Below are 263,032 nucleotides of genomic sequence, written 5' to 3' on the forward strand. Positions count from 1 at the left end.
CGATTTTTCCAACACTAGCTCTAGCAAGAGCAGTGCTTCCCAGAATCTACCACCACATCAGAACTGCGACCCACTAAAAAGATTATACTACCTGGGCTTAGTCTGTGGATTTATCCAGACGCTGCTTATGGAATCCCGAGCGGGATCGTCTACTTTTCTTTCGCACTCTTTAACCCAAGCCGGTTGGAGCATGATAAAACCATTAAGCTTCCGGCAGTTCTCAACATATTTTAATCCAAGCCGGTTGGAGCATGATAAAACCATTAAGCTTCCGGCAGTTCTCAACATACATTACAATTTTAAAACACGGATCACAAAGTGCTTTGCTTTAAGTATTTTTTTTTGCACATAGCTACTGTAATTCTAGGGTATTATCTGTAAAGTGATTCAGCAAGTCTCGGATTTGACCTAAAGGTTGTTAATACCAGGTCATAAAATCCTAAAAAAAGAAGCAAGTCTCCGAAATTTTGTCGGAGCGGCACAGATTATATCAGGGGGGTGCAACTCCCATACAAAGGAAAAGAACATTCAACTAGCGCCATCTTTAGGAACCGGCGAGGTCATTTTTGAAACGTTTTGGCCTTAATGAACTAATAAACTCACTAGATGGCAGATACGAGTTCTGACTCAATAAAAAATGTAGCGTACTTTGAAGCAGTGCTTCCACTTTTAGGGGATTCTCCCTTTTTTAGGGAAAAATAGCTGATATTTTGGATGATAAAGACAATTTAAAAAATACCAGGATTTAGGATATTTCGGGGTAAAAAGCAAAGCCTATACTAGTAACTGTTGTGAATTTTAAAATAAACGATAATTAAAGTAAAACAATGAACATTTTATTTTATGGAGAGAGAATGACATTAAGTCGAGTTGACAAGTAAAAGAATAAAACAGAGTTGGGTATAAAAACTATAAAGGTTTGATTCAACAGTAACCCTCTAGTAAAGTAAATCATAGATTAAGCCACTGCTTTTTCTTAGGGATTCCCCAGAATCCCAATAAGTATAATCCGCCAAATTTTTATTTACCTATTTTCGTTGATGTCACCAGAACTTACTTGTATTGTAATATACAGGTACTTCATGTACCATGAAAGATTATCATGGTAATTTCATTTACGAAAACCTTGTAATTGTCATTTCACTTTTGCTAGCAGTTCCTTCTTCAAAGACTGAGGTGGAAAGATTATTCAGTGTTCTCAAATTTAAAAACTGACAAAAGAAACAGGCTTTCTAATGAAACCCTGAACGGCTTGCCTTATAGAAAGTTCCCAACTTTGCCAGCAAACAATTGCTCAATTTTAGAACCGAACAGTGTTAGGTTGTGCAGCAAAAGAATATAAAAGCAATGCGTCGACTTCCTTGAAAATTCTAATCCTATAGATCTATGATCTTCTGGGGCCGTTTATATTATATATACCTACATTAAATAATATGCTGTGGTTTATTTTCTGTATTTTATTTACGCTTTCTATATAAAGGATTTATGAAAGTTGTCTAGGAAATTTTAGGGTAAATTCAAAAGAAACTAGGGTAAAATGTGTTAAAAAAAACGTAAGTGGAAACACTGCTTTGAAGTTTTCAAAATTCCAGGGCCGTAAAACAATCTCAAAAAAAAAAAAGTTTTCAAAATGTCGTAACGATTAAATTTTTTAAATCGTTTTTTTTTTGGTCTTGATGTGAGTTATTTTACGTTGTAGTATTAATTTAGAGCAACTTTTAGCTTTATGAGAATATTAGACGATTAGACATTGAGAAACTCTGTTTTGAATTCTCTTTAGACATAACTTTGCTCCAATACTTTTTTCTTCGTTAGCGTTTCGTAAGCCTGTGTAACTATTTTCATTTCTTACAGAATGTTTATTATTAAAAATCAGCATGCCTCGAAGATCGAAAATGAAATGCTATTTCGGATGCCTTGATAACGGTGAGTTTACACTATTTTCCCGGTATATTATTTGCTAACAGAATTATTATTCATAATATAATTAAATGAATTAGCACCAACTAATGGTCCTTCCTATTTCTGCTGCCTAGCTATCATATATGTTAAGTTTTGATCAAAACAGTCGGTATTAAGTCTCGTACTATCACACACACACCTCAGATAATAAAATTGTCTCGAGTGGGTGGAAGTATTTATGTTTTGCAACTCAGCGTATTATATGCTTATTGTCAAGTGGGCCCGAACTAGTTTTTTGGAATGATCAATCAGTCATGCTTTCCTGTTTAAATAAAATACAGCACAATTGATCTCACATCCAAAGTTAGATGATGGCATTCACGTTTTGTTTCCTGGTGTTTGATAACTAAGTTACACCAAGTGGCCTGTGACCACGTTCATCCTTCTACCCAATATAAAATAATGTTTTTATTTTTGTAGACAAAGGTTTGATAATGACAAAATTTTATGGAAAAATTATAAGGAGCACTAAAATGTCTGAAACATGAAAAGATTGATGCACTATATTTGAACCAGAACGTGTTATGTAATATATTAATTTGTAAGTAAGATTACATTAACACTAAATTTTTCATGGTCGTATTTTTTCAATATTTGTTACATACTTAAGATACTTTGCTTCTCCGTTTCAGATGAGAAACTGATTCAGCAAGGAACGTGAACTCTCAAGGGATCTTAATTTTTTTTAAATATGTTTATAATTGATAAATTAATAATTGAAATAGTTCATAAGAACTAAATTGATGCCAATTTTGTTTTAAAATAGGTTGTTTAGTTCTTATAGTTATAGTATTACGTTTGAATAGTTGTAATTAGTAAGTTAGTAATATATGAAAATACTGATATAAATTTTTGTAAATAACCTTTTGTAAATTCTACGAGAAGATGATTTTAATTAATGATCAAAAGTCAACGGTCTTTAAAAGCATTATTTGCAATTATTTAGATTAACTGTGGAATATATTTGCTAAGTTGTGTTTTCTGTATGAGCAGATATAAATGAAAATGCCCAAACATGATTATGTTTCTTACATTTTCATTATGTGAAATCAATATGCTTGTGACTGAGTATATTAATAATTTATTAAAACTTAAGTGATAGACAGCAACCCCTATGGCACTGCTGAAGTTTATAAGCACTGGTGACCACTTATCATGGGCCGGGTTTCGTGCTCGTCTGCTGTTGAGTGCAATAAAAATTTTCGAAACCCTTTCTATTATTTAGATGTGATTAGTGTACATTTAATTTGGATTAAAAGATAAATTTACATTTTATGTTTGCATGTGTATGTTTATAATTCATTTGCATGTAACGAACACCAGTTTCTTTTGTAACAAAATGTAAACTAATGGTTTGTAATGAATGTAATTAACTTTAAGATGATTTTCTTTCAATCTGCTGTTTGTTTCATCTAGTATTACCAAAGCTAAAGCATCAGAAACGTCAGAATAGAAATAATTTAGATAGGGAATAAAAGTATAACTAATGTAATCATGTCTAAGATTACTATAAGCGTCATTAAGTACAAACTATCAATATTTAAGAGTACTTTAAATCATCATTACATTTTTTAAACATTTTTTGTTTTTTTTTGTTTTTCAAATCATGCAATAAAACGTTTGTGCAGAACAAAATGTCACATGTTATGAACATGATTGTGGGTTAATCGTTTCTTAAATTTCTAAATGTTTATAAGAATGCTAAGAATAATTTAGTATTCACTTTAGTGTGTGTATTATCTCCACAATGCTAGTATAAATGACAATTATTGTATGACGAAGCATAGGTAGTGTTTATAGATGTAATATTTTCATACAAGGTCATGATCTGTCACGATCAACTTTAAGCAAGAACTGCTATAGTTAAGAAACAAATTTATTAAATTTAATTCAAATTGTCTACTATGTTTGTAATGGAAAGCTGACATGTTTATATTTCGCACAAATGACTTAGTGACATTGAATGATTTGATTATCTAGACTTAATTAACTTTTAGATAACTTTCGATTTAATGTGTACGCTAGTAGGATTATTCTAGAGGAGTTATTGTTATTCGAAATTTTATACAATTGTACGTTCATACAATCTTTTAACAGAAAATTGTTTGTAATATAGGGAAATTAAATAGCTTACAGAGAATTACAGCTTTTTATTTTAAAAAACTGTTTTCTCTCTGTATGAAAAGATCTTATCGATTAGAATGCTGAACACAATCAAACATTCCTTAATATCTCATAAGTACTACCGGGAATTTCAGCGATTCTAAACGATAAGATTTTTTCATAAAGAGAGTTATTAAAAATATTAAAATTACTAAAAAAGCCACCTGGTGGGGGGTAGGGAGACTAATAATCGACCGTAGCGACGCCTGCTGGACCGGGCTTTAACTAAAGCAAAAATAAAAATGAGAGTTGCGCATCTATCTCGAATATATGAAGTGTATAATCTATGGATTATATGTACAGCTTTAGTGTCACAAAAATTATACCTATGTTATAAAAGATTACAAATAAACTTCGATGATAAAATGTTCTCAATGTTGTTGTAAATATAATACATTGTGAGAAATAAAAGAAAATAGTACATACCTATTACTTACTTACCGTCACCATTGAAACAAATTATCATGTACGCTATGTTACGAAAACGATAATGTAAATCTGACATGTTAGTTAAAATTTAGCGTTATTATAGAAAAACAAAATATAGACCTGTTTTAAAAATAACTCTAATTATCCTAGAGTCCCAATAGTGAAATATCGTTTGATAATACGGAAAAGAAACTTGTATGTGGAGACTTGTGCTGGTTCATGTGTTCTCAAACCTTGGTAAGTTTATTATTTGTTATTCACCGCTAGACAAGTTAATTGATCAAACGGGGTCATTGATCGCACTATCAGCCTCATTACAAAACATCTTAAATCACTTTAATGTTTATATCAAGATCGGAGAATCCTAATTAATGTTTAATTGATAAAGGCACTGCAATGCACACTCATCCACTGAGTTTTTTTTTTTCACATGTAGAATGTAGATTGTGGAACAGTGCCAAGTCGGTCAGCGCACGGCTCGTACGTCTGTATTGTCATCTGGGACTTGGAAATACCCAAGTTTATTATTAATACAACCAATTCACAAGGAAAGTTAGCTATAGTGTAGATTCATTGTGTGAGTGAACATCTGATTGAAATCGTATTCTATTGTGTGTTCTTGTAATTGAAATTCTGTGAGGATACAAGTTTGTGTTTTGTTTCATATGAAGTGTTAGATATTAATAACTACTATCTTTATGTAAGTATTGGTGGAGCTAATCATTAAGATATGATTTATACCTAGGTAAATTTATTTTATTGTGTTTTCTTGTAATTGAAATTCTGTGAGGATACAAATTTGTGTTTTGTTTCATCTGAAGTGTTAGAGATATTAATAACTACTATCTTTATGTAAGTATTGGTGGAGCTAATCATTAAGATATGATTTATATTACCTAGGTAAATTTATTTTAATAAAATCTGATAAAGTTACATAGTGTTTTTGATCATGGCTGGTCTTATGAATGAACCACTGGCAGTTTATTTATATTTCATTCACTGTTTATAGGGCCAATACTTAGTATGCCTTGGATTTATTAAAATGTGCTAGTTGCAATGTTAGAAATTGACATTGGACATACAATTTAAATTGAATGTTAATGTAAATTTTATTGAATATGTGACTCGTTCATTGTGTTAATGATAACCTTGATCATACTAAAAGAATAAATAGAATTCCAAAACATTACTGAAGAATACTAATTATCATTAAATAAATAAATAAACATTAGTCAATATTCTTATTTTTAGGTAATCTCCACATAAATTGGTGAAGCTTATCACTAAAGTTTGTTATCAAATGTGCTTTAACCAATAAAATATCTAATATAGATAAAGGCAAAAACAGAAAAAATAATTTATCATGAAAGCTGAGTTACTCATCAATTAACTTGGAGCTAAGAACACAGTAACAAGTTAGTGACTCATTGTTTGTCAAATCTATGTATTGTTAAATTTAAATAAAAAATCTTATATTGATTCACAGAATACATTAAAGCTTAAATGTATTTTCTTTTGCTGATTAGAAAAATATGCCTGAAGATGCCTATTGTTCCACATTTGAAAAATCAGAATATCTTTATTTCTGTAAAAAAATGCAGAAAATTTGTTACGAAACTCATGCAAAAGCCAAAAATTTTAAGCTATAATATTACTTTACGTTCTGTATTTTAGTAGCAGTCATTGTGACATCAAAACCATTGTCCAAAGGCTTGAGAGATAACAATTGAAATATTCAGAATAATTTGAATTTTTTTAATCATTACTTACTCCCGTCCAAAAAATCTCATTGCCATTGTCAGAAATAGCTATCTTAAAACTTAATGAAATTACAATTTACTTTATTTTGGTTATAAAAATATTCAAGAAGTGGCTAAATATAGGAGCTTATGGAGAAGATCTTTGCCCTTAGACTCACACATATTAAAACTTTAACTGCAAGTGTCTACAATAGTAGTAGCTGCTGTTTTAAATTACAATAAATACAAACTAATTAATCAGTATAAAAATCTATATTATTCTCACACATAATTTGTCAAAACATCACAATTCATTTCTGCACTGAATATTGTTTTACTTTCAAATTTCACACAAAAAAACACAATTCAGAGCACATAAATTAGGAATTAGGAATAAAACAGATAATGTTGACCAGATATAAATTTTATTGATTTAATAAAAATACACTGGTTCTACATAATATGTAATATACATATCCTAAAACATACATCCTAGTCTTTTGATGTTAACAAATGTGTATAAGATTTCTCTTACAACAAAGACTGTTTTAATATAATTATTTAAGTAACCTTCACTTTGAAATTATTGAAATAAACAATGTAAAAGTAATATGGGAAACAGAAACTTGATTGAATGAAAATTGAATAATGGTAATTAAGGCTGGTTATCTATTGTCTTTTTTAAGTCCAGGGTTTGTTTTTTCATATATGCTTTTGATATTTGCTAAATTCATATTCTATTGTATAATTAGAAGAGAATACTACTATTTCTTCTTTATTTTCAATTATATTTTCTTTGGTTTTTACTAGTCTTAAAATTAAAATTACTTTTACTGTGTAATCTTGTATTTTTTATTGTCATTATATTGGACATTTCTAATACTTTGCAGTTGTCGTAGATACAGATGACTGATATAGTCAGTAAAAAGTAAACTATTTCAACCATAAAAAATATAATGACAAAAAATGTGAGATCAAACCGTTAAATTAGTGAATCTTTCAATGAATTTGTATTCATGTTTCGTTACCACTATACTTATGTAGTAGATCTATTGGATGTTAACTGCTAGGGATTTTTAGTGGACTGATATTACAGCTCAATTGGTTGTGTTTGGTGACCATAGTTCATAAACATCGACAATTAGGAGCGCTAACAAGTCGCTTCTTGTGTGACTTCTATGACTATCTAACACATTTATAAGAATGTGTCAAGTACAAAGCTTTTTTTTTAATAGTTTTTACAAGGTTTACAATGTACTGTAGGATAATCTAGGATAAGATAGGAATGTACAATGTAGGACTGTACATACAATCGTATGTTGTGTGTGTATGACTACATTAGAATGTTCATTTCTGACCCTTGCCTTTGAGAAACTTTGGGAATTGACTCTTTACAATTGTAAATTATGCACTGATCCATCAGCACTTGAGAAATCTTTTAAGTTATTCTTGGAAAAGTCACAAAAGGTAATGGTGGTGGTGGGCTTTAATGATGGTGGGGCGTCATTTGAATGGTAGGAGAATAGGTACCACTAACTTGTATATGTTTATCGCGAAATCTTGCAGTTTGAAGGCTGTTCCAATATTATACAACCCAATTTCGACCTCATGTCTCAGGGTGGGGGCCTCATTAACTTTGTGATATCTTGTGTGATGAGCTCGCTCACTCATCTAATGTCATAACAATAATAAAAGTTCGTTATCTTAATTTTCCTATTTGGTATTATTGACGTACTACCGTATATAATGTTACGTTCAATGAATACTGTTGAGAGTTCATTGACGTCCAAATCCTTGATAACTGACGTGTGGCCACATTTTTGTTATTCCCTAGCCTCGTTCCACACAATGTTTTCATAAACAATACGCAGCTGTGCCCCCGTGTTTACAAACTATCAGTATGCATTTAAGCACATCGAATAGGACATTATTGGAATTTCTGAAAGATGTAACACGTATCGTGCTGTGTCGTCTGTGCGTCCCGTGGAGCAGTTCGTATGTTTGGGGCCGAGTTTTTGAAGTGAAACTTCTTTAGGCGCGTTGAGAGTAAAATTTAACTCGCGACAGATTCGTTACGACGTGAGAGAAAAGATACAATTTATGAGGAGCGAGAGTGAGAAAATACACAGCGCGTTACGCAAACCACTCGACCGTGTAGAGAGGGAAAGAACAAAGCGAGCTAGGTCGTTTCTCTTATACACAGCATTCCCAAGCACAAGAGAAATTTGATTTAAGGATTAGAAATGAAGAAGAAAACCACAATACTACATACCGCAAAAGAAGTTTAACTTCTTTCACGTTCATCAAGTTGCACACGCACCATTTATTTTAATGCATTACATTGGCACGCGAGCTCATGGGTCAACTGGTATTGAATAGTTACCGCAGACCTGGTATTTTCGGGATTAAAACATAAATTTAGTCGCATCAATATTATATTACACAATAGTATCTTAGCCTTGAGGCGGTTTGAAGGTCAGCGTCTGACAAAAGCAATTTACTTAAATCTTGTTATAAAATAGTTTAAACAAAAGTTCCTTTGTATAACAACTACACTTTTTTTCTTTTTCTTTTAAAGCTTTTGAAGGTACGACTCGTTTAATCCCAATCGTTCTCGTTGGAAATCTATAGTCTATCGGCTAGACATTCTATTGCATTCGAGAAAAACCGTGAGAGTTAATTGATTCTATCAAACGACTCGTGCCAAAAACGATATCCCTGAAGCCGAACGCCATTATTGAAGACACGCACCATTATTGGTCACGGATCAACACCGCCGACATAGTACAAAAAATACATGTTAAAATATAGTAATGCACCTATATAAATATATTATAACAGGAAACATTGTTCAAATTTGATATATAAAATGGCGCGGCGCATTCTGTATCAGTGGTATTTATAAATTGTAACATTCGATTTGAGATCAGACGGGCATTCCGTACCAGTGGTATCTATAAGTTTTAACATCAGATAATATATATTTTTAGGTGCTGACAAAGACTGAATTAGTTTTAGAAGAGTGCGAGAAATCAAGACTGACAGATATGATGATGACATAATGTCTAAAGTACTGAGCGCCCTCGGTGGCGCTTTACCCGACGAGAGGCCGGTTCTATCTCTTCAGATCGTGGAGACAGTTGCCAAGTGCCCCGCCGGGTACTGGCCGGTCAGTCGGACTTACGACGAAGACTCCGACGCTGGACTACAGAGACAGAATGGACTGTTCGGGAAAAAGTCGAGTCACTACATCTGCCTCTCCAAGTCTGAGGGTGAGTAAACTAAAAATTAGAGATATGCCATTCGTCTTTTTTTTTTTATTGTATCATACGACGATGAACGGACGACCTCACAGCCCACCTGGTGTTAAGTAGTTCTTGGAGCTCATAGACATCTACAACGTAAATGGGCGTATAGTTACAACGGCTGCCCCACCCTTCAGACTGAAACGCATTACTGCTTCACGGCAGAAATAGGTAGGGTGGTGGTACCTACCCGTGCGGACGCACAAGAGATCTTACCACCAGTAAAATCGTCATCAAAACGAGAAATACAATTTTCCAAAAATAGGTAGTATTCAGGGGTAAAGCTTTAGACATTTCTCCTTGTTCATCACTTTGGTCACATTACACGTGATGTTAACAAACGTGCACATTTTTTTGTTGTGTTTTTCTCACTGTAGTTGGAATGAAAACTTTTGTCACATCAACGGTTCACACGACGTGATTCTTAAAATTTAATGTTATCTGATTTTAATTCATAAATATAATACATGACAAAACAATAGAATTCGCTGTGTCTGTAAATTGAAGAAAAATAATAAGAAAGTGGATAACTAAGGAGGGCGTAATAGAACATAAATTAAGTTGTTTTTTAATTATTCATTTTTTTAATACGTCTCCGGAACGTCTCGTGTAGTTATCACAGGTGAACAGAATTTAATTTGGAGCATAAAATTTCATACTAATCGGATGTTGAAATAAAATCATCTACAAGAATTTTAGAACTAGTCTTTATACTGTTAGATTTTAAATAGTAAACAATATTATTAATAAGAAAGTAATTATGTCTATTTGTTTCGTTTCCGCGCTTAAATCATTAAACCGATTTCAAAAAAATTCGATATAGAAATAGTTTGAACCACGGGAAGAATATAAGCTGCCTTTGATAGCACTGCTAAGCATGGGATTAAGCACGTAATGCAGTGTGTAGCCACGCGGGCCAAGCAGCGGGATGAAAGTCAGTACATATAGTGAATAATATCGTACATAATATTAAATCGCGCTCAACGAAACTCCGTTTTAAATTAAATTTCTAATTAATATTATTCAAGACTAGCTGACCCGGCAGACTTCATAGTGCCTCATTCGATAAATAAAAGACCTAATCTTTTGTTAAAAATAAACTTAAAACAAACGAAAGGAATCCGTCCGACGGTGGACACATCAAAGGAAAAACAAAATTGTTATATTTATTTAATTCGAAGCATTTTCATATTTATCTAACTTTGAAACCTTCTCTGGACTTCCACAAATAATTCAAGACCAAAATTAGCCAAATCGGTCCAGCCGTTATCAAGTTTTAGCGAGACTAACGAACAGCAAATGATTTTTATATATACAGATAGATTAATTAGCTTAGCGCGCCCAAATTCATAAAGGGGATTGCCCACTCTCCATAGTGTGCTAGGCCCAAGATGGACATCAAATATTACTATAAAAATGTACTGATTCAAATTCTTAAATGTATTGGATATCTAAAAAATATATTGAAATTGACGCCACTATTATAAAAAATATAATAAAAATAAAAACTCGTTTTGAGGTTAATTTTCTATATAAATAAGTGTCGGATTGTGAGATACTTCAAGAACTTTTCTTTTCTTAATGTTTAAGATGTTCCTAATGTATTTTTATCCAATAGGGTATAAAAACACACTTAATTCTTTAAATATCTATATTTTCTTCATCTTCATACACAATTAGTATCATCTAAAAATAGCAAAGGAGAGCATATACACGGTTTTAAATCTCGGTCAGGGTAAAACCACAATTCACACAATGTTTTTTAGTCGTAGTATGAAACGTTATTGATAAAAGTAAAATAAATCGAAGAAAAATCAAAACACATCCATTTTGTACGCAAGCACAACACCACAAGCAGCAAGCGAAGTATCAGTCAGTCAGATTAAATTCAGTGTTGTCAGTATAAAGAAAAATAATTACATGAAATTCATATATCGATTATTTTTTTAAATAACCGATAATTGATTTATATCTTAATCTTTTTTTTACGAGTACACATTATTTTTTATGTTTTTGTTTTAGGTGTACATATTTAAATAAAAATACTAGTAAAGTTTTTTTTATTGCTTAGATGGGTGGGCGAGCTTACAGCCACCCTGGTGTTGCTAAGTGGTTACTCGAGCCCACATACATCTACAACGTAAATGCGCCACCCACCTTGAGATATAAGTTCTAAGGTCTCAAGTATAGTTACAAGTTAAAGTCCAATGGGTATGTCTTCGATGTTATTTTATGTGCATAAAATCCATTAAAATCGTTTGATTAATGATAATACTTAAAATGATTTATTTATATGTTTTATTTATATACTCAAAATATTTACTTCATACGTAAAAGGATTTGAAGCTGGCAATATTTTTCCCGCAAAAATAAAAATCCTTGTTTTATCAATAGAGTTACTTTTTTTAAACTACTTATTGTAAACTATAGTGGCGCTTATTTGCAAGAAAGTAAATGCATATTTATTTATGACAAAATTAATGCACTAAGTATTTTTTCTATAATCTATTGTCCGCTTTGGGCCTAAAATGGGCCATCCCCTTTTAGCTCGGAATATGATCACAATGCGTGCGACTCGGTCAGTCATCATAAACACTTTGGCCACTCAAAATTTATATGTTTTCTATCGCTCTCGTGACTCAGCTATGCCTTACTTAATTGGGTCGGTCAAATACAAGACTAAAAACCGCAGAGGAAATAATGATATACATTGCTTATTTGTTTGGGAACCAAACAATACAATATATCCATTTAATATGTTAACCTCTTGAGCGCGATCCGTCGATAGATCGACTCTTTATTTATGCGTTTATAGTGCGGAGCGTCGGAATACCGACCATTGCACAGTTTGATTATAGATTATTAGGTATCGACCTGTACATGAACGTGTCTTAGCGCGCGCATGTTTAATCTTTTTATTAAGTTAATAATATTTATAAAAAACCGTAGACAGCGGCTTGGCTCTGCTCCTGGCATTGCTGACGTCCATGAGTGACGGTAACCACTCACCATCAGGTGGGCTGTGTGCTCGCTCGTCTGCCTACACTGGCAATTAAAAAAAACCATTATTATTATTTTGCTACGTGCAGTTTTTTTTTTTTTTTTTATAAGGTACTTTTTTCGTCAGTCCTTTAGCAATTTCTGTAAAATATGTGAAAATAAGCACTTATAGGGTTAAATGTAGGTACTGCAAAAAGTAAATAACTTTTCAGTTCAGTATTAACAAATGAGTGGACAGAAAATGTCCACTTCGATAAAGCGGCACGACACGAGAACCCTCTCATCGTGGCCGCCGGTAACTACATTCCCGATCCTGCGGAGAGAATGGAAAGCAATCGATGTCGCCCAAATACGTCATCTCGGATCCTCTCGATCCACTAACGGTGCTTCTAGGTTCTTCAAGCACCGGTCACCGTTCTAGTCGAACCCGTCGCTTGCAACGAAGGGCTCGACGTCAGGTTTGAGCCCCGTGAGCTCACCTATTACTTAAGGTTACGCTGGAATAGCCTCTCAAGGCTACCAGCTTAGGTAGGAATAAAAAAAAAATGTTAATAAAAAAAAAAACTAACAAATCATGCCTATAAATGATGTTAAAGTATTCCAAAACTTATATTTTGGTGTCCGGGGAGTCGATGCATGTTTTCTTATGATTATCTTATGTTTTTTTAACATTATAGAGGAAAAGTGCTAACATGAGGAAAGTTTAATATCGAAAGATTAAAAAAAAACAAGTTCTGATTGAAAAAAAAAGACACATCATCCACGTGTTTTCGCGTCTAAATTAAACATTTCGTCATTGAAGTCTTAGAGGATGACGATCGGCAAATAGAGTCAGCGCGATAATAAAGTGCTAATGAATAATGTGAAACTACATGTATGTACGTGTACCCACTGTGTATTATTATTCAGCGAATTTATTTTGTGTGTAGAAAGCTTATTGCAATCTTCACGAATCGACCCTCAGATTCGATATTATCAATTGACTTGAACCGAAGTTTCTCTGAATCTCTCTGCCATCAAGCAAGACGACTCGAAAATTTATTAATCTTATTAGCGTTTTATGTACATTCGTAAAGAATTTGGAAAAAACAATCAAAGGTTCATCGCAGTAATTTCCTGTAAATCTTGTATTAATCGGTATATCGTAATAGCTTATTTAAGTGCCGGTAGATCGTAACTTGAGATCCTGTTTCTTATTACACATTACCCTGATTATATCTGTAGCGAAGCAGTAATACGTTCAGATTTCATAATTGACTTAGACCCCATGTCTGGGCTGGATGGGTGGCGTTAACGTTGTTATTTTCAACAAGAGGCATTGTGGCTTAATTGGTCCACAATAAAGAAATTTAAAATCGAGCCTCAAGAGGTTCTCAAACGAGAAAATCCTTGCGCACCAATCAGAGTCATTAACCATCAAACCAATAAAACGATTCGTTAGATCTTTAGTTTCTCCCTAAAACAATTACTAATCATTTTTCCAAATCTGGACGCCGCCAACGCTAACTCATGCTTGATCGAAAGTAATACAGTTCAAAACGTTTATTTTTATTTCATAGTTGTGTGGACCTGGTGTTAAGTGGTTACCGGAGTCCATAGACATCTTCAACGAAAATGCCGCCACCCACCTTGAGATATGAGTTCTAAAGTCTCAGTATAGTTACAACGGCTGCCCCACCCTTCAAACCTAAATGCATTACTGCATCACGGCAGAAATAGGCAGGGTGGTGGTACCTACCCGCGCGGACTCACAAGAGATCGTACCACCAGTTTTAAAGTTACGAAATAAAATTTGTTTTCCACTTTTGTTCACTGCCCTTGCATTGGTTACAATATCAAAGTCGTATCTAGACGTTTACGAACGATTATATAAATGCTCTGTGATGTGGAACGGTTTGAATTAGTGAGTGACTGCACAGTACGCCTACACTTGAACACAGTACAATACCCGCTGCTAGCTAATATAAGGTGTGACAGTATAACATCGGGGATCGGTAATAATTAAGGTCAAATACATTTTAGTCAACCAATATTTTAGTATTTTATTCGGTTTTAGCGTGGCATAGTTTAGTCACGCATCTTTTTTAGTTAATATTTTGTTATTTCTTACGTTTTACGCGATTTTCGAAGATTATGCATATGCATTGCGTGCGATTGGTAATGCGTAAAAGTAATGCTGACTATATACATAGGAACTATGTCAATCGAATTCTGCTCTTTTATTTTCGTACCTATTGTACTGACCTCATAGGGGACTAGCTTCACCGAACAAGTATGTTAGCTCATGGGGCTCTAATCTGTTGCTAACACTAGCCCTAGCAAGAGCAGGGCTTCGCAGAATCTACCACCGGATCGGAAACGCGATCCACTGAGAAGATCCGGCGAGAAACTCAGTGGGCAGTGTTTATGGGTTAGTTTACTCGCCGAACCCTTCGGTGACCAATATTTGAGGTACCTAAAAACACCGTTACTGGATTAGGGGGATCCGAAATGTGAATTCTGCTCAAGTTCTATATAAATTACAGACCTAATATAACGTAATACTTATAAAAAAGTATATTCTAAGTCTTATAGAAAAAAATAACTTACTTTGTGTTTTGTATCAAATGTGTATCATTACATTTGTGATTTTATTGTTGGTTAATTGATAGATACCCAATTGTCTAATAAATACGCGACGTACTCATAAACAATAAACACACATGCACGCGCGCACACACACATGGACACACGCGTGCACGCCACTTCTGCGTACGAATCTATATATTAATACGTGAAGCAAAAACTTTGTATCCATTTTTACGAAAATTGCGCGGACGGAGGAGTATGAAATTTTCCACACTTATAGAGAATATGAAGAAGAAGTGCACAATGTTAATTTTTTTTTTAAATAATGCATAAAAGATACATTTAATCAATAAAGAAAACATTACACACACTACATACCATGTATTTGACGCACACACGCATGCATACTATTTATTGTCAAACTTTTGTTCTTGACGTCTGTTGTCAAATTGAGAATAGATTAAATATTGTTTGTCTTTGTTAATATTTTTTATAGTGTAGTCTTGGCGAAATTTGTGATTATAGAAGTATAAAATACAATCATAATAGTGTACAAACTTACAATTCCAATTAATTATAGTCGAATTTCGACTACTGCGGGACCTCTAGTATATATAACAATGTGTCTGAATGTCAGTAAAGAACACCAAATAGCCTTTCACCCCTCGATAGTTATTATTAAAAGTATCTCTTCTACGAATATATTCCCGTTCTCTTAATTGTTAAGCTATGTTTTGACGGGGCAGCCGTTGTAATTATACTGAGACCTTAGAACTTATATCTCAAGGTGGGTAGCGCATTTACGTTGTAGATGTCTATGGGCTCTAGTAACCATTTAATACCAGGTGGGCTGTGAGCTCGTCCACCCATCTAAGCAATAAAAAATAAAAATAAAAATGATAATCATTTCATTTTATAGATGATGTTGTAAGTTGGTCATCAGTCCTCCCGCTACCGTCAGTGACGCACTCCCATTTCCTTTACGAAGTGGCTCATCTTTTAATTAACGGAGGCAGTGACCCGGGCTCCGTCTAACAGAATGCATTCCTTAATAATGAAACAGTTGGGCATTGTGTGTTCTGATAATGTGTCGGTGCACCGATCTATGTAACAACATATAAGTGGGTTCAAACGCTGATGATTACGATAAATGAAAGAAGTTTGAAGTCGTCCGTGCCTAGCTGCCTTGAGACGCGTGATGCGACTGCCAAGATTCTAATTTAAGTGGCTTTTATCAATTTTTCTAAATAAATATTTACTTAAGGTCTGTTTGCAAATGACTAAACCAATGGAGGAATAAGATTTTTTGCTATTTATGAACGGAATGAGTCACGACCTACTTAATATTGGGTGGTTAGCATAGTTCCAGACAATAATGTCATCGTTGTCACAGCTCACTGTGAGTTTCTCGTCGGATCTTCTCAGTGGGTACCAACTCCGATCCGATGGTAGATTGTGCGAAGCACTGTACCTTACTAGGGCTCGTGTCAGAAAATTCTCTCAGGTTGGAGCTGTGAGCTCACCTATCCGTCTGCGTGAAGCTGGAATAGTCCTTTAGGCTACTAGCGAATAGGTAGAGGGAAAAAGTCACCGTTGGTTTTCGATTACAAGGTCCCGATCTCGGTATTGCATTACGGTTCCCATTCAAACCAGCAGCATAATTGGTTGAACGTAGAAATAGACAGAACAGTAGCGCCCACTCGTGCGGGCTCTTTAAATATCCTGCCACCAGTAAATGCCGCTCGGTTATCGCAATATGCGGGAATAATACTGTGATAACTCCCGCTACCCAACATACCGATCAATCTTTTTTTTTTTGCTTTGCTGAGTGGACGAGCTCACGGCCCACCTGGTGTTAAGTGGTTACCGGAGCCCATAGATATCTACAACGTAATTGCCGCCACCCACCTTGAGACATGAATTGTAAAGTCTCACTTTTAACAGTGCGGCTGCCCCGCCCTTCAAACTGAAACGCATTACTGCTTCACGGCAGAAATAGGCAGGATGATGGTACCTATCTGTGCGGACTCACAAGATGTCCTACCACCTGTAAAATCTCATCAAAACCTTTCACGGTACTCACAATAAGACATAGCGTCGCCATTCTAGACAGACGTAGAAGACGGACGTTAGTAATGATCGCGTGTTAAATTTTGGGTCACATTCATGCAAATTTTGATTTGCGTGTTATTAAACACGAAATGGCCGACACTAAAAATACGGCTAGTCTTGCAAGCTGTTATTATATCTGTAGTGAAGGTCATATTCTCGTTGTAACTCGAATGATCGTAACGGGGTCACGTTCCACATCAAATCACCGCTTCTGTTTGCTCAAAGATAAGCACTGATACAAGTGGATTTACGACGTGTCCCTCAAGCGAGATCGTACCCCAGTCGCTTGTTAGTAAATACAATTTTCTAAGGCATCATGTACGAACATGATGCCTACATAAATATGTAGAATAGGGATTGCAGCGCATAAAATAAAACTTCCACTGTTCCAAAATCTTCTGTTATTCTAATAAAAAAATGTCTAACACCTGTTTTACGCCAAAACCGTCTTCGCCATCTTTCTATTCTCTGTCATTCTCTTTTCCCTTTCTTTCCGTTTTCTCTCACTCAAATCTTAACGCTCCTTTCCACATTCTTTTTTCATACGTTCCATTCTTACCAACCTTACAAATATATGGATACTTTTTACTGATCATCGTGACCTAAAGGATAAGATATCGTCATTGTCTCGAAAGGGGGTGGTGGCATTTACGTTGTTGGTGTCTATGGGCTCCGTTGACCACTTTACACCGAGTGGGCCGGGCGAACGTCCACCGATTATAACAATAAAAAAAATCTAGAGTGAAGGAGTAAAACCTAAATTTGAGACAGTTAAATATGGTATTTTTGTTTAACCTAAACAAATAAACGCGATAGTACGATATATCTACCCGTTTTATTAAATGTTGTGATATACCTATTTGTTTCTCTCTGTACACATCATCACACTGTCGTACAAAAATTCCGAAAATCATCTACAACTGAGTCCAATTGATATTAACCTCTTAGACCAGACTTCTAACATCACCAGTATTTCTAGACACTTCAACAACGCTATTCTTCTATAGGCGAATTGATATTAACCTATAGACCAGACTTCTAGCATCACCAGTATTTCTAGACACTTCGACAACGCTATTCTTCTATAGGCGAATTGATATTAACCTCTTAGACCAGACTTCTAGCATCGCCAGTATTTCTAAACACTTCAACAACGTTATTATCCTGTAGGCGAATTGATATTAACCTCTAGATCAGACTTCTAGGATCACCAGTATTTCTAGACACTCCAACAATGGTATGTCCCATAGGCGTACCGGGGTACGTGATGGACGGGATGGCCGTGATCGGCGACGGAGAGCTGATCCCGGCCGGGTACAGCGTGGCGGGTCGAGCCGGGAAGCGCCGTCTGTGCACGCGCGTGTCGCGTCACACCGCCTCCGCCACCTCACTCGTCACTGACGTCATCGTCTGCTCGAAGATGAGGACCGCACCGCAGGGCTTCATTCTGGCCGGGTCAGTACTTCCAGTGATTCCATTACTCAGACTGGACTAGAAAAATTCCTAGATACAAATCTCCAGTTCTCTGTCTCTATACGGCATCCGTGGAGTCCGACTGTCCACAGAGTTTCTCGCCGATCTGCGTTTCCGATCCGGTGGTAAATTCTGCGAAGCATTGCTCTTGCTGGGGCAGTGTTAGCAACTTCGCCAGGTTTGAGCCCCGTGAGCTCACCTACTCGTTCGGTAAAGCTGATATAAATAGCCTCTCAAGGCTATCGGCATAGATAGAAAAAAAGAACAGAAGAAAAAAAAGCGAAGTCCGATAGTGATAACGAGGGGTGAAAGGTTTTGACGAAAGGAAAGGTCCAACTGTGGATGTTAATAGCAAAATTAGCAAATAAAACGGAACTTTAATTACAAAGATAAATGTCACGTAACAAGCGAAAAGTCGCTTAAACCAGATATCCTTTGACCCCTCGATAAGATCCTCAAAGCTTGAACAATCAAAAAAGTTGATAACATTCTTTCGCAGTGCGATAAGCGGTAAAATGGTGTGTTACAAAGTGAGCGGGGGCAGCGCGGACACGTCGCCGACGCATGCGCACAACGAGTACGAGAACGTCGTCACCAACCTCACGCCCGAAGCCAACAGGAGGTGAGCACGGACGTGTTGCGGTGACCAACTGCTTTAGCAGCGCTGGTTGCCTTAAACACGACATTACGGATCATCTCGATCCATTAACAGTGGTTTTAGGTACCACAAGCACCGGTCACCGTCCTCGTCGAACCCGTTGCTTGAGACGGAGGGCTCGACGAGTAAATTAACCCACAGACACAGCCCACTGAGTTTCTCGCCGGATCTTCTCAGTGGGCCGCGTTTCCGATCCGGTGGTAGATTCTGCGAAGCACTGTTCTTGCTAGGGCCAGTGTTTGCAACACTCCCGGTTTGAGCCCCATGAGCTCACCTACTCGTCAAGCAGAAACTGAAATAGTCTCTCAAGGCTATCAGCATAGGTAGGAAAAAAAAGCGCTGCGATTTCAAACTCGATGAAACGATAAAGCGACACTAAAAAGAGACATACATACATCTACAGGATTTAGCCTGTGAGGAAATTTGATGGAATACTTCTGAACCTTTAATTTTTATCGCTTGTGATCTGCACACGTACACTGGTGGTCGTATAATTAGGAACACTACCAACGGTCCTTGACATTTTGTTATGATACTTCACCGCAATCGTTTTTATTTAGAAATTAAACAATAAATAGGACAAGAATATGTTCAACGATTTATCATTTATTAGAAAAACAATATAAAGTACACAAGTGCAGTTTCAATATTACATTATGGAAAAACATTTAAATCAGTTTTAAGGTATGAACAATTTAACGGTAGGCAGCGGCTTAGCTCTGCCCCTGGCATTGCTGAAGTCCATGGGCGACGGTAACCACTCAGCATCAGGTCGGCCGTATGGTCGTCTGCCCACAAGGGCAAATATATATATATATATATATACATTTTGAAAATTTTGTACAAAATAAAATTCAGATTAAATTTTAAATTGCTGCCTAAATAATAGAAAAAGCCAAAAAAGAAACGTTACCTATTCTCCAATTTCAAAAGAAGAACGAGCTGTGGATGCTTTTTTTTAAATATTTCTAATTAAGCGTCCAAGCGGCCAGTAACAGAAAATAAACTCCCACACGTTTAAGATTTATTTTGTAATTAAAAGCAAGATAATATGTTTAATATTGTATTCATATAATGAGTTTTTATTTGAGTGCCTATATTATTGCATGATTATTAATTATCTAATGTGTATATTTTTTACGAACATTTGTATGTTGAAGTTATAATTTTTTAATTCTTATGAAGTGTTTCTACTTATATCACCACCAGTGTATTAATTACGAGGATGTTATGCGTATAAATAACTCTATTATAATCTATAAGGAAAACTGAATCCAACAGTTTTTGAATTAACGTTACTTACTAAAAACCTCGGTTTATTATACAGGGTGTCCCAAAAAGAATTGATAATCCTGAAACACCTCATAATAGGGCTAGCTATTGGGGACACAAAATAAAAAATAAGATTTCTCACGTAGTACCTAAATTACGTATTTAAAAAAAAGTTGATATTTTCCATACTGCTGTGCGTTTCTGGAATATACAACAGCTACAAATAAATGAAATCCATAGGCTTTTTGGTATTATAATATTCTACATGGACTATACTAAGGAATATGCAGGAAATCGTATGAGTAGCTAGTGTATTTTTTTATAAAAGTTAATCTGAACTTAAATTTTAATCACGAAATTTTGTATTTTTTCTTTATTTTTAATTTGGGAACTAGGTACCTAAGAAAAAAAATTATATTTTGCGTCTCCAATAGCTTTACTATGAGGTGTTTCAAGATTATCCATTCTTTCTGGGACACCCTGTATAAGCCCTTTCAACACGGAACGCATGAGATAGGCAGGATTCTGGTACAGGGTGCTGTTTTACCGGTTTGCTTCATCGGTCTGCAGTAGTAGCCTTTTCAAAGTATACCAAACCTATCTTCCAGATTGCGAGCAGTACCCGAACGACCTCCTAAGCTTCCCACTCTCATCACGGATCTGAACAACTTGAACATAACCCAGTCGCCCGCTTCGTATCCCAAAATCAACGGTCTCGTGACGGACCACGACTACGAGGCCTTGAATCCTTCGTATAATATCAAGCCGAGTAGGCCCGCGCCCCGGCCTCCGTCCTCGAAGTCCCCGGTACCCGAAGCGAAGTCCCCTCAGCCGGTCGCGAGGAAGAAAGGCCCCGCCCCCCTACCCGGGCCGAGGAACACGATATACCAGACCCTGGGAGGATATAACGGCATGGAAGGAGTGCCGTTTGTGTTGAACTCCAAGCTGCGAGGGCTGCCTAGTGATTCGCTGGTAAGAAACGAAAGGAAAATGTTTCTAAATGTCGGTAAAGAACACTAAATAGCCTTTCACACCTCGATATATACATACTACATTTAATGGTGGTAGGACCTTTTGAGTCCGCACGGGTAGGTACCACCACCCTGCCTATTTCTGCCGTGAAGCAGTAATGCGTTACGGTTTGAAGGGTGGAGCAGCCGTTGTAACTATACTGAGACCTTAGAACTTATATCTCAAGGTCGGTGGCGCATTTACATTGTAGATGTCTATGAGCTCCAGTAACCACTTAACATCAGGTGTGCTGTGAGCTCGTCCACCAATCTAAGAAAAAAAAATCATGTTTATAATAACATAATGATAATAAAATAATAACATAAACATATATTACATTATTACATTTATAATAAAATAAACATACATACATATTTATAATAATATATATAACAATGTGTCTAAATGTCGTTAAAGAACACTAAATAGCCCCTAAATTCACCCCTCGATACATACATATAATATCTATATATATAATATTTTTTTAAGGGATTTTATGACCTAGTAACTAAGACCTTTAGGTCAATTCTGATTTTCATTTTAATGAAAAAAAAATTATATGAAAAAAAGTGATGGGACTTAACGCTAGTTGATCATGTCAGTAAGCCGCAATTCTCTTCTCTTAACGCAAATCGCTTGATCTTTGCTGGTTTGCGCACCGGTTGCTCTTCAATGAAATGAAATTGATATGAAACATGACATGAAATGAAATGAAAACGAAATGAAATGGAATGAGATGAGGTGATATGGGATGAAATATAATCTCAGTAAAATGGCGGTCATTTATTGAGACTTATACATATATACATACATATTTCGTTACAGACTCAATTCCCGGTAATAAAGAAACGAACGCGCTTCGAGCTCGACCGTGACTATTCGTACAACTTCGCAATCGAACGACAGACGTGAGACGAAACCGTCTCGACTCTATCTACGTAGACGTAAGGTGTGTATTTGAATGTACCAATATTGATACTGTTACTTTTTAGCATTAAACCGAAGTGAAGTTTTGTAATAACATTTATTTTTCATTTGTTATTTATAGGACGCTTCAAATTCAAGTGAGAAAAATATTGTGCCATCTGCGAGTTCTAAGGACGTCAGTTTCACATAATAATAATAATATGAAATAATTATATACTCCACGGGCCCGCGGCCACATACAACTTTTCGCTTGAAACTTTATCCAGGAAAATTAAAAATTTTCACTATCACACAAACAGTAAGAAATTCAAATCGATGTACATATTAACAAAAAAGTAATATTTTCTTCGGCTTTTACTAGTCGAAAAAATTATTATAAACAAACATAATTAAAAACGTACAATATATTTTTTAAATATTCGTAAGGAGGTAAGGAGCACCATCTTTACGGGACTAGTTGAAAAAGTTGGACACTTTAGCAAGTTATTGTTGGAAGAGTCACCGAAATAGCGCTGGTGTAGGAAGTGGAAGTGATATGAATATAGCAGTTTTAAACAGAGCCAAGTGTGGTATGTAGTTTATGGCGTTGTTTTTAAAATCTTTTCGCTTGCTACTGTGGCGCCACCTTAATTGGCCCACTTTCAGCGGACACTTTTTAATGCACTGAGCTGGTGCTTACCTCTACCCTCCATACAAGAAACAAAACGGAAGACGCCCACGTAAAAGTAATTCGAACATACACCCTAGAGTTTGTCTTTGATCTAAGTAGCAGAAAAAAAAAACTCCTGAATGTATTTATACTATTTTTGAATTCATAATAATATCAAAGTGTCACATTATACCGATAAACACTAATTTTACTGTAAAATTTATAATTTAAAAACTGAGACTTGAACTCATGTCTTGAATGTAGGCGGTGGCATTCACGTTTTTGATGTCTACGGGCTCCGGTGACCACTTAACAGCAGAGGGACCGCGAGTTCGTCTATCAATCTGTAGAACATTCAGTTACCACCAGGATATGTTTTAGAGTAGACGTATCAGGACTCGATGGCTGAAACTACGAAACAACTAGATAGAGAACACTGTCGAAGTTTAGAGCGTAGCAGATAAATAAAAATAATGAATTGTCTAGGTGATTAAGAAAGACTGTTTGGAAACGACAATTGTGTGATCAATGTGTAATATCATTAATATAAAAATAATTGACATGGCAAAATGAATTAAATTATTCTTTAGTGTTGCCAGAAAAAAACAATTTTTTTTTTCTAGTAAGAATATAACAAAAATTTTAAATTTATTTATCAATAAATTCATATTTCTTGTATCGATTCTACGGTTCTCAATACGAAATATTTATTGTATGATCATAGATAATTTTGAATAAAAACCCTTTGCCTTGGCCGTTTCGATCAGTACTCGTTACATTACTTTGTAACAATAATAAAAAAAAACTATTTATCGTAATGTCGTAATATGTTAAATTATTTTTCTTTACAAACAGTAATTAATTCTCCTAATGTCAAACAACACAAGAATTATGAGGTTAATTAGACAAAAATATGTTTTGAATTAGAGAGCACGTTTTTACTGTATTTATGTATGTACCGATACAAAATAGAAACGAAAAGAAATCGATATAAAATACAAACATATCTCTTTGTATTATATACGAAAGTTTCAAACGCTTTACCATGGCTGTTCTTGAAGAATTACTAAACGCTGTTAATTATTATAATCAAAATAGGACAGCTCGGGGATATCCACAATTCAAACATTACAACGCATTTTCCTCAGAAATAAAAAACCAACGCATCAATAATTGTTTTAAAAATATCTCTGTCCTTCTGATTTTAACCGACATAATTAATTAATTAATATTTTTTTGATTATTGTGATTTTTTTTAACTGTTTCTATTTAGATTAAATTTTCAATTATAGATATATTATTACGTAAAAAAAGCGATCAATAAATAATTCTTATTGTATGTCAAATTCGTGCAATATAAGAAGACCTCAATGCTGTATTGGTATTTGAGTCCTATAACGTTTCATTTAGATTTCATTTTCGAAATTTATCTAATATATTACATTTTAAAATTGTAACTAGACTTCTTAAAAGTTCAATTTATGTAGTTTAATTTATGAAAATAATTTTTAGTTTTCGCTGTGACACGTTTACATTTATTTTGTACAAAAATATATTTAGTGGAGTCATTTTTTTTGTGGGAGATGATGTGCCCTGTACGCCATGCAAGATATCCCAGTTAATAAAGGAGTCTTGGGTCGTCCTGGCTAGAAGATATTTAATTGGATTTACGAGAATACAGAATTTTCACAAAACAAAACCGCACCTAATTAGATAATTTATATTTGAATAGTGATTTTTAGTGTTTCATGTACTGTAAAAGCTCCTTAATCGCGGGGTGTATGTTCCGAATATAGAAATCGTGAATATGTTATGATTATTTACATAGTATATGTGATTATAAGGGATAGCTGACAAAATAAAAACATACTTTAGATCTAGTTGTAATAAGGTCTATTTTACTTTTTTATTAGTTCATTTGACGATGCGTTTACGAAGATTCTTCGGTTGAATACGTACATATTGGTATCCTTTTTATCAATGTGTATGTATCGATTCGATCTGCGAATAGAGAAATCTCTAGCCGCGAATATAGGTCTAAATTTTTTTGAATCCGTATTTTAAAAACGCGAATAAAGGAAGTGCGAATATGGAGTTTTTACTGTATTAAAAACATTTTGTGCCAATTACATTCGAAGCTGTAACGTTATAGTCGATTAGTGAACTTTTTCCTAGTCAAAATAAAACTCTAGTGTATTAGTGAAACTTGAAACATTGTTCCCTAAATAAAAATAACTAGGCCCAGTAATCCTTAACATGTAATAGCAATTACATTTAATGAGAACGGAATTAATTTAATCTCGTTTCTAAAATTTAGTAATAGTTTACAGTGAAAAATAGATTTTGCTCAAAATTTGGTCACGATTTTTTTATATTCAACATTGACTTCTTCTGAACGTCTCTGCGTTGTGTGTAGGCCCGCAGCGAAGGAACTAAAATATTGTAATAAAATATTAGATTTTAATAGAAATTCAATGTATTCGTATACTTAATAGATAGATTTTTATAAAAATCATAAATTATGAGTGTAACATTTCTGTTTTTACTTTATTAAGTGACATTTATACACGTATGATGGCTATTAAATATAGAAATGCTATTTAAAAATTATATTTTAAAGAATACATGTCATCATGTCCCAATTAATTTCGGTTCCTCTATAAATGAGATGTGCGTCACACGTTCAGTCAGACGCTTGTTAGCACTTTATTTTAATCGGGAACGTCTTGGCCGGTTTTTGGAGACTTTATAACGATAATGTGCATGTGTAATTTAGTGAAAAAAAAAACATATTTTGTTGCGACATTTTAAATTAAAACAGCATAGTTATAAATAAGAAATGTTCAAAGTATCCTACTCCGTAATGCCAAGGAACACTCATGTACACTAATATCCAATAGATAGCGAAATGAAATTATATGCCTCAAGTTTAAATAACAGTATGCAATTAATGAAATTCATGTGTTAATTTCAGGGTCTGTAGACCATTCATATTCTTAATCTTCAATATCACTTTTTTTTTAATAACTTAAAGTTGACATTTGAAAATTTATTCCTCATGAAATTATTTTACAAAAAAAAACGTTTATTTAAATTACTTTTTATTAAATTGTTGCTATTCGTGTGATGTATGTAATATGTAATTTAACGGGTTGACCAATTAGAGTAGCATAACCTGGCTGATTTAATTAACTTGTTTCATAGCACACCTGGTCGCATGTCATTCGTCCCAACTATGTGGTTTGAATTGTAGGAAATTATATTATTTATTGCGTTAGTTTTTTTTTTTTCGTCAATAATTTCAACAAAACGAACAAAAGGTCACAATAGACTAAGTTTGATTATTCTACTATATAAACAACGTTATGTGCCTCAATTTATCTGAGAAGCGATAGTCCGGTGAATCTTGATGTTTCTGAGATGTAGTTTTAGCATTCTTTTATAGATTATTCATAGTTATTTAATTGTATTTTTATAGTATATTATGCATGCCGCCCATAAATGTTCGTTGCACTATCGTCAATTTTTGTACATATCTTGTTTCTTTAGATTTTATATAGCGATTCCATACGAATAAAACTACAGTAAAACTAAAATATCGCATTATCATAGGTTGGCTTAAAAAATAGAATACCTTTCATCGGTTTTGTGAGGAAGCATGTTTTCCTAATTCCTTTAGCGTATTTACCAAAATAAAATTTATTACAAATGAGATTATGCAAGTATTATTATGACTGAAGTTTTATTAATTTATTTCTAAATCCATCTTTATAAAATTTGTTCAAAGACATCTTTTAATTTACTATGTAATGTTCAAATTAATGAAAGAGTAATATTTTATTTTAATTAATTTCCTTTTTTAAGTATTATTCGCGATCTTCTTTTTATTTATGTATAAGGGAGTTCACCTTACTAAGAAACGAAATACAAAATTGTATTGTGATTTTGTAAAGCTCCTATGATGTACATAGTGGTATCCAAATTCGATTAGAATTTTAGTAAGCTTTTTACACCAAACTATAATTGTTTCAAATTCTAATTGAGAATAAAATAAATTATTGACTGATTAAATTTTCCAGAGTTTCATTTCAATATGTTTGTTTTAAGAATGGTATAAGTAATATATACTTTAAGATCTGGTTAACTTTGTTAATTTCTTTAATCATGATCAAATTTTTTAGGTTAAAGAAGTTCATTGTTGTTTTCTGTACTCACATAATTAAAAATATTAGAACCTGTATTTTTGTTATTAAAATGTTTTGGACAATTCAAGATTACATTGGACACAAACGAGTAACGTTTTGAAACATTATTTTATCAGAGTATAGAATTGACTTTGTGATGTGTACAGGCCCATATTAGTTGTGAACCCTCAGGTTCTCGCTGGATCTTCTCAGTGGTAGATTCAGCTAAACACTGCTCTTGCTAGAACTAATGTTAGCAAATCTCTCAGGTTGTGCCCATCATATACCAGTCCGCGTGTAGTCGAAGTAACCTCTTAAGCTATCAACGAATAAAGAAGGAAAATAAATAAAAATAAATATTTGTAAAAGGGTTATAATTAAAATAAATGAATACAAAATTTATTAACAAAATAAATTTATTTATAAAAATCTTTACAAACATTACATATAGAAATTCAATTGTTTCGCTTATACCGACACGACAAAAGAGTCGTGTAGCGCAGATTAAAATCAATTTAAAATGAATACGATATTTTGTACTTCAGATTTTATATCAATTCAAGTGGGAGATGTACTACAAAGTCTAATTTATTTATCATGCAGAGAAGTCTAACACAAACATGTGAGATTACATTAGATCATTTCAAGGCCTACTAGATAAACACAATTTATGAAAGAGAACTTCAAATTCATCAAACTGATCTTAATCAATAATATCAACACAAAGACTTCACATGAAAACACAAAGTAATTTTTTTTATGTTCTAACATTTTTAGGCAAATAATTTGGAGAGTTTATCATTTATTTGATTAACAGTTCCTAAAGGGTGAAAAACACAATGTATTACTTTTATAACAATACATAAAATAGAAAAATCAAGTACTGTTGTCACACGAGGAAATTTTAATCTTACTGTACTGAGGTAGCTAGACGCGCTATGATGCAGATCAGGGTGCTTAGTGCGAGTTTTTTAACTTTCTCGATAGCGTAAAAGTTAGCTCATATTTATATGGAATGCGATCGTTTGCCTACGTTTGCCGCTAGAGGCGCTGTTCCAACTGCATACCAAATAGGGTTAACTTTTACGTTATCGAGAACGTTAAGAAACTCTCACTAAGCATACTGAACTAGTTTCCATATTACGTATAAAATCCCACTCGCTGCGATGGCGTACGTGACCCCGTGTGAATAGCTCTGCCTTTTATATGTGTCGCCTATTATCAAAGCCGGCAATGTGACTTTTGGACAATTATTGGTAAACCAGAAAAACGAATTATTGACTTTGTATTCCATTGGCAGTCACAAAACTCTTCTGAACGACATCTTAGATAAATAACAGGTTAAGTATTAACCTTTATTTAATGCAGGTTTTGAACCGTATTTTTTGAAGGAGACGATTATATTCAAATCAATCTGTATTGACATATCAATAATTTTTTTTTATCCAAATGCACAGATTGCCACCTTTGATAATAGACGACTCATATATCAACGTAGTTACACAACATATGAACGAATAAAAGTTGATAAAGCGAAGTGAGCGTGTTGAAAGGCATGTAGGTATTATGTACTTGATTTCAGTACGGGATGGCAAATGATGTATAAAAATCTCTTATTTTTTTTAATATCAACGAATTTATTAGTAAAATTACGTAGAAATTAATCTTTTAAAAATATAAGGGTGTAAGGGGCAGTGAATGTGCAGTTAGGTCATCTCAGTATCTCGCACACAACGAAACTGTAATATCGGTCGTGTTATGGACCATTCTGTAGGCAATGTCATAGGCAAAAAAAAATTAGATTACAAAAAATGTCTATGAAAAAATGCCATTTGCTCATTGATGATACGAGATACAGGCGTGATCGGCGAGACGGTTTAAAAGAGTCGAACTGAATGTAATGAAAGTGGTTCCAAGTATTACGATATTATTTAAACATCCTGTCAAAAGGATTACATATTTTACATTAAAATTTACACAAATAACATTACATGAAATCATTATATACACGACTTAAGGTACAAATAAATTTATCTTTATCTTATCGATGTTAAATAAATAAAGTTCTATTATGCTGTAGTAAGTAATAGACTCATTTTAAAAATTAATTGTAAAAACATATTTGTTGTCTTTACAGGAAAAGGCAGATTTGAAATTGAATACACAAGGATTTTTTTAATGTATGAATGTAGTGACCACCCTTTGCTGGTCATCAAATTTAATAATTTTTTTATTGCGTTAACTTGTAAACTGATATTAAATAGCGCGTAGTCCAGTGAAAATGGCACAAAAACTGTTGTTCCGGAGATTGGTAACATTGGAACAATTTCTTCATAATTTATGTAGAGATGAAAATTCATTTTAATCACAAATCTGTTAGGGAAGTCCATTGATCAGAAGCCACCTGGTCTAGGTTGACCGTTTTAAAAAACTTTGTAGAGACCATAGATACTTCACCACAGCAGATGAAATATGATTTTGCAACAATCGCACGAGGGCAGGGTATATATAGGCTGTATAAAATTGGTTACCAGTGCCTTAGTTAGTAACTGGCAATAAGACCATGTGCCAGGGGGACATTAAAATATTAACTATCATACAAGGAAATTTTAGGCACTAAGTCCGGAATTCGTTATCAGCTGCATTTTGTGATTACAGCGCGTCCGTTTTTTTAGTTATCTATATTTACACGGCTAGTTCCATTTACACGCTACGATTTATCGGTTATGTAAAATATCACATCACTTACAAGCCACGCACAGTGTACGCTTGTAATTAGTAAGGCCTGCGTCACTGAGTCGTCGGTGGCTTCATCTGCTTCTGCTGTTCGAGCAGTCGCTCCAGCGGTGACGAGATGGGCCCCGTCCATAGTGACTGCGAGTTGAAAAACACAATCTTATTATTTAAAGTTTTAAAACATAATGATTATTAATATTTTGTACGAAGACAAAAATTGTCTTATTTATAATCGTTTTAATGCGCTTTTATTAGCTTCAAACGTATCTGCCCTGGTGGCTAACGGATTTTGACCCCCTTCAAAACGTCGGATTAAATAGGCATACTTATTTAGGACCGATGACAATTCAATATTAAAAAAGAATTGAAATAATAAACAAATTGGTAATTCAACTAAAAGATGAAAAATAAATAATAGTTTAAAAAAACTAACAAAATACGCTTTTATAGAAAATACAACAAAAAAATAAAAAAGAAATTTTTACTAAAAAAGCGTGGGGTGCATGGTATCAGTGGCTATAAATATTTTATGAACAGGTATAAGTAGAAGGGTTATTTTGATAATAGCCTGAAAAGTACCCTACGCTTTTTTTTTTACACTATTTTTAATTAAAATTTATTTTCTATATTTTAGTTGGATTTTCTATAAAAGCGTATTTTGTTATTTTTTTTAAACTATTATTTATTCGAACAATAATGATGACATCTTTGGGTTCATCATGTTAAGTATATTAATTTTAATATAATAATTATGTACTTCTGTTGTTGATCATGTGTTTAATCTGAGACAACAGCTCTGAACATAGTTTATTTTTGATAGAAGTATGTAATGGCGGCGAGCACATATTTGTGTTTGTTAGTAAAATTAATAAAAACAACACCAAGCTTTTTACTAAGTTTGCACACATCGTTGACGGATCGTTTAGATGCCCACGTATGACGTCACAGATTACGTTACCGCCGTGTGGGCATTCAAAAACAAACGATACGAAATTAAAAATAAAAATTCATTGATGCATTGTCTATCGGTCAAATCACAACAATTATTTTTAATGTGAAGACCCACCTGTTGTGGCTGGCGACTCTGTCCCCAGCTGAGAGCGTCCGGCGCCCCGCTGAACAGCGAGTAAGTATTTCCTGACGCAGCACCGACCATCGACTCGTTAACCTAAACAAATAAAAAAAAATATTGCACTCGCGAAGATTCATTGGAATCTGTCATAGATACACTTCGGGATGTGTCATAAGCCGATTTCTATCCAGATATGGAAAGTAGAGGTAAGGAGAACCGTCTCATATGGGAGAAACTTGAAAAAGTGTCCCACTTTCAGCACTAAATAACAGTTAAAAAATCCTCCATGGAATCCTCCATGAATGGCGCTAGCATAGGCACAGGGTATGATATGAGTTGAGCAGTTGCTAACTGATTGAAGTATGTCGAGTTAGAAAATTTAATATATTTAATGACTAGAGTAGTTAGTGACAGTGTATTATACAAGACCTCACATGTTTATGTAGTCCAAACTAATTTCGTCAATATAATCTAAAATTATTGCTGTGGTAAAACGTGGGGACATCGATTGCATTTTCTTATCAGCTTTAAATAATGTACTTTTTGTGATTATATAGTGCTTACAGTTCTTTCGTCCTTTTTTATTTCTCTATCTTATTCTGTAATAGCTTTCAGCGCCTTTTTTAAAATATACCCGGTTGCTACTGTAGCGCCACCCTTAGCAGATTTTAACGGACACTTTTTCACAACAGAGACGGTTCTCCTTACCTCTACCCTCTACCCTCCATATATCCAGATGCATTCCATTAACGACAAGAGAGACGTTTAAAATAAATAAACATTTTAAATCATTATTATCACAACTAAAAAAATAAAATATACCTTTTCAACATTCTGCGTCGGTCCCATCACGCCGAGAGGTTCCTTGTAGTTCATGCTTAAGTTCCTCTGCGACATGTCCGGGACACCGGGGCCGAACCCAAGTCCCATATCCGCAGACTCCTTCCCTGGGTAGCCGGGCTGCTTGTCCATCATCTTCATGTGAAGCGGCTGGTAGCCCAGCTTGCTTGTGAACTGCGGGTACATGGTCGAGTCGTAGCTCGGATTGGGCACATACGCTCCAAAGTTATTGATCTGAGCGCTAAAGTTCGGTGACGTCACTATATTCTGCAATGTCTGTAGCTGAGGTTGGCCGATGGCTGACTGCAGGTAGCTCGTTGGGTTCATCATGTTCTCTTGCTTTTGTTGGCCCATGTTGTTGGGCATTTGGTTGTAGGTTGGGATGTTGGTGTACGACGGAATGTTAGGGTTGACCGGTGCATAGTAATGCGCCTGCATGTTTGGCTGCATCGAGTACGTAGAGTTGTAACCTGTTTGGTTCTCTGGCTTCCACCCGGACATGACCTGCTGGTAATTTTCCGGGAGCCAATTGTTCCGCTGCTGATTGAACGGCTGTAGGGCTGCGTTGCTGGGCGTGAAGTTGTCATCCCTGAATTTGTTTTCGTTGAATTGATTTTCCTGAGCGGCCTGCCAGTACCGGTACTGGTTCGCGAAGCGCGGCGGCAAGTCGTTCAGGAAGTTCTTCTTATCGCCCGACACTTGGTAGTTGTGCCCGAATTTGTGCGTGTCTTGGAAGAGGTCTTGCCGGGAGCTCTGCTTCTGTATGGCGGCCGTCGTCACGTCGATCTCCCTGGGGTTCACGACGGGCAGCCGTATGCCCTGGTTGCTTTGGTGGCCGGTGCTGTAGCTGATGCCGGTTTTTGGTATGCCGTAGTTCTTTTGGAAGGCCGCCCGGGGCGCGTCGTAGCCCTGCTGCCCGGCTCCGCCCCAGTTGGGCGACGAGGGGGTTTCCTGTCGCGCGGTGTAGTTCTGCGAGCTCTGGTTGGTATTTTGACTGAACTTCACGTCTTTCTTCTCGTCGCTTTCGGGTTTCTTGACTATTTCCGGTTCCACATTAACAAGGTGAGGATAGCCGGCGGACTTGTCCTTGAGTGACAGGATTCCTCCCGTTTTCCTGCCTATGGGGAGGTTGGCGAGAGATTTCATAACTTTCGGTTGTATTATTTTCGGTTTGTCCTGTTCTTTGGAGTCTGTGCTGTCTGCTGTCGAATCTGGCGTCGGCGGCGGCGTCACGAACTTAACCTTCGAACAGCATCACGGGCGTGGTTAGCAAAATAACAATTACTGTACTTGTAATGTTTATTAAAATGAAAATGCTTAAGTATGGACTAATTAAAGGACATGGGCCATTTTCGGCCCAGCTACTGGTGCTCTCAAGGAAATTAATGAAATATCTATAGAAAAAAATATTTCATTTTTACATATTATAAAATTTAACAGTATTTTAATGGTGGTATAATTAAAATCATAAATAAAAAGAAATTAGCAGGACTAAGCTACATTGATAATATTGAAGGTGTTGCCATAGGTAAAATATATTTATATTTTAAGCAATTACATTAAATCTTCTTAAAAAACATTATATTGCAAAAAACTAGCAAAATATATTAACATATTTAATTAATGGCATTTAAAATTAATATAAAATATTATTGGTGCATTGTGGATATTATTATGTGTTTCATTGCGATATACCTGCTTATTATATTTTGTTGTATTAAAAAGTATAGTAATATAAATTATATTTAAGCTGATGATGATGTTAAAGTGTCAGTGTATTGACAGCAAAATCATATGATATAGGTAACCTAAAATTCTTATCTTATTTTTTAAATATCTCTGTATCCCCATGAGCAATATTGATTTTAATTTGTTTATAACAAAGGGATATATAGTCTGTTATTTAAACTTAATTTCATTACTGTCCTTGAACTTCGTTTAGTGGGCCGTGCAATGTATGTAGAGTGGCCCATGTCCTTTAATATGAGATATAATCTGATGAGATTTGAGTAGTATTTCACCTGTTTGTTAGTCTCCTCCTGTTTCCGCATGATGGCCGCCATGGCGATGTTGACGCGCGGCTTGCGGCCCTCCCGCCGGTCCTCGCTCTTGCTCTCTTCTACCTCAATTTCAGGCTGTGTACAGATGACATAATAAACAGTTTGTTTTTTCAAAGATACCACAGGCTCCTAAAACATTAATCCTAAAATTCTAATATAAACGAGATCGAATAAGATTGAATTTTGATGTAAATTAAAAAAATATGTGAATTTTAAGTTTATGAGAAAATCTAGCATAGTGTTAGTTTGCTTGGCTATTGATCAGAAGATACTGGGCTGCAAACTGAGCTAATTCTAATTACTATTATTATTCTGTAACACGCTTCTTTCTATTGGCATCAGGTAATATTACAGTATAGCTTTACTACTTGCCTATTAGTCAAGTTTGTACTACTACATTTCAACACTAATATGCAAACTAATATACAACTAATATACAAAATTGCTTCGTGTCGCGCGTTCACCCAGTAAGCCAGCCAGTAAGACAGCTCACGACACGTGAACATGGATGCAGTTAGAGCATGGAGTTGTATGAGCGACTTCACATATGGTATTCAATATACAGTAAATAAAAACGATCCGGTAAAATATTCAGTTTTGTCATGGAACACTGGATGAACGGAACTGCCGGACCGGATGGGGCCGGCGGGGGTGAGGGAGGGGTGCAGCTAGACAACCAAGTTTCATCCTGGTAGAACAGCGGCGGTATACTACGAATTTGCTTGTGAACATCGTATCCAGTAATGACGGATACGTTGAACGTTATACGGAGACTATGTGTTTACAAAGCATAATTTTTTTTGTCGTATCCGTTGAAACGGGCACTGTATACACGGAGACCATGTGTGAACGGGCTCTTAGGCCATCATCGGAGCACTAGGTGCAGGCGGCAGACGGTACCTGGTCCTCCTGGGTGCAGGCCAGCGCGCGCTCCTCGCGGGCCCGCTCCAGCGACCCCTGCGGCTTCAGGATGCCGACGCGCTTCTCCCGAACTGTTCCCAAGTGACAAAGAGTTTTAACTGACAACCGACACGTCAGAACCCGTCTTCTGTCTGCGACTTCATTTAGCAAAGGTCATTTGAAAGTTAAAAAGGACAGTCTCTTCTGGCAGATAGTGATGAAGAAGGAGTTAAAACGGCCTAATATGAGGTAGTACTTTTTCCCCTCTGAAAGAAGTACTTTTCCTCCTCTAGTCATTAGATTTTAGGGTGCAAAAGCGGCAGCGGGACCGTCAATTATGTATTTAACAATCCACACACGTGCGTTGATGATCCGCCGCGTCAAGTTCCACCACAGGACCCAGATGAGATAATACCAATCTTCATTCCTTGACGAGCATACCTTTCTCCCGGAAGTCTGCCTCGGAGATGATGACGGGCGGCGGCGGGGGGGTGGGCTCGTCCTCGCTGTCGTCCTCGTGCGGGTCGGCCCCCCCGCCCCCCTCGCCCCCCAGCACCTCGTCCCCTTGCACCAGAGACAGCTCGGCGAGGGCGCGGGACAGCTGCTCCCCTCCCGCGTTTGCCCCCGTGAAAGTTACTTTACCATCTTCTTCACTGTGATAATAAGATTATATAAATTTTGCGAACGATGCTACTAAAGAAAATGTTAACTATGAATGTGGAAGGATATAGAGGAAGAGGTAGACCTAAAAAGAAATGGATGGATTGCGTGAAAGACGATATGGGTAAGAGGGGAATGAGCGAAGAAATGGTATATGATAGAAGAGGATGGAAGGAGAAAACATGTTGTGCCGACCCCAGGTAACTGGGAGAAGGGCAGAGTAATGATGATGCGCCGGTGTTCGGATCCCATAAGCGGGAATCCCATACGTACTTTACAAATGTTCACGAAAAAATATTACGAGTATCTAAAATAATACCGGAAAAATACTTGCCATTTTTCCCGTGAAGCAGTAATGCGTTTCAGTTCGAACGGTGGGGTAGCCGTTGTTACTCTACAACTAAAATTCAGAACTCATGACTCGACAGAGGGGAGGTAGCGGCATTTACGTTGTCTATGGGCTCCAGTAACCACTTAACACAAAAGGACCGTGACCCGTCTAAGAAATAAAAAGGCGTCGCTACGTACGTGTAGGAGAAGTGCTGCGGACATTTCTCCGCCAGTCTCTTCCCGAGCTCGATGAGTCTGTGGGCGCGTATCTTCCGCTCCAGCTCGGAGTCTCCGCTGAGCGTGACGGCCGCGTCCGCCGGCGACCTGCGACAAGGCGACCACGGCTCGTTGGAAGCGAGACCAGACGCGTGGCTCGGTCCACGCACAATCCAACGACGTACTTTTTTACTGGTGGTAGGACCTCTTGTGAGTCCTCGCGGGTGGATACCACCACCCTGCTTATTTCTGCCGTGAAGCAGTAATGCGTTTCGGTTTGAAGGTTTGGGGCAGCCGATGTAACTATACTTGAGACCTTAGAACTTATATCTCAAGGTGGGTGGTGCATTTACGTTGTGGATGTCTATTGGCTCCAGTAACCACTTAACACCAGGTGGGCTGTGAGCTCGTCCACCCATCTAAGCAATAAAAGAAAATGCGTGGCTACATACTGCATGTCGTCGTCCCCGAGCAGGTCGGGCAGGCGGCCGCCGTAAGTGTCCCAGGAGGCGTGGCTGTTGAACCGCAGCTTGTCGAAGGCGCCCTCCAGCGGCACGAACCCGTACAGCTCTTCGTCTTCCGGCAGGGGGACCCTTAGATCTGATGAAACGTTTGCAACCGGCTAAGTCAAGCTGCAAGTCGTCGTGACCTAACGGATAAGACGTCCGGTGCATTCGTGTTGAAGCGATGCACCGGTGTTCGAATCCCGCAGGCGGGTACTAATTTTTCTAATGAAATACGTACTCAACAAATGTTCACGATTGACTTCCACGGTGAAGGAATAACAGCGTGTAATAAAAATCAAACCCGCAAAATTATAATTTGCGTAATTACTGGTGGTAGGACCTCTTGTGAGTCCGCACGGGTAGGTACCACCACCCCGCCTGTTTCAGTCGTGAAGCAGTAATGCGTTTCGGTTTGAAGGGTGGGGTATCTCGTTGTAACTATACGCGCATTTACGTGATGGGGCGTATTGTCCAGCAACTACTTTACGTCAGATGGGTCGTGGATCATTCTTTTTTTTTTCAACCCACAAACGTCCACTGCTGGACGTAGGCTACCCTCAAAGTTCACTACAGTAACAAAGCCTGAGTCTAGTGGTTTCCGCGACCTTAAGAAGGTCGTCGGTCCTCCTCGATTTCGTTCAGGAAGCACTAAAAATATATTATTTATATTGTATGTTGTACTAAAATAAATGTTTACCGCACGCAATGTAACGCTATTAAAAGTCAAGTGTTATGCCGGGGTCAGAGTTCCTACGTGTCGTGGAGAATCTTTCCACGCTTGCCCACGCGATATACTGATTCCTTCCTTATTTTAGACCAACTACTGGTGCTTAGTTACCTTAACCTCTGTATCGATGTCTGTGTTAATTGTGTTCGATTCCCGGTCGAAATCAGTATATTTTCTGGAGATGTTTGGTATTGTTATGTTGGTAAGATTAACGCCATCTGTCATCAAATACCAGAAACGAACAGCAAAACAACTAGCACTATCGGAGACGTTCGAGTAGTGTGTTTTCATCTACTGTCAAATAGTGATAATATCGGATAATATCGAAACGACTAGTACTATCGGAATAAGTTCTCGATAATTGTAGACAAAGACTGACTATAAAAGTGTTGCAGAGATGACATGAAGGCAGTTAGTAATCGGTTCTACTCGAAGCGAAACAGCCAACGGATCACCTAAAGCGAAGCGGGAGAAAAGAATTGCGATCTGTGAAGTGTACCTTATGTGTTGTTAAATAGAGTTTTAATTTATGATTCGGTGAAAGTTTTGTTTGTCCCGGAGCCCTAGCGCGTTACAGTTTGGAGTACCGTATCGGCTCGGCTCCGATACTCACACGCATCGCTGTGCTGGTGTGCGTGCTGCGGCAGCGCGTTGAGCGTGTGTGCGAGCGCCGGCCACAGCGCCGCCCGCGCGCCCCACCCCGCACCCCGCCCCGCGCCCCGCCCCACCGCCCACTGCACCCACACACGCACTGCAACAAGCGCCGGACTCTAATGGTACTCTAGATCAGTGTGCTTAGTGCGAGTTTATTTAAGGTTCTCGATAGCGTACGAGTTAATTCAAATTTGGAACATTCATACGTAATTCAAAGTTGAAACGTTTGCCGCTAGGGGCGCTGTTCCAACTTCATACGAATTTGAGTTAACGAGAACGTTAAAAAACTCGCACTAAGCAAACAGACCACCACCTCACTGTTGACACTATATCTTTGAACTGATCGACAGTAGTAGAATCTTTTCCTGAATTACCTTCTTCTCATTTCTCCTCAATTTTTACTGATGCTGCGAGATCACCTTTCAACCGTAAGTAGGGAACGACAGCAGTATCCTAAGCCAATATACTACCTTTTTTTTCCTACCTAAGCTAAGAGCCTGGAGAGGCTATTTCAGCATAACCTTAACTAGTAGGTGAGCTCACGGGGCTCAAACCTGACGACGTTGCTAACACGAACCCTAGCAGGGGCCGTGCTTCGCAGAATCTACCACCGGATCGGAAACGCGACCCACAGAATGTCCGGCGAGAAACTCAGTGAGCTGTGTCTGAGGGTTAATTTACTCGTCGAGCCCTTCGTCGCAAGCGACGGGTTCGACGAGAACGGTGACGGGTGCTTGCGGTACCTAAAAGCACCGTTAGTGGATCGGGGGGATCTGAAATGACGTGTTTGGGGCGACGTCGACTGCTTTCCATTCTGTCCGCAGGATCGGGAATGGATATATTTCCACTTATCGGTGGCGGCATGCACTTTGTGATGTCTATGAGCCCTGGTACTCAAGGTCACATCGAGCTCGTCTGCAAATATACAGTAAGAAAATAAACGGTGACCTCTTCGGCTCTAGTTCTCGCTTAAGGTTAACCATGAAATCCTTTGCTCATACTTGGCAGTAGATACTCACGTGCCGGTAACGCCTTCTCCGGCGGCCGGTCCGAAGTGTAGGCCGGGAGGAGCAGGGCCAGCACCGCGCCGGCCGCCAGGGACCTGCTGAGCTCCGCCGCTAGAGCCTCGTCGTCGGTCAGCGTGCTGCTGTCCAGGGTCAAGTCCTCGGTAGACGAGTGTACTAACCATATTAAAACGCAGGTCATCTATAGGAATTTCAGAATAAATCATTTTGTATTAATATATATTTTCAACATTGAGATACTTGCTGGGGGTTTTACTGGTAGGACCTCTTGTGAAACCGCACGGGTAGGTACCACCACCCCGCCTATTTCTACCGTGAAGCAGTAATGCGTTTCGGTTTGAAGGGTGGGGTAGCCGTTGTAACTATACGCCCATTTACGTTGTAAATGTCTATGAGCTCCAGGAACCACCTAACACCAGGTGGGCTGTGAGTTCATCCACCGATCTAAACAATAAAAAAAATTGCATTTTTTTACTATGCGCCTATACTGCAGAGAATATCATCTGGTGACCGTTTAAACCTGGGGTTCCCAAACTTATTTTGTCTACTGCCCACTTTGAGAGTAAATTATTTTTTAACGCCCCCATTTTTACACCTACTTAAAAACCACTATAGCGTGAGCTCAGTCAGTGTGTAAGTTCTCCTAGATGAAATTACAAATCGCTTCCCAAACCTCTACACAACGCCCTCATTTTTTTACTGGGTCTCTTACCCTTTAGGCCTGGAGCGCCCACAAAGGGGCGTCATCAACCACTTTGGGAAAGGCTGGTTTAAGGCATAACTGTAATGAGTTAATTATTCCTCCACGTTAATAATAGGTTAAGTAGTGTAATTGTTTAATTGCATATTGTGAATAAAATTATTTCCTTACATTATAAGTTAGATTAGTTTTCGTTATCGTGTTGTTTTGTCGTATATTTGTAAGGAATATTGTATACAAATTCAGCAATTTGTCTTGTTTAGATATGGCTTATGTTGCAAGCCAGATTTTGTTTCTTTTTACTTGTGTTTTTATGTATCTTTTTAGCTTGTGATGTGCATTGTGCCTAATAAATAAATAAATATAATTTCGGGCTAACTTCATGACTCTAATTATATTAGATTATAAAATATATTAAAATCGTGTAATTAATAAGCCGTAAAAGCAGTTTAAATCGTATAGTATGTTTATAAGAGTTGTATGAATATTTCGTTACCTTGACTAGTGTCATGGACTCGAAGCTGTCGGTAGCCACCAGGGCAGTCAGCGACGAGTTCAGGTTGCTCACCATACTCGACGCCGTCTTCAGACTGAAACAAATTCAAATTCAAAATCATTTATTTCAACTTAGATGTCAGTATAACACACTTGTTGAATGTCAAAATATAAATAACAATGTTAACTCTACCACCGGTTCCAAAAAAAGCCACAGTCCTGAGAAGAACCGGCGAAACAAACTCAGGCGGTTTTTTTTTTCTACTATAGGGTAAACGATAGGGTTTTTTAATATACCCTCGGTAGTCGAAATTCGACTATAACTAATTGAAATTATAAATTTGAACATTATTATGATGTTATTGGCAAAGACAAAGAATTTTACTTCGTTGAATCAAAGTTTTTTTTCTTTTTTTACTGATTTTATGACCTGACAACTAAAACTTTTAAGTCAAGTATTATTTTAATTTATATTCTTATTTTTATGAAATATGATAATTTAAAGTGAAATGAAATGAAATGAAATGAGATGATATGGTTTGAAAATATAATCTCAGTAAAATGGTGGTCTAAGACTTTTTCAGTTGACTTTTTGGAGGATCCCGAGAAGTTACGTTCAGCGGCTTTTATTTCATTTTCCCACATTTGTGCACTTTCACAGATACTGAACAGTTAATAAACCACCGTTATTACACATTTAAACCTCAAGAAGCATTAAATAGACAAAATAAAACAAATCACAAAACTTCACTCCTCGCGTTCTCGTCAAAAAGTCAATCACAGATTTCGCCAAGACTACCTTATAGACAAATAATATTAATCTAATCTCAATTTGACCATAGACTCTGAGCAATAACAAAAGTTTGACAATAAACGAAGTGCATTTAAGCGTGTGTGTGTCAAATACATGGTAGTGTGTGTCATGTTATGTTTATTGATTTAGTGTATTTTTCAGGCGTAATTAAAAAAAATTTGCATTCTGCACTCCCTCTCTATATTCTCTATAAGTGTGGAAAATTTCATACTCCTCCGTCCGCGCAATCTTCGTAAAAAGGATTACAAAGTTTTGGCTTCGGCTTCACATATTAATATATAGATTATAATTTGAATGGCTTTAATAAAGATTACGTTAGATGAGTCCGAACAGGGCTGTGACGCTATGCGGATTATTTTGTGACGAAGCCGTCATTCGATCTTATGTGGAGAGTGAGACGGTCGTAATGTGATGTATTGGAACTGGGCATAACTAGCGGTGGGAGCTGTGGCCACCTTATCATGACAATGTATTCCCGATATTCAATACAAAGTGGGGCCACGACTTCGGCTCACAATTTATGTTAAAAAAAGTTTACGGTGCAATTTTATTTTGAAATTCCGTTATAGTCGTCAGTGAACACTTGTTCAGAAGTATTGATACAAGTTCATCTTCTCTATGTCTACTCATCTTACACTTGTATGTTTATGTAGATAACCGACTTCGAAAAAAGGGAGGAGGTTCACAGTTCGTCCTTGTGGTACCCATGCCGTCCCATTTATATTTTATCAAGATCTGACCTGTAGCTTATATCCACAATAATGCATATTTACTTGACTTCGACTATATTAATGAAACTCTCATTTCATTCGCTTGAATTTTTCGATTTTATTTTTTGTGATAAATTAAAAGTATTTAGTATCAAAATCACTCACTCTTCAACTGAATGTATGAGATGTAATGCCTTCATGAGTTCAGTGATGTACGAGTGCGAATCCAATCGCTTCGTGGTTGGCGTCACTGTCGACTCTGTCGTCTGCGTCACACCTGGCAACACTGGCACTTCAGTGTTGCAAGCACTGTTGATCGCAAATAAAAATAATTAATAATTCCGAATTGGTTTTGTAAAAGTGGTTTATGATTCTTGCCTCCTGTTTGTTTTTCAAATTGACATTTTTTATTTATTGAAATCGGTCTAAAATTAAATCTAATACAAATAAAACTAAAATTAAATACCAATAAAGTAGGGAATTTGATTATGATCAAAATAAATAACATTTTTGAGTATATACCTGGCAGCCGCTCGTAAGGTCCTGGCGAGGTTGGCCGGCGCGGGCGGGAAGGGGGCACGCACGAGCAGCGCCCGCACCTGCCAGTACAGCGCCGCCAGCCGCCGCCCCCCGCGGCTCGCCACCAGCGCCAGCTGGTTGTACGGCTGACCGGAGTGCGCCCACACGCACACCGCCTGTCTGACCCGCACATACAACATACTTGGGTATACAGGGCCCGGTGCGTGAATATCCTCAAATTTTAATTGTCAAGAGAGTTGGAAGTCATCTCTAGTGAAACTAGCAATATGTAGGGACACAGTTTGAATAGCGCATGCGGTTGTACATCGATTGTTAAAGTCAATCGTCCATAGCCTGCCCGACACGGCAGACACTTGATAATATACGGAGTAAAATCGAAACCGGCTTGTTTTATTTATGAAGAACAGTAACACCTTTACACGCCTTATAAACCGTACAGTGAGGACCACGAAGTGATAAAAAAAGGGGGACTTATGTAGGGACACAGTTTGAGTAGCGCATGCGGTTGTACATCGCTTGATAAAGTCAGTCGTACATAGCCCGCCCGACACGGCAGACACTTGACAATATACGGAGTAAAATCGGAATTGACTTGTTTTATCTATAAAGGACAATTAACGGGTTAACCTTTACACGCCTTATAAACCGTACACAGTAGATGCATAATATATAGAACAGGTGTTTTTTCCCAAGATTATGGGATAATGAAATGGGAAATAATTTCCGGATAACAAAATCATAGTATTGAATTTTTATATTGTTATAATTTTATTTATGACTAGCTGTACCCGTCCGCTTCGCTGGGCATTTAAAATTAACATTATTATTTCTCACCCCCACAAAGATTCTCATCATTACCGCCCCCGCAACTGGTGAAGGGAGTCCAACACTCATATAAATCCATGAAGTACATGTATTTTCTACATGGATACCAAGTTTTAAGTCAATCGGATGCATTCAGTAATTATAACGGAACATCCGTAAAAACCATTGTAGATTTATATATTAGTATACAAGTATAGATAATAATTTTACCTGTAGAAGGTATGCGCGACTCTAAGCTGTTGTCTGTACCGCGCCAAGTCTCCTAGATGCACGAGGCAGTGCTGACAGATGTACCGCGCGGCGGGGGCGGCGGGGAGCCGGCCGCCCGCCGTCAGCTCGCCCGCCCCCGCGCCCGCACCCCACCCCTCCACCCAGCCCACCAGGGATGTGCGACGTCTATTACAATAAACATTTCTATGCAATTATCAACACAACTATAACACTATAGCTATAAATTTCTAGCTTATTAAAATATGTAGCAATACGTCAGGTACGTAACAGGTGAAAGTGTAGTAGTATTTTAACATTGACATATGATTTAAAAAAAAGTTATTATCATATGTTTCATATATCGTAATTAAAAAGACAAAGTAATATATTAATAAATGTCTCACCTGAACGGTAAATCTAATTTAAATGTTGTGCATATCTGGTGCAGCAAACATAGATAGAAGCCGGCGGCGGCTTGCAGCACCAGTGAAAGCATCGCTTGACCCTCACTGCGTTGTGGATTCTAGAAGTAAATAATGAACAGAATATGTCGTTAATGGTCTTTTTGCTCTATGGCTTGATTTCCTAATAAATTTAGGAATGTCATTCGTGTAGATTATTAGCTTCTTTTTTTACTGCCTATGTGGAGAGAAAAGCATAACAGATGGTTAGTGGCGGCCAACACTCATGGATAACAGCAATGCCAGAAGGACAGACAGAGGGAAGTTCATTCCAGAGCCTGGTGGCATATGGTAAAAATTAACTGGTAATGCACTTTAGATGAACGCCATAGTTTCAAATAGTATGATTGAACCCTACTCTGGTTGTGAGAATAAGATCATCTCAAACAATTACTCCTAACATTTGTTCCAGCCCCATCCATAAATTATTGCTGCCATAAGTACTGTATTATATTCTAGTCTACATTCTAGTTACATAGCATTTCCATTTGCTATTTGTCTGTGGGAATTTAAATTATATAAAATTATAAAGGAGAATTCAATTTACCTTTCTATCCTTGGATATGGCTTGCAGGGCTTCAATTTGTTGTTTGAAACCAACATTCCACAAATCTTGTTCAACTTTCTTCTCCAATGCATAATCCAGGTCTAAAACTAACACTTTTTGGTATATCTGTAATGTTAACGGACTATGTTACTGTATGTTTTTAAGCAATTTAAGCAAATGTAAGAACTGGCAGATCCAATTGGAGCCATCGTCAAATGTAATTCACATATAACGTAAAAAATTAGCAGATAACTATTATGTTAAGTAATATTCAAGTAAATTGAATAGTATTAAGTACAATTATTTTTCACCTATAAAGTGCTCACAATAATAATTTCATTTTGATATTGAATGTTAAGAAATTTTCACAGAAACAACTAAAACCCTTATTAAAATAAGTTAAAACAGTACATATTTGTTTAAAAGTTACCTTGAAATGTGCTTAAATAAATGTTGATGCTAAGTAGTTGTGTAGTGATGGTTTAGAAGGACAACTTCTTAAAGTTTTTACTGGTGGTAGGACCTCTTGTGAGTCCGCATGGGTAGGTACCACCACCCTGCCTATTTCTGCCATGAAGCAGTAATGCATTTCGGTTTGAAGGATGGGGTAGCCGTTGTAGCTATACTGAGATCTTAGAACTTATATCTCAAGGTGGGTGGCGCATTTACGTCGTAAATGTCTATGGGCTCCAGTAACCAATTAACACCAGGTAGGCTGTGAGCTCGTCCACTCATCTAAGCAATAAAAAAAAAATGTTTTATAAGTGCAGCTCAATGTCCTTCAGCTAAGATTCAAATAAACACTCACACAGCATGTGTTATAAATTTTTCTTAGCTGTCAAGTTATATATGGAATTAAAAACCTTTTGTAACTGTTGTTGTGTTGTCCATATATTTTGATCTTGAAGCATTGATGTTCCACTCTTAAAATTTAATATATTTTGTTTCAGCTCATCAGCTTCCCTGCACAAACAATTTACACACTCAGCAACATTCATAGAACCACAACTCTATATTTACAGTCTATCTAACCTAAGAAACATCTTTCACAAGCATTGAAAAAGTATAACACTTTTATTATTTATTGTGCAACTTACATTTGATGCAAGCAACTTCTTAGTAACATAACCTTTGTTATAGTTATATATGTGTGTATATATATAGTAGTTATATTTTTGTATATTTATGTTAAGTGACACTGATGGATTTGATATCTGGGGCCTTGAGTAGGAAATAATTAAGGATACTCATTCAGCAGAGAATCATTCATTTATCAAAGCGATGTCTGTAAAGATCCTTTGACTTGGGTCTAGAATATCATCAAGTACTAATTAGCTAGTAAGTTAGTACTTAGATAATACTACTTAAGTAGTGCTTGATGATCCTCTATACAACTACAACAATGCAATTTTTTGAAATCATTTTTAATTTCAAAATCAAGACACTTCTATAAGCTCAAGCTCTTTACTAATGCACTTGACTAAAGGCAGTTTTTAATTTTATTTATTGGGTACCAACATGTTATATATATACACAAACCATTACAATTAGGTAGCACATATTAATTTCAGACTAAATGCTAGCACACTGACAACTAACACTGCTTGAGAACCTCAGAATGAATCTTGAAATTGTTGACCTGTTTGTTTATGAGTATCTTTTTTTTTCATCACAATTATTCCTGGTTTCGACGGGTGACACCATCGGCAACAATAATTAGAACTGTCAATTTTAAGCGTTTTATCCCCAAAGTAATAATCTTTTATTTTCGGTTCTCTTGCTGATTTTTTTATGATACTTGTGGTATTTGAAAATGGGGAAAAACTAAAATCCAAATGGTTAACTCCAAAAAAAAAAAACTTTCACTACCTATTCAGTAAAACAGACAAACATACAAAAACAAACAGAAAGATGTGAATTTTTAAAACTTTTATAAAATTATATTTTTTTAAGATACATAATACTGAATAATTACTTAATTTTACATCTGAATTGGAATGTCACTCCTTTGATTAGTGAAACAAGGTTACACACTTTAGACTTATTAAATTTTTGTACCTCAACATCTGCACGGCTGCGTTTAGTACCATCCTGACGGAAGCCCAAGGCCTCTGCAACTGTCACAGCATTAGGAAATTATTTTAAAAGAAAAACTAGATTAAGAGAGGCAAGAATAATCTTAAAAAACACTAGAAACAATCCATGTCCATTTGAAAATTCACATTTGATTTTTTTTAAGGGATTTTATGACCTGGTAACTAAGACCTTTAAGTCATGTCTTATTTTAATTTATATTGTTTTTGTTATGAAAAATAATAATATTATTTAAGTGAACTGAAGTGAAATGATGTGAAACGAAGTAAAGTGAAGAGAAGAAAATATAAAAAAATATAATCATACCAAAAATAATGAATAATGTGTTTTACGCATCCAATCTCGATAAATATAAGAAACACAAGTATGATTAGAAGCTTGAGTATCGGGATAAAATAATAGATTTTAACCAAAGATAAATTTATTGGCAATTCTTGGACAATCAACTTACAAAGTGATCATAGAAATTCATTCCTAACTTACTAGTCTCTGAATCACACTAGTATTTACATTCTTATCGCTATAATAACGAAGGTTGCAATTTAATCTGCGATCCAAGATCGCCGGTCACTTTGAATCATATTATTTTTCTCGCTTGGTTCACTTCTGTTCAAGTTCCACGCTGACGAACACTTTTTTTATATTATTTTCCCTACCTATTCGCTGCTAGCCTAAAAATCTACTTAAGCTACGCCCGGCCCGGACGGGTAGGCGAGCTCACGGGCTCAACCGTTTGCTAATACTAGCCCTAGCAAGAGCAGTGCTTCGCAGAATCTTCACAAGATCTGAATCGCGACCCACTGAGGAGATCCGGCGAGAAACTCAGAGGGCTATATCGACGAAGTGCTTATATGTCTCAGCCCCTGGAACTCAGCGAATCTCCCCAAAGTTCTGATAATACGTACTGTAAGGTCTTAAGAATCATTTTATGAATAGAATATGTTCATATAATCATGCTATGAACGTTCGTCTGATCCATACTAGATAGTATTAGTTGTTGTGTTGTTTGTGTTCACTATTCCTACTCGATCAAGCGGCGGTCCGCTCGCTTCCCCGCTCACCTTCCCGCGATCGCCCTGTAGCGTGAGTACGGTTAGCATCTTTGTCATACGAGTTTTCGTATCCTTAAACGTTGAATTTTAATTTTTTTAACTGTTCTTGTTAGGTTTTTTGTTGAAGTTTAGTTATATTATTGGACTATTTTTGTTAAGTTTTTGTTGAACTGTTATTAAGTTACTGAACGCTTAACGTTCATTTTTTTTTTACTTGGAGAGGCTTGTTGTGGACAACAAATTGAAAGGAAAGGTGATATACAGTGAAGGGAGAAACATAATCCTGAAAAGAAACATAAAGGAAAATTATTACTGAGCAATTGGGATACATATTTAAAAAGTGCAAGAACACCCGGGTGGTCTTAATACAAAAACCCGATATCGCTATATTTTAATGTACCTAGATATAATATATTGTTAAAAACAATAAATGCAAAGTAAAATCTAACAAACATTTGTTTACATTTTAAAGTCATAGCGAATCCTTTTTTAAGACCGTACTTGCGGCAGTGTGACGTATTCGATGCGAGGTGCAAACTTAGCTTGGTCGAGCTGTACTAACTTATTGTAGATTACCTACTGTCATTAGACTCATTAAGTAACTCATGCACATGGAGTTAATAAGTACCTACCATAGATAGGTTTCGGGTGAATGAAGTTAGCCCCTCAAAAAAATTTTTTTTTCCTGTTTTCTACTTATTTTCTATTAATTCGTTTGTTCATCATTTGTTCTTGATTGTTCACTGTTAATAATTGTTTGTTCCCCATTTATTTATTTTAAAAAAAATATTAAAAATATATCTAAAAGTTAGCCCCTCGATTGCAATTTTTAATATTTTTTCGTCCTTAATTCCTCGTAAATATTCATTTTCGATTGTTCTTATATAAAATACGTTTGTTCTCTTTCAAAATTACTCATTTTTTGTTTAATTAATTGTATTAGTTGAATAAATGTATACAAAATATGTGTACTGCGCATGCCATAAGTGTATAATCTATGGCGCATGCGTCAACTATAATGCCTAAACTTTCTACGCGGTTTTAATCGTGAAAAAAAAACAATTATAAATCCTGAAGGATCAATTAATTGGTATACAGTTTAATTAAAAAAATTAAAAACAAAATAAATAAAATAATGTGCATTCGCGTAAAGTTAGACCAAATACATTTTTTCCATCCTCCTATATACCTATCGCTATGAAGGTATAAAAAAGATAGGTTAAGACTTCGTTCACATAGGTAATATAAACAAATAAGTAAATATGTTCATTATTTATCTTAAGAGATAATGTAGGTATACATTATAATAACATTTTGACACAGTCGAAATTATATTCCTAACATTAGTAAAATAACATTTTAATATTTTTTTTATAGGTTATGTATTGAAATTGTTGGAAAATTATTTCATGTTTTAGCTGGAAAACTACATGGCGAATTATATGCAATACAAGATAATGAGCTCCATTAAATGAATTCGAATGAAACCAAACTGTTTACCATCCAAATTCGATTGTCGGGCAGATAGAAAACGAAAATTCACTCATAGTGAACCTCGGCCTGCATTTGTGAAACGGCAAAGACTCACTATTATCAAGGAAATTGAAGAGACAACTAAAAATGAGATGTGTCGTATTATTATACCTTTGCCATCTTGTAGTCAAGGTAGGTGTAACTGTCAATAATTAGTTACACTCACAGATCTCCTAATCAAATAACAATATCAGAAAAAATGAGAATAGTTAGTTAGTTAGTGAAAGTAGCCAAAATGGGCAAGTGGATCTCAGTTCCTATTACATAAGGTACTAGGAAGTTTGTGAAAATGAAAATTTATCACAGTGTAATATCACTTACTTACTTTAACAGTGAAGGAAAACATTGTGATGAAACCTGCACACCTAAATGTTCTTAGGATTTTCTTAGGTGTGTAATCCACCAACCAGCACTAGGCCAGCGTGGTGGACTAAGGCCTAAAAACCCTCTCAATGGTAGTGAAGGCCAGTGTCCAGCAAGGGGATATATTATATGGGCTGATGATGATGACTAGGAAGTTAAATACTACTACTACTACGACAGTACACATATAATCCTATATATTTACAAACTATACGTTTGTTGGAAATTGCTAACATTATTTCATATTTCCAGATGTCCAGCCACTTGAAAATAGGTGTAGTAATGACAAAGCTATCCAAGTAGCTCCAGCACAGGAACACAAAGGCAAGGCAAGTGTGTATTGCCACATCACCCCTTAATATATCTGAAGCAAGTATAAGTAAACAATCAGAACCAGCAAAAAAAAAACTGTTGTTCCTGAGGACAAATTTGACAGTGATGAGTCAAATGCACCAGCAACAGAAGGATCAACTGTTGACTATGGGTTATAGAAGAAGAAGATTAATTCATATTTATTTAAATTAATATTAATGAATATTAATTTAAATTATCGTGCAAAATTCGTGGTGAAAACATGTGTATTTTATAAATAAATATTCATTCTCAGTATTAATGTTGTTTTAATCATCGATTGAAAAATTGGTTCTTAATGAATTTAGTTGGAGCTAAATGCTGCTTGGAGCTTAATACTTTCGAATAACATAAACACGTGACTTTAAGCATAAACATATTTTTTAGGTAAATACTTTATTTAGCTTTGCTGGATTTATCCAAGATTTCGACATACCAAAATTTCATACAGGAACGACAGATAGATAGCTATCTGATTGAATACCCTTGTAGAATTGAGCTTCGAAGAAAAGTTTATTCTTATTCTTTATTAGACTTTATTCTAGTTGCAGTGTCGGTTAGAGAAGCTGTGCAAGCTTCTCTAACCGATACTGCATGGAATAAATAGTCATTATAATTATAAAATATATTTCTGTTTACATACCATACAATTTTCATAGTTCAAATATGAATTTGGATTGATATGAATTTATTTCGATTATCAAAATAATTTGTATTAAACATTTATATTTCCTCAAAATTTCTATTTTTATAATAATGACTGTGACCACCCCATAAATCACAAAATTAAAAATATTAAAGATAACTTATTTTTAAATCATATATTAAAAATTATAAACAGATCGCGAATTAAAATATTATATTATGCCTATCATTCTTAAATAATTCAGTAATGAATTTTCGCATCGCCGCGCCGTATATAATTAATATGAATAATAGGGTATTGCCCACTGTGCTAAAAAAAACATAAATTATGTTTTTTTGATAGATCTACAAACAAGCAAGTGAGTAATGCTATGTTTCCATAAATAAAAAGGCAAAAAAAAATTAAAGAAAGATATTATGCACAAGTTCAAATGCATATGTATTGTGCTAAAAGTAAAACTTGCTACTTTTGTGTAGCATCCAGCAACTTTGAAAAAACTAATCAGGTCACTATAATTAGTAGGTATTGATTTTGATTCCGAGTAAGTTGCACAGTTGTTAGATAATGTAGTTCTTGGAAGTTCTTTTTGGAAGAATAACAATTTTCTAATCTTACACAAAAATGTAATGTTAAATATTTAAAAAAAACTTCATACCTATTTTCCTTTTAGGGAGTACAAAATATTGATGTGTACAAAGTGAATGTGATTTAATAAAAATAATATTTCAATTTAAATTATGTTTTATTAAAAATTATTCTTAACATACAGGTACAAAGGTTACATAACATTAATATTTATTCCTTTTCATATATATAAGCCCATATTTAGCACATTTGTGGAAAACAGAATCAAAATAATAATGAGTTGCTAGCCATAGAAGACCAGCATAAAAGTCTTATTAAAATCTGTTCAGTAGTTTTTGAATGAAGAGTGAAAATACTTACAAAACTTCCTATTTATAAGTAAGGATTACTTATTTAATTAAAGAGTTTTGTAGGTGGCAACCTATCTAAAAACTTTCTATTTTCCACCAAGTTGACATCAATTATCCTTCCTGCATATATATTTATTGTATTGTTTTTTTAATAGTCTAACAAGGGGTGATATTACATTTGCAATTTCTGGGAGTTTGTTGAAAAATATATTGCTTGCTTGACTTACAGATAAATCGAAATCATCAGCCAAATGAGAGAATGTTCTATTTAATGTTATTCTCATCAGACATAATACAATATTTTGTTCAGAAACATTTGTATGTTTCTCAATCAAGCCTATTATGAAACATAATTCTTGTGGAAGACCAATATATAAACGTTGTTTATTTTTCACTTTAGATAAAGTTGTTAACACATTCATTTTTTCAACTTTTTAGTCTTCTTGAGAGCTATAGTCTGAAGTGCACAAGTCTTTGATGGAGTGGAGATATAGAGAGATAACTCATAGTCAACAGTTGATCCTTCTGTTGCTGGTGCATTTGACTCATCACTGTCAAATTTGTCCTCAGGAACAACATTTTTTTTTTGCTGGTTCTGATTATTTACTTATACTTGCTTCAGATATATTAAGGGGTGATGTGGCAATACACACTTGCCTTGCCTTTGTGTTCCTGTGCTGGAGCTACTTGGATAGCTTTGTCATTACTACACCTATTTTCAAGTGGCTGGACATCTGGAAATATGAAATAATGTTAGCAATTTCCAACAAACATATAGTTTGTAAATATATAGGATTATATGTGTACTGTCGTAGTAGTAGTAGTAGTATTTAACTTCCTAGTCATCATCATCAGCCCATATAATATATCCCCTTGCTGGACACTGGCCTTCACTACCATTGAGAGGGTTTTTAGGCCTTAGTCCACCACGCTGGCCTAGTGCTGGTTGGTGGATTACACACCTAAGAAAATCCTAAGAACATTTAGGTGTGCAGGTTTCATCACAATGTTTTCCTTCACTGTTAAAGTAAGTAAGTGATATTACACTGTGATAAATTTTCATTTTCACAAACTTCCTAGTACCTTATGTAATAGGAACTGAGATCCACTTGCCCATTTTGGCTACTTCCACTAACTAACTAACTATTCTCATTTTTTCTGATATTGTTATTTGATTAGGAGATCTGTGAGTGTAACTAATTATTGACAGTTACACCTACCTTGACTACAAGATGGCAAAGGTATAATAATACGACACATCTCATTTTTAGTTGTCTCTTCAATTTCCTTGATAATAGTGAGTCTTTGCCGTTTCACAAATGCAGGCCGAGGTTCACTATGAGTGAATTTTCGTTTTCTATCTGCCCGACAATCGAATTTGGATGGTAAACAGTTTGGTTTCATTCGAATTCATTTAATGGAGCTCATTATCTTGTATTGCATATAATTCGCCATGTAGTTTTCCAGCTAAAACATGAAATAATTTTCCAACAATTTCAATACATAACCTATAAAAAAAATATTAAAATGTTATTTTACTAATGTTAGGAATATAATTTCGACTGTGTCAAAATGTTATTATAATGTATACCTACATTATCTCTTGAAAGATAAATAATGAACATATTTACTTATTTGTTTATATTACCTATGTGAACGAAGTCTTAACCTATCTTTTTTATACCTTCATAGCGATAGGTATATAGGAGGATGGAAAAAATGTATTTGGTCTAACTTTACGCGAATGCACATTATTTTATTTATTTTGTTTTTAATTTTTTTAATTAAACTGTATACCAATTAATTGATCCTTCAGGATTTATAATTGTTTTTTTTTCACGATTAAAACCGCGTAGAAAGTTTAGGCATTATAGTTGACGCATGCGCCATAGATTATACACTTATGGCATGCGCAGTACACATATTTTGTATACATTTATTCAACTAATACAATTAATTAAACAAAAAATGAGTAATTTCGAAAGAGAACAAACGTATTTTATATAAGAACAATCGAAAATGAATATTTACGAGTAATTAAGGACGAAAAAATATTAAAAATTGCAATCGAGGGGCTAACTTTTAGATATATTTTTAATATTTTTTTAAAAATAAATAAATGGGAAACAAACAATTATTAACAATGAACAATCAAGAACAAATGATGAACAAACGAATTAATAGAAAATAAGTAGAAAACAGGAAAAAAAAATTTTTTTGAGGGGCTAACTTCATTCACCTATAGGTTTCCTACTTCAGTGGTACCTACCTACCTCTATGCTCATGCATTAGTCATAGATAATAAGACTAGGACTTCAGCATGGATTGGTTAATACATAAGTACCTATTAAGTCACTAGGTCTGGTTTTAATATATAACTAATATAAAAATTATGTACTAATATAATCTAATATGAATCTTCTATGATAAGCCTGTGACATGATTGTAGCTGTTTACATTCCCGATCCTGCGGACAGAATGGAAAGCAGTCGACGTCGCCGTGTCGCTCCAAACACGTCATATCAGATCCTCCCGGTCCACTAACGGTGCTTCTAGGTACCTCAAGCACCGGTCATCGTTCTCGTCGAACCCGTCGCTTGCGACGAAGGGTTCGACGAGTAAACTAACCGTCAGACACAGCCCACTGAGTTTCTCGCCGGATCTTCTCAGTGGGTCGCGTTTCCGATCCGGTGGTAGATTCTGCGAAGCACGGCTCTTGCTAAGGTTCGTATCAGCAACGTCGTCAGGTTTGAGCCCCGTGAGCTCACCTACTAGTTAAGGTTGAGCCATTAATAAAATATCTGATGACAGGCAGTACTTTTGAGAGTGCTCGATTGTGCGAAGCATTGCTGTAGCTGGAACATTCAACGTTGAGCATGATGCCGCATAATGCGCTCTAGTGCTGTAATTGGAATACCACTTTTACCTTTATTCTTGTATGTGGCTAATGCACAAACCGTGCACATTATAAAAAAAAGCATTTCACTTCACAAACACAAACCCGACTTTTTGGCGGGAACGCGAGAAGTAAAGTTGTGTGATTTGTTTTATTTTGCCTATTTCGTGTTTCTTCAGGTTTAAATGTACAACACCGGTGGTTTATTAACTATTTAATATCTCTGAAAGTGCACAAATGTGGGAAAATGAAACAAAGCCGTTGGACGTAACTTCTCGGGATCTTCCAAAAAGTCCACTGAGAAATCTCAGTAAACGACCATCATTTTACTGAGATTATATTTCATCCCCTATCATTTCATCTCATCTCATTTCATGCAATGCCATGTTTCATATTAAATTAATCAGCTTCATTTCATTTCATAATATAATATTTCATAAAAAAAAAAATATACCGTCTTGCCATAAATACTGAGACAAAGGGAAAAATATATTTTCTATTGCAAGTAGCATTTATTACTTTTACAGTATGTTAGTTTATTACATAAATATAAAGCAATTTAAAGTATAAAAAGCTTATTCTAAGTGGTCTCCGTTGGCTGCAATACAGTCCTTTAAACGTTGAGGCCAGTTATCAATAGAAGCACGCACTCTTTCCATGGGAAAAAATTTCACTGCCAATCGTACGGATTGGTTTAGGGACTCCAAATTATCATGGCGTTTAGAGCAAGCCGTAATTTCTAAAACTGACCATAAATCATAATCCAGCGGATTAAGATCGGGACTAGACGACGGCCAGTCTTCAGCTCTGATGAAGTCCGAAACGTTCGTTTCCAACCAAGACTGCGTAGACCGAGCTTTATGACCTGGCGCCGAGTCTTGCTGGAAGGACCATTTTTGATTATTGAACATGGTGTTGTTAAGGGGCTTCACTACCTTCTCAAGAATGGTACTGTTGATGGTAATCTTGATACACTTGTGCCGATGTTTTGATACCTTTTTCACAAAAGTATGGCCCAGTCACTGCTTCATAGTGAATAGCCCACCAAACCGTCACTGAACTCGGATAGTGCCCACGTTGCACTCTGTCGACTAATTGGGAAGCTTCCTTAGAGCTTTGAGCATAAATACGGTCATTTTGTTTGTTTAAATGTTGCTTAATTGTAAAAACATTCTCATTCGTAAACAAATTTTTTCCCTGACCTCCCTTTGCGTACCGCTTCAGTAGTTGTTTCGATTTTACCACCCTATTCTCTTTTAAATTATCAGTTAAGAAATGACCAGTACGTCTCTTATAGGCTGCAAGTCCAAAGTCATCTTTTAAAATACGCGACATGGTCCTAGGTGCTATCTTCATCTCCCAAGATAAAATCTTTTGTTTTCGGACAGGATTTCTTCGAATTATTTCCCTTACTGCTTTGACCACCTTTTTCGTACGAACACTACGTAGACTGCCAGATATTTTTCTGTCACAAACAGAGGAGGTCTCATTGCACCTATTAATAGCCCGGTACACAAACATTTTACTAATACCAAGCGTATGGAGAGTTTTAAAAATTGCATTTGGCTCCATACCTACTTTGTTTTTTTTTTATCCTACCTAAGCTGGTAGCCTTGAGAGGCTATTCCAGCGTAACCTTAACTAGTAGGTGAGCTCACGGGGCTCAAACCTTACAACGTTGCTAACACGAACCCTAGCAAGAGCCGTGCTTCGCAGAATCTACCACCGGATCAGAAACGCGACCCACTGAGAAGATCCGGCAAGAAACTCAGTGGGCTGTGTCTGAGGGTTAATTTGCTCGTCGAGCCCTTCGTCGCAAGCGACGGGTTCGTCGTGTTTTGGGCGACGTCGACTGCTTTCCATTCTTTCCGCAGGATCGGGAATGCCTACTTTGTGTAATGCGATCACAGCGATTCGGTTCTCTTTATCACCCCACTCCATTTTAATATCGCAAAATATTGTGCAATGTATTGGCGCCAAAATGAGAAAACATAATGAGCAATCATATTATTATAAAAATGACAAATTCCAAATTCAAATGCAATATTTTGTTTATTTAAATTGTAATAGTATTTATGGCCAGACTAAGTATATAAAAAAATAGGTTGTATGCTGTGATACCTTTGCCTTTCCAGTTGAAAAAATAGAACTACTACTACTACAAACCCAATTTTTAGTGAGTAAACGAGAAAATGGAGCAATTAAATAACGAAGCCCAAACGTCGTCTTCTGGTATTCCTAAAGAAGTAAGTTGTGTGTGTCATTGTAACAAAAACAATAATTTGTTTTTATAAAATGAAATGTGCGAGCTAGTTTTACGTGCAATGATTGCATGATTCAACGAAATTTTTACCGACTAAAAAAACGAGGTTCTCAATTCGTCTATTTTTTATGTGCTACCTCAGAACTATTTTCCGAGTAAACATTTTATATGATTCTTTCTTATCTGACAACTAGTGTTTCTCATGTGATTTCCATTTCAAGTTTATGAATTTCTGAGCAGTCATTATTAAGTTTTCTTTCGTAATGCATATTGCATGCGTTGATTTCAATTTATGCTACTCAGCCTTTTTTGTTTAATTTTCTTTTTTGTTAAAATTTTGTCTTAAATTTCACAGGAAAATAGAGATATAGTTTTGGGCCATCGTTCTTGTAAAACATGCGATGCAAAATGGCTCTGTATTGAAAATGTTTATCAGAAATTCCACAGGCCTAATTATTATGACATTGGAGGTACATATTATTTAGAGGATTTACCAGATTTTTGGTTCACAAGTAAAACAGAACAAGTAGGCGATATATTCCTGCTGCATATATTCATCCAAAGATATTGTGAAGGATCATTCTCTATAAGTATTAGTCATGGCAGTGAAATGGAAATTGACAAAAAACAAAAAATAGTCCGGTTAACAAAGTCACTAAAGGAATATAAATTTGAAAACACCAGAGAAAACAGTCATTCCACACAAATTGAAGGTGAACCAGAGCTAGGTTGCTTAGAATATGTAAGCACATACAATTTCTCTAATCTTGATGTTGGATTCATGAAAAATAAATCCCTGTACATAGCCATTGCATTTCCCAGTCCGAAAATACTGAATCTGAATGTTTTTGATAAATTGTTAACAGTTCATACTTTTGAAGGATTACTCAAAAATTTGGAGGATGCAGATTTTACTTTAGTGTCTGAAGATGGAGAAAAATTCAGAGTGCATAAAGCCATTCTGGCTGCACATAGTGATGTATTCAAAGCGATGTTCAGGGAAGAGACAATTGAGAGTCAGAAGCAGTTGGTAAAACTTGTAGACGTGACTGCAGAAGATTTGAAATACTTGATAGAATATCTATATACTGGTTACCTAAAAAATATAGAAAATGCCGACTTTGTCAACCTGCTAATGATAGCTGACAGATACAATCTAAAAGGCTTAAGACATCTTTCTCAGTGTGCACTTGCTGAACAGCTGACAATAGAAAATGCATTCTATATATTAGCAATGGCAGATATGTATGATTCTAATTATTTGAAGGCAGAGTCGCTAAAGTTCATTAAAAAGAACAAAGACACTTTAAAAGTAAACACCTTCAAAGACATCACTAATGCAGAATTAGTAAGAGAACTTTTCACTTACCTTGTTGATGAAGACTAGGCCTAAATTTTTACCCTATTTTGTTAGAAAGTGTCCACTTTCTGTTTATTTACTGGTCTTCTAATAAAATTAATTTAAAGTATGTGTATGTGGCAGTGTCAATATATTTTATTGTCTAAGACAAGTTTGTGGTATAACCATTTAATGTAATAAAGGACAATATTATTGTCAAAAGTTATTTCATTATTAATAACCTATTTACACAAATAGAAAGAACATTAACAAAAATATTAATTACAGAAACGTAAAATAAACTTTAGCTTGAAATATGTTTAACATTATAAAATGTAAATAAAGATAATAATACAATTATTTTAAGAATACAGCTGTCAGCATATTGTATGTCAGTGGCTGCCGGCGTCACTGGCCGTCTGCTGAGCTCACGTCGTTTATTAAATCATTTTGGAATGTTACTTGATGTCTTCGTTTCTGCAGCAAACAAACATTTTCTTATTAAAATGTTAGTTCGGCATATTTCGTATTGTTAATTAGTTTATTGCTAGTTTCATTTATTTAAAACATCAATGTAAATATGTTTTGCTCAATTTCGAATTTGGAACCTTTTAAAAAAAATCAGCACATTTAAACATATAGCTTTATTTTGTTTAATCTATACAAGTTACCAAGGTAAGTGCTTTTATCTATGAATAGCAGAAGGATGGTTGACATGCAAGGGGAAGCAAGAAAAATGCCAATAATAATCTTAATATTTATTGATAATTGGAACCAATACAAGGGCAAAATAATGCATAAAACCCCCCCGTGGATAATATGGACTGCTCCAATATGTACCTACTTACCTACTTTATTCATCCTACTAATCCTGTTATAAAAAATAAAACTAAAAATTATAAAATTTACCCAAAAGTATAAAAAAAGATGAGACAGTGTGCAATGAGTCAAAATATATTCTACATGTTGAGTACAAAAGGCTACTTGAATTATACCAAATCTAGGCTCATATTTTTACACAATGAACTATCCTGTAATGATTTGAGATACAAGATTATTTGAAAATATAACACATCAAGCGTTTACTATCAGGACAATTTGTGTTTAAAACAAATGGTTTTAAACAAACTACTACTAAGCAATAAGAACTGATTTATATATAATTAGTGAATACAGAAACAGCCTGTGCCACTCTTGTTATTGACGTTGTTATAGAGTGGAATAACAACTCTCCAATAATTACTTGCCATGTGGAATAAATAAAAAAAAATATGTTTTAATGTATTAACTAATAATGCAATAACATTTGTTTTGTAGGAGCAATATCTAAGTTTGTGAAGTTAAAAAAACTTGTTTTTGTTTTTAAAGAATATTATTATTTTAAATCAGCCGTGTTGGCTTGACATTTTTTGATTTTTATTCAAGGAAGCTACCCTCCTAAATTAACTTTGTAGGTAAAGATTTATTCTTAATTTAACATTTTATTCTAGTGTCTAGATCCCCGTTCACGCATAGCTGGAATAGCCCTTTTGGCTACCACCAGCGTACATGTACGAAAAACATGTCTAGATCTAGTCTAAAATCCTAGTGTCTGACGTAAATGAACGGTCTGTGAGGTTTGCGGCAGATTGCGGATTCTAGTACAAAACTAAAAAGCCATATGTGGTGGCTATCGGTGTGCAGAAACGTGCCGCCTAGTATCAATTTGTCGTCAGAACTAAAATATAGTTTGGGCGCGGTGAATTCGGTTTAAAAGTTCATGAATTATGGTTATGCGTTAAATCAAAATAGCTTTTAGTTATTATGTTATGATTCTCCAACTAGGCTGCAAACGTTCTTTTTTATTCGAAGACTAATGTAATCCTTTGATTATGCAGGCTTTCGGGTTATTATTCATATTGGCGTTTATCGTAATATATCGTAGGCGGAACATTTTGGACCGAAATAAAGATTCGAATTATTGGCCAAACTGAAATTAACAAAGCCTTATTTATAAAAGGTAAGATAGATATATATTTTTATTGTGCAGTAATATTTGTTTCTATTGTTTCTTTAGTTATAGCAACGTGTCTAATCACATAATCTCGAATATGATTGAAACTAACACAAATTACTAGAAACATCTCTATTCAACTTCATGTTATTAATACATATTTATGAAGTAAAGTTAAATAACAATAAATTTTATTGAAAAAATTAATCCCATTTTATATAACGTTGCGTTACCCATGCTCGTATATTTTTAGAAATTCTTATCAATATCTTAACATTATAGTTCCTATTCCTAAGGACAATTAAATGTACGTGATTCCGACTGCAACATTTACGATCGGATCCAAAATGTTCCGCGATGTGTGTTGAGTCGGCGCGGCTGAGGCCTAACGTTTACCGTTGTTGTACGACAGGCTGCGCTGCGGCGGCTTGGAGTTCGCAGCCGCCTGCTGGATTTGGTAGGCGAGCGGGTGAATCTTGAACCCGTATAGTCTGAAACAAAACAAAGCTACAAACAACACGAAATTATTTTAAGAAAAACTACTCCATATAAATGAAATCTATTAATAGGTATAAATTATTGATGTTTTACACATTTATCATGTTCTCATGGTAGATTCTGCCTTCAGTGGTAGTGGTATTGTGTAAATTGAGAAAAGATGGGTGGGTATCTTCATTTTTAATATAATACAACAATGTGAGTAATAATTTGCATAGTAGATAGGACGACTGTTATGACAAACAATTGTTATGAATTTTAGTTGTATTAATGAAAAGAATTCGCCTACCTTGGTACGAATTGAGAGGCAGGTCGTTTTGGTCGTTTATCGGGGTGCACCATGAACACCATGTGCGGGAAGCCGGTGCCGAAGTAAGCGCCGTCGGTGTGGTGGTGGCGCGAGGATTTGGGCGTGTACACGTCCATGCAGCGCGGGCAGTACAGCTTCACCATCGCTTCGGCGGGGACGTCCGACAAACCTAAATCAGGGTAATGAAGAGATTCAGAAACTTCTAAAAAGTTAGTCCCGCTCAGTAGTGGGTCAACAGTCGTGGGTTTGATTCCCACTTCGGGCATAATATTCAACTGACAAACAGGTTTATTTACTGTGTCTGAGGTGATATATAGTGATTATTTAAAACATGCCACATATTGGCTGGCTTGGCTGTATGGTACCAACATGGGAAAGCAATACCTTTTCTAGGGTGTTGTATAAGGCATCTAGGGGACTCATTGAAGAACGAGCAAGCCCCACATTCTCAGTGTTATACTAGAGATCACCAACTAACACTTGTTGTTGGGAGGGTGTACTGAGGAAGACCTTTGTCAAGTAGTGGATGATTGTCAGCTGATAGGTAGATAGGGTAGAGCGTGCTAAAGAGTCGATGATATATAGATAATCTGTAAAAAAATATTACCCTCCTTTTGCAGTCATGTAAATATAAAATTCTAACACTTACCAATTGGCAGCATAGGTTGGCATTCACAGTATACACGTGGGCAATATCCAAAATCCCCAGACTGGAACTTATCCAACATTTGACTAATGCCCCTACAAACAAATACACACATATAAGATGTTATGGTTGGTTTGACCTGAAACCTGATGTACTTGTATTGAGCTATGTGATTATGTTGGTCCTGATACGCCACAAGAAAGTACCAATTGTTTTTTAAAATAAATTACGTATCTAAACTATTACTACCACCACCCTGAAGGAATAACAGTGCCAGTGCATCTTGTGAGTTCACACAGGTACCACCAACTCTCCCCATTTATGCTGCAGAGCAGTAATGTGTTCCAGTTTGGTAAGTGGGACCGTCCTATATACTATGCAATTTAAACTGACTTCTCATCTTTAAGGGATAAGTAGCATTCAAATTTTGATATCTAAGCACTCTGGTAACTATTTAAGCCAGTTTTTAAATTCCATTTTCTAAACAAAAAAAGATAGGAACCATTTTTTTCCAGTAGTACCTGTAGACTTGTACTGTTATAGTTTTGTTGTACCAGAAATTTGTGAAATTTTATTACAACAATAACCCTTTTTTTTTTTTTTTTTTTTGGTCAGGAGGAAATCGCCGGACTTCCGCCCTCCCCTGGGGATGAAGGGCGGGGCATGTCGGAGTCGAACTGACTAAAACCTCCTGTCGCTCAACAACCCGCGTCCGAACCTCGCATGAGACAGAACCCATGAAAAGGCAAAGGGGGGAAAGTGAAGCGTTTAGTGCGGAGCACATCTCTCCCATCACCCTCCCCCTCGGGACGCCGGACCGGTGGTCGTCGGCGCCACGACCACCAGCCCTCTCGGTCGGCAGGCTATCCGGAGCCCGCCTAGATGGCGCCGGTTAGAATGGGTTATCCTACGGAATACCCCGCTGGATCAAAACCAGCGTGGGTCGAGGATAGCCGGCCTTCCATCACCCGGATGCTCTTGCGTAAAACGCGTGCAGAGCAGCTTGCACGTCGTCTTCTTAGGCCCCCTTTGCCGGTCCCCAGACCGACGTGTAAAGGGGACCCGAAACACTTAGAGGGCCAGGGCTTGGGCGATATCCGCCTCCCTGGCCCCCGCTCGACGGCGGCGGGCTTGCGCGTCTCTCACGCGCCCCGCCGCCTCCTTCTGCGAGATGGTGCACTCGCAGAAGTCGAGCATCGCCTTCCACGACTCGTCGTCGCCGAGCATCGATGCCACAACACTCGGCAACGACAAGTCGTTTCCTATTTTTGCGACGAGGACACGGCGCCACCCCTCCCATGCGGGGCAGGCAACGAGCGTGTGCTCTGCCGTGTCCAAGTCGCAACCACAATGGTGGCACTCTGCCGTCGGCTCGGCTCTGATCCGGTGCAGGAACTCACCGAAGCAACCATGCCCAGTGAGCACCTGCGTGAGCCGGAAAGTGAGGCGTCCTCTGTCACGATTCGCCCAGTCCACAAGGACTGGGCGAATCGCCTCGACGGTCCTACGACCAGCCGAAGGATCGGCCAGCCGCCTGGACCATGATTCCAGCACGGACCGCCGAGATTGGGCCCTCCGCGCTCTGACCACACTGGGGCTGGGGCGCGCCACGCCCCGGGCACGAAAGTCAGCCCGCCACTGATAGTCAGCGGCGAGCGCCTCCGCTTCCAGAACCCAAGGCGGCGTCCCAGCCAGTACACACGCCGCCTCGAAGGAGATGGTGCGATAGCCGCGGATGACCCTGACCGCGATGGTGCGTTGCGGCCGTTGCAGCAACTTTGCTACCCCCACGGCCAGGGACTGGCCCCACACGGGCGCCCCGTATAGGGCCATTGACCGCACCACCCCTGTATAGAGACGGCGCGTCACCTGGTCAGGCCCCCCGACGTTGGGCAGAAGCCGGCTTAACGCGCCGGCCACCCCCAACAAACGAGGGACCAGATTCTGAAAGTGAGCACGGAAGGTCCAACGACTGTCTAGAATGAGGCCGAGGTACTTCAACTGCACCCCGACCCCAATACGGACGCCTCCAACCACGATTTGAGCATCGATAGGTGGCACTCTCCGGGGCCTGTGGAACCACATGGCCTCGGATTTACTGAGTGCCACGTCGAGGCCCAATCTCCTGATTTTGCCGACGACATGCGCCACCCCAACGGTAGCAAGACGGGCAGACTCAGCAAAACTCCCCCCCCGGGCCACGACCAACGTGTCGTCTGCGTAGCAGATTACACTCAGGCCCGGGAGGAGGGCACCTCTTAGCACCCAGTCATACCCGATATTCCACAGAAGAGGGCCGAGCACCGACCCCTGTGGAACACCGCGCACGACCGGGAATCGGTGCACGATCCCATCATGTCCAGTACACGTGACCGATCTGTCCTCTAAGTAGGAACCCACCAGCCGGCGAAGGTAGGGGGGCACTCCGTGTCTTTCCAGCGCCCCCCCTATCACGGACCAGGGCAGGGTGTTGAACGCATTGGCGATATCGAGTGATACCGCCAGGGCCACCCCGCCCCTGGAGACGGCCTCCTCCGAGAGGGCCCGCACGCGAAGGATCGCGTCTACGGTTGAGCGGCCCTCTCGGAAGCCATACTGTTCCGCCGACAGATCGGGTCCCACCCCGGCCAGATGCTGGATGATGCGGGCTGCCAGAATACGTTCCAGCAGCTTGCCCACCTCATCCAGCAACACGATGGGACGGTACCCGGCGGCGGTATCCGCCGGGCGCCCCTCCTTTCTCAACAGCACGAGTCTGCCCGTCCTCCACGATGAAGGAAACCGTCCCGACTCGAGGCAGGAGTTGTAAAGCCTCAAGAGTCGGTCCCCCAGGGCACCAAGAGCCAAGCCCCAAACCCGACCATGGACGCCGTCCGGGCCGGGTGCAGTGTCCTTCGCGCACATTTTGCGTACGGCCACACGGAGCTCCGCCCCCGTTATATGGGGCACCTCAGCAGGGACTTCACCGTCGTATTCCGGCGGCGTGTCCATAGCGGGAGCGATAAATCCATCCCGCTCCTGCGGGAACAGCGCCGAGACGATGTCCCGCAGCTGCTGAGGCTGGAGACGCTCCGTGATCGGGGGGGCCCATGGGCGCATTTTATTGCGCACCATATGATAGGGCCGCCCCCACGGATCCTCATCCAGCGTCTCCAAGAGACCCTCCATGTGTTGGTTCTTGGCTCTTCTGATGGCCAGCTGCAATGCCCTCTGCGCGACGCGAAATGCGCCGTGCAGCCGGACCTCTTCCGCCGCGAATGCAACCGGATCATTGCGTCGCGGCAGGCGGCGGCGGCGATGCCTGGCGCACTCGCGCCTCGCCCGAACGCACTCCACGCGGAGTTGCGCAATTTCGGGCGACCACCAGTACGCTTGGCGATTAGGAAGTCGAGGGCCAATCCGGGGCATCGACGCATCACAAATGCGACACATCGTGTCCCGGAACCACCCTGCCTCGCCCTCGACCTCGACCGGGTGTGGACGCATGGGCGCCCACGCCGCCACCATAGAGGCTTCCATCAGGAGCTCCTTATTCAGGCGCTTCAGTGCCCACTTGGGGAATGACCGGGACGCACCATGGGGGTGGTCCCTGTGGACGTCCGCGACTGCGGAGCGGGCGGAGAGATCAAACCGAATATATCGGTGATCTGACAGTGTCTCCGCCCCCTCCAAGACCCTCCAGTCGCGGATACGGCGCGCGATGGCCGGGCTTGCGAACGTAACGTCCACAATAGACTCGCCCTGCCACCGCACGCACGTCGCAACCGAACCTCTATTCAACAAACAGAGGCCGGCCACGTTCGCCCACCTCTCCAGCAGCCTACCACGAGCGTCCGAGCGGGGGGAACCCCATGCGACAGACTTCGCATTGAGGTCCCCCGCGAGAATCACTGGACGGGGAGCGAGGCGGCGAGCAATCGCCCCGATCCCGCCCAGGAAATGCCCGAACTCGACAGTAGGCCTGTTTGGAGAGAAGTACGCCCCGATCACGACGGTCCCTTCCAACTGCACCGCGACGAAACCTTGGCCCCTGGTCACCATCGCCAGGGGGGGGATCGCCGCGTCTCTTCTTATGACTATGGCCGCCAGGCCGCCATCGTCCCCAAACCAGCAATCATTTGCCGGGGGAACGAAGTACGGCTCGGCGACCACAGCCACATCTATGGACCACTCCGCCATGCTCTGAGACAGCATGTCCTGAGCTCTGGCGGAGTGATTCAGATTTCCTTGGAGGAAGCGATAGGTGCGGTCCATTACTGTTGGACTACATCCATCGCCCCCTCCCCTTCACCACTGCCCCCGCCCTCCGGCACCGGCACCGCAGCGGGGATTACAGCGTTGGCCAGTGCTCCTCTGGCCAACCTTCTGTTTTGCCGACGCTTTGACTTGCGGCGCCGGTTGCGTTCGGTATTATTACCGGACGAAAAGCACGCCTTGCCTCCCGTTCGGTGGCTTGCCCTGCGCCCGGCCGCAGCACACAGAGCGCAATGCGGGGCAGCCGTGCAGGACGCCGCTTTATGTCCCGGCTGGCCGCAGCGGAAACACAGACCACTGCGGTCAACCGAGCTGGTGCACCTGGCGAGGCCGTGTCCGGTGCTAAAGCACCGGAGGCATCGCCAGGCGCGTGGTTCAAGCAAGTGCACGTGGGCCGCTATCCAGCCCACGCGCAGCATGCCCGGATTTCCCGAAGGTCTCCCGGGAGGAGGAGCAGCCAGGGAGGCGGCCGCTTCCACCGGGCAACGCACCCATACCGAGCTGGCCCCGGTATAACCGCGGCGCGGCTCGCCTACTGTAACATTTTCCAGTGCGCATTTGCCCTGGGCAGCGACGGCCGCCGTCACCTCATCCCTGGTGGTGCAGTCGTCCAGGCCGGTTACTCTTAATTCGGCCATTTTTACCGGCCTGTGCACCCGTACCTCCTCCTCAGGCAGGACCTTACGGAGCTTCGCCGCCAGACGCTCCGCGATGCCGGAACTATCGGCACCGGGACATTCTAGCAGCTTGGCCCCGTTGGCCGTCTGCCTGCAGCGGAGGCCCTCCTCCTCCGCCCCGATCTCGCCCAGGTCAACTGCCGCACGCGCCCGGGCAATGACATCTCTGTATGTCATGCCCTTGGCTTCAGCGGCTGGCAGTAGGGTAAGAACCACTGCCGCCGACCGAGGCGCGCGCGGCAACTTCTTTTTCTTCTTGTTTTTCTTGGCGGCTACAGGCGCTCGACCCTGTTGGGGTGCACCCTGAGCCACCATGGCCACCGGCGCTCTACTCGTTTGAGGAGCTGCCGGTGGGGCCTTTTTGGTACCCCGCCGGGCCACCACGTTCCACCCCTCATCCATATCTGACGGGGGCGGAGGCAGCGGGCGGGACTGGGGTGCTTGTAGTGAGGGCTTCGCGTTAGCGCGACCCCCTCGCTTGGTTCTATCCCGTCCCGGGCCCGACCTGGTGACTGGAGCCCGTACGGGAGCAGGACGAGCGGCCAAAGCACCCGACACCGCCGGCCGCCTAGCGTCAGCCGAGGTAGGGACTTTCGCCTCGAGAGCCGCCAACCTGCCGCCCAGCCTTTCTATTACAGCCTGGATGGTGCGGCTGATGACCTCTTCCAGGCTGAAGTTTGTTGGTTGTAGCGGAGCCAACATCCGTGGCCCCGCGAGTGCTTGCTGTCGCTCGGCAGCGGTCGTCTCCCTAGAGCGCGGCGACGGGAGACGCGGCCTCTGCTGTGCCACACGCGGTGGCGGCAGCACAGGCCATCGGTCGCCAGTCAGCGCCGGGGGACGGGGACCTCGAGGGGCTCCAGCGACCCAAGGCGTCGCTGCGCCATCATTGGGCTGCTGCTGTGCTTGAAGCTGTGCTCGAAGCCTCGAATTCTCCGCCCTCAGCTGCACTACCTGGTCATTGGCAGAAGCAACCGAAGGCAGAACCTTCGAGACTTGCGAGACCACTTCTCGCAGTTTACGGCCAGCGGCTTTGGTCTTGGTGCCGTTGGCCGCATAGGTTTTGATGGTCTTCATGGCCCTGTCTATGACCAAGGCAGGGTCCTGAAGGCCACCCTCTTCCTCCTCCGTCGTCTGCCCGTCCAGTGAGGCGACAGACATCGACACTGATGATGGCGCCGGTGACGGCGCGCCCCTTCTACGGGCGGGTCTTCCTTTAGGGGGCGGCATCTCCTCTGCAGCAGATGCCGCATCGGAGACTACCAGCACTTTCTCCGGCGGGGCATCCGCACCAGAGGACGATGCTGGCTCCCCTACCCCCTCACGAGAGGAAACTCGCCAGGATTTCCTCTTCCGCCTGATCTTCTTGGCGGCTGTCCCTTTCGGATCAACTGTTTCGCCGTCGCTGACGAGCGCAGAACGCGTCGAGCCAGCGCTGGCACACCTCGGTTCGACGGGTTTTCCGCTGCCCGTCGCACAGCCCCCTTCATCATGGCATTCTTTGCCCCCCCCAGAATACGCGGGGCAGCGTGCTCCCACCGAGGTGAAAGCACGGAGGGATTCTCCACCTAAGGTGGTACCCTCCTGGGGTAATTTTTGTTTTAAGTTTGCCATCATTATATTTGTTCCTTTTTATTTAACCAGGGGTCGGTCCCCTGGGACGGTCCTCACGACTGGACTCCCTCCAGCCACTCATCTCATCACCGGACACGTCACAAGCTTAAGATTAGGGCATTTTTTATAGAGGTTCGCATCCTCGCGGCCCCTGCTAGGCAGCGGCCCCCGCCTCCTACTCGGTAGGGATTACGGTATGCTTCTACGAAGCCACGCCGGTAAACCGGTACCCCCCTCTGGAGGGCCTTCCCCTGTAGCCACCAAGAGGCAGCCGGGGACATGACGACCAGCGACCGGAAGGGAGTGCCCTCCGGTTCACTTCTCATCCACGTGGGTCTACCATTACTGACAGACCCACACGTCTGACCACGTTGTGGCCACGCCGGCGTACCGGTACCCCCCTCTGGAGGGCCTTCCCCTTTAACAGCCAGAGAACCGCCGGGGACATGGCCTAGCATACAAGAGGCTCCAGAAGGGAGCCCTCTTCGCTCTTCACGCACCCTTTGCTTAGCAAAGGTGGGAAAAGGGAACACGGTGTGCAGTCTTCTTAGTTCACGCCACCCCTGTGCAGACAACGCTGCTCCACGGTATCGGGGTGCACGCTTAAGCCCCACCGCCACGACAAGGCGAGACCACGTTGTGTGGGGACAACAATAACCCTAGTCGGTTATATGACTGTGGCATTGGAAATGTAGTGTAGCTTAAGTTAAGTTATTATCTTGGGATATAAAAAAAAATATTTAAATATTTAGTAAAGACCCCTTTTGAGTACTCATTACTATTATTTATCATTGATGCACTTAATTTTTTTTATAATTTGTTTTATCATACTACATTAAAAGTATTAAAGACAATAATTAACATACAATGTAATGCAACTCACCTATTGGTCAATATGTACCGGGCATGTATCAATCCATATAGTATCTCCGATGCTTGTTCCACCAGATCAGATTCATTTGGATTGTCTTCAATGTCATCATCTGAAACATTTAGATTTAATGAACATTTACAATACAACATTCTCATTTATGATGATTCTGATGAATGCAGAATTTCATAAATGAGAATCATGTAGAAACATACAGTTCTTTGTTTTAGAGAAATCTATTTAAATAATGGCATGCAACAAAATGTCTGCAACTTTCATTTTATATTTGATTTTCAATAGTACTTTACAATTAAGTTGAGAAGGAAAATTATTGTTAACTGATCACCTGGCTCCAGATCCAGAATCATGTCCAGCGCCTCTCTATAATGTGGAACTTGCTCATTTAAGCCGGTTAGATTAAATTTATCATTTATGTAGTCTTCGTCAACCTGCACAAGATATAATATTATGACGATCAATAAGGTAACATTTTATTACAGCGATCGAATAGTCGAGACTCACCTCACAGAAAAACTCATTGCCTCGAAGCGTGCAAAACCAAGCGATCCAGGATACCTCCTCGGAGCTGCTCATTTTTCTAATAAAACAATCATATTAAATTAGGTATGTGGGACGAAAGAATCACATAAATACAATCAAAACTTCAGACCCGCCACACGTTGCTGTTACAACAAATTTTATGCATTCCTATGTTATCACCTGTTATTTTATGTCTTCAAAGCTGTTTTTCACAATTTCACAGTAAATTAACGAATTTGGCAAAGATTTAATGTGTTTTTTTTCGCAGTAATCATGGAATATTGAGATAAAATGACGACAAACCTCACCTTTTCGTGCCTTGATTAGCCACGCTTGACGGGAGGATACACCTCTTGGAAAGAGGGAGAGAGAAATTGCAAATTTCAGTGTGTGCGTACGGAATATGAATAGAATGATTTTGTCGATGCTCTAGTCTATGATCTGAGAAAAATATTAATCTCTATATTTTCATGTCCACAGTCAAATTTTTTCCTCGAATGGTCGGTGTTTCACATCTATATACTATATAGTAAGTAAAAGCTGCTATATGATTAAGTAATATGAAAATTTCGTGGTGTATGACCTTTTTTCATAGAAGTGTAAAAGGACCGAATCCCGTGAACTGCAATATTTTATTTATTGATGTTTGATATTAATGGAGGTATGTAACAGTTTAATATTTGTGACAGTTTAAAACTAACTTGTAGACGTTGCAGAAATGGCACAAAAGAGCTGCACTTAAGTAATCACTGAGGTTCTAGTAAAAATTCCAGTAATGTGTTACTGTTAAACTCCTATGTTAAATATTAATATTGTAATAAATTTTAATGAAGAATAAAACTTTCCTAGCGTTTTGTTTCGTCGTAGGCTACCATTTAATAGTGACGTCTGTGTAGGAAAGAATCCGTTTCCACCGTGCGACTATTTATTTTCGGTACATGATTATTCCAAAAGTTCAAATTCGGGGATAACAATTCTATAGCAGTGCTACAATAATAAAAAAATGGAACATACTTAATTAAATGCGCTCCGCTGGAATGGTCAACTGGGTAATAGTATTGTTATCAACCTCGACATAGCTGTGCAGGTGCTGCTTGAGGTCTTAAATTAGTATATTATCTATGCTTGTATCGTCCACCTGCAGAGAACGAGCTGTACCGTGTTTATTCTGCCGTGAATGTCATGCATTTCACCGGTCATCGTTCTCGTCGAACCCGTCACTTGCGACGAAGGGCTCGAGTAAGTTAACCCACAGACACAGCCTACTGAGTTTCTCGCCGGATCTTCTCAGTGGGTCGCGTTTCCGATCCGGTGGTAGATTTTGCGAAGCACGGCTCTTGCTAGGGTTCGTGTTAGCAACGTCGTCAGGTTTGATCCCCATGAGCTCACCTACTAATTATAGTTACGCTGAAATAGCCTATCAAGGCTATCCGCTTAGGTAGGAAAAAAAAATGCGTTTCAATATGAGGAAAACGCCAGCTGTACACGGTCGTCGAAACACCACGAGACAGGTCGAGGACGAGTGTGTAGAGTAAGATCCTAGGGCCAGCAGACGTCACGTATTTTCTGACGAACGAAATGTGGCCGATCGCGTAGTGTTAGTTTTTTTTTTTTAGATGGGTGGACGTGCTTACAGCCCACCTGGTGTTAAGTGGTTACTGGAGCCCATAGACATCGACAACGTAAATGCGCCACCCACCTTAAGATATAAGTTCTAAGGTCTCAGTATAGTGACAACGGCTGCCCCACCCTTCAAGCCGAAACGCATTACTGCTTCACGGCAGAAATAGGCGGGGTGGTGGTACCTACCCGTGCGGACTCCCAAGAGGTCCGACCGCCAGTGATTACGCAAATTATAATTTTGCGGGTTTGATTTTTATTACACGATGTTATTCCTTCACCGTGGAAGTCAATCGTGAACATTTGTTGAGTACGTATTTCATTAGAAAAATTGGTACCCGCCTGCGGGATTTCAACACCGGTGCATCGCTACACACGAATGCACCGGACGTCTTATCCTTTAGGTCACGACGACTTCAACTAAGTCGTCGTAGTATGTACTAAGAACGCATGCCTACCCGCTAGCTTGCTTAGACGGCCAATTTTCAGGTATCAGGTAATCAAGGTACATAAAAACATTACGTACCTCACGTAAATTCTCAAAGCTGATTTTTACGTATAATTTAGACAATATCCTTAAAAATAAGTCGCTAATACTCCCAGACACTTTCCGTCGGCCGAATTGCTTTGCAGACGCTTTAAAGCTTTCAAAAGAATTAGGTACGTAACGTCACTTAAATTCTGATGCTCCATTTTTATTTATGTCCACCAGACAACTATTTTAAAACCTCTTACAAAAAGACAGACCGATCCAAAGGGCCAACCATCCCCTAAATTCAATTTTAATACCTACCTCTGCGGGTAAGAGCTCGAGGGAATTATCCACGGAATAGATAAATAATTTATTTATTCCGTGGCATTATCCACGCGCATGAGACTGAGTGAGACAGGTATTATGATTTATTGACTTCTCTGTCTTTCTATCTCTCTCTCTTACAGTTGTCTCGTATCAAATAATTATTCAATTAAAAGAAAGTCAGTTAAAATTTATATATCATTATGTATAATTAACGAAATCGAAAAAAATCGTTACATATAATTAAAGTTATACTTCTTTAGGCGCTTTATGAAAAATTGATGAGAGTGAAATTTTACGAAGCGCGCGCACCGTGACACAAAATTAACAGAATGAAGTTGCCCCCTAAATCGCTCATTACAATACGACCGACGTAACTTGGCGAGTCTGAATATAGCCGCAGGTGAACTTTCCGAACTTTTTTTTTTCCTACCTAAGGTGATGATAGCCTTGAGAGGCTATATCAGCGGAACCTTAACTAGTAGGTGAGCTCACGGGGCTCAAACCTGACGACGTTGCTAACACGAACCCTAGCAAGAGCCGTGCTTCGCAGAATCTACCACCGGATCGGAAACGCGACCCACTGAGAAGATCCAGCGAGAAACTCAGTGGGCTGTGTCTGAGGGTTAATTTGCTCGTCGAGCCCTTCGTCGCAAGCGACGGGTTCGACGAGAACGGTGACCGGTGCTTGAGGTACCTAAAAGCACCGTTAGTGGATCGGGAGGATCCGAAATGACTTGTTGGGGGCGACGTCGACTGCTTTCCATTCTTTCCGCAGGATCGGGAATGTAGTTACCGGCGCGGCGCGGCAGCCACGATGAGAGGGTTCTCGTGTCGTGCCGCTTTATCGAAGTGGTCCGAACCGTACCGAGAATTACCGAATTTATACTATGTCAAGAAAAGGGATGTCCAACATGCGTGTTTGAGGATGTTGTTGAATCGTTTTTTGTTCAAATTGATTAAAATTTAAAATAAAAAAAAAGAAAAGAATTAAATTTAATAAAAATAAAGTATAACTTCTTACACGAGTACATAAGTACAGGCACCCTTTTATATAGGACCAATTTCCATATATAATTACATATATATAATTTTTTTACCCGGGAGGATAAAATTGAAGAATTATGGTAGTCAACTGAGAATTTTTTTCAAGTTAATTTTCAATTATTTACCTAATTATTTAAATTTTAACTGATTTTCTTTTAATATTAATAATTAATTAATATGAATTGAATTGAAGTCGTTATGGCCTAAAGGTTAAGACGTCCGGTGCATTCGTATGTAGCGATGCACCGGTGTTCGAATACCGCAGGCGGGTACCAATTTTTCTAATGAAATACGTACTTAACAAATGTTCACGATCGACTTCCACGGTGAAGGAGTAACATCCTGTAATAAAAATCAAACCCGCAAAATTATAATTTACGTAATTACTGGTGGTAGGACCTCATGTGAGTCCGCACGGGTAGGTACCACCACCCCGCCTATTTCTGCCGTGAAGCAGTAATGCGTTTCGGCTTGAAGGGTGGGGCAGCCGTTATCACTATACTGAGACCTTAGAATTTAAATCTCAAGGTGGGTGGTGCATTTACGTTGTAAATGTCTATGGGCTCCAGTAACATGTAACCTGAGTAAACTTAACACCAGGTGGGCTGTGAGCTCGTCCACCCATATAAGCAATAAAAAAAAAAATTATGAGTCAACTGTAAGAGAGAGAGAGAGAGAGAGAGAGAGAGAGAGAGAGAGAGAGAGAGAGAGAGAGAGAGAGACAGAGAAGTCAATATATCCTAATACACGTCTCACTCAGTCTCATGCGCGTGGATAATGCCCTCGCGCTCTTACCCACAGAGGTGCTAAAATTGAATTTAGAGGATGATTGGCCCCTTGGATCGGGCTGTTTTTTTTGTAAGAGTTTTTATGATAGTTGTCTGGTGGACATATATAAAAATGGAGCATCAGAATTTACGTGAAGTTACGTAATTATTTTGAAGCTTTAAAGCGTCTGCAAAGCAATTCGGCCGACGGAAAGTGTCTGGGAGTATTGGCAACTTATTTTTAAGAATATTGTCGAAAATATACGTAAAAATCAGCTTTGAGAATTTACGTGAAGTACGTAATGTTTTTATGTACCTTGAGTACCAGATACCTGAAAATTGGACGTCTACGCAAGCTAGCAGGTAAGCGTGCGCTCTTAGTACATACTAAAACTATGCAATCGGCCACATTTCGTTCGTCAGAAAATACGTGACGTCTGGTGGCCTGGCCCTGGGATCTTAGACTAACATGGGACCCTCGTCACGTCTTGTGGCTCCTCGTTCGCTCTAGAAAGAGTGTCGATTTTTGCGCTCGAGTTAAAGGGCAGTCTCGCGGTGAAAACGAGAGTGCGCCTGTACACAATCGTTCGCTCAATGGTCCGCCAACTGCGTCAGGTTCTTCTAGGTCCATCGCAACAGGCATCCGAAGTTCAATTGATACGAGTATGTACATGGTGTGGTCTCGTGTCGAGCTTCTACGCGACGAGAGGCACACGAGACAACGAGACGAGAGGCACACGAGACAACGAGACGAGAGGCACACGAGACAACGAGACGAGAGGCACACGAGACAACGAGACGAGAGGCACACGAGACAACGAGACGAGAGGCACAAGAGACAACGAGACGAGAGGCACACGAGACAACGAGACGAGAGGCACACGAGACAACGAGATGAGAGGCAAACGAGACGAGTGTATAGCCGGTATTAGCAGCAGTTAAATTAAGCAATTAGGACATAGACCTCATGTCTCGAAGTGATTGTCTGCATTCGCAATGTTAGTGGTTCTAGTAACTAATTTACACTATAATGGGAGTGAGCTCGTTCACCAGTCTATGATAAAAAAGTTTATTTCCTTTTGTTTATAATTTATAAAACTTATGAAAATATTGGGCTCTCTCACATGTACAGTGTTGATTCATCAATGATGTAGGTACTCAGCTGTTTACATAATAATATTATTATACTCTATGAAGTTTGTACCTATTTTCTTTTTTTTTCTTAATCACTAAACCAAAACAAAGGACTGTTATAGTTATGTATAATTTATTTATGTATTAACAATTATATAAAATATTAAATTAAAGTATGTTAGAAAAACAATAGAATGAGTTGCCAATACTGGCTCAATAGTACTTTTCGTCACTTTATAATCTCCCTAGCATGTACAATACAAAAATAATAATTAGCTTGTTCAATGTAATAATTTAATACAGAATTTTTGTGTACCCTGATACACCGCATATGGCTCAGGAATGAATTATTATTTTCCAAATATCTGATTCATAAAACATATGCTTCAATGGATAGGAACTGAGATTGAATTTAGGGGTTTCAATCCTAATTCCTAATGCTAAATTTAGTATTTATAATACATATTATTATTATATTAACTTAGTTCTTTGTACTATAAGCTTGGCATTTTCTTTAGTATTCATGATTCAAGTTTCAAATACAGTTATTATAGACATGAATGTCTATGTTTTGATTTCACTGTACTATTTTATCTAAAAATATTTACACACACGTAAAAAAATAGCAATATCTTGAGGTATGGCAGTTTGTATAACTTGGGTGTTCATATTCACAAATAAAGTGATTCCACCACAGACTGAAACACATTTTAGTTCAAGAAGCATGGATTATAGTATAAAAATAGTTGAAATTTTCAATAATCTGTAGAATTTGACTTGTTTGCAATCTAATATTTATGAAGTAATTTTATCCTATTCTTTAATAGTGTTGGTACTATGTGTTGGAAAATTGATAGAGAGCTTTAACCACTTCTGCATTGTTTAATTCTTTCCAGCTTTTAGTCTTCAATACTTGTGGATTATTCTTAATAAATTTGAAAACAGTTTGCTTCAGGTCCATCAAATTGTGATTCATGGCTATCTTGACCATATCCACTGCATTGTTTACATCTATAACTCTTACTAGAAGTAATTGAATCAGTGTGTCCAGAGACTTTATTTGATATTTATCATATATTTCCAGTAATTTCTGACCTAATTCTGCCATTGAAAAGCCTTTTAGCTCTTTAAGGGTTCCAGTGTATATAAATTCAAGTAAAATTTCAATTTCCTCATTGTCAGTATCCAAATTGATACAATTTGATTTAGAATCTCGTGCTTTTGCTCTGAGTACTGGGCTCTGGGCAGCTAATATTAATTTGTGAACTGGATATTCCTTACCACTTTTAGATATTAGAACATAATCAGGTTTTTCTTGCTTTGAAATTGAAGTTACTATATCAAAGTCAAATCTGATTGATCTCTCAATTTGCTCATTTAGTGCTATGCTTTGATCAATCTTGATACACAAAGGAATGAGCAATGTACTATTTCTTAAGTTTTTTAAGTCTTGGAGAGTAAAAGCATAAGTTTTGATGTAATATTTTTCATCTTTCAATGTACTCTTGTAATAATACCAGGACAAATTATTTTGAAGAGTTGTCTCTTTGTATTGGCTTTGTTTATTGTGCGACATTTCACTCGAGTTTGGTACTCCGAGGGCAAAAGTCCCGCTTTGTCTATGACACACAAACAAATTCAACAAGTAAACATGTTTAGGACACATAGTTGTGGTGTAGTAAAACCAAAATTCTGGCTTATCTTTTCTGTATGCACCCCCTATGTCATAGTTATTTTCATTGTTAAGTTTAAGGTCCGCATCCATAATGCAAAGGTGTGTGGCTTCCGTAGATTGACATCTGAACATAGTAGATATGTAAGCATTCTCTGGCTGGAAAAATAGGCTAATTTAATACTACAATAGTTTGTGTTAGATTAGTTTGTTATTGATGGTATGTGAAATTTTTAAATTACTTTTTTTTCAAAAGTATTAGATAGTTGTTTACCTTATTTTCGGCTTCGAAGTCTTCTTCGATACTTTCCTCTATATCGTCCAACATATGAGACGCATCTATATCGTCAAACAGCAAAGCCATCGCTTGTTATTTACTTTTTATTGATTCTGTGCATCAAAATTATTAATGAAATACTTATACAGTATAATTTAAACTTAAAGATATATAATGGCGCGTGTAGTATGTGTAAATTTTAACTATTTGACGGCCCTTTTTCTATAAACGACCAAAACGTCATTTTATGAATCATGTTGACTAACCTTAATAATCTTTAAAAATTCTGTAGTCAAAAATAAAATAAAACAAAACAATTTTTTTACTTCAAATTAATCAAACACAAAACTCTCTTAAAATAATAACAAATGTTTTAGACATATTGTAATGGGAATAAATTATGTACATACTTATGTACCTACCCAAATAATCAGAAATTAACGAATAACTATGTATCACAGACTATATAAAGGTATGAATCAGCCGATTCAGCCGAAACTTACGATTAAGGCTAAGTTCATATGACAGCGTCGTACCGCGCGTCACCGCGCGGTCGAAGCGTTCACATGTCAGAATATGTACGCGCGACAGTCTGACATCGACATTGGAAAATAGAACTTGGAAGAGGCAATGTGATTATGGATTTTATACCGAAAACTGAGACGTCGGAGAAGCGAACAAAGACGATACTGGGTGCATCTATTTTAAGTGAGATTTTCATTTTTTGTAACTTTATATCCCAACCTGAGACAACACGAAGAATTTTTTGTTAACTACTTTAGGATGCCAGTTGCATCTTTTGATATTCTAAATGCTTGCGTTGCAAACTGAACAGGTCAAAACAGTTATGTAGGACTAGTACCGTGCGTGGTACAAGAACTGGCGCGCGGGTCGTAGCGCACCGCGCGTTATCGCGCGTTTATATGAACTTAGCCTAAAAAAGAGCTAATAGGTTACGTGACTTATCTACATAAACATAGTATCTATATTAATATGTGGTCTGTGAAAAAAAATCCATTGATGTTGTTTGTTTTGTATAATTTGGCAAATTGGGTAGGTAAATAAAACCAAGCAGCCAATCCTTTTAATTTAAGTGTATAATCTATGAATACAACTGTAGCTTATAATTTAATTGAAACTCGTAAAGGCTTCGCCTGAGAAACTAATTTTTTACATAAAGTATTGAATTTTCTAATATTTATTATAGTATTATAGTTAGCAAATTCCGTAAGTACTTAATCTCAATCTTTAATATATCATCGCAGCAAAAACATGATCTTTTATTTAATTCTAGCTGACCTGGCAGATTTCTTGTGCCTCAATCGATAAATAAAAGACCTAAATTTTTGTATAAAATAAATTTAAATCAAACTAAAGGAATCCGTCCGACGGGGGACACATCAAAGAAAAAACAAAATTGTTATTTTTATTCAATTCCGAGAATTTTCATATTTATCTACCTTTTAAATCTTTTCTGGATTTCCACAAATTATTCAAGACCAAAATTAGCCAAACGGTCTAGCCGTTCTCGAGTTTTAGTGAGACTAACAAACAGCAATTAATTTTTATATATATAGATTACTGTAACGAAGCTAAAATGTTTTTGACGACATTTTTGTTTATTAAAAAAAAATCCCCAAGTTAAGAGCTTATTTTCAGAGATAAAAAATGTTTGTATCGATGGATACGATTCGGTGTAGCAATGTAGCGACGCTGCCAGCTTTTCCTTCTTCTCCTTCTACTCCTTTGAAGTCTTACTGCCACGCTATCAATTTTTCTTTTTGGTACCTAATAGTACCTAATAATAATCACTGCTACACACTAGTATACTGGATGGCGGTTCTTTCTGAAAAAATCGATTTTTAAATCGATTAGAATCGTAACCTAATGAAGCGATTCACAAAAAAGATTGATTTCTACACATCATTATTTTTTCAAGTTTGCATTTACAAATTATATATAAATCGGTTTTATTAAAAACAAGAAAGATTTCATTATAAACGATCTTTTGTCAGTAAAATCAGGTAATTCGATAATAATAAGTGTTTTTAGTGCTATCTCAGGTATAAAAGAAAACATTTACTTTCTAAAACATTAAAAAGTTAAGAAAATAGATGATGTTGCTTATAGTTCTAAATATTTAATATCTAAGCTTTTTAAAAACGACAGCCTATCAAGTCTACCAGGATCCAGGCGGTTCCGCTCATTACTTGTTATGTTGCCGACAATTGAAAAAAGGCGCTCAAAAAGAACAGATGCTTTCGTGATAATCTCATACTACATCATGTCTATTGAGTGAACGTGGTGATAATTACAGTTTTTTTGCTAGTAAAGCTTAGCATCATACTTCAGGTGCACAACTGCCTGTTATAAACAGTGTTAAATTTCTTAGTTTAAGCCTTGACTTTCTAGAACAAGTGTATTAGTTGTAAAGAGTTGCATTTTCACTAGTAACTAAATAAAATCACGGGTTACTATTATTTTGTGAAAACTGTGATTTAATGTCTAAAATTAAAAGTATTTGTTTCATTTATTGCTCCATAACAGAGTAATTATAAATAATTGAACGGTTTATACTAAAAGAGATTTTTTTTTTCGTACCTAAGCTGAGAGCCTTGAGATGCTATATCAGCGTAGCCTTAACTAGTAGGTGAGCTCACGGGGCTCAAACCTGATGACGTTGCTAACACGAACCCGTTTTGTTTTTTCGGGCCGGGGGCCGAACCTCCTACGATGTCCCCGCGCCTAGGGGGCGCGTGGGGTATGTGGGACTTAACAATCTGCAAGGTGTTGTGAGCAGAACACGGGCCCAAGGAATTTTAGGGCCCACCCACTAAACGACTCCCCTGCACTCTTCGCCCAAGCGTCCGATCCCCTCCGAGGTCAGAACCCGGATGAGGTAGGGGGGTTACCGCGGTCAACACTACAACCAGACAGCGCGGCTCACCCCAAGGACGCCCAGCGGTCGGAGCCTTCGAGACGAAACGAAGGCTCGAATTCAAGGGTAAAATATCGATTAAGTAGTAAAAATCGTTTTAAAAATCAAGCTTTTTGGACCGAAAAATCGGTTCTTCAATTAATCGATCTTAGATCGCCATCCCTATCTAGTACACTGTAGTCGGCTAATATCTCCACTTGGTGGTGAGAACTGAGCTTATATAATAACTAAACCTAATACGTAGTAACTAATTTATTAATCTGTGATCTAAGTGCAGATTTCCGGTCTTGTTTCTTTACTTCTTCAGTAATTAATAAAAACTTCTACATTAGTAATGTTACTAAATAACGGTACCCGTGACCATATTATTTTGTTAAAACAATGTGATTATTAGTTGCTCTCCCCCCTCCCCCCTTTCTATCTCCCCCCTCTGCCCCCTCTCTCAAATTTTTTTTATTTTTTATTGCTTACATGGATGGATGAGCTCACAGCCCACCTGGTGTTAAGTGGTTACTGGAGCCCATAGAAATCTACAACGTAAATGCACCACCCACCTTGAGATATTATAAGCTCTAAGGTCTCAAGTATAGTTACAACGGCTGCCCTACCCTTCAAACCGAAACGCATAGTGCTTCACGGCAGAAATAGCCAGGGTGGTGGAATCTACCCGTGCGGACTCACAAGAGGTCCTACCACCAGTAGAAAATTATTATTATAATAAAAAAATAAAAAATTATTAAAAATATATAAAAATACTACTATATAAAATTATTACTATAGTAAATAAAAATTTATATACAAAAGTACTAGAGTGGAGACCTCGTACCGGACGTCGTAATGTGGGCAGACTACCAATGAGTCGGACCGACGACCTGGTCAAAATAGCTGGTAGGGCCTGAATGCGAAAGGTAAGAGACCGAAAGAAATGGGTGCACATGAAGAGATCTACGCTCAGCATTGGGTGGACACGGGTTGAAGAAGTGATAGCTTGTTTAATTATTTTAAGTAATATGATTTCTGGAGAATTGACATTTTTTTTGTTTATCCCTTAAATCTTAATTCGTGTTCTTCATCGTTCCCTCACTGCTGAGGATCGCGACCAGATGTGACATTCCTACATAGTGTTCGGTCATGGGTGGCATGGACCGCATGATTTAAACTACTATCAGCCGCTTTCTTAACCAGATCCGACCATCTGGATGGTGTTTCTGAATCTTAATACATAATCTTTATTGTAGTTCACATTAACGATCGTTACGTTATTATTATTATTATTATTTTATAAAGAAATAGCTCCAACGTCTTAGGCATTGACAGTTTATACAAAAATGATAGGTGGTTAGAAAAAAAATTAATCTAAATACATAAATAAATTTGATCAGTTTTTCCATACGCGAATTTGTGGTTTTAAGAAACACACACACACACTACTGACTACTTTAAGTGGAGCACTAAACCTTGAGCTTGTTGACAACTTTATTTACCTAGGCTTCAACATTAACAATACCGGATCCAGCGAACGAACAGCGAACCCACTTGAGGGACATTGCAAGAAGTAGATTCCTGTCAAAACATGATGGTCACGACCCTCAGCAGTGAGGAAACGACGCGAGGAGGAACTACTTTAAAGATAAATATAATTATTAGATAAAAATTTACATAAAATATTTACATGTTTAGACTAATATGCTAAAGTTAATAGAACATTAATATTAATAGGATGGGGGATGTCTTTTGAAAGGATATTATAAAGAGGGGACACGGTATTGGGGCAGTCGAAGAAAATGTACTGCAGGGTACCCTCATCTAATTCCCACTCACAAAGAGAATGGTCTCGGACTGTAATTTAGGCAAGAAAAACTGGGGAGCGATCATGGCCAAGTTTTATACGGATAATAGTGTAGACAATTTTTTTAGGGAGATGGCAGTGCGAGGAAAACCAGCGTTTATAGAGAAGGATCGGTTGCAAGTTACCATAATGCTTACCCACTGACTGACGACAAAATCTGCTAGTTTTCATTCCAAGATCGAAGCCTATCAGGTTTTGCGAAGGAATGTAAATCTCGAGGAAAAAAATTATTATACTTGTTACAGCCCATGACAACAGCCTCCTTGGCACAGGAGTCAGCAAACTCATTTCCACTAATTCCGCCATGACTCGGGATTCAGATGAGATCATCACGTTTTTGCTTTGAGATAGAAGGAGAAACCAACATACATACTTCGCACTTGTAATACTGCGTTATAATTATAATTACGCCATCAGTTACATACTATTGATTTCGCTTGCATTTATTAAATTATGACAAAATGCAAGACTTAAGAAGGTTTTTATTTTTTGTCGCCTACACCTGAAAACGGTCATAAACAGTTATCACCATCGGCGTTCAAATACTTTGCTACTAGGGGCCAGTTGTGGCAACTAGTGACGACTTCGCTACGGGTTCACAAATTCAGAAATCGAGATATATATCTGTCAGTAATCAGTGAAAGAGAGATTATGCACGGCGCATGCGCCACCCGGGATCTGCTCCGGAACTGCCTGGTACCACCCCCTTGATAATAGTGTCGGAGCACAGTCGATACTCGTGTTAAAAATACGCGACATCTAGAATACCAATTGCAGATTTAGTTGTTTAAATGATTTCATTTAATAATGTAAAAGTCCCGGAATCGGTTTGAAATTCTTGTAAATGTTAGGTATATCATTTAACTCAATGTTTTGTTTGAATATAGTTGGGTTTCACATTCAATGAATAAACTTATTTTCGCTAGAGCTAGAATAATCAATACGGGGATCATAAATGTGAATATGAAAGTATGGACCTTCTGATCTTCTTTGGATGAGGTTTAAAAGGATACGGTAGATAATTACTTGGCTGTGAGACTCTGGTATGAGTAATACGTTTGTCTGCGCAGGAGGTCAATAAAGAAACCAAGCGACCACATGAACTCACAACGAACTCTCAACGAACATAACTCGTATAGAGTGATGCGACGACATATTCGTGTTCAAATTTTCATTATTAATTTAGTTATAAAGTAAAGTAAAAGTAACATTATGTAATAAAACGGTCTTATTTTGCCCCAAGCCAGCATCTTTCATGACTTCGGTTTTGACGGACGAAAGTGAAGCAATGTTAATGGGATTACGATCTCTTACCTCAAGGTGGGTGGCGGCATTCTATGGCCACTTGTAGTTACTGAGCTGAAGGCTTACATTCACTCCTGTCCATACAGATAAATGATCAAAACTGAAATTGTTCACCGTTTTTTAGGGTAAATCAGGAAGAAAATAGGGTCGAATATAATTTGGAAATCCAGAAAATTTTTTGAACTTCTTAATTGTCGCATAAAATCTCTTTATCGATATCGACTAACAAAGTTAAACAATGAGATCTCCTTACTCCATTGCAGCCTTTTCAAGGTCGCATCTCAGTCGGCTGCAAGCAGCCCCCGCAGTCGCACGATGCGACACGTACAATGACGACACGCGGCCGGGACGACACTGTCGAGTTGTTGCCGCTCAAATCCGCTCTGGTCAACAACAATTACAAGGAAGATGATGTATACTACGCTCCCAATCAGGCCGTAGTTGACAATCCATCGAGCGGCAGCTCCTACGAGTACACGTTCCTGTCAAAACGAACGCCTGCTTCTAAACGGTATGTTCTTTTCTTTTGTTTTTGTTTTAAAGACCATGCAGAAGAAAGACCCGAAGATATTACGGGAAGTTGCTATCATTTAATTCTAGACTGATACTGATTGACACTAATATAAATTTTAGAGATAGTTTATCAACTTTTTTAGTCATGAAGATGGGCAGGTGGTCATGTAGAAACCAATACTCGAATGACACACAATCACACCAACTTATCAAACTGAGATCGTGGTCTCCTTTGCATTGGATAACAGTTATCATACGACGTTCAACGGAATTTTGAATACACTGCAGTATGATCTCGAACAATGCTAAAGACGTTTAAGCCTCATTTTAAAAATATAATGTTAGCTCAACGTGTAGGCTGTTTAATTATAAATTACGCTTGTTTAAACTTTATGTTTTATACAAATAAGCACATTTTTATTTTTGTTGCATAAAATGAAACGGTTAGCGTGGTATGGACATGTAATGCGTAGACAGGAGTTGCATGTGACTAGGAGATGTATGGGAATGGTAGTGCAAGGTAGATGGGGAAGAAGTCGACCAAAGAAGACGTGAATGTGTGAATGATGATATGAGAGAGGAGTGGGTGTGAAGATGACGGCTGATCGAAGAGAAGGGAATAGAAAAATTCGCTGTGCCGACTCCACCTATGGGGTAAGCTGGAGACAAAGAAGAGAAGAGAATAAAACCAATAGCATCATCTGAGATAAGACTTGAAAAGTACCTACTGACTTTGAAATAAGAGCCAAAACCTATATAAGGAACGTGGAATTGAATCGTGGCTATGTGCAGATTATTGTCGTCCCGAAGCACGCAGCCGTCGCCGAGCCCACTGGTGACGCTGTGCGGGGCGCCGCCCCCGTCCAGGAAGCGAGAGGAGCTGGCTGCTCTTGCTAACCTGAGAAAGAAAGTAGCGCCAGCATTGCTCAAGTCCGACAGGTATTATAATGTGGTGCTAACAACGATACAAACATAGGCATTTCGAAACCTTGGTATTATAGATTCTTTGATAGAGCGATCTTCAAAAATTTTCGTGAATAATCGCTTCTGTTATGATTTATTTAGAAATTCCGAAAAATACCGTACAATAATTAATGTCGAGCATAACTGATGATGGCTAGGTGGTACGATGACCTCCGAACGGTGGCCGGCAAGAAGTGGATTAGGAGAGCCGTAAACCGGGCTCAGTGGTGTGGATTGGGAGAGGCCTATGTCCAGCAGTAGACGACTGTGGGCTGTTGATGATGATGATGATGACTGATAAAAAGGCAGTAAATAGCTTATGATATATATTTATTTATATAAGGTCTAGTATATTATTTGTATTAACAATCCTCGGTATTCGTCGTTGATGACAACGAATCCACATGTCCTGGTGAAACTGGAAAGGCCTCCGGGCCACCAGTAAACCTTTAATCATAAAAAAACCACAATGAATTCTCTGTCAGCAAGAATGTTTCACCGAACCGTCAAAGTGTAGCCGTGATGTAGCTCGCATACCAGTTGCATCTTAAAAAATATAATTTACCTTTGCACCAAATATTTAAACCAGAATAAAAAAGGAAGTGTAGGAATACATTATTTTGCCCTCATGTTTCAAGATCGATTTTGGAATTAACGATGTGATTGATGCTTATGCCATTTTGACCCATATATTACAATCATCACATCACAACTCGCGTTGAGCAATTACTTAACTATAGTTACCAATTTGTAGTTCCGAAATGGCCCCGGAAATAAAGAAAAGCTCGGCTGTATGTAGTAAATTCCTGCAATTGAATAAGAATGGAGCCCTTGTTTCGATTTCGGGCCTTGAACCTAGATTGAAATGTTGCGGCATTGTATCTAAAAGGTCGCGGCACGCGCGCCGTTTTGCGAAAGGGTGAAATTCGCATTTTTAACACGCCTCCTGTAGACCTTTTTGTGATTACGTAATAGCAGAACTTAGGCAAATTAATTTCAGCCACATAAATTTGTTGTCATCATAAAAAAGGCTTAATGCATTAATCTAAGACATTAATTATTTGTTGTCAGTGACAGAAGCAAAGGCAAGAGACTAAACTGATTCTGATAGGTCTCTTGTCCTAGTCCTGGTAAAGTTCTAGTTAGATTTTTTGTATAACCGTATCAGGAAACATTGCATGCCTTCCACGAAATATCCTCGTTTTTATTCCATAATCTGGATACGTTCAGGATGAAGGATATTATGAATAAAGGAATTGCGCTATGACATGTCCTTCTTCAAACGAGGCTTGTGGAGAGTATTAAGCGGTAGGCAGCGGCTTGGCTCTGCCCTTGGCATTGCTGAAGTCCATGGGCGACGGTAACCACTCACCATCAGGTGGGCCGTATGCTCGGCTGCCTACAAGGGCAATAAAAAAAAAAAATTTTTTTTATGAATTATTGCCTATTCGCTTCCTGTATTGAAGCATTCAGTAAATTGTTGTTTTTTTTTTTAATGACTATGTAATTTCCAGAAACTGCAAGAACAACAATAACAATCAGAAAGCAGAGGCGACAGTAGTGCAACTCGACAACAGACCTAAATTACTGCAAAGGGTAAGTGAAAGTAGCAGCCTTTTTTTATACCTGAACTGAGGGCCTTGAGAGGCTTTTTCAGCGCGTAACCTTAACTAGTTGGTGAGCTCACGGGGCTCAAACCGGAGTGATGCTAACACTGGCCCTAGCAAGAGCATTGTTTCGCAGAATCTACCACTGGATCGGAAACGCGACCCACTGAGAAGATCCGGCGAAAAACTCAGTGGGCTAGCTGCCTAGTATCTCTTTTGTGGCCCTTACTATTTTCGAATCCGCAATTGGTATGAAGGTATATCGTATAGGTATAAAGCTATTCCACCCTTTAAATTTTACCATAAGTCTCGCTACAGAAACAGACATGATGATGGTACTCACTCAAGCAAGCTCACCATACGCACTTCCATCAAAGGTAATGTTTGAAAATTAATTATTGCTTAGGAGCGTGAACGATTTCACAGCCCACCTGGTGTTAAGTGGTTACTGGAGCCCATGGACATCTACAACGTTAGTGCGCCACCCACCTGAGATATAAGTTCTATTAGGATCTCAGTATAGTTACAACGGCTGCTCCACCCTTTAAACCGAAATGCATTACTGCTTCACGGCAGAAATAGGCAGGGCGGTGGTACGTATCCGTGCGAACTCACAAGACGTCCTACCACCAGTAAAACCACCAGTTTTTGTTGTCCCTTTGGATTTTTTCGGAGTGGAAGTCGTTCGTTCTCCCGTTTTAAATACACTAAGCTTTCCTGCGCCGTGCTCGAGTCGTGGTCGAGGCGATTGGCCAACCCCACGTGGGGGCTACGGACCGTCGAGGCGGTTTACCCGGTCTTTGATGACTGGGTGAATCGTGGCGAGGGACGTCTCACCTTTCGTCTGGTGCAGGTGCTGACCGGGCACGGATGCTTCGGGAAGTACCTGCGCCGGATAGGGGCTGAGCCGACGACGAGGTGTCACCATTGTGGACACGACCTGGACACGGCGGAGCATACGCTCGCTGTCTGCCCCGCTTGGGAGGTGCAGCGCCGTGTCCTGGTCGCAAAGATAGGACCTGACTTGTCGCTGCCTGGCGTCGTGGCGTCGATGCTTGGCAGCGATGAGTCATGGAAGGCTATGCTCGACTTCTGCGAGTGCACCATCTCGCAGAAGGAGGCGGCGGGGCGAGTGAGGGAAAGCTCTCCTCACTACGCAGAAACCCGCCGCCGCCGAGCAGGGGGTCGGGACCGGGGTCGTATCCGTGACCTGGCCCCCTAAGAGCTAGGGGTCCCACCCGTTTTGTGCGGGGAGGGACCCAGACGAGGGGTGGCGTGCTCTGCACGCTCACCCGCAATAGGAAGCCGGGTGATGGTAGACCGCGTTCCCCCGACCGCTCTGGGGGAAGGTGTAACGCGGCGCCATCAAAGCGGGCTCTCGGCCCGCTGAACGAGGGAACCGGTGGTCGTTTCGCTGGCGGCCACCGGTCCGGCGTCCGTGGGACGGTGGGATGGATGTAATGTGCTCTGCGTCAACCCTGTCCCGCCGTTTCAATAGCCCCGACTGGGCTCCGGCCCGGTCCGAGGTAGGGCGCCGGTTGTGAGCGGCAGGAGTTTTTAGTGAGGTTCAACTCCCACATACCCCACCTGCCGCGCGGGTGGGGATCCGGCGATTTTCTCCTGTGGAAAAAAAAAAAAAAAAAAGCTTTCCTGCGGGACTAAAGCTCCGGTACAGTCGCATCACTCGATCCCTCTTGCATTTGACCCATTAGGTAAAGCTGTTTCGATCATCCATGACGGTATTTTAAGACGAGAACTTGTGATTGGTCAGTGGTGAATAAAAAAAAACCTTTTTTTTTTTAATTTATGCTTTATTTCGATTAGCTTGTTGCAATACATTTATTTATCTTCTTCATGAAATTACGTAATCTGTCAATCGAAAACAAAATAGATTTCTTTACGAAAGTCGTAGAATTCGTTCGTAAAAACATGTAATTAATTTATTTATTAAACGGGATTGCCTACTTTACCTAAGATTGACTTGTGTAAGTAGCTTCAAATTTTCAAGACTTACCTATGTAATAGATCAATGAAATTCAGCACAATATTTATAAACATTAGGTACTAATGAAGAAAAATCTATAGAATGAATATATTTACTCCTTTTGAGGTATTTTTGTTCCAAATACATTAAGGCTCCGTTTTTCCTTACAAGAAGTCTCAAAGTTGTAACAAAAGGTTCAAAAACTCGTACTGATAGATAAGAAAAGCTCAATACTCTCCCTTAAATCCATATTCGTTGTTCGTACAAACGAAGCAGAAATGATTAGGGCAAAATGTGACGCCAAAGTACAAAGTGGGCAGAGACGGCCTGACAAAGGTCGCAGGAGGAAATAGTGTCGGACCCATCCGAATCGGTAGCTTTGGAAATGTTCGGCGGTCCACGTCAAAGGGTGAATGAAATACGAGTATGAATCTAATGATGTGTCACGGCCCATTCTATTTTTTGTTACGTGTAAAGTACTTAGGTATTATTTATATTCAATTCAAAAAATATTACTTTGTATATTTTGGTTAATTCTAATATTTGTGATTTTTTAAATTATGAAATGGTCTCCATGATAACTTGAAATTCGATCGCGATTCTGTGTTATTTTTAGATTCACGTAGCAGCGTCTACAGCAACTATAATAATTGTATCTTCAATTAGGTATTATACACACTTCAAAAGAATTCATGAATGAAATGGATATATACTAAAAATAATCTATACTAATCTGGCTGGTACTTTGCACAGAGAGTGAGTCTGGCTGTCCAACGAGGCAACGTAGCCAGTATCTTGGGGACTGTGCCTCCTTCAAGCGCGTTGGAAGATCTGTTCTACTGTGTGGGTTGAGTTATGTTAAATTATTTCGATGTGACTTTTTGTTAATAAAAAATAAATACGTAAAAAAATCTATACTAATATATAAATCTACATTGGTTTTTACGGATATTCCGTTATAACTACTGAACCATGCATCCTATTGACTTGAAACTTAGTATCCATGTAGAAAATACATGTACTTAATGGATAGGCTAGTGTTGGACTCCCTAATAATAATGACAAAAAATAATAAGATTAATTTTAAATGCGTATATACTTATGTAGGGATGTAAGAAGTAGATTCTTTGACGTAATTCAATGTACTACTTAGTTGTAGTAATCTATACTAATATTATAAAGCTGAAGAGTTTGTTTGTGATGGGTAGCTATTATAAAACGCAAGATATTTGACAGATGCCTGAATCTCGCTTACGACATTTTCAAGATAAGCTTGCGTATATACAAGTTCCGAACAAAAACATTCGGACCGTCGGTCTACCGAGCCATATCACCCGCTCGGTGGAAGATCTTCCCTTTGTCGTATATTTACAGTTTGTTTGAACGCGCTAATCTCAGGAACTGCGGTCCGAATTGAAAAATTCTTTCAGTGTTAGATAGCCCATTTATCGAGGAAGGCTATAGGCTATCTATATCATCACGCTAAGACCAATGCAGGAGGAGTACCAATAAAGAATGTTTCAAAATCGGGGTTTTTTTCCCCTTTTGAGAGCTGCGTGCGCTGCGGAAACGGTTAAAGTTTCGCTAAAGTAATGTGTGAGTGAATTGTTCCCCTTTAAAAGATCTTAAAAAAAGTCCGCGACAGCATATTCTATATATTAAGGTTGGCTCACTATAACGTTTTTTATGTTAAACACATTTATTCTAAATTAAAGCATTATTTGTGAACTATTCCACGCGGAGGAAGTCGCGGGCAAAAGCTAGTTAATTAGATTATTTATCGTCTCAACATTCACAAAATTGAATTGTTTGTCATAATTAAATTAACTTTTATTATATTATAATGCTCACTATAAAGAGCTTATTGTACAACGTTTAGAATTATGTGCTACATTGGCGATAATCTGTTTCCCAAACACACCAAAAGAGGTATAACTTAAAAAAGAACGCATTAGTGTTCTGCGCCAGATTAGTGGGGTCCATTATTTTGTACTAATACTACCATGGAAGTACATACTACTATAAAAGGTGCGCTTACAACACTTTTACTGGTGGTAGGACCTCTTATGAGTCCGCACGGGTAGGTACCACTACCCCGCCTATTTCTGCCGTGAAGCAGTAATTCGTTTCGGTTTGAAGGGTGGGGCAGCCGTTGTAACTATACTGAGACCTTAGAACTTATGTCTTATGGTGGGTGGCGCGTTTACATTGTAGATGTCTATGGGCTCCGGTAACCACTTAACATCAGGTGGGCTGTGAGCTCTTCCACCCATCAAAGCAATAAAAAAAAAAACAAAAAAGACTTAGGTACAACACTACATAGGTCTGTTTTGTTGCATTTGGCCCTGTTTATGATTCGTCCTTGGCCCCGTTTCCGCGGAAATGTTATGGTAACCTTCAGGTTTATTTCACCTTTTAGCTCTCATACTACTATAGAGGACACAAAACATTATCTTTAATTCGAATTTGCGAAGAATTAATCTTGAGAATGAGAATGTCATATGACAAAGTTATATGATTAAATAACGTTTGAAACGTATTATAATAGTGTCGACGAATATTAACACTAATCGCTCGTGTAAAATAAGTAACAAATAAAAGGCTCCAAAATAAAATTGTAAAATCAGTTTTATTTATAAATATGTATTGGAAAAATATATTTACATAATACGCGATTTTTCTTCTATATTAATTTGTTTTTTCTTTGCGACATTTTGAATGTTTCACGAATAACTCCACAAAGTTTTGTTGCGTCTTGTGTATAGTTAAGTAACAAACTGACTGAATGATGATGAGATATGAAGAAGGGGGCTTTGACTCTACTGCATGCACGTGTTTTGTTTCTAAGAATTAGAAAATACCCTACACTAAACTAAATCCTATTGTTTTTTTTTTCCTGATTTTAATAGCCATTGAAGACAAATGTGGATACCTATTCAAATTGTTTACAATACAGCTTAGCCGGTCGTTCTAACAGATCTAATTCTCCGAAATATTAGTTAAATGTGGTCGTTTTATGAGGTGTGTCGTTATTAGCAATGTCGTATAGAGCAATGTTTTTAATAAGGCGGTCACAATGTCGTATAAAGCAATGTTTTTAATAAGGCGGTCATATAGCATTCAGCCGGGACCTTTGTTCTAGGTTATTATAACGATGTCACAGTAAACGGTTTTGACTGTAAACAAATTTAAATATTCGGTAGCTGTTTGGTATTTGTTATCAACGATACAATCATTTTACAAGGCAAACTTAATAATAACCAATATGCCTTTTGTTCACACTTTCGAGCGCATATTATTATGTAAGTCCATAGATTGCATAGTACAAAATTCACTGATTCAATTTGCAAAAAAGTGTTGCTTTCCATTAGCACGCGATTCGACCAACCGTAAACTTTAACAGCCTGTACATTAGGAACGTTAAAACCTCAATCTCGTAAAAGAATCGTTAATCGCTTTACGCTTTGCTAAGCTTTGCAGCGTACGTTAATGATTTATTTATTTATTTAACTAGCTGACCCGGCAGACTTCGTAGTGCCTCAATCGATAAATAAAAGACCTAAACTTTTGTATAAAATAAACTTAAAACAAACAAAAGGAATCCATCCGACGGGGGACAAATCAAAGGGAAAACAAAATTGTTATTTTTATTTAATTCCGAGCATTTTCAAATTTATCTACCTTTTAAACCTTCTCTGGACTTCCACAAATAATTCAAGACCAAAATTAGCCAAATCGGTCCAGCCGTTCTCGAGTTTTAGCGAGACTAACGAATAGCAATTCATTTATATATATATATATATAGATAGATTTATTGTAACTACTAATAAAGTGAATGACCTAGAACATCCGCGGAATTACCATAGATAACACAAAACATTTAAGAATTGACAAGAGGCTACAGGATAAGTGTCACTTCAATTACAAACTTACAAACGATAGTTAACGATGTAATTCCTTTAATGTACGTATTTTGTCAGAAAAATTGTCCGACATTACGCCCTACCAACATAGCCGTAAAAATAATGCGGCGATCAATCTCGAGAAGCAAAGTCAAAGATTCAGTTACATTGTAATAACGACTTAAAATCAATGAGAGAGAGAGTAAAAAATCGCTGACTCTCGTCGACAGACCGTGAAGTCTTTATCACAAACGAATGAAAGTACTAAACCACTCTACGTAGTTCTTAAATATATCTTCTTGTTTGACTTTATGTGTGAAGTTTTCCAATTACCGCGCAGCGTAGAATGCGGTGACTTCGAACTTTAACACGTTCCTTGAAATGGTTGAGAGGGTACTGCACTAATTTAAAGTTTAGAAGCACTTCGCCTGTAAAGAGCTTTGCGAAAAAATATAATGGACATAAATTTCGATTGTTACATTTACGTGCGCACTAACGCATACCTAAATTAGGTTTTTTTTTGTCAAAAACGAAATTGTAACGATTGAAACAAAATAAATTAGTCATTTTTAATATTTTCATTTCGTCGGTTTTCGTTAGTCGTCTACTTAAGTGAAACTGACTTGGTGGTGCAGTAGTCAGCAACCCTGATTGCTGGTACAAGGGTCGTGTGTTCGATTCCCACATAGGACGATCACCCGGTCTCCGTCCTCGCCGAACCCGTCGCTTGCGTTGAAGGGCTCGACGAGTAAATTTACCCACAGACACAGCCCGCTGAGTTTCTCGCCGGATCCTCTCAGTGGGTCGCGTTTGCAATCCGGTAGTAGATTCTGCGAAGCACTGCTCTTGCTATAGCCATAGCCTCTCAAGGCTATCAAGATAGGTAGAAAGAAACGGCGAACATTCGTGTGACGAATAGATTTACTTGCAAAGTTCGTGTCCAAGTCGATCTAAAGTAAAATACAACAAATACGTTTGCATTTCTTTTCTACCTTGTCTACGTTGCCTACGAGACTACTGCGAAAGGCTACCTACGAAAACAAATTAGTTGCGGAGGTCAATACGGTTTGATAAATCGTTCATTCCCCTTCAGCAAATCACGGCACTTATCACTTGATCAAATCATAGTGATTAGATAAAGTGCTGTAATATGATTGGTTTATTTACATCGAAATTCGGTTTTTTGTAGTAAACATTGGATACATAAAGATTCGACCACGGTTCAAAAGTGATCATCAAAAATACTCGTCATTCAGAATTAATTTTATATTTTTTATTATATAAACAGAATTTTTATAAACTAATTATATAAACGGTTTATTATATAAATGAATTATATAAACAATTTTAAATTTATTATTTTTCATTGTAGATTCTGTTATTAAAACACAACTTAAATTCGCGTTGATTTTTTCACATGTTCTGACTCTTCAAATAATAATTATCAGTTTTTGTGGTCACGAATCATCTACTGTGAATTAGTGTGAATCGAATTCAACAAATTAAACGGTAAAAGCGTTTTGAAATCTTTAGAAATACTTATATTAAAATATAACTCAATTACGCAAGTTAAAAAAAGCTAAGATAGGTAAATCAAAGATGATTTTTCTTCTAAATTCTCCGAGTTTACGAAACACACCCATCAATACGAATAATGTTGAAAGGTTATCGGGTCATTTATCATTGGAGCTTTGCAATGTTTTGTGGTTTTCATTTCGAATATCTGAATATAGATGGAATTTCAACGGATCGCTTAGTTTGTAATTCAAGAGATCATAACAGAGAGATTGTAGTCAGATATTATTTAAATCTACTGATTTTTTTTGTTTAACGAAGTAAAAGTTGGCAACACTTGAAATTCAATTTGAATTATGAATCAGGCTCGATACCTATCTGTTATTTGGAAGAAAGTAAAATGCGAATTCTAAAAACCGTTTCGAAAATGTATTTTTTTATGAGAATCTATCTGTTTTAATAGATTTCTTTCGTACTGTAAGATTTCAGTAAAACTAAAAATGTTTTGTTTTTCCACCGCTGTCGCTGACGCGGATAAACATATAAAGATACTTAGTGTTTTATTGACCGCTCCGATAAAGATTTCGGAGGACAATACATACCAACCATAAACAGCCTCACCACAGACCTCACACTAACGCGTATCAAAAGAAAGTAAATTGGCAAATATCCACGATAAAAAACATAATTTGTATATTGAATAAGCAAAAAATTTACGAGCCTTTCGGGGTAGACTGCGTCGCTGGAACGGAGCCACGTATCGGTCGTTACATTTCACGTATTACCTAATTCAACCAATACCTGGCGGCGCATTTCGTGAAGGCCCCTTTCATTTTCACATTGAAAAAAAAACTATTTCAATTTTTTTTAATGGCATAAAGTGCCGAACGAATTCACGACAATACTGATGTTATGTTGTTACCAGAACCTGTAGGAATCACAATGTGAGTGCCAGTGAATTTAAGTCCTTAAGACACGCGTCTGCATCGAAATTGTACAGGATACCTAATAAAGGCTATACAAACTCTTCAATCTGATGTGGATTACTGCTTGGAGACTAATACGCCGGTTGTAGTTACAAACAAAAAATTTGCCGTTTTGTTTTTAATACACTATTTTATTACCTTTTTTTTGTTTTATTGCTTAGATAGGTGGACGAGCTCACAGCCCACCTGGTGCTAAGTGGTTACTAGAGCCCATAGACATCTACAACGTAAATGCGCCGCCACCCACCTCGAGATATAAGTTCTAAGATCTCAAATAAAGTTACAACGGCTGCCCCACTCCTCAAACCGAAACGCATCATTGCTTCACGGCAGGAAGGGTGGTGGTAGCTACCCGCGCGGTCCTACTACCTACCTACTAAGGATTAGGGAGTCAGGTAGGCAAAATTGGTACCACCAGAGCGGGCGGTTGATACGAAAGTAGCACTGATAGCTATAGCATCATCTGATCTACAACAATAATTGCTTCTAGGTTCTGCAGAACAGACCGGTGAGTATGGTGGTGCAGTGGAGCGAGGTGCGTACGGCGTGGCAGGACAGCGACTTCATAACCGAGTGCTTGTGTTGGCATAACGTCTACCGACAGAGGCACGGCGCGCCCCAGCTTTATATGGCCCCAGAGGTATGATAATCCAAGTAAAGATCTCCTTTTTTATTGCCCTTGCAGGCAGACGACCATACGCCCCACCTCATGGTGAGTGGTTACGGTCGCCTATGGACTTCAGCAATGCCAGGGGCAGAGCCAAGTCCACGCGGGTAGGCACCACCACCCTACCTATTTCTGCCGTGAAGCGGTAATGCGTTTCGGTTTGAAGGATGGGGCAGCCGTTGTAACTATATTTGAGACCTTAGAATTTATATCTCAAGGTTGGTGGCGCATTTACGTTGTAGATGTCTATGGGCTCCAGTAACCATTTAACACCAGGTGGGCTGTGAGCTCGTCCACACATCTAGGCAATAAAAAAAAAAGTCCTACCACCAGTAATTACGCAAATTATCATTCTGCGGTTTTGATTTTTATTAAACGATGTTATTCCTTCACCGTGGAAGTCAATCGTGAACATTTGTTAAGTACGTATTTTGTTAGAAAAATTGCTACCCCAATAGCGGGATTCGAACACCGGTGCATCGCAAGATACGAATGCACCGAAGGCCTCATCCTTTAGGCCACGACGACTTCAAAATCAGTAGTAAGGTACGAAACGTCACAAGAACCGTGGTAATTTTATTGAAACTTTTCATACATTAAAATGATGCAATATAATAATATAACACGATGATAGGCTTCGGGGTTCAGTCATTTTGAAAGGGACGGGTCACGGAACGTTTTCGACCCCGCCAATTAATCTTTGAAACGGGTCAGTAATATATTGGATACGGCCGACGTTGAAATCGTGAGCAGAATCAGAAATTAAAAACTTTTGAATCATTTTGTTTTGTGGTACAAATATAGGGGGCTTATTGGTCTAGCTAGGAGATAATGGCCGTTCAACGATCATTACACGCCTTCTGTTATGACGTTATTATCGTAATAATACTGTCATCTTACCTTCTTCGTTCAATTGTTACTTTCTTCTGCGTCAAGTCGAAATACGAGTAGGTTTGTGAGGTTTAAATACATTTAAATACGTGTAATATTTTATCATCGTCGTGATCTAAAGGATAAGACGCCCTATGTACTCATATCAAGTGTCGCGATTATGTCGATTTTTAAGTTCCGTAGTGGGGTAAAATTTTCTATGAAAAAACGCTACTGTAATTTTTTGACGAACGAATGCCAACATGAAGGAATAACGTCTCGAACCCACAAAATTATAAATTTGCGTACATAATTATTTATTTATTGTTATTATTATTTTTTTATCTATGTGAAATGTTATTTTTAATGAATGTAATATGGCTGTAATATCTGAAATCAACTATTTATGCCGCGAAGCAGTTTTACGTTTCGGTTTGACGCTTGAGGCAGTTATAGAATACAATTGAGACTTTGGTACTTGGTACTCACCTCGAGTCATACGGCAGTCATTTTCCGGTAACGCCTTAACACCAAGTGGCCCGCGAGCTCGTATAACAGTCTATGCAGTAAAAATATATTTATAAAACCACACTAAAAATCATGTTGAACGAATGTTTGTCGGGAAGATAAAGCACATCACGGGAAAATAAAGCACATCACTACTAAGCCAAAATATTTTCTGTAGTGTATTAACGACTGGGAGAAGAGAGAAAGTTTAAAATTATAAGTAATACCGCTTTGCTTCGAAAACTGTAACTTATGATTAATCTTATTGAATAGTTTTTTATACAAATGGGGTCTGACAGTAACAAACAGTAAAAAATGCAACGAACAGAAAATCTAATCTTACCTCTTCTTAAATTAATATTTCACTATATTGGCGATAGAGGCTTACAAATACATAAAACATATATGCTGTCACGGGCTTTTTTGTAGAACTATTTGAGATAAACATTTCCATTTTACATTAGGTATATATGTGTAACGGTTCAACGATTTTTGCGGCGCACGCAAAAATAGCTCGCAGATGGCAGATTTTTTTCCTTCTTACTTGACACTTATCGACTATCGTTATATGGTAGTTCACACTATATTTTGTAGATTATAGCCTATGTGTTATTTTGATGTGTAAGCTTAGTGTCATATTTGTTTATACCGAATCCACAGCCTATAAAAAATTACGATACTTCCATATAATTTTGCATTCCCTCTCTCAAACCTTTTTTTCGCATTAAAAAGCCCATTTCCTTGCTCAGGCTTCTAGACTGTGTAACAAATTTCATTTAAATCGGTTCAGTAGTTTCGGCGTAAAAGCCCGACAGACAGACAGATCTACTTTCGCATTCATAAAATCAGTCTGGATTAGAAGAATAATTAAATTATTTTTTTGTTTTCAGCTCTGCGATTACGCTCAAGCGTGGGCCAACCATCTCGCTCACACCAACAAGTTCCACTATAGGAACGACAGAGACGTAGGACAGAATCTATATCAAAGGCCCGTTAGCGCTCTACAACCAGAGATTACGGGTATTTTTTTTTCAATGTCCTACATGACAATCTTAAAGTATAATAATTAGTACAACTTATGTGGGCGTAACTCGAAATAATTAGCGTAATTTATTCGTCACAAGTAAAAGCAAAATCAAAGTATACAATTAAAAAACCGGTCTCGCAAGCCCAAAGCCAACTAAATATCCAGTATAAATAAACAAAAGTGTCCTAATTCTTATTGTAATGTATTTTTAGAAGTTAGTCGTTAGAGAACCAGATAATATTTTGTACAACGCCATGTTTTAAATTTTAGCACTGCAATACACGTAAGGTAAATGCTTTATATTCGTACATTCCTGCCAGTAGCCTCGGAGGATATTCTGGCTTAATTGATAGGCAAGCTGACGGAGCTCAGCCTGAAACATAAAGTTCACTAAGGACCGTTCACGCAAACTCTTGAAAAAACCACCTGTTAGTAATTTTATTGGACAGCTACAGATATATTTATCAAATCTTATTTCTCGTGCCTAGGGCAAGAAGTCTCGTCGTACTGGTACGCGGCAGTTAAGCAATACAATTTCTTTAAGGAATCCGATGTTCTTCATGCAAACGTTAACGCTGGTAAGTATCTACAGCACACCTTTACCTTCCTATTTTTTTTTTAAATTTTATAATAATGGTAGTTTTTACACGTGGAAGATAAGATAACTCGCAGGAATATTTACTACTTCTTACCTATTTTTGCACTCAAGTAATTAGTCCACAATTTGAAGGGTGGTCGGCAGCCATTAATTTGAGACTCGATCCAAAGGTAGTTGACGGTATTCATGTTATGATATCTATGAAAATGAAAGATCCAATGAAAACTAATACATTGTTTTTCAAAGTACCTAGGCTGATCAAAAAACGATTAAGAAATTTCGTCATTGTTTACTATTTTAAACTGACAGATGTCATTTTCAAAGTCCCCATATTGGAGTAATAATATCCGATCAAATAAAAACTGCACCGATGACATTTAACTCGCTTACAGGTCACTTCACACAAATGGTATGGATTTCGACTCGTTATTTCGGCGTGGGTAAGGCCAGATCCCGCGCTGGCAAGGTCATAGTGGTCGCAAACTACTCTCCGCCCGGCAATATATCCGGTCGTTTTGAGACGAACGTCTTACCGCCGTTGCCGGATAGCTTCCCGGATCTGACACCGCTTCCGGAACACTGACGACGATTTTCTATACGTGGTAGGAGATTGAAGATCGACGCCACGTATTTACAGTAAAACTGGAGGCGCATTGCTTGATGCCCAGCTCAGTACAACTAATTGCTTTAATTACAAAAAATGTGCCACGCTACTAATCAAATTTTACATGTCTGTTTTTATTTTTGGACAGCGAATGGATGTGGATTTAGTATGAAGGCCAGAGGACCCCCACGATCTCTTTCTGAACGGTTTTTAATGCGGAAATACTGGTACTGGTGGTTTACTTATACCACTATCCTGTCTATTTCTGCCGTGAAGCAGTAACGCGTTTCGGTTTGAAAGGTGGGGCAGCCGTTGTAACTATACTGAGACCTTAGAACTCATATCTCAATGTAGGTGGTGGCATTTACGTTGTAGATGTCTATGGGCTCCAATAACCGCTTATCACCTGGTGGGATGTGAGCTTGTCCTCCCATCTAAGTAATTAAAAAAATCGACTGGCCTCGTTGTGTTACAATGTATATTTCCCACCATCCGTCCGTAGTACTAGTGTCCTTACGGCCTGGCCACGGGGATCGGCGGTGCGAACAGCGAAGCGGTGGGCGAGGCGACCATTCGCGCAGCACCGTTTGCAGGCCACGGGTACTCACGTTCGCCGCCGCGACTAGTAAGGAAGTCCGACAGCGAAATGTCTATATCGAAATTATCTCGATATTGCTTACAAATTAATAGTTTTTTGGTTCAGGACCTATTATTTGGAAAAGATTGTGAAGTACATGATTTGAATAAGAATCGGAGTATACCTATAGATGGAGAATTCCACAAGAAGTACGAGAAATACTTTGGGTGGCTAGACTTCCAAATAGCTGGTCTAGCTAGTATTTCAGCTATTTTATTTTTTTATTGCTTAGATGGGTGGACGAGCTCACAGCCCACCTTGTGTTAAGTGGTTACTGGAGCCCATAGACATCCACAACGTAAATGCGCCACCCACCTTGAGATATAAGTTCTAAGGTCTCAAGTATAGTTATAATGGCTGCCTCACCCTTCAAACCGAAACGCATTACTACTTCACGGCAGAAATAGGCAGGGTGGTAGTACCCACCCGTGTAGACTCACAAGAGGTCCTACCACCAGTAATTACGCAAATTATTATTTTGAAGATTTCATTTTTATCACACGATGTTATTCCTTCACCGTGGAAATCAATCGTGAACGTTGAGTGTTGTTGAGTACGTATTTCATTACAAAAATTGGTACCCGCCTGATATTCGAACACCGGTGCATCGCTCAACACGATTGCACCGGACGTCCGTTAGGCCACGACGACTTTAAAAATATAAAATAAAAAATAAATAAAAAATATAAAAATTTCGGCGTTAATTTTTCGCGGCGAAAACAACTAAACTCATTTAATCACTGCACTATTCGCCGCGACTACCGCTCGACTCCGTGGCTCGCGCCGTCCGTATTCATGCATTTGTTTTGCTCGCCCGCCGCATCGCGCGATTCGCTCGGTACATTTCGCCGGTCGCTTCGCCGGTCGCCGGTGCGCGTGGCTTGTTAGGTACATTTCTATGCGCTTGTTTTAGTCGCTAGACGCTTCGCCGTTCGCACCGCGCGAATATTCGCATCGGCGAATGTCCCGTGGCCAGGCTGTTACAGAGACAGAGACGACTTTACCGATGTGGCAGGGTGTGGGCGCAAAAGTGTCAGAGGGCGCCGACTTTGACACTTTCAATGAACCTGCTACATTTGTACTTATTCCATTTTGAACGCGAGCTCAACTAGAGGGCGCTAGGGTAATTATTGCACACGCTACGTAGGCTAGAGACGTCTTTGTACAAGTGCATAGCTCCCCTTGATTTCAATGTGTTAGGTACGCTGTGTCCATATTGTGCCTATTTGTTTGCCTGACTCGAAAAATGGCAAAGTAGTACACGCGGCTACGTCATCTTTAATTTCATTGGTACCATTAATATGATTCATACCATTAAGCTGTCGTCCCCATTGCAGATTCCAGTTTTTTTAAAAATAATATTGCCGCATACCTACATATTAAGTTTCGGACACTTCAAAATATATCTTATTTGTATTGAACGCATGTAACGGCTCATATACAAAGATAAAGGGTATAGTGTGAAATCCCATTTTAAAAATTTCGACCAGCTGTTTTTATTACACACTAAAATGAATTAGTATTTTCTTTAGTGTTCACGAGCCATTTTAAAACAGCTTCTGTGGAGGATAGGTCATGACTGTGTTTTTAATGTCATTCATCATTCAGTCGTTCGTTAAGTATATTATCCATGGTTGTTCGTTACCAGTGTTACCACCAAAACTTTAAAGTAATAGAAATGCCTTTTTAACATATACATTAAAATAGAAATACCTACGAAAACAAGAATATTATTATCATTATATTTCAGTAAAGTCATAATTTCGGGAATAGAATATTTATTAATTTAATTTAATTTATTTATATTATTATTATGTATCATCAATTCACTCTTAAGAACAGAAAATCAATATGTTAAAGTCGCGATTAACTAATCTAAGCTGGATATTTTTTGTGTAATTAGTATGAATCAAAACTTAATTGATATAGTACATTAGAGTACGCTCTCTAGCACGCAGCAAAATAATTTAAACTTTTTAAATTTATTTCTTATTGTTCATTAAAAGCAACGAATTAATAGGTGATGTATCGATATCTGTGCATTTCAATAAAAACTTTACGTAATTTTACTGCGTTAAAAAAAAATATTGTATACTATTACTTTAAAATTAGGCTTCGCGTAGTTTTAGGACAAGTAAATAATGGTTGTTTTTGGCAGAGCTTGTAATTTTATATTATATTATAGGTATCGTAAGTTTAATCGAAACAATCGTGTATAATGGAATGTATTAGAAAATAGTTTTAAAAAATGCTGATGGTTCATAGTAACATAATTAGTGCACACTTAGCATGTCTTATTTTAAACTAGCAGTCTATTACAAGAATAATCTTATAGAAAACACAATTTATTTATATGATAAAAATGCAGTAAATTTAAATTACTTACAATTTTCATTCTAATATAATATAATATATAAATTTGTAATAATCCAATAACACGAAAATAATGTTTTAAACTAATACTTTTAACTGGTCTTCCTATGAGGTTGATATTTACAAAATATTGTATATACACTTGTTACCTATACCTGTAATCGATTTAATGTATTTTAATGTAGTGTCTCTTGCAGTAGGTATTTAGATCGCAAATTACTGTTCTTTCAGTACTTTCAGTACTGAATTCTTTGTCAATTAAGTAATGCCAATGCGATATTAATTTACATTGACAAATAAAGGATATTAATTAAAAACAAAATCTAAGTTTAAAGTGTAAGTTAATTGTAAAGGCTTCTCCACATTCCATTGTGAAGCGCGATTTGATTGATAGGACAAATTCTTTCGGTTCCGCTTAAGGTTCACACCAGATTCACATAATAGTTCGCGTGGCTAAAAAATGCATACCGAAGTTGCTATTCTGCGTGTTGGGCTACTTGACAAATTATGTATTAATAAATTTGTCGCGGAACAAATAACCGCAAAAAGTACGTAAAACAGGCCCTACAATAGTTTTTCATGGCCTAGCGTGCGATTCGCGCGGGAATGTGGAACTCACTTTATTTATGATGATAACCGTCAAGAGGATCCGGCCTACTCCTAATTTTTATATTTAAAATTTTACTTCATTTCATATTTCTTTTCGTTAAATAATTACTTTATGTAACATAATATCAAAACAACGAATTTTACTGTTGACCATTGGTCTGGATTACGAGTTTAGTGTTTAGATGCACTCGCTTTTACAGCACTTTTTCTATGTAAGACTTATAAAATTCATTGTATTTACAATACTTTCTTCATTAGTAGTAAGTAGTGGGCTGTACGGAATTACGTATGTACTGTACGGAATTTACTTATGGGAATTTTTAAACATCGAATATCGTTGAGACGAGAATATAAAAAAATATTTATTGCTATAATTTTATCAACAAGCGTAACCTATAATTCGGATATCAGAGTAAAGAACGATATCGAAAAAAAAAATCCTGACAAATGTTTCCTGTCCCGACAAACTTCTCTTGGTTCTCTAAATAAACAATTCCTTTGAAATTCTTAGAGACGATACGTACTGCTTGCAGTAACCATTAAACCAAATTGGCTTTTATAATGCAAAGGAGCCCTCAACAGAAGCACAGTGACTGTGGTGGTGGTGGTTTTTTTTTAATTCCCATTGTAGACAGACGAGTATACGAGCCGTTTCATGATGATGGTCGGGTCACAGATGTCAGCAACCCCACGGGCACAGCCAATCAAAGCCAAGTAAAAAACTACGCTCTACAATATTTTTTAAAGCAGACGTTCCGTTTCACCTTTAGTACCAGTACCTAACTACTCGGCCGACTTTCCAAAGTATCTCCCAAATGGCGAATTTTATATTTATATACTTCATTTAAGGGTCATTCGGACTGTCTATAGTTATAGTCTAATGGAAGAAGCATCTACCAAGTTTCTTCATTCTTTATGTATTCTGTATTTTATAAGGAATTTAAGATACCCTCATCTTTTCTTAAATTATAGCACCTCACGCCACAAGAGACTTTTCATGACTGCGTTTTTAGTGATTGCTTGTGCCTCCATATTTATTCATTCCTATTATTCAGCAGCATAGTAAGAAACGCTTTGCGCTGAGGATTGGTTTGTCGATGACATTGCTGATGTTTATGAGTGGCGGTAACTTTTACTCACTTCCGGTGGGTTGTATATTTTGATGGCCATATATAATTTTGTTGTATTTTTTTTTTTTTACACGCCACGTTATCTGGTCCCGTGCTAAGTTCGTAAATAACTTGTGTTACAGGTACCAGATAAGGGAAATAAATGTAAGATTTTTATTATACACATACATATATTTAATATACATCCATAACCCTGGAAAATACATTTATATTTATCATACATATTAAATATCTTTCCTTGGCGGGATTCGAACCCGCGACCCCCTTGTGTAGTGACCATGTCACTTACCACTACACCAGACGGTAGTTAAATCGTATTAATTTTATAATTCCTGTTTTCCATGTAGGATGAAAATGTTCCCCATGTAAAATGTAATTTATTTTCTTTACGTAAATCAGGCCATATTAGAGAGAGAGAGAGATCTCAAATTAATTTCCGTTTTGTGTTCTAAAAGTTTCCGACCAGAATAGTATTTTTCTCGTAAATTTATCATCACTATGTAAGAAATGTAATACTATTATCTAATATAAAATCCATCATATCATAATAAAAATATCTATATCACATTGTATGTGAAACATGAATGCAATATTTAAAATTATTTAAATACATACCTAGCATTTTTTTTTGAGCGCATGTGTTTATTTATTTATTATTTAGATTTTGAAAATTGCAAATGGCAAGGAAAATAGTAGTGTTTAACCCTTTGTAGAATAATGATATCATTATAAGGCCTCTTCCATAATATTATACCACTTGTTAAGTTTGTTAATTGTAAGCAAGTTGTTATTTGTTGTAATACTGTAGGTATTTTAGTAGATTTAGATGAAAATTAGGTTGTGTACAATGTGACTGTGGTCCTAATTAAAATTCAGGAACCATGTTGAGTAGTTTTACAATTTAATCCAACAACAATGTAGAAACCACCAACATAGCACAGTATGTTAGTGTTCTGCGATTATTAATAAGGATCACAGGAATGTTTGATATTGATATGTTGATGATTGATCAATTGGCTGTGATTTGTTAAACGTTATTTGTTAGACCAGAGAGGCAGCTTGGCAATATTTTTACTAGTTAAATAAACGACATTGAAAATGTAAGCATTCTTTCATTTATTTGGAAACTATTATTTGATCTATAGTAGTTTTCTTTAAATATCTCCCAATTTAGGTGTGACGCATCAAACTTAATTAATAGGTAATTGTTGCTATTTGTAAGAATTCTTGGTTTCATTATATTTATAATATTAAAAATCAAAACATGACCCTATATTGATAATAATCTAATAATCTCTTATCTCTATAATTGGAACAAGGTATTACAAACACTCGAGCTCATTTATGTTGTTGATTATTCTGAAAGCATCCAAATTAAATAACTAAGAACTATAAGACTGATGACTATCATGTTTAGAACTGATCTATTTAAGATGTAATGGAACACTATATTGATTTTTTAACTTGATCTAAAATTATTAACATAACATTAAGTGCTTTGCTTTATATTAATACATTTAAAAAATCAAAGGAAATGTGTAGAAAATAAACTTTATTGGTATCTTTTAAATAAATCTTACAATGCAAAAGAGCTCTATCTACTCTGTCCATCTATGTTTACAACTTGTACACACATAATACAATCTCATTTCTTCTTCGGCGCGTCTCGTCTGGCCTTGAAAGAATACTGCTTCTCTGTGATTACACTTTGGGCACATGTGATCCTTGGTTCTAGGTAAAGTCGGGTCGCTTACTACATCAGGGTTTATATGCGTCAATTCGTCTACCTCGTGCATAATTTTGTTGACGTAAACGCAATTTGAATCCGCAAGTTGTTTATAATCACAATTTCTGCACGCGTACAGCAAAACTTTGTTATTTTTATCTTCGCGCGGGTAAAGCATATTGTTACATTCTTGACAAAATTGTATGCCGACATAACCAGGACCGCCGTCTTTTCTACTTAAGCTTATAGCACTCATTTCCTTACTGTTAATTTTAAAATGTCCTATTCAAAGATAATATAACCACCTCGAATCGTTTTTTAACACTAAACTTGACAATTGACATGAAAGACTACACAGAGGTGTAGTAATTAAATTTTACGTCTATCATTATGTTCACACTGGTGTTTTTGCTTAGTTTAGTAAACAAAAATGGCGGTATCTTTGTTGAACAGTCTGTAGTCTGTGACCCTATGTTTTTTAAAAAGTCTATGGCCCTGTGGTTACTCTACCTTTTGTAGTTATTCAAAGCACAAATGACTTTAATGGTAATCTATTAGATTCCTGAATACTACTAGTTCATGAGATTATTAAAAAAATTAGTTGACCATTCAGAAGTAGATGCTTCCTTTTATATATATTTATTTTTAGTTTGTTAGAGAACTATCATGAAGATACTCTCTTCTATTGATTTATCTATCAATTGACCGCCATTTACTATTAAACATATTTAATAGACTTGACAAAAATCTTTGGAAACGCACAGTAAGTAATAGATTAGACATATTTGCTCCGGTTTCGAGTTATGCGGTGATCGCATAATTAAAATGAAATCCTCAAATATTCGCCTAATTACTATACAATTGAAACACACATCTAGAGTCTCAAGGTTTGTTGTTTATTCACGTAGTGACGTCTATGGGCTCTGGTAACTACTTAAAACCGGGCAGGCCGTGAGATCGTTTAACTGCTTAACAAAATTATAAAATAAATAATCTTCTAAACAATATATAAACAACAAGAACTTTTTATTCTTTCATTTTGCAAATCTGCTGTAGGGCTCACTGAAACGTTACACTGGATGTGTAAAAGCGTTAATAATTTGCATGCCATACAATTATTAACGTTACATATGCCATTCTTTACTTCTCCTGAGTATTAAGTATTAACTATTATGTATTAATAAATATTTTTACTTATTACTACATTGACAATAATGCGTCATGTGTCCAGAGTCAGACTTCATTTAATTATTATGTTACTGTTGGTAGCACTGACCGTTTGATTTGACGCCTTGACGCTAGAGGTTGGCCAATCGCTAGTCCTATTAATTTCTTTTCCCATCCGTAGCCGATTGGTGTCGTGCTATCCAAATGGGTAAGGAGAAGTTTGTGTTTTAAACTGGTGCTTAATTTTTTTATTTTATTTTATTTACGGTGATAAAGAAGTGTGTAGTTTATCCAAAGTGATGAAGTGCTTTAAATGTATTAATTTTATGTAAAAACGCAAATATGTTGTGCACGCATACCAGAGTCAGCCATGGCGTAGACATGATAATCTCGTGGTGTAAAATGAATCTGTTTCCATCTTATTACGGCCGCGTCATATATGAGGTGCACCAGAAGCTTCTCCGTTGTTATGAAGGCTTTAAAACGAAGATAATTTTATTTTGGTGTTTTGTAAACATTAGTGATACTTAACCGGCGACATCGCAATTTCAGGTAAACCCCGAGGAATACGAACGGCGCGTAAGCACGTGAACCACCGTCGTGAACAGCGATGGGCGGACAAAGAATTCAAGAAAGCCCACATGGGTACGAAATGGAAGGCTAACCCTTTCGGTGGTGCATCTCACGCAAAGGGCATCGTCCTCGAGAAAGTGTAAGTGTTACACTGTTTATTTAGTCCACTTTAGTTACAGTTAGTTTCCGCCAAATATCAGCGAGTGCTCGTTCAAGAAGTAACATTACTGACACGAGAAGCTGAAAACTTATGCGTCGTTTCCACGCGTGGTATTATTCTTGTGAATGTGTTTTAGCTACAATCACAGGATAATACTGCGAGTGGCGGTGTCGCGTTACGTCGTTTGAAGTCGTCGAAGCAAGGCGTTATTTCAGAAACTTAAAATATTTAAGCCAAATAAATACCCATTAAGAACACATGGGTCAATGACCGAAAGACAAGTTTTGAAATTTGTTTGCACTCGTGCATACTTATTAATGAAACTTTCGTTCCTAAAATGTAAAATATTGTTCCCTAAACTTGGTTTGAATAAGGGATGAGTGTTTGTCACCATACTTTAATTGGGATTGGTCATGAATAATTTATGTATAATAACTGAGCAGTGGCCAATAACGAAATTGAATTGATGTATTGTCAAATAATTTTATACAAAAGGTCTCTAGTAATTCAAGTATGAAGTTAATTGGAATGGCTGCATAGATAACTGCAATTATTGATTTGGTTATGAATATAGATCACTTGGAATGTCACAGTTAAATACCTATATATTTTATTCTAAAAGTTGCATTTGTAAAAAGACTACATTATCTTAACAAATCGCGATTATGGGATATTTAATGCAAAAACATTTCATACCATATATTTGCTTACTATGTTACACATTCACTGTCCATGTTTTAGTTTACAAAGCTTTAAGAAACATGTAAAATTCTGATTTTCTTTAATGTAATCATTTAGTGATCACAAATGCAGTTACAGAGAGACTAGTAGAACAATCAGTACTGTTTTAGATATAAACAATATGATGAATAATCACTAATTGACTCTATTCCAGCTAAGAATACTTGAAATAACTGGAATATTTGTCTGAATTTTTATTGAAATAGGTACTACATGGTATTTTTGAAAAACAATCTTTACCAATCCTATGTACCTTATAATATTCTTTTGTATGTAACTCATAATCATAAGTGCAGTAAAAGTTACTTCTAACATTGGAGATTGTATATTTTATGTTAGTCTCTTTGCTAACTATTAAATGCCAGGTACATTTTTGACATTGTCAAGTTAAGTATAGATTAAACAAATTACTGAGTTTTTGAAAAAGTGCATATTGGTTTAGTTGTTTGTTAGTTTAGTTATTTTAAAATACATGAAGTTAAATTTTGATTTTAGTTTCTAGTCAATCCATAAAACATAATATGTAGATTTAAATAAACAATTAGATATAATTACTATATTAAAACACAGTATTCAATGTTAGGATGAATATTATTTAGTAATGTTGCAGAGGTTTTATATAACATATTGTGAAGTTTTAAAGAAAGAAATCCACCTTTAATTATTTACAAATGACTTGCTATAAAGATACAACTTGTAATAAAAGTTAAACCTGCAAAAATATTATATAATTTTTGTGATTACTGCCGATAGGAGGGTGTGTATTGTCACTATGTGTATAAGGTTTATCAATTATGGGGAACTTCTGGCCTATATACCAGAAGGTGTCTTTAGGGCTCCTGTTAACTAGGTTATTGAACCTTGAATTACTGAAACTAAACTTGAACTATAATTAAGGAAACAGTATAACTTTTAAATTTTTTTAATTGCCCATCTAACATAACTTTGTCCATTCTACTATGATTAATAATTAATCATCTTAAACTTACAGTGGTGTAGAAGCTAAGCAGCCCAACTCTGCCATCCGCAAATGCGTCCGTGTACAGCTCATTAAGAACGGAAAGAAAGTGACCGCATTCGTCCCCCGTGACGGTTGCCTAAACCACATCGAAGAAAACGACGAAGTACTAGTGGCGGGATTCGGTCGTAAAGGTCACGCCGTCGGTGACATTCCCGGAGTTCGTTTTAAGGTAAAAACTCATAAAAAATTGGAAATTCGTCTTGTTCAAAAAAGTCTTATGAGTCCGCACGGGTACGTACCACCGCCCCGCCTATTTCTGCCGTGAAGCAGTAATGCGGTTTGAAAGGTGGGGCAGCCGTTGTAACTATACTCAGACCTTAGAACTCATATCTCAAGCTGAGTGGCGGCATCTACGTTGTAGATGTCTATAGTCTCCAGTAACCACTTAACACCAGGTAGGCTGTGAGCTCGTCCACCCGCCTAAGTAATAAAAATATATATAAAATAGTGATTTAAAAAGTACATAGATGGTTTCTCTTAGCCGCTTTTCCTGTTTTGTGATGTTGAGTAACAAAGTTTTCCTATTTGACTTTTCCTACAGGTGGTAAAAGTAGCCAACGTGTCTCTCCTCGCTCTCTACAAAGAGAAAAAGGAGCGACCAAGATCATAGGTGTACATTGTGATAAGGTAAATATTGTATTGATTCTGAGATTTTCAACGTTGTTTTTCTTCTATTTTTGTTAAATTTAATTTAAAAGTTTTATCTACTGTGTACTTGTTTCTGCGTTCAACCTTGACTCTATTTGTGCAGTAAATGATGTTATCATTTTGATATTTGCTACTACTGAGTGCCATGACGTCAAAACATTACTGATGCTTTCAAACTACGCTCTTGACTAACATATCAAATAAACTGAATTCAAAAGAGCAAACATTAACAATATTTATTTGTTTCAGTGACCTGCTGTCGGGAAGCGCGTTGTTTATAAGTTCATAAAATGTAAAATCCTAGTACATAATAAATATTGTGTACAGCATTCTTTTTTTTCTAATTGGTTTCCCATCATCGTAATATAAAAATAGAAAATTTGGAAAAAACCTATAGAGAACTACGGATTATATTAAGGGTCCGTTCACACAGACCGGATCGTATTTTTTGGAATTGGCCGGAGTGGAGCCGCCAACTATTTCACATAGACCGGCTGGAAGAGATCTGAAAGCGGATGCGCACGCAATCGGAGCCGATTTCACGCGTAACGCGTTCAAGCATTCTTAATGACAGAAGAAGTGCACATGCAAAAATAGACTTTTACTACAATTATTCAAAACTGTTTCAAACGTGATAAAAATCGGTTCACCTCTGAGCCGGTCTGTGTGATCAGACCCGAATTACCTTAGACCGTCCAACACAATTTGGTCACGTCATCAACAAGCTACTAGCCTCAGCATCGTAGGTGTAGCGCCCCTGACGTCGATGGAGTCTCCAAGGAGTACACTAGTACTAACTAAAGTCTTGGGTTAGGAATAAGTTATAATAGTGGGTCTATCATAGGGAGCGCCAGGGCACTCACCTTTGAAGCTACGACGACCAGGCGGCGTGAGCTCTGTATCATAAAATAATTATGTAGCATACAGAGAGAAACTGGTACCATGACATTCACATTAAAATCCGGCACCTATAGGCATGTAGGCACCAATACATTTTATAGGTAGTCTATCTTATTTATTGCTATTGACATTGAAGACTATTTCTAGATAAAATCCAATATACTCAAACCGGAACGATGTTACCATCTTACGTGATATAAATTAAAATTAACATTTTGAATGTGATTTTAATGTAGAACAATAAGTCTGGAGTGATGAATCCAAATTAGAAATATTTCAAAATCTTAAGCACGCATGCTTCTGAACTGTGAAATGACATGGAACAAGTCTCCCGTCACCGAAGAGAACTAAACTAAAAGGAACAGCAACGGTCCGTCTGTATTTTATTGGTGGTAGGACCACTTGTGAGTCCGCGCGGATAGGTACCACCACCTCGCCTATTTCTGCCGTGAAGCAGTAATGCGTTTCGGTTTGAAGAATGGGGCAGCCGTTGTAACTATACTTGAGATCTTTGAACGTATATCTCAATGTGGATGGCGCATTTACGTTGTAGATGTCTATGGGCTCCAGTAACCACTTAACACCAGGTGGGCTGTGAGCTCGTCCACCCAGCTAAGCAATAAAAAAAAACATTACATCACCGCTTCGCACTTTTTAATTAAATACCATGTTTTCTCCGAAATAAATAAAACTTCGAATTATTATTTCTAAATATAATTTCATTGCTCTTGATTACAACAATACATTCTTATATATTCTACTATATAATTATCGGGAGCCGCTATAAAAGGTTTTTAAATACGTACCTACTATACATATTCTGCCGTCTACAGCCTGGGCAAGATTACATAACAGCTGTATTCGAATGTTATTAAATTATTTTGTCATTACTACCTTTAGTGAGTATCATAACAGAAATATTTGTGCAAGTGGACGTTTTGAAACACTGAATCTATAGTTTCCACCAAACATGCTACCTACCTTTCCCACACTCAAAATAGCAATGACTCTTAATACAGGGTGTAAAAGGATTGTTTCGCGGCAAATACTAGTATTTGTGGTAAGTTAAATACGCAACATGAAAAGAAATACCAGTGCCACAGACAGAGAGGTCGCTGTTTACCCCAAAATTACGATATAGTAATATGAAAAAAACTGAAATGTATTTTATATAAGTTATTACAATTACCACCCGTATTCGTTTTCGAGAACATTCCAAGTACACCCTGTACAGTTTACTACAGAATATTAATTAAAATGAGATTATCTTTGTGTTACAAGCTTACAACTACATAGATTAATAATAAAATTAAAGAATGTCTTTTGTGTGACGCGATTTCAACTGATGCATTAGTACAATAACTTATGAAATATTAATTACATTTTATGAAAACCGACACATTACGGAATACTCGAGATTGATGTACTTAAATATATTAAATTCCAATGGTAAACACAGTAAGACTATATTTTACAGCGCGACTGGAATATTGCATTCACTTAAACGATGACTACGGCTACAGCGGGGTTACGTATTCATAAGTTCATAATTTTGATTGACAGTTTAAAAATTACGTAAAACGTACAATTAGCCGCTTTAACAAAATTGAAACAGCTAAAATTTGTAATTTAGTCGAAAAAATACTATACTAGCAGCTTAAATAATTTTTTATCAAATGAAAATTGTAATTTAGTTTTACAAAAATACTATATTGATAGAATCGATAACGTCGACACCATGTAGAAATTGTTTAGAGATTTTTTTTGATTTACCGCCAAAACCCGTCGACGCATGTTCCACAGTTACATCACATTTATTAAGTTGCTTTCAGACTGCGCGATACTATAGTGCCATATAGCATAACAGCGTATACTTAGCCAATAATACAGTACAGTATAATATTGTACAGTACAGTATAAACGTGTCCATAACAATGTATGGTGCGCAATATTGTTGTGCTATGAGCTATATACTATATCGTCGCTGTCAAACCAAAATCTGCTATGCGCAAAAACTCTATTTTGAATTAACGAGTAAAAACATTTTCGTATAAAATTTTATATGAAGGTGATTTTTTAAAAACTACATCAAATTAAAGCTATTAAAGCTATTATAGACACATATCAGTTTTTTTATACGGTACATAGGGCTGTGAGCTATACGAAAAGGTCAAAAAGTGCAGATAGCAGATTTTGGTTTGACAACGAGGATATGCTTTTTTTTTTTTTTTAATGCCCTTGTAGGCAGACGAGCATACGGCCCACCTGATGGTGCCGTCGCCCATGGCCTTCAGCAATGCCAGGGGCAGAGCCAAGCCGCTGCCTACCGCTTAATACTCTCCACAAGCCTCGTTTGAAGGACATGTCATAGCGCTCGGGAAACACCGTGGAGGGGAGCTCATTCCATAGCCGGATGGTATATATTATTATATTATATTATAGTGTAGTCTGAAAGCAGGTTTAGGCTGCGCGCGGTGTAGACTCGTGACGCGACAGAAGAGTCGCTCAGTGGCATACGAATAACAAAATGTAGTTTTATTCATTTCCAACAATTTTTCAAGTAATCAATTATTTTATTTACATTCCACAAATTACCAAAAACAGTTTCAAAGAGTCGCTTAATAGACCCATTGAAATGAAACATGCAATACCGAGCTAACAAATATAGTCCTGCTATACTCGATTCGTAAATCAATATAAACAATAAACATTTTTACAGTTGAACAAATAGCGGACCGGCCCGAACCATGTAACAAACTTGCAATTCGAATCAATAAAATATAATGTAATTTCATATACATTTTACATTGCAATAAATGAATTATAATTATTATTATAATTATGTGATAGATTTCGAAGGCAGAATGATCAACGACACGATTTGTCGTCCCGACAAAAAAAAACGGCTCGTATAAATTACTAATAGACAAAACTCAAATCTTTTCAAAAAAAATACCGTCTCCTAATATCCGACTTCTACATCACAGACGCCTAACGAACTCTGATCAACTCACGTACGATAAGTCTTTTACCCTAAAAATACCCTTTTTATACAAAGCGAATATACTTTATTTTTATTTTTTTCGAATTTCCCAATACAATCACGAGACAATAAATAATATTAATAATCTGCTAAATTACGTTATGGATTCTAGAGAAAGGCATATTAATGTAAATTACAAAATTTATACAAGCTTTGTCGGCTACCAGGTCGGCATTTGATGCTATCTATTAGTTATTAACTCTACACAACGCCATTGACGTCTCGCTACGGATAATAATGTTAGTTACCTAAATACGCCGTCGCTACAACTCATCAATTCCCGAAAGCGTTCCACATTTATTATCAATAATAGGAATATATTTTTCGCGTTCACTCACGTAAAGGCCAATTAATAGATTAGAGGACGTTTTTATGTTACAGATAATCTTTTCAAATTTTGAATTTAGTTTGAACAAATTCATCTAAATTCTATACAATGACATAGAAGTTGAATTTCGGCAACACTGTCCAAAAGTAAAGCAGTACAGAGTATAGTACATACAGACGGCCAACAGCAGTGTCACTACTATTAAAGACACGAGTGGATGAAGGGCTTAAGTACAATTTTTAAGATTTTTGAGTTTTTACATTAAATGAAGGTGTTATGTAAATAATATACAGACCATATTAGAGATCTTAAAACTTGGGGTTCAAAGGCTATTTTTTAGAAATTGTATATGACTAAGGAGTTGATTACGAAGAAAAAGTACAAGTAACTAAAGTTTGTTGCCAATTTTCTCAAAATTAACAAATTATATCATATTCCCTTCATCCACTCATGTCTTCATATATCGTTAAATATTAAATTCAATATTCACACAGTTCAAGTCGAACCGGTGAAATAATAAATATTATATTTTCATATAAATTCGAATGTAAATAAATGATACTGCGATATTGTACGTGGAGGTTGTGCAAGATCTTGTACCTCGGTTGCCTCTACACTGTGTTGCGTCGAGGACGCAATCTCCACTCGATGGAAATCATTGAATCATTAACACGCGCTGACATCTGGAAAAGGAAGAACTTATTAGTAATAGTAGTTCTATTTTTCCAACTGGAAAGGCAAAGGTATCATACTATACTACTTATTTTCATGAAAAATGATAATATGGAGTGAAATGAAATGAGATGATATGGGATGACATATAATCTCAGTAAAATGGTGGTTATTTACTGAGACTTTTTCATTTGACTTTTTGGAGGATCCCGAGAAGCTACGTCCAGCGACTTTGTTTAATTTTTCCAAAGGGGACGGCCCATTTCAGGCCCAAAGCGGACAATAGATTAGAGAAAAAATACTTAGTGCAATAATTTTGTCATAAATAAATATGCATTTACTTTCTTCCAAATAAGCGCCACTACAGTTTACAATAAGTAGTTTAAAAAAAGTAACTCTATTGAAAAAAACAAGAATTTTATTTTTGCGGGAAAAATATTGCCAGCTTCAAAACCTTTTACGTATTAAGTAAACATTTTAAGTACATATATAAAAAAAACATATAAATAAATCATTTTAAATATTATCATTAATCAATCGATTTTAATCGATTTTAAGCACATAAAATAACATCAAAGACATACCCATTGAACTTTAACTTGTTACTATACTTGAGACCTTAGAACTTATATCTCAAGGTGGGTGGCGCATTTACGTTGTAGATGTTTGTGGGCTCCAGTAACCACTTAACACCAGGGTGGCTGTGAGATCGTCCACCCATCTAAGCAATAAAAAAAACCTTAACTTGTATTGTTATTTAAATATGTACAACTAAAACAAAAACATTAAAAATAAAATATAATGTGTACTCGTAAAAAAAAGATTAAGAAATAAATCCAATATCGGTTATTTAAAAAAATGATCGATATATGAATTTCATGTAATTATTTTTCTTTATACTGACAACACTGATTTTAATCTGACTGACTGAGACTTCGCTTGCTGCTTGTGCTTGCGTTCAAAATGGATGTGTTTTGATTTTTCTTCGATTTATTTTGCTTTTATCAATAACGTTTCATACTACGGCTGAAAACCATTGTGTGAATTGTGGTTTTAACCTGACCGAGATTTAAAACCGTGTATATGCTCTCCTGTGCTATTTTTAGATGATTTACTAATTGTGTATGAAGATGAAGAAAAAATAGAATAATATAGATATTTAAAGAAGTATGTGTGTTTTTTATACCCTAATAACTACAATTGGATAAAAATACATTAGGAACATCTTAAACATCAAAAAAAGAAAAGTTCTTGAGATATTTATATAGAAAATTAACCTCAAAACGAGTTTTTTATTTTTATTATATTTTTTATAATAATGGCGTCAATTTCAATATATTTTTTAGATATCTAATACATTTAAGAACTTGAATCAGTCCATTTTTATAGTAATATTTTATGTCCACCTTGGGCCTAGCACACTATGGAGAGTGGGCATTCCCCTTTGTACACTTTCACAGATATTTAACAGTTATAGAGCAAGAGCCCGCGACAGCCAGACCTTCGTTATTTTATAAAAGCTGAAAGTTTCTCTGTGTATGTCTCCAACACAGGTAAGAACGACCCGCGATTATAGAGTTCCGATTGTGGTTACTTGGGCAGGTAACAGGCAGTAAAGGTATATAAAATAGTACCTTAAATTCGTTAAAGTATAAAGGTTTTTTTTTTAATATTTAGTCCAGAATATCTTTAGAAATCATGATATCCGTTGCCGGACACTTTTTCCAGTTGTTACCCCCTGCCAGACACCCATAAACTTTAATAAATTTTAATTATACTTTCGTTATACTATAAAAGCTAAATTTTATATATGTTACTTAGGGACTTATAAAAATATGTTACCCCAAGAGCCGGACAGTTTTAATGGTTCTTACATCTTGCCAGACACATTGAGAGCCCGCTGTAGGTGCGAGCGCGAGGTAGCAACTGTTCAAGCGGGTGTGAGCGAGATAGAGTGCTTAGTCTATTGTGATCTTTTAAGATATCCAATAAAAATATTATTTTATTACGTTCATAGCAATATTATAGAAAATAAAAAAGGTTATTTTAATATTATAAAGTACAAACAAAATATTACATGTCAAAGAAAAATATTTAATCGTTCTTATAATTTTCCTCATTGTCGTCGATATTGAACTATCGAGTCGGCCTGAGGGGCCTACGAGGGGGGGGCATAGCTACTACCGTATCCGATTTGAGAGTACGAGCTAAGCGGTAGTAAGACCTTTGAGAGGGCGCGAGTCCTTCTAAGAAATCAGACCATCTGGCATCTCGGACTTCGGCGATGCGAGACTTTACGTCGCGTTGTAGGGCACGCATTCGAGTACGATTTTCCACTGTAGGATACCTATCGTAGGCACGGATCGAAGCGTTCTTAGCTCTAAGGAGTTCCCTAATATCGTCGGGCAATTTGAACTAACGCGTCGAGCCGCCTGCCATTAGGGGTTGTGGTGTGTGAGTTCCACCTGATGTGTTTACAATTTAGGTCGCCCGCCAGAATGACAGAGCTTCCCATGCCGAGTAGCGCCTCGATATCACTGCTTAGAACGGATAAATCCTATAAACGACAGCTGATGTGCAGTAAAAGATCACAATAGACTAAGCACTCTATCTCGCTCACACCCGCTTGAACAGTTGCTACCTCGCGCTCGCACCTACAGCGGGCTCTCAATGTGTCTGGCAAGATGTAAGAACCATTAAAACTGTCCGGCTCTTGGGGTAACATATTTTTATAAGTCCCTAAGTAACATATATAAAATTTAGCTTTTATAGTATAACGAAAGTATAATTAAAATTTATTAAAGTTTATGGGTGTCTGGCAGGGGGTAACAACTGGAAAAAGTGTCCGGCAACGGATATCATGATTTCTAAAGATATTCTGGACTAAATATTAAAAAAAAAACCTTTATACTTTAACGAATTTAAGGTACTATTTTATATACCTTTACTGCCTGTTACCTGCCCAAGTAACCACAATCGGAACTCTATAATCGCGGGTCGTTCTTACCTGTGTTGGAGACATACACAGAGAAACTTTCAGCTTTTATAAAATAACGAAGGTCTGGCTGTCGCGGGCTCTTGGGCCATTAATAAACCACCGTTATTGCACATTTAAACCTGAAGAAACACTAAATAGACAAAATAATTCACACAACTTCGCTCTTCGCGTTTCGGCTAAAAAATGCCGAGATTTTTTTTAAAACAGACAATTCTTTAATTCCTGTTAATGCTGGCAACACTATAAAGCAGCAGACGCCACAGACAACATAAACGTACTCCTCTAATAAGTTCTGACTTTTTGGCGGGAACGCGAGGAGCAAAGTTGTGTGAATTATTTTGTCTATTTAGTGTTTCTTCAGGTTTAAATGTGCAATAACGGTGGTTTATTAACTGTTAAATATCTGTGAAAGTGTACAAATTTGGAAAAATTAAACAAAGTCGCTGGACGTAGCTTCTCGTGATCCTCCAAAAAGTCAATTGAAAAGGTTTCAGTAAATTTCAGTAAATAATATTTTACTGAGTTTATATTTCATCCATATCATCTCCTCCTATTTCATTTAATTTCTTCCCAGTTGATCAATTTGGGTTTCCTTCGTTTTATTATTATTCATAAGCTGTAAATAATTAAAATGGCGAATTTTAAAAATGTTATTACTTGACATTGGCTAATGCGAACCGTGCCGGAGCCAAATTATAAAGAAGAAATTTCTCGCTTGTGATGAAGAAACAAGATGAGCTAGCGGACTAGATCGTTGGGGGCGGGGGCTACGCACCGGGCGCGCGGGGCGGCGCTAGATGGGCGGCGGGGTGTAGTCCATGGTCTTGATGTATGCGACGGCCGCGCAGAAGTGCGTCCAGCAGTAGTGCTGCTCGCCGCGCGCGCCGCCGCCCAGCGCGCTCACCAGCTCGATCGTCGACAGCAGCGACGGCGGATTCACCTGCGATCATAATATCCTTCTGATAACTGTTCGAAATACTACTACAAATGAAAACATCATATTCATTACATCTTAAAAATACTATAAATTATTTGAATTGATTTCATAAAAATGAACTATCATTCATAAACAAATTCATAAACAATTTATGTCGTACTGTTACCATTTAAATTTAACCTATTTTTCCGCTGTTTGTAAAATTGCTGTAACATGTCATAGTGTTGTTATAAGAGATTGCTGTACATGCCTGTACCTAACTGGCTTACATACCAGTACTTAATTTTAAACATGTTAATTTTAAGCTTCAATGTTTTGTGTGTATTGCTGTTGGTGTGTCTAAATAAATAAATAAAACAATCTTTAGTTTAATCTTTAGTTAATCATTGTTGTCTGGAATCGTCTTCAAACCGAGTTTATTTTATTTTTTATTTCGAAAACTATAGCATGCGTAAAATAATAAAATTGAATTATATTTTATAATTACTATTTCCTTAGGTTATTAAGAATACATATTACATATAGCTTATTTCTGCCGTGAAGCAGTTCGGTTTGAAGAGTGGGGCAGCCGTTGTAACTATACCGAGACCTTGGAACTCATATCTCAAGGTGGGTGGCGGCATTTACGTTGTACATATCTATGGGCTCCGGTAACCACTTAACACCAGGTGGGCTGTGAGTTCGTCCACCCTTCTATGCAAGAAAAAAAGAATTGAATTATATTTGGATGCTATCATGATATATGACACTAAGCGTGTCCGCCCAGTAGTAACAAATTGTTTAGTAAATAGTCTCGTTAGACAATACGCACCTTTATAATGACATACACGAGGACCGGCGTTAGGTCGTCAGCAGAGGGCGCGGTGCATTCCGTGAGGTTCAGAACCGCCATTATTGACGTCACACATTGGGTGACGCACGCGATCTGAGGAACGAAAATATTTTAATGAGAGACTATGAAACTACATCGAAAGGTGAAAGGTTATTTGGCTTATGCGACATTTTTTCAACTTTACAAGAGAGCCATTCAAGGTTTTAAATTTAGTAATAATAACATGACAAAAAAAAACGGTGCGCGTGCAACTTGGTACACTTGAATGTCTGAATGAAGTGAAACGTCTTTTTCGATGTGCAGTATTGTGGTTTCCTTCGTTTTTCATCTTTAAATCAGATTGCTCTTGTAATAGGGATATAAAATTGCTCTTGCTGTGTATAAAAACCTAAGCTGAGAGCCTTGAGAGGCTATATCAGCGTAACTTTAACTAGTAGGTGAGCTCACGGGGCTCAAACCTGACGACTTGCTAACATGAACCCTAGCAAGAGCCGTACTCGCAGAATCTACCACCGGATCGGAAACGCGACCCACTGAGAAGATCCGGCGAGAAACTCAGTGGGCTGTGTCTGTGGCTTAATTTACTCATCGAGCCCTTCGTCGCAAGCGACGGGTTCAACGAGTACGATGACCGGTTGTGTATAAGAGATGCGACATCTTCAACATTTATATTATACAATACTTTAAATTATATGTAGATAGAAAAATAAATATATATTTTTTTAAATACATCGTTATATATTGGACGCTACTCGTTGCTAACGCTCGCGCTGGCCTGTAACAATTATACTACGCGCATGCGTTCGAGTGCCACACATCTACTGTCACTCTGTTTCTTTCTAGCATTGTAGCGTTAAACGTTTAACGCAACCTCAAAGTCGCATTAGAAGTTTCACTTGAAAAACTTCTTCAACTATTTGAATATGGTAAACATAATTGAAGTTCAATTATGAACATGGAATCGTTGACATATCATACCAAATAAAACGGATCTTTAATTACAAAGATAAAATGTCGCGTATTAACCGAAACGTCGCTTAAACCGACTAGTCTATCAGGCCTTGATATAACTTGTTGCAGTCGGCGTCGGTCACCACATTCCCGATTCTACGGACAGAATGGAAAGCAGTCGACGTCGCCCCAAATACGTCATTCGGATCCTCCCGATCCACTAACGATACTTTTAGGTACCTCAAGCACCGGTCACCGTTCTCGTCTAACCCGTCGCTTGCGACGAAGGGCTCGACGAGTAAATTAACCTTCAGACACAGCCCACTGAGTTTCTCGCCGGATCTTCTCAGTGGGTCGCGTTTCCGATCCGGTGGTAGACTCTGCGAAGCACGGCTGTTGCTAGGGTTTGTGTTAGCAACGTCGTCAGGCTTGAGCTCTGTGAGCTCACCTACTAGTTAAGGTGACGCTGATATAGCTTCTCAAGGCTATCAGCTTAGGTAGGAAAAAAAAAATGTCGGTCACCTTGTCGGCGGGCGCGCGGTATCCGGGCAGCTGCCGCAGCAGGGCCTGCGCGCGCGGGAAGGGCGCGGCCCACAGGTGGCGCGGCGCCACGCCCGCACGCGACGCGCACGTGCACGCCGCCAGCCGCCGGATGTGCTCGCTCAGCACCCTGCCGCACGCAACCACGCATGACACTCACAACAACTATGTACTTAAAGCAATCCATAATTGAACATGCAATTTCGAAAAGGGCACATGTCGCATATTTTGTCAAATACGTTTTTTCATATACATGTAGTTTTGAGGCTTACCTACACCCATTTTATAATAATTCCAGTAATTTTCAATTGCTAATTAACGCCAAAATATATCTCAAAAGTTAATATTTTAAATTTTACACTGCTTTAGAAAATAATCAGTTTTTTTTCATTTCCTGAACATTTTACATTTTCAGAGATGTGCCCTTTTCGAAATCGGATACTCAATTATATTCTATAATTGTAGAGTTAAAAAAAAAACGAAAGAGAACTTTCCTTTCAAACTACAAAGTTTTTCTTTCACTATTACTGTTATACTCGTAGATATACGAACATTACGAACAGAATTATAATAGCAACAAAATGTGTACAACATTTATAAAATCACAATATTCTTCTGACACTATGTTATTTAAAACAAAGTATTAAGTAAAACATTAATTAATTCATTACTTGTTACAAACCGATAATGGGTTATCAATAAATAAACAAATTACACCTAATACACATAGTTTAAATCAATAAATTTAAATTATTTATTGCTATATTACCATTACCATATGTACCAGGTATAGTATTTGAGAGCTTTTCTGAGCTGTCTTACACTACTATGTTTAATGAGGTGGAAAAAATCTTACATAATTTATGGTAACAAAAAAAAACTCGAATTGTAATAGAACAAAGTGGTAACAAGCAGTTTGATTATTATTTTAGAACAATCTTTTTAAACAAACAATATGAAGACAATTTTTAAAACTTAAAAGATCCATTTATGCCAGTCCCAAAACGTAATTCACCGCAGTTCTTCTTAGAACTTTCAGGAAACTAACGAATTAACACGTGCCTCAATTAATATCTGAAAGTCATACAGTTGGATCAAACGTCTCGGATCCTTCGAATGCAGTTTAACAATACAGTATCCTCCAGTCTAGGCAGCGGCTTGGCTCTGCCCCTGGCATTGCTGAAGTCCATGGGCGACGGTAACCACTCACCATCAGGTGGGCCATATGCTCGTCTGCCTACAGGGCAATAAAAAAAAATCCTTACTGGTCACGTGCAATGTCGCCATCTCCGTTGGGGAACAGCACGTGGAGATAGAGCCTCGCGAACGCGGCTCGCTCTACGGTAAGCTCCGCCATTTCTAGAATGTTCTGCGTTGCACCTGCACCAATAAACGTTACATTTAATACCGTTAGGTTAAGTTCATATCGACGCTTGAAAGGCAAACGTGACTAAGCGACAATATCTGCTTTGTACGTAAATGATAGGCAATAACCATATTCAATGCGCAAATAAAATATATTTCTAGGTCTATTAAAATAATTTCAATCCTTTCAACCGAGATTCGTTAAAATAGATTTTTTTTTCAGGTATTTCAACTTTAAATTAGTCTACTGTAAAGTTCACGCATTGTCGCTTAGTTACGTTTGCCTTTCAAGCGTTGATATGATCGCGCGGTGGAAGCGTTCACATGACAGAATATGTACGCGTGAGAGTCTGGAATTTTATAACTATACCTACTTTAGGATGTCAGGTGCATCTTTTGATTTTTTATATGATTGCGTTGAAAACTATTTAAAATCGATAGACGCGATATCGTCTTCACTAGGTACTCATTTTTCTTCGATCTATACGTCTGTCCGGCTCAAACCGCGCAGATCAGCTGAAAAGGTAGATAGTTTTGCAGAATCTGTACCGTAACTGTAAGAAACACTGCTTAGATTGATCTTGTACAGCGCGGTGAGTAGTTCCGCGCGGTTATGAATGAACTTAGCCTTATTCGTTAATCTCGCCGCAGAGCAGAATGACTAAGAGGCCGGAAGTGACGGGGCGGATCTTATGCAAGAGCAGGGACGGGTTAGTACTGAGTAGTCCCTGTAGTAGAATTATTTTGTCCGTGCAGTTTGGGTTATAAAACATAGCCCGGCTAGGGCGGTGAGCATATTGCGCGGGCGCAACGCCATTATCGATAAAAACAAATGGAAGGGTGGTGAGACATTGTTATGTTAAGAGTCATTTGTACTTACCTGCAAATTATAGTACATTATGTCGAAGAGAAATGTATTGTTATGCATTCGTTCTCTGAATTTATTTAGTGACACAATGGCTACTCTTTTGTTTTGTATCAAAACGGCAGAATTTATTCAAAATAATATTGACACACGTCGAAATTTTACACATCAACAATGTGTATTTTTTTTTCACTGAAATAAGAATAGATCCAAAAAAGTTACAAAGTGTTAATTTCTGCCGTTCTCCTAAACTTGCTGCGGCGATGTGGTGTAAGATGTAAGTGTTCGATTAGTGATGTTTTCTTTCATTTTTATCACTAACCCACAAAATGACATAACTAAATACAATAATGCGCATCACTAAATTCACCATGCCTGTCCATATAGTCCATAAGGCTCGTGAGTGGAAGAGAGAGCGAAATACTCGCTTCACCGCTCCGATTTTTTATTACCCAATCTGCACGGACAAAATAATTCTACTAGTCATTTCGTTGATTTGAATAATTAGCGCTATAATTGGCAAGGCTAGTCTAGTACCGCTTATTAAAGTTTATCTTACTTTATATGTAATTGTAATTGTTTTATTACTTAATTAATATCATTGCATAATGAAGGATTCGTACAATTGAACGTACAATTCCTCTACAAAAACAAGCACAGTGTAAACACTGTGCGACTTTTAAACCTTATATCTCAAGGAAGAACTATTGGCATGGAAATTAACTTAAATAAAATTTAACATATCTCTATACCGCGATTTAGTTTCGAAACAGCGACATCTATTGACTACAAAGAAAAGCGTCAAAATATTCAAGCGATTCGAAGCATGGGATGGAAAGTATAGGTACTAGAAATGTGGATTTGTTGTGATGTGGCCACCTCATCCCGCAGATCATGCGGGTGAAGTTACAGGCCCAGCAGAATCTAGCTCTTCGCACGATAGTCGGAGCAGGGCGTTACGTCAGAAATGACGTAATCGCCCGGGATCTAGAGTCTGGAGTCGCTCGAGGAGTTCATCCGGAGGCTAGCTCGTAATATGTACGAGCGGGCTGACGGTGGACCCCACGAGCATCTCCACAATATAGCTCCCTTGCACGCCAGACCACCTGATGGTCAGGCGCTACCAAGGGAGCTACTGGAACCCCCGGCTATGGTAAGATAGTCGGCTTAACCGGAGTGATATGGGAGTGCTCATAATGAGTGCCCCCATGGGACTGAGCTGTCCACACTCTTCATCTCCCCCCACACTGTTGGGGTGCCCCCCTATGGGGACCCATTTCTACCGCCCGTTTGGGTGGACCACTCCCCCTTAAGGGGAGTGATTTACGTCGGTCCCTCCCCGCGACGGTCTTCCCCTTCTGGGGAGCCCTTAGCGGGTGAGCGCCAAACTAGTGCCGCGGCTCCCCCTCTGACTTGTAGAGGTGGGGCCGCGGCATGGGGCCGGTGGCGGGCCCCACGGTGCTGACTGTTGTCCCGCTTTGTATATAATGTAAATAGTTTAGTTAATAGTTAGTATAGTAGTTTAGTTTTAGTTAGTTAGTTAGTTATAAAGGAAAAAAAAAAAAAAAAAAAAAAAAAAAAAAAAAAAAAAAAAAATCAAGCAGAGGACAGCAGCCGGCGCCGGGGTGACTCCTACGCGGGCATCACTCCGCCCAACAGAACCAAGCCCATCGTATTATGTTTATGTATATATTTTTGTCGATGTGGAGTGCGCCGAACGCGCATACGAACAGCCCCCCTAATCCCGTCTTGCAACACTTCACCCCTGCCCTGTGTGGCAGGGAGCTTCGTTCCGGGCAGTGGGGTTTGCCCCGAGGCCCGTTCCGTGCCCCCGAAAGGCGGTACGACGACCCTTCTTCTGTGATGTGGCAGAACTTGTATTAGAAATATATATATACACATACCAATAAAAGGTTGAAATTATTTCACTTCCCAAAAAAACTTGAAGGACAGTATAATTGACCAGATGTACGCTCTTTTGTAGGTATTAAAAAATAAACTGGACTGCTTTCTTCATAATGATGTGGGCACGAGAAGAATGTCAATATCCTCTGCTACCATAGATACAGAATCATAGGATTAGGGTGTGGCAATCTCAGAACGGACGATGACTGTATCTGCATCTAATTCATCCTGGTCGCACTAAAAATCACCTCTGGGCTCTGATGGAGCCGTTTTGTGAACTTTTATTAAGAAAGAGAAACGAGTGAGGGAAGAAACAGCTGAACATTCTATGACAAATAAATATAAAATAAATATAGTAATAACAGTAACAGCAGGCAGATGTCCATTTGGCCCCAAGAGATACATAGGAATTTTCTATCTGCTTAGGATTCTCGTAAATGTACACTCTGTTTAGGAAGTATTATAAAAATTAATTATTTTTATGTTTTATGGTGAGGAAAAGGGTCGATAATCAATGAATAAAAATATAATATATAATACCATGCTGCTAGATAAAAAACACCGTGTTTTTTCAGACTCAAGTTAGTATTAAATCGATAGTATTAAATCAAAAATAAAAGGCTTTTTATTATTGGATAATATGATCAAGCCTATATAAAATTATTGGTTATTAACCTCTCCACAGTGCGGTGCTAACCTGTATGAAGAAAACTCTTCGTTTGTACGAATTTGTTTAATTTAATGATTATTTAGCCTTTATGGAAAAACCTATAAATAAATACCTTAAAAACCGGTTTTTTGAGAAACAAATCGGCAATAAATCGGAGCCAGAAATGATAATCGGTTCACATCGCTACGTTCGCTCCTATAGACTTATTTACTCTTGATAAAAAATCAATTGAATCAGAAGAGAATACATCAAGTCATCCGGATTATAAATGTATTTTTTTGATATGTGTTATATAACCCTGACAAGTCAGGGCATCAAAAATATTATAGACTCATTTGAGTGTTCCCCTCCACGGAAATCTTTAGTAAAAGGCGAAAGATTTATACGTTTTGAAGGGAAACCAGAGATATCGAATTGACAGTCATCTGAACTACTTATATTTTTCGTTGAGACACAGCGATGGCGCGATTCAGAATTAGCTACAAACTGAACAGCGCCATCTATCGATGACGTTGGCAAACTTTTGAATTACAAGTCACTAACATAGCTCTTCAATGCAATTCTGTTATTCAATTCATGTGCCTAGACAATTGACTGCTTTATGAAGTTTGGATAAGTCAAGCTTAAAACTATTGAGCAAAGGGATTAAGTATTAAGCATTTTGAATTGTTTTGAGGTAAAATTCCATCATAAAATCATGGCGTATGGTGAAACGCTGATTATATATAATTATATGGGCCGTATAAATTTAAAATTAGCATGTTATGGTTGTGACTTTAGTATACCAAGTTTTAGGGCCATAAGGAAGGGAACGGAGTTTGCAATAAAATATGTGTTACTTTTTTGTCTTTTCTCTCGTAAGGTACAACAAAACGTAGAAATCTTGCAACCAAGCTGTTTTTCTGATAAACATGTACTCCTCTTTATTGGGCTTAAACAACGATGCTCAAAAAATGATTCATCGTCTTTATATGCAACTCTTTTCTCGAACATTCCTCACACGTGTTCATAAATTGTTGCAATATAAAATCCTCCTTTGAGGTTTGTCGCAGCCGGACAACAGTGACGTACCTTCCCAGGAAGGATCGGCCTTCACCTCAGCGATGATTGCTTTGATACCGGCAGTCAGTCTTGTTGCTTTCTCGTCCATCAGTTCCCCGCCTGGAATACAATAAAACGAATTTAAATTGAAATATCAATCTTAACATTTCGTTATAAATTAGATGGTATAAAATATAAAGACATGATTGATTTTCAAAAGATTTAAAAGCACTTTTAAATCTTTTAATAAATCGACGCGACGAAACGCATTACTGCTTCACGGCAGAAATAGAAAGAATGGTGGTACCTACCCGTGCGGACTCAGAACTGGTCCTATCACCAGTAATTACACAAAAATATAATTTTGCAGATTTGATTTTAATACACGATGTTATTCCTTCACCGTGGAAGTCAATCGTGAACATTTGTTAAGTACGTATTTCATTAGAAAAATTAGTACTTGCCAGCGGGATTCGAGCACCGGTGCATCGCTAGATATAAATGCACCGGATATCTTATCCTTTAGACCACGACGAGTTCGTAATCAGATCAGTATACTCCTTGCAGTTTCGTCGGTTACATGTAGGGCAGGAAGTAGTTACCGCAGGCGAGGGGGGCGGCGCGCAGGTGGTGCGCGGCGAGGCGGCGCAGTGCGTGCCCGCGCTCCAGCTGCTGCAGCACGCGCGCCGCGGCCGCCGCGCGCCCGCACGACGAGCATTCCGATTTCACGAGCTTTATTTGCCTGTCAACGATATTCGTTTTGTATGTACGTCACTTTCCTCGTCAATTACATCTGAGAGATTAATTATAATATTATGAGCTGTTTACAAATATTTTTTTGGATTATATTTTTTTTGGAAAATCAACATTAATGTTTATTAGTGAAAATTATTATCTGAATTATGTTGAATTATGGATGAATGAATGGTAAATTATATAATATTATAATATCTTGCACTGCACTAAAATTCGCATGTCAAATAATGACAAAGCATACACGCTGCTTTTAACTTATGTAATAACTCATTTTCACTATTCTTAGCGAATAAATGATTTCTTCCTTTCTTCTTTCTTTCTTTGTGAGTGCATTGCAAAGTTTTAATAACGTTCAAGTTTTTGTGTTTTTTTAAGGCTACCGGCACAACCAGGTTCATCAAGTTAAATCAGTGGTCGCGGAACTTTTTTAATTATTACCCCAAAATATTTTTGTGTAAGTTGATATTACCCAATGGCGAAGAACAAAAAAAAAACGAAATCGCTTTTTTTAGCATCTTTCATTTGATAATTTTGAAAAGAAAATAATAACAAAAAATTTAATTTAAACACAATTTGTTCAATTTATCAATGTAATTCACAAAAGTTTTATTTTTACCTCCCAAAATTTCATTTTACCCGATTTGGGATAATTAACTTGGGTTCCCCGACCGCTGAGTTAAGTAGTATCGAGTAGACTCACGCCAGCAGGGCCCGCTCGGCGTGCGCGAGTGCGGCGCGGCAGGAGGCGAGGTAGGCGGCGTAGGGGCGGCGCGCGCACAGGTCGGCCCGCAGCGCCGCCGCCAGCCGCCCGTCCAGCGCCGCGTCGCCGCCCAGCGCGCGGCCCAGCGCGTGCGCGTGCGACGCTCCGGACTCGCAGCCGGCGCACGCGGCCGCCGCGCGCATCCACTCCACCAGCGACGAGCTCGTCACGCGCTGCGGGCCCGCACAGTGCCATCATCATCATCATGGTTCCAAGCCGGTTTTTTTTTATTGCTTAGATGGGTGGACGAGGTTACAGTCCACCTGGTGTTAAGTGGAGTCCATAGACATCCACAACGTAAATGCGCCACCCACCTTGAAATATAAGTTCTAAGGTCTCAAGTATAGTTACAACGGTTGCCCCACCCTTCAAACCGAAACGCATTACTACTTCACCGTAGAAATAGGCAGAGTGGTGGTACCCATCCGCACGGACTCACAAGAGGTCCACCAGTAATTACGAAAATTATAATTCGTTTCGGCAACGGCAACTAAAATTTTCTGTTCAATAACTTAAAAGCTAATGTCCGCGCCTCTCATGCGCTCTAATATGGCCATGGTAGCCTATCTTGTTCTTAAACGTGCGCAAACAGAAGCCACACGTAAGATCACCACCCACGAAGTTGTAAAAAATGGTGGACGACGGTCTATTTTTCAGTTTATTATCCGCACACTGTACCGAGGCGACTGCGCACGAGATCTACCTTGCCTCGCGACCTGCTTGCTGTGCCACACTGGTCTCGGGGGCTCATAGAGGTCGCAGCATGGACGCCGCCACCTGCCTTCAGATATAAGGTCGAAGTCTTTTTAATTGCAATCTAACACCAGAGATATTCGACTTCATATACGCTAGTTGATTACGTATTCATTAATTAAAGTGTTATACGAATTTTAACGAAATGAATGCAACGTGCACATTTTTAATTGGCATTTATATAAAGTCTTGTCATTTGTTTACTGGATCTGTGGTAACTGAAGATGGCTATTGTTATTATACTTTAAATAATTTAATCTCAATTAATGGGATCGAGCGATGCGTTACTCACGTTAGGTACATAGTCGACACAGTGCAGATCTGGATTGGACAGTACCATCCGAAGTTTCTGCTTCATACTGTTGAATACCTCTGGATCATTCAGGTTCACGACCCCCTCACACCTGGAAAAATGAATAGTGGATGAGATGCATGTTTCAAATAAAATTTATATTTTTAAGATGTAATCTACAATGAGTGGGAATGGATCATGTAATTTTGATGTTTTTTTTTCCTACCTAAGCTGATAGCCTTGAGAGGCTATATCAGCGTAACCTTAACTAGTAGGTGAGATCACGGGGCTCAAACCTGATGACGTTGCTAACACGAACCCTAGCAAGAGCAGTGGTTCGCAGAATCTACCAACGGATCGGAAACGCGACCCACTGAGAAGATCCGGCGAGAAACTCAGTGGGCTATGTCTGTGGGTAATTCGATGAAAAAAAACACTACACCTATATAATAGTTTCGTTAATATCATGTGGTGTGGACGAACCTCTCTAGGTCGGCGTCCGGTACATCGGCGAGGCGTAGCTGCGGCCGCCTCTTACCGCTGGAGTCGCTGGAGCTCTTCCGGCGGTACTTGGCGAGGATGTCTTCGGAGCTCTCGCCGGGCGCGGCTTCGGGTCGGGCGCCCTCGTCGATGCGACAATCTTCTTCGGGTAGCTTTATGTCTGTTAACAAAATAAAAATTAGTCCTGTAGTGGTAGTAATAGTAGCCGTGTATCATTTTATTGGTGTTGCCTATGTTTCTCTAAGGCTGTTAATTTTTGGTACGAATTGTTTATTGAAAAGTTATCCTAAAATTCGTTTTAAGTTTCTTTTAATGTGCAGATTCTATTGTGTTTTTTGTTTGTGTTCCCCTCACGTAGCAATGGTACTACTACGACTAGTGAGTAAGTCGTTTGGGCCTGTTGAACTTTTTGTAGAAAGTTGACGATTGGTTGGTTTGTCGCAATATAGTCCCTCTTTTGATTCAAACATGCAATAATAGTGACTTATTCACCTTTCAGTATCGATAAACAGCGCACTAATTTGAGAAAATAGCTGGACGCTTTTGAAATAAGTCGATAAAGCTCTTAGTGAATTACCTACTGAGAGTTTATTTCATTTTATACAACTAAAGTACGGGCCATTCAGTGTTATCTCATTTCACCTCATTTAATCCTATTTAATTGTGTTTAGTTACAAAACATTTGGCTGTATGAGCTGGCATGAGAATACAGTATTCTTAGAATTTTCGAAGATTTTTAAAACTGGTATTTTGTTAGTTTTTTAGGGTTTGCTCTGATTCTTTATCGAATATTCAAGGAAATCATAATTATGAAAAATAATCGCACAGATTATACGTTACAAACGAATATAATCTGTAAAGTTGAAATCATACATAACGGACCCCTTGACTCTGATAAGTAAATTTGAAAATTTATCTTTGTTGGTTTAATGAGTTGGAAGTGAAACGAAGCCGGGGTTGGGGTTGTCGTCGAAGTGGAAATGAACTAGAAGCTTTACTACTACCACTTTACTGGTGGTAGGACCTCTAGTGAGTCCGCGCGGGTAGGTACCACCACCCTGCCTATTTCTGCCGTGAAGCTGTAATGCGTTTCGGTTTGAAGGGTTGTGCAGCCGTTGTAAATATACTGGGACCTTAGAACTCATATCTCAATGTGGTGGCATTTACGTTGTAGATGTCTATGGGCTCCAGTAACCACCAGGCTGTGAGCTCGTTCACCCATCTAAGGTATAAAAAAAATAGAAGTATATGGGTGTGCGGGGCTCGCTGACCGTGGTGCTGCTGAGACCGGCCGATGTGCCTGAACATCTTGATCTTGTGCAGGAGGTTGCCGCCGGAGCGCTTCACGTTGTTCTTGAGCTCGTCCAGGTTCCCCGCGAGACCGTCCTCGCCGACTGCGCGCCTTCTGAAACGATAGAGTCGACTTTGAGAACAAAGTCCCTAATTCTAGAGATGAAATCGGAACATTAAATTAATTTCATCTCGATACCCCTCATATTTTTTTTTATAGCTTAGGTGGGCGGACGAGCTCACAGCCCACCTGGTGTTAAGTGGTTACTGGAGCCCATGGACATCTACAACTTAAATGCGCCACCCACCTTGAGATATAAGTTCTAAGATCTCAGTATAGTTACATCTCATACACATTGATTACACCTCATCTGTTTTGTAAAACCATTTAAAAAAGTTATTATTTTTAATATATCTATACTAATACATAGATCTACAGTGGTTTTTACGGATGTTCCGTTATAACTACTAAACCTTGCATCCGATTGACTTGTAACTTGGTATCCATGTAGAAAATACATGTACTTAATGGATAGGCTAATATTTATATGAGTGTTGGACTCCCTACATCAGTTGCGGGTTGTGGGGGTGAGAAATAATAATTTTAAATGCTTAGCGAAGCGGACGGGTACGGCTAGTTGTATTCTAAAAATGTATAGTCTAGGTGATCGAAACTATAAGAAAGTGATAACGAAATACCTCCGATAATGATACTAATTACGTACGTGTATTAAATGATGAATTTTTCAAAATTTAACCCGATATTGTGTTTCCAGATTTGTTAATTAAAACCAAGTGAGAAGCATATTAAGCTATTTTTGGATAAGGTAATAATAACGAATCACATTGTTGTTAGGAATTTCGTATGAAGACTACGGCAACGTTACAATATCTTATACCTTTAAACGAGCAATTCTTGTATATTAATATATATATGTCGCAGGCAATTTGTATGATTCCGCCGTTTACAAACGGCGTCGTCATTATAAAAACGCTCGCCGTTATATAAAATGCCGCCGTTATATATATATATATAATCTGAGTCTCGGAAACGGCTCCAACGATTTTCATAAAATTTAGTATATAGGGGATTTCGGGGGCGATAAATCGATCTAGCTACGATTTATTTTTTGTTTTCAATAATCAACTCTTCCCGACATTATTGGCGAATATTAACACTAATTTTCTTAATTGAGGGCAACTAACCGCTTTAAAGACACAACAAGATGGCGTTATCAAAAAAAAAAATCGGTCGTCGTCTAGATATTTCAATCCACGAGATGTTGTGAAATAAAAGTAATGAACAAACCGTTGCGATTTCTCAGCCGTCGCATCGAAGCTGATGCTCTTTGGTATAGCGCCGGTAGAGGGCGCCTTCACGGGCGGCGGACTCACTCTCCTCTCCGTCACGTTCTCCGAGTTCACGTCTTGACTCGAACTCTTATCCGACACCGAAGTCTCTCCGCTGTTCACTGACAGGGTGCTCAACGAAATATTATTCCCGTCTCTCTTCTTCTCCACTTTCGACGAAGAGATGCTGACCACAGTTCTGATCTCGGATTTCGTGATCCGCGAAGTGAGATTGTTCATGAGGTTCGTTGAGGTGGATATCGTGGCCGAGGACATGCGGGTCATGAGGTCGGTGATGGTGTCGCCGTACTGCGACACGGAGAGCGCGTTGAACGAGCTCTCGCTGGAGTTGGAGCGGTCGAGGTCGTTGTCCTCGTAGGGCTTGGAGGCGGGCGGGAACTCGAAGGTGGAGGTGGAGGGGCCGCCCAGCGACGGGAAGCTGTCGTCCACCCACTGGCTGGTCGCGTCCGACTGACTCTCCGCATCTAATGTCGACTCTGTTTGCGTTGACTCTCTGTGAACATTCAATGTTCGGTTTAGGTACGATCGAGTATTTTATGTAAGTCAAGTGGATATCCATACTTATATATTTTTTATTGCTTAGATTGGTGGACGAGCTCACAGCCCACCTGGTGTTACCATAGCCCATAGACATCTACAACGTAAATGCCGCCACCCACCATGAGCTACCTACCCGTGCGGACTCACAAGAGGTCCTACCACCAGTAATTACGCAAATTATAATTTTGCGAATTTGATTTTTTTACACGATGTTATTCCTTCACCGTGGAAGTCAATCGTGAACATTTGTTAAGTACGTATTTCATTTAAAAAATTGGTACCCGCTTGCGGGATTCGAACACCGGTACATCGCTAGATACGAATGCACCGGACATCTTATCCTTTAGGCCACGACGACTAGTCAAAAAAATGTCAAAGCTAATTAGATAAATGTCAAAGTATGTTTCTTTATGTGTCCTTCTTCCACGTTAAACGAAGTCAATGTATTGACATGATTCTTTAACGACACGGTACTGGGTAAGAAAATGACAGAAGCCACCTTTTATCCCGAAATTATACGGACTTTTTAGGCATCAGCAATAAAACAAAACTTACCCATTGATCGGTCGGTTGTCGAAGGCGTCGGCGGGCGGGGGTGGGGGCGCCGCCGTGCTCGGGCTCTCCGGGGCGGAGGCCGTGTAGCAAGTCATTACCTGGACCGTATCGAGATCATATCTAATTTAGCGAGTACAATTAAGAGACATAATTTGCTAAAGGATTCTTGAAAGTCACTTATAAAAAACTTTTAACTTAAAATATTAACAGAAATTAAATGCTAAATTTACAGAAAAATCATTTTAAATTCAAATATTATTAACTTATTAAAAACGTTATACATGCGCGCCCTAAGAAACATCCGTACAAGTCGATACCTATAAGCAAACAACTACGCAATAGTCGGTATTCCGATGCTCCGCACTGCCGACTGAGTCGACCTATAGACGGTTCGCGCTTGAAGGGATATATAATATATATATACGGAAAGAATATAAAGACATTTAAAAAAAAACGCGAGAATAATCCTCAAAGGTAATTGTATTTATGTCTACTTAATACAATCTGTTCTTTAGTCGTAACTTCCGTTTTGAAGAGACCCACTGTATTCAATCGATCGAGTGGTCATTAAGGACGACACATACCCGATCCTGTAGAGTGTGTAGACCGAATGGTAATTAGTCGATGTCGCCCAAAACACGTCATTAAGGATCCTCCCGATCCATTAATGGTGCTTTTAGGTACCACAAGCACCGGTCACCGTCTTCGTGGAACCCGTCGCTTGCGACGAAGGCCTCGACGAGCGAATTAACCCATAGACACAGCCCACTGAATTCCTCAATCCCGCGCCAATCCATCATCCAATCATGATTTCTATACAGTTAAGACTCACTGCCGATCTTCAAAGGGAAGAAACTGGCGGGTTTGACGGGCAATTATTTTTATCTCTTGCTGAAACATAACTCGGGAACGATAGCCCACTGAGTTTCTCGCCGGACCTTCTCAGTGGGTCGCGTTTCCGATCTGGTGGTAGATTCTGGGAAGCACGGTTCTTGCTAGGGCCAGTGTTAGCGATACTCCGGTTTGAGCTCTCTGAGCTCCCCTACACGTTAGGGCGTAGCTGATATAGCTTCTCAAGGCTATCAGCATAGTTAGGGGAAAAAATAGCAACGTGAACTCACCGGGTACCCGTTGACGAGGATGCTCTTCCTGTTCTCGAGCCCGTAGTGCGCGTGGTGCGCGGCCAGGTCCAGCTCCCCGCCGCGACTCAGCGCCGCCGTCGCCGTGAGGTAGCCGCCCCCCGACCTGCCGCGCACGGGGCACACGTCACTCGCGATGCGCATTACTGCATTACTGCTCCGCGGCAGCAACGGGCGGCGGCACAACACGCCCGATCGACACGCACGATTTATTTATATTTTTTATTGCTTAGATGGGTGGACGAGCTCACAGCCCACCTGGTGTTAAGTGGTTACTGGAGCCCATAGACATCTACAGCGTAAATACGCCACCCACCTTGAGATGTAAGTTCTAAGGTCTCAAGTATAGTTACAATCGTCAGGAGCGGGCATCGTTTGGCTGTGCCGCTACTATTGCCGATGTCCGTAGGCGCTCCTAAATTCTGACGACTAGTGGTGGTGAAAGTTTGATTCCGTTGTGGAAAATATTTAAACAAATTATATTTATTTGACGGCTTACTTCATTGTCTATCAGTTTCGTTTGAAAATTATCTTAAGTTAAATGTTGAATTGAAATACCCACCTGTTGACTAAATGAGGTCTCGAAGCGTGTCTTGGGCTGTCCCGAATCACATCAGGCCGCTTTATATTACCGTTCTGAAAATAGTTGTGTGAAAATTTTTAATTACGTGAATTATTAGTTCTTTTAAACTAGTACTAAGTTTTATTCACAGATATATTCTTTACGATGTTACAAACAACAGGTACAGATATGATCTATTTGTAGTCAGATTGACTATTGTCTTCGCATTGTTAGTATCATAGTTATTAGCCATTAAAATCTGATGGTAATTTGTCACACGTATGTTCAAACGGCTATTAAAAGTAAATAGAAGCCATTATCACAAATCTTACTAAACATTTCCTAGTACACTAGTCAGAACCATGAAAAAATGAAATAACAGAAGCCTAGGAATTCGGGACATCTTATTTGAGTAGACTATTATCAAAGCCGGCAATGTGACTTTTGGACAATTATTGGTAAATCAGAAAAACGAATTATTGACTTTGTATTCCATTGGCAGTCACAAAACTCTTCTGAACGACATCTTAGATAAATAACAGGTTAAGTTAATACTTTATTTAATGCAGGTTTTGAACCGTATTCTTTGAAGGAGACGATTATATTCAAATCAATCTGTATTGACATATTGTTCGCGCGACAGCGCGACGTTTGTAAATGTTCGGCTCAACTCGGGTGCCGTCGCCCGTACGCACCCCGCACCTCTCATAACAGTGCGGTACATGACGGCACGCGGAGATACGCTCGTTCGATATTGAGTAAAATGTGCGCGCGCGCCCTTCGTTATATACTAAGTAAAAGGTTGAGTGTGAACCGGTGAAAAGGTGTATGTGCCACCCATCGCAGAGAAACACCACTACGACCGTGATAGTGCCAGCATCAGCCTCCAAGTAAGTCCCGTTTTCCTACCTCCCCTTTCGTGTCCGCTCATTCTCCGCAGAGTTCATATGCTCCCTTCCAACTCATCAGCTCACGTTTAAGGTGACGCTCACCTGCGTCACCACATATCAATAACATTTTTTTGTCCAAATGCACAGATTGCCACCTTTGATAATAGACGACTCATTTTACCAAGTAGAAGGACTCTGCGGTCGCAAGTTTATACGCTGAAACTTATTTATTTCTTTATCAGATCGGAGCCAGACATCATCATGAGGTTTTCCACGCCGCAGACATTAGAGAAATAAGATGAAGATCGTTTGTGATAAAATTATACATAAAGATGCTCGGTTATAACTATATTAATACAATGATTGTTTCCGGATGCTCGACACAAATCTCTCAGTATATTTGGATGATCTACACTCATAAAGGAAAAGCAAAAAATATCTTATCTGCGCCTTCTCGAATACGGCGAAGCGGGTAGAATGTTGCTAGACTACAAAAGTGATGTAGCCTATATATAACCACCGAAATTGACTGACAAACGGATAACTAAGCGAACTATAGCAGCGTTGTCGCACTATATAATTCGGAAATGACCTTAAGTATTCATCGGATCCAATAACTCTTGCATTAGATGCCTTCAGCTCTAACGCTAGGAGCAGGCTTAGGGACCCCGGTAATCGTGCAACCTAATCTATACATCAGCCCGCTGAGTTTCACGCCGAATCTTCTCAGCGGGTCGCGATTCCGATCCGGATGTACATTCATTCGCGAAGCAGTTGCTCTCGAGTTGTTAGGCCTCCCTTGGAGGCGGTGGGGCAGTTGTTAGCAAATCCCACCCCTCCTGGCTGAGAGTTTGTTCGCCTACGTGTCCTGGTGAAACTGGAAAGGCCTCTCATTAAAAAAAAAGGTTCGAGGCGTATCTGGTACCTGGGGCGGCGGCGCGGGCTCGTCGGGCTGCGAGGCGCGGCGCGGCCACGACGTGTCGGAGCGCGCCGCCACCGACACGCAGTCGTCCGTGTCCACCTGTTGTAAGAGATGATACCATCATGTAGTTTCAATTCATCCATACTACCTGGAGCCACTACATTCATCCACAACGCATTTCCAGAGATCATTTTTACCCGGTACCACTCGGCTTTGGGATAAGCTCCTCTCCATTGTGTTTTCCGAGCGTTTTTTTTTTTATTAAATGGGTAGACGATCTCACAGCCCAACTGGCGTTAAGTGGTTACTGGAGCCCATATACATCTACAATGTAAATTCTCCACCCACTTTGAGATATAAGTTCTAAGGTCTCAGTATAGTTACGACGGCTGCCCCACCGTTCAAGCCGAAATGCATTACTGCTTCACGGCAGAAATAGGCAGAGCGGTGGTACCTAACAGCGCGGACTCACAAGACGTCCTATCACCAGTAATTACGCAATAGGCTGTGAGCTCGTCCACCCAGCCAAGCAATAAATATACCGACGCTTGAAAGGCAAACATGCGAGGCAAACAGCGACAATGCGTGAACTTTACAGTAGACTAATTTAAAGTTGAAATACCTGAAAAAAAATCTATTTTAACGAATCTAGCTGCAGGATTGAAATTATTATTATTAACAGACCTAGAAATATATATTTTTTGCGCATCGAATATGGTTATTGCCTATCATTTATGTACAAAGCAGTTATTGTCGCTTAATCATGTTTGCCTTTCAATCGATATATATGTGCCTTCCACAATGCTAATGAGCAGCACTCGGGAGTGGCTGACCTCGGTGTTCCGGTCGCTGTCGGAGGCCAGCACGTCCATGCTCCACGCGGACTCGCTGGCGGTCTCGGACGCGTCGGGAGCGTTCGTGCTGTTGGCGCTGACGCCTGCAACACCCGTGAGAACAATACAATTTCAACGTCCGGAACTGTGTGCTTAGTGCCAGTTTCTTAAGGTTCTCGATAGCGTAAAAGTTAGGTCATATTTGTATGGAATGGGATAATTTGCGTACGTTTGCCGCTAGGGGCGCCAATCCAACTGCATACGAAATTGGGTTAAGTTTTACGCTATCGAGTACATTAAGAAACTCGCACTAAGCACACTGATTAATAACTGAAAACGAAAGAATTAACCGTAATTCATATTTTTTCCAGCAGATGTCGACACTTTCCAATTTCACTAGTGAATACGCTTTTATTAGCTTCAAACTTCAGTATGTATGTTAGTAGGTAACGGAATCTTTGAACATGATTTTGACCCCCTTCAAAACGTCGGATTAACTCGAACTTTGGCATACTTATTAAGGACCGATGACTTTTCAATATTTAAAAAAAATATATTGAAAAAATTGAAATTCAACTAAAAAATGAAAAATAAATAATAGTTTCTATAAAAGCGTATTTTTGGAACTTTTTTTTCTCAGTTTCATATTTGAAACTATATCATAACTATTAAATGGATGGTTATTAATGGATGACCACAGTAATCTATCTATTAGTAAAAACATAATCATATTACAATATTCAACTAGTACGTGACTAATATAGCCCTGGGAAATACACATTCGAACCATTCGCATTATTCATATCACATTCTTAGCGAAAAATAAATGGTTAATTAATTTAATAATTATATTACATTATTATCGAGGCCACTGTGCGACGGAGCGATACGATTTTGACGCTAAGTTATCTGAACCCAAAATAAGAACTCATTTTGATCTCAAAAAATAATGAGTTTCGTGATTTAATTAACAATCATGATAATTGAGCCGCGTCCGCTACAGCAGCACGTAGCGAGCGCGTGTCGCATTACCCTGGCCGGCCGCTATCTGCGTCTGCTCGCACGAGTCCCCGATGGTCTCCGAGTCCGAGGCGAGCACGTCGGTGCTCCACGTGTCCGACATTATGCTGATCGTCTCGTCGCCTTCCAGGAGTTTCTGTAGAATATACGCATAATAAAAAACGATATGTACCAGAGGGGAATGAGCGAAGAAATGGTATATGATAGAGGAGTATGAAAGGAGAAAACATGTTACGCCGATCCCAGGTGACTGGGAGCAGTCCAGGAGAATGATGACGCATAATTAATAATTGTTTATTTTAGATAAATTACATAGTACGATTCTATGTAGGGGACATTATTTTATGTGTATATTTAAATCAATTCCTTTTAAATTTACTACCTACCGCAATGTTTATATTGGTTCTCTTGGCTGATGATCCGTGTCTAGGTGTAATTGTTTGTGTATATATCGCACTTTTAAATTTGAAGTACCTTAACTAAAAATTTTAAGAAAATGAATTTTATATTTCGAAATAACATGTATTCTATGAGTTTATTAAAACTAAACAGTATGTTTTAGTCTAAAAAAGGACAAACCTAGTTTTTGCGTCTCTTTTGAATCCAGCGTTTACCTACCTTGAAGTATAATAATCGAAAAATAAAAAAGTGTGTGTGTCCGCTCCGACGCACGACTGGAGTTTACTGGATATAAAAAATTAAACGAAACAATACGAGAAATAGTTCTATATTACGACAACACGATACACTACAGATTATTAACAAATTAACGAGACACAAAACAAACGACTAACAAATATATGAAAATACAATAATGAGAGAAACGCGCGATCAGTACGAGGCTTTGTGGCGGACTGCCGGCGCAGCAGCCCGGCGCGCATTTCGTGTGATGCTGGAACCACACTGCGTTATGCGCTATTCGTTATGTGACTACGCCGTATTCGCCAAAATATTTGTTAAGCGCGCAAACAACAAACATGCCATCCACACTTCGAACTTGTGCGCTGAATTATGCCAAATAAGGCAAATATGTGTCTTGTTTGCGTTTAGCGATGGACGTGTTGAGAGTTGCCGCAATTTATTATTTCCTAAATGTTTCTTACCAATACTTGTACAAAGTTACTAAAAGACCGAAAAGAAAACGCTTGTGGATGATTACAAGTCATAAGACACGTCGATACACGACCGCCACAAGCGAGCGAATGACACACCGAAGTGTGGGCAGTCGATGCGCATATTCGCCTTATTCGTGTCCTTTTAAGTGTGTCAAAAAACCGACAAGTCGACGGATACGCGTATTTGCTATTCGTCCTTATGTGTTATGCGTACGAATAAAGCGAATATTAGCGAATATACTCTCCACACTTCGCCGTATGCGCGCGAATAGCTCGCATAACGAATAGCGAATAGCGCAGTGTGGTTCCGGCATGACATGCGCAATCAGGCGCATAACGCATTTCGTGTGACATGCTAGTACGATTTTGGTCCCCATAATTTTCATACCCCGGGCCTATATATGTAAATCGATTCTAAAGGAGTAAACTCCAAAAATAAAAAATTTTCAATTACCAGACAAACCAAAAAGACAATTTTGGATCAAGCCACTTCAATTCTAAAAGTGCGATATGTTCCCGGTGTCCGTAACACAGTAGAACATTATAATTGGAAAAATGTAAAGCTTTTTTTATTTTCCTTTTAGTGTTTGTAAATAACAAATAACATAAAAAAATGTTATTTAAATAGACGCGTTTATTTTACATATTATTATGTGTAAGTAAAAAGTACCCTGATTTCGAATTTGCAGAATTTATCTTCGATTTCGTTTCTCGTGTGCTTCAGTAGTTTGGCTTGAACGTTGACCGCTTGACTCGGTGGAACATTTTGCGGTATTCTGGGAACAAAAACAAAAGTCTAGATACACACTGTTATTACTTTATTAATTTTATTTATTTATTATTTAAACAGGAACGAGCTCACGGCTTACGCTGATGTTACGGTTGATGTTAATGTCGACATTCAAAAATTCAAAATAAATTTAATTATGATTGCAGCGCCTTAAAACGATTAAAAGCGTGTCGTGACGCGACTTACTGGTGGTAGGACCTCTTGTGAGTTCGCACGGGTAGGTACCACCACCCCACCTGTTTCTGCCGTGAAGCAGTAATGCGTTTCGGTTTGAAGCTTGGGGCAGCCGTTGTAACTATACTTGAGACCTTAGAACTTATATCTCAAGGTGGGTTGCGCATTTACGTTGTAAATGTCTATGGGCTCCAGTAACCACTTAACACCAAGTGGGCTGTGAGCTCGTCCATCCATCTAAGCAATAAAAAAAAGCTGTAAAGTCCGTCCGTCCAGTCCAGCAAGGAATGGCGGCTCCGTGGCGGCGCGCTCACTGCTGAGTGTACCTCCTCTGCGGCGCGTCGCCGGCCGCGTCGCCGTCGGTGACCTGGGACGACGGCGTCTCCCGCCCCGAGATGTTGGGGCTGCCGCGCCCGCTCACGTTCGCCGACACCTGAAGCAAGCCACCAGTACACTTCCGACGCTCCCCTCACCCCGCCAGGGTCAGGCAACTATCAATATATTTTTACTAAAAACATTCAGTATAACGGAGTGTAATTAAATCGAGATATGAGTGCAAAGAAAGTCTTGTTCTTTGAATTATGTCACGCATGCGCTGTCGACATGTGCTGGAACATCTGTGTTGTAAAGTCGAAAAGGTAGCCTTGACAGAGTAACAATATGACATTTCGTAAAATTTTAATAAAATTCATTTCTATTGAGATAACTACAAGATTATAAAATAAACTTTAGCTGTCGTTTCTTTGTTATTTCAGGTTAGTGTTATAGTGTGATATGGTACGTAAGATAACTTGATTAAAACTAATAAAATAAATCTTTGTTCTTTCAGAGCAATACATTAAAGTTTTTATTTTAACAATTCAACATTAGCTATATAAGAAGCTTATTAATCTTATATGAGTATAAAGAGGCGCACCATATCAGATAGGTTGTCGTTCTGGTCTTCGGTTTCGAGCTCCATGCTGGAGGTGACGCTGTGGTTGGAGGCGGCTTCCGACACGGCTTCCAAGTTGTCCGACGTGTTGCCCAGGGACACCTCGTCGTGGGACACCGAGAACCTGGTTATACAACACAGTGGGTACTGTTGTGTGCGGGCACGGACGAGTCCAAACATTCCAAATCTACACATCAAACTACAAATTGTCTGTGATACTACGTAGTATACTCGACAGAAAATGCTCAAAGATCACCTCGATCAGCTTTGAAGCACATATAAAGTGACCTAGTACATAATATATAAGCCTGTATGTAGACTAATGTAGAGTGCTCGCTATCTCTTTCGCACGCTTAGAGATAATGACGACATAAGGCGTTTTGTGTAGTAGTTTTTTAGAGGCAATTACTCCCAATACTAGGATTTAAGTCATCTACCTGAACTATTTCTGGAAATCGAAAAGGCTAAAAGGTAATATAATCTAAAAAGTTTCCGCTAATTTTATAGAAAAAAACAGTTGTTTTTGTTTAGGAAATCCCCTACCTGGTACGTTTTTGCTGAGGAGCGCGGGGCGGGACCAGCGCGGGGTCGTCGCCCTCCGCCCCTCCGTAGTAACACTCCAACACTTTAGATTCCGGTATCAGACCTGACAAGTCAATGTTAACTAGTTATTCTTACAGTTGCCATGTTCCGATAAAAATTCCCAAAAGGTTACCCATCATTCGTGGAAATTATCCAACATGTATAAGAGAAAAATTTTCAAACTTACAGTTTAACTTTTTTAATTGATTATTTACCTAAAGCTTAAGAGTGTTACAGAGTACTAAAGACGAAATTCAGCAGCGTAAATCAGCAGTTTAAAGTGATAAGCTTTTCTTATTAGATTTTTTTTTATTTTATTGCTTAGATGAGTGGACGAGCTCACAGCCCAACTGGTGTTAAGTGGTTATTGGAGCCCATGGACATCCACAACGTAAATGCGCCACCCACCTTGAGATATAAGTTCTAAGGTCTCAAGTTTAGTTGCAACGGCTGCCCCACCCTTCAAACCGAAACGCATTACTGCTTCACGGCAGAAATAGGCAGGGCGGTGGTACCTACCCGTGCGGACTCACAAGAGGTCCTACCACCAATAACTCACAAGAGGTCCTACCACCAGTAAATCATTAGTAGAATCATTTTTGGAAACGATTTCTGCACACCCTGTATATGGTATGTCGTTTTTGGAGACGATTTCTGCACACCCTGTATATGGTATGGATGGAACTCACCGATGTACTCGTGCTCCTCGGTGTTGGCCAGCCGTATCATCCAGACCTCTGGACCGTCGCCGACCTCCTCCCTGTCGCACGACCCGTTCGTCGACCTCTCGTCGGCCAGCGAGGAGTTGGAGCTGCCGGAGCGAGGCAGGCGGGGCTTCGGAACTTTAGCGAGTATACCTTTCTTCGGGTGACCGTTCTCGAGGGTGTCTTTGGCTTCTAGCGGCGAGGTTTGCCTAAAAAGTTTCGTCGTTCGTTTGGAAATTTTGTTTAAGATAAGATTAACTGATAACATAACATAAACAAAAAAATGTTTAAAAAACTTTATTTGTGTAACGTCTTACGAAAGTAACATTAGACATCAATTTGTTCACACTTTATAAGGGTTTAGATGAATGCCACGTATCATCCGGCTACGGAATGAGTTCCCCTCCACGGTGTTTCCCGAGCGCTATGACATGTCCTTCTTTAAAAGAGGCTTGTGGAGAATATTATGCGGTAGGCCGCGGCTTGGCTCTGCCCCTGGCATTGCTGAAGTCCATGGGCGACGGTAACCACTCACCATCAGGTGGGCCTTATGCTCGTCTGCCTACAAGGATAATAAAAAAAATAATAGAATGTAGCCACGACTTGGCCGTGCTAGCATTACTGAGGTTCATGGGCGACGGTAATCACTCCTGATCTGGTGGGCCTTAACCATCTGGCTACAAAGGCGATTAATAAATGAATATAAAATATTAACTTGTATTTAGATAGATCAGGCATTTTCTTGAGCAGGTCGTGGAGTCTGCTCCTGTAGTTGGGCTCCATGGTCTGCAGCAGCGCGGCCAGGCGCGACGCGGACGCCTCCCCGCCCCACGAGCACTCGCTGCTCGACGAGCTGAACAACGTGCACACAACTCATTAACAAACGGAAGAATAAGCTTGAAAGGCTTTCTCTTGTGGCGGGTAGCCATCATACAACGCAAGATATTTGAAAGATGCCTGAATCTCGCTTACGACATTTTCAAGATAAGCTCGCATATATACAAATTCCGAACAACAACATTCGGACCGTCGCTCTACCGAGCAAATATCACCCGCTCGGTGGAAGATCTTCCCTTTGTCGTATATCTCCCAAAACTCTCTCTCTTCGATCAGTCCCTCACTGCTGAGGATCGTGACTCCGTCCGATTCCGTCAACTGGCTGTCTCCATCGATCCCGTTTTGTAGCTTGGTGGAGTGCGTCGCTGACAGGTTTTTTTATATATTTTTTATTGCTTATATGTATGGACGAGCTCGCAGCCCACCTGGTATTGAGTGGTCACTGGAGCCCATAGACATCTACAACGCAAATGCGCCACCCATCTTGGTTTCTATCAGTCTCGAATGGCGGATATTTTCTGATAAGTTTTGCGACGTTTTATTACTGGTGGTAGGACCTCTTGTGAGTCCGCACGGGTAGGTACCACCACCCCGCCTATTTCTGGATGCGTTTCGGTTTGAAGGGTGGGGCGGTCACTGTAACTATACTTGAGGCCTTAGAACTTATTCTCAAAGTGGGTGGCGCATTTACGTGGTGGATGTCTGTGGGCTCCAGTAATCACTTAACACCAGGTGGGCTATGAGCTCGTCCACCCATCTAAGCAATAAAGAGAAGAAAAAAAAGATGGCCATAGCTCATGAAAAGGTTCCCCCAAAGCAGACTTGATTTGATCAGATATATTATTATTAGTGACCTAATTTCCTCCACCTTATCCTATTGACTCTATCCCATCTTGGTTGTGACCGAAAAAGTTAGTACTATTGTTGCTGTTGACAGATGCTGTGTCATGGTATTTACCTGAAGACAGCCTCGGCGACCGTCGCGGAGTTCCCGGGCTGCTCGTCGGACGGCGTCGATGGCATGTTATTGTTCAATTTCGACGATATACGTTTTAAGAACATTATCTGTAAACGAAAATAGCACTTGGACTATTATAATAAAGAATAGTTTAAAAAAACTAAAAACACACGCTTTATATAAAATTCAACTAAAAAATAGAAAATAAATTTTAATAAATTTAAATTGAAAATAGTGTAAAACAATATATATTTTATTGTAAAAAAAGCGTGGGGTGCTTTTTAAGAGAAATAATAATTCTTCTACTCTTATCTGTCAGAAAAATATTTATAACTAATAATACCATGCACCCCATGCAAATTTATTTTCTATTTTTTTGTTGAATTTAAATTTTTTCAATTTTTTTTTTCTATATATTTTTTTTAATATTGAATTGTCATCGGTCCTCAATAAATCTACACGTTTGAATGAAATCTGGCCGTTTAAAACGAGTCAACATTGCGTCTAAAGGAGTCAGTTACAAACATACATACAAGTGAAGCTAATTAATATAAAGCGTACAAAAATAAAGTGTGTGGCGTCGAGAATAGCACCTCCCCTCCAACTCTTTTCGTGGGTGTCGTGAAAGGCGACTAAGGAGATTCATTTGAAAATTTACGTCGTCTGCTCAACTACAGATTTTATTAGTTACTAGCGACCCGCCCTCGCTTCGCTTCGGAAACTGTAATTTATTATTGATTTCTCCACTATTTAATGGAGGTTATTATACATATAAACCTTCCTCTTCAATCACTCTATCTATTAAAAAAAAAGTGCGTGCGTACAAAGTACACATGTCAGAAGTGAAACTTTTTTGGCGAACTTAATTTATAAGTCTTGCTTTTGATTATACAAATCTAAAACTTTAGATTTCCGAGACTTAGAGGAAGGGAAAAAGGAAGATATTATGTTCCCGCCAAAAGTCTGCCAAATGTCAATCTCAAACCTCAGTGTTGACAGTCACATTATGTTTAGATTTCTAAATTGTAAATGACTAATATTTTGCCAATTGAATTGACTAATTTAATTTCATGCTATTTGATTAATGTTCCAAATTCTTTTCATTTCATTTCAATTCCTATTAACATTTTTCACAAAAAAATTTATAAAATATTAGGCTGTATGGTATGATACACTTGCCTTTCCAGGAAAAATACAACAACTACTACTACTGACATTTGACAAGTACTTAATTTCAATAGTAATTTGATGTCACTTCCGTTGCATACCTGCGTGACGTTCTGTAAAAATTTTACCTTCATGCGCCTAAAGAAGTTTCACTTCAAAAACCGCATCAAAATCCGTTGCGTAGTTTTACAGATTTAAGCATACATAGGGATATAGGGACAGAGAAAGCGACTTTGTTTTATACTATGTAGTGAAGACCCGATTCTCAAATGTTTGTTTATGCATGTTTATGAGTTTTGTACGGTAGGTGGCCAGTTCCGTGCAAGGGCTCCTGACGTCAAGACGTAGCAGGTGCTCATTGACATCGGAGTGCGTCGCCACCTACAAGACACGAGCTCACGACACAGCAGGTAGGTCGCCGTGCCGTTAGCGTGTGTAGTGCGTGCGTGTAGTACCAGCAGGTGCGCATCTGCGGGCGCGAGCAGGGCGCGCGGCGTGCGCGGGTGCGGGTGCAGCGGGGGGTGCGGCGAGGCGGGGGGCGCGCCGCTGTACTCCTCGCCGCTCACGCTCTCCACCAGCGTCCACACGGACGTGCGCTCGAACTTCATGTATAGGTCGCGCAGCTTCGGATCCACCTGGAACAAGTAATGTGGTAATGGGTTGACTAAGATCAGTTGATTGACATTAACTATTGAGCTCACGGCACACTTGACGTTTAAATTCGGCGTATTTCATAACGATTGTCCCATCTAAATTTCCGTTTAGAAAGATACAATATTTTTTTTAACTTTTTGGCTTCGCAACCAAAATATGCAGTTTATAATGTTGTGTTTGCATGCAGTTCAAATAAAATGCTCTACTGCCAGTATGATATTTACTTCATATAAGAGCAAGAGGAAGGAAATAAACTGTTCTTTTTTTTCCTACCTATGCTGGTAGCCTTACGAGGACTATACCAGCGTTGCCGAACGAGTGTTCTACTGATGGTTTTATGTTACAATAATAAGACGTATAGTGATACGCACGTCCTGGTACTTAGCCAGACAGAGCATCTGAATGATCTGCGCGATCTGTATAAGGTTGGACCTCGCGATGTACGAGACGGGCACCTCCAGCACGCCGTGCGCCTCGGGGTTCATGATCGCGGGACATATCAGGTGGTTCAACACGAGGTCAGTACAGAGGGCGTGCAGTTCGCGATCTGATACTCTGCAAAACAAAACACGCGGTTTTTTAGGGTCAATTGAACATTAGCTAATGCGTCACGGGCATTTATTGGCATTAGTAAATTTTTTGGCAGGACATGATGGTTTTTTTTTATTGCTTAGATAGGCGGAAGAAATCACAGTCTACCTAAGTATAGTTACAACGGACGCCCCACCCTTCGAACCGAAACGTATTACTGATTCACGGCAGAAATAGGCAGGGTAGTGGTACCTACCCGCGCGGACTCACAAGAGGTCCTACCACCAGTAATTACGCAAATTATAATTTTGCAGGTTTAGATTTTTATTACACGATGTTATTCCTCCACCGTGGAAGTCAATCGTGAACATTTGTGTAGGTGTTTACTATACCACTAGTAAATTAAATAAATACCTGGAATGTTGCTTCAGTAAATGTACAATTTGCTGTATGATCCACGCGATGGTCGTCGGGAAGTTCGACCAGTGTTCTTTCATCGATATGATGAACTTGGTGGTGAGGTTGTACAGCGACTGCACGGTCCATTTCCGGTAGCGGGTCACCTTGGCTGCGTATTCCGCGCTGTTCGGTGGGCCGAACTTTTTCAGACGGTCCGATGATGAAAACCTGGAAATATATGGGGAGCAATGTAATGTTCAAGTAATTAAAGTTAAGTGTTGTTTAGTACACACACACACATGATTGCTCTTGCATGTCGCATCGGTATCGCAGGATCCGACTGATGCATGACCATGACCACACTGTCAAGAGTGTACGACTAGGAAGAAGAAGAAGTACACAGTCGGATGTGTGTTATCAGTTTAGGATATCTAAATCCCTAATCGGCAAGGGTTTATAGCACAGCATTATTCTGCCAAAACGTACCCATACATTCCTTAGAGTCTTGTCCACATGAAAATGACAGCAGTAAATTTCGAAGATTTGAATTAAAATTGTTTATGAATGGAGCATATTGTAAGTAAGATATACATAATCCAATTGACCATTCAGAATTTTTAGAACCTTCATCTATATAACGGAATCTTTAAATGTAATTTTCACCATAGTCAAGAGAATGGAATAAATTGAAAATACATATGTACATGCATGGAGGATCGATACCAATGCAATAATCTTATTACTTTGATCTAATATCCTGCCCAGGATTCCCAAATATCAGAACTTAGTGTCGTTTAAAATCATTAAATATTAAATTGTGTTTTTTTAATTAGAAAGTGTATGTTTATGGAGTTCATTGAGAAGGGCTGTCATTTTTTAGGCCTTGAGTTAGATTAGCTGAGATAAAAAAAAAATGTTACCTTTCCATAGATTTGTCTGGGTCAATATCAAGGAAGAATTCGTCCTCTTGCAGTACAGTCATCACTGGTCCCTGTAACATCGCGATAAGGAATTGACGCGCAGGAGTGTGGCCATCCCGAAAAACCGCATACAAAGATGCGAGGGCACATTTGCCTGTTCTGAATAACCTGAAAAATGTCCACAAATGCAATAAGACCAAGAGAAATATTATTGTTAGCATTCATAGATAGATAGATCCATTTGTCATCTAAAAGGAGTATAGTGATCTCACAAAGATTGATGCCATAGTTTAGCCTATTTCCCCAGCAAGTAATCTGGTTTTCTGGCCTGATAGATTCTGTAATCCGTTCATATCTACAAGACTGTGGCAATGAACACTATTTAAACTTAAAATTTTAAACAAAAATTTGCCCATGCAATACAATAAACGGACAGTTCTGTGCAAATTGATGTTCTTAATTTGTGGCTATTTTGCATTGTTCTTCCAAGATGCAGGAACACTGCACAATCCAGATACTTGCAAATAGTACTAAGCAATGCCAGTGCTAGACAGTGTGGACCTGTTTCTTCTAATTCAAGTCATCCTTATTAAATCTATTGAATGAGTATTTTGTTATTTTTTTCATCATGTACATTCACAGTTGAAAAAGAGCAAAACCCAGACTTTCTTGGAAACTCTTCAAGTAGTGAAAGCATGATAGTTATAAGCAGCTCTAAAGGCGTACTTAATTAAAAAAAACCATTTAATTTTTTAAATTTTCATTAGTTGATGTGAGCAACTCAATGTCTTTAATAAGTGATTACTGGAGATCATCAATTTACAATTCAAATGTCTTGTCCTATCCCTTTGTATAGCCTAATATATATTTCTAATACCGTTACCTCCAAGACTCTAACTCTAATACATTGATTGTCCACTAAAAAAGCAAAGGCTTGTACTGTAGCCAGTCTCTTATGATTTATATTATAATAATAATAACTCTTTATTTATATAACACCTTAATATGTACACAGTAAAGTAATAAAACAAAAGTCGGTATATAAATCGGCGGCCTTATCGCTGAAAGCGATCTCTTCCAGGCAACCTTGCAGGGAGAGGAATAAGTTAACTGGACGGTGCTATATCTTAATAAACTTACATAAAAATATATACTTAAATACACATGTGAAAAATAAATACCATATAAGATAAACTTACATACGATTAAATACAAATAAATACTAAAAATATACAAGATAAAATACAAAAGAAGTAGAAACTTATACAGCTATATCATAGAAGCAAAGTAGTGCGATTTCAATCTGGACTTGAAAATTTCCGGCGAGGACGATTGTTTAACGCTTAAAGGTAACGCATTCCATAAACGGACAGCTTCAACCGCAAAGGAATGGTCATAAAATGACGTCCCGTGAGCCGGAAACTTCAGCATTAAATTCTCCGATGACCTGAGTGAATGAGAGCTTGCAGTATGTAGGAAATCAAAACGTTCCTGAAGGTAGCGCGGGGACGAGGAATTAAACAGGACACTGTAAAGAAGAGACAATATATGAACATTCCGGCGATAACGAATAGGAAGCCACTTGAGCTTAACTCGATACTCAGAGACGTGGTCATATTTGCGTAAACCAAATATAAACCTTATGATAAAATTTTGAAGCCGCTCAAGTTTATTTAGCTGGGCCTCGGTTAGATCAAGATAGCTGGCGTCGGCATAATCAATAATGGGGAGTAAAAGAGACTGTGCAAGTGCAATTTTAGTAGATGTTGGAAGAAAATTACGCAACCTACGTAAGGAACCTGCAGAGGAAAATAGTTTGCGACTGACTGACACCAGTTGTGGTCCCCATGACAAACTGCGGTCAATGATAACACCAAGATTTTTAACGGTGTCACTAAACGGGATGGTTATCCCGTCAAGAGACAATTGGGGCAGATGTGTCCACTCTATCTTACTGCATGTCCTTTGGCTGCCAACAATTATACACTGCGTTTTTGTTGGATTCAGTTTAAGGCCGTACGCGTTACTCCACTCAGATAAGACGCGTAAGTCGCTATCCATAGTTCGAATAGCATCATGTAACTGAGGAAGTGGAGCTTGACAATACAGCTGAAGATCGTCTGCATAAAGGTGGTAGGACGAAGTGAGATTACAAGATATTGAATTAATGAAAAGAGAAAACAAAAGAGGAGATAAAACGCCACCCTGAGGCACTCCGGCAGATGTATTACACCAAGATGAAATCGATTCACCAAGGCGAACACACTGTCGGCGTCCGTACAGGTAATTACGAAACCATTCAATCACAGTTGGAGATATGTTGAAGGAGCGAAGAACGGCAAGTAGTATGTCAAAATCAACCGTATTGAATGCATTGCTGAAGTCCAGCAGTGTCAACACAGTTAACTGACCGTTTTCCATACCCAGGCGTATGTCGTCGGTGATTTTTACCAGAGCAGTGACTGTACTATGGCCAGGACGAAAACCGGACTGAAAGGGGTTCAGGAGATCATGACTATTAAGGAACGAACTCAACTGGTTATGGATAAGGCGTTCGAGGACTTTAGATAGGAAAGGAAGAATGGATATAGGTCGATAGTCGGAAAAGGATTTAGGGTTAGGTTTTTTTGGCAGAGGTATTATCTGTGCTTCTTTCCAAACAGAAGGAAACACACAGTTGGAAATTGAATAATTAAGGATGTGGCAAAGAATAGGAAGCAGGATATCAACTAATGGGATGACCATATTACGACTTATACTATCTGTTCCGATAGCATTGGACGCTATAGAAAGGATACTCCTTCGAACATCACAAGCTGTGAATTGACGAAATTTAAAAGAAGAATGGTCAGGAGCGGTAATGTTAGAAAGAGAATTAATGGTAGATGACTTAACAACGTCATCTAATAAAGACGAAGAAGTAAAGAAAATGTTCATCTGATCAATGTTAACGTTTGTAGAATTACACTCTTGACGAGATTTACCAACTCCTAATGACCTTAGAAATTTCCAGACTTTTGCTGGATCTTCAACTTTAACGGAATCATGAATGTGACGTCTTTGAGCGTCTCTACACACCATATTGCAACGATTTCTGATCTTAACATAACGTGTTCGGTTAAACTCGGTTGGGCGCAACTTATACTTAGTCTTAGCCGCAGACTTCCTCCTCTTCAGATCTCTAATATGGTCAGTGATCCAAGGCGCCGGCTGATGTTTAATTTTTATCGCCCTTAAGGGAGCATGGATGTCATATAAACTGATCATTAGTGAATTAAATATTGCCACTTGGTCATCGATTGAGCTAGCCGCCATCACAGGCTCCCAATCTACAGTTTTGGCATCCGCAACAAATGCATCCATGTCCATTCTACCAAAATTGCGTTGCAGAATAACGGTAGGTTTACGTTTAGGAGGCCGAATTTTGTAGGATAAGAAAATCAGATGATGGTAGGAAAAAGAGTCAGCTGAGCATTGTCCGTGCCTGGCAACATGCTCTAGGGAAGAAACTAAGATGAGATCAAGCAGGGATGGGGAAGAATTTGGAAAATGGTGGGTAGCGCTAAGTGGGAGAATGTGCATGTTGCTCGACGTGATAATGCTTTCTAAGGAAGAAGAACGATGATCACGTTTAAGAAGGCAGGTATTGAAGTCACCCATAATTATGGTGTGCTCATAGCAAGGAAGTAGGTCTTCCAAGACCTTTTCAAAAGAAGAAAAATAATTAATGTGAAGAGATGGGCTATAAAAGACTCCAAGTAAGATTTTAGCATGTGTTAGACCGACTTCAATGAACAAGTGCTCGCTGACATTCGGCAAGGGTGATTGGTCGGAGGCGCTAATGATAGTATATGGTATATGGGAGCGTAAATATATGGCAACACCACCGCCGCCTTTGCCGATTCTATCATTGCGAATTAGGTTGAAGCCGGGTAAAGAATACGAGATAGAAGGAAGAGACGGTTTAAGCCAAGACTCGGAGACTAATACAGCATGGATGTTTTTTATATCAAAAGATACCAGCATATCAGAGAAATGAGCCGGAATGCTCTGCGCATTTATGTGAACTACATTCAGATTCCTAGGTACATCGGAGAAATTAGAGTCCAACGTTTCTGCGAGGGAAGGGATACTCAAGAAGCTATCTTCACTACCGCTACTGGATGAAGTAATAGATAAATAGTCACTACTATCACTACAATTCAACATATCAGTCATAAAGATAATACCTATTATAAACACAAATAAGTAACAAAAATATATATAACACTAACAATAATATATATATATATATATAAACAATAATAATAAACAAAAAATAAATACATTTACTCAACCTGCCGGCGTCTGATACGAAGAGAAAACTTAAAAATTAAAACTTAAACAAGACAGAAACAAATTTTACCATGTGCATTGCATTTGCCAAATACAACATGAAGTGCAATTGTAAATTACGAACTGATGTAGAATAAAATAAAATAAACTATTTATAAATGAAAACAAAACAAATACAAAAAAAAAAAAAAAAAATTATTAACACAAAATTATTAAAAATAACTAATTATAACACTAATAGGTAATTAAAAATAAAAGGAAACTTAAAAAGTTGTTAACACATTAATAGAACGTAAGAATAATGTAACAGCAAAAACAAAACGTAACAAATAACATATAAACAGAGTGGCTGTATGGCAGCTTCCATAGCCTTATACAAAAACAACAACTACTAATGACAAGTAATGTCAACAGTCAAAAATACAATAACTTTGAGTATTTACCTACTTAATAAAAATAATATTTTAACTAAATTCTAAACTACATTCTACATCAGTTATTACTAAATTTGGACAATGACAATAATGGACAGACAATTGCAGTGGGTAACAAATAAAGAAGCAGTGAATGACACCGAGAACGAACACTACTTCTTGTTCGCAGCCACACGTTTTGGTCTGGTCGCAGCTGCAGACTCCTTTGTGTCCTTGCCGGTTTGTGCCCTCTTTTGAGCAGCATCTTCCGGCATAGTCGTCTTGGCAAGAGCATCCAGATCAGACATCACTTCGACACGATGTCGCACCCCATCCGATCCCTGAACGTAAACGCAGCCGTCCCGAGTCCAGCACCTGGTTACTCCGAAGCGTTGACGTGCAGACATAAAAATATCATGACGTCTTTTAGTCAAGAACTCGGAGAGTGTTATTCCTGAGCCCTTGAGTGAAGTCTTGGCAGCCCAAACCTTAGAACGCAGGTTCATGTCGCATAGCTTCATCGCATCGCATTCGCATCTTTCTGGAGTAAATGTTTTACCCATTCTGTGACACCGGGAAATGTTAGATGTATTAAAGTCCATAAGTTTCAATTTACTGACAATGGTTTCGACAACTGTAGCTAAAGTGTCCTCTTTCTGTTGTTCAGGAACACCGTGTATCAGAAGAATTTTTCTCCTTGAGTGCATTTCTAGGCGATCATTTTCAAGTGAAATGAGCTCCACTTGAGTCTGTAGTGCACGAAGCGCATTCAGAGTGAAAGTTTTAAAAGCAAGAAACTCTTCTTCCAGTGTGGAGAGTGTTGAAGTGGAGGGAGCGCTCAGTTTCTGCTGTCTTACCTCAAATTCTGCAAATTTCTTGTTGAATATATCAGTCAATTGTGCCATGGACTGCTGAATACCTTCCATTGTGAGATTGTGAAGTTTAATAAATAAAAAATAAAAAAATGTTCTGTAGTGTTTTTATCCAGTGGAATCACTGCCGGCAGGTTAAAAGTGTTACAGTCTATGCATATATATCATTACACTTTAAAATTAAACTGATTTACTATTTTAAAAATGTATTTAACTGAGAGCACTTTTAATCACAACCTACTTCACAAGTACCGCCCAACAAAAAAAAAAAAAAAAAAAAAAAAAAAATTATAATTGGAATTCAGCACATTTCATTAATCAATATGTACACTTCTGTTCTCAAAATTTCTATACTTACTTTCTAGGATCATTGGAAGTGACCAGCTGATGCTTAATCAACGATTTTATGACAGCTAATAATCTTGTACGGTCACTAGCTAGTCTACAACTTCCATATAAACCAGCAACTAAAGCCGAGGGCAGCGACTGAGGCATATGTTCTTCTCCTAGTAAGAGGCAAAGTGCAACAAGGTGCGGCGAATCTCGGAGCCATCCAAGGAGCTCGCCAAGTGCTAAAGCTTCCTGCAATAGAGAAAAAAAATATGAAAAGATGTCCAAAAGGTATTGAAATACTAAAATATAAAAAAATTAAAACATTTAGCAATACACAATTTCATAAATATTTCACTCAAACATAATGATTGATTTTAGATGATATTAATTAATTATTTTCACAGATTGTCTCAGGTGGCATTATGGATTCAAACAATTAACATTAGTAAACAAATTTAGAAAAAAATTGTGCAGCGATTTTAAACTTTAATACCAATAATTGTTATTTTAAATCACATTTATTTTCATTGTATATAACAGATTTTTCAATTTCTGTTATACACCTCTCATATTGTAGCTTTTAATTTAACAGATTCATGTTTGAAACAGAAACAAACAAATTATCACCTCTATTGTTCTGAACATTATGACTAACACAATTGCAACTCTCTATAATAAATGGTGACCTTGTTCAATGTTCACTGAAATATAAAGGTCATTATTATATTGAGCATTTCTCAACTTCTATAAATTCTACTCTTTAATTTGACAAATTCTTGAATCTCGCTTACAACATTTTCAAGATAAGCTTGCATAGATACAAGTTCCCAACAACAACATTCAGACCGTCAGTCTACCAAGCAATATCACCCGCTCAGTGTAAGATCTTTCCCTCCGTTGTTATACCTACAGGCTCCTTAAACCTACACCAGATTTACAAGTCCACTAACATTTTTTATATAAATTCCTCTCTCTGTAACATGATTTACTCAGCAATCGCATGGTGAATCTATAGATTACTAAGAAGTTCATCTCAATAAATAGTAATGTTTTAAAAATGTTCTTAAATAGTTAGCTTTGAAAATTTTAAGCGATGTAAGTATGACAAATTGAGCAATGTTTGTCACATTATGTCACACATATTAACAACATTTACTATCTATACGTCACTTGTTGCATTAAAGTGGGTGGATACCATGCATGCTACAAAAAAATTATCGTGTGTATTATAGCTGTTTTTTAGAAAAAACATATAAATAAGTTGCCATTATTATATCGTTGGATTCTTGTACAATTAATTTATTCTTGTTATACAGAAATATTTTACAATGAGGATCTAGGATTATTATAGTTGCATACTTGCAATACATACATTGAATATGAATAAATTCACATTGATTAAATTGTGGAAATATATAAAATTAAGTCATGTGATGTTATTTCTTACCTTGTACTTGAGGACTTTGTAAACATCGATAAATGTGGTTCTTTCTAAAGCACTGGCTCGTTGACAGGCGGCTATAGATTCCACCTCAGATCGTGATATCAGGTTTGTGAGGTTCTGACGCTGTTGCGAGCAGATCCACGACACCTGTAACAACTCCACTGCCCGGTTCTCCACATCTTCGTTCAACTTCTGTAACAGCTGCCTCTCGGTATTTATGAATATTTTTTCACGCCGCAACTGATTAGCCAGTTCGGCGATGTTCATGCATCCTTCTGATGATGACTGCATCATATTTGAAAACAAATACACTTATCTGTACATTTCATTAGGGTGGACCAACAAAATATTTAGTTCATGTCATTTCGTTTTCAAAGAAATTCATTAGGACTTTTCACTGCATTGTTTACAATCTTAATTTACAACAATTGTATTAATCACGTCAGATGAAAAATATTTCCAGATTTTATATCTTTATTGAGTCGTTATTCCCGGAAATTCCAAATAAATCCTTAAATTTTTGATCACCAACAATTACGACAAACAAAATGCGATAAATACGCCATAAATACGCGAGCAAAAATAGATATTTGAATGAGTGAATAACTAGCAGATTGACAGCATAGATAAAACACTTAATATTAAAGAATTGACAGATCAGACAGATATTTTTTTTAAACTAAGCCATAGAAAATGACTTTACAACTACATATAAGTTTTTATTTATTTATTGCCCGTGTCGGTGGACGAGTATACGGCTCACCTGATGGTGAGCGGTAACCGTCGCTCATGAACGTCAGCAATGCCAGGAGCAAAGCCAAGCCGCTAACTACCGTTTCATACTCTCCACACGCCTCGTTTGAAGACGGATATATCATAGCGCTCGGGAAAAACCATGCAGGGGAGCTCATATACCAAATCCGGATGGTCGGTGACAAAAAAGATCTCTGAAAACGCACTGTGGGTGACCGCAGTTGCTTCAGGTAATATGGATGAACTCGACACCAGTGGCGGGTGGTGCTATTGTAAAAACGAAATATCACCTCAAACAATTTCCCAGACCACACCCCATGTCCCTACTCCCCAATTCGGAACAAAATACAGAGGGAGCCGAAGTCCCTCCGCAGACCCAGAGGTTCCAAACGATCCGTCAAAATGGGGTTAGCGACAATCCGAACGGTTCTCTTCTGCATGGAGTCAAATGGAAGTAGCTGGTATTTTGGACCCCCGGCAAAGAGGTGGGAGTAGTACTCCACGCGAGGCCAGATCTGGACTTTATAAAGCATAATTCTTCGTCCAGGCGTGAATTACTGCTTCACTTTATTGAGCACTCCCAGCATTATTGACGTCAACTTGGCTTTGTCCTTCAAATGACTCGGAAATTGGAAATCGCTCGAAATATCGACCCCAAGTATCCCAATACTCTTGCAAGGTTGCAGGGATACTACTTACTTGAAATTGCGGCACAATAACAAAAGGGTCCTTCTTGTCTAATGTGTGGATTTAAAAAATAAAACATAACTAACTCGAGAGTTAAAAAATTAAATAAAAAATTTACGTAACATTACTTGACGAGCAATTTATATGATGAGATATTGTGCATTAAAATGAAACCTGCGAATGTAATCTTAAATAATTATTTACTGGTTTTTACTTGTTGGTTCCCGTTTGACAATACACATCGTGTATTGTCAAACGCATCATGTAGATACTGCAGTTCTACTACATTGGAAGATAAACTTAATTTCCCTGTCTTTAATAAACATTCATACTATCATTGTAGTTCATACGATTTCTAGCCAGAATGTTTATATTTTATGCTATAATTAGCAAACAAAAAACGATTATGATTATGCCACACTTTTCCACGTATCATATTAATACGCACGTAGAAAAGTGTGCAAATCGAGAAAAACATTCAAATCGTATTCGTAGTAATCCGTTTTTAAATGGTCGCTGGAGCTATATTTATATCAGAAACTTTCATATTCATCTATGACACACAAAAACATTTTATATTTATATTTTCCTTACCTCTACCTTATCCCTTAACTCTAAATATTGATATCTATTGATATTATTGATATCTAAGGGGCGGTAGGGAATTTTAAGAGCTCGCACTCTTAGGGATTATCTCTATTTGTTTCTGCTGTAAAGCAAAATTAAATGTATTTTGATTTTATGGATATACAATATTCGGTCCGTCAATCTATTCGGTTATATCACCAGCTCAGAGGAACACGAACCCATCCTGGTTGTCAATTTCTATGTTTATATATTTATTAATAAATAAAATAATAACGGAAGAACGGGCAATAAAAATATTAAAAATGAGGGAGTGCATATAGAGTCCCTTCTTTATTTCGCCTGGTCGTGTTTTATGTAATTAACACCACAGTTGGAACAATATAAATTTTATTGTTGTAGCGGCATAAAGTAATTACATTAAATTAGTTATTTAACTCATTATAAATAATTTTTATGTTTTTCATATTTTGGCGGTAAAAAGGTATGTGTCACAGACTATATTCTTTTTCCCACATCTCGTGCGTTCCGGCTTACGCATAATAAAACGCCACACCACCCCCCTACGGAGAAGGAGAATCCGCAGAAAAAGAGAAAAAAAATATCATAGGTCGAAAGGTTTGGAGAAGTGGACTCTGCGACCTGATCGGGTGGTATATTGAGGTGTATGCGTAGGAGTAGCAGTTAGAGGTGCCGAAGGCACGAGTGGACATGAAGGGACATTAGTAGCATCCGGTTGCGCTGGTTGAGGCACAGAAACCCGCGGTGCTGGTGCTGGAACGAGATCTACTAAAGAATGCTCGACGAAAGCTGGCTTAATTCTGTCGACACTGACCGTCACCTGTTTCCCTTTTACATCAATCGACCACGTTTTTCCGTCCTCGGCTCTAGATATAACTCTATGAGGACCAGAGTAAGGTGGTTGCATTGAACGTCTAACCGAATCCTCCCTGAGCATTACATGAGAGGCGGTGGAAAGATTTTTAAATATGAAAGGTGATGGTTTAGTGTGTGAGGAACATGGAGTGGGACGCAATTTAGACATACGATGTCTTAACTTTACGACAAAATCCGTCGGGTCCTCGAAGCCAGAAGGACCGGGAGGTACTAACAGTTCCCCTGGAAGCGTTAATGTTTCTCCGTAAAGCAATTCCGCTACTGTTGCTTGTAGATCTTCTTTAAAAGCCGAACGCATTCCTAATAAGACCAAAGGTAATGCATTCAACCACGAATCATCATAACACATCAGAGAGGCCTTTAATTGTCTATGCATGCGCTCCACGAGCCCATTGGCACAAGGGTGGTAACTAGTAGTGCGTATACGTTTAGTACCACATAAATTAGTAAGGCGTCTGAAAAGGTCCGACTCGAACTGTCGTCCCTGGTCGGTAGTGATGACAGCAGGTACTCCGAATCGAGCAATCCAACCGGCTACAAAGGTGCTCGCCACTTCTTCTGCTGTTATTCCGTGCATAGGCCAAACTTCGGGCCATCGAGTGTAGCGATCCACAGCAGTCAGGCAGTATTGGAAGTCAGAACAAGATGGAAGAGGGCCTATGATGTCAATATGGACATGCTTCAGTCGAGACGTAGAACTGGAGAAGTGTCCAAGTGGAGATTTTATATGCCGCGTCACCTTACTTCGCTGGCAAGCAACGCAGGTTTGGCACCAATAACGGCAATCTTTGGCAATGCCAGGCCACACGAAACGGTCTGAGATCAATCGAATGGTTGATCTAGTACCAGGATGGCTAAGATTATGTAGCTGAGCAAAAATCTTCTTTCGCATAGGTTCCGATACAAATGGGCGTGGTCACCCTGTTGACATGTCGCAGACCAAAACAGTGTTTGTGCCAGGAACTACGACGTTCTCTAGTTTTAGAGAAGAATTCGCATCGTTACGATACTTTTTCAATTCGTCGTCAAGTTTTTGGCAAGCGGAGAGAGCAGAATGGTCAGTTTCAAAACTAACAGCTTCGATGCGGGACATGGCGTCCGCCACCGTATTGTCCTCCCCTTTTATATGGACAATGTCCGTGGTAAACTGCGAAATAAAAGACAGTTGATTTAACTGTACCGGAGGAAGCCTTTCGCGACGTTGCGAGAACGCATAAACTAATGGCTTATGGTCCGAATAAATCGTTACGTGCTGTGCGACTAGGAAGTGTCGATAATGTTGCACACTCTCATATACCGCAAAAAGTTCTCGGTAGTATGCTGGCCACTGGCACTGTCGGGGATTCAGCTTTTTACTAAAGAAACCCAGGGGTTGCCAAGCATCACCGACTTTCTGTTGAAGGCAGGCACCAACGTGAGAACTGGAAGCGTCGGTGAAAAGCCCTAGTTCAGCGTTAGGCAAAGGGTGTGCCAACAGAGCTGCAGATGACAAGCTATCTTTACAGGCATTAAAGCATTCTTCGAGCTCAGGTGTCCAAGTGATCGGTGTGAGACCTTTACCTCCAGTGGCCACGATCGCGTTGACTAGCGGTGCTTGTAACTTGGCCGCATTGCGCAGAAATCGGCGATAATAATTAACCATCCCAATGAAACGACGGAGTCCTTGTACAGTCTGTGGTAGAGGAAAATCTTTTAGAGCTTGAATGCGCTCTGATGGTGGTTGTGTTCCGTCGGCGGATATTCTGTTTCCGAGAAAAGTAACCTCAGGAGCACCAAACACGCATTTTGCTGGATTAATAACGATTCCGTAATCTTCAAATCGCTTGAAAAGAGTACGAAGGTGTGCAGCATGTTGAAGAGCATCACGGGAATACACTAATATGTCGTCAACGTACGCAAAGCAAAAATCGAGACCTTGGACAACTTCGTCTATAAATCTTTGAAACGTTTGGCCTGCGTTGCGCAGACCAAAAGTCATGTAATTAAATTCGTAGAGTCCGAAGGGTGTTATGATGGCGGTTTTACAGATATCCTCAGGCGCAACAGGAATTTGCTGATATGCCTTAACGAGGTCGATGGTACTAAATATACTACACCCAGATATGTTATGGCCAACGTCACCGATATGGCGAACTGGGTACCTGTCAGGTATGGTACGTGAATTCAACGCACGATAATCGCCGCAGGGTCGCCAGGTGCCGTCGCGCTTAGGGACCATATGAAGTGGAGAAGACCACGAACTTTTCGAAGGTCTGGCTGTCCCGCACTGTACCATATCATCAAAAACCTTTTTGGCCTCTTGAAGTTTTTGAGGTGCCAGACGTCTAGGACGACAAGAGACTGGGGCGCCCTCAGTGGTTAAAATATAATGAACTGTGTTATGCTTCGGCTCACGAATAAGTCCTGGTGGCTTCGTAATGGACGGAAATTCCGCAAGAAGTGCACTAAATTGGGATGACGGAGCGCAGACAACTTTGACGCTGGTCTGGTCTAAAACAGCGACGGCCGCAACGCATGACAACCCGGTAATGCTATCGACGAGTCTCTTGCTGGCACAATCTGGCAACAACCGATAGTGCGCCAGAAAATCGGAGCCGATGATGGCGGTGTTGACGTCAGCGATAATAAATCGCCATTGAAATGTGCGGCGTAGCCCCAAATTAAGCGCCATTTCTATGTGACCAAAAGTGCGTATCTCACTACCATTGGCAGCCGCTAACGTATAGTTTGAACGTGCCGGCTTATTTGCTAACCACTGGTATGGGTAACAGGAGAGGTCAGAGCCTGTGTCTATTAAAAAACGGCGCTTGGTTGCACTTTCGGTGACAAATAATCGGCGACTCTCCTTTAAGCAGTCAGACGTCGCCATCATTGACTGCTTTTGTCGTTTTCCGAAGGTGGCGGCGGCGTCCAGGTACATGGTTGAATGCACTTAACAGCTTTAGTATTAAATTTCCTATGGTAAAAGCACATTTGAAGCTTACCAGGCGTTTGTGAGCGTCGTCGCTGGTTTGAGAAATCCCGGGTTCTATTTCTACCGCGCTCTGCAGTAAGCACAGCAAGCTGACGCGTGACCTCATCCAGACGCCGTGTGATATCTTCTAACGACGGTGGTGAGACGGCAGACGTGCTTGCTGAGAAAACAGCAGATGAATGAGGTGCGACCATAGCAGGCGAAACTTCCAAAATTTTGTCCGCTAGTTCAGCGACTTTGTCCAGCGAGAGTTCTGATTGGGCGGCCAAAATTGCTTGGAGATGTTGTGGGAGGCGACGCATCCATAGCTGGCGAAGCAAATTTTCATCAGTGAGGGTGTTTCCTGCCAATGATCTAAGATGACGTAAAAACTGCGAAGGACGGCGGTCACCCAACTCAACATCACTGACAAGTTGCCTGACACGTTGCTCCTCAGACGTGGACAACCTACGGATCAACTCGGATTTGAGGCGACCATATTTGTCCTCTGGTGGTGGTTGGAGAATAATGTCTTCTACCTCCCCAATAACTCGGGTATCTAACTGAGCAATCACGTAGTTAAATTTAGTCAGGTCAGCGGAGATGCCTGAAATCGAGAATTGTGCCTCTACCTGAGCAAACCAAATTGCAGGCCGATCAGGCCAGAAGGGAGGAAGTTTTATGGCTACTCTGCATACTGAGGTAGGTTGAGGAAATAATGGGTCTGTGGGGGGTGGGTCCGTTTTATCAATGCCTTGCATTTTAAGTTTTTGTAACTCAGCCTTTAGGATGGCATTTTGTTGTAGTAACAGTGTATTTTCTTCTCTTACTAATTGTTCGTTTGCCTCCATTATTGAACACTACGTTTACAATTGTAAAAAAAATAAAAAATAAAAACTAAGCACTTATACAATGTAACAACTTAAAAAATAATAATAAGTAAAGAGGAAATTGAAAATTAATGATTATGGTAAAAGATGGCAAAATACTGACAATAAGAGACACAGTAAAACAATGAAATAAAATTATAGTAAACAAGAAAATAGAAATTAGTTAAATACAGATGTGATGTTAGCACCGACTTACATTTCGTGACTATTTACTTTATAGCATTCAGGTAGATAAAACCTAAAACTGTAATTATTTTGCCTCGTAAAAACAAATATTTCCTTACTACTAATCGTACAATAATACCTTAATATTATTATTAATTACAACGTTATACTATGAATTGGTGGAGCAATGAAGGCCCGTTAACAAAATATGATTAACTACTGTTACAAAAGGAACCTTTAAATTAAATTAAAATTTTGTTTTTCTTGTTTTTTTTATGTCGACAAAGCTGTTGTATATGCAATTATGTAACAAAATTAAAGTTATAGTATAGGCGGAGAATATAAAGAAGTATTAAGATTAAAATAAAATAAAAAATATAAAACACTTCACCGAGTTAATCAGAAAACACAAAAAAAAAGAAAATAAGTTCCATGTTGTGGAATGCCGCACCAGGTGTTTAACCGCTTGTACTTGATCACTCTGCTGTGCGCGGCGATGCTGCGCCAAGTGTATATGGTTTGTAGACGATCTTGCCTGAATGCAGTGCCAGGTGTATATAGTTTGTACTCGACCTTGTCTCGATGCTGCGCCAGGTGTATATGGTTTCTACTCGATCTCTATTTGTAACGCTCGATCACGTCGGGGTCACCAATGAGGGAGTGCATATAGAGTCCCTTCTTTATTTCGCCTGGTCGTGTTTTATGTAATTAACACCACAGTTGGAACAATATAAATTTTATTGTTGTAGCGGCATAAAGTAATTACATTAAATTAGTTATTTAACTCATTATAAATAATTTTTATGTTTTTCATATTTTGGCGGTAAAAAGGTATGTGTCACAGACTATATTCTTTTTCCCACATCTCGTGCGTTCCGGCTTACGCATAATAAAACGCCACAAAACAATTTCGTTAGCCTCTAAAGACTAATTTTTTCTAGAAGTTAGAACTTTATTGCCATGCTGAAATAATAAGTAAAAATTTTTCATTCCAAAGATTAAGGAGTGAGAGATGGAATACAAAAAAGTGAAGAGTGAATGAAATTGGCCAGCCAAGGAGATTGGAAGAAATCACAGGATTGCTGCGCTTTATTTAATGTAATTTTAGTGTAAATAAATGGTATAATTGTTACAATTTCGTGCTTTTAAATGTTAGTGGTGTACTATTTCTATCACTATAATGTCAAATAGCTCAATTGAAGGAAAAATCCAAGGATTACAGGAACGTCTAGATGAAATGCGTATACGGAGAGAAGGTGGCCTTAGCAGCCAGGGTGGTATCGGGACTGCTAGGCCAGGAAACGTCCCTCCAAACCGAGTTAGGCCAAAACTTCGTGAGTATAGTGCACTTTACGAACAAAATTAAATAAAAACGAAGGTTCGTGAAGTACTTGAAACATTTTTATATTTTGTCCGTAAATTTCTATCATCATCAACGTAACAAGAATAGTCCCAGTTGAGTAGTAGACTAGATCTATTTGCAGTCATTATGTATCAAAAATCTGGCTTAAAGTATAATTAGTTGTTTTAATTCTTACAAGAGTCAATGTTAATTTTTCCATGATCACTGAAAACTGAAAATTGCAGAATGTTTTTGGTACTCTCGGCTTCGTTGATTGTTATATTACACATTTGCATTGCAGATAATGCTCAGTGGGTGGTATTGGACAATAAATATTTTTTGTTTCTGTGCTAATATATACACAATCAAGAGCCATTGTCTTTTGATTATAAATATGCAAATATGCTCTGCCAGTTTCTTTTTAAATTTGAATTTTCATTGTTGCTATTTTGAATCATTATGATAGCATCCATAATGGTTATTTAATTGTGGATTCATATTGCATATGTTAATGTTATCTTATAATTACAGACAAATTTTTTTATCAATTGAAAACCAATTTTGGTACAATAATGTAACACAAATATAATTTAAGTATAAAACAAATTTAATGTGTGTACTAAGATATTAGTTTAATTTTTATGATACACACTTACAACTTTTTTATTTAAAAATAATATAACATGTCTTAAATCGTTATAAATCAGTATGTTGTTTCAATGTAAACAAAAATGGCAAAATTTAAAATCAACTTTAAACATCCAAATCTAGATTGGAAAGTATTAAATAAATAGCTGTTGTGCCTATTACAAACATAATATAAGAATGTATTATATTATTCTAGTTAGCACAATCATGTTTGCTATTTGAAAACTTAAAAAAAAAAACTATCTGCAAAGACATAAACACATACATGTTATTATTTTAGTTTTCTATCAAACAAAAAAGTTCTCTGTTTTCTCTGCTGTTGCGATTGTATTTTTACACTAGCTAGAATTTTTTAAGCAAGATGAAAGCAAAACTCATCATTATTTAAATCTAATATTTACTGTGAAAACAACTTTTTGCCCCGTGTTATTATTACTACAATATACTCCATTCCTCATTTCAAATGTTAAGGAACAGTTTTAGCAGTATCTAAATTTTGGTTAAAGAGACTCATAGAACTGTAAACTGTGGCTTTTTTCTTTAAGATGCCAAGTGCCCAAGTCCAAAGACAATATTTTTATGGAATCTAGGCACCGCAATGTGAATGCTGCTGCATAGCATGGTCAATGTGGAGATCAATTTTTCCTTTACAACAATTTGACCATGTAACAATAACACAAAACCAAATAATTTGTCTAATTGCCCTACTAACAAATCTATAATAAATGGATAAAACAAATGGACCCACTGAATTTCTTAATGGAGATATTGATTAGATGCTGTCTTCTCCGGAGATTACACTGAAATTATTACATCTTGTAGCACACCTCTATATCTGACTAGTTGATAATTATATATCTGAAAAAACTAAAACCCAACTGATCTCTTGTTTCAAAGGAGATTTTCAATATTTAAAAATAAATAAATATCAAATGCATTATATAAAATAGAATACTATAATTGCAATATTCATAACATATTTTTGCTTTTCTTTTGCAGCACCCATGTTCTCGATACCAGCTTTTCCACCAAGAACTCCTCAAGTCACTGATACAGAAAACAGAATGCGGGAAGTTTATAAGGTTATTTAAAAAAAATATTGCATTAAAATTTTTAACCATCAATCCTTGCACATTATGCATTTCAGAAATGGATCGACCAATTCTACTAATATAATTTGGGATAAGCTATGAGTGGATGAAGGGGTTAAGTACCATTTTTAAGATTTTTCAGTTTTTGCATTGAATAAAGGTGTTATATGCCTATAAACCACATTAGACCTTAAAACTCCGGGCTTAAAGGCTATTTTTAGAAATTGCATGTGATGAAGGAGCTATGTACGAAGAAAAAGTAGAAGTTACAAAAGTTTGTTGCCATTTTCTCAAAATTAACAAATTGTATCATACCCCATTCATCCGCTCATGTCTTCAATTGCCCAAAACCACTGTATTCATCTGACTTTGGAATGAACTTCCCACTAAGGTGTTTCTTGAGTGCTATGGCATACCCTTGTTCAAGCGCGGCATGTTAATACTGTCTGACAATAAGGGCAATAAAAAGAAAATTAGTGTCTACATTTTAATACTTCTAACATTTACAGGTCAGTGGAAAACTAAGTGTGGATGGTAAAGAATACAAGTCGAGTATTGATGAACTGCAGCATCTGGGTGAACTTGGCAGTGGTACATGCGGTCATGTTGTGAAAATGTTGCACAAACCATCTTCTGCGGTTATTGCTGTTAAGGTACAAGATACATTATCATTACAAATCTTCTCAAGTCCAAAGAGTATTTAATATAAAAAAATATATTTATTTATTTATTTATTTTATTATTATTTTATATTTATTATTTATATTTATTATTTTATTTTTATTATTATTATTTTACATGTTACAGGTAGCATTGTAGCATGTAAATAACAAATATTATCTTTTTTTATTTAAATTTAAATCTTCAATAATATATCTTCAACTTTTTCAATATTTCTCAGCAAATGCGTCGATCAGGCAATTCGGAAGAGACGAAACGTATCTTAATGGACTTAGATGTGGTGGTACGATCTCATGATTGCCCCTACATCGTGCGGTGTCTAGGTTGTTTCGTGACGGACGCCGACGTGTGGATCTGTATGGAGCTGATGGCCTCCTGCTTCGATAAACTGTTGAAGAGGCTAGGAGCTCCTATACCTGAGACTATACTTGGAAAAGTAACGGTTGCGGTTAGTGCAAACAATTAATTATAAACAATAATTGATAGGCCTGTGACCTAATAATTTTTTTCAACAATATAGAGTAACTTTTGTAGTATTTATTACAGTGGGTATATTCTACTTTGCCCGCGTAATGACATTGTCAGTTATATATTGTATCGTATTTATATTAGTTCTAGTTCATAAATTATCACAATTATTAAAATTTATAAATTAGACTAAGATACGATACGTACCTAGCACTTGTTCACGCATTACTATACTCCATTCCAATTACGAAGTCCCTTTTGACACTTATTAGAACATGTCTCTTCAAGTTTCGCAAATTTTTGAAATAATAATCATTTTTTGTTCATGGTCGTAAACATTTAAAAATACACAATCAATCTAAATCATTATATAATTAATGCACACACACGATAACATACTTAATAACATCTGTCAAATGGGATTTCGTAATTGAAATAGAGTATACGATGATGAACGAAGGATATATTAAAATTCAAGATAGCAAGGAAAATAAACGTAATTAATAGTGGTGAGTGTGGCGAGTGAGCAAGTCAACTCGCACATCTCAACGCAGCACCGAAATCATACGATTTTACGTCACATCAGGTGATCCGAGTGCCGTGTGCAAAGACTGTTAAACCACGCCCCCTGCAACATGTCGCCGGCGCATCTTATTTGTCGAAGTGGTAAAGACACAAGATGGCCACGCTTTCATCTATTGTTCTTCAGGCGGAGGACATGTTAAAAGGGGCGGCAACTCCTGCGCAAATTATTATGGACTATAAGTTATAGTTATAGATATAGTTTTGGTTTTTACTATAAATACGATTGTGCCGTAATTGTATGATTTCGGTGCTGCGTTGAGATGTGCGAGTTGACTTGCTCACTCGCCACAGTGAGCAAGCACGGATAAGTAACAGCCGCCCAGGCTAAATCTGTTGCGAAACAGTTCTCTCTCCATTTCGTTTTGAAGGTTTGGACAATCATATACGACCCAGGCGACGGGGCAAAGCAAAGTCGCCGTCGCCCAAAACATGTCTTGTCGGGTCCCCGGATCCACTCTCGGTGCTTTTAGGCTTTTCAAGCACCGGTCACCGTCCTTGTCGAACTCGTCGACTTCGACGAAGAGATCGACGTGCGGACTAGTTCATAGACAGAGCCCACTGAGTTTCTCGCCCGATCTTCTCAGTAAGTCGCGTTTCCGATCAGATGGTAGATTTTGCTCTGGCAATGCATTGAAGCACTGCTTTGGCTATGGCTAGTGTTAGTAATGTCCACAAGTTAGAGCCCCGTGAGATCACCTACTGGCCCGGTGAATCTAGTATGACCCCTCGGGCTCACTAGAACAGGTAGGAAAAAAAAACAAGTGCCCAAAAACACTAAAGATAATTTTCTATTCATGAAATATTTTAAACTTAACTAAAAGTACTTTTCCGGTTGACTTTACAGTTCATGTTATTTCCTTTGTTACAATACGAATACCTTACAGATATCCAGGTCAAGGACGACTGATGGACGATTTTAAACTTTATTTGTAGACGGTGAGCGCCCTCTCGTACCTGAAGGAGACCCACGGCGTGATCCACCGCGACGTGAAGCCGAGCAACATTCTGCTGGACGAGCGCGGGAACGTCAAGCTCTGCGACTTCGGCATCAGCGGCCGGCTCGTCGACTCCAAGGCGAAGACCAGGAGTGCGGGCTGTGCCGCCTACATGGCTGTGAGTCCTCGTCATTCGTCGTACTGAGACTTGGAACTCATGTTTCAAGGGGGTGCCAGCAATAACGTTGTTGATGTCCATGGGCTCTGGTAATCAGTTAAAACCGACTGGGCCGTGAGCTCAATGCGGCGTTTGTTTACAATAATTAATTTATTCATAAAAATTTCTTGTGCGTATAACTAATGTGAATTAATTTGCTTAATAACAAATGCAATTGACAATAAAGAATTTAAGTAAATTAACCCATAGACACAGCCCACTTTGTTTCTCACTGGATCTTCTCAGTGGGCCGCGTTTCAGATCCGATGGTAGATTCTGCGAAGCACTGCCCTTGCTAGGGCCAGTGTTAGGAACACTTCCGGTTTGAGCCCCATGAGCTCACCTACACGTCAAGGGGAAGCTGAAATAGCCTCGCAAGGCTATAAACATAGGAAAATAAATAAATTTTGACAACGTTTTCTCGTCAGCCGGAGCGGATAGACCCGCCGGACCCGACCCGACCCGACTACGATATCCGGGCCGACGTGTGGTCGCTCGGCATCTCACTCGTGGAGCTGGCCACCGGAGTCTTCCCCTACAGAGACTGTCAGAACGATTTCGAAGTTTTAACCAGGGTGAGACAAGAGACAGACTTGGTCTGCTGATGAAATGCTATGTAGTAAATTAGTTACAGTTCTTTCAATAGATTTCTATTGTTCTCTTAATATGTTAAAAGAAATCTCAACAAATCAATGTACCTAATATAATTTATGAAACAATAAAAGTCTTCATAGAATAGTTAAGTTGCCATCAATTGATTTTGTTTATCAGCAATTAACAAAATCTTACATAATATAACTTGTTGTTAACTCGTTTACCAAAGACAAGTGTTTATTGGGAGTTTCGGAAAGTAATACTGTTTGTTTACATTAAGCTACTACTTTATTCCGGTCTTGCCTTCAGGCTTCGTCTCTGGACACCCTGTATATTATGGTTCTTATCCAGAGATTCTGTATATCATTTGACATATTTGGTTCCTCTGTGGACACCCTGTATATCATTTGACAATATTTGGTTCCTCTCCGGACACCTTGTATATCATTTGACATATTTGGTTCCTCTCCAGACACCCTGTATATCATTTGACATATTTGGTTCCTCTCCGGACATCCTGTATATCATTTGACATTTTTTGACAGGTAATAGCAGACGATCCACCTAAGTTGCCTGAAGATAGTAATTTCTCACCAGAATTCAAGTCATTTGTGTCTCAGTGGTAAGTTGATCTCATTACAATATTTTTCTTTCCTTGTGCTATTGTTGAGAACTTAAACTTGTTTATATTTTTAAAATATGGCCGTGCTTATCTGCTATGAATGATCTGCTGTTTGAGTATGAAAATATTTGTAAACGCGTACACTTTTGGTTGGTTTGGTAAAATACCCTTTATCCTCACGTAGGTCTAAAAATTTTGGGACCTAATCATACTGAGATCTGGGTGAAACTGATTACGACAATAATTGATCCTATGTCTCCAATATTCCCTTCGAGATGGGTGGGCTGTGGAACTGATGCTTTGCTCTAGAGAGAGCGGTCCACATAGATCAGGTTGGGTCGGAAGTGAAGACACTAACGTGCTGTCCCATGGCTTTGGGATTAAAGAACATACTGTTGAATTGCAACACTCCCATCTTCTAAGATTTTCAGATGACTAAAAAGAGACGTGAAATGTCGATGAGATTGGGCTGTAAAGAAAGTGCTCTGTGGTATATTGTCTATTGGGAACGGGTGGTAAATTTCGTAGATTTTGTACCCTTAATGGCCTCGTATGAAATCTTACCCAATATTACCACATCTACATATTGATTCACACATTGATTGGATGAAATCTATTAATTCCGCTATTTATTACCGGCTTGACCTTGAGCCCATGTATCCGTCTGTGTTAGAAAAAAAACTTTAGTGTTGAATTGGATTCAGAGGTTTATTCAAATAATAGTCGTAAGTGCGGGAATTGAACACAACTGAATTCGTTTACAACGAGCTATAACATAAGGTGGTTTGTTGCACAGCCTAACGAAGAACTACAGACAGCGCCCGAAGTACGTGAAGCTGCTGGAGCACCCGTTCGTCGTGAAGTCGTCCCGCAGCGGCGTGTCGGTCGGCGCCTGGTACCGCGCCCTGCCCCGCGCCTCCGCCCCGCACCCGCCCGCCCCCACCACGCCCACCACCACGCCCACGCCCACCAGGTGCTGCCGGATCACAAGCTGTAACGACACTCGGCTGTTTACACGAATCCACGCATTAACGTAGTGTATTGTTCAGGGCATGGTGGGCGACCCCGAGCGGCGTGAGTGCGGGGGGGAGCAGCTCGCAGCCCGCCAGTCTTGAGGCTGACTTCTCCAATCACTCGCCCTACCCGAGACGAAGGTAAATGAATACGTTATGCCATATATAAATAATTATTTTAATGGCTACACTAAATATACAGTAGATTGGGGTGAATAGGGACTAGAGGCAGAATAGGGACAAATCTGGGACGTCACAATACTTTTGTTGGGTTGCTAAAGATTTAACTTTGTTGCACTGAAAATAACTTTTATTTAGTGTTTAAGAATATTACATATTTTAATTTAGTCATCAAAGTTTTGTAACTCATTAAAGATATTTAAAAGTTAATTATTTAAACTAAGTACCTACCTAACAACTAAATAGTGCCAGCCCTATCGAAAAACTATTGTAACCCCATACGTAACCTGATTCACCCTAAAGCAAAGGAATCAGGTCAAGCTAGTTTTTTCAGTTTTTGTGTATATTTTGTAATGAACTATGTTTAATAACGCATCGTATATAAAATTTTTAATCTCAATTATATTGGTATTATCCTAAGAAAAACCATTGAACATTTGTGTAGGAATTGGAAAGGGTCCCGATTCCACCCATTTTACGTTACATAACAATTTAGAATGTGTTCCTTTATGTATTCAGGACGATAGATGCGTGCGCGTCCCCTCCCCCGCCGCCCACCCCCGCGCGCAGGGTGTCGGCCGACAACCGCTGGAGGGCCTCGCCGGCGGTACGTGACCTCACTTTACTACAAGACTTGTCCTGCGGGTGTCGTCTACCCGTATTTCAAACGAAAGTGGTTCATTGATGTACACACACACTTGTACACTGCACACTGTTGCACACTTGTGTAATAATGAGTTAGGTTGTCAGATCTGTTTCACACAGTCCGGTGAACTTGAGTGAATTATAGTACTCGGATATGCGGGGAATGGTACTTTTTCTAAAAATACCCTCAATTTACAATACATTTATTTTTCGTTTATTAACGGTAGGACTAGTGTATGAACACAGCTAGAAATAATTGTAGGATTGGTAAGAACGGAACGTATGAAAAGAGTGTAGAACGGAGTGTTACATGTGAGTGAAAGAAAGATAAAAAAGGGAAAAGAATGACAGAAAAAAGGAAGATGGCGTAGACATACATATATAGACATACATAATCTATATATTAATACGTGAAGCAAAAACTTTGTATCCCTTTTTACGAAAATTGCGCGGACGGAGGAGTATGAAATTTTCCACACTTATAGAGAATATAGAGAAGAAGTGCACAATCATAATATTTTTTTAAAATAATGCATAAAAGATACATTAAATCAATAAAGAAAACATTACACACACTACATACCATGTATTAAACGCACACACGCATGCATACTATTTATTGTCAAACTTTTGTTCTTGACGTCTGTTGTCAAATTGAGATTAAATATTGTTTGTCTTTGTTAATATTTTTTATAGTGTAGTCTTGGCGAAATTTGTGATTATAGAAGTATAAAGTACAATCACAATAGTGTACAAACTTACAATTTCAATTAATTATAGTCGAATTTCGACTACTGCGGGACCTCTAGTTATCCTAAATAGACAATTTGACATTTCATCGTTATCTCTGCATTCAATATTTTTGCGATCCACATATGAAAGATTCAATGTTACGAGCTAATCGTATTTGCAGTAATGTTTGATAAGCAACAAATCAATTAACTATATAATTTTTTAACAGTTTATTCGAGCACAGATTGACTTGTTCGCATAACGTTTCAGAGTTCAGGCAACACCAGCCCCATAGTGTTGCAGAGGTTTTACCATCAGAACCAGCAGCGGAGATCTAGGGTCGACCTCCATTCGACACCGAGGCACAGAAGGTAAACTAATATTATTGAAATATAATAATAACATTATATTTTTTACTGGTGGCAGGACGTGTTTTGAGTCCGCACGGGTAGGTATCACCACCCTGCCTATACTGAGACCTTATCTTATAACTTATATCTCAAGGTGGGTGGCTTATTTACGTTGTAGATGTTTATGAGTTACAGTAACCACTTAACACCAGTGTGAGCTGGTCCAATCTATCTAAGCAATAACAAAAAAAAAGAGTTAATTTAATTGAAGTTCAATTAAAAAAAATCGAACTGTTGGTGTTGATACCGATTAAAACGCACCTTTAATTACAAAGATAAATGTCGCGTATTAAGTGAAATGTATATTTATTATTTTCGAAAATTAGGACCGCTCACTGTGATTACTTAGTTAAGTTTTGGAATCAAATAATAATACAAAAACTTGAATGTTTACAGCTTGAGCAGAGAGCACAGCGCGGGCCGCTCCCCCGACCCCCCGCCGAGAACCAACAGGCATCCGATGTTAGGACACGATGGTGATTAGTTTTCGTGTTATTTTCTGACTGCCTGAGTCGAATTTACATGTACCTGAACTCGTGAGTTGATTGACTCTTCTTCTCGGGTATGATCTTGGATGTGAAAAATCTAGATAGGAATTAGGAATGAACCGGCTTTGGAATGAACTACCTTCCACAGTGTTTCCCGAGCGCTATGACCTGTCCCTCTTCAAACGAGGCTTGCGAAGTGTACTTAATGGTAGGCAGCGACGGTAACTACTTACCATCATGTGGGAAGAACGCTCGTCTGCCTACAAAGGCAATAAAAAAAACTCGGTTATGTTTGGGAATATAGTAATATTAGGGAAAAAAAGTGGGGCTTATTTATGGGACGTAGAGTTCGGTAGCAGTCTCAGCTTGTAGACATTAGAAAGTAAATGCCGCGATTCTGTGGAGGCACGAGATTCTGAGTCCCAAATGTATCTAGAATAATTGATAGCTTATTAACTGGTGTGTATTATCGCTTCTTAAAGTTTTACATCCATAGTGATCAACAGTCTCAATCCGTATTTTCTATTTTAATATAAGATTGAATTTTGATCATGATTTTCACTCAAAATATATCAAAATTAATTTAGACTGGACAATAGATTCTTATAAAAACTATTTATCTCTAGAACTCGTTAAGATTTATTCGTAGATTCCTTCCAATTTACAAGACTCGTGTACCTCCACCTTCCTTTCCTACTGTCCCTGTAAGGGAATTTTTAACATAAACTTTGAGAATTGCTGCATAGTCTATACTAATATATAAGTCTACAGTGGTTTTTACGGATGTTCCGTTATAACTACTGAACCATGCATCCGATTGACTTGTAACTTGGTATCCATGTAGAAAATACATGTACTTAATGGATAGGCTAATATTTATATGAATGTTGGAAACCCCTACATCAGTTGCGGGGGCGTTAATGATGAGAATCTTTGTGGGGGTGAGAATTGATAATGTTAATTTTAAATGCCCAGCGCAGCGGACGGGTACAGCTAGTATTACTACATAGTATAAAACAAAGTTGCTTTCTCTGTCCCTATATCCCTATGTATGCTTAAATCTTTAAAATTACGCAACGGATTTTGATGTGTTTTTTTTTAATAGATAGAGTGATTGAAGAGGAAGTTTTATATGTATAATAACATCCATTAAATAATGGAGAAATCAATAATAAATTACAGTTTCCGAAGCGAAGCGAGGGCGGGTCGCTAGTATTATATATTTTTTAAATGTTGTTTACATTTCTGTCCCCAGCCAACGGCAGCATAGAGCTGGACCACTCGTCGCTGCACGATAGGCTGCAGTCACGGTCGCCGCTGTTACTGAGCGACAGGTATGTGTGAACTTATCCTATATTGAATACGAATGCACCGGACGTTTTATCCTTTAGGCCACGACGACTTCATAACTATTGCCAGAACAACTTTGCGTCTTGGGTATGACGTGGAAGGAGCTAGCATAGACTGCCAAAGATCGATGCAAATGGAGGAATTTGATTCGAACCCTACACCCCAGCAGAGGGTAATAGGAAAGAATTGGACCTATTGCTAGTAGCCTCCAGGAGTTGTGTGAAAATTATTTCGGTTGTTCAACCTAAGATTCATTATAAAATTCTTAATTAAATATTTTACAAAAAGAGTATTTATCGATTATCGAGTATTTGAGTAGGACGACCGCTATGCCACGATTGTATGCCTCAAGGTGGGGGCGGATTCCCGCTGCCTGCGGTCTCCTGTGAAATAAATAATAATATATAAATTAAAGATGAAGTTCTCAATTCGGGGTGTATGATTTTTCATTAACCATAATGTGGATAGCTGAAAGGGATAGTGTTACGAACTATTAGCGCGTGCGTGCGTGCGTGCGGACACGTGTGCGTGCGTGCGGGCGTGTGTGCGTGAATGCGTAAGGGCGTGCGTGCATGAGTGAGTGCATGCGTGCGTGCGTACGTGCAGGCGTGCGTGCGTGCGTGCGGGCATGTGTGCGTTCGTGCGTGAGAGCGTACGGGCGTGTGTGCGTGCGTATATGCGTGCGTGCGTGCGGGCCCCGCAGTAAGTGGCGTAGTTTCGTGCGCAGGCTGTCCGAGGGCCGCAGCCAGAGCCTGACGCGCGCCGAGCTGCGGAACGGCTACAAGGGCGAGGTGAGCCCCCCGCCGCCCCCGCCCAAGCACCACCACGACGACCAGGGTAACTACTTGCGTGCCATGTTCCGTCCTACGAGAACACATCGTCTTCTCGCATTAAAACTCTATAATCTCAAAACTTACTAATTTTACAGGAGAGTGTTTTAAAGGTTTAACATGTGATATTTTTAATATTAATCATCTTTGCAACATTTTTTTTTACCAGTTACAATCTGTCTTTTAAAGTAAGATAAAATTATGTATTAATTTTGTTAATAGTATTCAAAATATAGGTAAACTAAAAAAAAAAACTAAAACTAAACTTCGCTCTTTTGACAATATTTATGAGATAAACACTGATGATTCCGCCTATTAAGTCAATTTCAAATATTTTTGGAAATTGTACACTTTTAATGCGAAAAGACGATAATCCAGATGTTAAATTTTCGCGGCGGTCAAACAAGTTTTAGTCATTTTCATAACAATAAGAGTTACATTTTAGCTTAATCAAATATTAAATAATAAAAAACACAGTTCGGTAATATACTGTACCATTTTCATTTGTGGTCATTCTGAAGGATCCGTGACCTTTATACACACAGTGACATTCAAAGCAGTGATTAAGATACGTTAAATTATTTATTTATTTATTCATATTCTTTTGTTTTTTATTTTCAATTTTTTTATTTGTGTATGTATTCATGTATGATTTTTATGATTGTGAAAGGAGAGCAGCCAGCCTATGACAGTGACGTTGTCAAAACGAATATATTTTTGTATTACCTCAAGAGCTGCGCGTGCCACTCTCACGAACTCTCCGCTCTACGGTCACATTATATACGCGATGCGACGAAACGTTCGCAGAGATTACAAGAAACGAAATAAAAGTAACATTTAAAAAAAAAGTATATTTGAGAAAAAAAAAAAACCTCTGCAATCGCTTCACATGATCATTTTTTCATTTTTCATTTTGTATGTGTCTCTCTCAACTGTCTAACGGTCGTATTCGCGATGACTTATCGAAGCTTTATCGATCGATCCGTTAGATAATTAACGATAACTCATTGCGAATTAGATTACTGAATGTTTATAATACTGTGTCTCCTACAGCCTCTGGGTATCGTTTCGTGTTAGAAGTGTATGTATATGTATACCTGTACCGCTAAATACCTATACCACTACCTATACAAATCCACTAAATACCTATACCGCTATATATCAGAACAATGAAGAGTTTATGGTAAATGTGTTTTCCTCGTGAAATTTATTCAGATAACCCTCCTATAAAACGGTAGATACGTTGCTACAATCCCCGTGTTTTACAAAACCGTGTTATATGAGACTAGAAGCCAGTACAAAAAGTAGAGTAATTTTTGTTAATAAAACATTTCAATTATGCCCGTATGTATTTTTGTACCTATATTAAAAATAGGCAGAAATTTTTCGGTAATTTCCATATATTATGTTTTCTTAGTGGTTTAAAGTAATTTCTAGTAAAAGTAAGTTCTAAATAATTTTAAACACAAAATTTCGTTATCGTGTTATAGAAATACCGTGTTATAAGAGGGTTTTTGGGAATTCATCTTTTCGTGTTCGAATTGAACCGTGTTGTAAAATATCGTGTTATAAGAGAGTTGTCTGTACTTCCCAATTAGTTAGGGTTATTACAGTGCCCGACAATAAATACTGGACATCGACGTTTGGTAAGAAACAATCGGGTAATATATATATATATCTTTTCAATTTATGTTACTATTTTCCTTACATTATCATATTAATGGTACATAAAATTGAAGTAATAACCTAAGCTTTTCTCAAGTTAAACAGTTTCAATATTAAATAGTTCAACTTAGATTAGTTTATGTTGTCACTTCTGCAGGGCGTCCCGAGACGCACATTTTTTTATTAATTTTCGGATTTCGATGTAGTTCAGGATATCTGTGTCGATAAATAATAAGTAGTGGGGTATTTTGTGTCCCTTCATATAGTGACATAATTGTATTTGTTTTTCCTGTTTATATTTTTCTTTTTTATAAAGAAAAAGAATTGGGAACATTAGAGAGCTTCACACACTTGTGAAAGTGTCGCTTCGCAGTGTTAACAGCCTTATGTAGAATCGACTTTTCGAGAACATTCCACTTAAATTTTGTAGTACCAATTTTCTTAAACTTTCCCGTCTGTAACTATATTATAAACATTATTAATAGACGGGTTTTCTTAGCCACGTTTCTCACTGGTAATGGGTTCGCTGTTTTTCAGTCTACCCCTGTCAGTGGATCTTGTAAGACGTCATCGCGCGAATTCAGTTATTGTGAAAATAGTGATTAAAAATACCGAAAAAATTATAATAAATATTCATATTTTTTCATAAGTCAAGCCTTTTTTGGTGACGTATTTATGTAATGAAAATAAATTATAATATTATAATCAGAATAAAAACACTTTCAGATATAATCGATTGTCCCTTGGCGAGTGCGTGGAGCTCCTAACATATGCTTTATACATATATATATGTCGATGTACTGTATACTCGTGCTTCGCTGTTCCTACGCGCCACACATCGCCTGCCCATTGTTATCACGTGCCTCGCTACACTAAACACGACTTTAACACCTAGCTAATAAAGGCTATATGCTCGGAAAATAATGCTTTTTTTCGTTTTCGTACATACGGACGGCGTCAGGAGTAGATTTACTAACTTTAGTTTAGCACTTCGGTTCAGTTGGACCGTAAATAGAGTCGTCTATTATCAAAGGTGGCAATCTGTGCATTTGGACAAAAAAATGTTATTGATATGTCAATACAGATTGATTTGAATATAATCGTCTCCTTCAAAGAATACGGTTCAAAACCTGCATTAAATAAAGGTTAATACTTAACCTGTTATTTATCTAAGATGTCGTTCAGAAGAGTTTTGTGACTGCCAATGGAATACAAAGTCAATAATTCGTTTTTCTGATTTACCAATAATTGTCCAAAAGTCACATTGCCGGCTTTGATAATAGTCGACTCAATATATTATTGGGAACGGCCAAAGTAGAGGCGCTGCGGAGATGAGCTCATTCCTATGCCGGTACTTGGCAAGTTGTCGTCTGTCATCAATCAGCAAGGATGAATTCTTTGTGCTTAGTGTGAGTTTTTTAATTGAAATAGCTTCCCTACGTTTGCCGCTAGGGGCGCTGTTCCAACTCCGCACAAATTTGCGTTAACTTTTACGCGATCGAGAACGTTAAAAAACACGCACTAAGCACACTGTTGCGATGGCGAATGGGCGGGTATCATCATTTCAGATTCAATAATGAAATGAACGCTATGTTGTTGATGGGCTTTTAAATTTTATGTAATTTGCAATAAAACATTCTGTGAACGATAAAAAAAATGGGATAAATAGAAGTAAAATATATAGTATAAAGTATAAAAATCGCTTAGAACTAGCTACGCCTGACGCCATAACAAATCGCCATCAAACACCTTGCGATCGTAAATTCCAAGCTTCAATGTATATAGCCGAAGCTTTAGCCGGGTGGCGTGCGGATGTCGTCATCATTTCCATCATCATTCGGAGTAGCTTCAGCCTTCAGTAACATTAGCAAGGCATAACGACGTTTCGACTCTTTGCACGAAACTGTGTTACATCGATTTTGTGTCGTCACACGCGCGATTGTATGCAAGGTTATTATTATATCGATATTTATATATCGATTTATATCGGACAGACATTGGAATCGATTCGCAAACATTTCGATTGACGTTGTTAAAAGCGGTTTTACGATTTGATCTCGCTTTAAAAATTAAAATGCGATTATTTTTTTCGAAATTGCCTTACGAAATTACAAAACCTGGCTGAACGTTAATTCATTACTTGGGACGTCATTCGAGACCTAAATCGTTAGCCACTTATTACGTCATCACCCATAAATAAAATTCAATGATCGTGTTTAATATTTAATCGTATTTAATTTAACTGAGATCACTTACTACTTTGTTTTTGTATTTTGTATGTCCTACTGCTGTGTGCTTAGTGCGAGTTTTTTAACGTTCTCGATAACGTAACAGTTAACTCAATTTGTATGCAGTTCGAACAGCGCCCCTAGCGGCAAACGTTTCAATTCCATAAAAAATTTGAGTTAACTTTTACGCTATCGAAAACGTTAAAAAACTCACACTAAGCACACTGATGTGCGTAGAATTTTACAAATTTCGTATTATTCGCGTACAACAGAAACGCGAGATTGATGAGTAAAATTGTATTTTTATTAACGAAAACGGAAAGTACTAGAAAAATACTACGTAGCAATCGAGCGAGGGACGCGTCAAAATCGATGTAAGTTTTAGTGAGAGCGAGCGGGGTCGGTGTATGGGCGGCGGGCGTAGGGCCAGTAGCGGGTAGTTTAGGGTCGCGGGTGTGGGTCGCAGGCTGGCTGCACTCGCTGGCGGGGCTGGTGAAGCGCCGTCTCACTCCCTACGTCAAGTGGCATCACGTTGCAGCGCGCCGGGACTCGCACCGACACCCGCACCATCTGCACCATCGGTGAGTATCCCGCGCCGACTTACTCTACGCCTAGTAATTGACGCCTCCAGCTCTAACACTAGGAGCAGGCTTAGGGACCCCGGTAATTGTACTCGTCGAACTCTACAAAGAGGTCGACGTGCAACCTAACCTATACATCAGCTCGCCGAGTTTCTCACGGGATCTTCTCGGCGGGTCGCGATTCCGATCCGGTAGTAGATTCATTCGCGAAGCAATTGCTCTTGAGTTGTTAGGTCACCCTCGGAGGCGCTCGGGCAGTTGTTAGAAATCCCTCCCCTCCTGGCTGAGCCTTTGTTCGCCCACCTGTCCTGAAGAAACTGGAAAGGCCTCCGGGTGACCAGTAATCTTTCAATTATACAAAAAAAAATCTACGCATAATATACCGGGGTGTTAGGAGACCGCTTCCGAAAACGAAAATTTTGTACCTACAAAGTTGGAAATTTTGGGGTGCACGGTATATCAGCGCCGCGTCGGTGTGCGTGTAAAAGAAACGCCGCGCCCGGGCGTTCGTTGATCCGAGCGTCAGCTGTTTTTGATTTTGTGTTTCATTGCTGGTTTTTTTTTTATAAATAGATGTACTTTTTATGAAACTATCTTTTTATTTAGCTGTACTAAAACAATGAAGCGTAAATAATGCTAATAAAACGTTTTAGAAATATGTTTTTTTTTAAATCACGATCGATTTTTTTTCCGTTCCATCATCAAAGTTGTCTTCGAAGCGGTCTCCTAGGACCCAGCATACATACGAACTTAGTATTCCTTTTTTTTTTCTACTTTAACACCTGCGATCAGTCGCCAAGACTATAATCAGGTGAGTTGCGAGAGGTTTTGGTTTGGAGGGGCAGAGCCATTGCTCCCTCTCTCCTTAGCAGGGTAGCACGTCGACTCTCTTGAGTCTTTAATCAGATTTGGCTGCAAGAGCAAACCGGACAACGGGCTTGGGTGAGGTGTCAAGGGGTTCTTATAGTTGGCTGAGTATCGTTTAACTTCATCCTATATGGTTAGAATTTCCACATACTCGTGGATTGTTAATATTACATGATGACAATATTATGTAACTTGTAGTTGAAGGTCACAGAAGCAGCGAAGCTCTAGCCAGAGCAGATGTTATCAAATTATTTAAGGCTAAAACCCTTGAGCTCGACACTAGTCAAAATGAGGCCAGAATAGCTTCTTCAGTTAATAACTACTGGCCGATAGATAGGTAAATAAAAAAAGTGTACTCGGTGTACATAAGGTCATATATTCAACGAAATATCATACAAATATAGCTTTTATTTATTTACATCTAGATCCTTCGATTTTAGATGTCTCTTTAAAGCAATGTTGATGCGCTAATGCAGGTGGGGCAACAGTGAGAGTTGCAGCATGCCGTCGTCGCCGCTACCCCCGCGAGCGCCTCCGCCGCGACCCACAGACTAGTCTCCACTCAGCGCGCGTACAATCACTATGCTTACACAAATACATGGAAATATAGCATTCTTTGCACACACAAACACACACAAAGCAGTTTAAATTATTATTGCTTGTTTGAAAAAACAACGAATCTTAAAAATCGAAATCAACACGAAACATGAAATGTAATTGTTTTTTTTTTTAAATAGAAACCTGATGGTTTTACATTTTACAGTAGATTACGAAAGGAATGCTTTATTTCCTGAACGCACGCCGATAACGCGAAATACGCGGCGATTATTATTAGCTCTATGAGCCTAATGTATTTTGACTGCTTGTAAATATTAGCACTAAATGATAATAATGTATACTTGTAAAATATTTAATGATGAAGATGTTCAATTAATTTAGGCGTGAATTTTTACTCTCAAATAATGCTACCGAAAATATCAAAGTTAAACATTTTCAATCGTTTTCGTAATAGTACAATATTTTGATGCTGGCAATATCATTAGTTTTAATGTTGGCAATATTGTATTTTTTTGTAACTGGCTTAAAATATGAAAAATTGTGCTGTTTCACTGAACTAAACTACTTAACTCAGTATGAATTCTTTTGGCTCAAAATTAAACCGATAATGTAAAACACATTGAATTAAGTGAGCCAAAAAACCAACCAATAAACAATGAGTGTTATTGACATTTTTTATTATTATTTTAATTTAACAGTTAATAGTGGACGTCATTGCTTGATGTGAACACGCTGAATTTGTTTGAAGGTCAACGGCGTCCGCTAACTATGACCTCTTGTCTATATAGTCTTGGTACCAAAAAAATCTTATTAATATCTAGAATAAGGTCGTCTAGTTCCGACTTGATCGAATTGTACATCTCTTGGACTGTTTGTACGATATTTGTATGTGTGTAACATGTTTATCGATGACTAAGGTTACCGAACACTTTTAACTTGCAAATAAACACTTTGACCTTAAATTATAAGTGTAATCTAATAAACACACATTTGAGTTGATGCAACATGCGTTATAATTTTATATATCTGTTTATTAATTAATTATTGTTGATTAATATTTTCGTCTCCGCTACATTGTCTTTTTGTTTAATATTATCTTATTTTACACACAGTTGGACTCACAAAAAATCTTTCGTCAGCCATTAATGAACGCTACCCCTAATTTGAGTTGTATAACTCAGTAGCACGTACTGCCTCGTCGATATTACGATCTGTCCAGAGCATTGGACTGAAACGAGGAAGAAGGAAGCAGATGCTCTTGTGTCTTTAGCCCTCCATTGTTTCCGTTGATTGTCAATTTTAGGAAGTTGTCACTGGATGTACGAGCGATGGGTCCACACAAATTAAACCTCCTCCTTCTCCTCTCCGAGCGTGTCTTTTAAGGGCTTCATATTTTAGTTTTTTTCTTCTCAACCTATTCGATGGCAAGGTGCTATTCCAGCAACACACTACTGAATTTGCTAACACTGGCCATAGCAAGGGCAGTGCTTCGCAGAATCTAGTCTCAGAATAAGAATAACCTCCTGAGAAAATCCAGTGAGAAACTCAGTGAGCTATTTCAGAGCACTAGCGATACTTTTCGTTTAGGACGAAGACGTGGACACGTCTAAGTATTTCCCGGTTTAAATCTAATGATGACTTATTAATAAGGTAATCTGTGTGTTGTTGTTTATTTTCATTAATTTCGCATCTGTACAAACAGTTCAACGACCTTGCACGGTCAATGTGCGTTGTGGAGTCACGTTCCATGATGTGTTCCTATTTATAATATAATTGTAATCTATCGTAAATATATATAAATAACTAGACAAAGATATAAAACTGTTAATTATTTCATTTACTCGTTTGTTACTAAGCCGATTTTATTTTTATTTTTGTTTAATAGCCACCGATGAGCTCTGAGACATTTTTGTTTTTGAAATCATCAGGTTAATAAATATCCGTAAATTAAAAAAAAAAACAAAAGTGAAAATGTAATGCATAAAGTGAATATAAACCTTGATGTTTAAGTGAATATGGTCGAATTTAGATCACTGGGAGAAGGCTAGGTATGATAGATGTTTCACATTCAAAGATCCCGATATTTATATATTATTGGGAACGGCCAAAGTAGAGGCGCTGCGGAGATGAGCTCATTCCTATGCCGGTACTTGGCAAGTTGTCGTCTATCATCAGCAGGGATAAATTCTTTGTGCTTAGTGCTAGTTTTTTAATTGAAACAGTTTCCCTACGTTTGCCGCTAGGGTGTTCTGTAATGGAGACAAAATGAACAAACAAACTTAAGAGTCCGATCGCCGAATGTTTTTTACGGAAAAACCGAAGCAGTCAAAATTATAATATTAATCAAAGTATGTTATTTTAAAATTTGATTCAATCAATATTTCCGTTAATCGTTCTTCGAATGATTACACTTTTAATGTAAGAAGTAATTGAATATGCAATTTCGAAAAGGGCACATGTCGCATATTTTGTCAAATACGTTTTTTCATATGCATGTAGTTTTGAGGCTTACCTACACCCATTTTATAATAATTCAAGTAATTTTCAATTGCTAATTAACACTAAAATATATCTCAAAAACTAATATTTTAAATTTTACACTGCTTTAGAAAATAATCAGTTATTTTTCATTTCCTGAACATTTTACATTTTCAGAGATGTGCCCTTTTCGAAATTGCATGTTCAATTGTTTTACTTTCTGTTTTTATCTTTGCGTTCCAAGGAAAATTTGTTTCATCATCGCATTATGAAATACGGATTGTGAATATACCTGTAATATAAAATATATAAATATTGTATATTTTAAGGATCGCAATATAATTTTTTGAATTTCTCAATTTTAATTAATATTAGAAAATAAATTATTGTTTTTATTTTTATTTTTTTTATTTATAATCGAGACATTTTCAATGTATAGACGCTTTTTATTTTATTACTTGTAGAGTAATGTGCATATTTTTAGTTTTTATAAATGTACGACCAAATGTATAGAAATATAAAATAATAGAATTTGAATATATTATTCGTTTGTTTTTATTTTCAACGTATCAGTGTTGCCGTGTTTTAGTGACGCGCTTCTCTGCATATTTCAGTTGTGTTTCGATGCACAAATTTTCAAACGTTATTTAGATTATTTGTACTAGCGCACGCGGTGTTTACACAGTAACTTTCCTCATAACGCGATACTCTTATAACGCATTTTCATATTACGCGATTCAGTCCCTCGTATAACATCGGTATTCCCCCATATAACGCAAGGATTTCACATTTTATACATATGTATATATAATCTTTCTGTAGAGTGAAATTTATAATGATTTGTACAGTTCATAATTAATTTCGCGTACCTTTGCACATTACGTTAATTGGGTGGTTATAAAATAAAATAATTATTAATTTATTAAATTTGTTCCTAGTTTTTGGAATTTTAAAAACATTGGTTATATTGTAATATATTTGGATATAACGCGTTATACAAGCGCATTACGTGTGGAATACTGCTACAACGCGTTTCCTATATCGCTGAACCAATGCTGCTTTTCATTGCATGCTAATTTATTACAAAATAATGAAGAACTGAGATTTTATTTAATGGTGTCTAATTATCATAAGTACCCTCAGTCAAGAAAAATTCGCAGAACGCAGGCATACTGTCGTCGACGAAAATGTATAAGTGGAAGGATTTTCGACCTTAATCAGATTGTGAATAAGTAATATTTTAAGTTGTATATTGTTATCAAAAACTTGATCGCACTAAAAGCGCTTCACAACAATGTTTGAGATTGTACGCACAGTCGCGGGCTTAAAAGAATCTTTCCCCTTTTTAACACGCTTTGAGCTAATTATATTCATTTATGTAACAGAATTTCAACTTCATTTTCACCGATTTAAGGACGTCGCTTGATTCAAAAATTAACACACGTGTTCGGGACCGATGATGATACAATTTCATTACGAGACCTAATCTTGACCAGGATAAAAAACATATTCTTTATTTTGCCTTGATGCGTGTGATTAAGTAAATCATACAAGATGTATTGGAAACATTCTCGAAAATGAAGACAGGCAGTAGGCTCGTAACTGTTAACACGATAGCACTGGATACGTATTATAATTTTTTTTTTGATTTTAGTAATGTTTGACATTGCACGAAATGCAATTATAAAACATGACGTGCGGGTCAACAACCTCGAGAGTACGCGCTCTCAGCCCGCCAGCTACCATACACTATACATTGCGGGCTCGTTATGATAAAGACGATCTAACTTTGGAGTTAAATAAGTTTCCTTTTGTCTGACCTCTGGCCAGATAACTTTGTATTGTGGTGTCATGAAATTAATTTCGTTAAGGTCTTATTTTACGTCTTTATTTATTGAACATAGAATTATTATCAACAGAAAAAAGTTTAAAGTCATTTACACAAAATGATTTCTTAGGATAATAAGCTTGCAATGGGTCAAATTATGTGAGTCACAGTGGCGCCTCCTAGTCTTAATTCTACCACTAGCCTCTAAGAGATTTTGTACAGAATCTTATCGAAAAACAAATAAACAAATAATTTGTTGCAATGTATTATTTTTAATGTAATAAATATGGAACAAATATTTTGTTTTATTTTATGGAGAGCGGAGCTTTTAGTCCTGCAATTTACGAGTTAATTTTTAGATATTTTATAACGTGTCCGATACATAATGCAGCGTTTGCGATGAAAGGGAACTGCTACCCCTCTTGTGCCATGGGGTGGTCGAAGGAAGAATCGAAGTCTGACTTTATTGGTTTGCTTTATTGTCCTCGAAGATAAACGACTACGCATTCCACCTGGCGGCGTCTACAGCAGCCTATAGACGTCGACAATGCCCACCGTAACTGGTACAGCAAATGTTCCTTACCTCTTAAAAATACTATTATATTTCTTCTTCAATCAGTCGTGTCAGTTTTGACAGAGTGGCCGTGATCGTCATGTAGTGTTGGAGGGGGCAGACTTGATGCGTCTCACGATGTCGCGCCATCTCTCCCTATTCGAGGCCATTCTACTGCACTCATTTGGGGGACCTCCCACTGCAGTTTTGATTTTGTCGATCCACCGCTCTATATATATGGTGTAGGCAACTATTTTTTAATTGTGGAATTAAAACAAAATAGAAAAACAAATAAAAATAGTTTTATTTAAAATAATCTTTATACAAAAACTTTTATGTCAAGCATTTCAATAAATAGCTAAACAACTACTTACATAATGACTTCTGACTGAAGTTCACCAAAAAAATTAATATGTTTAATTCCAAGTCAACTTATCACTTTGTTTATTTTGAGTTGAACACAATCCAAAAGAAATTTGTGATTTTAATGAACATTATCTCATATTCGATAGATGCTAAATTAAAGTCACGCGCTCTACATACATTAATCTTCAACAAAGCTCTCAGTTGATTAACGCTAACTGAAAGCTTTCAGATTTAATTTTAATTAGGCGTCCAAATCTTAAGGCTTATGCTACAAGTCGGACAAGAATGTTCATTTAAAAATACGTGTGCTGTGAGTTCGTCTGCATATGTACCAATAACGAAACAAAATTATAATTGACACTTCATATCTGACGCGTGAATTGTCAAAACCACATTGGTTATTAACATTAATCATGTCAACATCTACTGGCACCTATTTCTGCCATAGCGAGTAGATAACGGTAAGCATTACCCAAAATAAATAAAAAATTGTATATTAACTGTAGATCAATTAGTAAAAGTCATGAAGTCAAATGTGCAAAAGCATGATGGTATGGGATTTTTTTTTATTGCCCTTGTAGGCAGACGAGCATACGGGCCCATGGACTTCAGCAATGCCAGGGGCAGAGCCAAGCCGCTGCCTACCGCTTACCTGCCTTTCAATGGAAAAGTACAAAATGGAACATTTGACTCAATAATGCACTGAATCGAGAAAAAGTGATCTTAAAAATTAGTGTGAATTGACAATAGACTATAGCGATCAGTGAACATACTTGTCCTGACATTAGAACATAATATTCTATGAATTAGAAGGTGACTGAACTCAAGATTTCAAGAAATATATATAGCAACATTTAGTAAATTCATGATAGGTACAATAAAATCATGATGGGTCACATCTTAAAACGAAATTTTTCGACATAATCTTAAATAACAAAGGCACCTTCACAACAAAATGTTCACGTGGGAGCAATATAGGCCGCGTTTGATAAAGCCATCATCTCTCTTTTACATTCAAAACAAACATCTTAAAATAAAGAATCTAATGACATTACGTTTTGCAAATACATTTCTTTCTTTTTTTTTTTTTTTATTGCCTTTGTAGGCAGACGGGCATACGGCCCACCTGATGGTGAGTGGTTACCGTCGCCCATGGACTTCAGCAATGCCAGGGGCAGAGCCAAGCCGCTGCCTACCAAATACATAGCAGGGGCGTTCGACTAATCTACTATAATATTTATTTAAAGATGTCTAATCTTATTTTTTTTTTCATCTAAATACTTTCAAATCTAAAAACCCTTTAAAATCCATTCAAATCTATTGATGAAGTTATGCCCGAGCGGTTCGTTCTTTATTAACCAAGATAAAGATAAAATTAGATATTGGGTTTTTATGTTCATATCACAATCGTTAAAAGTATTGGTAGTTTTCCAATTACAGAGCATAATGCGCCTCAGTGACGCACAATGCCGAATTATGCTGAAGCTTAATTGGAACGTGAATTAGTGCGCTAAGTTAGCACAGTTTTAATTAACATTGATTATTTCTAAGAAACTACGACGAAACGAAAGCCTTACAATTTTTTTCAACATTAAATAATATTACTAAAGATAATATAAAAAAAAATTCGATCAATGCCAACTTAAAGAAAAAACACTTGTCAATTTTCTGTCACTGAGTCGGTATCAATTGCGAGTATCACGCGAGAGCAGTACTTTTGAGAGTGCTCGATTGTGCGAAGCGTTGCTGTAGTTGGAACATTCAACGTTGAGCATTATGCCGCATAATGCGCTCTTGTGCTGTAATTGGAAAACTACCAAAATTATCTGACTTCGTTTATCAGTTGTCCGCAGTTACTATATTGTCGCCTTTTAAATTATTACAAATTAAGAAAACATGTCAATGTTAGCGGCAGTTTTGTTTATAGTTCTTTGGTATTCGAAGGCATCAAATCCGTTAATGTCAAAATAATATTACACAATTATTTTTTAGTAGAGCCAAAAATAACCTTAAAAAGTGCGCCAGTTCACAACGCACCACGCTGTGCATAATCTATGGTCGTGAATATAGATAGTATAATACCCATAAATTAGTTAGTCGTGAACATATCCTCTACGGAGGCCCAGCGCGCGACATCTGCGCCGACTGTAGTTAATTTATTTACTTGCCAAATATATTTCTATTACTAGCCAGAAAATGTTTAATAATTTTTTTTACATTATATACATTACGTTATAACAATTTTTTTGCATTTGTCACTATGGCTGTTTTGAACAAACAATTTCCACTTTTCGTATTCTATAAATTAAACCTTGAATAGATTAAATAAATATAATTCTAACACGGTAACAACACGTTACAAATAAATAAAATCTACAAATAATAAAAAAATTTACATAATAAATATTATTTAACATTATCACGTGAAACTTAGTACCTATGTAGGTATATTTGCGCAAAGCTCTAATAAAGGTGATCTATTTTAACATAGACATTTTAATTTTTAACTCTACGTGCGACATTTTTTCAAATATCTTTTATCTATTTTTACGGCTTATAAACCAGATTAGTTAAAGTCAAGTTTAAAAATTTTTCTTCATAATTTTAATACAGTACATATAGATAGTAATTTAATTATAGATATTTATTGAATTTTACAATTATCCAAAAATAACAACAATTATAGGAACAACCAATTTAATAATACATCCAATAAAAAAATAAGTACACGCGCCTTGAGCGAATGTCTGAATACATTTGACTAGCGATAAATACTAGATTTTTGATTTTTTTCAATTTCGTAGATATGTTTCATTTAGCGACACTTCCGCGCTACTGTTTTATTTAGCCTGACCTAATTAATACCGGCCTTTTGATTAAACAATTCAATTTTACTGTCAAATTAAACTTTAGATTCAGATAGTTTAACATTTTTTTTATTACGGCAATAAAGTTCAAATATAGTTGTCAAGTTTGTAAGCCGCCAAAAGATTGGTCTACGCTAGCGAAAGAATTGCTCACTTTGAACACTATAATTCACTAAAGCCTAAAATGACACTAAAACTAAATCGGCATGAAATATACTATAGGCGGCTCATACTAATTTCCTAAGTATACGTTCTACAAATGAAAATATTTTTAGTATCTAGGTGGCTTTTATTGATCTCCCATCTAATAAATATCATTTAATCAAAAACCATTTTAATTTTTCGACAAAAATTACGTCATATCTTTGGTAACGATCAGTGGCTTTTAAAGATTTAATTTTTTTAATATTCTAATTAAATAAACACAATAGAGTAAGAGAAGATAGGTAAAATAAAATCTACGTATATTTCATAGTGTGTGTTAGATAAAATTGACTATAAATGTGTTTGAGGTACATTTAGAGTAGCTATTTAATTTCGCTGTTATCCAGCTATATAATTCTATGTATAATAATGTCATAAAAAACGCTTAATTTCTAAGAAATTGAGCGGAAGACAACCTGAAAATAAAATATAATTCACGTGTCAGATGTCAATAAGAAAATAGTTTGTTTTGCACGTCTGGCTATTACCGTGAAGATACACGTACTAATAACATTAAAGTGTTGACATCATAACATTAGTCTACGTGAGCATCATCTCAAGTTTTCCCGTGGGCTTAAAAGGCCACTAAAGTAAAAGTGTGGGGGCGTGTTCTCTTAGCATCAAACTAGTGGTAAACATATTGTAAGCTTGCATGGGTAGGCACTACCATACTGCGTATTTTTGCCGCGAAACTTTTTCGCTTTCCGGTTTGAAGGCCAAGACATCCGTGATACAATTCAAAATTCGATTCCATGTCTCAACGCCAACCAGGTTCCTTTCGACGTCTCCGGTAACTACATCACATCAGTGTGCTTAGTGCGAGTTCCTTAATGTTCTCGATGGCGTAAAAGTTAAGCCAATTTAGGATGCAGTTGGAACAGCGCCCCTAGCGGCAAACGTACGCAAGCGATCCCGTTCCATACAAAAATGAGTTAACTTTTACGCTATCGAGAACGTTAAAAAACTCGCACCAAGCACACGAAAGAGCTGAGAGCTCATTTATCCCGCTACACATAAAAAATAGCACGTACGGCATATTAGATGTTGCACTAAGCATTTTACTGGTTTTAATAGGACCTCTTGTGAGTCCGCACGGGTAGGTACCACCGCCCCGCCTATTTCTGCCGTGAAGCAGTAATGCGTTTCGGTTTGAAGGGTGGGGCAGCCGTTGTAACTATACTGAGACCTTAGAATTTATATCTCAAGGTGGGTGGCGCATTTACGTTGTAGATGTCTATGGGCTCCAGTAACCACTTAATATCAGGTGGGCTGTGAACTCCTCCACCCATCTAAGCAATAAAAAAAAATATTTTTTTTCGCGTCAAATATAATCTCTAATTAGTTGATATTTACCTAATGCGGGCGACCCCCTTTTGAGCTCCGCTGTGGACTATCAGAAATCGAGCTACCGCCCGTCAGAAGCACCTCGCTGGGATTCTTCTTCAGATAGTCTGAGATATGTTGTACTATCAAATCGATAGCCACTAGAACAAAAATACGGACAGTTTTAAATTTGGAATCTTTATACATTCGAATCAAGAGCTGGGATTCTTCTTCAGATAGTCTGAGATATGCTGTACTATCAAATCGATAGCCACTAGAACAATAATACGGACAGTTTTAAATTTAGAATCTTTATAAATTCGAATCGAGATAATCTAGAATTGAAGTATTAGTATTATTATTATTATTTAACGGATTTTGATGCGGTTTTTTTTAATAGATAAAGTGATTGAAGACGAAGTTTTATATGTACTTAGTCTGGCCATAAATACTGTTACAATTAAAAATAAACAAAATATTACATTTGAATTTGGAATTTGTCATTTTTATATGATTGCTCATTGAGTTTTCTCATTTTGGCGCCAATACATTGTACAATATTTTGCGATATTAAAATGGGGTGGGGTGATAAAGAGAACCAAATCGCTGTGATTGTATTACACAAAGTAGGTATGGAGCCAAATGCAATTTTTAAAACTCTCCATACGCTTGGTATTAGTAAAATGTTTGTGTACCGGGCTATTAATAGGTGCAATGAGACCTTTTTTTTTTAATTGCTTAAATGGGTGGATGAGCTCACAGCCCACCTGGTGTTAAGTGGTTACTGGAGCCCATAGACATCCACAACGTAAATGCGCCACCCATCTTGAGATATAAGTTCTAATGTCTCAAGTATAGTTACAACGGCTGCCCCACCCTTCAAAGCGAAACGCATTACTGCTTCACGGCAGAAATAGGCAGGGTGGTGGTACCCACCCGCGCCGACTCACAAGAGGTCTTACCACCAGTAATTACGCAAATTATAATTTTGCGGGTTGAATTTTTATTACACGATGTTATTCCTTCACCGTGGAAGTCAATCGTGAACATTTGTTGAGTACGTATTTCATTAGAAAAATTGGTACCTGCCCGAGATTCGAACACCGGTGCATCGCTCAACACGAATGCACCGGACGTCTTATCCGTTAGGCCACGACGACTTCAAAGACCTCCTCTGTTTGTGACAGAAAAAGATCTGGCCGTCCACGTAGTGTTCGTGCAAAAAGGTGGTCAAAGCAGTAAGGGAAAGAATTCGAAGAAATCCTGTCCGAAAGCAAAAGATTTTATCTCGGGAGATGAAGATGTGATGTAGAACCATGTCGCGTATTTTAAAAGATGACTTAGGACTTGCAGCCTATAAGAGACATACTGGTCATTTCTTAACTGATAATTCAAAAGAGAATAGGGTGGTAAAATCGAAACAACTACTGAAGCAAAGGGAGGTCATAAAAATTTTTTGTTTACGGATGAGAATTTTTTTATAATTGAGCAACATTTTAACAAACAAAATGACCGTATTTATGCTCAAAGCTCTAAGGAAGCTTCCCAATTAGTCGACAGAGTGCAACGTGGGCAATATCCGACTTCAGTGATGGTTTGGTGAGGTATTATTAGCTATGAAGGAGTGACTGAGCCATACTTTTGTGAAAAAGGTATCAAAACATCGGCACAAGTATATCAAGATACCATTATTGAGAAGGTAGTGAAGCCCCTTAACAACACCATGTTCAATAATCAAGAATGGTCCTTCCAGCAAGACTCGGCGCCAGGTCATAAAGCTCGGTCTACGCAGTCTTGGTTGGAAACGAACGTTTCGGACTTCATCAAAGCTGAAGACTGGCCGTCGTCTAGTCCCGATCCTAATCCGCTGGATTATGATTTATGGTCAGTTTTAGAGAGCCTACGGCTTGCTCTAAACGCCATGATAATTTGGAGTCCCTAAAACAATCCGTACGATAGGCAGTGAAAATTTTTCCCATGAAAAGAGTGCGTGCTTCTATTGATAGCTGGCCTCAACGTTTAAAGGACTGTATTGCAGCCAATGGAGACCACTTCGAATAAGCTTTTTATACTTTAAATTGTTTTATATTTATGTATTAAACTAACACACTGTAAAAGTTATAAATGTTATTTGCCATAGAATTTTTTTTGTTTTCCTTTGTAACAGTATTTATGGGCAGACTAAGTATAACAACATCCATTAAATAGTGGAGAAATTAATAATAAATTACAGTTTCCGAAGCGAAGCGAGGGCGGGTCGCTAGTCAGGACATAAAGTATTAAAACTCATTGATTTTCAAATATTTTATTCGCTGTAAAATACAAACACGCACATTTAAGTAGGTAATACAAAGTTTAATATGCAGGCATAGTATACCAGCCTGCCTTTTATGAAATATTAATTAAATCATAGTAAAATACATAAAAATTACGCTATGCCAGTTTACTACTACTAACAGTAGTAGTAGTAATAGTAGTATGCAATAGTTGAAATCCGAAACAAATATCGAATTTGATGCTTTTGGTACATAAGGTCGAGTAAGTACATCAAATATTTGTTAGATAAGTGTATGTTATAAAAAGTATGTCATAGAAATTAAACTATAAAATAATATAAATGCTTATAAAATGCGAAAATTAAATATTCAGAACAGAGGCTCAGGGATGGGTATATAAGATTTAAAAAAATCTCTTTTGTCATTTTTAGGACTTTTATTGATACATGTTTGTGCTTCTTTTAATTAATAGTTTATTGATGGCATTGTATTTTTTTTTTATATATACATATACTGTTTTCTTTTTACGATGACTTACGTAACTTATACGATTGGGGCTTAAGTGTATTTTGAACTTATCCGGCCGCGACGGGACAACACAAAGCCGCCGTCGCCTGAAAGATTTCTTGTCGGATCCTCCCGATCCACTAACGGTGCTTTTAGGTACCTCAAGCATCGGTCATCGTTCTCGTCGAACCCGTCGCTTGCGACGAAGGGCTCGACGAGTAAATTAACCCTCAGACACAGCCCACTGAGTTTCTCGCCGGATCTTCTCAGTGGGTCGCGTTTCCGATCCGGTGGTAGATTCTGCGAAGCACGGCTCTTGCTAGGGTTCGTGTTAGCAACGACGTCAGGTTTGAGCCCCGTGAGCTCACCAACTAGTTAAGGTTACGCTGATATAGCCTCTCAAGGCTCTCAGCTTAGGTAGGAAAAAAAAACTAAATTGACGTCATAACACGATGATAAATAAAACGCAATAATGAAATAGCTACTGAAATTGACACTATTAAAACAATTAGATACTGTTCGCACTGTAGGATTACCAAATTGTGCATTTCTCGAACGAAAGAAAAAATTACATCTCCAAAGAGTATCTCTACACATTAGACAAGTGACAAACTATGGAGGGTAGAGGTAAGGAGAACTGTCTCATATGGGAGAAGCTTGAAAAAGTGTCCCACTTTCAGCACTAAATAACAGTTCAAAAAGCCTCCAGAATGACGCTAGCATAGGCACAGGGTATGATATGAATTGAGCAGTTGTTAACGGATTGAAGTATGTCGAGTTAGGAAATTTAATATATTTAATGAGTAGAGTAGTTAGTGACAGTGTAATATACAAGATCTCACATGTTTACGTAGTCCAAACTAATTTCGTCAATATAACCTAAAATTATTGCTGTGGTAACACGTGGAGACATCGATTGCATTTTCTTTTCAGCTTTAAATAATATACTTTTTGTGATTTTATAGTGCTTACAGTTCGTTCTTTTTTATTTCTCTATTTTATTCTAATAGCTTTCAGTGCTTTTTTTTAAATTTACCCGTTTGCTACTGTAGCGCCACCCTTATTTAGCAGATTTTCACACACAGAGACGGTTCTCCTTACCTCTACCCTCCATGCATAAACTCACAGAATACAGATAAAATATTCTTTTTTTTTTAATACGTGGAGCATGAGACATGCATCCATAAAGAAAAAAACGTATTTTAATATAAAAAATATGCTTGTTTTTCCATTCGTGTATAAACTTCATTTAAATTTCACATTTCTATCAAGAATTTCATTGGATTGTTACGATAATTTTATTATACATGGTTACAATTAATTAACAGTAAAAAAGTTTTTTTTTTATTTCGTAATATATCGACCATGTTCTACAATAGATATACTGGGTGTTAGGAGATCGCTTCCGAGAACGAAGACAGACGATAGTACTAATGACACTTTTGATGATGGAGTTATTTAGACAAATGTTGTAAATAAATATTTGTGCGAATCTGCGCCCCGCCGTGCCCGTGTGTTCATTGACCCGAGCATCAGCTGGTTTTGTATTTGTGTTTCATTGCTGGTTTTTTTAGTAATATATTTTTTATGAAACTATCGTTTGATTTTGCTGTACTAACATTATGGACCGTAAATAATGCTAATAAAACGTTTTAAAAATATGACTTTTTTAAAAATCAGGATCCATTTTTTTTCGTCCCATCATCAAAGGTGTCCTTAGTACTATCGTCTGTCTTCGTTTCCGGAAGCGGTCTCCTAAAACCCAGTATATAAAGTACTCGGAGTAAATTGAGCGGTTGGACATTATCGCACTTCGAACCTTAGGGATTTGTTGTGTCATAAGTATGTATGTGGCTTTAAAACATATCGACGCTTGAAAGGCAAACGTGACTAAGCGACAATAACTGCTTTGTACATAAATGATAGGCAATAACCATATTCGAGGCGCAATAAAAATATATTTCTAGGTTTATTAAAATCATTTCAATCCTACAGCTACTAGCTAGATTCTACTACAGCTAGATTCGTTAAAATAAATTTTGTTTTCAGGTATTTCAACTTTAAATTAGTCTACTGTAAAGTTCACGCATTGTCTCTTAGTCACGTTTGCCTTTCAAGCGTCGATATAGAACGGATACAAAGTGAAAAATAAGGTATAAATCGGCCCACTAATGTAGCGGAAATTCCATGTACCATAATAGTGAGGATTCAAATGTTTTTGTTTGCGATGGTACATCTATATAAATAAAAACGAATGCGTTTGTGCATTATACGTCCATAAAATATTAGTCTGATTTATTTAGAAACTTGGTATACTTATTGGCACTTCAGGTTTCTGTCGCAGAACCATCAGCGTGAGACAGGTAGAGCGAATATATTACCATCTCTCTCTCTCTCTCTCTCTCTCGCACAAATGGACGTGACGTCATCACTATTATTTATTGTTCAATACATTTATTACGAGATGCTGTTTTAAAATGTTTTTTTTTATATATTTAGATTTTGTGTAAAATCTATTTTCGTAACGATTCAATTTCGCTCGTACATTACAGCTATCCGAGTCTATTTTCACTTCTTGAAAATTATTCAGTAAATATATATATTAATAAGTATGTATATGGATTTTCTTTAATACTTAAATTATTACTTGCTTTAAGAAGCATCAGCCTTATAATAAACATTGGAACTTACTATATCCTAAATGGATTATTTGAGGAATTATCACTTCGCATATACGAATTATTCAATTATTATTTTACATAACATTTCATGTTTTAATTTGGATGGTTACAAATGAGGACAACTAGAGTCGATCGATGGCCACTTCAACAATTGAATACAATCGCTGGTCCAATTTATAAATGAAATTGAAATAAATAAAAAATATACGATAAAACAAATCGATGCCTCCAATGAACACTACTCTAACTCAAAATTTTGAAATTTTCGTTTTTCACGCAAATCGCTTCACTATTTTAAAAGTATTACAAATCATTATTGATGGGGTTAGAAGCAAGAGTAAATCAGCTAGTTACACAAACAAAACCATAAATATATTTGCAATAATAAAGATTCTATCAACTTTTTTTCATTTAAACGCTCCTCCTGTAAACCTACGAATTTGGAGTTAGCGTAGTGTTCATTGAAACCATCGAAATATTTCCAATGAAATATGCGAATAAAGAATAATCGACCCTATCGTCAGCTATATCGGTACATTTTCGTATACACAAAGTGTACAGGATTTGTTTTACATATAATATAAAATGTTAATATAATAAGTACTTAAATGTAAGTTTTACATGCCTTCATTAAGAATAGGATATTTGACTGAATTAACGAATACATTATATAAAAATGCATACTCATTCCTTAGGTATTAGCTCAGTGTCTTTTCATAACATCTTTAAACATTCAGTTATTATAATGACAAAATAAAATTAAATTTAAAAGTAATATTCCACCAAAACGCATTTCATTTGTGTCACATTACTTTTATGAAGAAATTGTTCGCCGCGGTGCACTTATGGACAAACTTCAAGAGCAATCATGGGATGTTTATTAAACTGTGACGTCATAAGACACGAACCAAACCTAGGGAATGTGACCAAATTGATTATATTATATAACCTTTTATGGAGGTGCAGAATATACTTTTGTCAATAATTCGGTTCATCAAAAATAGTAGTTTTAATGCAATTACAAAGGGGAGAATCGATAGCGTCAAATATCCTATGGTCAAATGCTTTTGTGACGAACATATATTAAGCTTTAATATGCCTTAGGGTCGGTCCACACAACTGCGGTGCCACGAAAGTAGCCCTTAACAGTATTGATACTATTGCCGTGAGCATTGAAATACCAACCAAATATTAATATATATAAATTACGTGTCACGTTGTTTGTCCGCGATGGACACCTAAACTACTGAACCGACTTTAACTTTTTTTTTTAAATATGTGTTTTGTTCCAACTTAGGCCATAGGATGGTTTTTATTTCGATTAATGGTCGCAATATTTATTAATAAACAATAAAATGATTTCTTATGTTGATTATTGTTATTAATTGTAAGTTTCATAAGTCTAAAACAGATGGCGCCTTTAATCAATTTTTACAGACATTTGTAATACTGTCTGACATTAATATCATAGATGGCGCTGTGTTAAAAATACGAACGTTTCCCATAAGCTACAATTTAATGGCATAAACACCACGTGTTGCGGAGGCTAAAGTATAAGTGAAATTTATTTCGTAGTAAACGCAATACAGTGAAATCCAATTGTTCTTTGTTAATTTTTGGTATTAGCATATCCGACCTTATATGAACCTTAGCCACAGCAACGTGTGGCCTGGTCTGCTAGTAGTTTATAAAAAATACTCGATGACTCTTAATTCTGCCAAATTAGAATTTAAAGGACATTGTGCCTCTCTAATCGGCGCGCATGAAACTTAATGCAAGAAATAGGCTCAACCGCTAATAATTACGCAAATATCTGTGGCTTTTTATTAAGAGATTTCGTTCAAGTCTTATTTACTGGTGGTAGGATCTCTTGTGAGACCGCGCGGGTATGTACCACCGCCTTGTCTATTTCTGCCGTGAAGCAGTAATGTGTTTTGGTTTGAAGGGCGGGGAAGCCGTTGTAACTATACTTTGACCTTAGAACTTATATCTCAAGGTGGGTGGCGCACTTACGTTGTAGCTGTCTATGGGCTCCAGTAACCACTTAAGACCAGGCAGGCTGTGATTTCGTCCAGCCATTTATGCAATAAAAAAAAGTCAATGTCGATGTCAATTTCAATTCACGAACAATTCACAGTTATTGTCCGTGACAAAAAAAAATTGTGAAGTTTCCGAAAAATGTTTACGACAACAAAAAAAAAAACGGGGCTTTAAACCGTAAAATTAGTTTCAAAAATAAAACCTTTCCAATTACCTATTGTAATTATAAAACATATTCAGGCAGAATTATGACTTAGGAAATCATTCGTTTTATTTGTCGAGGACACGTCAATGAAGCTATAAGGTTTTGTGTGAAGCGACTTCCGAAGTCGGAGAGGTGACATGGGATTTTTTTTTCGTTGAACCTTCTATACTGTTCCAGAAAAATCTCGTAATTCAAAGCTCACGGCAAACGTACGTATGCTGTCACAAAAGCCAACGCGTCCAGACCGAACTATCGACTTAGAGTGTCCTCCGAGCTTCCAGACAGCCTCCTCCCGTTCGCCTCATCCACATCGTGGTGTCCGTTACAAGTCGCGCCATTAGTAGCTCTCGGCGGGTGCTTCTTGTAAATTATATCCCAAATGTGGTGAACGATTAGATCAATAGCCACTGCAACAACGGAAAACGCACCTTAACACGACGTAATAAGGTCCGGCAGCTACGTAAGAGCATAGCCGCTGCAAGGAGTTAGCTAATCGTCGTCTAATTACGTACGTAAAGCTGGTCGTTTTGTACTTTTTTTTTAATTTTTAATTCGTTTCGTTGCAGTGGCTATGATCTTTTTACACTTACCTTATTTATTCCGATAAACAATTAAAATTAACACGTAAATATGATAATCACTGAATTCGGAATGTTGTTTCGACGGCATTACGTAGTTGAGAACGTTATGCGTGGTTTAAAAAAATAGAATATAGAAAAAAGGCGCTATTTTGGGAGGGTTTTTTTTTATTTTGGGGACTTGAATCCTGATATCGTGACCCCATCACGTATTGGGGTTGTGGGGTGGACATGGGGTGTTCAGTCGCTCTTCAATTCAAACTTCGAAACCCCATCAGAATTCGAAAAGGGGGATACAGTTCTCGCTTTAACGAGAGCCATCGATACTCAGTATATGCGAGTGTATTTATACTCGAAGAAGAGAAAATGAAAAATAAAATAAAAAACTAACTTACTCTAAATTAACTATGATCTAGAAACGATTTAAAAACACCATTCTACATAATAAATAAATGAACATCAGTACCAAATAATCTGTTTGACGATCGAGCGATGTGATGTGGATACTATTTTTTTACTTTTCCATTTTTTATTTTATTTTTATGTTTGAAAGATTACTGGTAACTCGAAGGCCTTTCCACTTTCACCAGGATACTTGGCCGAGAAAAGGCTCAGCTAGGAGGGGTGGGTTTGCTAACAGCTGCCCGACCGCCTCCGAAGGAGACCTAACAACTCAAGAAAAATTGCTTCGCGAATGAATCTACTACCGGATCGGAATCGCGACCCGCTGAGAAGATACGGCGAGAAACTCAGTGGGCTGATGCATGGGTTAGGGTCCATTTTATAACTAACTATAGAAACAACGATATTAGTTACTTACCTAAATTATCTGCTCCTCGCGGGATAATGACGTCAGCGAATTTTTTTGTCTGCAATAATATTATTGGATTATTTTAGTTTTTTTAATATTAGAGTTTGCATATAGAGGTTTTATAAAAAGCACTAAGTTATCTCAGTTTTTTTTTTAAGCCAAACACAATTTTAATTTTTAACTCTTTGCGATACAGACTAATCTGTGAAAGAGTTTAGAATCTATTGTAACTTGGATTACTGGGCGGTTAGAACTCGAATCTAGGATGATTTCCATCAACTCAACAAAAGGTGTATGTGTTACGGTAAATGTACACTCTTGGGAAATGTACACTTTTCCCGGTAAATGTGCACATTTGCCAAAAAGTTTATTTATTTATTTAATCAACAATGTTTCAACAGCATTTAACTAGACACAGGGTACCGAGGATGTTTTCCCAAACATGAGCCAATTAAAGAAACACATTATGTTTCCAAAAAATGTTAACATAATTAATGAACACAGGTAGTCCGACTAAGGTAAAGGTAAGGCAGTTAAATAGGTAGATGAATTTTGTCGAATGATAACTTGCAGAATAAGTTTGAATCTGATTATGTTGTGTCGATGTGTGTAAGTGCGTGTGAGTGTAATAAAGTGGTTGGTTTACATGGACGCTCGAATTGATTATGAACGTTGATTGTTAATTGTAGAACACCCAAAATACTTTAAAGATTATTATTTTTCAATTTGTAAATATTTTAAAGATACAAACAATAACGTGTTGTAAAGATATTAATATCTGAATAAAACTTATTGTAGGTCTTAGGTAATCTAATAGACATATCATTAGCCCCGTAGTTAGTGCGCTCTAACGGTATATGAAAAAGATGCGTGTGACGAGTTCTTTTACCAGTTATAATAGGTATATGTGAACTGAATATTATGTATATGTACATTTCCCGGCAAATGTGTACTCTTGCCTTCACGTTTTGGTAAATGTATACTTATACTCTTACTTTCATGTTTTAAGAAAAGTTGGAATACAAATGACTTAATAATGTTGCTGCAGTAAAAAAATATTTATTTAAATAAACATAGTAGGTACAAAAGGCTTTAATAACGAAAATTATTTTTATTACAAAAATGTAACTGACAAACAAAACATACTTTTCTTTGCATACTATATAATATGTCGTAGGTTAGGTTAAGTTAGGTTGTAGTGGTGCGTATGCGGTAAATGTTAGTGGAATGGACATTACCCAAACGAAATTACCCAAAGCAAATATGCACATTTACCGGAAAATGTGTACATTTGCCGCAATATCTACTTTTACCGTAACACCGCTACTGAGTCGTACCGCAGATAAAATATAATCGTCACGTAAACAAAAAATACACCACTTGTACACTATTCTTAACCAAGGTAAAACATGAATACGTGTGATTTTGGAAGGCTCCAATTTCATGAACATCCGTTCCATGAAGATTGCTAACAAATATATCCCGAGCTGTAGATGGTTTAGTAAGTTTTATTTAGCTTCATCTGTATCTATTTAAATAGCTTTCATGAGCTTCAAAATATTAAATTGAAAAAAAAAAAGAAAATTTTTCATTTTTTGTTCATTTACCTATCAACTTGACTTGTGACTTTTTAGTCCAGAAAATACTTTTATTTGTGTTACATTGCGCGCTATACGAAGGACAATAAAATATAAGTTTGTAGTATTAACAATAACGTGTTAGGTATCACCGGCTCTGCCAGTGAAGACGAATCAAGAATATTTCCATTACAACTTAAGTAAACGCTTGCACTAAAAATAACACACAGATGTCCTATGAAAGTTTGAAAAAAACTGAGATATGACCTCTTGTGAGTCCGCACGGGTAGGTACCACCGCCCTGCCTATATCTGCCGTGAAGCAGTAATGCGTTTCGGTTTGAAGGTTGGGGCAGCCGTTGTAACTATACTGAGACCTTAGAATTTATATCTCAAGGCGGGTGGCGCATTTACGTTGTAGATGTCTATGGGCTCCAGTAATCACTTAACACCAGGAGGGCTGTGAGATCGTCCATCCATCTAAGCAATAAAAATAAAAGAAAGAAAAAACTCACCGGAAGACAGAACTCTTCAAATGCTGGCTTCACAAAGTTCATATACTGGTTGAGCACCTGCTCCAAGTCTCGGCCACGTTCCATTATATCCCTCGGAACTAGAAAATAAAAAGTTACATTAGATAAAAAGAAAAATCTTACGTGAAACAAAAGATACGCTTGTCTTAAACTGCTTATTTTAATGTAATTTTGACAAGAATATCAGTGGCATTGCTTGATATTAATAATATTATTATGTATACCCTATTTGAATGAATTTTGTTCAGAATTTCTAGGTTTTTTTTTTCTAAAATAAGCATAGGCCAGTTAATTTTTATAACTAAGCCAGTAAAAGTACAATTTTCTTTTGTTGTACTTTTTTTTAGTATACTGTCACATAAATTTAGTAAAAACTGTCTTTTTGACATGACAAACATAAATTTCAATGATATTTTATTTAATTTTTTCATAACACAGTAGAAATAGGCGGCGTAGAGGTACCTACCCGTGCGGGCTCACAAGACGCGCTATAACCAGTAAGCTTTTGGATAATTATTTGGATAGTCCAAGAAACAATCAGGTCTTTGTTACATTGTGTTCTTCGTTTAAAAGAATAAAAATAAATTGTTGTTTTAAATAATCCATAGATCAATACTAAATTGTGAACTAACCTCGTCTCGCAAGTCTGGTATCTGAATCAGTATCAACAAACAGTTTCATGTGAAAGAGATCCCTCACTTCGGGAAAGTAGAAGACCAGGATACCTTCGATCAGCACAACGTCAGCTGGGTACAGTGTGTTTGTGCGATTGCTGTTTGAAATTAATCATAATTAATTAAGCTTACAAAAAATTACAGCATTATTGAAGATTTTATAAATAGCATAAAAACAGGTTGTACATTTGAATTAAAACGTTTTTAACTGCTAAATCTAGAGTTTATTGTTTTCTTTTCAAATCTGGGATTCGATCTCACTGGAAAAAATTGTTCATAGTGTTTGAAAGATATCTGTTTGTCCTATACTTTGCCTGAAACATTCAACTAAAAAGGCGTATAATAGCATTTATAGCCATGTACTCATCTACATTCAAATATAGCAATAACTGTTGGCACGAACTGTATAACTAGAAAGAAACTAGATTCTCTCTCAGGCTTTGCTCATTTGTTCTTATTGGGAATTATTATGCAATACATATGTGAATTGTTTTTCTTAGAACATCAACCCACAATTACTGGAGAGTTTTTTGTCAGTTGTTAGGGGACATCAATGTGCAAATACCACAAAATTCAGTTTTTTGACTAATTAGGAAAATGTAATTTACATTTTTATTTTTATTTTTTTTCCCTCTAAACAACCTATAGCTAGTTATAGCTATAGCTGATTTGTTGTGATCTATGGTAAAAAAAAACTGTGGAAAACATCTGTCAAGGCTTTAATGAGCAAGAATTCCACATGACCACGACTGCTCTGCCAAGAGCAACTGATTATGATGATGATGGTAAAAAAATGAATTCTGATAATATACATGATCATTGTTAGTCCAATAAGTCATCAATCAAAATCAGATCAAAATTGAATAGGGAATCAATATTTGTCTTAGTTGGAAATGATATGCTGCTACATAATATGATGTTTATTGTTTGAATAATGTTAATATCATATTGAAAATGATAACCTCATTTACTCTTATTTTCAATAAGTCTGATTCTCAATATACTAAAGATGTGTAAACATTTGGCAGCAATGGACTACAACACAAACCTTATTGAATTTGAGATGTAATCATATTCAGGAATTTCAACTTTCTTTCCTGCCAATATGTCCTTTAATGTTGCTAGCAGTTTCTTGTCATCAAATGCATCAGGATGATCAAAGTTGAATTGTCCACGTTCAGCTCGGAGACGTTCTGGTGCTGTCAGACTTCTGTAGAAGGAATCTTGGCTGATGCAGACGACTCGCCTTTCAGTGTGCTCTTTGTGCTGCTGACCAAGCTTCTCCATGATGCGTTGGCATACAGTGGACTGAGTAAAATTAAAATAAAATTTATGATTTTGTATCTTTTCTCAATTAGATTTCTTTCGATTTTATTTAAGTAGTTCACAATACACTTGGTATTAATCTGTTGCTATAGCCCAGCGGTCGGGGAAGTTTTTTAATTATTACCCCAAAATATTTTTGTGTAAGTTGATATTACCCAATGGCGAAGAACAAAAAAAAACGAAATCGCTTCTTTTAGCATCTTTCATATTATAGCCCCCATGATAATTTGAAATCACAAGAAGTTTCATTCCCATATATACTTTTTACTCACAAAAGTTTCAGTTTTACCCCTCAAAATTTCATTTTACCCTATTTGGGGTAATTTACCCCGGTTCCTGGACCGTTTCTATAGCCTGTAGACTTTACAATATCATCCATTAGTCAGCTGGAGTCAAGAGGTTTCAATCTAAATTGTTTTATTGTACATACATAAATCTGTATTCCGGTACACCATACAAAATATTATAGTGAAAGAAGTCTGCAGAGTGTGGCTTACTTACATACTATATCTATATTTTAGAGCTTTGTATAAACTATTGGAAGAAGATAGTTTAAAGTTGAGTTAAATGTTGTGCCTATAAGTCATTGTAAATGACTCAATAGACTCAGATCGAAAATCATAAAATCAATTACAATTTACTAATGACCCTAAATTTACTATCAAACCAGATTATATTCTAGTGGAAACTTTATTGCATGGAATCGTGGCTGAGCTTCCAGAGTGTAGTGATAAGTAGTTAATGAAGCCCATAGATATCACAAATTAAATGCCTCCAATCGTTTCTAGATGAGGTCGGTTTCAATTGGTATAATGATTATTACATGCAACAAATCGTTATTATTAAAATCATCATTACCCCACAGCAAATTTTAGTAGGGTGGTGGTGCTAAGTTGTGAAGGCATTTTTATTTTATTGCTTAGACAGGTGGACAAGCAATAAAATAAAAATGGACAATGGTGGACAATGGCTACCCCACCCTTCAAACCGAAACGTATTAGTGCTTCACGGCAGAAATAGGAAGGGTAGTGGTACCTACCCGTACGGATTTACAAATTATAATTTTGCATGTTTGATTTTTATTACATGATGTTCTTCATTCACCGTGGAAGTCAATTGTGAACATTGGTTAAGAACATATTTGATTGGAAAAATTGGTAACTGTCTGCAGGATTCGAACACCGGTGCATCACTAGATGTGAATACACTGGACGTCTTATCTTTTAGACCACGACAATTTCAATGATGTCTTACTATTCACCCTAAAATTAATAAATATGCACATATTGAGTATGGTTACAAATATTAGTAACCTGTATGTACTGAGAATTTGGACACTTTTACAAACCTGTACTTATTACTTTAGATGTTAAAAATATTGTTATTTCACAGAATAATTAAAACTACAGCAATATTAACTCTCGTGGAGTTAATTAACTAATAGTAATATAATAATTTCTTTAGTTCAACTAGTTATAACCATTTTTTATGGTTTAATATAGTTTTTTTTTAAATATGTACAACTACAGTTGATTTTTCCTACCTGTGCTGATAGCCTTGAGAGGCTATTTCAGCAAGTAGGTGAGCTCTTTAGCATTTTATTTTCTAATATTCACAATAATTGTTTTGAATTCGGAGAATCCAATCATTTGTAAACATTAATTACTAGGAAACTCATTAGCTGCCATTGTTAGACAAAAATGGTAATCATTTTTTTTATAATCAAATAAAATCAATATTAAAGTATGAAAGGTTAAGACAGAGTAGATTCGTATTCGTAATTGCCTGTGCTGTTCTGTATAAAACGTAATTACGACGTATTTTTAACATTAAGCAATGAGGTGTACAGGTTATAAATTTGTTTTTGCTTTACAAAGAACCTTGCGATATCGGATACGATATAAACTGTTGAAGATGGAATTATTAGTGGGTAAATGGTTACGTAATATTCAAATTTCTGCAAAATATAATCGATAATCGAGAAACTGATCCCTTACCTTGCCACTGGCTGTGCCGCCAGCTACACCGATCAAGAACGGTGTTTTACTTTCGAAACCATTTGTCGATAAATAGTCCGCTGGTTTTTCTGCCATTTTGTACGTGTAAAATGACCTAACAGATTTTCTTAAGACTACAAGCACACACAAAGCTCTCGTCCGGCTATTTCGCAGCACAGCTGAAATTGACATTTGTGTTTTCTTGTCATAGATAGTTAGATAGATTTTTTTATAGAGATTTTTTAACCTGATATCTAAGACCTTTAAGTCATGTCTTATTTTAATTTATGTTCTTATTTTTATGAAAAATGATAATATTGAGTGAAATGAAATGAAACGAAGACAATTAATTTGTGACATTTATCAACTGGGATGAAATTAAATGAGATGCGATGAGATGATATGGAATGAAAAATAATCTCAGTAAAATGGTGGTCATTTACTGAGATTTTTTCAGTGGACTTTTTGGGAGTATCCCGAGAAGTTACATCCAGCGGCTTTGTTTCATTTTCCCACATTTGTGCACTTTCACAGATATAAAACAGTTAATAAACCACCGTTATTACACATTTAAACCCGAAGAAACACTAAACTAACATAATAAAACAAATCACACAACTTCACTCCTCGCGTTCCCGCCAAAAAGTCTCATAGATAGATAATACAATGATTCACGACATTGAATTAAACACGCGATGATTTTGGCGGGAACTCCAAAAAGAGCGCGCGTACAATTTGAAAATTTTTTCATTTTTATTTCAATTTTGTTATTTTTTCATAAAAATACTGTGTAAATAGTTGAATTTATTAGTGGTGACCCTTAGAAATGGAGGGTAACGAGGGGGGCGGGGATAACCCGCCCACCTCAAATAAACGTCCTCGCGTTGAGGATCGTGGTGGTGACCCCAAGGTGGACTTTGGCGTTGGCGGAGGCGGTGAGCGTAATGACTCTTACTTGCCTTTTTTTAAACCAAACTATAAAAGACTTTATCCAGAGAACTCTGCTAATACTGAGTTTAAAGTATTTGTCGAAGCAACTAATAAGGACAGACTGGGCAACAAGAGCCCTATTTACTTAAACCACGTTTTTGCAACGGAAATTAAAGGTGTGACGGCAATTCAAAGAGTGAATGCCAATAAAATAGCAGTTATTTTTAAACAATATAACACAGCAAATAACTTTATTAAGAATTCGTCTTTCTTAGAAAAATATGACATGAGAGCTTTCATTCCTGCTGCGCAGATTGAAAAGACTGGAATAATAAGATTCGTTCCAGCTAACATTTCTAATAAAGAGTTGTACAGTAGGCTATCGTCAATATATGAAATTATTGCTATCAGAAGATTTACAAAGAAAGTAGGACATGAGCATGTTCCTTTACAAACTGTAAGCATTACTTTCTTATCTAATATTCTACCAGACAATGTTCAATACGACTTATTCTCTTATAGAGTTTTTGAATATATACCACCATTGCAACAATGTTTCAAATGTTTCAAGTTTAACCACTCAGCTAAAATATGTAACAGTAAACAAAAATGTTCTATTTGTGGAGGTGAGCACTTATATAAGGAATGTGACAAGCCCACTGAAATTTGTTGTACAAATTGCAGCGGACCTCATCTTGCCATTTCAAAAGTATGTCCAATTAAAATGAAGAAAATTATGGAAAAGAAATCTAAAATTACTTATGCAAGTGCTACCTCAACCAAGCAAGTAAATAACAATGACTTTCCTCCACTTCCAACATCAAAAACACCTATATATAATACTGTAAATAAATCTGTATATAACTCTGTAAATAAGCCTCTATATAATTCTGTAAATAAGCCTGTAAATACACATGTAGATAATGTAAATAAACAACAAGATTTATTGCCTTTAGAAAATATTAAAAATCAAATTGTCTCCAACAATGATGTACTTATGGCCCTTGTACAGACATTGGTGGAGCTAGGCAATAAGGGTGATAATTCACCTACTACAGTGAAAACAATTAAGGATATCTTAATTAAAAATCTAAAATAATGGATCTAGGTCCTTCACAGTCTAAGATACGTATTGCTCAGTATAATATTCAAAGTGCCAATAGTAAAAAACCCTTGCTCATTCAATTCTTGAAACAACAAAACATTGATATATGTCTACTTAATGAAACCTGGTTCAAAGATAACAAATTTAAAATACCAGGTTACAATATTTATAACAGAAATTCAAACAATAGTCATAATGGTGTGGCAATATTAATTAAACCATACCTCAAATACAATATTATTAACACTACATTCTATGAGGACATTCAAACTGCTGCTCTGTCTTTATCAACAGTAAGTGGTAGTTTGACTGTTCTTTGTGTTTATTGTCCACCAACTAGTCGTCATATCAGACTAAATAGATTACAGAGTATAATTTATAATCTTCCAAAACCAATATTTGTAAGTGGTGACTTTAATGCTCATCATATAGCTTTTGGTTGTTTATCTAGTAAGAGTCGAGGTCACAGCTTATTTAATATTATTGACGACTTAGATTTATGCATTTTGAATGATGGCAGATTTACAACTGTCAACTATCCTAGACGAAATCCTTCTGCTATTGATGTTAGCTTCGTCAGTGCTAGTCTTGCATCTATGTGTGAGTGGTCTGTCCATCACGATGCCATGGGAAGTTATCATTACCCTACAATAACAGAAATATCCTTAACTATTGATAAATATCAAATTGGTTCGCCAGTAGACAGATTTTTATATAAAAAGGCAGATTGGACTAAATACAACACTCTTTCCAGAACAGTTTTCAATAATTTTATCCTAAATTCAAATGACCCTATATTAGCTTATAGTGCTTTCTGTTCTTGTTTGGATACGTTAAAAACTATGACAATTCCTAAACTTACAAAATCAAATAGTTTCAAAAGCCGTTTACCAACACCCTGGTGGAATGATATTTGTGAACAAAGTGTCATTGCATCTTATAACGCTCTCAAATTATATAGAAATGTGCCATCCATAGAGAATTATATTAACTATAAAAGAAAGGATGCACAGAAAAAAAGAACAATAGCAGAGCAAAAAAAAATTGGTTGGAATAATCTAACTAATACTTTCAGTAGAACAACACCCATTAGTAAGATTTGGAATTTACTTAAAATGTTTAAAGGTGTTAAAACTGGCAATAGGTCATATAGAGATGAATTCATTCCCTCATTTTTGGATAACTTAACAGACAATAGTAATTTAATTCAGACCAGTAACTTGAATATTTATTTTAATTTAAACAATGACAATCAAAATTCAAAATTTTTGGTTGAACCCTTTACATGGTCAGAATTTACAATAAGTTTACAATCTAGACGTAATACAACACCAGGTATGGATGACTACCCTTACCTATTGATTAAAAATCTGGATGAATCAGCTCAAAAATTATTTCTAGATATCCTCAATTTACTTTGGCTTAACAACTATATTCCACAGGCATGGAAAACACAGTGTGTTATTCCGATACTCAAACCAGACAAGGCACCAGAACTTGCTAGCTCATATAGACCAATTTCTTTATCTTCATGTCTTGGCAAAATTTTTGAAACAATGGTAAAAGTCCGTCTTGACTGGTATGTTGAAGCTAATCACATCATTCCTGATGTCCAATATGGCTTTAGGCGAGGGCGAAGCTGTGCTGATAGTTTCATCTCTTTAATATCTGATCTGAAACATGGGAAGGAAAAAAATTTACATACTGTTTGTATATTCCTTGATGTTCAAGGTGCCTTTGACAGTATAGATCCTGGTATACTTGTGAAAGTTATGTCAGGGCTAGGAATACCCGGACAACTCTGCAAATGGATATATAACTTCCTGAATGAAAGGACAGTATATGTAAAATACAATAATATGCTATATGGTCCAAAATCTGCCTCGAAAGGCACAATGCAAGGTGCTACTTTATCTCCGTTATTGTATAATATATACACTAGTCAAATCTGCAACTTTATAGATAATGTAAATAATAATGTAAATATTCTACAATTTGCTGATGACCTCGTTTTGTATAGTAGTAACTATAATTTACAAGTAGCAATAGACAGTATTAATGTAGCTTTATCCCAATTGTTCTATTATTACAATGATATTCTACATTTAAAAATTAATCCATCCAAGAGCAATGTAATGATATTCAGCAAGGATACACCAATCTATAATGTCATTTATAATGGTGAAATTATAAATAAGGTTACCAGCAAAAAATTTTTGGGAATAATAATAGATCAGAAATTAAATTTTGAATCACATATTAATCATATTTCAAAAAATGCTTTAAGAGGTCTTAATGTTATGAAATGTCTTGCTGGAGTATCATGGGGTGCAGACCCCAAAATACTGTCTTTAATATACAAATCGATAGTCAGAAGTCATTTTGATTATAGCTCTCTTGCTTATTTAAATAGCCCACATGCAAATAAACTTGATATATTACAGAACAGAGCTTTGAGAATAATATCTGGTGCAATGTGCTCAACTCCCATAAGGGCCATGGAAGTTGAGACAAAAGTTATGCCATTAATCTTGAGAAGACTCTTACTTGCACACAGATACTGTCTCAAATTGTTATCTTCTAATAATATGCAAATAGTTAAAAAAATTGCACCATACCTAGACATCACCCCTCCTTCATTATTAACTGGAATAACCCTTCTTAACAAATATACACCACCGTTGTCCATAATATATCTGGAAATAGATAATAAGTATAAAAAGATCAGTAAACAGTCCCTTTGGCCATGTTACTCTAATAGTTATCACTCCATTTCATATCCAATAAATATAATCCCGAGTACAATTAATAGCAATTCTGATATGATTCAGTTCTTGTCACAAAACTATACATATTACACTATATATACTGATGGCAGCAAAGGGAATAACTATGTGCATGCAGCATTTTATGATTCAAAGGCTAGGTTTTCTCAAAGCTTTGTTTTGAATGAATCTTGTTCCATTTTTACTGCAGAGGCTTATGCTGTTTATCAAGCCTTACTGCGAATTACTGTGGTTAATAGCTGTACAAACTTTTTAATAATAACTGATTCCTTAAGCCTGCTAGAGAGTTTAAGTAATATATCTGTAAATTATAAAACTAATTACGTCTTGTATATTATAAAAGAGCTTTTGTATAAATATCATCATAAGAATGTAAATATAGCATTTATGTGGGTTCCTTCACATAGAGGCATAACGGGCAACGAAAAAGCTGACAAAGCTGCACGTGAGGCTATAAACAGTATTGACGTTACAGACTCATTACTCGTACCTTTCACTGACTATTTTCTAAATATTAAAGAAAATATTTACACTCTGTGGACGGAATTGTGGAAGAAAGATCAGGAAAACAAGGGAAAGTGGTATGGAAGTATCCAAGATAACCTGCCTGTTAAACCATGGTATGACAAATTGAAAACTAGTGAAAGTCGAGATTTCATCACAACAATAAACAGATTGAGATTTGGCCATAATACTGCGCCGTCACACCTAGCAAGACTTGGCATTGTTTCAAATAACCAATGTATACACTGTCAAGCAGAAGAAGGGACGATCCATCACATTATTTTCGATTGCCAAAGTTTCATAATTCAAAGACTTGTGCTGGCTAGTGAACTTAGTGATACCAATGCATTTAAGTGTGTCTCTTCCTCCCGCCCGCCGCCACTTAACTTTTTACTAAAAGATCCAACATCCTATAAACCAATTTATAATTACATAAAAAATACAATTCAAACAATTTAAATGACAAAATTTAGTGAAGTGAAGTGTAGTGACCCCAAAGCAATGAACATTTTCCAAATAAGATATGACCTAAAGGTCTCTGTCACCAGGTCATAAAATTAAAAAAAAAAAAAAAAAAAATACAATGATTCACAGACTAACAAATTAATTGTACTACGTAGGCAATACTTAAGTTTTAGCCATGTGCAATTAGATTCGCCTAGAGACAAGAGTGAAGTAATTTTAGGGATAGTATTAAACCAAGAAGTGAAATTATGTAGGTAGGTAGTAATTTGAGAAGTAGACGAAGAAGAAGTAGAATTAATTTGTTTTATTTTGTTTAAACCATGTTTACTTTTTAAGCAATGATAATAATCAACAATATACAGTATTTAATTATTAGAAAATCAAAGTTTAGTTCAATCCAAACATTGAACTCTGGTGTTCTCTTTTTTCTTTTTCCAAAAAAACTCGTATTTAGCGTGTCCAAAATCGAAAATGAGGATCCACAAGAAAAGTCGTGCCCATACATACTATGTTTATTCTTTGCTTGAGAGAAATATATATATTTAAAATCACTAAATCACGTCAGCTACTAAATCATTAAAATCTGAATCGAGAGTATTTATTTCGTTATAGTTTAATGTAATAGAGCATGAAGCGTTTTGGATATCATCACCTCTGCACGTTATTTAAACCTCTGAGTCGTCTATTATCAAAGGCGGCAATCTGTACATTTGGACAAAAAAATTTTATTGATATGTCAATACAGATTTATTTGAATATAATCGTCTCCTTCAAAGAATACGGTTCAAAACCTGCATTAAATAAAGGTTAATAGTTAACCTGTTATTTATCTAAGATGTCGTTCCGAAGAGTTTTGTGACTGCCAATGGAATACAAAGTCAATAATTCGTTTTTCTGATTTACCAATCATTGTCCAAAAGTCAGATTGCCGCCTTTGATAATAGTCGACTCCTCTATCTTAATACACATCTGCCTAAAAAATTTAGAAGCTCTGTATTACACTACATAACGATATTCTGGCTGAGCATTAACGCTGTTGTGTCTCCCATTGTAAGATCAAGTGAGCCATTAAGCCAGTCTGCCCAAAAACATAGTCACTATTCGAGAGCGCGCTTGGCTTGGTGTACCCGAAAAATCCTTCGAAATAAATATTAAATAGCAATAGAAGCGCTGACCATAATCGTTATGTGAGTCACTTTTCGCTGACGCGGGAAATATCCGTTAAATATATCTTCCCACCATTGGAGTGTATTAATGTTACATTACTTTATCGAGCAGATGAGGTCCTGGTTTGCCTACTAACTAAAAAGCCGGCAGTATTTCGCCAAGTAGTCTCCTTTCTCTATATTTATTGTGCTTTCAATCAGTGCGTGTAAATCTCATGTAGATCGAAAAGCAGTTTCAGTCCAACGTGTTGTGGAGTTTAAAATGTCTACTAGTTTTTAAGATTTTAATTGCGGATCGGAATGGAAAAATACAAATTTTTTCAACACACTGTATGAAAGCTCAGAATGGATCGATATGTCCATAAAATCCATAGTAAAGGTGATAATGACAATTACAACTTTACAAGATTTCTTTAATGAAATAAGTATAATATGGAATGTTCAACTTAAACAGACAACATTCATGATACTTATAAAACATTTCATTATTCTTGGTAAAAATATGATTGTTTTTTCTATTATTTATAGTACGACCGACTAATCTTGGCACTTGCATATTATTTTTCATTTTGTATTTTGTTATACATTAAGCTGTTTGGTTCCTGAGCTTCTTATCCGCTTGTCTTAGTGAATGTGCCATGTCAAGTTGTTTGGATCTAAGACGTCCCCACACTAAATAGTCCTGAAGGCCGATTATTTGAGCAGCCATTAGTGCAGCACTGTCAGGATAAATTACTGTAGCGCATCCTAATCCAGACGGTACGGAGAGGGACGACCAGATGTCCTAGAATTTAAAATAAACCTCGTTTATTTTATTGTAAGCTTACAGTATACATGATTAGTAGAATATTATTACAACTTGAATCAGTCAGCTGGAGACAAAAGATCGAGGTCTCAGTTATATTTCATAATGGCTCGCCATCTTTCCAACCACAAGCACTTTATTAATGCATGAATTGAGCAGGATACGAGCAGATTTACAAAATCACCGGTAGCCATGTTGTCGAGTAGAGAGATAACTGTGAGCAATTAAGCTTGCTTAAATGTCTTCACGTTTCATTTATTATTTTCATTAATTATCTATAGTAATATTATAAAGCTGAAGAGTTTTTTTTATTGCCCTTGTAGGCAGACGAGCGCACGGCCCACCTGATGGTGAGTGGTTACCGTCGTCCATGGACTTCAGCAATGCCAGAGGCAGAGTCAAGCCGCTGCCTACCGCTTAATACTATCCACAAGCCTCGTTTGAAGATTGATGGTACGTGGCAAAATAGACCTCTGGAAACGCACTGAGGATGACCGCAGTGGCTCCAGGTAGTATCCGTGGATCCGTGAGAATGGGATTATCGACAATCCCAACGGCCCTCTTCTGTATGAAGTCAAATGGAAGAAGCTGGTATTTGGGAGTCCCGGCCCAGAGATGGGAGCTGTACTCCACGCGAGGCCGGACTTGTGCTTTATAAAGCAAAAGTTGTTTGTTTGAACGTGCTTATCTCGGGAACTACTGGTCCGACTTGAAAAATTTTTTCATTGTCAGATAGCTCATTCATTGGGGAAGGCTATAGGCTATAACATTACGCTAAGACCAATAGGACCAATAGGACCAAGTGGAGCACCAATAAATAATGTTTCAAAATCGGGGTATTTTTCCCTTTTGAGAGCTTACGCTATATGTAGATATACGCCAAACGAACCATTCCACGCGGACGAAGTCGCGGGCAAAAACTAATGCACCATAATATGTTAACCATATCTTAGCTATAGTAGTCTGATTAATAAGTCTGAATAATATTTATATTCAGCGACTAGAAAGAGTCCAAAAAAAGTTTTTTAAGCATCTTTTATACCATTGTCGTCGCTTTAACTCTCCAGAACCGACAGAATTTGTCTCTCTAGTCGATCGCAGGCTACTGAGGGATCAAATGTTTTTATATAAAATAATAAATAACGAGATTGATTCTAGCTATCTTCTTTCCAAAATTTCATTTAAATGTAGTCGTATTTCCGCGCGTTCTAAACAGACCTTCCACATGTCCACGGCTAGAACGAAATATGCTTCTAACTCTTTTGTCCGTAGATCTTGTAGGTTGTATGATGCTAAGTTCTCTAATGCTGATATCTTTTACTTGTCACTTGTAGCATATAGAAAAGCTGTTTTGGAGTGTTTAAAGGGTGATTTGGCCCGATAAGTGTTGTAGTTTTATAGTGTGAGTTAATGTATAAAACGATATGTGCGTATTGTGTTGCTTTTGTTTTTTTGTAATTTGAATTTCTAAATTTTTCTTCTTGTTCACTGTCTACTTATATGTGATTTTGATTGTGGAAACATATTTGGTTATTGTTTTAGCTATTTTTTTTTAAATATTGTATGTTTTGTATTGTACTGTTTGTTTCCCAAATAAATAAATAAATAAATAAATAAATAAATAAATAAATATTTATGAATCAAATTTAATTTCAGTGGATTTGATGTTTTGATAAATTTTATGAAGCTTTATCATTTTAACTTAACTGTGAAGCCATGTGCAATGTGAATAACATTTTATTTACCTGTACAAGTTTATCGGAAGGAGGTGGGCAGTTGATGACAGGGTAGGAAGTGTTCCCAGAAAGAACGGGCCCGAGTCCGTTCGATCGTCCTGCTACAGCAATGAACACGAGAGCACCATGCGTATCTTCATATTGCTGCATAATGCGAAGGGTTTCTTCAGTGGCCTTGTGGGCTGATGTCACGCGAAGGTCGACATCCAGTCCAAGTTCACGGGCAGCTGTTTGCATAAAGGGTTCATTTAGTTTGTTCAAGGCGAAACAGTCGTCAAGGTTTTTAGAGTCAAAGAAATACCTTTAGCTATTTTCTGACAATGTTCTTGGTCGGCTGGTGAACCCATAAAGACGACAACTTTGTGGTGGATCGTCGGCTTCAAGAAATCAAGCTGGTCTTTCACCCAAGCAAAGTTGCGTTTGACTGTGTCTAGATCAGCTGCAGTCACCGTTGTGAGGTTCCGGTACACCTAATTATTTCATTAATACATTTTAGTTTCTTTTGATAATTAGATTATGAGATGACGGGATTTCATGCGAGGGAGATAACACCATTCGAAGCATAAATTAAGCGATTTACTTTTTCCAAAAGTCGATTGGTCGAATATTACAGATATTTATCTCCGGGCACTGCGCACACCTCTATTTTTGGTAATTATCAAAAATAAAAAAAACAATAAAAAAAGCAACAAAAAAAAACAAGAAATCCCTGTGTGAAAATTAATAAAAATAATACCTGTTTGTCAACCATTAATCTTTTATCACCGGAAGGCCACAATCTCCAAGAGTCAGAATCGATGACATCCGCCAATACAATGCTACCTGAAAATAGATAAACGGCGATTAGAATTATGTAAATATTAAATCAGAGCGGTAAAAATCAAAGGAAACCTGTCTACCTTCTGTATCGACTCCGAATTCTATTTTCATGTCAATAAGTGCGCAGTCACGCAGAGCCCAAGCTTTCTCCAAGATTTCAAATATTAGAATCGTAGCTTTTCTCATGTAGTCGACCTCGTCGCGACCTATTTAACGAAGCATAAAAATGTATATTTTTTACAAAATTGCAACACCACAAGGAAATCACAATTAGCGCACTTTTGACTTGTAGAGATGTTGTGTGAATAAAAATTTTGGATTTTTTTAAGGTAATGGAAAATAGCAAGGAAGAACAGTGATGTAACGAAATCTATTTTTTTTGTGAACATTATATACCTAAAACCGCAAACAAATGTAGTAAGTAACCCACCGATTAGAAGACCGTTATAATTGAATTTGGCTGAAATGATTTGCTCCTCTGACCATTGGGGATCGTGGTTTGCGTCATCCTTGAAGAACGTCTCTTGTTTTGGAGGAGTGAACCTGAAGCCTTCTGGTACACCAGGATTTCTTTTTAGGAAAGAGCCAGTTGCAAGGCGGCGGGTAACCCATTCAATGGGGATCATCTCACATTTTTTGGATAAGAACGCAGTTTCAGAGGCAATCTTAACGAAGGCAGTTTTGATTCCTGAAATGGTGATTATATTTGTAAGGTTCTAAGCATTCATCGCTACAGGGGGCAATAGGAGTGTAAGCAGAGCAACGTGGACTCTAAAACATTCCCTACACTCAAAATCACGCACGCACACAGATTATATTTTTAGAGTAAAAGATATACTAAATAAAAAAGATATACTATGTTCATGCTTCTGTAACAATTTAAAGGTGAGATTAAAAAAAGGTTCAACAATATATATTTTTTAATTTGTTCTATTAATAAAAAATCCATATCTTCATGTTTGTATTTGTAACTTTAACAAGGAAAAAAATAAAGCAATTAGTTTATCAAAAGTAATTAAAGTATTGAACCTACAATTTTCCATGCAACTTCAAGACATATTTCATAATAATCGTTATAGTAGTGTTATCAGTTATTGTTCGCACATAAGGTCAAAAACGAGTTCAAGATAATAAATAGGCATTGAATAGCGCAATACGAAATAGTGTTGTTATTGTTCATCGCTTTTTGACATCATTAATAGTATAATAACATCATTCGACATAATGCTTTTATTTTTGTAAACAATCGCATTACAAATTAATATTATTATGAAATGAACTGTTTCGCATTGTTTTTTTTTTAATGATTGAGTACCACGTTTTAACATATCTATCACGTTTTATTGTATCTTGGAATAAAAATACAGTAACATTACTGATGCTTACATCAATTTATAATTTTGTTATCCGCCTTGCATATTGTTAAGTAATTTTACATTATGAGTTAAACATCCTAATTCTAACTGATCTCATTATCAATTCGGCATCTATAACAACGTAAGAATATTTTAAGTTTTTTTATGCTTCGAGTTATTTTATCTTTAATGTTAAGTTTAGGTGGTAGCGATTGCCAGCGGCATAGGAAATTAGTTAATTACTAACTACAGGATCATTTTTTCTAGTAACTATCGGTCGTTAGTTTCTTCATTGAATTTAATAGTTTTATGTAAATTTAGAGCATTTAAAACATCGATTTTTGTATTTCAAGTATTATTTCTGAGCAATAAGTTAGGTATGATGTTCAGTCCGAAATACAACTGAATTCTTATTCAGATTAAATTATTACAATAAAAAAATGATAGTGACCTGTTGAGTATCACCGCTTGAGTAACTCAAATTTTTTCTCAATAAGAAAATTTTGCTCACCTGCAGACTTTAAGATTTCGAACACTTTTGCATTTGTCTGATTGGAAATAGCCGCCTTTCCCTCCAAATCGTGGGCTTTGACACCATCGCCTGCGGTGATTCTGTCCTTGTTAAGAAGCAAGCAGTACCCAGGTTGGTCCGGAACATCGAATACCTGTTTGGTCTTACCCTCAATGAGAAGTTTGCCCAATTTATATTGTCCAACTGAAAAATACCGTCAATGTATTACATTTCAGTATTTTTTTACAATGAGGTAGTAGATTATCACTATTTAATAGTAGCTTTGGAACTCTTGATAGTTGTACCTCAAATAACAGGCAAATAGAGACTTAGCCTGCATTTTATTTAAAAAAATGGCTAACAAAATAATATTGATAAAAAAAGGTAAAATACCTAATATAAATAAGGTAATAGCAATAAGTTGAACTTGGGTTCAATACCCATTTATAAATGCATATATAAACTAAAACGTGAATCGAAAAGCATGTCACGAATTTCATCTTTACTGTATTTGTGTTTACAAAAGCTGGTAAGATCAGAAGCAGGCGAGTGCTTGCATAAAGTGATTCTATCGGTATTGATTTTTAAGTTAGATAATTTGGTAGCTTGTACTTTTACATGGATATATGATATCTCTGATTTGTTCACTAATTCGTTTTATTTTTATTTTTTATTGCTTAGATATGTGGTCAAGCTCACAGCCCACCTGGTATTAAGTGGTTACTGGAGCCCATAGACATCTAAAACGTAAATGCCGTCACTCATCTTGAGAAATAAGTTCTAAGGTCTCAGGTATAGTTACAACGGCTGCCCCACCCTTCAAACCGAAACGCATTACTGCTCACGGCAGAAATTAGCAGGGCGGTGGTACATACCTACCCGAGGTCCTACCACCAGTAAATTAAATAGGCTATAGTAGATTAAATAGGCCACAAGAGGCAATATCATACAATTTTATCTGTTAATATCATTAAGACGTTTATGCTCAACCTAAATAGGAGACGTGAACGTAATCTAAAATATATTAAAATCTTAATGGAAAAAATCTAAAAAATTTTGAGAGCCCTATAATCTTTGTCGAATAAAAGGTTTACATCTATGGTGTATTGTCTATGGGCAAATTATGTAGGTAGGTAGGTACCAACCTATGTACCTACCTAAATACTTTAATAACTAATACTAAATTACTACTACTAAATTTAACTTTATTGCGCACGGTACATATAATTTAAACATACATAATCCACTTTTAAACTAAGAACGGTAAAAATACAACTTTGAGTAAAAACTGGCATAAAGTTAAAACTATTGCCATAAAAAAAAACTTTGAGCAGGTATGTAAACGAAAAAAATAAAAAAATTGGCTAAGTAATTTCAATTCAAGGTTGCACAAGTCTGACGTTTTCAAAACGCCTTCTCAATAAAAAATATTTTAAATTACATTATACGAACAAGAAATGAAGTCTTTTAGTAGCAAACATACAAATCTAATTCATGTATTCTTAATTTAGTCGGGTATGTACGTATCTTAACTAAATTTTCAAACAAACTTGTCATTGATAATAATATGACGGAAACGTACCTTGTTTAGGATGAGACATTTTTGCAATTTTCGAGCGCAAGTAGGAATGAAGCGAGCTTCCAATACGGTGGGGATCGCGCGACGAATGTATGTAGCAATGAGGGCCTTTTATAAATTGTAGATTACCAGCAAAGGAGCAACAGTTAAAGTAGTACCACGTGCTCGAACTTCGCTCAACAACGCCGACGAGTTTTGTTTGATTTGATAACATCGACTATAGCGTAGCCGACTGATCTTGATATTGGTTGTAAATCAATTAAGTCATCATACCTATTTGGAAAACTATCAAAACTAGCATATTCATTTTAAAATAATACTGATTTTAATATATTGATAATCATTTTAATATTGAGACAAGTTCTATCATGTGTAGAGAAGGGACATCGGGTATGTCAGGACACTTTTGATCAGTTCATGCTTAATATTTGAGTTTTTTCTTTTTTTTTATTGCTTAGATGGTTGGACGAGCTCACAGCCCACCTGGTGTTAAGTGGTTACTGGAGCCCATAGACATCTACAACGTAGACGCGTCACCCACCTTGAGATACAAGTTCTAAAGTCTCAGTATAGTTACAACGGCTGCCCCACCCTTCAAACCGAAACGCATTACTGCTTCACGGCAGAAATAGATAGGGCGGTGGTACCTACCCGCGCGGACTCACAAGTGGTCCTACCACCAGTAATTACGCAAATTATAATTTTGCGGGTTTGATTTTTATTACACGATGTTATTCCTTCACCGTGGAAGTCAATCGTGAACATTTGTTGAGTAGGTACGTATTTCATTAGAAAAATTGGTACCCGCCTGTGGGATTCGAACACCGTTGCATCGCTTCAACACGAATGCACCGGACGTGTTATCCTTTAGGCCACGAAGACCTACTCAGCGAGGATAGAATAAATTTTGTAGAATTTTACCTTATGGTAAAAAGCTAATCATTAAGAAAGTAGTAATTATTTTGAAAGATTAGGAGGAGGATAAGAACTGTGAATTTGTTTCGAGCCCGGCCTGTCGCCAGCCGCACCTCGAAAAGAAAAAAGCGTGGGCTAGATGAATTACTGAAAGAAAACATTCCAGAAAGGTGAATTAGTTAATTTTGCTTCCTTAAAGAGAACAATTCATCGCCAACGAATCATTTACAAGTTACAATATACTCGTGTGAACAGATCTCTAGTTAGTTGAAAAAGTATCAATACTGCTATATCGTTGTATTTTTCCGGTCACCCGTCTCAGTCATACAAATCTTATTCCATTATGTCCTATTTCACTCAACATTTAAACGTCAATTCAAAATAAAACACGGGCACAGTACGACGTTAGCTATTCGTTAAAATTAATTCTTGCCTGATAGACAACTTGTGACTTCTGTCTCGCAATTCTTGTTTAGAGTCAAACAGGACTTATTTGTTTGTGAGATATTTATTCCGCCCCACCACAATTCCTAGGTAAGTGCATCTAATTAAATAATAATAAGTAAACTTCAAGTTGACATTAAATTAAGTTTGATCTCCAATTTTAAACCATTCAAATATGTAGTCGCTCTTTAGTTTCTTTATTTCTCGCAACAAAAATTGGTCTGAATATCACACAATTCAGAAAAAAACTAAACCTAGACGTCGCGTAAATGTTTTCTTCTGTAGTTTTTCGGTAAAGACATGTTGCATCAATTATATCATGCCATGCACAAAAAGTTATGAAACTTATGTCAAACTCACGTTTCTTACAGTTAGGTTAAGTCATGTGGTATGTAATAACAAAACTAAACAAACTTTGTTATTGTGATTGTCTACATGTCTGATAGCACATTTTTAAATTTATTTCAGTTGCAAAATGTATTTAATTTATTTTATGTAAGGAATAGAAAAATAACCGAAGACGAATATTTATTCATAAAAGTAAAACAAAAAAAGTTAAATATCCAAAAGTTAATATATATTGTTAAATAGCATGATTCAAATGATGAGATCTTTACCTTATATCAAAAGAGAAGAGTTAAGTTTAAAATAGTCAAGAAAGTAAATAAATCACTCCCAAAAAACAGACTCATAAAAAAACCTTATACTGACTAACAGTGTTCATCATTGTTGGATTTTAAAGTATTACATAAATTGAAAAATGCAGCATCAAATGTTGACTTAATACTTAAATAATTTTAAAATACAAAATCTACTTATGTGTCTATTACATAAAATTTTAAACATTAGCAGAATTTCTACATTTGAAAACAAGGAAAGGTGATATGTGAATATTTTTAATAATTGTCCATTACATTTCTGCCAAAAATGAGTTTTCCCATTAATTTCATCATTAAAATAAACATTGTACCTACTTCAATGATTTTATTTATTCTTACTACCGGTAACTCAAAATGCACCATTGGCTGTTGATGTTATCAACAACATGCAATATTGAAAGGAAACTGCTAATTTTCTGCACCGTGCGCACACTTCATGTTCTGTAGTTAGGTACACAAAGCCCGTTATTCCCCTAATTGCAATCTCTTACTTTGACAGTCACAGTCACACGGCTGACCCGGCAGTGCAGCATGTTCGAGCTTTTTAATTTGATTCAAATTTGGATAATGCTCTTGTCACAATTATTTTTGTTTCATGCAAAAGAAGTTAGTTTCTGTCACAGACTTGGCTTATTATGCCTTTGATTTTAAAATGTTTATTATCATTGTTTAAAGCCCCTTGTGTCGATTAGTATCACAAACTGGAGACAGTAGTGCAAAATGAATTTTACTTATGTAGGTGTGTGGCAGAATTAATTTAAATCTTGCAATAAAATTGAATACTTTAAAAAGTCACGATCGCTATCTATTGATCTATTCAGAACAATATTTGATGTAAAATGTTGTTTGTTAGTATTTAGATACTAACAATATTTTATATCAAATAGTTTAGACCGCAAAGACTGTTCAATGTATAGTTGATTCATAAAAAACGGTATATTCATAACATCATATAATAATTTCATAATCAGAGCCAAATCAATTTTAAAATTACGAGCCTGTGAATAAAATTCGCATTTCAATATCTCTTTAAGATGGTTTAATTAAGTCTTATTGATATCAGAGGTCACGAAAGTTACATAATCAGTAATATGAATAATGGGCAAGGCAATTTTATTATAAGTTGTGTAATAACCGAATTATCTAAAGGTAGAAATCTAAATAATGTAGAGCCGCAAAAACAAACGGTCAGACATGTTTTTGCGAAATTAACTAACGTAATTTGGCCAATAGGCTTGTAATTGTTTTTGAAGCTTTGTTCAGTGCTTTAGGCTTAGATTTTTTATAAATTGTCAATGGTTTAAAATCTGTACTGGTGACATGGAATGTTATTAGTATTTATACCAACATTTACCTTAACCACACACACAGTTAGTTTAGTCAGAACGAATTGTAATCCGCAAGAACGCAGCGTAGGTGTAAACCTCATTAAGAAAACTTGTCGTGTTTTTTAGCTTCAAAAAAAAAAACTTGAATGTAATTATAGTGGAGCAACGAAGACTAAATAAAATCTAGGCAGAGATCTAACTACTTTGTACATTGACGTCAACGTCCAGGAGTGCGTTATATTTCTTGTTTCTATTTCTTAGTCCCCACAACAAATTAGAACATATGGTTTATCTTCGAATCTGAATATTGACATACTAAATTAAGTTTCATTATACAATTCACTAAGACTTTCAGTTATAATAAACATCGCGTTAGTCAAATAACCGGTTGCAAATCCAAATATTGATGATCCCTACCTCCTAAGCTGGTATTCTCTAACGGGTATAAACTCTTCAAGAAGTCTTTGGTGATCTTATTCAGATTATTTCCATTAACTGAACTTTAGATAGGCCGTCCCTATCAAATATTATTACTGTATTGATTTTGCGTGCTTCGGATGCTATTAAAAAACCCCAATCGTATTTCTTTCACCATCGAAATAATTAGTGAATATATTGTGTTATGCGGTCACGAAGCGTCTTAAGCATTAGGCCCCAGAGACATCGCCCTTTTGTTTTTCCTTCATATTCGTGTTTTAGAGTACCTTTTATTATGCAATTACTATCGTTCATCTTATGAGAGGAAGTTTTATCAATTAATAACAATAGTTAATGATTATAACGTTATTGGCCCAGTTTGCTTGGCCCTACTGTCAATAGGTCTCCGGCACACAGATATTTATATTGATATAAGTTGAACGATAGTAGAAAATTAATTACGTCAGTAATCTATCCAAATGAAACGCAATCAGTATGGTAATTGAAATTGAAATAGATCTTGATTGTAAGTTGAACAAAGCTCACACGAACAAAAACGTCTTTGCATCTTGGGCCGTCTACCTAAAACTGCTATGTCTAAAGGGGCATAATATAAATATATCCGGATATTTATAGCCTTTGTTTAGGGAGAAATTATGTACTTCACATTTAGATTAGCCGTTTCGGAAATAAACTCGAAAAAAAATAACTTTTATTAGGTTTTTTTTACCCTACCTATGCTGATAGCCTTGAGAGGCTATTTTAGCTTCGCCCTAACATGTAGGTGAGCTCACGGGGCTTAAACCGGAGTGTTGCTAACACTGGTCCTAGCAAGAGCCGTGCTTCGCAGAATCTACTACCGGATCGGAAACGTGACCCACTGAGAAGATCCGGCGAGAAACTCAAAGGGTTGTGTCTATGGGTTAGTTCGCTCGTCGAGCCCTTCGTCGCAAACGACGGGTTCGACGAGGGCGTTGACCGGTTATTAGGATGGTTAACAACAATAGTTTAGTTTCAAAAATACTACTAAATAGACTAAATATAGTAAGTATCAAAGAAAACAATAGTGATGTATTAAAGAATTATGTGTGATGAATTCTAAATTACATATTATAATAAATAATGAGTCGGCTCATCGTTATCTGTTATAAGTAATTTTGTGATTAAATATATATTTTTTTTAAATCGGCGTCCTATTTCTTGTCCACACGAAATGAACTCAAACGATTTCATCATCGTATCGAGATTTGAGATAGTCTGATGTAAGCAAACGTTGCCTCATGCCGAACGAATTTGAAACCTATTGTAGGTAATGTCTTAAAATTGACGTCAAGCAATAAATTGACCTAGTAAATTAAACTTAGTCAACCGTAAAACGCTGAAAACAACTGTACAAATGTGTTCATTTACATCCTCAATATTTTTGTGTTAAAGAAGTAAGGTTACAGTGGACGAATTTAAAAAAAAAAGATCGCTTTTTTGTGAATTGTTTCTGAATTAAATAAAAACTGGTCCAAGGTTGGTGAAAGTGGAATGAAAAGACTCAAGGAATGGGAAGTAGGTATTGGAAACAAAATAAATGGTGGTTTTTTTAAACACATTTTTCTGAACTATGGAACTATATACATATATGGAAGGCAGCAACATGACGGTGTCCTGGTCTGTCTGTCGTAACTGAATCTTCCAACGTAATATTATTGAGATTCTTTCTAGATTATAAAGATCGGCGATTAACTTGATTTTATTAATGAACTAAAAATGACTTCGGGTGGCTACTAAGGCGTGTATTATAACTTTATTTACTTATTTTATCATCAGTTATGGAAATACGTACGAGACTGTTACATTAATGTTGATAAATAAGTAATTCTTATTTGAATGGTATTGAATTATCGTTTGAAAACATGGGAAACGTACCATGGAAAAATCGAAATAATAACTTATTCGTTATGGCCAACCAATCGATAAAGATAAATTAAGAGTAAAATTTCTTTACAGTGACTTAGTTTATTGTATTAGTATGACCAGGAAGGAGAAATTGGGGAAAGAAGCAGAAATTGGTCCAAAGGATAAGGCGTCCGATGCATTCGTATCTTGCACCGGTGTTCGAATCCCGCGGGCGGGTACCAATTTTTCCAATGAAATACGTATTGAACAAATGTTCACGATTGACTTCCACGGTGAAGGAATAACATCGTGTAATAAAAATCAAACGCGTAAAATTATAATTTGCGTAATTACTGGTGGTAGGACCTCTTATGAGTCCGCACAGGTAGGTACCATCACCCCGACTATTTCTGCCGTGAAGCAATAATGCGTTTCGGCTTGTAGGGTGGGGCAGCCGTTGTAACTATACTGAGACCTTAGAACTTATATCTCAAGGTGGGTGGCGTATTTACGTTGTAGATGTCTATGGGCTCTAGTAACCACTTAACACCAGGTGGGCTGTGAGCTCGTCCACCCATTTAACCAATAAAAAAAATCAAACCTGTTTTTCAATGTTTATTGCACGCCAAAAATTGACTAACAGGCAGTTATTTCGGACAACCATTTTTATTTAGAAAGATTCTATTCTAAAATTAAGTCTTCTTCTTCTTTTTCTCCACCTTATCCCACTAGGTGGGGTCGGCACAGCTAATTTTTCTCTTCCATTATCTTCTATCAGCCGTCATCTCAACACTCACTCCTCTCTCTCTCATATCGTCATTCACACACTCCATCCATGTCTTCTTCGGTCGACCTCTTCCTCCTCTACCTTGCACTACCATTTCCATACATCTCCATTCTAAAATTAAGTAAATTCTGAAATAAAGTTTACTTATTAGAAATAGTTGAAAATTAATTTTAGGCCTGTATGACTTTCTTACATTCTTACAGAGAAAGATCGAACATTCCAACGCCTAAACATGTATACACTTACGATTAACCACGACAAAGGGTTGCTGTACAACCCGCTAACATCGTAGATACGACTGTTTCATAAGAGCAATTTAACAACATTCTCTTTCTGCTGGTAGGTTGAGCCTATTGTTGCGTTGAAGCAATAATGCGTTTCGGTTTGAAAGGTGGGGCCGCCGTTGTACTGTATAAAAACTAAGACTTAGAACTCATGTCTGAAGGTGGGTGATGGCATTAACGTTGTTAGTGTCTCTGGGCTCTAGGTGGGCCGCGAGCTCGTCGTCATTTCGTGATGCTAGAATTCGAGACTGCTGTTTTTCGAACACACCTTGTATAAATTGGCTACTGTCAATAATTGTTTATTAAATCTAAAAATATAAGAAAACTTCCCCTCCACGGTGTTTACCGAGCGCTATCACATGTTCTTTTTCAAACAAGTCTTGTGGAGTGTGCTTAACGGTAGGCAGCGACTTGGCTTTACCCCTGGCATCGCTAAAGTCTATGGGCGACAGTAACCACTCACTATCAGGTGGGCCGTATGCTCATCTGCCTGCAAGGGCAATAAAAAAAAATCATAGTATAACGCACACTATGAACTTTATTTGATTGCCTTAGATTTATGAACGTAGTCTATCTAGTGTTAGAGTGACGGGAGAGATGTGCCCCGCACTAAACGCTTCACTTTCGCCCCTTTGCCTTTTCATGAGCTCTGTCTCATGCGAGGTTTGGATGCTGGTTGTTGAGCGATTGGAGGCAATCGGTTCGACTCCGACATGCCCCGCCCTCCACGGAAGTCCGGCGATTTCCTCCTGACAAAAAAAAGTCTATCAGGTTGAAGTCTACTGTTTCTGTCTCAACCTTCAAGCCATTCCTTCGCGGTGGAAATGTCAGGGCATATCTTTGCAATTCCCTAACGACTTTGTTGTTTTTTTTATTAAACTATCAGTAATGATGTAAGATCATGCCTTTAGCCCATAAACTATCTTGAAATGTTGTCCATTAAAGTACAAACAGCAATTAGCGACGTAAACACGGCCATAAAGAATTATATATATAAAAAAAAATACATTTTCTTCAACTAAATATAGAACAACTGTCAATATCCTATGATGATTGTTATGACATTAATAATTATGGACTTCTTGTTAATTTCCAATAACTTTATCGTTGTACTGGTTATATTTCGACCCCTTGTTGTGGAAATCTACCCAAACGCGGCGTCGTGTCAACAGTTATCTGACCCCCTGCGGTCTCAGTGACGACACAGCTGGACGTACTTGCTAAATCGCAATCGAAACTTGTCATGTTTTGTTTTTTTTACAAACGTATCGTACATTTTATAGGGCGTTTCGTGTCATTACGCACGTAAGATAAGATAAAAACGTCAAAATATTTTCGAACTGTTTTTTAATTATTATTATTATCAAGAAATTGACCCCCGATATTGGGTGGGCTGATGCAGTCGCTATGACCGTATTGGAACGTTGATTTGAATAAATGTAGATAAAAGTTACAATGAGTTTTAAGATTTGAATGAGAATTTTTATCAGTGAAAAGATCATTCAGAATTATTACGATAGGTGCGTTCACCAGTTGCCCACAGGTATAAGAGCTCACGGCTCATTTGGCTTAAGTGGCTACGTACTCTGACATACACAATATAAGATGAAGGTTGCCATAAGGAAGATTTATTTAACACACAAGTACCGGCAGTGTCACCGCTCTCGTCGAACTTGTCGAATGCGACGAAGGGTTCGACGTGCAAGTTAACTCGAAGAAACAACCCACTGTGTTCTTCGCAGTGGATCGCGATTTTCATCCGGTGGTAGATTCTGCGAAGCACTGCTCCTGCTAGGGCAGATGTCAGCAAAGTGCCTCATACTAAACCCGTGAGCTCGTCTACACAGCCTGAAGCCATAATAGCTCCTCGAGGCCACTGGCAGTGGGTAGGAAAACAAAAACTTAGAGACAAGAAAGAGGTCGTAGTTCAATTATTGAAATAGCAGTTTTTTTATTATATTTTTTTTATTTTTATTGCTTAGCTGGGTGGACGAGCTCACAGCCCACCTGGTGTTAAGTGGTTACTGGAGCCCATAGACATCCACAACGTAAATGCGCCACCCACCTTGAGATACAAGTTCTAAAGTCTCAAGTATAGTTACTCAAGTATAGATGTCATCTACTCTTTAACCTGGAGCTTGTTTCTTTTTCCGTCGGTTGCGATCTTTGTCAGTCGGGATTACAATACGCATTAGGTACCTTTAGTAAAAAAGGTACGATTTATTTCTTCTGTCACAAAAACACTTTTACGTTTTGAAATTTAGTCCATTGAAATATTAGATTTTTTAGGCCTTACCTTGCGTTTTTTAGAGGACGCAATTCGCAATTTAATTCGTACTTATTCTTTTCGCGCTCACAGACGCCATCTTGTTATTTGTCGACATTTGAATATTGTGATGATTGATTTGTTGATGTTGATTTGAATGATTGTACCTAATAATCATAAAGTCAAATCAAAATAAACGCGAATTTAAGTCGTAAAACAAGTTTTAATGACATCGTCGACTCTGGAATATCGAAGAAAATAATTTATTCGACTGTATTCTTCAAATTCCTACAATCTATACTTTTGATTATAGTAGGTGTAATTTATCAACAAATTAATAAAACAATACAGTTCTATTTTCCTGGCAGTATAACGTGCTGTGGCACCAAACAGGTCGGAATTTCATTGACTTATTAACACAATCTTAATGAGTTTTGTAACGAGCCTGAATTTCCACGGAAAAATACCTCTAATAAATAATGTCATTAATAGGTCGGGTGATTAGTGACAACGTCTTGTGGATCCCGAAAATATTAAGTTACGCCGTCATCGACAATGTTCTGACAACAATTTTTAAAAGAGCTGTGTGTTCAGTACGTTTCTTTTAACTTTTAATAATTGTTAGTTAACACATAAAGCTGCTGTATTATAATAGCTATAAAATAAGAGCTACTGTCAAAACGTTTTAGAAGTGAAAGGAAGTGGATTATAGGATGAATCTCTGAATTATTAATGTATAGACTAATAGTTGTTTTCCCGAAAACGAATCACGTTTGCCTTCACCGTGGAAGTCAATCGTGAACATTTGTTAAGTACGTATTTCATTAGAAAAATTGGTACCCGCCTGCGGGATTCGAACACCGGTGCATCGCTCCAAACGAATGCACCGGACGTCCTATCCTTTAGGCCACGACCAATTGTAAAGATACCACCACCCTGCCTATTTCTGCCGTGAAGTAGTAATGCGTTTCGGTTAGAAGGGCGGGGCAGCCGTTGTAACTATACTTGAGACCTTAGAACTTATATCTCAAGGTAGGTGGCGCATTTTTTCTTATTGCTTAGATGGGTGGACGATCTTACAGCCCACCTGTGTTAAGTGGTTACTGGAGCCCATAGACATCTACTACGTAAATAGGCCACCCACCTTAAGATGTAAGTTCTAAGGTCTCAGTATAGTTACAACGGCTGCCCCACCCTTCAAACCGAAACGCATTACTGCTTCACGGCCGAAATAGGCTGGCTGGTGGTACCTACCCGCGCGGACTCACAACCAGTAAAAATGTATCTTCTATCTATATATACATATATATATAAATGAATTGTTGTTCGTTAGTATCGCTAAAACTCGAGAACGGTTGGACCGATTTGGCTAATTTTGATCTTGAATTATTTGTGGAAATCCAGAGAAGGTTTAAAAGGTAGATAAATATGAAAATGCCCGGATTTAAATAAAAATAACAATTTTGTTTTTCCTTTGATGTGTCCCACCCGTAGGACGGTTTCCTTTTGTTTGTCTTATGTTTATTTTATACAAAAGTTTAGGTCTTTTATTTATTTATTGAGGCACTAAGAAGTCTGCCGGGTCAGCTAGTATTTTATACTAAATATATATTATAAAGTTATCTTGTATATTTGTGGACAGGTGTAACATGGACGGTCCCGCAGGACCATCTCCATGTCAAAATGAACAGAGGATGAACAGCGAAGCGATGAAGAGGCTCGGGGCTGACGACTCCGGTTGTCATTGTGACAGGACGCAGCCCGAGGTCAAGATTAAGAGCAAACGATACGGAAGAGGCGCTGTTGAATCAGGTAACTATTTGCTCCCTGTATTGCGATACCGTCATAGATGATTTTCATCGGCTTTAAACTGGTTTGCAAAGACCGGATGAATAGTTTGGATGTAATTTAGAGGATTGATGACTATCATATTCGATAACGTAAATAAATTGTCATTAATACGATTTATCAATTAAAAATTTACTTAGAACTTCATTTGTAAATTTCATTTTTTCATCGTTTTTTGCTTTTGTTTTTTTCTGTACCTTTCTGGTTGCTCACTCTTTTACGTTTAGTCTAGCGCTTATTTCTATAGACCGCGATCGGTCCCGAAAGACTGACTACAATAATACAAGATTTTAATTTTAAATTCATCCCGATAAAAGTTCGGAGATAACACAAAATAAAACATTCGTATTGAGAACCTCCTATTTTATTTGAAGGCGGTTGAATATAAAAGTGTCCAAATATATAACAACAACATAAGTACAAGATAAATTTTTAACTACATTCAGACATTTACCCGCGAGACGATCTTCGCCTAGAATAATCTTCCTTTCTTCAGTCGTGCTCCTAATGTATGGAGGTCGTGACCACCTCCATCCATTAGTTTGGTCCTCGCGATGTTATGCTGACTCGTCTTTAAATATATATAACGCTAAATCTATGTTAGACGGAGACAGTCTAGAATAATCTAATGTTTATTAAGTATTGCACGGAATAAATTGTCAGTAGTAGGTATAACGTTAGTTACTGGTAACGAGCTGGATACGGAGACCGAGTTAGCTAGCTAGTTGGCTTGTGTACCAATTTAGGTAACTAGGCGTTCTGTATAAATCCTAGACAAAAAAAAAAACTATTCCTTAACTGTAATTGGAAGTTAGTTGAGGATCGATAAATGGCGTAAGTCAAGAGACTTGCTCACAAAGAAATGGTGGTTTAGCTGGGTAGAAGCTTTTAGTCAGTACTTTTATTCTCTCCCGGGTCACTCCTCTGGTCCATTGGTATCACTACATAGTATAAAACAAAGTCGCTTTCTCTGTCCCTATATCCCTATGTATGCTTAAATCTTTAAAACTACGCAACGGATTTTGATGCGGTTTTTTTAATAGATAGAGTGATTGAAGAGGAAGGTTTATATGTATAATAACAACCATTAAATTGTGGAGAAATCAATAATAAATTACAGTTTCCGAAGCGAAGCAAGGGCGGGTCGCTAGTATACTTATATACAGTAGTTTTTAGTAATCGGTGAAAATGAAAAAAATAAACCGTTAAATTTCCTTTACGATATACATATTATGTATGTGTATGTCGTTTGAGTTAGAGCTACAACGTACATTGGGCATTTTCTCAGAACTGCGGTTCGCTTGCAAAGGGTGTCACTTAAAACAACAGCAACGACGAATCAAGGGCTCTTAGTGTATATTTACCATTGCTGACTGTTGGTGATATCGTAGCCGTACCTTCATTTGCAAGGCTCGTCCTCCTTACGACGATAATCCTCAATGCTCAGGGTCGTGGCCTCCCTTATTTAATTGGTCTATTGTTTTCAGGATTAACACACGAATGCGGAGTTTTTGGGGCGATAGGCACAGGAAAATGGCCGACTCAGGTCGACATACCGCAAGTCATATGTTTGGGCTTGGTAGCATTGCAGCACAGGTAAGATGTACATTCGAGTACATATTGTTTCCAAACTGGCCTGATACGGAATGTTGAAAACCGTTTCGGATATACGGTGCGAATCTCCAATCACCGGATCTTTTCAGTGGGTCGCGACTCCGATCTGGTGATTAGATTCTTAGTCGATTTATAGGGCTAGTATTAGCAATATCTATTAGGTTGAGCTCATCAACCCGTCCGCGCGAATCTGGAATAGCCATTTAGGCGGCTACTCTTAGGCGAATAGGTTGGGGAAAAAAGTGAGTATTTCCAATAACGACTGATCAAGTACACCGTTCGACATATGCCTCTCCCAAGGCACGCCACGCGACCATCTCTATCCACTGCCCGTTGTTAATAATATATTAAAGACGTTAATAATAATCGGTTGATAGTACAATATATTTCGGTAACAGCGAACCTTATCATCATAACTTAGTGATAGTTTTCTTTTCTGGTCCGGAGGCCACTCCAGCTTCACCAAAACGTGGTATGTGCCCCGAAAACGCCATCGCTTATGATTTAATCGAATCTACGTATTTTATTTCGCATTGCGAGTACAATGCACGGTTTTGTAGCCTTTAAAACTATTAAGCGTGTCTGTAACATTTTGTTTTATTTGATACGATTCCCAGTATTTGAATATAAACACAGGACGTGTTTATAAAGGCGTCCTTCATTCATATTGAAATTGTAAACAGTTTTAAGCGACATGAATTCTGTGAAACTGTTTGGGGCTTTTGTCGGAACGTACGACACAGTAAATATTTGTTTTTTATGTATATTAAGTTGTAGAGCTTTAATATCGGGTCTGCGGTTCGGGCTAGAATTGAATGTATTGTTCCAAAATAATATTAGCATTGTTCAGTTAATAATTTACCTGTTGATATTGATAATATTAGTTTTAAATGTAATGTTAGTCTATCTAGCGTTCCCTCTAGAATTATATATGATAATAACATATGATATAATGATATGGAATATTCTAGAACGATTGAAAAATAATAAAATATAATACTTAGTTGCGTTATCTGTACAATAATAAGAAAACAACATTTAAAGCTTTTTAGTCTCCTTTATAAATTACTAGCTGACCCGGCAGACTTCGTAGTGCCTCAATCGATAAATAAAAGACCTAAACTTTTGTATAAAATAAACTTTAAACAAACAAAAGGAACCCGTCCGACGGGGGACGCGTCAAAGGAAAAACAAATTTATTTTTATTTAATTCCGAGCATTTTCATATTTATCTACATTTTAAACCTTTTCTGGACTTCCACAAATAATTCAAGACCAAAATTAGCCAAATCGGTCGAGCCGCTTTCGAATTTTAGAATTAGCCAAATCGGTCGAGCCGCTTTCGAATTTTAGCGAGACTAACGAACAGCAATTCATTTTTATATGTATAGATTAAGATTATTTTAAACAGTTTTCTTGAATTATATAAAACTGAACTTTTTTTCTGAATGACAGGCATCTCCATCCATCTGTCAAAGAAAAATATTTTTAAATCTAAAGAGTTTTAGAGGTTTTAAATACTAACGGTTTTTCTTTATGGAGGCGTAATTACTGGTGGTAGGACCTCTTGTGAGTCCGTGCGGGTGGGTACCACCGCCCTGCCTATTTCTGCCGTGAAGCAGTGATGCATTTCGATCTGAAGGGTGGGGCAGCCGTACCTATATTGAGATCTTAGAACTTATATCTCAAGGTGTGTGGCGCATTTACGTTGTAGATGTCTATGGGCTCCAGTAACCACTTAACATCAGGTGGGCTGTGAGCTCGTCCACCCATCTAAGCAATAAATAAATAAAGGGCATCATGTGGGCCATTGTCCGCCTTCGAATGTTATCAAACTTAGTACAAGGGTAGAAATTGTTATTTTTGATGGTTTTTCTTTTAGAGGACAAGAATCTGCGGGCATAGTGACGTCAGAGGGCGTGAGCGCCCGCACGTTCAACTCGCACAAAGGAATGGGGCTCATTAACAATATATTCAACGATGAAGCCATGAAGAATCTGAAAGGCAACCTCGGGATCGGCCATACCAGGCAAGTTTCTGGCTTTGTTTAATCTCTCCTCCTCGCTTCGGTTACCTCAATGCTGAAGGTCGTGACCACCTCATATTGTTTAATCTATTAAAGCAATGTAGACATTATCTGTAATCTATACTAATATATAAATCTACAGTGGTTTTTACGGATGTTCCGTTATAACTACTGAACTATGCATCCGATTGACTTGAAACTTGGTATCCATGTAGAAAATACATGTACTTAATGGATAGGCTAATATTTATATGAGTCTTAGACTCCCTAATAATAATGATAATAAAAAGCGAAGCGGGCGAGTACGGCTAGTATGTTATATCTGTATCTGTTCCGGTAGAAAATTGCAATCGATTTTCAAAACTAGCTTTCTTCTGGTGAGCTACATACATTTAAAATTATGAATATTGTTTAGTTTGACATTTTATGGATGCTGTATTTATACTGAGTGATTTTGTATTAAGTGACTTTCGAAGCCTATAGATATCACAAGAAGTGGGATCGCACATCTTAAGATATTTTGACCAGAACAGGTTTTGTTGAATATACTATAAACTTTACACTATATACTATTTTTTATTGTCCCTGGAAGACTCTTGTAGACGACCCTTCTGTGGTGAGTGGTTACCGTCGTCCATGGACGTCAGCAATACCAAGGCAATTCGCTGTTTACCATTGAGTACTCTCGTAAGAGGAGCAATAAGTAATTATCACGTTTTCATAATTTTTTTTTTTTAAGTTAATACGGGTGGACGAGGTTACAGCACACCTGGTCTTAAGTGGTTACTGGAGCCCATAGACATCTACAACGTAAATGCGCCACCCACCTTGAGATATAAGTTCTAAGGTCTCAAGTATTGTTACAACGGCTGTCCCACCCTTCAAACCTTCATCGTTTGTTATTGAATATTGTTACAGGTACTCCACATCGGCGGCCTCCGAGGAGGTGAACTGCCAGCCGTTCGTGGTGCACACGGCCCACGGTGCCCTCGCGGTGGCACACAACGGGGAGCTGGTCAACTGCAGCAGCCTCAGGAGGATGGTAATGTGCCATTATCTGTTTTTTTCCCTACCTATTCTAGTAACTAGAGGTTATACTAGATTCGCTCAAACCTGACGACGTTTTAACAGTAGCCGTAGCAAGAGCATTTGCAGAATCTACCACCGGATCGGAAACGTGACTCACTGAGGAGATCCGGCGAGAAACTCAGTGGGCTGTGTCTGAGGGTTAATTTACTCGTCGAGCCCTTCGTCGCAAGCGACGGGTTCGACGAGAACGATGACCGGTGCTTGAGGTACCTAAAAGCACCGTTAGTGGATCGGGAGGATCCGTAATGACGTGTTTAGAACGACATCGACTGTTTCCCATTCAGACCCCAGGTTCGGGAATGAAACCAACCTGTCTTAACAATATGCTGACATTACAGATTTTTAAAGAAATATGAAGTAAGGGTATTGAGGTGATAGGGAAAAAAAAGTATTGTTTTTTATAACTTTTTAATTTCCAAAATATTCACAAAATTTTGAAAACACAAAAATAAATTTGTTTAATTAATAAAATCAAATCAAATCTTCTTCTCTTTAATCTAATCTCTTTTTTCAAACGCGCCAAACGAAGTGATAAAAGTAAAAGAAAGTTTTTTTTACTCATTCCAAATTTAACATCCGCTTACCACGCATTTATCTTTTTTATTTTATCACATATATAATTAGCTCAATAATGTCTTTATTATAAATGAATATTCATTTTTGGAGATTACGTTAATAAGTACCCAATCAGTAAACCAATGTAATTGGAGATAATTACTATTAGAATGTGCTTATATGGTTTTTACTGGTGGTAGGACCTCTTGTGAGCCCGTACGGGTAGGTACCACCGCCCCGCCTATTTCTGCCGTGAAGCAGTAATGCGTTTCGGTTTGAAGGGTGGGGCAGCCGTTGTAACTATACTGAGACCTTAGAACTTATACCTCAAAGTGGATGCCGCATTTACGTTGTAGATGTCTATAGGCTCCAGTAACCACTTAACACCAGGTGGGCTCTTCCACCCATCAAAGCAATAAAAAAAATAAAAAAAGCGTGGTGACATTCACGTTTGATGTAAATGATTTGCAGTATCCACTTAATATAGGGTAGGCTGTGAGCTTATCTTCTTATTCTTTCTTCTCCACCTTATCCCACTAGGTGGGGTCGGCACAGCGAATTTTTCTATTCCATTCTCTTCTATCAGCCGTCATCTCAATATTCACTCCTCTCTCTCTCTCTCTCTCATCGCGTCATTCACACACTCCATTCATCTTTTTTCGGTCGACCTCTTCCCCCTCTACCTTGTAATACCATTTCCATAAATCTAGTCACATGCCGTATGTTCATATAATCTGTAATTTAATAAAGACTAAATCCATGAGTGACCGAAATTTTCAAGCACACCTAAACAAATTGATTACATCTCGCGCTCTTTACAGGTCCTTGGCAGAGGAGTAGGTTTGTCCACGCACTCGGACTCCGAGCTGATCACGCAGGCGTTGTGCCTCAACCCCCCCGAGGGGGAGAGCGACGGCCCCGACTGGCCCGCCAGGATCAACCATCTCATGAGGTGAGCCCCGTACACACACCCTGGTTACCAGACACCCAGATCTATATACTATACTTGAGACCTTAGATCTTAAGGTGGGTGGCGCATTTACGTTTTGGATGTCTATGGGCTCCAGTAACCACTTAACACCAGGTGGGCTGTGATTGTATTTGAGGGTGGGTATATGGTCCACTTTTTAGGTTCCATAGCCCGGCATTGTGCGACTAACTATACTGAGCATTCGTAGCAAATACAGCAGCTTAGTAATAAACAAAAAAACTCAAGTGTAATTTCATGTAAATTCACCTGAATTTGTGGGCGGCGATGAAAAATATGTAGCCCTATAGAATTAAATATATATGTCCAGTTTTATTTTATATCCTACTTATTCCACTACGAGTAATCTCGAGGGATTATACTAGATTAACCTAGCGAGTAGGAGAGCTCACGGGGCTCAGCCAGGCGAACTAGCCCTAGCAAGAAATGTCCAAACAACTTGTACCGGCTAATAAAATTCTGATTTTTTTTATATACAGAATGACGTCAGTGTAGTCTGCTTTTTGTCTATAAGAAATTAAAGTTCTTAAAACTAACTCTATCCGAGACTGTTACATTGTTATTACCAATCGTATTGATAATTAGCTTTCTATTAGACAATTAAAAATAAACACGGCTTAGCTCATGATTATTACTATATTTCTTTTTAGGCTGGCTCCTCTAAGTTATTCGTTAGTGATAATGCTGAAAGACAAGATCTATGCGGTCCGCGATCCTTACGGGAACCGGCCGCTGTGTCTCGGGAAGATTTTACCTCTCGGATCCTCGTGTAAGTACAATATGAACTATGATCTTTTATAAAGTACCCTCCTAATTACGTTAGTAACTGAGTTATCGCATAGATGAGGTGCGATTTCGCAAAAAAAAACGTTTCCAACAACAATTTTTTTTATTGATTAAGTGGGTGGACCGGCTCACGGCCCACCTGGTGTTAAGAGGTTAATGGAGCCCATGGACATCTAGAACGTAAATGCCGCCACCCACCTTAAAATATGAGTTCTAAGGTCTCAGTATAGTTACAAAGGCTGGCCCGCTCTTCAAATCGAAACGCATTACTGCTTCACGGCAGAAATAGGCGGGGCGGTGATACCTACCCGCGCGGACTCACAAGAGGTCCTACCACCAGTAATTATGCAAATTATAATTTTGCGGGTTTCATTTTTATTACACGACGTTATTCCTTCACCGCGTAAGTCAATCGTAAACATTTGTTGAGTACGTATTTCATTAGAAAAATTGGTACCCGCCTGCCGGACTCGAACACTGGTGCATCGCTACACACGAATGCACCGAACGTCTTATCCTTTAGGCCACGACGACTTTTAAAAATATTTACAGTATCATTTTAAATACCCCACAGAAACCATTAAATAGTTGTATTTGTAGAATATAGGTCTTTACATAAACATTAGATAAAGTTGTACCCGGGTTATATGCGAGAGTTAAGTTCAAGATCACATGTAGATTGCAATGTTGCGTTAATTAAAGTAGATAGTACTTAAAAATAATATCAATATGACAAACAAGGTCTGACACATTGAGCTCTGGTGTTGCATGATATTGAAATTTGCATGTGTTGGTTGATTTTATAAATTTTTTTTTCATGGCTTTTCCTAAAGTGGAATTTGTAAGTATTTTAAGTTAATGTGAGTAATGAATATGTTGAAAGATTTATAACAGAAGAAAGGTTTTTCGTGGGGTAGTCAACATTAGTTGAGTGTAAATAAATATTGATATAGGTTATAATGATTATTACTAATAAATCAGTCCTAATCTGTCCTGAGTTAATACAAACTGCCACGTATCAAAATACGTAGGATTATCAGTCAAATTGCTTGGGGTTAGGTTCTAAAATCCTCTGATTAGAAAAGTCGATACAAATAAACTATGTCACGTTGGTAATTGTATTTATTAGCGTAGTAGTAAATAACAAGCTGACATAAAGCTGTTGCCTTTTATGTCATCGCCGTTTAAATATAATCAAGTTATAAAAATATTTCCTAACAAATTCAATGATACTATCACTAATTATTTGTAGTAATACCCTATTAATTAATAATTGCGTTAACTATGGCTCAATGCGATTATTTGCGATGCTGCATTATCCGTGCACTTTTGCAGGCAACTGTACATGGGTGTTGTGGATGCAAATGAAAATTTCAAAACTTCTTTTACAGATATCTACAAAAAGTCATCGGCGCAGCATGAAGCGGGTAATGCATGAATCATTATCATTATTTACATACATTATATCACATCACATCATATCAAATCACATCACATTAGTTACATAACCGAGGGTTCCGTGCCCCTTTAAGCCGCGTGACAGTTCGACCTCATGTCTCAAGGGGGTGGTCGTATTAATGGTGTACTTGCTGCCGTCTGGGTCTGGTCAAATACCAGTGTGCTTAGTGCGAGTTTTTTAACGTTCTCGATAGCGTCAAAGTTAACTCATATTTGTACGGAATGGGATCGCTTGCGTACGTTTGCCGCTAGGGGCGCTGTTCCAACTGCATACAAAATTGAGTTAACTTTTACGCTATCGACAACGTGAAGAAACTAGCACTAAGCACACAGGTTGCAACAAAAACGTCACCAATAGCATGTCATTAAATTCGCGCACGTTCACATTCAAGCACGTCTTGATGTTAGTAAAAATCAAAAATCGAGGGGTCAAAAGTTATTTGGCTTAAGCGACGTTTTTGCAAATTTACAGGGGAGCTATTTCACGTCATTACGGATCCTCCCGATCTACTAATGGTGCTTTTAGGTACCTCAAGCACCGGTCATGGTTCTCGTCGAACCCGTCGCTTGACGAAGGGCTCTGCGAGTTAACCCACAGACACAGCCCACTGAGTTTCTCGCCGGATCTTCTCAGTGGGTCGCGTTTCCGATCCGGTGGTAGATTCTGCGAAGCACAGCTCTTGCTAGGGTTCGTGCTAGCAACGTCGTCAGGTTTGAGTCCCGTGAGCTCACCTACTAGCTCGGCGAACCTAGAATAACCCCTCGAGGTTACTAGAACAGGTAGAAAAAAAGAGCTATTAAAAGTTTAAAATTTGGAAAACAATATCATAACAAAAAAAAACCTCTTCGGCTATTTCAATGGAGTAAACTTAATTGAAGTTCAATTAAAAACATCGAACTGGTGATGCTAATACTAAACAATACGCACCTTTAATTACAAAGATAAATGTCACTTAAACCAAATTTCTTTTCACTTCTCGATATTATTATATCACTTCTTTGACGTGTACTTATATCACTATGTTTATCTGTGATGTTTCATTTATATGGGAATGGAATAATGTAGCTTCCAAACAGTGAAAGAATTTTTCATATCGGTTCAGTAGTTTCGGAGCCTATTCTATACAAACAAACAAAGAAATATTTCCTCTTTATAATATTCGGATAGATATACATTTATATTTTTAAATCATTAACTAAATGATTTTTTAATTTTTAACGAATCATTATTGGTTTTTACGTTCTACTGAACACTAACTGTCCATCATGTCATTGTCTTGAATGGCTCAGTGGTGCAATATTAGCGACCCTGACTTTTGCACCGAGGGTCGTGGGTTCGATTCCTACATCGGACAAATATCCGTGTGATGAACAGATTTATTTACTCTTCGTCTGGGTGTTTATTATCTATACATGTATATACTTAAACGTATATAAGTATGTATGTCAGTCTCTGGTATACGTAACACAGAGAATCCTAATCTGGGGCTAGATGGATGACCTTGCATGATTTGTTTTCAGTTATTTATATAATAGCCATTTTATATAATGTTTTTTTTTTTGTTTTATAAGTTAGGTGTTCGATCTTTGTACACTGTGATTACATAAGCCGTCATAAGCAAAGTAGAATTGAGTTTTGGAAAAAAAAATTAAGATCATTTTCAGAAAAAAATCTTATGATTATCTTTGTTCACGGAACAGTTCTAATGAACGGCTGCGCTAAGAATGGCGTGGACGACAGAGCAGAGGGTTGGGTCGTATCCTCCGAGTCATGTGGATTCTTATCAATAGGTAAAGTATTAGAGATTTCATTGTACTAGTTGGTAATTCACACTAAAATTCAATTAGTCGAGAAACACATTCAATTAGTCGAGACACATTGTTAATTGAACGAAGCGATCCTTCTGTATAGTTCAGATTTGTTTTTTTTATTTTGGCTAATTTTGTCGATTAAAAATATATTATGTATATATTAAATGCATTTAGAACTTTCGATAATCAAACAAATTTTAGTCCAAATGTCAAGACAAGTTAAACTTTAAAGTGTTCTATCTCATTCTCTCTTTTTGTGTCTCTTTCGTTTCTTAAACTTTTAAATTATAACGACGTTAAAGATTTGAATTTTCAAAAGTTTTAAAGTAAATTAGTGTAAAGTTTTTATCACTACATAGTATAAAACAAAGTCGCTTTCTCTGTCCCTATATCCCTATGTATGCTTAAATCTTTAAAACTACGCAACGGATTTTGATGCGGTTTTTTTTAATAGACAGAGTGATTGAAGAGGAAGGTTTATATGTACAATAACATCCATTAAATAGTGAAAAAATCAATAATAAATTACAGTTTCCGAAGCGAAGCGAGGGCGGGTCGCTAGTAAAGCTATAAGAGTAATATTGATTGTATATTCGGGATACACCGCCACTATGTTTCTGATGTGTGTGTGGCAGGCGCCCGCTACGTCCGCGAGGTGCTCCCCGGGGAGATCGTGGAGATGTCGAGCCACGGGATCCGCACCGTGGACGTGGTGGAGCGCCCCGCCGGGAACCACCAGGCCTTCTGCATCTTCGAATACGTCTACTTCGCCAGAGCGGACAGCATGTTCGAAGGTACTACTCAACTTTTATCAAATATAATACATAGACACAATATAACGTTTTTTTGCGCTTTTGTCTTTTCGAGCTTACCTGCCCTTTTGTCTTTTATTTATTTTTAATTTTATTTAATTGTTTTTTATGTGAAAGGCAGAAAATTATTTTATTATGAAATTACTATTAGTATCGTAGTAGTTGTATGTATGTATTCTAAGTATACTTAATATACTTTGTGTTGTAGGTCAGATGGTGTACTCAGCGCGCATGCAGTGCGGGCGCATGCTCGCCCGGGAGAGCGCAGTGGACGCCGACATCGTGTCCTCCGTGCCCGAGTCCGGCACGGCGGCCGCGCACGGCTACGCACGACAGGTACACCCGCACTCTGTGCGCCGGCACTACAGACGCGCACTCACAGCGCGGCGGACGCCGACATCGTGTCCTCCGTGCCCGAGTCCGGCACGGCGGCCGCGCACGGCTACGCACGACAGGTACACCCGCACTCTGTGCGCCGGCACTACAGACGCGCACTCACAGCGCGGCGGACGCCGACATCGTGTCCTCCGTGCCCGAGTCCGGCACGGCGGCCGCGCACGGCTACGCACGACAGGTACACCCGCACTCTGTGCGCCGGCACTACAGACGCGCACTCACAGCGCGGCGGACGCCGACATCGTGTCCTCCGTGCCCGAGTCCGGCACGGCGGCCGCGCACGGCTACGCACGACAGGTACACCCGCACTCTGTGCGCCGGCACTACAGACGCGCACTCACAGCGCGGCGGACGCCGACATCGTGTCCTCCGTGCCCGAGTCCGGCACGGCGGCCGCGCACGGCTACGCACGACAGGTACACCCGCACTCTGTGCGCTGGCACTACAGACGCGCACTCACAGCGCGGCGGACGCTGACATCGTGTCCTCCGTGCCCGAGTCCGGCACGGCGGCCGCGCACGGCTACGCACGACAGGTACACCCGCACTCTGTGCGCCGGCACTACAGACGCGCACTCACAGCGCGGCGGACGCCGACATCGTGTCCTCCGTGCCCGAGTCCGGCACGGCGGCCGCGCACGGCTACGCACGACAGGTACACCCGCACTCTGTGCGCCGGCACTACAGACGCGCACTCACAGCGCGGCGGACGCCGACATCGTGTCCTCCGTGCCCGAGTCCGGCACGGCGGCCGCGCACGGCTACGCACGACAGGTACACCCGCACTCTGTGCGCCGGCACTACAGACGCGCACTCACAGCGTGGCGGACGCCGACATCGTGTCCTCCGTGCCCGAGTCCGGCACGGCGGCCGCGCACGGCTACGCACGACAGGTACACCCGCACTCCGTGCGCCGGCACTACAGACGCGCACTCACAGCGCGGCGGACGCCGACATCGTGTCCTCCGTGCCCGAGTCCGGTACGGTAGCCGCGTACGGCTACGCACGACAGGTACACCCGCACTCCGTGCGCCGGCACTACAGACGCGCACTCACAGCGCGGCGGACGCCGACATCGTGTCCTCCGTGCCCGAGTCCGGCACGGTAGCCGCGTACGGCTACGCACGACAGGTACACCCGCACTCTGTGCGCCGGCACTACAGACGCGCACTCACAGCGCGGCGGACGCCGACATCGTGTCCTCCGTGCCCGAGTCCGGCACGGTAGCCGCGTACGGCTACGCACGACAGGTACACCCGCACTCCGTGCGCCGGCACTACAGACGCGCACTCACAGCGCGGCGGACGCCGACATCGTGTCCTCCGTGCCCGAGTCCGGCACGGTAGCCGCGTACGGCTACGCACGACAGGTACACCCGCACTCCGTGCGCCGGCACTACAGACGCGCACTCACAGCGCGGCGGACGCCGACATCGTGTCCTCCGTGCCCGAGTCCGGCACGGTAGCCGCGTACGGCTACGCACGACAGGTACACCCGCACTCCGTGCGCCGGCACTACAGACGCGCACTCACAGCGCGGCGGACGCCGACATCGTGTCCTCCGTGCCCGAGTCCGGCACGGTAGCCGCGTACGGCTACGCACGACAGGTACACCCGCACTCCGTGCGCCGGCACTACAGACGCGCACTCACAGCGCGGCGGACGCCGACATCGTGTCCTTCGGGTCACCGGACACAATATAATTTAAGACTTGGACTACACGTCTTAAGACGGTCGTGTCATTCCATTTTGATAGGACGCGAGGCCTTCGGTCCATCTGCAGTATTAACCTTTTACACTCGAGAGGTGAGTCGCGCGGAAATTCCATGAACCATGTAAACTATTTATGTTACTTTATTTGATGATTGATATCTTGTATATTTCTTTCTTATCTGTATTTATCGTTCTTTTTTGTCGTTTGTAATTAAACCATGTGATGAGCGATATTGACCTCTCGCGTGCAAAAGGTTAAAAAAATTATCATACTATATTTAGAGAGCAATAGACAGGGTAATTATGTCTTTCGCATATTACCGTAACATTCAAAAAAAAAAAAGATTCACATAAATGATGTTATTAATAATGATTAATGGTCCCGCAGAAGGTGAAATTTTATTTTAAAACATTATTATGGTTCTATTGTCAAACAATATTATACTTTTATAATATAACCACAGATTTCGCCAAAACTACCCTATAAATAAATATTAATAAAGACAAACAATATTAATCTATTCTCAGTTTGACCACAGACTTTAAACAATAACAAAAGTTTGACAATTGACAATAAAGAAAGAGTATATTTTTATGTATGTGTGTGTAATGTTTTTGTTATTGATACAATGTGTACCTATTTTATGCAAGATTAAAGAAATTATTAGCATTCTGCACTCCTCTATATTCTCTATAACTGTGGCAAATGTCATACTCTTTCGCTCGCGCAATTTTCGCAACAAGCTGTACTAAGTTTTTGCTTCACGTATTAATATATAGATTAGTTCATTCATATTATTTTTTTATATTTCAGTCCGGCATTCCGTTCATGGAGGTTCTGTGCAAGAACCGGTACGTCGGGAGAACGTTCATTCAGCCCTCAACCCGGCTGCGGCAGCTCGGCGTCGCCAAGAAGTTCGGCGCGCTCTCCGAGAACGTGAAGGGGAAACGGATCGTGCTCATAGACGACTCCATAGTCCGGGGGAACACCATCGGACCCATCATCAAGTTGCTCAGAGACGCGGGGGCCGCTGAGGTGAGGCACGCCCGCATATTGGCATATTGAGACCTGTTATTACGGTTCCTCCCGATCCACTAACGGTCCTTTCAAGCACCGGTCATCGTTCTCGTCGAACCCGTCACTTGCGACGAAGGGCTTGACGAGTAAATTAACCCATAGACACATCCCACTGAGTTTCTCGCCGGATCTTCTCAGTGGGTTGCGTTTCCGATTTGGTGGTAGATTCTGCGAAGCACGGCTCTTTTATAATATCCAAAATAGACTGTAAAAGTTGCTAATTTTTATTTTCCGTGCAAAGTTATTTATTAGACACGCATTATAACCCAAAAAAAACACAAAATGTAACAAAAAGTAAAAAATGTTGTTCCAGTTTTGTACGTTAACCATTGACGGTCCGTGAAATATGACTAGCAGCTGTGTCAATATCGAAGCAGCAATTTATACTATAGTTTACGAATTGTTTCGGCTTGTACAGGTCCACATAAGAATAGCGTCGCCGCCGCTGAAGTACCCGTGCTACATGGGCATCAACATTCCAACGCGCGAGGAACTCATCGCCAACAAAATGGACTCCTTCAAGCTCGCGGAGCACGTTGGTGAGTGGACCATTGTGACCATGTCTTGAACAAAACTTTACATGGCCAGTGCTGTAATCTCTTTACAAACAAAGTTAGGACTTGGAATAGCGCTCGAGGAACGCCGAGGAGTTAAGTTGACTTCGAACGGACAATAGCAAAAATTATATTAGAAACTAGCTGACCTGGCAGATTTCGTAGTGCCTCAAACGATAAATAAAAGACCTAAACTTTTGTATAAAATAAACTTAAAACAAACAAAAGGAATTCGTCCGACGGGGGACACATCAAAGGGAAAATAAATTTGTTATTTTTATTTCATTCCGAGCATTTTCATTGTTACCTACTTTTTAAACCTTCTCTGGACTTCCACAAATAATTTCAAAACCAAAATTAGCCAAATCGGTCCAGCCGTTGTCGAGTTTTAGCGAGACTAACGAACAGCAATTCATTTTTATATATATAGATTATTTTTTAGCGTAACTTAAGAATATTTATGATTCCCCAATATTAATAATACGGTGATGCCCACTCCCTCAGGCCATTGAGAAATTACTATACCTATGTAGTCATTTTTTTATCATAAATATCTGACTTTCGTACCTTCCTCGCTCAATCACACCGCATATCGACTGCAATTTTTTATTTATGGATTAGACGAGTGTCTAATTTACTTTTACTGCCCAGCTTGTGTTAAGTGGTTACCTGAGCCCATAGACAATCAAACAACCAATGTAAATGCCGCCATCCACCTTGATACATGAGTTCTCAGTTCCTTAGTACCACGGCTGCCCCACCCTTCAAATTGGAACGTGTTATTACTTCGCGACCAAAATAGACAGGGTGGTGGTACCTACTCGTGCGAGCACAAGAAGGCCCACAACCATTAAAAAGTAACGCCTACTCCGACCAGCCATATAACAGGAGTGTGGACATTGACCGTGTTATTGTTTGCAGGCGCGGACAGTCTGGAGTACCTGTCGGTGGAGGGTCTGGTGAGCGCCATCCACTACAACATGCGCACGCCCCCGGACGGCGTGGGCGGGCACTGCACGGCGTGCCTCACGGGCGACTACCCCGGCGGGCTGCCCGACGACGTCGACTGGTGAACTGCGACGCGGCGGCCCACATCTCACCGAACTTCACTTCTCATCGCGACTATAGTAGAATTATTTTGTCCGTGCAGTTTGGGTCATAAAACATAACCCGGCTTGGGCGGTGAGCATGTTGCGCGGGCGCAACGCCATTATCGATAAAAATAAATGAGTTATCGAAAGCAGGTACAGGCGGCGGGGCGGCATACGATGGGTGGTGAGACATTGTTATGTTAACAGTCATCTGTTGTACCTACCTGCAAATTATAGTATATATGTCGAAGAGAAATGTGATTTTGTGCATTCGCTCTCTGAGTTTCTTTAGTGACACAATGGCTACTCCTTTGTTTTGTACCAAAACGACAGAATTTATTCAAATATTTAGCTTGTTGGCAAAAATATACCAGCAAAAGCACGTGTTATTATAAACAATGTGTTACAATTTTTCACTGAAATGAGAATAGATCCCGAAAAGTTACAAAGTGTTAATTTCTGCCGTTCTCGTTAACTCGCTGCGGCGGTATGTGGTGTAAGTGTTCGATTAGCGATTTTTTCTTTCATTTTATCACTAACCCACAAAATGACAAAACTAAATACACTATCGATAACGCATTATCGACTACAATAATGCGCATCACTATGCCCGGCCATAAGGCTCCTGAGTGGAAGAGAGAACGAAATACTCGCTTCACCGCTCCGATTTTTTATGACCCAAACTGCACGGACAAAGTAGTTCTACTATAGTGACATCTCGTTGCAACTACTGCTGACATGTCGACCGTAAGCTGCCAATACCTCCTAACTACTCTATCGCCTTTTCGTATTAAAGGCTTCGTCAAACAGAACGCATACTTAGCGCTGCGTTTTAACGTCGCACTATTTTCATGTCACACAAATTGACACAACGCAGTCCAACACTCCTTGACGCAACGTAACATTCGCCAAATCATAGTGCCTTTCGGTAGCAGTGTGAAAATTTAAAAGTATTAAGATGTCGAGTGATTCAGATGTGTCATTGTATAAGCATGGGTATTTTCTAACTATTTCTATAAAATTTTCGGGCATTATCTAGAATTTTAATACATATTCACTCGGAAGCTAAAATAAAATTTGTAAAAGATTACAACGCTTGATGTGAAAGCGGCCTAACGCCGCGACAGAGCGTTGCGTACTTATAAGGCTGGGGCTCTGTTTGACAGTATGTTACCCTATATAGGAGTACAACACATCTCGGCGTCATAGCGCGGCGTCAGTTTACGCTCTGACGCGCACTAACTACGCGTTCTGTTTGACGAAGCCTTAAAAGTGTACAATTGTCCAAAAATATTCGAAATTGAGTTAATATGCGTAAAAAAATTGGTATCACCAGTATTTTTCTCATAAATACCGTCAAAAGAGCGTAGTTTAGGTTTAGATTATTTTTTTAGTTTACCCATGTTTTGACTACTATTAACAAAATTTTATACATAATTTTATCTTACTTTAAAAGACAGATAATGTAAATGGTAAAATATTTTTTTTGCAAATATTGCAAATTTGATTAATATTAAAAATATTACATGTTAAACCTTTAAGACACTCTCCTGTAAAATTAGTAAGTTTTGAGATTATACAGTTTTATTCCGAGAAGACACTATGTGCTTATTGCGAGTTTATTAACGTTCTCGATAGCGTAAAAGTTAACTCATATTTGTATGGAATAGGATCGTTTGCGTACGTTTGCCGCTAGGGGCGCTGTCCCATCTGCATACTAAATTGGCTTAACTTTTACGCTATCGAAAACGTTAAGAAACTCGCACTAAGCACACTGATGGGAAGTTTACAGGAGACCATAAAAAGTTAACAAAACACGGATGGTATTGATGAACCCAAAATCCAAGCTTATTATTTTTACAGTAGTTCTATATTGCTAAGAAGAAAACATTCAAATCACGTCACGTCCATTTAGGGCTGTAAGTAAAATAATCAATTAAATGTTATTTCTTATTGGTGTAAGTTCTTAAAAAGAAAACAAATAATATTTTTTTAAATAATATATTATTACAAAAATACAAATAAAAGTAGCCACTGCTATCTTTAAGAAAAAAAAGCTAACATATGGCGCAAAATAATAAAAATTTCAGCAAAAACGTCAGTTGGGAGGTATTGGCAGCTTACGATCGATATTCTATTAATATTTTTGTTTAGTTTTAGATAAGTAAACATCTCCTGTAAAGTCAAAAGCTAATAATGATTTATTAAAACAAAATATAAATCCCAATTATCATAAATTCTAACTATAAAAAAAATGTAATGTTGGCACATTACTTAAAGGATTTCTTTGACATTAATAAAATTTTACTAAAAACTAGAGATAACGTATGCACAGGTCTATAAGTCGTATCCGGTACAACGGAGTTGGAATTTAGAGTTTTGAAGCTTGGATATCATTTTAAATACACAATTATCATTTATGAATACTAAGTACTGTAATAATTAAGCACTCACAAGTTCAATTTAATAGTTTCATGTAATGTTCTGGGTAATAAATATGGGGATTTCCAAAAGTTTATCTATAGAGTTTTTTGATGTTAAATAAGTTATCAGGGGGAGTGGGAGCATAGAAGTGATTGATTTTAAATACTGTAAAACCGCCAAATCAATATTTACAGGCCATTGTAGTAGCTTAAACTTAAAAAATCAATGTATATTATTTTATCTTTAAATTTTAATTAAAAAAAATACATTTTAAAACTGCAATAACTCGAATGATAATAAATATTTGTATGTACGATTTGTAAAATATATCAAAATATATAATTGGTATTTCTAATGTTGTACGACAGAAATGCAAAAAAAAACCAAGTCGAAATTTTTTTAATAGCTTATTATGGTTAAAAAAAAAGAGTCAATCTGTGAACAAGCTCTCGGGGCGTTCAGCTTTAAGTGTTAGAGCCCGGATACAACAAAACATGGATGTCGATACACACCTGGAGATATGAGGTCCAAATCTCAATTGTATAGTGCGAAGAAAGGCACTGGTTTTTTGCGGGAGAAAGTGGTGGTACGTACTTGTGCTACTCACAATATTGTCGTATTATTGCAATATTTTGGTATCAATTAGAATTATATGCAAAAATTGGTCTGAATGTTTACATTCCTCACGTACTGAGTAGTCAAGAAAATTTAATGTTTTATTTATCTATGTATAGTACTCTCAAGGCCACAAAACTAAAGTGAGTTTATCGGATTACATTTTTTTGTTAGATTTTGACTAAACTGTACTTACTGGTTACGATCTTGGACCACAGAGGTGCGGTTTGTCACAGCGAACCTTCCTCATTTTACCGTCTACTCTTGTCCGGTTGAATAATGAAACCATTCATCGATCTAGTATTTAGTATTTTTATCCTACACCATTGAGTCAAGAATAAATCCGTAAAGATTGTCTATATCTATCATAGGTCAATGACCAATCAATATCTCATGACGATTTGCACTTTCGCACGCGTCTGTACAGGCGCTAACGATCTACTTACAAGTAAAGCGGACGGTGATATATCGTCCTTATTAAATACGTACAATGTTAATTGCAAACTCTTAAAAATAAGCCATTAAATATCCAATGACCTCAAGGTACAACTTTATACTTTATTGTAATTGTTCGGACATACACGACGAACACATAAAAAGAGTGCATTTAAAATTTTATATATAGTATGTTATGTGAAAAACCTTATTTATGCAATATGAGACACTTATGTTATTAAGGGCTGTTCAGAATGTGCCTTGATATTATCTAGACTTGAATGTTATAGATAGACAGAATTGTTAAGCCAAGCTCTCGTAAATATGATTTTTATGAATTGCAATTAAAATTAGATCCTTCGATTTCGATCTAAATGTTTTTGGTTGATTATAAACGAAAAGAATATCATTCATTTAATGTATAATATTCAATAAATTTAATTATTGTTTCAATAAAGTATATCGATTTTAATGTCTGTTTCCCAACCCTCAGCTAATATTATACTTTCCGAAATCCAACAGTAATACATTTTTATATACATAAATATAATATAATATAAATATAATAGTATAATTTTGTTACTTGAAACATTTTTATTACATAGGGCTCGGATTCAAGCATTATTTTGAAGATAATTGTATTTATTGTGTCTTCCAAAACCATAGGAATATTACAATATATATTATACAATGTTTTTAATTTTCCTGTAATGAAATTTAGTTATCTTCACTAAATATAACTTATTATTAGAAAGAAATTCTCGAATATTTGCATGTAGGGTACATGTACTCTTCTTAAATGTATCCCTATTTTCTGGAGGTAAAAAATTATCAAGTACATTGTATTTTGTAAATCTAATATCAACACAAATGTAAAAGTTCCTTTACTGTACATTCCCTGAATTAACAAATACTAGTTAAGCAACTAACAAATGTAGTAATTTTATTTATTGGCCATTTACATATATCTATTTGTTATCTGGGTCTAGTGAAGTCGATATAACTCACTGTTCATGTTAAATTGTCTTTGAATACTTCTCTCAGACGATGGAGAGAAACCGGCCGATATATTAAAATCATATTTTTAGTCTTAAGATATTAAAATTATTTTTTTATTTAATTGTGAATGTGTTTTATTTATTAATCGATATCTTCTCAGTGAGTCTCGTTTCCGATCCGGTGGTAGATTCTGTGAAGCACGGCTATTGCTAGGGTTCGTGTTAGCAACGTCGTCAGGTTTGAGCCCCGTGAGCTCACCTACTAGTTAAAGTTACGCTGAAATAGCCTCTCAAGGCTCTCAGCTTAGGTAGGAAAAAAAAAGTTAATCGATTCCACCATTCCGATTTCGTAATTTCGGAGTTACAAGCGGATTAAAAGTTCCTGTATGTTGCTTTCGCATCCACAATAATGAAGGGTTTGAAATGGACGATAGATTCAGTGAAGCACTGCTTATTGCTAGGGCTAGTGTTAGCAAATTTTCTCAGGTTGAGCCCGTGAGCTCACCTACGCGTCCGGGCGTAGCTGGAATAGCCTCTTAGGCTAATAAAGATTAGGTAGGAAAAAAATATATTGAAAAACAATGAAAAACTGTAGCCTTGCAAATAATCTTTTAATGTTTCAATGATGATGACATTTTCCATCGTAATTATACCAGTAGGTTTTTTTATATTATTATATACAATTTACAAATGAAACATGCTTTCTTCTGTACAAACAAATGGTTTAATAATAAAAAAATGAATCGGAATTTTGATCTTAGATGTGTCAAAACATCAACATTTCCTCATGAAAAAACTAATCTTTGGGCGATGAAGTGCATTTTAAATAAATAATAAATATCGTAAATCTTTATATTGTTTCTGAATAATTTTATATGAATAAATAAATATTTATCACTAACTTTTTGGAAAACCTTCACTTATAAATTGATCAACTGGTAATTGAATTACTCTTGTAATTCGACAAATTAAATTTACGTAATTTCAATAAGCAATAAGCATACATAAATTAGGTTAACAATTAATTATTATTAAAAAACACCAATACGTAGATCCGTGTGTCTAGTTTGGCAATCGTGGTCTAATACTTTCCTTATTTTTTCTATTTTTATGATCATTAGTAGTGGCACCCTGCCACGCTTTGATGTGTGGATAATTGTGTGAAAAATATCAATGTCCTGGAAAAAGTATTTGCGCGCCATCTGTCGTCGGTCACAGCGTTTTATAGCTGACGTCCCATTCTGATAAATGAGCTATAACATGGACATACATTACAATAAAATGGAACTAAATTAAAGGAACTATTAGTAAAATATGTCCGAAGTCATAATACTAGTAAAACACATATCGAATTCACACGCAATATAATGTTCTATTATAATTTTCTTGCAGTCTAAATTGTATACTTTTGTCGCATTTTGTCCAAAACGCGTGTTAGCTAGCCAATTTTTTTATTTTTTATTTATTTATTGCTGAGGTGGGTGGACGAGCTGACAGCCCACCTGGTGTTAAGGGGTTACCGGGACCCATAGACATCTACAACGTAAATGCGCCACCCACCTTGAGATATAAGTTCTAAGGTCTCAGTATAGTTACAACGGCTGCCCCGCCCTTCAAACCGAAACGCATTACTGCTTCACGGCAGAAATAGGCAGGGTGGTGGTACCTACCCGCGCGGACTCACAAGAGGTCCTACCACCAGTAAAAAACGTTACGTTAAGTTAGTTTGTATGATCATCAGTAAGCCTGTTTCCCGACTATGGCTTCTATATCCTGCACCTCCTTGGCGCAGGAGTCGGTGAGCACCAGCGGGTCACCGTCCGTGATGAGGACGTCGTCTTCTATACGGATACCCAGGCCGCGGAACTCCTCCGGCACCCGGGTGTCGTCCGTCCGGATGTAGATACCTGTGCACAGTGACGCCGGCCTTCAGCAACCACTCCCAAACGCTACGTCTGGTTTAATTGAGGACATGAGTGACATGTGTGATAGTAGCTCCGGTAATCAACAAATTAAAGACGGTTAGCGTGCTATGGACATGTGATGCGATGAGAGAAGATGCGTGTGACTAGGAGATGTATGGAAACGGTAGTGCAAGGTCGAGGGGGAAGAGGTCGACCGAAGAAGACACGGATGGAGTGTGTGAATGACGATATGAGAGAGTGTTGAGACGACGGCTGATAGAAGAGAATGCAAGAGAAAAATTAGTTGTGCCGACCCCACCTAGTGGAATAAGGTGGAGAAAAAGAAAAGTGCAAGTAACAAAAGTTTATTGCCCGTTTTCCGAAAATTAACAAATTTTATCATATTCCCTTCATCCACACATGTCTATACTAATATTATAAAGAGGAAAGATTTGTTTGTTTGTTTGTTTCGAATAGGCTCCGAAACTACTGGACCGATTTGAAAAATTCTTTTTCTATTAGAAGCCGACATTGTCCCTGATGAACATAGGCTACTTTTTTTTATTTATTTTTTTGGTTTCATGTGTGTTTTAATGTTTCCGAAGCGAAGCGAGGGCGGGGCGCTAGTCCTTATATGATAAAATGATAAAATGAATACCCGCGTTTTTAGACTAGTGTGCTTAGTGCGAGTTTATTAACGTTCCCGATAGCGTGACAGTTAACTCAAATTTGCCTCTCTTCGTTTTGCCAGACACTTTCCAGGTCAGTGCTCTCTTTGATAGGTGGGTACAGGGCTTCCTCAATATGTGACCAATCCAATGCCACTTCCGCGTAAGGATCTCCTTCTCCATTGGTGTCGTTATTAATTACAAAAAAAATCTTGGTTATGAAATATCCGCCCGACTGTACCATGCGCAAGTTTGTACCGACGGCTACATTCAGGGCGGTCATAAAGATTGGCGAGTACTATAGGAACAAAAAAAGGGTGTGTCACTTAAGCAGTAGGTACAGAGAAGAGGGGAGTGAAGAAGAGAGAGAAAGAGTACCGTACCGGGCTCGACAGTGACGATCATGTTGGCGAGCACGGGCGTGGCGCGGCGGACCAGCGGCGCGTCGTGCACGTCCAGCCCCAGGTGGTGCGACACGTGGTGCGGACACAGGCTGTACGCCATCTGGACACACGCGACACTACTCTACATCACACGATATAAGCTCTCGCGCCCGTCTATGATATCGAGGGGTAAAAGGCTAAAGGACTATCCTGGTGGTAGGACCTCTTGTGAATCCGCACGGGTAGGTAACACCGCCCTGCCTATTTCTGCCGTGAAGCAGTAATGCGTTTCGGTTTGAAGGGTGGGGCAGCCGTTGTAACTATACTGAGACCTTAGAACTTATATCTCAAGATGGGTGACGCATTTACGTTGTAGATGTGTATGGGCTCCAGTAACCACTTAACACCAGGAGTGGTCTTTGCAATTGTCTAAGAAATAAAAAATAAAAGCATGGATGGGTGAACGAGCTCAGAGCACGAAAAGGTCGAAACTGGAAGAAATTGTGTGATTTTTATCACAAAAATATATCTTTTCTTATTGCCCGTTTAGGCAGACGAGCTTACGACCCACCCGATAGTGAGTGGTTACCGTCGCCCATGGACTTCAGCAATGCCAGGGGCAGAGCCAAGCCGCTGCCTACAGTTAAGTACTCTCCACAAGCCTCGTTTGAAGAAGGACATGTCACAGCACTCGGGAAACACCGTGGAGGGGAGCTCATTCCAAAACCGGACGGTACGTGGCAAAAAAAAAATGCAATCGCATTGTGGATGAACGGAGTGGCTCCAGGTAGTATGGATGAACTCTACTCCGGTAATTCTAATTAGACGAAGTTTATTATAATCACAACTAGTTCTTATAGATATAGACAGTAGAGTCCACAGTACCGAGATCAGTTCGTGCCCATCAATGTTCTTGGGCAGTATCCCCTCTTGCTGCAGCTGCGTGCCCAGCAGCCGGCACATGCTGTCGAACAGCTGGTCCAGCGCTGGGCGGTGCTCCCCCAGGATTTCTATTAAGCGTTTCTGTAAAAAAAAAAAACATATTTTCATTATTAAGCCTCGTGTATAATAAATACCTTATCATATTATATGTGTTAAGTCTGTCTATTACAAAAGTGTTTTGAGATTGAGGTTATAACCAATACTGCTTTTTTTAAAGTGATTTTATGACCTGGTAACTAAGACCTTTAAGTCATGTCTTATTTTAAATTATATTCTTATTTTTATGAAAAATGATTATGTGGAGAGAAATGAAATGAAGATGATTAATTTGAGACATTAATCAACTGGGATAACATTAAATGAAATGAAATGATACTGAATGAAATATAATTTCAGTAAAATGGAGGTCATTTACTGAGATTTTTTCAGTGGTTTTTTTGGAGGATCCCGAGTAGTTACGTCCAGCGGCTTTGTTTCATTTTCCCATACTTGTGCACTTTCACAGATATTAAACAGTTAATAAACCACCGTTATTACGCATTTAAACTTGAAGAAACACTAAATAGACAAAATAAAACAAATCGCACAACTTCACTCCTCCCGTTCCCGCCAAAAAGTCAACACTGACATTTAAGTCGTACACAAACTTTATAAAAATATGGGCTAGAGTGTCTGATTGCACGGTGACGTCAGTCGAGCACAAACAAAGGTCAAACATATTTAATCTAATATTAATTTTCATTATAAATGATTAAGCAACTAAATAATTGAAAAATTAAGAAAAAACGGTCAACGCCCATTCCAGATTGGTTATATTACACATTAGTACGACCGGGAACCAAAGTTCAAAGCTCCAACTATAGATCATCTGAATGCAGTCAAGCATCAGGATCGCATCACGAAATTTTCTCATCCTTAGAATCACAATCTGTGACTACTTCGCGGCAGAAATAGGCATAATAGCGGTGTGAGCTTATGACGATACAAAAATAAAAAAGCTGTAAAGCTACCTGCACGGCGAGCACCAGCTCGTACAGGATCCTCTGGTGGCGCGTGAAGAGTCCGGAGACCGGCCACGTGCGGGAGATGTCAGAGTTGTACAACCAACGCTGACAGCCTGCGATTTAAGAATCTTCCGATGAGACCGTCACACATGAGGGTACCGTCCCATTCGAGAAGCAAGCCAAAGTGACAGATGTCAAATCGCGAAGGCACCGTCAAATCGCGACCCGTGTTGCCGAGGTAACAATTCAAATACCCAGATTGGTTTCGAACAACAAGTATGGAAGTTTTTTTTTTGAGTTAATGGCCTGGTTTCTAGACAAGTATTGATGTTTAATTGATTGTTGTTACCAGAGTCGACGAGCAGCAGGTCCCCGTGGTTGAGCAGCTGGTTGTTGGCGACGTAGTGTATGTGCGCGGCCCGGGCGGCCCCCGCGACCACGGCCGGGAACGAACTGTGCTCCGCGCCACTCACGCGCCCGCTGTGCTCCAGCACCGAGCACACCGCGTGCTCCGATATACCTAACGAAAAAAAAAAAACTTTTTTTTTATTGCTTAGATGGGTGGACGAACTCACAGCCCACCTGGTGTTAAGTGGTTACTGGAGCTCATAGACATCTACAACGTAAATGCGCCACCCACCTCGAGATATAAGTACTAAAGGTCTCAAGTATAGTTACAAAGGCTGCCCTACCCTTCAAACTGAAACGCATTGCTTACTGCTTCACAGCTGAAATAGGCAGGGTGGTGGTACCTACCCATGCGGACTCACAAGAGGTCCTACCACCAGCAATTACGAAAATTATAATTTTGCGGGTTTGATTTTTATTACACGATGTTATTCCTTCACCGTAGAAGTAAATCGTGAACATTTGTGGAGTACGTATTTTATTAGAAAAATTGGTACCCGCCTGCGGGATTCGAACTACGGTTTGACAACGACGATTTTCAAAAGCGAGTTAATATAATACAATAATAATAGACTCCGCTCAAAATGACGTCATCATTCATAATTCGTATGTCGACTGCTTCTTTATTAAGTAGTACGGATGTCCAAAGATTATAACATCAATCGCTTCTTATCCGAAAGTTGGAGTTGTCGTAGCTTAATTGGAGTGTGGCCTAAATGATAAGACGTCGATGTGCTTAGTGCGAGTTTTTTAACGTTCTCGATAGCGTAAAAGTTAACCCAACTTTGTATGCAGTTGCAACAGCGCCCCTAGCGGCAAACGTAGGCAAACGATCATATTCCATAGAAATATGAGCTAACTTTTACGCTAACCACACTGGTGTATTCGATGCACCGGTGTTCGAATCCTGCTGGCAAGTACCAATTTTCCTAATGAAATACGTACTGAACAAATGTTCACGATTGACTTCCACGGTGAAGCAATAACATCGTGTAGTAAAAATCAAACCCGCAAAATTATAATTTTCGTAATTACTGATGGTAGGACCTCTTGTGAGTTCGCACGGGTAGGTACCACGGCCCTGCCTATTTCTGCCGTGAAGCAGTAATGCGTTTCGGTCTGAAGGGCGGGACAGTCGTTGTACTGCTACAAGTGAGACCTTAGAACTCATGTCTCAAGATGGGTGGCGGTATTTACGTTGTAGACGTCTATGGGCTCCGCTCACAATACAATACCATGCAAATTTGATACATAAATATTATGTTATAAAGCTCTTTTTTTTTTAAAACATTAAGATTTCTTGTCTGCCCATAAAGAAAAAAAAACTTTAACTGAAGTCAATTCTTGAATAATAACCACTAACAAAACCTTCAATTAAATATTTACGATGCAAACTCTAAATGTAAGTGTATGTAAGAAATAAATGTGCTGACCGGGTTTGGTGCAGGCCATTGCTGTGTTAACGCTCTGTGACCCAATGTAGCACACCTCCTTCATCAGCTCCACTTCGGCTGGAGACTTGATCACCCTCATGAAGTGAAGCGTTCTTTGTGGATCCGCCAACGTCACCTGAACATATTGGGATACTCTGTTTTTATCGATCAATACTGGGAGATATGACCTAAAGGTTTAGATACCAGGCCATAAACTAAAAAAAAAAAAAAAAACTGTGAGATAGGCCTTTTTGGCGGGAACGCGAGGAGTGAAGTTGTGTGATTGTTTTATTTTGTCTATTTGGTGTTTCTTCAGGTTTAGATGTGTAATAACGGTGGTTTATTAACTATTCAGTATCTGTGAAAGTGCACAAATATGGGAAAATGAAACAAAGCCGCTGAACGTAACTTCTCGGGATTTTCCGAAAAATTCACTGAAAAAGTCTCAGTAAAAGACCGTTATTTTACTGAGATTATACTTCATCCCATATCATCTCATCTCATTTCATCCCAGTTGATTAATGTCTCAAATTGATCATCTTCATTTCATTTCACTCCATATTATAATTTTTCATAAAAATAAGAATATAGAATAAATTAAAATAAGACATGAGGATAATAAATTAAAATAAGAATAAATTAAAGGTCTTAGTAACCAGGTCATAAAATCCCTTAAAAAAAAGATTCAATATTGTTTGTTTTTATTAATATTTGTCTATAGTGTAGTCATGGCGAAATCTGTGATTAAAGAAGTTTAATGGTCTTTGACAAAGGAATTTCAATTAACTATAGTTGACTTTCGGCTACTGGGGGACCACTGATCCCTCTAATAATACAATATTTTTTTTTGGGAGCTCGGAGCTAGATAAGATAAAAAAAGAGAATTTCACTCACTTTCTCTTGTCGGCCATTCATTACCTGTGTTTCAGGATGTATCACGGAGCGTATCGTGCTGTGGATTTCAGGATTTGCAGGTGCTTCGTTGTGGTACCACAGGACAGAAGGTTTGGATGATGCCGCTAACCTGTAGAAAGACATCGCTTTATCATAATGAGTTCATAACAGAATGAAAATCCTATGCTGGACATCACTAACAGAATTTCTAATAAGAGTTAAAAAATTAAACATACATACTTATTGATGTATACACTAAAGCTGTCGACAGGTCTAGCTTCGTCCACAGCAAACAGCTGTGTGGCAGCCGTGCAGCCAGTTCGAGGACCTTCCCACAGTTCTGCATGACTGTCTTTCTCGTGAACAAATAGTACACTCTGAAATAAAATAGAAAATTATACTAATCCAATAATATTCTTAATGATAATAGGATCTGATGTACCGGAGGGAGGAACTTAGCTAAGTAGGCCTCAGTAAGCTTACACCCAAGACAAAGTACTGCACAGTATTTCTCTCTTGGCAATGTAATAGATTAGACAGTTCCTAGACCGTCACAGTGAATCTAACGGCAGCTAGTATATTCCTGTCATAATTAAAACTATGTGTACGGTTTAATTTTGCGTTTTTTCTTGTCATTATTTTATTATCATTGACGAGAATCGTGACCACGAAAAGTGCAAAGCATTCAAAACGTTGAAAATAATATAATGACAATAGATAATGTGAGATTAAGCCGTAAAAGTAGTTTTTATTATTTCTACGAATCACAGAATTTGAGTAAAATACTGTGTTCCAGCCTTATTTGCATTTCCAAAGTTAAATTACCGGTTTTATTGTGAGAAAAGAAAGTCCTATTATCCTGCTTGTTTCCGTCATGATTTAACAAGTGGGATAGTCATTATAAAATACAATTACACTTCAATTTTGGGTCTTACAATGAGCTGTGAGTTCGCATTGTGATTTTTGTTATCTGTTAATAAATTTCTGTTGTAAACACAAGGTGAGTCATGAAGTTATTAGAAGTAAATCTAAACAGATTCGATTTGTTCACTTTATTACGTTTATAATTAAATAATAAGTGGTGAATGAGTAAAGAAATTCAAATACCTTAAAAGTATCACTGTGTGCTGGCTTAATCATGACTAGTATAGCTGAAGGTTCTAAACATCCTGTAAGATAGAAAAAGTCCGAATTCTGTCTAAACACATAAGGTATTTTATCAGACATGAATTGTTTGCGGGCAGCTGGGATTACTACCTGAAAAGAGTTTATTATTTTAGGTTCCTTAGATTTTTAAAAGAAAATAGATAGATAAATGTATGCAGATAGATGTTAAGAATAAAGTGCTACAATAAAGTGCATAAAGATTAGCAAGCATATATTTTCTGAATAACACTATTTTTAGACTGAGTCCATATTCTTCATTCGTTCTGTTCTATCACTGATTCTATTCAATTAACTTTCTAGCCAATGGACACTATGCATCATCTAAAAGTTATAAATGGGAGTTTGCTTGCTGGGCAGTGACAATAAATCACGCACGGTTACATCCAGCTTGTGCTAATTGGCCATGGACTTCTTTTGACGCATTCCATTTGGATTTCAATAGTAAAAATAAGTTTTAGATAAGTCTAGTTATATAAACTTAAGTCACTTTTATATGACAGTTTATTTAAAAAAAATATACTATTCGTTATTGTTGTTTGTTACGTATTCCAGTTATGTTTTTAAAACAAAATTTAAAACTTACAATATGTGTTTTGTGCACATTCGGAGCTTCACTCACAAGTCTGCTAATTAAGGTTTCTCTCCTCTCCGCATATTCTTTTTGTGTGATCCCGCAAGTAAGATGCCCCTGTTGGATCAAGTGCGGATGGGTGTGACAGGTTGCTTGGCCGAAGGTGCCTTGTGGTATAGAGAGTGTAGGTCTCTCTACCGCTCCAGGGGGGTGGTCAATTGTAGAAAGGCATCTAAGTTGATTTCTTATATGAGACTTAAGTAGTTTGTGATGCTTTACGGCTGAAATAAAATGAAATACTTACAAATTATTAAAAGAATTTTACATTATTTAAATTACTAAATAGGCTATAATTGGATATCTTAGAAACATCAAAGGCAATGAAGCTAATAAATTAGTTTTTTAATAGCTTCATTCACGTCTAAATACAATGAGGGTACAAGGTGCAGTACAGATCTACAATCCAGGTTTGTTCATCTAGTCATCAGTGACTGTCTACCGTAGACGGGAGACTGGTTCAGATCCTACTTAAAAGTTATTTGTTTGATGATGTTATTTGAAAGTTGGGACACATTTAGGACACATCTAATTGAATTGATTGTTTGAAAACAGAATCGCATGGAGAAAAGAGGATTAACGATATACTGTTTAAGTTTAAATAACTAGACAAATAGGTGGATTTTTTTTAGCTATTTACAAAAATATATACCACTTGAATTGTATCTATTAACTGTATTTATTTAATTATTGTAAAAATAAAAAATAAAAATGGTATGTATATTGAGTAATAGATAGTTCAATGTTCACTAATTTATAACCCGTAAGCTATTATTTACCCAAAGATGGAAGTACTTTACGTAGTCGCTGCATTGTTTTAGTGCTTTTAATAGCTTTAGTATTTATAAAAATGTGGTTTATATAAATAATTTATAAAGAACATGCTATAAAAAGTCTGTATTTACGTTTTACACCACTACAGAGTACTTTTTGGCAATGATAACAATGACTTATACTATCTATGACAATGACATTAACGAGTGTTGCTTAATCTACATTTAAATGATTTCTGCATCGATTGTGGACTTTTTGGCGGGAACGCGAAGAGTGAAGTTGTGTGATTTGTTTTATTTTGTCTATTTAGTGTTTCTTCGGGTTTAAATGTGTAATAATGGTGGTTTATTAACCGTTTAATATCTGTGAAAGTGCACAAATGTGGGAAAATGAAACAAAGCCGCTAGACGTAACTTCCCGGGATCCTCCAAAAAGTCCACTGAAAAAGTCTCCGTAAATGACCATCATTTTACTGAGATTATATTCCATCCCATATCATCTCATCTCATTTCATTTAATTTCATTCCAGTTGATTAATGTCTCAAATTAATCATCTTCATTCATTTCATTTCATTTCACTCCATATTATAATTTTTCATAAACGATACGTAAGTATCTTATGGAAGTGTCAGAACGCCACTTCGACAAAGCGGTGCAACACGAAAACCCTCTTATCGTGGCTGCTGCTAATTACCTATCGGACCGCGACAGGGCAACGCAAAGCTACCGTCGGCCGTAGGTAACATGTCTTGTCGGATCCTCCAGATTCACTCTCGGTGCTTTTAGCACTATCAAGCACTGGTCACCGTTCTCGTCGAACTCCTTGATTACGACGAAGAGTTCGGCGTGCGATCTAACAACTATCGTTACACAATTGAGATCTATGCCTCCAGTTTTAAGGTTAATGGTGACAAGGGTCACGATAATACATATTTATGGGGTCCAGTAGCCATTTAATAGCAGGACGTGGACGATGAGTTCTTTCATCAATCTGTGATAAAGAAACCTCGCCACCATAGCACAATTCATTGCTAATTCTAAGGACCTCCGCGTTTCTATATTTGATCTTTTTTTTTATTGCTTAGATGGGTGGACGAGCTCACAGCCCACCTGGTGTTAAGTGGATACTGAAGCCCATAGACACAACGTAAATGCGCCACCCACATTGAGATATAAATTCTAAGGTCTCAAGTATAGTTACAACGGCTGCCCCACCCTTCAAACCGAAACGCATTACTGCTTCACGGCACAAATAGGCAGGGCGATGGTACCTACCCGCGCGAACTCACAAGAGGTCCACTTCGTGGTCCAAAACTCATTTTTTGCTACGTACTATAGAACTCGGAAATGAGCGTATTAACCATTATGTATTTTTCTTTTCTAACGAGATTTTAAAAGACTCCTTAGAAGCAGCGGATATACCCTTAGCATTAGATACTAATGTTTATGAGCGATGATGATCACTGATCTTCAGAAGGGCCTTATATGTTTACCTGCCATTTACGGCGATAAGTTAATATTCTCGATTTTTTTGTATTATAATATGTTTTTACGTACAGACTAGAACTAAACGGACAAATACGTAACCAAAGAATTTCCAAGAAAGTATTGTATGCCTATCTCGTGTC

General features: G+C 37.9%; 14 protein-coding genes, 6 long non-coding RNA genes and 2 other non-coding genes across 53 annotated transcripts; 11 read left to right on the plus strand and 11 right to left on the minus strand.

Annotated features, from left to right (window-relative positions):
- Positions 1 to 4,406: 4,406 nt before the first annotated feature.
- Positions 4,407 to 27,339, plus strand: Mvb12 (multivesicular body subunit 12B-like). Of its 6 annotated transcripts, XM_062672306.1 has the most exons (8): positions 4,413 to 4,791; positions 5,806 to 5,969; positions 9,284 to 9,565; positions 18,529 to 18,733; positions 19,251 to 19,373; positions 21,290 to 21,653; positions 22,518 to 22,641; positions 22,741 to 27,339. In XM_062672306.1, exons 3-7 carry the CDS (start codon positions 9,355 to 9,357, stop codon positions 22,602 to 22,604), a joined length of 990 nt encoding a protein of 329 aa, XP_062528290.1. In that variant the 5' UTR covers positions 4,413 to 4,791; positions 5,806 to 5,969; positions 9,284 to 9,354; the 3' UTR covers positions 22,605 to 22,641; positions 22,741 to 27,339. The 6 variants fall into 6 exon arrangements, with proteins under 6 accessions (XP_012547737.1, XP_062528290.1, XP_062528291.1 ...); XM_012692283.4 differs by lacking the exon at positions 5,806 to 5,969 and having other exon boundaries at positions 4,407 to 4,791; XM_038015583.2 differs by lacking the exons at positions 4,413 to 4,791; positions 5,806 to 5,969 and adding an exon at positions 4,999 to 5,254.
- Positions 27,340 to 27,850: 511 nt separating this feature from the next.
- LOC101742795 (nonsense-mediated mRNA decay factor SMG7) lies at positions 27,851 to 46,728 on the minus strand. Its single transcript, XM_038015664.2, has 18 exons — positions 46,539 to 46,728; positions 45,344 to 45,443; positions 44,481 to 44,606; positions 43,877 to 43,995; positions 43,473 to 43,658; positions 42,420 to 42,596; positions 42,063 to 42,206; positions 40,375 to 40,468; positions 39,173 to 39,359; positions 38,113 to 38,250; positions 36,719 to 36,866; positions 36,249 to 36,374; positions 35,502 to 35,713; positions 35,061 to 35,152; positions 34,122 to 34,235; positions 32,083 to 33,342; positions 31,255 to 31,356; positions 27,851 to 30,326 (listed from the first exon to the last, which is right to left on the minus strand). The coding sequence occupies exons 1-18, from the start codon at positions 46,568 to 46,570 to the stop codon at positions 30,243 to 30,245; spliced, it is 3,441 nt and encodes a 1,146-aa protein (XP_037871592.1). The 5' UTR covers positions 46,571 to 46,728; the 3' UTR covers positions 27,851 to 30,242.
- A 1,865-nt stretch (positions 46,729 to 48,593) lies between these two features.
- Positions 48,594 to 50,131, plus strand: LOC134200155 (uncharacterized). Its single transcript, XR_009974946.1, has 3 exons — positions 48,594 to 48,865; positions 49,045 to 49,291; positions 49,775 to 50,131. It is a non-coding gene; the product is annotated as an uncharacterized LOC134200155 (long non-coding RNA).
- Positions 50,132 to 51,242: 1,111 nt separating this feature from the next.
- On the minus strand, positions 51,243 to 53,554 carry LOC134200154 (uncharacterized). 2 transcript variants are annotated; one of them, XR_009974945.1, is made up of 3 exons: positions 53,103 to 53,502; positions 52,675 to 52,921; positions 51,243 to 52,188 (listed from the first exon to the last, which is right to left on the minus strand). It is a non-coding gene; the product is annotated as an uncharacterized LOC134200154 (long non-coding RNA). The 2 variants fall into 2 exon arrangements; XR_009974944.1 differs by having other exon boundaries at positions 52,675 to 53,554.
- A 2,886-nt stretch (positions 53,555 to 56,440) lies between these two features.
- Positions 56,441 to 58,174, plus strand: LOC101745828 (uncharacterized). Its single transcript, XM_004928607.5, has 2 exons — positions 56,441 to 56,596; positions 56,969 to 58,174. Exons 1-2 carry the CDS (start codon positions 56,543 to 56,545, stop codon positions 57,998 to 58,000), a joined length of 1,086 nt encoding a protein of 361 aa, XP_004928664.1. The 5' UTR covers positions 56,441 to 56,542; the 3' UTR covers positions 58,001 to 58,174.
- On the minus strand, positions 58,126 to 70,229 carry Ck2b (casein kinase 2 beta subunit). 5 transcript variants are annotated; one of them, XM_012692291.4, is made up of 8 exons: positions 69,661 to 70,229; positions 69,335 to 69,410; positions 69,159 to 69,261; positions 68,825 to 68,924; positions 61,403 to 61,494; positions 60,733 to 60,922; positions 60,342 to 60,436; positions 58,126 to 58,429 (listed from the first exon to the last, which is right to left on the minus strand). In XM_012692291.4, the coding sequence occupies exons 2-8, from the start codon at positions 69,404 to 69,406 to the stop codon at positions 58,398 to 58,400; spliced, it is 684 nt and encodes a 227-aa protein (XP_012547745.1). In that variant the 5' UTR covers positions 69,407 to 69,410; positions 69,661 to 70,229; the 3' UTR covers positions 58,126 to 58,397.
- On the plus strand, positions 69,875 to 72,791 carry LOC119629586 (uncharacterized). The gene is made up of 2 exons (XR_005245555.2): positions 69,875 to 70,013; positions 72,547 to 72,791. It is a non-coding gene; the product is annotated as an uncharacterized LOC119629586 (long non-coding RNA).
- Positions 72,792 to 74,832: 2,041 nt separating this feature from the next.
- On the minus strand, positions 74,833 to 77,234 carry LOC101745289 (uncharacterized). Of its 2 annotated transcripts, none has more exons than XM_004928605.5 (3): positions 77,076 to 77,234; positions 76,663 to 76,778; positions 74,833 to 76,547 (listed from the first exon to the last, which is right to left on the minus strand). In XM_004928605.5, the coding sequence occupies exons 2-3, from the start codon at positions 76,750 to 76,752 to the stop codon at positions 75,552 to 75,554; spliced, it is 1,086 nt and encodes a 361-aa protein (XP_004928662.2). In that variant the 5' UTR covers positions 76,753 to 76,778; positions 77,076 to 77,234; the 3' UTR covers positions 74,833 to 75,551. The 2 variants fall into 2 exon arrangements, with proteins under 2 accessions (XP_004928662.2, XP_004928661.2); XM_004928604.5 differs by having other exon boundaries at positions 76,932 to 77,155.
- LOC101742505 (uncharacterized) lies at positions 77,069 to 105,406 on the plus strand. 4 transcript variants are annotated; one of them, XM_062672392.1, is made up of 9 exons: positions 77,069 to 77,373; positions 83,021 to 83,268; positions 84,063 to 84,209; positions 85,748 to 85,829; positions 88,578 to 88,667; positions 94,718 to 94,867; positions 97,162 to 97,291; positions 97,787 to 97,876; positions 98,289 to 105,406. In XM_062672392.1, the coding sequence occupies exons 2-9, from the start codon at positions 83,087 to 83,089 to the stop codon at positions 98,477 to 98,479; spliced, it is 1,062 nt and encodes a 353-aa protein (XP_062528376.1). In that variant the 5' UTR covers positions 77,069 to 77,373; positions 83,021 to 83,086; the 3' UTR covers positions 98,480 to 105,406. The 4 variants fall into 4 exon arrangements, with proteins under 4 accessions (XP_062528376.1, XP_021205304.1, XP_062528378.1 ...); XM_062672394.1 differs by lacking the exon at positions 77,069 to 77,373 and adding an exon at positions 78,594 to 78,689; XM_062672393.1 differs by lacking the exon at positions 77,069 to 77,373 and adding an exon at positions 78,716 to 79,669.
- LOC110385648 (uncharacterized) lies at positions 97,348 to 98,271 on the minus strand. The gene is made up of 2 exons (XR_002430906.3): positions 97,991 to 98,271; positions 97,348 to 97,671 (listed from the first exon to the last, which is right to left on the minus strand). It is a non-coding gene; the product is annotated as an uncharacterized LOC110385648 (long non-coding RNA).
- Positions 104,787 to 105,440, minus strand: LOC101745139 (DNA-directed RNA polymerase II subunit RPB9). Its single transcript, XM_004928602.5, has one exon. It carries the CDS (start codon positions 105,229 to 105,231, stop codon positions 104,848 to 104,850), a length of 384 nt encoding a protein of 127 aa, XP_004928659.1. The 5' UTR covers positions 105,232 to 105,440; the 3' UTR covers positions 104,787 to 104,847.
- Positions 105,441 to 106,011: 571 nt separating this feature from the next.
- Positions 106,012 to 109,614, plus strand: RpS23 (ribosomal protein S23). Of its 2 annotated transcripts, NM_001043808.1 has the most exons (5): positions 106,266 to 106,350; positions 106,695 to 106,854; positions 108,608 to 108,806; positions 109,179 to 109,264; positions 109,535 to 109,614. In NM_001043808.1, exons 1-4 carry the CDS (start codon positions 106,347 to 106,349, stop codon positions 109,245 to 109,247), a joined length of 432 nt encoding a protein of 143 aa, NP_001037273.1. In that variant the 5' UTR covers positions 106,266 to 106,346; the 3' UTR covers positions 109,248 to 109,264; positions 109,535 to 109,614. The 2 variants fall into 2 exon arrangements, with proteins under 2 accessions (XP_062528316.1, NP_001037273.1); XM_062672332.1 differs by having other exon boundaries at positions 106,012 to 106,350; positions 108,608 to 109,614.
- Positions 106,972 to 107,047, plus strand: Mir308 (microRNA mir-308). Its single transcript, NR_107311.1, has one exon. It is a non-coding gene; the product is annotated as a microRNA mir-308 (primary transcript).
- Positions 109,615 to 110,883: 1,269 nt separating the features above from the next.
- Positions 110,884 to 156,300, minus strand: LOC101742353 (receptor-mediated endocytosis protein 6 homolog). The gene is made up of 31 exons (XM_038015756.2): positions 155,682 to 156,300; positions 154,260 to 154,483; positions 148,282 to 148,449; positions 147,377 to 147,589; positions 146,803 to 146,986; positions 146,233 to 146,412; positions 144,611 to 144,717; positions 143,531 to 143,668; positions 142,801 to 143,024; positions 142,073 to 142,175; positions 141,512 to 141,653; positions 140,922 to 141,028; positions 140,302 to 140,407; positions 138,529 to 138,652; positions 137,497 to 137,600; positions 136,667 to 136,762; positions 134,852 to 134,925; positions 134,272 to 134,395; positions 133,151 to 133,248; positions 131,994 to 132,548; positions 130,666 to 130,799; positions 129,377 to 129,554; positions 128,894 to 129,005; positions 127,789 to 128,021; positions 126,935 to 127,074; positions 126,363 to 126,452; positions 121,752 to 121,866; positions 120,469 to 120,616; positions 118,975 to 119,088; positions 118,002 to 118,166; positions 110,884 to 114,239 (listed from the first exon to the last, which is right to left on the minus strand). The coding sequence occupies exons 1-30, from the start codon at positions 155,970 to 155,972 to the stop codon at positions 118,020 to 118,022; spliced, it is 4,773 nt and encodes a 1,590-aa protein (XP_037871684.1). The 5' UTR covers positions 155,973 to 156,300; the 3' UTR covers positions 110,884 to 114,239; positions 118,002 to 118,019.
- On the minus strand, positions 125,587 to 125,700 carry LOC119629649 (U5 spliceosomal RNA). The gene has a single exon (XR_005245589.1). It is a non-coding gene; the product is annotated as a U5 spliceosomal RNA (small nuclear RNA).
- LOC134200156 (uncharacterized) lies at positions 153,565 to 153,998 on the plus strand. The gene is made up of 2 exons (XR_009974947.1): positions 153,565 to 153,617; positions 153,697 to 153,998. It is a non-coding gene; the product is annotated as an uncharacterized LOC134200156 (long non-coding RNA).
- A 7,301-nt stretch (positions 156,301 to 163,601) lies between the features above and the next one.
- Positions 163,602 to 184,360, plus strand: LOC100862753 (mkk7). 8 transcript variants are annotated; one of them, XR_009974919.1, is made up of 16 exons: positions 163,602 to 163,942; positions 165,598 to 165,680; positions 166,199 to 166,342; positions 166,591 to 166,818; positions 168,357 to 168,536; positions 169,004 to 169,150; positions 169,715 to 169,791; positions 170,588 to 170,764; positions 170,841 to 170,945; positions 171,504 to 171,591; positions 172,632 to 172,732; positions 173,168 to 173,247; positions 174,515 to 174,593; positions 175,325 to 175,446; positions 177,831 to 178,544; positions 179,477 to 179,912. XR_009974919.1 is itself a non-coding variant. In XM_038015570.2 (16 exons), the coding sequence occupies exons 1-16, from the start codon at positions 163,789 to 163,791 to the stop codon at positions 181,333 to 181,335; spliced, it is 1,959 nt and encodes a 652-aa protein (XP_037871498.1). In that variant the 5' UTR covers positions 163,602 to 163,788; the 3' UTR covers positions 181,336 to 184,360. The 8 variants fall into 8 exon arrangements, 7 of the variants coding, with proteins under 7 accessions (XP_037871498.1, XP_037871500.1, XP_037871499.1 ...); XM_038015570.2 differs by lacking the exon at positions 177,831 to 178,544 and adding an exon at positions 181,257 to 184,360 and having other exon boundaries at positions 179,799 to 179,913; XM_038015572.2 differs by lacking the exon at positions 177,831 to 178,544 and adding an exon at positions 181,257 to 184,360 and having other exon boundaries at positions 179,871 to 179,913.
- Positions 184,361 to 186,481: 2,121 nt separating this feature from the next.
- On the minus strand, positions 186,482 to 206,805 carry LOC692983 (uridine-cytidine kinase 2). 4 transcript variants are annotated; one of them, NM_001046820.1, is given in 8 exon segments: positions 189,844 to 190,050; positions 190,988 to 191,118; positions 200,065 to 200,113; positions 202,147 to 202,244; positions 202,797 to 202,809; positions 202,811 to 202,817; positions 203,887 to 204,146; positions 206,162 to 206,348. In NM_001046820.1, coding segments are annotated over 7 exon segments (654 nt in total). In that variant the 5' UTR covers positions 206,258 to 206,348; the 3' UTR covers positions 189,844 to 190,050.
- A 4,669-nt stretch (positions 206,806 to 211,474) lies between these two features.
- Positions 211,475 to 217,389, plus strand: LOC119629599 (uncharacterized). The gene is made up of 2 exons (XR_005245561.2): positions 211,475 to 212,205; positions 216,807 to 217,389. It is a non-coding gene; the product is annotated as an uncharacterized LOC119629599 (long non-coding RNA).
- Positions 213,517 to 224,082, minus strand: LOC732910 (phosphoribosylaminoimidazole carboxylase). 4 transcript variants are annotated; one of them, XM_062672349.1, is made up of 9 exons: positions 223,991 to 224,082; positions 219,926 to 220,195; positions 218,344 to 218,547; positions 216,908 to 217,165; positions 216,558 to 216,683; positions 216,395 to 216,480; positions 215,960 to 216,128; positions 215,668 to 215,885; positions 213,517 to 213,901 (listed from the first exon to the last, which is right to left on the minus strand). In XM_062672349.1, exons 2-9 carry the CDS (start codon positions 220,134 to 220,136, stop codon positions 213,704 to 213,706), a joined length of 1,470 nt encoding a protein of 489 aa, XP_062528333.1. In that variant the 5' UTR covers positions 220,137 to 220,195; positions 223,991 to 224,082; the 3' UTR covers positions 213,517 to 213,703.
- Positions 219,814 to 251,321, plus strand: LOC101744993 (amidophosphoribosyltransferase). 4 transcript variants are annotated; one of them, XM_062672408.1, is made up of 14 exons: positions 219,814 to 219,858; positions 230,552 to 230,721; positions 232,245 to 232,353; positions 234,254 to 234,400; positions 235,316 to 235,439; positions 236,863 to 236,993; positions 237,680 to 237,798; positions 239,207 to 239,242; positions 240,975 to 241,064; positions 241,721 to 241,879; positions 242,106 to 242,233; positions 244,819 to 245,040; positions 245,501 to 245,621; positions 246,558 to 251,321. In XM_062672408.1, the coding sequence occupies exons 2-14, from the start codon at positions 230,559 to 230,561 to the stop codon at positions 246,707 to 246,709; spliced, it is 1,701 nt and encodes a 566-aa protein (XP_062528392.1). In that variant the 5' UTR covers positions 219,814 to 219,858; positions 230,552 to 230,558; the 3' UTR covers positions 246,710 to 251,321. The 4 variants fall into 4 exon arrangements, with proteins under 4 accessions (XP_062528392.1, XP_004928658.1, XP_062528393.1 ...); XM_004928601.5 differs by lacking the exon at positions 219,814 to 219,858 and adding an exon at positions 221,140 to 221,371; XM_062672407.1 differs by lacking the exon at positions 219,814 to 219,858 and adding an exon at positions 225,096 to 225,242.
- Positions 251,322 to 251,793: 472 nt separating this feature from the next.
- On the minus strand, positions 251,794 to 261,596 carry LOC101744853 (xaa-Pro aminopeptidase 3). The gene is made up of 11 exons (XM_004928600.5): positions 261,410 to 261,596; positions 260,586 to 260,854; positions 259,943 to 260,092; positions 259,076 to 259,212; positions 258,860 to 258,965; positions 257,942 to 258,077; positions 256,450 to 256,620; positions 256,107 to 256,213; positions 255,040 to 255,177; positions 254,155 to 254,275; positions 251,794 to 253,106 (listed from the first exon to the last, which is right to left on the minus strand). The coding sequence occupies exons 1-11, from the start codon at positions 261,441 to 261,443 to the stop codon at positions 252,937 to 252,939; spliced, it is 1,539 nt and encodes a 512-aa protein (XP_004928657.1). The 5' UTR covers positions 261,444 to 261,596; the 3' UTR covers positions 251,794 to 252,936.
- Between the last annotated feature and the right edge of the window lie 1,436 nt (positions 261,597 to 263,032).

This window comes from Bombyx mori, chromosome 15, assembly GCF_030269925.1.
Source record: "Bombyx mori chromosome 15, ASM3026992v2".
NCBI lineage: Eukaryota > Metazoa > Arthropoda > Insecta > Lepidoptera > Bombycidae > Bombyx > Bombyx mori.

Excerpts from the sequence above, each read along its gene's own strand:
- Mvb12 (XM_012692283.4), top strand. The coding sequence starts at position 9,355 with ATGTCTAAAGTACTGAGCGCCCTCGGTGGCGCTTTACCCGACGAGAGG. Across the intron at positions 18,734-19,250 it reads CAGGGCTTCATTCTGGCCGG|TGCGATAAGCGGTAAAATGG; the intron begins GTCAGTACTTCC and ends ATTCTTTCGCAG. Across the intron at positions 21,654-22,517 it reads GGCTGCCTAGTGATTCGCTG|ACTCAATTCCCGGTAATAAA; the intron begins GTAAGAAACGAA and ends ATTTCGTTACAG.
- LOC101742795 (XM_038015664.2), bottom strand. The coding sequence starts at position 46,570 with ATGGTACTAAACGCAGCCGTGCAGATGTTGAG. Across the intron at positions 39,360-40,374 it reads AGTCCATGACACTAGTCAAG|ATGACCTGCGTTTTAATATG; the intron begins GTAACGAAATAT and ends AAATTCCTATAG. Across the intron at positions 34,236-35,060 it reads CCTGCACCCAGGAGGACCAG|CCTGAAATTGAGGTAGAAGA; the intron begins GTACCGTCTGCC and ends ATCTGTACACAG.
- LOC101745828 (XM_004928607.5), top strand. The coding sequence starts at position 56,543 with ATGGAGCAATTAAATAACGAAGCCCAAACGTCGTCTTCTGGTATTCCT. Across the intron at positions 56,597-56,968 it reads CTTCTGGTATTCCTAAAGAA|GAAAATAGAGATATAGTTTT; the intron begins GTAAGTTGTGTG and ends TAAATTTCACAG.
- Ck2b (XM_012692291.4), bottom strand. The coding sequence starts at position 69,406 with ATGAGCAGCTCCGAGGAGGTATCCTGGATCGCTTGGTTTTGCACGCTT. Across the intron at positions 68,925-69,158 it reads GATTCTGGATCTGGAGCCAG|ATGATGACATTGAAGACAAT; the intron begins GTGATCAGTTAA and ends TAAATGTTTCAG. Across the intron at positions 61,495-68,824 it reads CGGTACATATTGACCAATAG|GGGCATTAGTCAAATGTTGG; the intron begins GTGAGTTGCATT and ends ATTTGTTTGTAG.
- LOC101745289 (XM_004928605.5), bottom strand. The coding sequence starts at position 76,752 with ATGGCTTTGCTGTTTGACGATATAGATGCGTCTCATATGTTGGACGAT. Across the intron at positions 76,548-76,662 it reads ACTTCGAAGCCGAAAATAAG|CCAGAGAATGCTTACATATC; the intron begins GTAAACAACTAT and ends CTATTTTTCCAG.
- LOC101742505 (XM_062672392.1), top strand. The coding sequence starts at position 83,087 with ATGACGACACGCGGCCGGGACGACACTGTCGAGTTGTTGCCGCTCAAA. Across the intron at positions 85,830-88,577 it reads GACCTAAATTACTGCAAAGG|AGAGTGAGTCTGGCTGTCCA; the intron begins GTAAGTGAAAGT and ends TACTTTGCACAG. Across the intron at positions 88,668-94,717 it reads TGGAAGATCTGTTCTACTGT|GTTCTGCAGAACAGACCGGT; the intron begins GTGGGTTGAGTT and ends AATTGCTTCTAG.
- LOC101745139 (XM_004928602.5), bottom strand. The coding sequence starts at position 105,231 with ATGAGTGCTATAAGCTTAAGTAGAAAAGACGGCGGTCCTGGTTATGTC.
- RpS23 (XM_062672332.1), top strand. Across the intron at positions 106,855-108,607 it reads GGCATCGTCCTCGAGAAAGT|TGGTGTAGAAGCTAAGCAGC; the intron begins GTAAGTGTTACA and ends TTAAACTTACAG.
- LOC101742353 (XM_038015756.2), bottom strand. The coding sequence starts at position 155,972 with ATGATGCAGTCATCATCAGAAGGATGCATGAACATCGCCGAACTGGCT. Across the intron at positions 143,025-143,530 it reads CCTGATCTATCTAAATACAA|GCAAACCTCGCCGCTAGAAG; the intron begins GTTAATATTTTA and ends GAAACTTTTTAG. Across the intron at positions 134,396-134,851 it reads AGACCTCATTTAGTCAACAG|GTCGGGGGGCGGCTACCTCA; the intron begins GTGGGTATTTCA and ends CGTGCGCGGCAG.
- LOC100862753 (XM_038015570.2), top strand. The coding sequence starts at position 163,789 with ATGTCAAATAGCTCAATTGAAGGAAAAATCCAAGGATTACAGGAACGT. Across the intron at positions 172,733-173,167 it reads TCGACACCGAGGCACAGAAG|CTTGAGCAGAGAGCACAGCG; the intron begins GTAAACTAATAT and ends GAATGTTTACAG. Across the intron at positions 174,594-175,324 it reads CCGCTGTTACTGAGCGACAG|TTTCGTGCGCAGGCTGTCCG; the intron begins GTATGTGTGAAC and ends TAAGTGGCGTAG.
- LOC692983 (XM_012692306.4), bottom strand. The coding sequence starts at position 206,353 with ATGTCAATTTCAGCTGTGCTGCGAAATAGCCGGACGAGAGCTTTGTGT. Across the intron at positions 202,937-203,886 it reads TACATCTCAAATTCAATAAG|CAATCGCACAAACACACTGT; the intron begins GTTTGTGTTGTA and ends AATTTCAAACAG. Across the intron at positions 202,245-202,796 it reads TACCAGACTTGCGAGACGAG|TTCCGAGGGATATAATGGAA; the intron begins GTTAGTTCACAA and ends TTTATTTTCTAG.
- LOC732910 (XM_062672349.1), bottom strand. The coding sequence starts at position 220,136 with ATGTTATCAAATCAAACAAAACTCGTCGGCGTTGTTGAGCGAAGTTCG. Across the intron at positions 216,481-216,557 it reads ATTCGGAGTCGATACAGAAG|GTAGCATTGTATTGGCGGAT; the intron begins GTAGACAGGTTT and ends ATCTATTTTCAG. Across the intron at positions 213,902-215,667 it reads CTTCCGATAAACTTGTACAG|GACATCTGGTCGTCCCTCTC; the intron begins GTAAATAAAATG and ends TTTAAATTCTAG.
- LOC101744993 (XM_062672408.1), top strand. The coding sequence starts at position 230,559 with ATGGACGGTCCCGCAGGACCATCTCCATGTCAAAATGAACAGAGGATG. Across the intron at positions 237,799-239,206 it reads TTTACCTCTCGGATCCTCGT|ATATCTACAAAAAGTCATCG; the intron begins GTAAGTACAATA and ends CTTCTTTTACAG. Across the intron at positions 241,880-242,105 it reads AGCGGACAGCATGTTCGAAG|GTCAGATGGTGTACTCAGCG; the intron begins GTACTACTCAAC and ends TTTGTGTTGTAG.
- LOC101744853 (XM_004928600.5), bottom strand. The coding sequence starts at position 261,443 with ATGCAGCGACTACGTAAAGTACTTCCATCTTTGG. Across the intron at positions 258,966-259,075 it reads TTTAGTGTATACATCAATAA|GTTAGCGGCATCATCCAAAC; the intron begins GTATGTATGTTT and ends GTCTTTCTACAG. Across the intron at positions 258,078-258,859 it reads TGATACATCCTGAAACACAG|GTGACGTTGGCGGATCCACA; the intron begins GTAATGAATGGC and ends CAATATGTTCAG.